Below are 222,538 nucleotides of genomic sequence, written 5' to 3' on the forward strand. Positions count from 1 at the left end.
CATTTACACACTACTCAGAGAATTTTTATTTTCAGGGATGGATTTTTAGCCCAATTGAAGTTGAAGAAAAGTGGTTTCGTGAAAATCGCAGAAATTTTTTTTTCAGAAACTCCGGGGTGCCTGGAGGACGCGGTGCACCACGCGACAGTTGTATTCCAAAACTGAGTCACTCAGATAACACGAGTACCCAAGCATGCTTGAAACTCATTCAAATGCAAGTGCCTCTATCTCTTTTCTTGATTGTTTCCCACTCATTCCTTTTGGTTTGGTGAACATGTCAAAATCCCATGCCCAGAGAACTTCATGTAGAGCTCGCGGAAATGCTCAGTGGACAACCCAGGCAGTGTAAGGATCAGTATTTCCACACTACTCAGAGAATTTTTATTTTCAGTGATTTATTTTTAGACCAATTGAAGTTGAAGAAAAGTGGTTTCGTGAAAATCGCAGAAAATTTTTTTTCGGAAACTCCGGGGTGTCTGGAGGTCGCGGTGCACCACGCGACAGTTGTATTCCAAAACTGAGTCACTCAGATCACACGAGTACCCAAGCATGCTTGAAACTCATTCAAATGCAAGTGCCTCTATCTCTTTTCTTGATTGTTTCCCACTCATTCCTTTTGGTTAGGGTAACATGTCAAAATCCCATGCCCAGAGAACTTCAAGTAGAGTTCGCGGAAATGCTCAGTGGACACCCCAGGTAGGGTAAGGATCAGCATTTCCACACTACTCAGAGAATTTTTATTTTCAGGGATGGATTTTTAGCCCAATTCAAGTTGAAGAAAAGTGGTTTCGTGAAAATTGCAGAACATTTTTTTTCAGAAACTCCGGGGTGCCTTGAGGTCGCGGTGCACCACGCGACAGTTGTATTCGAAAACTGAGTCACTCAGATCACACGAGTACCCAAGCATGCTTGAAACTCATTCAAATGCAAGTGCTTCTATCTGTTGTCTTGATTGTTTCCCACTCATTCCTTTTGGTTTGGGTAACGTCAAAATCCCATGCCCAGAGAACTTCAGGTAGAGTTCGGGGAAATGCTCAGTGGACAATCCAGGCAGGGTAAGGATCAGCATTTACACACTACTCAGAGAATATTTATTTTCAGGGATGGATTTTTAGCCCAATTCAAGTTGATGAAAAGTGGTTTCGTGAAAATTGCAGAAAAATTTTTTTCAGAAACTCCGGGGTGCCTTGAGGTCGCGATGCACCACGCGACAGTTGTATTCCAAAACTGAGTCACTCAGATCACACGAGTACCCAAGCATGCTTGAAACTCATTCAAATGCAAGTGCCTCTATCTCTTCTCTTGATTGTTTCCCACTCATTCCTTTTGGTTTGGGGAACATGTCAAAATCCCATGCCCAGAGAACTTCAGGTAGAGTTCGGGGAAATGCTCAGTGGACAACCCAGGCAGGGTAAGGATCAGCATTTACACACTACTCAGAGAATTTTTATTTTCAGGGATGGATTTTTAGCCCAATTGAAGTTGAAGAAAAGTGGTTTCGTGAAAATCGCAGAAAATTTTTTTTCAGAAACTCCGGGGTGCCTGGAGGACGCGGTGCACCACGCGACAGTTGTATTCCAAAACTGAGTCACTCAGATCACACGAGTACCCAAGCATGCTTGAAACTCATTCAAATGCAAGTGCTTCTATCTGTTATCTTGGTTGTTTCCCACTCATTCCTTTTGGTTTGGGTAACGTCAAAATCCCATGCCCAGAGAACCTCAGGTAGAGTTCGGGGAAATGCTCAGTGGACAATCCAGGCAGGGTAAGGATCAGCATTTACACACTACTCAGAGAATATTTATTTCCAGGGATGGATTTTTAGCCCAATTCAAGTTGAAGAAAAGTGGTTTCGTGAAAATCGCAGAAATTTTTTTTTCAGAAACTCCGGGGTGCCTGGAGGTCGCGGAGCACCACGCGACAGTTGTATTCGAAAACTGAGTCACTCAGATCACACGAGTACCCAAGCATGCTTGAAACTCATTCAAATGCAAGTGCTTCTATCTGTTGTCTTGATTGTTTCCCACTCATTCCTTTTGGTTTGGGGAACATGTCAAAATCCCATGCCCAGAGAACTTCAGGTAGAGTTCGCGGAAATGCTCAGTGGACAACCCAGGCAGGGTAAGGATCAGCATTTACACACTACTCAGAGAATTTTTAATTTCAGTGATGGATTTTTAGACCAATTCAAGTTGATGAAAAGTGGTTTCGTGAAAATCGCAGAAATTTTTTTTCAGAAACTCCGGGGTGCCTGGAGGTCGCGGTGCACCACGCGACAGTTGTATTCCAAAACTGAGTCACTCAGATCACACGAGTACCCAAGCATGCTTGAAACTCATTCAAATGCAAGTGCCTCTATCTCTTTTCTTGATTGTTTCCCACTCATTCCTTTTGGTTTGGTGAACATGTCAAAATCCCATGCCCAGAAAACTTCATGTAGAGCTCGCGGAAATGCTCAGTGGACAACCCAGGCAGTGTAAGGGTCAGTATTTCCACAATACTCAGAGAATTTTTATTTTCAGTGTTGGGTTTTTAGACCAATTCAAGTTGATGAAAAGTGGTATCGTGAAAATCGCAGAAATTTTTTTTCAGAAACTCCGGGGTGCCTGGAGGTCGCGGTGCACCACGCGACAGTTGTATTCCAAAACTGGGTCACTCAGATCACACGAGTACCCAAGCATGCTTGAAACTCATTCAAATGCAAGTGCCTCTATCTCTTTTCTTGATTGTTTCCCATTCATTCCTTTTGGTTTGGGTAACATGTCAAAATCCCATGCCCAGAGAACTTCAAGTAGAGTTCGCGGAACTGCTCAGTGGACACCCCAGGTAGGGTAAGGATCAGCATTTCCACACTACTCAGAGAATATTTATTTTCAGGGATGGATTTTTAACCCAATTCAAGTTGATAAAAAGTGGTTTCGTGAAAATCGCAGAAAATTTTTTTCAGAAACTCCGGGGTGCCTTGAGGTCGCGATGCACCACGCGACAGTTGTATTCCAAAACTGAGTCACTCAGATCACACGAGTACCCAAGCATGCTTGAAACTCATTCAAATGCAAGTGCTTCTATCTGTTGTCTTGATTGTTTCTCACTCATTCCTTTTGGTTTGGGTAACATGTCAAAATCCCATGCCCAGAGAACTTCAAGTAGAGTTCGCGGAAATGCTTAGTGGACAGCCCAGGTAGGGTAAGGATCAGCATTTCCACACTACTCAGGGAATATTTATTTTCAGGGATGGATTTTTAGCCCAATTCAAGTTGATGAAAAGTGGTTTCGTGAAAATTGCAGAAAATTTTTTTTCAGAAACTCCGGGGTGCCTTGAGGTCGCGATGCACCACGCGACAGTTGTATTCCAAAACTGAGTCACTCAGATCACACGAGGACCCAAGCATGCTTGAAACTCATTCAAATGCAAGTGCTTCTATCTGTTGTCTTGTTTGTTTCCCACTCATTCCTTTTGGTTTGGGGAACATGTCAAAATCCCATGCCCAGAGAACTTCAGGTAGAGCTCGCGGAAATGCTCAGTGGACAACCCAGGCAGGGTAAGGATCAGTATTTCCGCACTACTCAGAGAATTTTTATTTTCAGTGATGGATTTTTAGCCCAATTCAAGTTGAAGAAAAGTGGTTTCGTGAAAATCGCAGAACATTTTTTTTCAGAAACTCCGGGGTGCCTTGAGGTCGCGGTGCACCACGCGACAGTTCTATTCGAAAACTGAGTCACTCAGATCACACGAGTACCCAAGCATGCTTGAAACTCATTCAAATGCAAGTGCTTCTATCTGTTGTCTTGATTGTTTCCCACTCATTCCTTTTGGTTTGGGTAACGTCAAAATCCCATGCCCAGAGAACTTCAGGTAGAGTTCGGGGAAATGCTCAGTGGACAATCCAGGCAGGGTAAGGATCAGCATTTACACACTACTCAGAGAATATTTATTTTCAGTGATGGATTTTTAGACCAATTCAAGTTGATGAAAAGTGGTATCGTGAAAATCGCAGAAATTTTTTTTCAGAAACTCCGGGGTGCCTGGAGGTCGCGGTGCACCACGCGACAGTTGTATTCCAAAACTGAGTCACTCAGATCACACGAGTACCCAAGCATGCTTGAAACTCATTCAAATGCAAGTGCCTCTATCTCTTTTCTTGATTGTTTCCCACTCATTCCTTTTGGTTTGGTGAACATGTCAAAATCCCATGCCCAGAGAACTTCATGTAGAGCTCGCGGAAATGCTCAGTGGACAACCCAGGCAGTGTAAGGATCAGTATTTCCACACTACTCAGAGAATTTTTATTTTCAGTGATTTATTTTTAGACCAATTGAAGTTGAAGAAAAGTGGTTTCGTGAAAATCGCAGAAAATTTTTTTTCAGAAACTCCGGGGTGTCTGGAGGTCGCGGTGCACCACGCGACAGTTGTATTCCAAAACTGAGTCACTCAGATCACACGAGTACCCAAGCATGCTTGAAACTCATTCAAATGCAAGTGCCTCTATCTCTTTTCTTGATTGTTTCCCACTCATTCCTTTTGGTTTGGGTAACATGTCAAAATCCCATGCCCAGAGAACTTCAAGTAGAGTTCGCGGAAATGCACAGTGGACACCCCAGGTAGGGTAAGGATCAGCATTTCCACACTACTCAGAGAATTTTTATTTTCAGGGATGGATTTTTAGCCCAATTCAAGTTGATGAAAAGTGGTTTCTTGAAAATTGCAGAACATTTTTTTTCAGAAACTCCGGGGTGCCTTGAGGTCGCGATGCACCACGCGACAGTTGTATTCCAAAACTGAGTCACTCAGATCACACGAGTACCCAAGCATGCTTGAAACTCATTCAAATGCAAGTGCTTCTATCTGTTGTCTTGTTTGTTTCCCACTCATTCCTTTTGGTTTGGGGAACATGTCAAAATCCCATGCCCAGAGAACTTCAGGTAGAGATCGCGGAAATGCTCAGTGGACAACCCAGGCAGGGTAAGGATCAGTATTTCCACACTACTCAGAGAATTTTTATTTTCAGGGATGGATTTTTAGCCCAATTCAAGTTGAAGAAAAGTGGTTTCGTGAAAATCGCAGAAATTTTTTTTTCAGAAACTCCGGGGTGCCTGGAGGACGCGGTGCACCACGCGACAGTTGTATTCCAAAACTGAGTCACTCAGATAACACGAGTACCCAAGCATGCTTGAAACTCATTCAAATGCAAGTGCCTCTATCTCTTTTCTTGATTGTTTCCCACTCATTCCTTTTGGTTTGGTGAACATGTCAAAATCCCATGCCCAGAGAACTTCATGTAGAGCTCGCGGAAATGCTCAGTGGACAACCCAGGCAGTGTAAGGATCAGTATTTCCACACTACTCAGAGAATTTTTATTTTCAGTGATTTATTTTTAGACCAATTGAAGTTGAAGAAAAGTGGTTTCGTGAAAATCGCAGAAAATTTTTTTTCGGAAACTCCGGGGTGTCTGGAGGTCGCGGTGCACCACGCGACAGTTGTATTCCAAAACTGAGTCACTCAGATCACACGAGTACCCAAGCATGCTTGAAACTCATTCAAATGCAAGTGCCTCTATCTCTTTTCTTGATTGTTTCCCACTCATTCCTTTTGGTTAGGGTAACATGTCAAAATCCCATGCCCAGAGAACTTCAAGTAGAGTTCGCGGAAATGCTCAGTGGACACCCCAGGTAGGGTAAGGATCAGCATTTCCACACTACTCAGAGAATTTTTATTTTCAGGGATGGATTTTTAGCCCAATTCAAGTTGATGAAAAGTGGTTTCGTGAAAATTGCAGAACATTTTTTTTCAGAAACTCCGGGGTGCCTTGAGGTCGCGATGCACCACGCGACAGTTGTATTCCAAAACTGAGTCACTCAGATCACACGAGTACCCAAGCATGCTTGAAACTCATTCAAATGCAAGTGCTTCTATCTGTTGTCTTGTTTGTTTCCCACTCATTCCTTTTGGTTTGGGGAACATGTCAAAATCCCATGCCCAGAGAACTTCAGGTAGAGATCGCGGAAATGCTCAGTGGACAACCCAGGCAGGGTAAGGATCAGTATTTCCGCACTACTCAGAGAATTTTTATTTTCAGGGATGGATTTTTAGCCCAATTCAAGTTGAAGAAAAGTGGTTTCGTGAAAATCGCAGAACATTTTTTTTCAGAAACTCCGGGGAGCCTTGAGGTCGCGGTGCACCACGCGACAGTTGTATTCGAAAACTGAGTCACTCAGATCACACGAGTACCCAAGCATGCTTGAAACTCATTCAAATGCAAGTGCTTCTATCTGTTGTCTTGATTGTTTCCCACTCATTCCTTTTGGTTTGGGTAACGTCAAAATCCCATGCCCAGAGAACTTCAGGTAGAGTTCGGGGAAATGCTCAGTGGACAATCCAGGCAGGGTAAGGATCAGCATTTACACACTACTCAGAGAATATTTATTTTCAGGGATGGATTTTTAGCCCAATTCAAGTTGATGAAAAGTGGTTTTGTGAAAATTGCAGAAAAATTTTTTTCAGAAACTCCGGGGTGCCTTGAGGTCGCGATGCACCACGCGACAGTTGTATTCCAAAACTGAGTCACTCAGATCACACGAGTACCCAAGCATGCTTGAAACTCATTCAAATGCAAGTGCCTCTATCTCTTCTCTTGATTGTTTCCCACTCATTCCTTTTGGTTTGGGGAACATGTCAAAATCCCATGCCCAGAGAACTTCAGGTAGAGTTCGGGGAAATGCTCAGTGGACAACCCAGGCAGGGTAAGGATCAGCATTTACACACTACTCAGAGAATTTTTATTTTCAGGGATGGATTTTTAGCCCAATTGAAGTTGAAGAAAAGTGGTTTCGTGAAAATCGCAGAAAATTTTTTTTCAGAAACTCCGGGGTGCCTGGAGGACGCGGTGCACCACGCGACAGTTGTATTCCAAAACTGAGTCACTCAGATCACACGAGTACCCAAGCATGCTTGAAACTCATTCAAATGCAAGTGCTTCTATCTGTTGTCTTGGTTGTTTCCCACTCATTCCTTTTGGTTTGGGTAACGTCAAAATCCCATGCCCAGAGAACCTCAGGTAGAGTTCGGGGAAATGCTCAGTGGACAATCCAGGCAGGGTAAGGATCAGCATTTACACACTACTCAGAGAATATTTATTTCCAGGGATGGATTTTTAGCCCAATTCAAGTTGAAGAAAAGTGGTTTCGTGAAAATCGCAGAAATTTTTTTTTCAGAAACTCCGGGGTGCCTGGAGGTCGCGGAGCACCACGCGACAGTTGTATTCGAAAACTGAGTCACTCAGATCACACGAGTACCCAAGCATGCTTGAAACTCATTCAAATGCAAGTGCTTCTATCTGTTGTCTTGATTGTTTCCCACTCATTCCTTTTGGTTTGGGGAACATGTCAAAATCCCATGCCCAGAGAACTTCAGGTAGAGTTCGCGGAAATGCTCAGTGGACAACCCAGGCAGGGTAAGGATCAGCATTTACACACTACTCAGAGAATTTTTATTTTCAGTGATGGATTTTTAGACCAATTCAAGTTGATGAAAAGTGGTTTCGTGAAAATTGCAGAACATTTTTTTTCAGAAACTCCGGGGTGCCTTGAGGTCGCGATGCACCACGCGACAGTTGTATTCCAAAACTGAGTCACTCAGATCACACGAGTACCCAAGCATGCTTGAAACTCATTCAAATGCAAGTGCTTCTATCTGTTGTCTTGTTTGTTTCCCACTCATTCCTTTTGGTTTGGGGAACATGTCAAAATCCCATGCCCAGAGAACTTCAGGTAGAGATCGCGGAAATGCTCAGTGGACAACCCAGGCAGGGTAAGGATCAGTATTTCCGCACTACTCAGAGAATTTTTATTTTCAGGGATGGATTTTTAGCCCAATTCAAGTTGAAGAAAAGTGGTTTCGTGAAAATCGCATAACATTTTTTTTCAGAAACTCCGGGGTGCCTTGAGGTCGCGGTGCACCACGCGACAGTTGTATTCGAAAACTGAGTCACTCAGATCACACGAGTACCCAAGCATGCTTGAAACTCATTCAAATGCAAGTGCTTCTATCTGTTGTCTTGATTGTTTCCCACTCATTCCTTTTGGTTTGGGTAACGTCAAAATCCCATGCCCAGAGAACTTCAGGTAGAGTTTGGGGAAATGCTCAGTGGACAATCCAGGCAGGGTAAGGATCAGCATTTACACACTACTCAGAGAATATTTATTTTCAGGGATGGATTTTTAGCCCAATTCAAGTTGATGAAAAGTGGTTTTGTGAAAATTGCAGAAAAATTTTTTTCAGAAACTCCGGGGTGCCTTGAGGTCGCGATGCACCACGCGACAGTTGTATTCCAAAACTGAGTCACTCAGATCACACGAGTACCCAAGCATGCTTGAAACTCATTCAAATGCAAGTGCCTCTATCTCTTCTCTTGATTGTTTCCCACTCATTCCTTTTGGTTTGGGGAACATGTCAAAATCCCATGCCCAGAGAACTTCAGGTAGAGTTCGGGGAAATGCTCAGTGGACAACCCAGGCAGGGTAAGGATCAGCATTTACACACTACTCAGAGAATTTTTATTTTCAGGGATGGATTTTTAGCCCAATTGAAGTTGAAGAAAAGTGGTTTCGTGAAAATCGCAGAAAATTTTTTTTCAGAAACTCCGGGGTGCCTGGAGGACGCGGTGCACCACGCGACAGTTGTATTCCAAAACTGAGTCACTCAGATCACACGAGTACCCAAGCATGCTTGAAACTCATTCAAATGCAAGTGCTTCTATCTGTTGTCTTGGTTGTTTCCCACTCATTCCTTTTGGTTTGGGTAACGTCAAAATCCCATGCCCAGAGAACCTCAGGTAGAGTTCGGGGAAATGCTCAGTGGACAATCCAGGCAGGGTAAGGATCAGCATTTACACACTACTCAGAGAATATTTATTTCCAGGGATGGATTTTTAGCCCAATTCAAGTTGAAGAAAAGTGGTTTCGTGAAAATCGCAGAAATTTTTTTTTCAGAAACTCCGGGGTGCCTGGAGGTCGCGGAGCACCACGCGACAGTTGTATTCGAAAACTGAGTCACTCAGATCACACGAGTACCCAAGCATGCTTGAAACTCATTCAAATGCAAGTGCTTCTATCTGTTGTCTTGATTGTTTCCCACTCATTCCTTTTGGTTTGGGGAACATGTCAAAATCCCATGCCCAGAGAACTTCAGGTAGAGTTCGCGGAAATGCTCAGTGGACAACCCAGGCAGGGTAAGGATCAGCATTTACACACTACTCAGAGAATTTTTATTTTCAGTGATGGATTTTTAGACCAATTCAAGTTGATGAAAAGTGGTTTCGTGAAAATCGCAGAAATTTTTTTTCAGAAACTCCGGGGTGCCTGGAGGTCGCGGTGCACCACGCGACAGTTGTATTCCAAAACTGAGTCACTCAGATCACACGAGTACCCAAGCATGCTTGAAACTCATTCAAATGCAAGTGCCTCTATCTCTTTTCTTGATTGTTTCCCACTCATTCCTTTTGGTTTGGTGAACATGTCAAAATCCCATGCCCAGAGAACTTCATGTAGAGCTCGCGGAAATGCTCAGTGGACAACCCAGGCAGTGTAAGGGTCAGTATTTCCACAATACTCAGAGAATTTTTATTTTCAGTGTTGGGTTTTTAGACCAATTCAAGTTGATGAAAAGTGGTATCGTGAAAATCGCAGAAATTTTTTTTCAGAAACTCCGGGGTGCCTGGAGGTCGCGGTGCACCACGCGACAGTTGTATTCCAAAACTGAGTCACTCAGATCACACGAGTACCCAAGCATGCTTGAAACTCATTCAAATGCAAGTGCCTCTATCTCTTTTCTTGATTGTTTCCCATTCATTCCTTTTGGTTTGGGTAACATGTCAAAATCCCATGCCCAGAGAACTTCAAGTAGAGTTCGCGGAACTGCTCAGTGGACACCCCAGGTAGGGTAAGGATCAGCATTTCCACACTACTCAGAGAATATTTATTTTCAGGGATGGATTTTTAACCCAATTCAAGTTGATAAAAAGTGGTTTCGTGAAAATCGCAGAAAATTTTTTTCAGAAACTCCGGGGTGCCTTGAGGTCGCGATGCACCACGCGACAGTTGTATTCCAAAACTGAGTCACTCAGATCACACGAGTACCCAAGCATGCTTGAAACTCATTCAAATGCAAGTGCTTCTATCTGTTGTCTTGATTGTTTCTCACTCATTCCTTTTGGTTTGGGTAACATGTCAAAATCCCATGCCCAGAGAACTTCAAGTAGAGTTCGCGGAAATGCTCAGTGGATACGCCAGGTAGGGTAAGGATCAGCATTTCCACACTACTCAGAGAATTTTTATTTTCAGGGATGGATTTTTAGCCCAATTCAAGTTGATGAAAAGTGGTTTCGTGAAAATCGCAGAAAATTTTTTTTCAGAAACTCTGGGGTGCCTGGAGGTCGCGGTGCACCACGCGACAGTTGTATTCGAAAACTGAGTCATTCAGGTCACACGAGTACCCAAGTATGCTTGAAACTCATTCAAATGCAAGTGCTTCTATCTGTTGTCTTGATTGTTTCCCACTCATTCCTTTTGGTTTGGGTAACATGTCAAAATCCCATGCCCAGAGAACTTCAAGTAGAGTTCGCGGAAATGCTTAGTGGACAGCCCAGGTAGGGTAAGGATCAGCATTTCCACACTACTCAGGGAATATTTATTTTCAGGGATGGATTTTTAGCCCAATTCAAGTTGATGAAAAGTGGTTTCGTGAAAATTGCAGAAAATTTTTTTTCAGAAACTCCGGGGTGCCTTGAGGTCGCGATGCACCACGCGACAGTTGTATTCCAAAACTGAGTCACTCAGATCACACGAGGACCCAAGCATGCTTGAAACTCATTCAAATGCAAGTGCTTCTATCTGTTGTCTTGTTTGTTTCCCACTCATTCCTTTTGGTTTGGGGAACATGTCAAAATCCCATGCCCAGAGAACTTCAGGTAGAGCTCGCGGAAATGCTCAGTGGACAACCCAGGCAGGGTAAGGATCAGTATTTCCGCACTACTCAGAGAATTTTTATTTTCAGTGATGGATTTTTAGCCCAATTCAAGTTGAAGAAAAGTGGTATCGTGAAAATCGCAGAAATTTTTTTTCAGAAACTCCGGGGTGCCTGGAGGTCGCGGTGCACCACGCGACAGTTGTATTCCAAAACTGAGTCACTCAGATCACACGAGTACCCAAGCATGCTTGAAACTCATTCAAATGCAAGTGCCTCTATCTCTTTTCTTGATTGTTTCCCACTCATTCCTTTTGGTTTGGTGAACATGTCAAAATCCCATGCCCAGAGAACTTCATGTAGAGCTCGCGGAAATGCTCAGTGGACAACCCAGGCAGTGTAAGGATCAGTATTTCCACACTACTCAGAGAATTTTTATTTTCAGTGATTTATTTTTAGACCAATTGAAGTTGAAGAAAAGTGGTTTCGTGAAAATCGCAAAAAATTTTTTTTCAGAAACTCCGGGGTGTCTGGAGGTCGCGGTGCACCACGCGACAGTTGTATTCCAAAACTGAGTCACTCAGATCACACGAGTACCCAAGCATGCTTGAAACTCATTCAAATGCAAGTGCCTCTATCTCTTTTCTTGATTGTTTCCCATTCATTCCTTTTGGTTTGGGTAACATGTCAAAATCCCATGCCCAGAGAACTTCAAGTAGAGTTCGCGGAAATGCTCAGTGGACACCCCAGGTAGGGTGAGAATCAGCATTTCCACACTACTCAGAGAATATTTATTTTCAGGGATGGATTTTTAGCCCAATTCAAGTTGATGAAAAGTGGTTTCGTGAAAATCGCTGAAAATTTTTTTTCAGAAACTCCGGGGTGCCTGGAGGTCGCGGTGCACCACGCGACATTTCTATTCGAAAACTGAGTCATTCAGGTCACACGAGTACCCAAGTATGCTTGAAACTCATTCAAATGCAAGTGCTTCAATCTGTTGTCTTCATTGTTTCCCACTCATTCCTTTTGGTTTGGGTAACATGTCAAAATCCCATGCACAGAGAACTTCAAGTAGAGTTCGCGGAAATGCTCAGTGGACACCCCAGGTAGGGTAAGGATCAGTATTTCCACACTACTCAGAGAATTTTTATTTTCAGTGATGGATTTTTAGCCCAATTCAAGTTGTTGACAAGTGGTTTCGTGAAAATTGCAGAAATTTTTTTTTCAGAAACTCCGGGGTGCCTTGAGGTCGCGATGCACCACGCGACAGTTGTATTCCAAAACTGAGTCACTCAGATCACACGAGTACTCAAGCATGCTTGAAACTCATTCAAATGCAAGTGCCTCTATCTCTTTTCTTGATTGTTTCCCACTCATTCCTTTTGGTTTGGGGAACATGTCAAAATCCCATGCCCAGAGAACTTCAGGTAGAGCTCGCGGAAATTCTCAGTGGACAACCGAGGCAGGGTAAGGATCAGTATTTCCACACTACTCAGAGAATTTTTATTTTCAGGGATGGATTTTTAGCCCAATTCAAGTTGAAGAAAAGTGGTTTCGTGAAAATCGCAGAAAATGTTTTTTCAGAAACTCCGGGGTGCCTGGAGGTCGCGGTGCACCACGCGACAGTTGTTTTCGAAAACTGAGTCACTCAGATCACACGAGTACCCAAGCATGCTTGAAACTCATTCAAATGCAAGTGCCTCTATCTCTTCTCTTGATTGTTTCCCACTCATTCCTTTTGGTTTGGGGAACATGTCAAAATCCCATGCCCAGAGAACTTCAGGTAGAGTTCGCGGAAATGCTCAGTAGACAACCCAGGCAGTGTAAGGATCAGTATTTCCACACTACTCAGAGAATTTTTATTTTCAGTGATTTATTTTTAGACCAATTCAAGTTGAAGAAAAGTGGTTTCGTGAAAATCGCAGAAATTTTTTTTTCAGAAACTCCGGGGTGTCTGGAGGTCGCGGTGCACCACGCGACAGTTGTATTCCAAAACTGAGTCACTCAGATCACACGAGTACCCAAGCATGCTTGAAACTCATTCAAATGCAAGTGCCTCTATCTCTTTTCTTGATTGTTTCCCATTCATTCCTTTTGGTTTGGGTAACATGTCAAAATCCCATGCCCAGAGAACTTCAAGTAGAGTTCGCGGAAATGCTCAGTGGACACCCCAGGTAGGGTGAGGATCAGCATTTCCACACTACTCAGAGAATATTTATTTTCAGGGATGGATTTTTAGCCCAATTCAAGTTGATGAAAAGTGGTTTCGTGAAAATTGCAGAAAATTTTTTTCAGAAATTCCGGGGTGCCTTGAGGTCGCGATGCACCACGCGACAGTTGTATTCCAAAACTGAGTCACTCAGATCACACGAGTACCCAAGCATGCTTGAAACTCATTCAAATGCAAGTGCATCTATCTGTTGTCTTGATTGTTTCCCACTCATTCCTTTTGGTTTGGGGAACATGTCAAAATCCCATGCCCAGAGAACTTCAGGTAGAGCTCGCGGAAATGCTCAGTGGACAACCCAGGCAGGGTAAGGATTAGTATTTCCACACTACTCAGAGAATTTTTATTTTCAGTGATGGATTTTTAGACCAATTCAAGTTGATGAAAAGTGGTATCGTGAAAATCGCATTAATTTTTTTTCAGAAACTCCGGGGTGCCTGGAGGTCGCGGTGCACCACGCGACAGTTGTATTCCAAAACTGAGTCACTCAGATCACACAAGTACCCAAGCATGCTTGAAACTCATTCAAATGCAAGTTCCTCTATCTCTTTTCTTGATTGTTTCCCATTCATTCCTTTTGGTTTGGGTAACATGTCAAAATCCCATGCCCAGAGAACTTCAAGTAGAGTTCGCGAAAATGCTCAGTGGACACCCCAGGTAGGGTAAGGATCAGCATTTCCACACTACTCAGAGAATATTTATTTTCAGGGATGGATTTTTAGCCCAATTCAAGTTGATAAAAAGTGGTTTCGTGAAAATCGCAGAAAATTTTTTTCAGAAACTCCAGGGTGCCTTGAGGTCGCGATGCACCACGCGACAGTTGTATTCCAAAACTGAGTCACTCAGATCACACGAGTACCCAAGCATGCTTGAAACTCATTCAAATGCAAGTGCTTCTATCTGTTGTCTTGATTGTTTCTCACTCATTCCTTTTGGTTTGGGTAACATGTCAAAATCCCATGCCCAGAGAACTTCAAGTAGAGTTTGCGGAAATGCTCAGTGGATACGCCAGGTAGGGTAAGGATCAGCATTTCCACACTACTCATAGAATTTTTATTTTCAGGGATGGATTTTTAGCCCAATTCAAGTTGATGAAAAGTGGTTTCGTGAAAATCGCTGAAAATTTTTTTTCAGAAACTCCGGGGTGCCTGGAGGTCGCGGTGCACCACGCGACATTTCTATTCGAAAACTGAGTCATTCAGGTCACACGAGTACCCAAGTATGCTTGAAACTCATTCAAATGCAAGTGCTTCTATCTGTTGTCTTCATTGTTTCCCACTCATTCCTTTTGGTTTGGGTAACATGTCAAAATCCCATGCACAGAGAACTTCAAGTAGAGTTCGCGGAAATGCTCAGTGGACACCCCAGGTAGGGTAAGGATCAGTATTTCCACACTACTCAGAGAATATTTATTTTCAGTGATGGATTTTTAGCCCAATTCAAGTTGTTGAAAAGTGGTTTCGTGAAAATTGCAGAAATTTTTTTTTCAGAAACTCCGGGGTGCCTTGAGGTCGCGATGCACCACGCGACAGTTGTATTCCAAAACTGAGTCACTCAGATCACACGAGTACCCAAGCATGCTTGAAACTCATTCAAATGCAAGTGCCTCTATCTCTTTTCTTGATTGTTTCCCACTCATTCCTTTTGGTTTGGGGAACATGTCAAAATCCCATGCCCAGAGAACTTCAGGTAGAGCTCGCGGAAATTCTCAGTGGACAACCCATGCAGGGTAAGGATCAGTATTTCCACACTACTCAGAGAATTTTTATTTTCAGGGATGGATTTTTAGCCCAATTCAAGTTGAAGAAAAGTGGTTTTGTGAAAATCGCAGAAAATGTTTTTTCAGAAACTCCGGGGTGCCTGGAGGTCGCGGTGCACCACGCGACAGTTGTTTTCGAAAACTGAGTCACTCTGATCACACGAGTACCCAAGCATGCTTGAAACTCATTCAAATGCAAGTGCCTCTATCTCTTCTCTTGATTGTTTCCCACTCATTCCTTTTGGTTTGGGGAACATGTCAAAATCCCATGCCCAGAGAACTTCAGGTAGAGTTCGGGGAAATGCTCAGTGGACAACCCAGGCAGGGTAAGGATCAGCATTTACACACTACTCAGAGAATATTTATTTCCAGGGATGGATTTTTAGCCCAATTCAAGTTGAAGAAAAGTGCTTTCGTGAAAATCGCAGAAATTTTTTTTTCAGAAACTCCGGGGTGCCTGGAGGTCGCGGAGCACCACGCGACAGTGGTATTCGAAAACTGAGTCACTCAGATCACACGAGTACCCAAGCATGCTTGAAACTCATTCAAATGCAAGTGCTTCTATCTGTTGTCTTGATTGTTTCCCACTCATTCCTTTTGGTTTGGGGAACATGTCAAAATCCCATGCCCAGAGAACTTCAGGTAGAGCTCGCGGAAATGCTCAGTGGACAACCCAGGCAGGGTAAAGATCAGTATTTACACACTACTCAGAGAATTTTTATTTTCAGTGATGGATTTTTAGCCCAATTCAAGTTGAAGAAAAGTGGTTTCGTGAAAATCGCAGAAAATGTTTTTTCAGAAACTCCGGGGTGCCTGGAGGTCGCGGTGCACCACGCGACAGTTGTTTTCGAAAACTGAGTCACTCAGATCACACGAGTACCCAAGCATGCTTGAAACTCATTCAAATGCAAGTGCCTCTATCTCTTCTCTTGATTGTTTCCCACTCATTCCTTTTGGTTTGGGGAACATGTCAAAATCCCATGCCCAGAGAACTTCAGGTAGAGTTCGCGGAAATGCTCAGTAGACAACCCAGGCAGTGTAAGGATCAGTATTTCCACACTACTCAGAGAATTTTTATTTTCAGTGATTTATTTTTAGACCAATTCAAGTTGAAGAAAAGTGGTTTCGTGAAAATCGCAGAAAATTTTTTTTCAGAAACTCCGGGGTGTCTGGAGGTCGCGGTGCACCACGCGACAGTTGTATTCCAAAACTGAGTCACTCAGATCACACGAGTACCCAAGCATGCTTGAAACTCATTCAAATGCAAGTGCCTCTATCTCTTTTCTTGATTGTTTCCCATTCATTCCTTTTGGTTTGGGTAACATGTCAAAATCCCATGCCCAGAGAACTTCAAGTAGAGTTCGCGGAAATGCTCAGTGGACACCCCAGGTAGGGTGAGGATCAGCATTTCCACACTACTCAGAGAATATTTATTTTCAGGGATGGATTTTTAGCCCAATTCAAGTTGATGAAAAGTGGTTTCGTGAAAATTGCAGAAAATTTTTTTCAGAAACTCCGGGGTGCCTTGAGGTCGCGATGCACCACGCGACAGTTGTATTCCAAAACTGAGTCACTCAGATCACACGAGTACCCAAGCATGCTTGAAACTCATTCAAATGCAAGTGCTTCTATCTGTTGTCTTGATTGTTTCCCACTCATTCCTTTTGGTTTGGGGAACATGTCAAAATCCCATGCCCAGAGAACTTCAGGTAGAGCTCGCGGAAATGCTCAGTGGACAACCCAGGCAGGGTAAGGATTAGTATTTCCACACTACTCAGAGAATTTTTATTTTCAGTGATGGATTTTTAGACCAATTCAAGTTGATGAAAAGTGGTATCGTGAAAATCGCAGAAATTTTTTTTCAGAAACTCCGGGGTGCCTGGAGGTCGCGGTGCACCACGCGACAGTTGTATTCCAAAACTGAGTCACTCAGATCACACAAGTACCCAAGCATGCTTGAAACTCATTCAAATGCAAGTTCCTCTATCTCTTTTCTTGATTGTTTCCCATTCATTCCTTTTGGTTTGGGTAACATGTCAAAATCCCATGCCCAGAGAACTTCAAGTAGAGTTCGCGAAAATGCTCAGTGGACACCCCAGGTAGGGTAAGGATCAGCATTTCCACACTACTCAGAGAATATTTATTTTCAGGGATGGATTTTTAGCCCAATTCAAGTTGATAAAAAGTGGTTTCGTGAAAATCGCAGAAAATTTTTTTCAGAAACTCCGGGGTGCCTTGAGGTCGCGATGCACCACGCGACAGTTGTATTCCAAAACTGAGTCACTCAGATCACACGAGTACCCAAGCATGCTTGAAACTCATTCAAATGCAAGTGCTTCTATCTGTTGTCTTGATTGTTTCTCACTCATTCCTTTTGGTTTGGGTAACATGTCAAAATCCCATGCCCAGAGAACTTCAAATAGAGTTCGCGGAAATGCTCAGTGGATACGCCAGGTAGGGTAAGGATCAGCATTTCCACACTACTCATAGAATTTTTATTTTCAGGGATGGATTTTTAGCCCAATTCAAGTTGATGAAAAGTGGTTTCGTGAAAATCGCTGAAAATTTTTTTTCAGAAACTCCGGGGTGCCTGGAGGTCGCGGTGCACCACGCGACATTTCTATTCGAAAACTGAGTCATTCAGGTCACACGAGTACCCAAGTATGCTTGAAACTCATTCAAATGCAAGTGCTTCTATCTGTTGTCTTCATTGTTTCCCACTCATTCCTTTTGGTTTGGGTAACATGTCAAAATCCCATGCACAGAGAACTTCAAGTAGAGTTCGCGGAAATGCTCAGTGGACACCCCAGGTAGGGTAAGGATCAGTATTTCCACACTACTCAGAGAATATTTATTTTCAGTGATGGATTTTTAGCCCAATTCAAGTTGTTGAAAAGTGGTTTCGTGAAAATTGCAGAAATTTTTTTTTCAGAAACTCCGGGGTGCCTTGAGGTCGCGATGCACCACGCGACAGTTGTATTCCAAAACTGAGTCACTCAGATCACACGAGTACCCAAGCATGCTTGAAACTCATTCAAATGCAAGTGCCTCTATCTCTTCTCTTGATTGTTTCCCACTCATTCCTTTTGGTTTGGGGAACATGTCAAAATCCCATGCCCAGAGAACTTCAGGTAGAGTTCGGGGAAATGCTCAGTGGACAACCCAGGCAGGGTAAGGATCAGCATTTACACACTACTCAGAGAATATTTATTTCCAGGGATGGATTTTTAGCCCAATTCAAGTTGAAGAAAAGTGCTTTCGTGAAAATCGCAGAAATTTTTTTTTCAGAAACTCCGGGGTGCCTGGAGGTCGCGGAGCACCACGCGACAGTTGTATTCGAAAACTGAGTCACTCAGATCACACGAGTACCCAAGCATGCTTGAAACTCATTCAAATGCAAGTGCTTCTATCTGTTGTCTTGATTGTTTCCCACTCATTCCTTTTGGTTTGGGGAACATGTCAAAATCCCATGCCCAGAGAACTTCAGGTAGAGCTCGCGGAAATGCTCAGTAGACAACCCAGGCAGGGTAAGGATCAGTATTTCCACACTACTCAGAGGATTTTTATTTTCAGTGATGGATTTTTAGCCCAATTCAAGTTGAAGAAAAGTGGTTTCGTGAAAATCGCAGAAAATTTTTTTTCAGAAACTCCGGGGTGCCTGGAGGTCGCGGTGCACCACGCGACAGTTGTATTCGAAAACTGAGTCACTCAGATCACACGAGTACCCAAGCATGCTTGAAACTCATTCAAATGCAAGTGCTTCTATCTGTTGTATTGATTGTTTCCCACTCATTCCTTTTGGTTTGGGTAACATGTCAAAATCCCATGCCCATAGAACTTCAAGTAGAGTTCGCGGAAATGCTCTGTGGACACCCCAGGTAGGGTAAGGATCCGCATTTCCACACTACTCAGAGAATATTTATTTTCAGGGTTGGATTTTTAGCCCAATTCAAGTTGATCAAAAGTGGTTTCGTGAAAATTGCAGAAAATTTTTTTTCAGAAACTCCGGGGTGCCTTGAGGTCGCGATGCACCACGCGACAGTTGTATTCCAAAACTGAGTCACTCAGATCACACGAGTACCCAAGCATGCGTCAAACTCATTTAAATGCAAGTTCCTCTATGTCTTTTCTTGATTGTTTCCCACTCATTCCTTTTGTTTTTTATGGAACATGTCAAAATCCTATGCCCAGAGAACTTCAGGTAGAGTTCGGGGAAATGCTCAGTGGACAACCCAGGCAGGGTAAGGATCAGCTTTTACACACTACTCAGAGAATTTTTATTTTCAGGGATGGATTTTTAGCCCAATTCAAGTTGAAGAAAAGTGGTTTCGTGAAAATCGCAGAAAATTTTTTTTCAGAAACTCCGGGGTGCCTGGAGGTCGCGGTGCACCACGCGACAGTTGTATTCGAAAACTGAGTCACTCAGCTCACACGAGTACCCAACCATGCTTGAAACTCATTCAAATGCAAGTGCTTCTATCTGTTGTCTTGATTGTTTCCCACTCATTCCTTTTGGTTTGGGGAACATGTCAAAATCCCATGGCCAGAGAACTTCAGGTAGAATCGCGGAAATGCTCAGTGGACAACCCAGGCAGGGTAAGGATCAGTATTTCCACACTACTCAGAGAATTTTTATTTTCAGGGATGGATTTTTAGCCCAATTCAAGTTGAAGAAAAGTGGTTTCGTGAAAATCGCAGAAAATTTTTTTTCAGAAACTCCGGGGTGCCTGGAGGTCGCGGTGCACCACGCAACAGTTGTATTCGAAAACTGAGTCACTCAGATCACACGAGTACCCAAGCATGCTTGAAACTCATTCAAATGCAAGTGCTTCTATCTGTTGTCTTGATTGTTTCCCACTCATTCCTTTTGGTTTGGGGAACATGTCAAAATCCCATGCCCAGAGAACATCAGGTAGAGCTCGCAGAAATGCTCAGTGGACAACCCAGGCAGGGTAAGGATCAGTATTTCCACACTACTCAGAGAATTTTTATTTTCAGGGATGGATTTTTAGCCCAATTCAAGTTGAAGAAAAGTGGTTTCGTGAAAATCGCAGAAAATTTTTTTTCAGAAACTCCGGGGTGCCTGGAGGTCGCGGTGCACCACGCGACAGTTGTATTCGAAAACTGAGTCTCTCAGATCACACGAGTACCCAAGCATGCTTGAAACTCATTCAAATGCAAGTGCTTCTATCTGTTTTCTTGATTGTTTCCCACTCATTCCTTTTGGTTTGGGGAACATGTCAAAATCCCATGCCCAGAGAGCTTCAGGTAGAGCTCGCGGAAATGCTCAGTGGACAACCCAGGCAGGGTAAGGATCAGTATTTCCACACTACTCAGAGAATTTTTATTTTCAGGGATGGATTTTTAGACCAATTCAAGATGAATAAAAGTAGTTTCGTGAAAATCGCAGAAAATTTTTTTTCAGAAACTCCGGGGTGCCTGGAGGTCGCAGTGCACCACGCGACAGTTGTATTCGAAAACTGAGTCACTTAGATCACACGAGTACCCAAGCATGCTTGAAACTCATTCAAATGCAAGTGCTTCTATCTGTTGTATTGATTGTTTCCCACTCATTCCTTTTGGTTTGGGTAACATGTCAAAATCCCATGCCCATAGAACTTCAAGTAGAGTTCGCGGAAATGCTCAGTGGACAACCCAGGCAGGGTAAGGATCAGTATTTCCACACTACTCAGAGAATTTTTATTTTCAGGGATGGATTTTTAGCCCAATTCAAGTTCAAGAAAAGTGGTTTCGTGAAAATCGCAGAAAATTTTTTTTCAGAAACTCCGGGGTGCCTGGAGGTCGCTGTGCACTACGCGACAGTTGTATTCGAAAACTGAGTCACTCAGATCACACGAGCACCCAAGCATGCGTCAAACTCATTCAAATGCAAGTGCTTCTATCTGTTGTATTGATTGTTTCCCACTCATTCCTTTTGGTTTGGGGAACATGTCAAAATCCCATGCCCAGAGAACTTCAGGTAGAGCTCGCGTAAATGCTCAGTGGACAACCCAGGCAGGGTAAGGATCAGTATTTCCACACTACTCAGAGAATTTTTATTTTCAGTGATGGATTTTTAGCCCAATTCAAGTTGATGAAAAGTGGTTTCGTGAAAATCGCAGAAAATTTTTTTTCAGAAACTCCGGGGTGCCTGGAGGTCGCTGTGCACCACGCGACAGTTGTATTCAAAAACTGAGTCACTCAGATCACACGAGTACCCAAGCATGCTTGAAACTCATTCAAATGCAAGTGCTTCTATCTGTTGTCTTGATTGTTTCCCACTCATTCCTTTTGGTTTGGGGAACATGTCAAAATCCCATGCCCAGAGAACTTCAGGTAGAGCTCGCGGAAATGCTCAGTGGACAACCCAGGCAGGGTAAGGATCAGTATTTCCACACTACTCAGAGGATTTTTATTTTCAGTAATGGATTTTTAGCCCAATTCAAGTTGAAGAAAAGTGGTTTCGTGAAAATCGCAGAAAATTTTTTTTCAGAAACTCCGGGGTGCCTGGAGGTCGCGGTGCACCACGCGACAGTTGTATTCGAAAACTGAGTCACTCAGATCACACGAGTACCCAAGCATGCTTGAAACTCATTCAAATGCAAGTGCTTCTATCTTGTGTCTTGATTGTTTCCCACTCATTCCTTTTGGTTTGGGGAAAATGTCAAAATCCCATGCCCAGAGAACATCAGGTAGAGCTCGCGGAAATGCTCAGTGGACAACCCAGGCAGGGTAAGTATCAGTATTTCCACACTACTCAGAGAATTTTTATTTTCAGTGATGGATTTTTAGCCCAATTCAAGTTCAAGAAAAGTGGTTTCGTGAAAATCGCAGAAAATTTTTTTTCAGAAACTCCGGGTGCCTGGAGGTCGCGGTGCACCACGCGACAGTTGTATTCGAAAACTGAGTCACTCAGATCACACGAGTACCCAAGCATGCTTGAAACTCATTCAAATGCAAGTGCTTCTATCTGTTTTCTTGATTGTTTCCCACTCATTCCTTTTGGTTTGGGGAACATGTCAAAATCCCATGGCCAGAGAACTTCAGGTAGAATCGCGGAAATGCTCAGTGGACAACCCAGGCAGGGTAAGGATCAGTATTTCCACACTACTCAGAGAATTTTTATTTTCAGTGATGGATTTTTAGACCAATTCAAGTTGAAGAAAAGGGGGTTCGTGAAAATCGCAGAAAATTTTTTTTCAGAAACTCCGGGGTGCCTGGATGTCGCGGTGCACCACGCGACAGTTATATTCCAAAACTGAGTCACTCAGATCACACGAGTACCCAAGCATGCTTGAAACTCATTCAAATGCAAATGCTTCTAGCTGTTTTCTTGATTGTTTCCCACTCATTCCTTTTGGTTTGGGGAACATGTCAAAATCCCATGCCCAGAGAACTTCAGGTAGAGCTCGCGGAAATGCTCAGTGGACAACCCAGGCAGGGTAAGGATCAGTATTTCCACACTACTCAGAGAATTTTTATTTTCAGGGATGGATTTTTAGCCCAATTCAAGATGAAGAAAAGTAGTTTCGTGAAAATCGCAGAAAATTTTTTTTCAGAAACTCCGGGGTGCCTGGAGGTCGCGGTGCACCACGCGACAGTTGTATTCGAAAACTGAGTCACTCAGATCACACGAGTACCCAAGCATGCTTGAAACTCATTCAAATGCAAGTGCTTCTATCTGTTGTCTTGATTGTTTCCCACTCATTCCTTTTGGTTTGGGGAACATGTCAAAATCCCATGCCCAGAGAACTTCAGGTAGAGCTCGCGGAAATGCTCAGTAGACAACCCAGGCAGGGTAAGGATCAGTATTTCCACACTACTCAGAGGATTTTTATTTTCAGTGATGGATTTTTAGCCCAATTCAAGTTGAAGAAAAGTGGTTTCGTGAAAATCGCAGAAAATTTTTTTTCAGAAACTCCGGGGTGCCTTGAGGTCGCGATGCACCACGCGACAGTTGTATTCCAAAACTGAGTCACTCAGATCACACGAGTACCCAAGCATGCGTCAAACTCATTTAAATGCAAGTTCCTCTATGTCTTTTCTTGATTGTTTCCCACTCATTCCTTTTGTTTTTTATGGAACATGTCAAAATCCTATGCCCAGAGAACTTCAGGTAGAGTTCGGGGAAATGCTCAGTGGACAACCCAGGCAGGGTAAGGATCAGCTTTTACACACTACTCAGAGAATTTTTATTTTCAGGGATGGATTTTTAGCCCAATTCAAGTTGAAGAAAAGTGGTTTCGTGAAAATCGCAGAAAATTTTTTTTCAGAAACTCCGGGGTGCCTGGAGGTCGCGGTGCACCACGCGACAGTTGTATTCGAAAACTGAGTCACTCAGCTCACACGAGTACCCAAGCATGCTTGAAACTCATTCAAATGCAAGTGCTTCTATCTGTTGTCTTGATTGTTTCCCACTCATTCCTTTTGGTTTGGGGAACATGTCAAAATCCCATGGCCAGAGAACTTCAGGTAGAATCGCGGAAATGCTCAGTGGACAACCCAGGCAGGGTAAGGATCAGTATTTCCACACTACTCAGAGAATTTTTATTTTCAGTGATGGATTTTTAGACCAATTCAAGTTGAAGAAAAGGGGGTTCGTGAAAATCGCAGAAAATTTTTTTTCAGAAACTCCGGGGTGCCTGGATGTCGCGGTGCACCACGCGACAGTTATATTCCAACACTGAGTCACTCAGATCACACGAGTACCCAAGCATGCTTGAAACTCATTCAAATGCAAGTGCTTCTAGCTGTTGTCTTGATTGTTTCCCACTCATTCCTTTTGGTTTGGGGAACATGTCAAAATCCCATGCCCAGAGAACTTCAGGTAGAGCTCGCGGAAATGCTCAGTGGACAACCCAGGCAGGGTAAGGATCAGTATTTCCACACTACTCAGAGGATTTTTATTTTCGGTGATGGATTTTTAGCCCAATTCAAGTTGAAGAAAAGTGGTTTCGTGAAAATCGCAGAAAATTTTTTTTCAGAAACTCCGGGGTGCCTGGAGGTCGCGGTGCACCACGCGACAGTTGTATTCGAAAACTGAGTCACTCAGATCACACGAGTACCCAAGCATGCTTGAAACTCATTCAAATGCAAGTGCTTCTATCTGTTGTCTTGATTGTTTCCCACTCATTCCTTTTGGTTTGGGGAACATGTCAAAATCCCATGCCCAGAGAACATCAGGTAGAGCTCGCGGAAATGCTCAGTGGACAACCCAGGCAGGGTAAGGATCAGTATTTCCACACTACTCAGAGAATTTTTATTTTCAGGGATGGATTTTTAGCCCAATTCAAGTTGAAGAAAAGTGGTTTCGTGAAAATCGCAGAAAATTTTTTTTCAGAAACTCCGGGGTGCCTGGAGGTCGCGGTGCACCACGCGACAGTTGTATTCGAAAACTGAGTCACTCAGATCACACGAGCACCCAAGCATGCGTCAAACTCATTCAAATGCAAGTGCTTCTATCTGTTGTCTTGATTGTTTCCCACTCATTCCTTTTGGTTTGGGGAACATGTCAAAATCCCATGCCCAGAGAACTTCAGGTAGAGCTCGCGTAAATGCTCAGTGGACAACCCAGGCAGGGTAAGGATCAGTATTTCCACACTACTCAGAGAATTTATATTTTCACTGATGGATTTTTAGCCCAATTCAAGTTGATGAAAAGTGGTTTCGTGAAAATCGCAGAAAATTTTTTTTCAGAAACTCCGGGGTGCCTGGAGGTCGCTGTGCACCACGCGACAGTTGTATTCGAAAACTGAGTCACTCAGATCACATTAGTACCCAAGCATGCTTGAAACTCATTTAAATGCAAGTGCTTCTATCTGTTGTCTTGATTGTTTCCCACTCATTCCTTTTGGTTTGGGGAACATGTCAAAATCCCATGCCCAGAGAACTTCAGGTAGAGCTCGCGGAAATACTCAGTGGACAACCCAGGCAGGGTAAGGATCAGTATTTCCACACTACTCAGAGGATTTTTATTTTCAGTGATGGATTTTTAGCCCAATTCAAGTTGAAGAAAAGTGGTTTCGTGAAAATCGCAGAAAATTTTTTTTCAGAAACTCCGGGGTGCCTGGAGGTCGCGGTGCACCACGCGACAGTTGTATTCGAAAACTGAGTCACTCAGATCACACGAGTACCCAAGCATGCTTGAAACTCATTCAAATGCAAGTGCTTCTATCTTGTGTCTTGATTGTTTCCCACTCATTCCTTTTGGTTTGGGGAAAATGTCAAAATCCCATGCCCAGAGAACATCAGGTAGAGCTCGCGGAAATGCTCAGTGGACAACCCAGGCAGGGTAAGTATCAGTATTTCCACACTACTCAGAGAATTTTTATTTTCAGTGATGGATTTTTAGCCCAATTCAAGTTCAAGAAAAGTGGTTTCGTGAAAATCGCAGAAAATTTTTTTTCAGAAACTCCGGGTGCCTGGAGGTCGCGGTGCACCACGCGACAGTTGTATTCGAAAACTGAGTCACTCAGATCACACGAGTACCCAAGCATGCTTGAAACTCATTCAAATGCAAGTGCTTCTATCTGTTTTCTTGATTGTTTCCCACTCATTCCTTTTGGTTTGGGGAACATGTCAAAATCCCATGCCCAGAGAGCTTCAGGTAGAGCTCGCGGAAATGCTCAGTGGACAACCCAGGCAGGGTAAGGATCAGTATTTCCACACTACTCAGAGAATTTTTATTTTCAGGGATGGATTTTTAGCCCAATTCAAGATGAATAAAAGTAGTTTCGTGAAAATCGCAGAAAATTTTTTTTCAGAAACTCCGGGGTGCCTGGAGGTCGCGGTGCACCACGCGACAGTTGTATTCGAAAACTGAGTCACTTAGATCACACGAGTACCCAAGCATGCTTGAAACTCATTCAAATGCAAGTGCTTCTATCTGTTGTATTGATTGTTTCCCACTCATTCCTTTTGGTTTGGGTAACATGTCAAAATCCCATGCCCATAGAAATTCAAGTAGAGTTCGCGGAAATGCTCTGTGGACACCCCAGGTAGGGTAAGGATCCGCATTTCCACACTACTCAGAGAATATTTATTTTCAGGGTTGGATTTTTAGCCCAATTCAAGTTGATGAAAAGTGGTTTCGTGAAAATCGCAGAAAATTTTTTTTCAGAAACTCCGGGGTGCCTGGAGGTCGCGGTGCACCACGCGACAGTTGTATTCGAAAACTGAGTCACTCAGATCACACGAGTACCCAAGCATGCTTGAAACTCATTCAAATGCAAGTGCTTCTATCTGTTGTATTGATTGTTTCCCACTCATTCCTTTTGGTTTGGGTAACATGTCAAAATCCCATGCCCATAGAACTTCAAGTAGAGTTCGCGGAAATGCTCTGTGGACACCCCAGGTAGGGTAAGGATCCGCATTTCCACACTACTCAGAGAATATTTATTTTCAGGGTTGGATTTTTAGCCCAATTCAAGTTGATGAAAAGTGGTTTCGTGAAAATTGCAGAAAATTTTTTTTCAGAAACTCCGGGGTGCCTTGAGGTCGCGATGCACCACGCGACAGTTGTATTCCAAAACTGAGTCACTCAGATCACACGAGTACCCAAGCATGCGTCAAACTCATTTAAATGCAAGTTCCTCTATGTCTTTTCTTGATTGTTTCCCACTCATTCCTTTTGTTTTTTATGGAACATGTCAAAATCCTATGCCCAGAGAACTTCAGGTAGAGTTCGGGGAAATGCTCAGTGGACAACCCAGGCAGGGTAAGGATCAGCTTTTACACACTACTCAGAGAATTTTTATTTTCAGGGATGGATTTTTAGCCCAATTCAAGTTGAAGAAAAGTGGTTTCGTGAAAATCGCAGAAAATTTTTTTTCAGAAACTCCGGGGTGCCTGGAGGTCGCGGTGCACCACGCGACAATTGTATTCGAAAACTGAGTCACTCAGCTCACACGAGTACCCAAGCATGCTTGAAACTCATTCAAATGCAAGTGCTTCTAGCTGTTTTCTTGATTGTTTCCCACTCATTCCTTTTGGTTTGGGGAACATGTCAAAATCCCATGCCCAGAGAACTTCAGGTAGAGCTCGCGGAAATGCTCAGTGGACAACCCAGGCAGGGTAAGGATCAGTATTTCCACACTACTCAGAGAATTTTTATTTTCAGGGATGGATTTTTAGCCCAATTCAAGATGAAGAAAAGTAGTTTCGTGAAAATCGCAGAAAATTTTTTTTCAGAAACTCCGGGGTGCCTGGAGGTCGCGGTGCACCACGCGACAGTTGTATTCGAAAACTGAGTCACTCAGATCACACGAGTACCCAAGCATGCTTGAAACTCATTCAAATGCAAGTGCTTCTATCTGTTGTCTTGATTGTTTCCCACTCATTCCTTTTGGTTTGGGGAACATGTCAAAATCCCATGCCCAGAGAACTTCAGGTAGAGCTCGCGGAAATGCTCAGTGGACAACCCAGGCAGGGTAAGGATCAGTATTTCCACACTACTCAGAGGATTTTTATTTTCAGTGATGGATTTTTAGCCCAATTCAAGTTGAAGAAAAGTGGTTTCGTGAAAATCGCAGAAAATTTTTTTTCAGAAACTCCGGGGTGCCTGGAGGTCGCGGTGCACCACGCGACAGTTGTATTCGAAAACTGAGTCACTCAGATCACACGAGCACCCAATCATGCGTCAAACTCATTCAAATGCAAGTGCTTCTATCTGTTTTCTTGATTGTTTCCCACTCATTCCTTTTGGTTTGGGGAACATGTCAAAATCCCATGCCCAGAGAACTTCAGGTAGAGCTCGCGGAAATGCTCAGTGGACAACCCAGGCAGGGTAAGGATCAGTATTTCCACACTACTCAGAGGATTTTTATTTTCAGTGATGGATTTTTAGCCCAATTCAAGTTGAAGAAAAGTGGTTTCGTGAAAATCGCAGAAAATTTTTTTTCAGAAACTCCGGGGTGCCTGGAGGTCGCGGTGCACCACGCGACAGTTGTATTCGAAAACTGAGTCACTCAGATCACACGAGTACCCAAGCATGCTTGAAACTCATTCAAATGCAAGTGCTTCTATCTTGTGTCTTGATTGTTTCCCACTCATTCCTTTTGGTTTGGGGAAAATGTCAAAATCCCATGCCCAGAGAACATCAGGTAGAGCTCGCGGAAATGCTCAGTGGACAACCCAGGCAGGGTAAGTATCAGTATTTCCACACTACTCAGAGAATTTTTATTTTCAGTGATGGATTTTTAGCCCAATTCAAGTTCAAGAAAAGTGGTTTCGTGAAAATCGCAGAAAATTTTTTTTCAGAAACTCCGGGTACCTGGAGGTCGCGGTGCACCACGCGACAGTTTTATTCGAAAACTGAGTCACTCAGATCACACGAGTACCCAAGCATGCTTGAAACTCATTCAAATGCAAGTGCTTCTATCTGTTTTCTTGATTGTTTCCCACTCATTCCTTTTGGTTTGGGGAACATGTCAAAATCCCATGGCCAGAGAACTTCAGGTAGAATCGCGGAAATGCTCAGTGGACAACCCAGGCAGGGTAAGGATCAGTATTTCCACACTACTCAGAGAATTATTATTTTCAGTGATGGATTTTTAGACCAATTCAAGTTGAAGAAAAGGGGGTTCGTGAAAATCGCAGAAAATTTTTTTTCAGAAACTCCGGGGTGCCTGGATGTCGCGGTGCACCACGCGACAGTTATATTCCAAAACTGAGTCACTCAGATCACACGAGTACCCAAGCATGCTTGAAACTCATTCAAATGCAAGTGCTTCTAGCTGTTTTCTTGATTGTTTCCCACTCATTCCTTTTGGTTTGGGGAACATGTCAAAATCCCATGCCCAGAGAACTTCAGGTAGAGCTCGCGGAAATGCTCAGTGGACAACCCAGGCAGGGTAAGGATCAGTATTTCCACACTACTCAGAGAATTTTTATTTTCAGGGATGGATTTTTAGCCCAATTCAAGATGAAGAAAAGTAGTTTCGTGAAAATCGCAGAAAATTTTTTTTCAGAAACTCCGGGGTGCCTGGAGGTCGCGGTGCACCACGCGACAGTTGTATTCGAAAACTGAGTCACTCAGATCACACGAGTACCCAAGCATGCTTGAAACTCATTCAAATGCAAGTGCTTCTATCTGTTGTCTTGATTGTTTCCCACTCATTCCTTTTGGTTTGGGGAACATGTCAAAATCCCATGCCCAGAGAGCTTCAGGTAGAGCTCGCGGAAATGCTCAGTAGACAACCCAGGCAGGGTAAGGATCAGTATTTCCACACTACTCAGAGGATTTTTATTTTCAGTGATGGATTTTTAGCCCAATTCAAGTTGAAGAAAAGTGGTTTCGTGAAAATCGCAGAAAATTTTTTTTCAGAAACTCCGGGGTGCCTGGAGGTCGCGGTGCACCACGCGACAGTTGTATTCGAAAACTGAGTCACTCAGATCACACGAGTACCCAAGCATGCTTGAAACTCATTCAAATGCAAGTGCTTCTATCTGTTGTATTGATTGTTTCCCACTCATTCCTTTTGGTTTGGGTAACATGTCAAAATCCCATGCCCATAGAACTTCAAGTAGAGTTCGCGGAAATGCTCTGTGGACACCCCAGGTAGGGTAAGGATCCGCATTTCCACACTACTCAGAGAATATTTATTTTCAGGGTTGGATTTTTAGCCCAATTCAAGTTGATGAAAAGTGGTTTCGTGAAAATTGCAGAAAATTTTTTTTTAGAAACTCCGGGGTGCCTTGAGGTCGCTATGCACCACGCGACAGTTGTATTCCAAAACTGAGTCACTCAGATCACACGAGTACCCAAGCATGCGTCAAACTCATTTAAATGCAAGTTCCTCTATGTCTTTTCTTGATTGTTTCCCACTCATTCCTTTTGTTTTTTATGGAACATGTCAAAATCCTATGCCCAGAGAACCTCAGGTAGAGTTCGGGGAAATGCTCAGTGGACAACCCAGGCAGGGTAAGGATCAGCTTTTACACACTACTCAGAGAATTTTTATTTTCAGGGATGGATTTTTAGCCCAATTCAAGTTGAAGAAAAGTGGTTTCGTGAAAATCGCAGAAAATTTTTTTTCAGAAACTCCGGGGTGCCTGGATGTCGCGGTGCACCACGCGACAGTTATATTCCAAAACTGAGTCACTCAGATCACACGAGTACCCAAGCATGCTTGAAACTCATTCAAATGCAAGTGCTTCTATCTTGTGTCTTGATTGTTTCCCACTCATTCCTTTTGGTTTGGGGAAAATGTCAAAATCCCATGCCCAGAGAACATCAGGTAGAGCTCGCGGAAATGCTCAGTGGACAACCCAGGCAGGGTAAGTATCAGTATTTCCACACTACTCAGAGAATTTTTATTTTCAGTGATGGATTTTTAGCCCAATTCAAGTTCAAGAAAAGTGGTTTCGTGAAAATCGCAGAAAATTTTTTTTCAGAAACTCCGGGTGCCTGGAGGTCGCGGTGCACCACGCGACAGTTGTATTCGAAAACTGAGTCACTCAGATCACACGAGTACCCAAGCATGCTTGAAACTCATTCAAATGCAAGTGCTTCTATCTGTTTTCTTGATTGTTTCCCACTCATTCCTTTTGGTTTGGGGAACATGTCAAAATCCCATGCCCAGAGAGCTTCAGGTAGAGCTCGCGGAAATGCTCAGTGGACAACCCAGGCAGGGTAAGGATCAGTATTTCCACACTACTCAGAGAATTTTTATTTTCAGGGATGGATTTTTAGACCAATTCAAGATGAATAAAAGTAGTTTCGTGAAAATCGCAGAAAAATTTTTTTCAGAAACTCCGGGGTGCCTGGAGGTCGCAGTGCACCACGCGACAGTTGTATTCGAAAACTGAGTCACTTAGATCACACGAGTACCCAAGCATGCTTGAAACTCATTCAAATGCAAGTGCTTCTATCTGTTGTATTGATTGTTTCCCACTCATTCCTTTTGGTTTGGGTAACATGTCAAAATCCCATGCCCATAGAACTTCAAGTAGAGTTCGCGGAAATGCTCTGTGGACACCCCAGGTAGGGAAAGGATCCGCATTTCCACACTACTCAGAGAATATTTATTTTCAGGGTTGGATTTTTAGCCCAATTCAAGTTGATGAAAAGTGGTTTCGTGAAAATCGCAGAAAATTTTTTTTCAGAAACTCCGGGGTGCCTGGAGGTCGCGGTGCACCACGCGACAGTTGTATTCGAAAACTGAGTCACTCAGATCACACGAGTACCCAAGCATGCTTGAAACTCATTCAAATGCAAGTGCTTCTATCTGTTGTATTGATTGTTTCCCACTCATTCCTTTTGGTTTGGGTAACATGTCAAAATCCCATGCCCATAGAACTTCAAGTAGAGTTCGCGGAAATGCTCTGTGGACACCCCAGGTAGGGTAAGGATCCGCATTTCCACACTACTCAGAGAATATTTATTTTCAGGGTTGGATTTTTAGCCCAATTCAAGTTGATGAAAAGTGGTTTCGTGAAAATTGCAGAAAATTTTTTTTCAGAAACTCCGGGGTGCCTTGAGGTCGCGATGCACCACGCGACAGTTGTATTCCAAAACTGAGTCACTCAGATCACACGAGTACCCAAGCATGCGTCAAACTCATTTAAATGCAAGTTCCTCTATGTCTTTTCTTGATTGTTTCCCACTCATTCCTTTTGTTTTTTATGGAACATGTCAAAATCCTATGCCCAGAGAACTTCAGGTAGAGTTCGGGGAAATGCTCAGTGGACAACCCAGGCAGGGTAAGGATCAGCTTTTACACACTACTCAGAGAATTTTTATTTTCAGGGATGGATTTTTAGCCCAATTCAAGTTGAAGAAAAGTGGTTTCGTGAAAATCGCAGAAAATTTTTTTTCAGAAACTCCGGGGTGCCTGGAGGTCGCGGTGCACCACGCGACAGTTGTATTCGAAAACTGAGTCACTCAGCTCACACGAGTACCCAAGCATGCTTGAAACTCATTCAAATGCAAGTGCTTCTATCTGTTGTCTTGATTGTTTCCCACTCATTCCTTTTGGTTTGGGGAACATGTCAAAATCCCATGGCCAGAGAACTTCAGGTAGAATCGCGGAAATGCTCAGTGGACAACCCAGGCAGGGTAAGGATCAGTATTTCCACACTACTCAGAGAATTTTTATTTTCAGTGATGGATTTTTAGACCAATTCAAGTTGAAGAAAAGGGGGTTCGTGAAAATCGCAGAAAATTTTTTTTCAGAAACTCCGGGGTGCCTGGATGTCGCGGTGCACCACGCGACAGTTATATTCCAACACTGAGTCACTCAGATCACACGAGTACCCAAGCATGCTTGAAACTCATTCAAATGCAAGTGCTTCTAGCTGTTGTCTTGATTGTTTCCCACTCATTCCTTTTGGTTTGGGGAACATGTCAAAATCCCATGCCCAGAGAACTTCAGGTAGAGCTCGCGGAAATGCTCAGTGGACAACCCAGGCAGGGTAAGGATCAGTATTTCCACACTACTCAGAGGATTTTTATTTTCGGTGATGGATTTTTAGCCAAGTTCAAGTTGAAGAAAAGTGGTTTCGTGAAAATCGCAGAAAATTTTTTTTCAGAAACTCCGGGGTGCCTGGAGGTCGCGGTGCACCACGCGACAGTTGTATTCGAAAACTGAGTCACTCAGATCACACGAGTACCCAAGCATGCTTGAAACTCATTCAAATGCAAGTGCTTCTATCTGTTGTCTTGATTGTTTCCCACTCATTCCTTTTGGTTTGGGGAACATGTCAAAATCCCATGCCCAGAGAACATCAGGTAGAGCTCGCGGAAATGCTCAGTGGACAACCCAGGCAGGGTAAGGATCAGTATTTCCACACTACTCAGAGAATTTTTATTTTCAGGGATGGATTTTTAGCCCAATTCAAGTTGAAGAAAAGTGGTTTCGTGAAAATCGCAGAAAATTTTTTTTCAGAAACTCCGGGGTGCCTGGAGGTCGCGGTGCACCACGCGACAGTTGTATTCGAAAACTGAGTCACTCAGATCACACGAGCACCCAAGCATGCGTCAAACTCATTCAAATGCAAGTGCTTCTATCTGTTGTCTTGATTGTTTCCCACTCATTCCTTTTGGTTTGGGGAACATGTCAAAATCCCATGCCCAGAGAACTTCAGGTAGAGCTCGCGTAAATGCTCAGTGGACAACCCAGGCAGGGTAAGGATCAGTATTTCCACACTACTCAGAGAATTTTTATTTTCAGTGATGGATTTTTAGCCCAATTCAAGTTGATGAAAAGTGGTTTCGTGAAAATCGCAGAAAATTTTTTTTCAGAAACTCCGGGGTGCCTGGAGGTCGCTGTGCACCACGCGACAGTTGTATTCGAAAACTGAGTCACTCAGATCACACGAGTACCCAAGCATGCTTGAAACTCATTCAAATGCAAGTGCTTCTATCTGTTGTCTTGATAGTTTCCCACTCATTCCTTTTGGTTTGGGGAACATGTCAAAATCCCATGCCCAGAGAACTTCAGGTAGAGCTCGCGGAAATGCTCAGTGGACAACCCAGGCAGGGTAAGGATCAGTATTTCCACACTACTCAGAGGATTTTTATTTTCAGTGATGGATTTTTAGCCCAATTCAAGTTGAAGAAAAGTGGTTTCGTGAAAATCGCAGAAAATTTTTTTTCAGAAACTCCGGGGTGCCTGGAGGTCGCGGTGCACCACGCGACAGTTGTATTCGAAACCTGAGTCACTCAGATCACACGAGTACCCAAGCATGCTTGAAACTCATTCAAATGCAAGTGCTTCTATCTTGTGTCTTGATTGTTTCCCACTCATTCCTTTTGGTTTGGGGAAAATGTCAAAATCCCATGCCCAGAGAACATCAGGTAGAGCTCGCGGAAATGCTCAGTGGACAACCCAGGCAGGGTAAGTATCAGTATTTCCACACTACTCAGAGAATTTTTATTTTCAGTGATGGATTTTTAGCCCAATTCAAGTTCAAGAAAAGTGGTTTCGTGAAAATCGCAGAAAATTTTTTTTCAGAAACTCCGGGTGCCTGGAGGTCGCGGTGCACCACGCGACAGTTGTATTCGAAAACTGAGTCACTCAGATCACACGAGTACCCAAGCATGCTTGAAACTCATTCAAATGCAAGTGCTTCTATCTGTTTTCTTGATTGTTTCCCACTCATTCCTTTTGGTTTGGGGAACATGTCAAAATCCCATGGCCAGAGAACTTCAGGTAGAATCGCGGAAATGCTCAGTGGACAACCCAGGCAGGGTAAGGATCAGTATTTCCACACTACTCAGAGAATTTTTATTTTCAGGGTTGGATTTTTAGCCCAATTCAAGTTGATGAAAAGTGGTTTCGTGAAAATCGCAGAAAATTTTTTTTCAGAAACTCCGGGGTGCCTGGAGGTCGCGGTGCACCACGCGACAGTTGTATTCGAAAACTGAGTCACTCAGATCACACGAGTACCCAAGCATGCTTGAAACTCATTCAAATGCAAGTGCTTCTATCTGTTGTATTGATTGTTTCCCACTCATTCCTTTTGGTTTGGGTAACATGTCAAAATCCCATTCCCATAGAACTTCAAGAAGAGTTCGCGGAAATGCTCTGTGGACACCCCAGGTAGGGTAAGGATCCGCATTTCCACACTACTCAGAGAATATTTATTTTCAGGGTTGGATTTTTAGCCCAATTCAAGTTGATGAAAAGTGGTTTCGTGAATATTGCAGAAAATTTTTTTTCAGAAACTCCGGGGTGCCTTGAGGTCGCGATGCACCACGCGACAGTTGTATTCCAAAACTGAGTCACTCAGATCACACGAGTACCCAAGCATGCGTCAAACTCATTTAAATGCAAGTTCCTCTATGTCTTTTCTTGATTGTTTCCCACTCATTCCTTTTGTTTTTTATGGAACATGTCAAAATCCTATGCCCAGAGAACTTCAGGTAGAGTTCGGGGAAATGCTCAGTGGACAACCCAGGCAGGGTAAGGATCAGCTTTTACACACTACTCAGAGAATTTTTATTTTCAGGGATGGATTTTTAGCCCAATTCAAGTTGAAGAAAAGTGGTTTCGTGAAAATCGCAGAAAATTTTTTTTCAGAAACTCCGGGGTGCCTGGATGTCGCGGTGCACCACGCGACAGTTATATTCCAAAACTGAGTCTCTCAGATCACACGACTACCCAAGCATGCTTGAAACTCATTCAAATGCAAGTGCTTCTAGCTGTTTTCTTGATTGTTTCCCACTCATTCCTTTTGGTTTGGGGAACATGTCAAAATCCCATGCCCAGAGAACTTCAGGTAGAGCTCGCGGAAATGCTCAGTGGACAACCCAGGCAGGGTAAGGATCAGTATTTCCACACTACTCAGAGAATTTTTATTTTCAGGGATGGATTTTTAGCCCAATTCAAGATGAAGAAAAGTAGTTTCGTGAAAATCGCAGAAAATTTTTTTTCAGAAACTCCGGGGTGCCTGGAGGTCGCGGTGCACCACGCGACAGTTGTATTCGAAAACTGAGTCACTCAGATCACACGAGTACCCAAGCATGCTTGAAACTCATTCAAATGCAAGTGCTTCTATCTGTTGTCTTGATTGTTTCCCACTCATTCCTTTTGGTTTGGGGAACATGTCAAAATCCCATGCCCAGAGAACTTCAGGTAGAGCTCGCGGAAATGCTCAGTGGACAACCCAGGCAGGGTAAGGATCAGTATTTCCACACTACTCAGAGGATTTTCAGTGATGGATTTTTAGCCCAATTCAAGTTGAAGAAAAGTGGTTTCGTGAAAATCGCAGAAATTTTTTTTTCAGAAACTCCGGGGTGCCTGGAGGTCGCGGTGCACCACGCGACAGTTGTATTCGAAAACTGAGTCACTCAGATCACACGAGCACCCAAGCATGCGTCAAACTCATTCAAATGCAAGTGCTTCTATCTGTTGTCTTGATTGTTTCCCACTCATTCCTTTTGGTTTGGGGAACATGTCAAAATCCCATGCCCAGAGAACTTCAGGTAGAGCTCGCGTAAATGCTCAGTGGACAACCCAGGCAGGGTAAGGATCAGTATTTCCACACTACTCAGAGAATTTTTATTTTCAGTGATGGATTTTTAGCCCAATTGAAGTTGATGAAAAGTGGTTTCGTGAAAATCGCAGAAAATTTTTTTTCAGAAACTCCGGGGTGCCTGGAGGTCGCTGTGCACCACGCGACAGTTGTATTCGAAAACTGAGTCACTCAGATCACACGAGTACCCAAGCATGCTTGAAACTCATTCAAATGCAAGTGCTTCTATCTGTTGTCTTGATTGTTTCCCACTCATTCCTTTTGGTTTGGGGAACATGTCAAAATCCCATGCCCAGAGAACTTCAGGTAGAGCTCGCGGAAATGCTCAGTGGACAACCCAGGCAGGGTAAGGATCAGTATTTCCACACTACTCAGAGGATTTTTATTTTCAGTGATGGATTTTTAGCCCAATTCAAGTTGAAGAAAAGTGGTTTCGTGAAAATCGCAGAAGATTTTTTTTCAGAAACTCCGGGGTGCCTGGAGGTCGCGGTGCACCACGCGACAGTTGTATTCGAAAACTGACTCACTCAGATCACACGAGTACCCAAGCATGCTTGAAACTTATTCAAATGCAAGTGCTTCTATCTTGTGTCTTGATTGTTTCCCACTCATTCCTTTTGGTTTGGGGAAAATGTCAAAATCCCATGCCCAGAGAACATCAGGTAGAGCTCGCGGAAATGCTCAGTGGACAACCTAGGCAGGGTAAGTATCAGTATTTCCACACTACTCAGAGAATTTTTATTTTCAGTGATGGATTTTTAGCCCAATTCAAGTTCAAGAAAAGTGGTTTCGTGAAAATCGCAGAAAATTTTTTTTCAGAAACTCCGGGTGCCTGGAGGTCGCGGTGCACAACGCGACAGTTGTATTCGAAAACTGAGTTACTCAGATCACACGAGTACCCAAGCATGCTTGAAACTCATTCAAATGCAAGTGCTTCTATCTGTTTTCTTGATTGTTTCCCACTCATTCCTTTTGGTTTGGGGAACATGTCAAAATCCCATGCCCAGAGAGCTTCAGGTAGAGCTCGCGGAAATGCTCAGTGGACAACCCAGGCAGGGTAAGGATCAGCTTTTACACACTACTCAGAGAATTTTTATTTTCAGGGATGGATTTTTAGCCCAATTCAAGTTGAAGAAAAGGGCGTTCGTGAAAATCGCAGAAAATTTTTTTTCAGAAACTCCGGGGTGCCTGGAGGACGCGGTGCACCACGCGACAGTTGTATTCCAAAACTGAGTCACTCAGATCACACGAGTACCCAAGCATGCGTCAAACTCATTTAAATGCAAGTTCCTCTATGTCTTTTCTTGATTGTTTCCCACTCATTCCTTTTGTTTTTTATGGAACATGTCAAAATCCTATGCCCAGAGAACTTCAGGTAGAGTTCGGGGAAATGCTCAGTGGACAACCCAGGCAGGGTAAGGATCAGCTTTTACACACTACTCAGAGAATTTTTATTTTCAGGGATGGATTTTTAGCCCAATTCAAGTTGAAGAAAAGTGGTTTCGTGAAAATCGCAGAAAATTTTTTTTCAGAAACTCCGGGGTGCCTGGATGTCGCGGTGCACCACGCGACAGTTATATTCCAAAACTGAGTCTCTCAGATCACACGACTACCCAAGCATGCTTGAAACTCATTCAAATGCAAGTGCTTCTAGCTGTTTTCTTGATTGTTTCCCACTCATTCCTTTTGGTTTGGGGAACATGTCAAAATCCCATGCCCAGAGAACTTCAGGTAGAGCTCGCGGAAATGCTCAGTGGACAACCCAGGCAGGGTAAGGATCAGTATTTCCACACTACTCAGAGAATTTTTATTTTCAGGGATGGATTTTTAGCCCAATTCAAGATGAAGAAAAGTAGTTTCGTGAAAATCGCAGAAAATTTTTTTTCAGAAACTCCGGGGTGCCTGGAGGTCGCGGTGCACCACGCGACAGTTGTATTCGAAAACTGAGTCACTCAGATCACACGAGTACCCAAGCATGCTTGAAACTCATTCAAATGCAAGTGCTTCTATCTGTTGTCTTGATTGTTTCCCACTCATTCCTTTTGGTTTGGGGAACATGTCAAAATCCCATGCCCAGAGAACTTCAGGTAGAGCTCGCGGAAATGCTCAGTGGACAACCCAGGCAGGGTAAGGATCAGTATTTCCACACTACTCAGAGGATTTTCAGTGATGGATTTTTAGCCCAATTCAAGTTGAAGAAAAGTGGTTTCGTGAAAATCGCAGAAAATTTTTTTTCAGAAACTCCGGGGTGCCTGGAGGTCGCGGTGCACCACGCGACAGTTGTATTCGAAAACTGAGTCACTCAGATCACACGAGCACCCAAGCATGCGTCAAACTCATTCAAATGCAAGTGCTTCTATCTGTTGTCTTGATTGTTTCCCACTCATTCCTTTTGGTTTGGGGAACATGTCAAAATCCCATGCCCAGAGAACTTCAGGTAGAGCTCGCGTAAATGCTCAGTGGACAACCCAGGCAGGGTAAGGATCAGTATTTCCACACTACTCAGAGAATTTTTATTTTCAGTGATGGATTTTTAGCCCAATTCAAGTTGATGAAAAGTGGTTTCGTGAAAATCGCAGAAAATTTTTTTTCAGAAACTCCGGGGTGCCTGGAGGTCGCTGTGCACCACGCGACAGTTGTATTCGAAAACTGAGTCACTCAGATCACACGAGTACCCAAGCATGCTTGAAACTCATTCAAATGCAAGTGCTTCTATCTGTTGTCTTGATTGTTTCCCACTCATTCCTTTTGGTTTGGGGAACATGTCAAAATCCCATGCCCAGAGAACTTCAGGTAGAGCTCGCGGAAATGCTCAGTGGACAACCCAGGCAGGGTAAGGATCAGTATTTCCACACTACTCAGAGGATTTTTATTTTCAGTGATGGATTTTTAGCCCAATTCAAGTTGAAGAAAAGTGGTTTCGTGAAAATCGCAGAAGATTTTTTTTCAGAAACTCCGGGGTGCCTGGAGGTCGCGGTGCACCACGCGACAGTTGTATTCGAAAACTGACTCACTCAGATCACACGAGTACCCAAGCATGCTTGAAACTTATTCAAATGCAAGTGCTTCTATCTTGTGTCTTGATTGTTTCCCACTCATTCCTTTTGGTTTGGGGAAAATGTCAAAATCCCATGCCCAGAGAACATCAGGTAGAGCTCGCGGAAATGCTCAGTGGACAACCTAGGCAGGGTAAGTATCAGTATTTCCACACTACTCAGAGAATTTTTATTTTCAGTGATGGATTTTTAGCCCAATTCAAGTTCAAGAAAAGGGGGTTCGTGAAAATCGCAGAAAATTTTTTTTCAGAAACTCCGGGGTGCCTGGATGTCGCGGTGCACCACGCGACAGTTATATTCCAAAACTGAGTCACTCAGATCACACGAGTACCCAAGCATGCTTGAAACTCATTCAAATGCAAGTGCTTCTAGCTGTTTTCTTGATTGTTTCCCACTCATTCCTTTTGGTTTGGGGAACATGTCAAAATCCCATGCCCAGAGAACTTCAGGTAGAGCTCGCGGAAATGCTCAGTGGACAACCCAGGCAGGGTAAGGATCAGTATTTCCACACTACTCAGAGAATTTTTATTTTCAGGGATGGATTTTTAGCCCAATTCAAGATGAAGAAAAGTAGTTTCGTGAAAATCGCAGAAAATTTTTTTTCAGAAACTCCGGGGTGCCTGGAGGTCGCGGTGCACCACGCGACAGTTGTATTCGAAAACTGAGTCACTCAGATCACACGAGTACCCAAGCATGCTTGAAACTCATTCAAATGCAAGTGCTTCTATCTGTTGTCTTGATTGTTTCCCACTCATTCCTTTTGGTTTGGGGAACATGTCAAAATCCCATGCCCAGAGAACTTCAGGTAGAGCTCGCGGAAATGCTCAGTGGACAACCCAGGCAGGGTAAGGATCAGTATTTCCACACTACTCAGAGGATTTTTATTTTCAGTGATGGATTTTTAGCCCAATTCAAGTTGAAGAAAAGTGGTTTCGTGAAAATCGCAGAAAATTTTTTTTCAGAAACTCCGGGGTGCCTGGAGGTCGCGGTGCACCACGCGACAGTTATATTCCAAAACTGAGTCACTCAGATCACACGAGTACCCAAGCATGCTTGAAACTCATTCAAATGCAAGTGCTTCTATCTGTTTTCTTGATTGTTTCCCACTCATTCCTTTTGGTTTGGGGAACATGTCAAAATCCCATGCCCAGAGAGCTTCAGGTAGAGCTCGCGGAAATGCTCAGTGGACAACCCAGGCAGGGTAAGGATCAGTATTTCCACACTACTCAGAGAATTTTTATTTTCAGGGATGGATTTTTAGCCCAATTCAAGATGAATAAAAGTAGTTTCGTGAAAATCGCAGAAATTTTTTTTTCAGAAACTCCGGGGTGCCTGGAGGTCGCGGTGCACCACGCGACAATTGTATTCGAAAACTGAGTCACTCAGCTCACACGAGTACCCAAGCATGCTTGAAACTCATTCAAATGCAAGTGCTTCTATCTGTTGTCTTGATTGTTTCCCACTCATTCCTTTTGGTTTGGGGAACATGTCAAAATCCCATGGCCAGAGAACTTCAGGTAGAATCGCGGAAATGCTCAGTGGACAACCCAGGCAGGGTAAGGATCAGTATTTCCACACTACTCAGAGAATTTTTATTTTCAGTGATGGATTTTTAGACCAACTCAAGTTGAAGAAAAGGGGGTTCGTGAAAATCGCAGAAAATTTTTTTTCAGAAACTCCGGGGTGCCTGGATGTCGCGGTGCACCACGCGACAGATATATTCCAAAACTGAGTCACTCAGATCACACGAGTACCCAAGCATGCTTGAAACTCATTCAAATGCAAGTGCTTCTAGCTGTTTTCTTGATTGTTTCCCACTCATTCCTTTTGGTTTGGGGAACATGTCAAAATCCCATGCCCAGAGAACTTCAGGTAGAGCTCGCGGAAATGCTCAGTGGACAACCCAGGCAGGGTAAGGATCAGTATTTCCACACTACTCAGAGAATTTTTATTTTCAGTGATGGATTTTTAGCCCAATTCAAGTTCAAGAAAAGTGGTTTCGTGAAAATCGCAGAAAATTTTTTTTCAGAAACTCCGGGTGCCTGGAGGTCGCGGTGCACCACGCGACAGTTGTATTCGAAAACTGAGTTACTCAGATCACACGAGTACCCAAGCATGCTTGAAACTCATTCAAATGCAAGTGCTTCTATCTGTTTTCTTGATTGTTTCCCACTCATTCCTTTTGGTTTGGGGAACATGTCAAAATCCCATGCCCAGAGAGCTTCAGGTAGAGCTCGCGGAAATGCTCAGTGGACAACCCAGGCAGGGTAAGGATCAGTATTTCCACACTACTCAGAGAATTTTTATTTTCAGGGATGGATTTTTAGCCCAATTCAAGATGAATAAAAGTAGTTTCGTGAAAATCGCAGAAATTTTTTTTTCAGAAACTCCGGGGTGCCTGGAGGTCGCGGTGCACCACGCGACAGTTGTATTCGAAAACTGAGTCAATCAGATCACACGAGTACCCAAGCATGCTTGAAACTCATTCAAATGCAAGTGCTTCTATCTGTTGTATTGATTGTTTCCCACTCATTCCTTTTGGTTTGGGTAACATGTCAAAATCCCATGCCCATAGAACTTCAAGTAGAGTTCGCGGAAATGCTCTGTGGACACCCCAGGTAGGGTAAGGATCCGCATTTCCACACTACTCAGAGAATATTTATTTTCAGGGTTGGATTTTTAGCCCAATTCAAGTTGATGAAAAGTGGTTTCGTGAAAATTGCAGAAAATTTTTTTTCAGAAACTCCGGGGTGCCTTGAGGTCGCGATGCACCACGCGACAGTTGTATTCCAAAACTGAGTCACTCAGATCACACGAGTACCCAAGCATGCGTCAAACTCATTTAAATGCAAGTTCCTCTATGTCTTTTCTTGATTGTTTCCCACTCATTCCTTTTGTTTTTTATGGAACATGTCAAAATCCTATGCCCAGAGAACTTCAGGTAGAGTTCGGGGAAATGCTCAGTGGACAACCCAGGCAGGGTAAGGATCAGCTTTTACACACTACTCAGAGAATTTTTATTTTCAGGGATGGATTTTTAGCCCAATTCAAGTTGAAGAAAAGTGGTTTCGTGAAAATCGCAGAAAATTTTTTTTCAGAAACTCCGGGGTGCCTGGAGGTCGCGGTGCACCACGCGACAATTGTATTCGAAAACTGAGTCACTCAGCTCACACGAGTACCCAAGCATGCTTGAAACTCATTCAAATGCAAGTGCTTCTATCTGTTGTCTTGATTGTTTCCCACTCATTCCTTTTGGTTTGGGGAACATGTCAAAATCCCATGGCCAGAGAACTTCAGGTAGAATCGCGGAAATGCTCAGTGGACAACCCAGGCAGGGTAAGGATCAGTATTTCCACACTACTCAGAGAATTTTTATTTTCAGTGATGGATTTTTAGACCAATTCAAGTTGAAGAAAAGGGCGTTCGTGAAAATCGCAGAAAATTTTTTTTCAGAAACTCCGGGGTGCCTGGAGGACGCGGTGCACCACGCGACAGTTGTATTCCAAAACTGAGTCACTCAGATCACACGAGTACCCAAGCATGCGTCAAACTCATTTAAATGCAAGTTCCTCTATGTCTTTTCTTGATTGTTTCCCACTCATTCCTTTTGTTTTTTATGGAACATGTCAAAATCCTATGCCCAGAGAACTTCAGGTAGAGTTCGGGGAAATGCTCAGTGGACAACCCAGGCAGGGTAAGGATCAGCTTTTACACACTACTCAGAGAATTTTTATTTTCAGGGATGGATTTTTAGCCCAATTCAAGTTGAAGAAAAGTGGTTTCGTGAAAATCGCAGAAAATTTTTTTTCAGAAACTCCGGGGTGCCTGAAGGTCGCGGTGCACCACGCGACAGTTGTATTCGAAAACTGAGTCACTCAGCTCACACGAGTACCCAAGCATGCTTGAAACTCATTCAAATGCAAGTGCTTCTATCTGTTGTCTTGATTGTTTCCCACTCATTCCTTTTGGTTTGGGGAACATGTCAAAATCCCATGGCCAGAGAACTTCAGGTAGAATCGCGGAAATGCTCAGTGGACAACCCAGGCAGGGTAAGGATCAGTATTTCCACACTACTCAGGGAATTTTTATTTTCAGTGATGGATTTTTAGACCAATTCAAGTTGAAGAAAAGGGGGTTCGTGAAAATCGCAGAAAATTTTTTTTCAGAAACTCCGGGGTGCCTGGATGTCGCGGTGCACCACGCGACAGTTATATTCCAAAACTGAGTCACTCAGATCACACGAGTACCCAAGCATGCTTGAAACTCATTCAAATGCAAGTGCTTCTAGCTGTTGTCTTGATTGTTTCCCACTCATTCCTTTTGGTTTGGGGAACATGTCAAAATCCCATGCCCAGAGAACTTCAGGTAGAGCTCGCGGAAATGCTCAGTGGACAACCCAGGCAGGGTAAGGATCAGTATTTCCACACTACTCAGAGAATTTTTATTTTCAGGGATGGATTTTTAGCCCAATTCAAGATGAAGAAAAGTAGTTTCGTGAAAATCGCAGAAATTTTTTTTTCAGAAACTCCGGGGTGCCTGGAGGTCGCGGTGCACCACGCGACAGTTGTATTCGAAAACTGAGTCACTCAGATCACACGAGTACCCAAGCATGCTTGAAACTCATTCAAATGCAAGTGCTTCTATCTGTTGTCTTGATTGTTTCCCACTCATTCCTTTTGGTTTGGGGAACATGTCAAAATCCCATGCCCAGAGAACTTCAGGTAGAGCTCGCGGAAATGCTCAGTGGACAACCCAGGCAGGGTAAGGATCAGTATTTCCACACTACTCAGAGGATTTTTATTTTCAGTGATGGATTTTTAGCCCAATTCAAGTTGAAGAAAAGTGGTTTCGTGAAAATCGCAGAAAATTTTTTTTCAGAAACTCCGGGGTGCCTGGAGGTCGCGGTGCACCACGCGACAGTTGTATTCGAAAACTGAGTCACTCAGATCACACGAGCACCCAAGCATGCGTCAAACTCATTCAAATGCAAGTGCTTCTATCTGTTGTCTTGATTATTTCCCACTCATTCCTTTTGGTTTGGGGAACATGTCAAAATCCCATGCCCAGAGAGCTTCAGGTAGAGCTCGCGGAAATGCTCAGTGGACAACCCAGGCAGGGTAAGGATCAGTATTTCCACACTACTCAGAGAATTTTTATTTTCAGGGATGGATTTTTAGCCCAATTCAAGATGAATAAAAGTAGTTTCGTGAAAATCGCAGAAATTTTTTTTTCAGAAACTCCGGGGTGCCTGGAGGTCGCGGTGCACCACGCGACAGTTGTATTCGAAAACTGAGTCACTCAGATCACACGAGTACCCAAGCATGCTTGAAACTCATTCAAATGCAAGTGCTTCTATCTGTTGTATTGATTGTTTCCCACTCATTCCTTTTGGTTTGGGTAACATGTCAAAATCCCATGCCCATAGAACTTCAAGTAGAGTTCGCGGAAATGCTCTGTGGACACCCCAGGTAGGGTAAGGATCCGCATTTCCACACTACTCAGAGAATATTTATTTTCAGGGTTGGATTTTTAGCCCAATTCAAGTTGATGAAAAGTGGTTTCGTGAAAATTGCAGAAAATTTTTTTTCAGAAACTCCGGGGTGCCTTGAGGTCGCGATGCACCACGCGACAGTTGTATTCCAAAACTGAGTCACTCAGATCACACGAGTACCCAAGCATGCGTCAAACTCATTTAAATGCAAGTTCCTCTATGTCTTTTCTTGATTGTTTCCCACTCATTCCTTTTGTTTTTTATGGAACATGTCAAAATCCTATGCCCAGAGAACTTCAGGTAGAGTTCGGGGAAATGCTCAGTGGACAACCCAGGCAGGGTAAGGATCAGCTTTTACACACTACTCAGAGAATTTTTATTTTCAGGGATGGATTTTTAGCCCAATTCAAGTTGAAGAAAAGTGGTTTCGTGAAAATCGCAGAAAATTTTTTTTCAGAAACTCCGGGGTGCCTGGAGGTCGCGGTGCACCACGCGACAATTGTATTCGAAAACTGAGTCACTCAGCTCACACGAGTACCCAAGCATGCTTGAAACTCATTCAAATGCAAGTGCTTCTATCTGTTGTCTTGATTGTTTCCCACTCATTCCTTTTGGTTTGGGGAACATGTCAAAATCCCATGGCCAGAGAACTTCAGGTAGAATCGCGGAAATGCTCAGTGGACAACCCAGGCAGGGTAAGGATCAGTATTTCCACACTACTCAGAGAATTTTTATTTTCAGTGATGGATTTTTAGACCAATTCAAGTTGAAGAAAAGGGCGTTCGTGAAAATCGCAGAAAATTTTTTTTCAGAAACTCCGGGGTGCCTGGAGGACGCGGTGCACCACGCGACAGTTATATTCCAAAACTGAGTCACTCAGATCACACGAGTACCCAAGCATGCTTGAAACTCATTCAAATGCAAGTGCTTCTAGCTGTTTTCTTGATTGTTTCCCACTCATTCCTTTTGGTTTGGGGAACATGTCAAAATCCCATGCCCAGAGAACTTCAGGTAGAGCTCGCGGAAATGCTCAGTGGACAACCCAGGCAGGGTAAGGATCAGTATTTCCACACTACTCAGAGAATTTTTATTTTCAGGGATGGATTTTTAGCCCAATTCAAGATGAAGAAAAGTAGTTTCGTGAAAATCGCAGAAATTTTTTTTTCAGAAACTCCGGGGTGCCTGGAGGTCGCGGTGCACCACGCGACAGTTGTATTCGAAAACTGAGTCACTCAGATCACACGAGTACCCAAGCATGCTTGAAACTCATTCAAATGCAAGTGCTTCTATCTGTTGTCTTGATTGTTTCCCACTCATTCCTTTTGGTTTGGGGAACATGTCAAAATCCCATGCCCAGAGAACTTCAGGTAGAGCTCGCGGAAATGCTCAGTGGACAACCCAGGCAGGGTAAGGATCAGTATTTCCACACTACTCAGAGGATTTTTATTTTCAGTGATGGATTTTTAGCCCAATTCAAGTTGAAGAAAAGTGGTTTCGTGAAAATCGCAGAAAATTTTTTTTCAGAAACTCCGGGGTGCCTGGAGGTCGCGGTGCACCACGCGACAGTTGTATTCGAAAACTGAGTCACTCAGATCACACGAGCACCCAAGCATGCGTCAAACTCATTCAAATGCAAGTGCTTCTATCTGTTGTCTTGATTATTTCCCACTCATTCCTTTTGGTTTGGGGAACATGTCAAAATCCCATGCCCAGAGAACTTCAGGTAGAGCTCGCGTAAATGCTCAGTGGACAACCCAGGCAGGGTAAGGATCAGTATTTCCACACTACTCAGAGAATTTTTATTTTCAGTGATGGATTTTTAGCCCAATTCAAGTTGATGAAAAGTGGTTTCGTGAAAATCGCAGAAAATTTTTTTTCAGAAACTCCGGGGTGCCTGGAGGTCGCTGTGCACCACGCGACAGTTGTATTCGAAAACTGAGTCACTCAGATCACACGAGTACCCAAGCATGCGTCAAACTCATTTAAATGCAAGTTCCTCTATGTCTTTTCTTGATTGTTTCCCACTCATTCCTTTTGTTTTTTATGGAACATGTCAAAATCCTATGCCCAGAGAACTTCAGGTAGAGTTCGGGGAAATGCTCAGTGGACAACCCAGGCAGGGTAAGGATCAGCTTTTACACACTACTCAGAGAATTTTTATTTTCAGGGATGGATTTTTAGCCCAATTCAAGTTGAAGAAAAGTGGTTTCGTGAAAATCGCAGAAATTTTTTTTTCAGAAACTCCGGGGTGCCTGGAGGTCGCGGTGCACCACGCGACAGTTGTATTCGAAAACTGAGTCACTCAGATCACACGAGTACCCAAGCATGCTTGAAACTCATTCAAATGCAAGTGCTTCTATCTGTTGTATTGATTGTTTCCCACTCATTCCTTTTGGTTTGGGTAACATGTCAAAATCCCATGCCCATAGAACTTCAAGTAGAGTTCGCGGAAATGCTCTGTGGACACCCCAGGTAGGGTAAGGATCCGCATTTCCACACTACTCAGAGAATATTTATTTTCAGGGTTGGATTTTTAGCCCAATTCAAGTTGATGAAAAGTGGTTTCGTGAAAATTGCAGAAAATTTTTTTTCAGAAACTCCGGGGTGCCTTGAGGTCGCGATGCACCACGCGACAGTTGTATTCCAAAACTGAGTCACTCAGATCACACGAGTACCCAAGCATGCGTCAAACTCATTTAAATGCAAGTTCCTCTATGTCTTTTCTTGATTGTTTCCCACTCATTCCTTTTGTTTTTTATGGAACATGTCAAAATCCTATGCCCAGAGAACTTCAGGTAGAGTTCGGGGAAATGCTCAGTGGACAACCCAGGCAGGGTAAGGATCAGCTTTTACACACTACTCAGAGAATTTTTATTTTCAGGGATGGATTTTTAGCCCAATTCAAGTTGAAGAAAAGTGGTTTCGTGAAAATCGCAGAAAATTTTTTTTCAGAAACTCCGGGGTGCCTGAAGGTCGCGGTGCACCACGCGACAGTTGTATTCGAAAACTGAGTCACTCAGCTCACACGAGTACCCAAGCATGCTTGAAACTCATTCAAATGCAAGTGCTTCTATCTGTTGTCTTGATTGTTTCCCACTCATTCCTTTTGGTTTGGGGAACATGTCAAAATCCCATGGCCAGAGAACTTCAGGTAGAATCGCGGAAATGCTCAGTGGACAACCCAGGCAGGGTAAGGATCAGTATTTCCACACTACTCAGAGAATTTTTATTTTCAGTGATGGATTTTTAGACCAATTCAAGTTGAAGAAAAGGGGGTTCGTGAAAATCGCAGAAAATTTTTTTTCAGAAACTCCGGGGTGCCTGGATGTCGCGGTGCACCACGCGACAGTTATATTCCAAAACTGAGTCACTCAGATCACACGAGTACCCAAGCATGCTTGAAACTCATTCAAATGCAAGTGCTTCTAGCTGTTTTCTTGATTGTTTCCCACTCATTCCTTTTGGTTTGGGGAACATGTCAAAATCCCATGCCCAGAGAACTTCAGGTAGAGCTCGCGGAAATGCTCAGTGGACAACCCAGGCAGGGTAAGGATCAGTATTTCCACACTACTCAGAGAATTTTTATTTTCAGGGATGGATTTTTAGCCCAATTCAAGATGAAGAAAAGTAGTTTCGTGAAAATCGCAGAAATTTTTTTTTCAGAAACTCCGGGGTGCCTGGAGGTCGCGGTGCACCACGCGACAGTTGTATTCGAAAACTGAGTCACTCAGATCACACGAGTACCCAAGCATGCTTGAAACTCATTCAAATGCAAGTGCTTCTATCTGTTGTCTTGATTGTTTCCCACTCATTCCTTTTGGTTTGGGGAACATGTCAAAATCCCATGCACAGAGAACTTCAGGTAGAGCTCGCGGAAATGCTCAGTGGACAACCCAGGCAGGGTAAGGATCAGTATTTCCACACTACTCAGAGGATTTTTATTTTCAGTGATGGATTTTTAGCCCAATTCAAGTTGAAGAAAAGTGGTTTCGTGAAAATCGCAGAAAATTTTTTTTCAGAAACTCCGGGGTGCCTGGAGGTCGCGGTGCACCACGCGACAGTTGTATTCGAAAACTGAGTCACTCAGATCACACGAGCACCCAAGCATGCGTCAAACTCATTCAAATGCAAGTGCTTCTATCTGTTGTCTTGATTATTTCCCACTCATTCCTTTTGGTTTGGGGAACATGTCAAAATCCCATGCCCAGAGAACTTCAGGTAGAGCTCGCGTAAATGCTCAGTGGACAACCCAGGCAGGGTAAGGATCAGTATTTCCACACTACTCAGAGAATTTTTATTTTCAGTGATGGATTTTTAGCCCAATTCAAGTTGAAGAAAAGTGGTTTCGTGAAAATCGCAGAAAATTTTTTTTCAGAAACTCCGGGGTGCCTGGAGGTCGCGGTGCACCACGCGACAGTTGTATTCGAAAACTAACTCACTCAGATCACACGAGTACCCAAGCATGCTTGAAACTTATGCAAATGCAAGTGCTTCTATCTTGTGTCTTGATTGTTTCCCACTCATTCCTTTTGGTTTGGGGAAAATGTCAAAATCCCATGCCCAGAGAACATCAGGTAGAGCTCGCGGAAATGCTCAGTGGACAACCCAGGCAGGGTAAGTATCAGTATTTCCACACTACTCAGAGAATTTTTATTTTCAGTGATGGATTTTTAGCCCAATTCAAGTTCAAGAAAAGTGGTTTCGTGAAAATCGCAGAAAATTTTTTTTCAGAAACTCCGGGTGCCTGGAGGTCGCGGTGCACCACGCGACAGTTGTATTCGAAAACTGAGTTACTCAGATCACACGAGTACCCAAGCATGCTTGAAACTCATTCAAATGCAAGTGCTTCTATCTGTTTTCTTGATTGTTTCCCACTCATTCCTTTTGGTTTGGGGAACATGTCAAAATCCCATGCCCAGAGAGCTTCAGGTAGAGCTCGCGGAAATGCTCAGTGGACAACCCAGGCAGGGTAAGGATCAGTATTTCCACACTACTCAGAGAATTTTTATTTTCAGGGATGGATTTTTAGCCCAATTCAAGATGAATAAAAGTAGTTTCGTGAAAATCGCAGAAATTTTTTTTTCAGAAACTCCGGGGTGCCTGGAGGTCGCGGTGCACCACGCGACAATTGTATTCGAAAACTGAGTCACTCAGCTCACACGAGTACCCAAGCATGCTTGAAACTCATTCAAATGCAAGTGCTTCTATCTGTTGTCTTGATTGTTTCCCACTCATTCCTTTTGGTTTGGGGAACATGTCAAAATCCCATGGCCAGAGAACTTCAGGTAGAATCGCGGAAATGCTCAGTGGACAACCCAGGCAGGGTAAGGATCAGTATTTCCACACTACTCAGAGAATTTTTATTTTCAGTGATGGATTTTTAGACCAACTCAAGTTGAAGAAAAGGGGGTTCGTGAAAATCGCAGAAAATTTTTTTTTAGAAACTCCGGGGTGCCTGGATGTCGCGGTGCACCACGCGACAGTTATATTCCAAAACTGAGTCACTCAGATCACACGAGTACCCAAGCATGCTTGAAACTCATTCAAATGCAAGTGCTTCTAGCTGTTTTCTTGATTGTTTCCCACTCATTCCTTTTGGTTTGGGGAACATGTCAAAATCCCATGCCCAGAGAACTTCAGGTAGAGCTCGCGGAAATGCTCAGTGGACAACCCAGGCAGGGTAAGGATCAGTATTTCCACACTACTCAGAGAATTTTTATTTTCAGGGATGGATTTTTAGCCCAATTCAAGATGAAGAAAAGTAGTTTCGTGAAAATCGCAGAAAATTTTTTTTCAGAAACTCCGGGGTGCCTGGAGGTCGCGGTGCACCACGCGACAGTTGTATTCGAAAACTGAGTCACTCAGATCACACGAGTACCCAAGCATGCTTGAAACTCATTCAAATGCAAGTGCTTCTATCTGTTGTCTTGATTGTTTCCCACTCATTCCTTTTGGTTTGGGGAACATGTCAAAATCCCATGCCCAGAGAACTTCAGGTAGAGCTCGCGGAAATGCTCAGTGGACAACCCAGGCAGGGTAAAGATCAGAATTTCCACACTACTCAGAGGATTTTTATTTTCAGGGATGGATTTTTAGCCCAATTCAAGTTGAAGAAAAGTGGTTTCGTGAAAATCGCAGAAAATTTTTTTTCAGAAACTCCGGGGTGCCTGGAGGTCGCGGTGCACCACGCGACAGTTATATTCCAAAACTGAGTCACTCAGATCACACGAGTACCCAAGCATGCTTGAAACTCATTCAAATGCAAGTGCTTCTATCTGTTTTCTTGATTGTTTCCCACTCATTCCTTTTGGTTTGGGGAACATGTCAAAATCCCATGCCCAGAGAGCTTCAGGTAGAGCTCGCGGAAATGCTCAGTGGACAACCCAGGCAGGGTAAGGATCAGTATTTCCACACTACTCAGAGAATTTTTATTTTCAGGGATGGATTTTTAGCCCAATTCAAGATGAATAAAAGTGGTTTCGTGAAAATCGCAGAAATTTTTTTTTCAGAAACTCCGGGGTGCCTGGAGGTCGCGGTGCACCACGCGACAATTGTATTCGAAAACTGAGTCACTCAGCTCACACGAGTACCCAAGCATGCTTGAAACTCATTCAAATGCAAGTGCTTCTATCTGTTGTCTTGATTGTTTCCCACTCATTCCTTTTGGTTTGGGTAACATGTCAAAATCCCATGCCCATAGAACTTCAAGTAGAGTTCGCGGAAATGCTCTGTGGACACCCCAGGTAGGGTAAGGATCCGCATTTCCACACTACTCAGAGAATATTTATTTTCAGGGTTGGATTTTTAGCCCAATTCAAGTTGATGAAAAGTGGTTTCGTGAAAATTGCAGTAAATTTTTTTTCAGAAACTCCGGGGTGCCTTGAGGTCGCGATGCACCACGCGACAGTTGTATTCCAAAACTGAGTCACTTAGATCACACGAGTACCCAAGCATGCGTCAAACTCATTTAAATGCAAGTTCCTCTATGTCTTTTCTTGATTGTTTCCCACTCATTCCTTTTGTTTTTTATGGAACATGTCAAAATCCTATGCCCAGAGAACTTCAGGTAGAGTTCGGGGAAATGCTCAGTGGACAACCCAGGCAGGGTAAGGATCAGCTTTTACACACTACTCAGAGAATTTTTATTTTCAGGGATGGATTTTTAGCCCAATTCAAGTTGAAGAAAAGTGGTTTCGTGAAAATCGCAGAAAATTTTTTTTCAGAAACTCCGGGGTGCCTGGAGGTCGCGGTGCACCACGCGACAGTTGTATTCGAAAACTGAGTCACTCAGCTCACACGAGTACCCAAGCATGCTTGAAACTCATTCAAATGCAAGTGCTTCTATCTGTTGTCTTGATTGTTTCACACTCATTCCTTTTGGTTTGGGGAACATGTCAAAATCCCATGCCCAGAGAGCTTCAGGTAGAGCTCGCGGAAATGCTCAGTGGACAACCCAGGCAGGGTAAGGATCAGTATTTCCACACTACTCAGAGAATTTTTATTTTCAGGGATGGATTTTTAGCCCAATTCAAGATGAATAAAAGTAGTTTCGTGAAAATCGCAGAAAATTTTTTTTCAGAAACTCCGGGGTGCCTGGAGGTCGCAGTGCACCACGCGACAGTTGTATTCGAAAACTGAGTCACTTAGATCACACGAGTACCCAAGCATGCTTGAAACTCATTCAAATGCAAGTGCTTCTATCTGTTGTCTTGATTGTTTCCCACTCATTCCTTTTGGTTTGGGGAACATGTCAAAATCCCATGCCCATAGAACTTCAGGTAGAATCGCGGAAATGCTCTGTGGACACCCCAGGTAGGGTAAGGATCAGTATTTCCACACTACTCAGAGAATATTTATTTTCAGGGTTGGATTTTTAGCCCAATTCAAGTTGATGAAAAGTGGGTTCGTGAAAATCGCAGAAAATTTTTTTTCAGAAACTCCGGGGTGCCTGGATGTCGCGGTGCACCACGCGACAGTTATATTCCAAAACTGAGTCACTCAGATCACACGAGTACCCAAGCATGCTTGAAACTCATTCAAATGCAAGTGCTTCTAGCTGTTTTCTTGATTGTTTCCCACTCATTCCTTTTGGTTTGGGGAACATGTCAAAATCCCATGCCCATAGAACTTCAAGTAGAGTTCGCGGAAATGCTCAGTGGACAACCCAGGCAGGGTAAGGATCAGTATTTCCACACTACTCAGAGAATTTTTATTTTCAGGGATGGATTTTTAGCCCAATTCAAGATGAAGAAAAGTAGTTTCGTGAAAATCGCAGAACATTTTTTTTCAGAAACTCCGGGGTGCCTGGAGGTCGCGGTGCACCACGCGACAGTTGTATTCGAAAACTGAGTCACTCAGATCAGACGAGTACCCAAGCATGCTTGAAACTCATTCAAATGCAAGTGCTTCTATCTTGTGTCTTGATTGTTTCCCACTCATTCCTTTTGGTTTGGGGAAAATGTCAAAATCCCATGCCCAGAGAACATCAGGTAGAGCTCGCGGAAATTCTCAGTGGACAACCCAGGCAGGGTAAGTATCAGTATTTCCACACTACTCAGAGAATTTTTATTTTCAGTGATGGATTTTTAGCCCAATTCAAGTTCAAGAAAAGTGGTTTCGTGAAAATTGCAGAAAATTTTTTTTCAGAAACTCCGGGTACCTGGAGGTCGCGGTGCACCACGCGACAGTTGTATTCGAAAACTGAGTCACTCAGATCACACGAGTACCCAAGCATGCTTGAAACTCATTCAAATGCAAGTGCTTCTATCTGTTGTCTTGATTGTTTCCCACTCATTCCTTTTGGTTTGGGGAACATGTCAAAATCCCATGCCCAGAGAGCTTCAGGTAGAGCTCGTTGAAATGCTTAGTGGACAACCCAGGCAGGGTAAGGATCAGTATTTCCACACTACTCAGAGAATTTTTATTTTCAGGGATGGATTTTTAGCCCAATTCAAGATGAATAAAAGTAGTTTCGTGAAAATCGCAGAAAATTTTTTTTCAGAAACTCCGGGGTGCCTGGAGGTCGCGGTGCACCAGGCGACAGTTGTATTCGAAAACTGAGTCACTCAGATCACACGAGTACCCAAGCATGCTTGAAACTCATTCAAATGCAAGTGCTTCTATCTGTTGTCTTGATTGTTTCCCACTCATTCCTTTTGGTTTGGGGAACATTTCAAAATCCCATGCCCAGAGAACTTCAGGTAGAGCTCGCGGAAATGCTCAGTGGACAACCCAGGCAGGGTAAGGATCAGTATTTCCACACTACTCAGAGGATTTTTATTTTCAGTGATGGATTTTTAGCCCAATTCAAGTTGAAGAAAAGTGGTTTCGTGAAAATCGCAGAAAATTTTTTTTCAGAAACTCCGGGGTGCCTGGAGGTCGCGGTGCACCACGCGACAGTTGTATTCGAAAACTGAGTCACTCAGATCACACGAGCACCCAAGCATGCGTCAAACTCATTCAAATGCAAGTGCTTCTATCTGTTGTCTTGATTGTTTCCCACTCATTCCTTTTGGTTTGGGGAACATGTCAAAATCCCATGCCCAGAGAACTTCAGGTAGAGCTCGCGTAAATGCTCAGTGGACAACCCAGGCAGGGTAAGGATCAGTATTTCAACACTACTCAGAGAATTTTTATTTTCAGTGATGGATTTTTAGCCCAATTCAAGTTGATGAAAAGTGGTTTCGTGAAAATCGCAGAAATTTTTTTTCAGAAACTCCGGGGTGCCTGGAGGTCGCTGTGCACCACGCGAAGATGTATTCCAAAACTGAGTCACTCAGATCACAAGAGTACCCAAGCATGCTTGAAACTCATTCAAATGGAAGTGCCTCTATCTCTTTTCTTGATTGTTTCCCACTCATTCCTTTTGGTTTGGGGAACATGTCAAAATCCCATGCCCAGAGAACTTCAGGTAGAGCTCGCGGAAATGCTCAGTGGACAACCCAGGCAGGGTAAGGATCAGTATTTCCACACTACTCAGAGGATTTTTATTTTCAGTGATGGATTTTTAGCCCAATTCAAGTTGAAGAAAAGTGGTTTCGTGAAAATCGCAGAAAATTTTTTTTCAGAAACTCCGGGGTGCCTGGAGGTCGCGGTGCACCACGCGACAGTTGTATTCGAAAACTGAGTCACTCAGATCACACGAGTACCCAAGCATGCTTGAAACTCATTCAAATGCAAGTGCTTCTATCTTGTGTCTTGATTGTTTCCCACTCATTCCTTTTGGTTTGGGGAAAATGTCAAAATCCCATGCCCAGAGAACATCAGGTAGAGCTCGCGGAAATGCTCAGTGGACAACCCAGGCAGGGTAAGTATCAGTATTTCCACACTACTCAGAGAATTTTTATTTTCAGTGATGGATTTTTAGCCCAATTCAAGTTCAAGAAAAGTGGTTTCGTGAAAATCGCAGAAAATTTTTTTTCAGAAACTCCGGGTGCCTGGAGGTCGCGGTGCACCACGCGACAGTTGTATTCGAAAACTGAGTCACTCAGCTCACACGAGTACCCAAGCATGCTTGAAACTCATTCAAATGCAAGTGCTTCTATCTGTTGTCTTGATTGTTTCACACTCATTCCTTTTGGTTTGGGTAACATGTCAAAATCCCATGCCCATAGAACTTCAAGTAGAGTTCGCGGAAATGCTCTGTGGACACCCCAGGTAGGGTAAGGATCCGCATTTCCACACTACTCAGAGAATATTTATTTTCAGGGTTGGATTTTTAGCCCAATTCAAGTTGATGAAAAGTGGTTTCGTGAAAATTGCAGAAAATTTTTTTTCAGAAACTCCGGGGTGCCTTGAGGTCGCGATGCACCACGCGACAGTTGTATTCCAAAACTGAGTCACTCAGATCACACGAGTACCCAAGCATGCGTCAAACTCATTTAAATGCAAGTTCCTCTATGTCTTTTCTTGATTGTTTCCCACTCATTCCTTTTGTTTTTTATGGAACATGTCAAAATCCTATGCCCAGAGAACTTCAGGTAGAGTTCGGGGAAATGCTCAGTGGACAACCCAGGCAGGGTAAGGATCAGCTTTTACACACTACTCAGAGAATTTTTATTTTCAGGGATGGATTTTTAGCCCAATTCAAGTTGATGAAAAGTGGTTTCGTGAAAATCGCAGAAAATTTTTTTTCAGAAACTCCGGGGTGCCTGAAGGTCGCGGTGCACCACGCGACAGTTGTATTCGAAAACTGAGTCACTCAGATCACACGAGTACCCAAGCATGCTTGAAACTCATTCAAATGCAAGTGCTTCTATCTGTTGTATTGATTGTTTCCCACTCATTCCTTTTGGTTTGGGTAACATGTCAAAATCCCATGCCCATAGAACTTCAAGTAGAGTTCGCGGAAATGCTCTGTGGACACCCCAGGTAGGGTAAGGATCCGCATTTCCACACTACTCAGAGAATATTTATTTTCAGGGTTGGATTTTTAGCCCAATTCAAGTTGATGAAAAGTGGTTTCGTGAAAATCGCAGAAAATTTTTTTTCAGAAACTCCGGGGTGCCTGAAGGTCGCGGTGCACCACGCGACAGTTGTATTCGAAAACTGAGTCACTCAGATCACACGAGTACCCAAGCATGCTTGAAACTCATTCAAATGCAAGTGCTTCTATCTGTTGTATTGATTGTTTCCCACTCATTCCTTTTGGTTTGGGTAACATGTCAAAATCCCATGCCCATAGAACTTCAAGTAGAGTTCGCGGAAATGCTCTGTGGACACCCCAGGTAGGGTAAGGATCCGCATTTCCACACTACTCAGAGAATATTTATTTTCAAGGTTGGATTTTTAGCCCAATTCAAGTTGATGAAAAGTGGTTTCGTGAAAATTGCAGAAAATTTTTTTTCAGAAACTCCGGGGTGCCTTCAGGTCGCGATGCACCACGCGACAGTTGTATTCCAAAACTGAGTCACTCAGATCACACGAGTACCCAAGCATGCGTCAAACTTATTTAAATGCAAGTTCCTCTATGTCTTTTCTTGATTGTTTCCCACTCATTCCTTTTGTTTTTTATGGAACATGTCAAAATCCTATGCCCAGAGAACTTCAGGAAGAGTTCGGGGAAATGCTCAGTGGACAACCCAGGCAGGGTAAGGATCAGTATTTCCACACTACTCAGAGAATTTTTATTTTCAGTGATGGATTTTTAGCCCAATTCAAGTTCAAGAAAAGTGGTTTCGTGAAAATTGCAGAAAATTTTTTTTCAGAAACTCCGGGTACCTGGAGGTCGCGGTGCACCACGCGACAGTTGTATTCGAAAACTGAGTCACTCAGATCACACGAGTACCCAAGCATGCTTGAAACTCATTCAAATGCAAGTGCTTCTATCTGTTGTCTTGATTGTTTCCCACTCATTCCTTTTGGTTTGGGGAACATGTCAAAATCCCATGCCCAGAGAGCTTCAGGTAGAGCTCGCGGAAATGCTTAGTGGACAACCCAGGCAGGGTAAGGATCAGTATTTCCACACTACTCAGAGAATTTTTATTTTCAGGGATGGATTTTTAGCCCAATTCAAGATGAATAAAAGTAGTTTCGTGAAAATCGCAGAAAATTTTTTTTCAGAAACTCCGGGTTGCCTGGAGGTCGCGGTGCACCAGGCGACAGTTGTATTCGAAAACTGAGTCACTCAGATCACACGAGTACCCAAGCATGCTTGAAACTCATTCAAATGCAAGTGCTTCTATCTGTTGTCTTGATTGTTTCCCACTCATTTCTTTTGGTTTGGGGAACATGTCAAAATCCCATGCCCAGAGAACATCAGGTAGAGCTCGCGGAAATGCTCAGTGGACAACCCAGGCAGGGTAAGGATCAGTATTTCCACACTACTCAGAGAATTTTTATTTTCAGGGATGGATTTTTAGCCCAATTCAAGTTGAAGAAAAGTGGTTTCGTGAAAATCGCAGAAAATTTTTTTTCAGAAACTCCGGGGTGCCTGGAGGTCGCGGTGCACCACGCGACAGTTGTATTCGAAAACTGAGTCACTCAGATCACACGAGCACCCAAGCATGCGTCAAACTCATTCAAATGCAAGTGCTTCTATCTGTTGTCTTGATTGTTTCCCACTCATTCCTTTTGGTTTGGGGAACATGTCAAAATCCCATGCCCAGAGAACTTCAGGTAGAGCTCGCGTAAATGCTCAGTGGACAACCCAGGCAGGGTAAGGATCAGTATTTCCACACTACTCAGAGAATTTTTATTTTCAGTGATGGATTTTTAGCCCAATTCAAGTTGATGAAAAGTGGTTTCGTGAAAATCGCAGAAATTTTTTTTCAGAAACTCCGGGGTGCCTGGAGGTCGCTGTGCACCACGCGAAGATGTATTCCAAAACTGAGTCACTCAGATCACAAGAGTACCCAAGCATGCTTGAAACTCATTCAAATGGAAGTGCCTCTATCTCTTTTCTTGATTGTTTCCCACTCATTCCTTTTGGTTTGGGGAACATGTCAAAATCCCATGCCCAGAGAACTTCAGGTAGAGCTCGCGGAAATGCTCAGTGGACAACCCAGGCAGGGTAAGGATCAGTATTTCCACACTACTCAGAGGATTTTTATTTTCAGTGATGGATTTTTAGCCCAATTCAAGTTGAAGAAAAGTGGTTTCGTGAAAATCGCAGAAAATTTTTTTTCAGAAACTCCGGGGTGCCTGGAGGTCGCGGTGCACCACGCGACAGTTGTATTCGAAAACAGAGTCACTCAGATCACACGAGTACCCAAGCATGCTTGAAACTCATTCAAATGCAAGTGCTTCTATCTTGTGTCTTGATTGTTTCCCACTCATTCCTTTTGGTTTGGGGAAAATGTCAAAATCCCATGCCCAGAGAACATCAGGTAGAGCTCGCGGAAATGCTCAGTGGACAACCCAGGCAGGGTAAGTATCAGTATTTCCACACTACTCAGAGAATTTTTATTTTCAGTGATGGATTTTTAGCCCAATTCAAGTTCAAGAAAAGTGGTTTCGTGAAAATCGCAGAAAATTTTTTTTCAGAAACTCCGGGTGCCTGGAGGTCGCGGTGCACCACGCGACAGTTGTATTCGAAAACTGAGTCACTCAGCTCACACGAGTACCCAAGCATGCTTGAAACTCATTCAAATGCAAGTGCTTCTATCTGTTGTCTTGATTGTTTCACACTCATTCCTTTTGGTTTGGGTAACATGTCAAAATCCCATGCCCATAGAACTTCAAGTAGAGTTCGCGGAAATGCTCTGTGGACACCCCAGGTAGGGTAAGGATCCGCATTTCCACACTACTCAGAGAATATTTATTTTCAGGGTTGGATTTTTAGCCCAATTCAAGTTGATGAAAAGTGGTTTCGTGAAAATTGCAGAAAATTTTTTTTCAGAAACTCCGGGGTGCCTTGAGGTCGCGATGCACCACGCGACAGTTGTATTCCAAAACTGAGTCACTCAGATCACACGAGTACCCAAGCATGCGTCAAACTCATTTAAATGCAAGTTCCTCTATGTCTTTTCTTGATTGTTTCCCACTCATTCCTTTTGTTTTTTATGGAACATGTCAAAATCCTATGCCCAGAGAACTTCAGGTAGAGTTCGGGGAAATGCTCAGTGGACAACCCAGGCAGGGTAAGGATCAGCTTTTACACACTACTCAGAGAATTTTTATTTTCAGGGATGGATTTTTAGCCCAATTCAAGTTGAAGAAAAGTGGTTTCGTGAAAATCGCAGAAAATTTTTTTTCAGAAACTCCGGGGTGCCTGGAGGTCGCGGTGCACCACGCGACAGTTGTATTCGAAAACTGAGTCACTCAGCTCACACGAGTACCCAAGCATGCTTGAAACTCATTCAAATGCAAGTGCTTCTATCTGTTGTCTTGATTGTTTCACACTCATTCCTTTTGGTTTGGGGAACATGTCAAAATCCCATGCCCAGAGAGCTTCAGGTAGAGCTCGCGGAAATGCTCAGTGGACAACCCAGGCAGGGTAAGGATCAGTATTTCCACACTACTCAGAGAATTTTTATTTTCAGGGATGGATTTTTAGCCCAATTCAAGATGAATAAAAGTAGTTTCGTGAAAATCGCAGAAAAATTTTTTTCAGAAACTCCGGGGTGCCTGGAGGTCGCAGTGCACCACGCGACAGTTGTATTCGAAAACTGAGTCACTTAGATCACACGAGTACCGAAGCATGCTTGAAACTCATTCAAATGCAAGTGCTTCTATCTGTTGTATTGATTGTTTCACACTCATTCCTTTTGGTTTGGGTAACATGTCAAAATCCCATGCCCATAGAACTTCAAGTAGAGTTCGCGGAAATGCTCTGTGGACACCCCAGGTAGGGTAAGGATCCGCATTTCCACACTACTCAGAGAATATTTATTTTCAGGGTTGGATTTTTAGCCCAATTCAAGTTGATGAAAAGTGGTTTCGTGAAAATCGCAGAAAATTTTTTTTCAGAAACTCCGGGGTGCCTGAAGGTCGCGGTGCACCACGCGACAGTTGTATTCGAAAACTGAGTCACTCAGATCACACGAGTACCCAAGCATGCTTGAAACTCATTCAAATGCAAGTGCTTCTATCTGTTGTATTGATTGTTTCCCACTCATTCCTTTTGGTTTGGGTAACATGTCAAAATCCCATGCCCATAGAACTTCAAGTAGAGTTCGCGGAAATGCTCTGTGGACACCCCAGGTAGGGTAAGGATCCGCATTTCCACACTACTCAGAGAATATTTATTTTCAAGGTTGGATTTTTAGCCCAATTCAAGTTGATGAAAAGTGGTTTCGTGAAAATTGCAGAAAATTTTTTTTCAGAAACTCCGGGGTGCCTTCAGGTCGCGATGCACCACGCGACAGTTGTATTCCAAAACTGAGTCACTCAGATCACACGAGTACCCAAGCATGCGTCAAACTCATTTAAATGCAAGTTCCTCTATGTCTTTTCTTGATTGTTTCCCACTCATTCCTTTTGTTTTTTATGGAACATGTCAAAATCCTATGCCCAGAGAACTTCAGGAAGAGTTCGGGGAAATGCTCAGTGGACAACCCAGGCAGGGTAAGGATCAGCTTTTACACACTACTCAGAGAATTTTTATTTTCAGGGATGGATTTTTAGCCCAATTCAAGTTGAAGAAAAGTGGTTTCGTGAAAATCGCAGAAAATTTTTTTTCAGAAACTCCGGGGTGCCTGGAGGTCGCGGTGCACCACGCGACAGTTGTATTCGAAAACTGAGTCACTCAGCTCACACGAGTACCCAAGCATGCTTGAAACTCATTCAAATGCAAGTGCTTCTATCTGTTGTCTTGATTGTTTCCCACTCATTCCTTTTGGTTTGGGGAACATGTCAAAATCCCATGGCCAGAGAACTTCAGGTAGAATCGCGGAAATGCTCAGTGGACAACCCAGGCAGGGTAAGGATCAGTATTTCCACACTACTCAGAGAATTTTTATTTTCAGTGATGGATTTTTAGACCAATTCAAGTTGAAGAAAAGGGGGTTCGTGAAAATCGCAGAAAATTTTTTTTCAGAAACTCCGGGGTGCCTGGATGTCGCGGTGCACCACGCGACAGTTATATTCCAAAACTGAGTCACTCAGATCACACGAGTACCCAAGCATGCTTGAAACTCATTCAAATGCAAGTGCTTCTAGCTGTTTTCTTGATTGTTTCCCACTCATTCCTTTTGGTTTGGGGAACATGTCAAAATCCCATGCCCAGAGAACTTCAGGTAGAGCTCGCGGAAATGCTCAGTGGACAACCCAGGCAGGGTAAGGATCAGTATTTCCACACTACTCAGAGAATTTTTATTTTCAGTGATGGATTTTTAGACCAATTCAAGTTGAAGAAAAGGGGGTTCGTGAAAATCGCAGAAAATTTTTTTTCAGAAACTCCGGGGTGCCTGGATGTCGCGGTGCACCACGCGACAGTTATATTCCAAAACTGAGTCACTCAGATCACACGAGTACCCAAGCATGCTTGAAACTCATTCAAATGCAAGTGCTTCTAGCTGTTTTCTTGATTGTTTCCCACTCATTCCTTTTGGTTTGGGGAACATGTCAAAATCCCATGCCCAGAGAACTTCAGGTAGAGCTCGCGGAAATGCTCAGTGGACAACCCAGGCAGGGTAAGGATCAGTATTTCCACACTACTCAGAGAATTTTTATTTTCAGGGATGGATTTTTAGCCCAATTCAAGATGAAGAAAAGTAGTTTCGTGAAAATCGCAGAACATTTTTTTTCAGAAACTCCGGGGTGCCTGGAGGTCGCGGTGCACCACGCGACAGTTGTATTCGAAAACTGAGTCACTCAGATCAGACGAGTACCCAAGCATGCTTGAAACTCATTCAAATGCAAGTGCTTCTATCTTGTGTCTTGATTGTTTCCCACTCATTCCTTTTGGTTTGGGGAAAATGTCAAAATCCCATGCCCAGAGAACATCAGGTAGAGCTCGCGGAAATTCTCAGTGGACAACCCAGGCAGGGTAAGTATCAGTATTTCCACACTACTCAGAGAATTTTTATTTTCAGTGATGGATTTTTAGCCCAATTCAAGTTCAAGAAAAGTGGTTTCGTGAAAATTGCAGAAAATTTTTTTTCAGAAACTCCGGGTACCTGGAGGTCGCGGTGCACCACGCGACAGTTGTATTCGAAAACTGAGTCACTCAGATCACACGAGTACCCAAGCATGCTTGAAACTCATTCAAATGCAAGTGCTTCTATCTGTTGTCTTGATTGTTTCCCACTCATTCCTTTTGGTTTGGGGAACATGTCAAAATCCCATGCCCAGAGAGCTTCAGGTAGAGCTCGCGGAAATGCTTAGTGGACAACCCAGGCAGGGTAAGGATCAGTATTTCCACACTACTCAGAGAATTTTTATTTTCAGGGATGGATTTTTAGCCCAATTCAAGATGAATAAAAGTAGTTTCGTGAAAATCGCAGAAAATTTTTTTTCAGAAACTCCGGGGTGCCTGGAGGTCGCGGTGCACCAGGCGACAGTTGTATTCGAAAACTGAGTCACTCAGATCACACGAGTACCCAAGCATGCTTGAAACTCATTCAAATGCAAGTGCTTCTATCTGTTGTCTTGATTGTTTCCCACTCATTCCTTTTGGTTTGGGGAACATTTCAAAATCCCATGCCCAGAGAACTTCAGGTAGAGCTCGCGGAAATGCTCAGTGGACAACCCAGGCAGGGTAAGGATCAGTATTTCCACACTACTCAGAGGATTTTTATTTTCAGTGATGGATTTTTAGCCCAATTCAAGTTGAAGAAAAGTGGTTTCGTGAAAATAGCAGAAAATTTTTTTTCAGAAACTCCGGGGTGCCTGGAGGTCGCGGTGCACCACGCGACAGTTGTATTCGAAAACTGAGTCACTCAGATCACACGAGCACCCAAGCATGCTTGAAACTCATTCAAATGCAAGTGCTTCTATCTTGTGTCTTGATTGTTTCCCACTCATTCCTTTTGGTTTGGGGAAAATGTCAAAATCCCATGCCCAGAGAACATCAGGTAGAGCTCGCGGAAATGCTCAGTGGACAACCCAGGCAGGGTAAGTATCAGTATTTCCACACTACTCAGAGAATTTTTATTTTCAGTGATGGATTTTTAGCCCAATTCAAGTTCAAGAAAAGTGGTTTCGTGAAAATCGCAGAAAATTTTTTTTCAGAAACTCCGGGTGCCTGGAGGTCGCGGTGCACCACGCGACAGTTGTATTCGAAAACTGAGTCACTCAGCTCACACGAGTACCCAAGCATGCTTGAAACTCATTCAAATGCAAGTGCTTCTATCTGTTGTCTTGATTGTTTCACACTCATTCCTTTTGGTTTGGGTAACATGTCAAAATCCCATGCCCATAGAACTTCAAGTAGAGTTCGCGGAAATGCTCTGTGGACACCCCAGGTAGGGTAAGGATCCGCATTTCCACACTACTCAGAGAATATTTATTTTCAGGGTTGGATTTTTAGCCCAATTCAAGTTGATGAAAAGTGGTTTCGTGAAAATTGCAGAAAATTTTTTTTCAGAAACTCCGGGGTGCCTTGAGGTCGCGATGCACCACGCGACAGTTGTATTCCAAAACTGAGTCACTCAGATCACACGAGTACCCAAGCATGCGTCAAACTCATTTAAATGCAAGTTCCTCTATGTCTTTTCTTGATTGTTTCCCACTCATTCCTTTTGTTTTTTATGGAACATGTCAAAATCCTATGCCCAGAGAACTTCAGGTAGAGTTCGGGGAAATGCTCAGTGGACAACCCAGGCAGGGTAAGGATCAGCTTTTACACACTACTCAGAGAATTTTTATTTTCAGGGATGGATTTTTAGCCCAATTCAAGTTGAAGAAAAGTGGTTTCGTGAAAATCGCAGAAAATTTTTTTTCAGAAACTCCGGGGTGCCTGGAGGTCGCGGTGCACCACGCGACAGTTGTATTCGAAAACTGAGTCACTCAGCTCACACGAGTACCCAAGCATGCTTGAAACTCATTCAAATGCAAGTGCTTCTATCTGTTGTCTTGATTGTTTCACACTCATTCCTTTTGGTTTGGGGAACATGTCAAAATCCCATGCCCAGAGAGCTTCAGGTAGAGCTCGCGGAAATGCTCAGTGGACAACCCAGGCAGGGTAAGGATCAGTATTTCCACACTACTCAGAGAATTTTTATTTTCAGGGATGGATTTTTAGCCCAATTCAAGATGAATAAAAGTAGTTTCGTGAAAATCGCAGAAAAATTTTTTTCAGAAACTCCGGGGTGCCTGGAGGTCGCAGTGCACCACGCGACAGTTGTATTCGAAAACTGAGTCACTTAGATCACACGAGTACCGAAGCATGCTTGAAACTCATTCAAATGCAAGTGCTTCTATCTGTTGTATTGATTGTTTCACACTCATTCCTTTTGGTTTGGGTAACATGTCAAAATCCCATGCCCATAGAACTTCAAGTAGAGTTCGCGGAAATGCTCTGTGGACACCCCAGGTAGGGTAAGGATCCGCATTTCCACACTACTCAGAGAATATTTATTTTCAGGGTTGGATTTTTAGCCCAATTCAAGTTGATGAAAAGTGGTTTCGTGAAAATCGCAGAAAATTTTTTTTCAGAAACTCCGGGGTGCCTGAAGGTCGCGGTGCACCACGCGACAGTTGTATTCGAAAACTGAGTCACTCAGATCACACGAGTACCCAAGCATGCTTGAAACTCATTCAAATGCAAGTGCTTCTATCTGTTGTATTGATTGTTTCCCACTCATTCCTTTTGGTTTGGGTAACATGTCAAAATCCCATGCCCATAGAACTTCAAGTAGAGTTCGCGGAAATGCTCTGTGGACACCCCAGGTAGGGTAAGGATCCGCATTTCCACACTACTCAGAGAATATTTATTTTCAAGGTTGGATTTTTAGCCCAATTCAAGTTGATGAAAAGTGGTTTCGTGAAAATTGCAGAAAATTTTTTTTCAGAAACTCCGGGGTGCCTTCAGGTCGCGATGCACCACGCGACAGTTGTATTCCAAAACTGAGTCACTCAGATCACACGAGTACCCAAGCATGCGTCAAACTCATTTAAATGCAAGTTCCTCTATGTCTTTTCTTGATTGTTTCCCACTCATTCCTTTTGTTTTTTATGGAACATGTCAAAATCCTATGCCCAGAGAACTTCAGGAAGAGTTCGGGGAAATGCTCAGTGGACAACCCAGGCAGGGTAAGGATCAGCTTTTACACACTACTCAGAGAATTTTTATTTTCAGGGATGGATTTTTAGCCCAATTCAAGTTGAAGAAAAGTGGTTTCGTGAAAATCGCAGAAAATTTTTTTTCAGAAACTCCGGGGTGCCTGGAGGTCGCGGTGCACCACGCGACAGTTGTATTCGAAAACTGAGTCACTCAGCTCACACGAGTACCCAAGCATGCTTGAAACTCATTCAAATGCAAGTGCTTCTATCTGTTGTCTTGATTGTTTCCCACTCATTCCTTTTGGTTTGGGGAACATGTCAAAATCCCATGGCCAGAGAACTTCAGGTAGAATCGCGGAAATGCTCAGTGGACAACCCAGGCAGGGTAAGGATCAGTATTTCCACACTACTCAGAGAATTTTTATTTTCAGTGATGGATTTTTAGACCAATTCAAGTTGAAGAAAAGGGGGTTCGTGAAAATCGCAGAAAATTTTTTTTCAGAAACTCCGGGGTGCCTGGATGTCGCGGTGCACCACGCGACAGTTATATTCCAAAACTGAGTCACTCAGATCACACGAGTACCCAAGCATGCTTGAAACTCATTCAAATGCAAGTGCTTCTAGCTGTTTTCTTGATTGTTTCCCACTCATTCCTTTTGGTTTGGGGAACATGTCAAAATCCCATGCCCAGAGAACTTCAGGTAGAGCTCGCGGAAATGCTCAGTGGACAACCCAGGCAGGGTAAGGATCAGTATTTCCACACTACTCAGAGAATTTTTATTTTCAGTGATGGATTTTTAGACCAATTCAAGTTGAAGAAAAGGGGGTTCGTGAAAATCGCAGAAAATTTTTTTTCAGAAACTCCGGGGTGCCTGGATGTCGCGGTGCACCACGCGACAGTTATATTCCAAAACTGAGTCACTCAGATCACACGAGTACCCAAGCATGCTTGAAACTCATTCAAATGCAAGTGCTTCTAGCTGTTTTCTTGATTGTTTCCCACTCATTCCTTTTGGTTTGGGGAACATGTCAAAATCCCATGCCCAGAGAACTTCAGGTAGAGCTCGCGGAAATGCTCAGTGGACAACCCAGGCAGGGTAAGGATCAGTATTTCCACACTACTCAGAGAATTTTTATTTTCAGGGATGGATTTTTAGCCCAATTCAAGATGAAGAAAAGTAGTTTCGTGAAAATCGCAGAACATTTTTTTTCAGAAACTCCGGGGTGCCTGGAGGTCGCGGTGCACCACGCGACAGTTGTATTCGAAAACTGAGTCACTCAGATCAGACGAGTACCCAAGCATGCTTGAAACTCATTCAAATGCAAGTGCTTCTATCTTGTGTCTTGATTGTTTCCCACTCATTCCTTTTGGTTTGGGGAAAATGTCAAAATCCCATGCCCAGAGAACATCAGGTAGAGCTCGCGGAAATTCTCAGTGGACAACCCAGGCAGGGTAAGTATCAGTATTTCCACACTACTCAGAGAATTTTTATTTTCAGTGATGGATTTTTAGCCCAATTCAAGTTCAAGAAAAGTGGTTTCGTGAAAATTGCAGAAAATTTTTTTTCAGAAACTCCGGGTACCTGGAGGTCGCGGTGCACCACGCGACAGTTGTATTCGAAAACTGAGTCACTCAGATCACACGAGTACCCAAGCATGCTTGAAACTCATTCAAATGCAAGTGCTTCTATCTGTTGTCTTGATTGTTTCCCACTCATTCCTTTTGGTTTGGGGAACATGTCAAAATCCCATGCCCAGAGAGCTTCAGGTAGAGCTCGCGGAAATGCTTAGTGGACAACCCAGGCAGGGTAAGGATCAGTATTTCCACACTACTCAGAGAATTTTTATTTTCAGGGATGGATTTTTAGCCCAATTCAAGATGAATAAAAGTAGTTTCGTGAAAATCGCAGAAAATTTTTTTTCAGAAACTCCGGGGTGCCTGGAGGTCGCGGTGCACCAGGCGACAGTTGTATTCGAAAACTGAGTCACTCAGATCACACGAGTACCCAAGCATGCTTGAAACTCATTCAAATGCAAGTGCTTCTATCTGTTGTCTTGATTGTTTCCCACTCATTCCTTTTGGTTTGGGGAACATTTCAAAATCCCATGCCCAGAGAACTTCAGGTAGAGCTCGCGGAAATGCTCAGTGGACAACCCAGGCAGGGTAAGGATCAGTATTTCCACACTACTCAGAGGATTTTTATTTTCAGTGATGGATTTTTAGCCCAATTCAAGTTGAAGAAAAGTGGTTTCGTGAAAATAGCAGAAAATTTTTTTTCAGAAACTCCGGGGTGCCTGGAGGTCGCGGTGCACCACGCGACAGTTGTATTCGAAAACTGAGTCACTCAGATCACACGAGCACCCAAGCATGCGTCAAACTCATTCAAATGCAAGTGCTTCTATCTGTTGTCTTGATTGTTTCCCACTCATTCCTTTTGGTTTGGGGAACATGTCAAAATCCCATGCCCAGAGAACTTCAGGTAGAGCTCGCGTAAATGCTCAGTGGACAACCCAGGCAGGGTAAGGATCAGTATTTCCACACTACTCAGAGAATTTTTATTTTCAGTGATGGATTTTTAGCCCAATTCAAGTTGATGAAAAGTGGTTTCGTGAAAATCGCAGAAATTTTTTTTCAGAAACTCCGGGGTGCCTGGAGGTCGCTGTGCACCACGCGACAGTTGTATTCCAAAACTGAGTCACTCAGATCACAAGAGTACCCAAGCATGCTTGAAACTCATTCAAATGGAAGTGCCTCTATCTCTTTTCTTGATTGTTTCCCACTCATTCCTTTTGGTTTGGGGAACATGTCAAAATCCCATGCCCAGAGAACTTCAGGTAGAGCTCGCGGAAATGCTCAGTGGACAACCCAGGCAGGGTAAGGATCAGTATTTCCACACTACTCAGAGGATTTTTATTTTCAGTGATGGATTTTTAGCCCAATTCAAGTTGAAGAAAAGTGGTTTCGTGAAAATCGCAGAAAATTTTTTTTCAGAAACTCCGGGGTGCCTGGAGGTCGCGGTGCACCACGCGACAGTTGTATTCGAAAACTGAGTCACTCAGATCACACGAGTACCCAAGCATGCTTGAAACTCATTCAAATGCAAGTGCTTCTATCTTGTGTCTTGATTGTTTCCCACTCATTCCTTTTGGTTTCGGGAAAATGTCAAAATCCCATGCCCAGAGAACATCAGGTAGAGCTCGCGGAAATGCTCAGTGGACAACCCAGGCAGGGTAAGTATCAGTATTTCCACACTACTCAGAGAATTTTTATTTTCAGTGATGGATTTTTAGCCCAATTCAAGTTCAAGAAAAGTGGTTTCGTGAAAATCGCAGAAAATTTTTTTTCAGAAACTCCGGGTGCCTGGAGGTCGCGGTGCACCACGCGACAGTTGTATTCGAAAACTGAGTCACTCAGATCACACGAGTACCCAAGCATGCTTGAAACTCATTCAACCACAAGTGCTTCTATCTGTTTTCTTGATTGTTTCCCACTCATTCCTTTTGGTTTGGGGAACATGTCAAAATCCCATGCCCAGAGAGCTTCAGGTAGAGCTCGCGGAAATGCTCAGTGGACAACCCAGGCAGGGTAAGGATCAGTATTTCCACACTACTCAGAGAATTTTTATTTTCAGGGATGGATTTTTAGCCCAATTCAAGTTGAAGAAAAGTAGTTTCGTGAAAATCGCAGAAAATTTTTTTTCAGAAACTCCGGGGTGCCTGGAGGTCGCAGTGCACCACGCGACAGTTGTATTCGAAAACTGAGTCACTTAGATCACACGAGTACCCAAGCATGCTTGAAACTCATTCAAATGCAAGTGCTTCTATCTGTTGTCTTGATTGTTTCCCACTCATTCCTTTTGGTTTGGGGAACATGTCAAAATCCCATGCCCAGAGAACTTCAGGTAGAGCTCGCGGAAATGCTCAGTGGACAACCCAGGCAGGGTAAGGATCAGTATTTCCACACTACTCAGAGGATTTTTATTTTCAGTGATGGATTTTTAGCCCAATTCAAGTTGAAGAAAAGTGGTTTCGTGAAAATCGCAGAAATTTTTTTTTCAGAAACTCCGGGGTGCCTGGAGGTCGCGGTGCACCACGCGACAGTTGTATTCGAAAACTGAGTCACTCATATCACACGAGTACCCAAGCATGCTTGAAACTCATTCAAATGCAAGTGCTTCTATCTGTTGTCTTGATTGTTTCCCACTCATTCCTTTTGGTTTGGGGAACATGTCAAAATCCCATGCCCAGAGAACATCAGGTAGAGCTCGCGGAAATGCTCAGTGGACAACCCAGGCAGGGTAAGGATCAGTATTTCCACACTACTCAGAGAATTTTTATTTTCAGTGATGGATATTTAGCCCAATTCAAGTTGAAGAAAAGTGGTTTCGTGAAAATCGCAGAAAATTTTTTTTCAGAAACTCCGGGGTGCCTGGAGGTCGCGGTGCACCACGCGACAGTTGTATTCGAAAACTGAGTCACTCAGATCACACGAGTACCCAAGCATGCTTGAAACTCATTCAAATGCAAGTGCTTCTATCTGTTTTCTTGATTGTTTCCCACTCATTCCTTTTGGTTTGGGAAACATGTCAAAATCCCATGCCCAGAGAACTTCAGGTAGAGCTCGCGGAAATGCTCAGTGGACAACCCAGGCAGGGTAAGGATCAGTATTTCCACACTACTCAGAGGATTTTTATTTTCAGTGATGGATTTTTAGCCCAATTCAAGTTGAAGAAAAGTGGTTTCGTGAAAATCGCAGAAAATTTTTTTTCAGAAACTCCGGGGTGCCTGGAGGTCGCGGTGCACCACGCGACAGTTGTATTCGAAAACTGAGTCACTCAGATCACACGAGTACCCAAGCATGCTTGAAACTCATTCAAATGCAAGTGCTTCTATCTGTTGTCTTGATTGTTTCCCACTCATTCCTTTTGGTTTGGGGAACATGTCAAAATCCCATGCCCAGAGAACATCAGGTAGAGCTCGCGGAAATGCTCAGTGGACAACCCAGGCAGGGTAAGGATCAGCATTTACACACTACTCAGAGAATTTTTATTTTCAGGGATGTTTTTTTAGCCCAATTCAAGTTGAAGAAAAGTGGTTTCGTGAAAATCGCTGAAAGTTTTTTTTCAGAAACTCCGGAGTGCCTGGTTGTCGCGGTGCACCGAGCGACAGTTGTTATCCAAAACTGAGTCACTCAGATGACACGAGTACCCAAGCATGCTTGAAACTCATTCAAATGCAAGTGCTCTCATCCATTGTCTTGATTGTGTCCCACTCATTCCTTTTGGTTTGGGTAACATGTCAAAATCCCATGCCCAGAGAACTTCAACTAGATTTCGCGGAAATGCTCAGTGGACACCGCAGGTAGGGTAAGGATAAGCATTTACACACTACTTAGAGAATTCTTATTTTCAGGGATGGATTTTTAGCCTACGTCAAGTTGAGAAAAAGTGGTTTCGTGATCCAAGCTGAAAAGTGTTTTTCAGAAACTCCTGGGTGCCTGGATATCGGGGTGCACCACGCGACAGTTGTATTTCAAAACTGAGTCAGTCATATCACACAAGTACCCAAGCATGATTGAAACTCATTTAAATGCAAGTGCTTCTATCCGTGGTATTGATTGTTTCCCACTAATTCCTATTGGTTTGGGGAACATGTCAAAATCCTATGCCTAGAGAACTTCAGATAGAGTTTGCGGAAATGCTCAGTGAACACACCAGATAGGGTAAGGATAAGCATTTACACACTACCCAGAGAATTCTTATTTTCAGGGATGGATTTTTAGCCCACGTCAAGTTGAGGAAAAGTGGTTTCGTGATCCAAGCTGAAATTTTTTTTTCAGAAACTCCGGGGTGCCTGGTTGTTGTGATGCACCGCGCGGCAGTTGTATTCCAAAACTGAGTCAGTCGGATCACACGAGTACCCAAGCATGATTGAAACTCATTGAAATGCAAGTGCTTCTATCAGCGGTCTTGGATGTCGCAGTTCACTGCTTGGCAATTGTATCCCAAAACTGAATCAGTTTGATCAAAAGTTGTTTCTAAGCATTATTGAATGTCATTTAATTGCAAGAGATTTAATCAACTTGATTGTTTCCCCCTCATACCTTTAGGTTTGGGGAGCATGTTAAAATCTGATGCCCAGAGAGGCTCAGATATAGATCGCGGAAATGCTCACTTAACACCACAGGTCAGGTTAGGGCTAGCATTCACACTCCACGTACACAATTGTTAAGCTCAGCGCCGGATTTTGGGGCCCAAGTCAGGTTTAGGACGGGTTGATTTGTATTCTTATCTGAATTTTTTTTTTCCAGAAACTCTCTTGAGCCGCAGATGTATTCCGAAACTGAGTCGGTGGGATCAAAAATAGTAACCATGCATTATCGAATCTCATTCAAGAGCTTTGATCAATGGTTTTGGTTATTTCCCTCGCATACTTTTTTGATTAGGGTACGTCTAAATCCGATGCACAGAGAGGCTCAGAAACACTGTACACACAGAAACAATGATTACTTTTGTTCAGATGTATTAGTTCACATCATTTGGAATCACCACCAAAAAAAGACAAATTCAGTTTTTTTCCTATTTATTCTAATCAATATCCTCACCCACCAGTGAAATGCTGATTAGGTTAATTGGTAACTCTAAATTGCTTGTGTGTGTCTGGTAATCGGCTGGCACCCCACCCAGGACACACTGCCACTCTTCACACTACTGTATACTTCCTGGACAGACTCCAGGCTGACACAGTCCTTACAGGAAAAAGCAGCTTTCTGATGATGAATGGATGGACAATAATTCTGAGAGAAATTTACCAGTTCTGTGAAATTAATAAGCTGTTGCTTAAAAACCTGAGCAAAGCTCTATTACATAATACTACAATAAACAGCATTGTGTAGACCCCTTACATAACAAAAACCTAAGATATTGAGATATTATTCTGTAATCAAAATAGCACAATTCTAGCAATGCATCACATCTCCTCTAGTGATCTGAAAAAATATTACTTGAATGTGAAATCCAACTCATTTATAGGTATTATATCTTTCCCTGTCTATGTTCTCCTTTCTTATTTTAAAGTAAGTTGACTTTATACCAATCATCTCTGCAAACCTAGGTTGTCCCCATGATGTAATATACAGTAGATGTACAGTATAGAATAATGAGGGGCAGTGCAGATTTACAAATACAGTAAAATCATTTATTTTAGCAACAGAATGCTTACCTTTAGCAGCTTTCATTTAGTGTTTATTGAAATTGAATTCTGAAGGGATTCTGTACATCTGAAAAACATTTTTAATGTAAGCTGAATTCTGAAGAGCATCAGAAGAAATGTAAACGTTGAGCTTTAATACACATATTAAACACACTCAATTACTATTTTACACTTACTAACTGAGCTGCTGCCTGGCAACATGGATTCTGAACACAGTATATCCAATCACATGCAATTGCAGGATTGAGCTGAAATGTAATTTCACCTTTCTTTTTAGTTACTGTATGTAGTTTTTAAAAGGACACTGTTATGTCAAGGATGTGTAATAATAAGGTTAGCAGTATAATAATTTGTATCAGCTACAGGGTTGAAGTCACTCAAGCTATCAGTAACATCCAATTCAAAATTCTGCCAAAAACAAAACGGTACAAAACTGTAACTGATAATAAGGAGTAAGCAATAAACAAGATTGCAATTTTACCAATAAGAATTGCTTTCTTTTTTTAGTTACACTATACAGTGAAACATGTACACCAAGGACTTAACAGAAATCAACTCACCCAACCACAAACAATATCATTAATATTACATTTTCCTTATTTCAGAAAACAACATTACTCATTTCATACTATGGAATCACACAGGCAGTCTCACTGCTACACAGAAGCAGCACGGATGCTTCAGAGATGTCCTCAAGACAAACATGAAGGATTACAGTATCGACACCAACCTGTGGGAGAGTATTTCCTAGGACAGCCTCAGGCTGATAAATCTCACAACAGGAAAAGAATTAGAAATGGCAGAAACACAGTGTGTTGGAAAAGATCAACATCCCGGAATCACCCATTTAGTCACACATATATATTTAGCCAATATATAGACAGACTCTGTCTGTCCCAGACTGGCTTATTCAAACACTTTGCCAAGAGACAGACACCACTGACTGTATCTCAGGTTTAGCCCTGGCTAACACCACTATATATACACCATGACTACACTAAATCGTACTGCCACGATATTTATTTTGTCACATGAACATTCTCAATTTGCACATATTTACACATTTACAACCCAAAGGTCATTCTCAATCTTTATTCCAGGTTTACAGGGTAGGTCATTTGTAGGTTCAGGTTTAAGTCTTACAAAAGACTGCAACAGGTAGTCTGATGTTTTTAAATGAGGGTATGGCATGTTATAGATTTTTTACTCTAGGTGTTTGTAGGGTAATTGTTAGGCTTGATATTATATTTGGTTTTGAAATTCAGTGTGTCAGACTTTGTCTTGAAATGTCAATGTTACATGAATGATCTGTTTTTTGGCATAGTGGTCTTGTACCTGTAATTATATATCTCCACCAACAGAAAGAAGCAGTTTTCTTAAACTTATACAAAATATGGTTTTATTACTCAAGATCCTTTCTTGCAGACATAGAGCATTCAAGATCAGCTTGGAGTGTAAGAAAAAATATCAATGTTATAAAATATTAATTTCAATGAAAATGAAAAGATTTATTTAAAAATGTATCATATGTTGTACCACGTCATGGGACAGTTAATTACACAGATTTGACAAGCAGAGTTTTAGATGACTACTGTTACCTGTTACCTGCTTCTGTGACACATGTATTAATTCCTTTTGTAGTTAATACGCAATAACATTTGTGAGTCAAATGGACTGTTGAAGTTTTGTAAAGCAATTACAGTCACTGCAAAAAAAAAGACAAAATCCTACCTTGTTTTTTTTTATTGTAAGAAAAGTCTAATCAGTACATTTGTTTTCGGGAGATAGGAATGTCAAAAACATACAGTATTTCAAGCTGGACCATTTCAAATCAACAAAATGATTTTTTCTCAAAATAAATGTTGCTTCTCAATCACGACACAGACGCACAAAATCATATACGTGTTGTAATGAATAACAGAAAACAAAGGTGACTGGAAACATGAACACCGTGCTGGAAGAGATGCTGTTCCTTGAATGTCCAGCCCGTGTTCCGACCATGTCCTGGTCATTAAAGTAGGGGTGTGTTAATCTTTGCGACCCGGCTGTTTCACTGGGTTGTGAATCCCTAGGCAACAGCTAATTTTACATAATAAAGATTTCTTTGCCTGGCTGGGATCTACAGTAGCATGTTCCCACAAATGTAATGCAGAAGCGTTTCCGAGATCTGACAATTTCATGTACAGCAGGTACTGTAGGTCCCTTTTCAGGCCATAAAGGCTCATGGGGAATGGGGGGCAAGGGCCACCATTTTTCTCAACCATCCAACACTGGAGGTGGAGGTGATGTGGTCAGCATCACACTCCGGCCGGCCTATTACCCCCAGAAGGATTAACCCCCGGTACTCACTTGGAAAGCAGGATGAGTGGACCTGGGAGCAGTCTGGCAGGAATTAAAGCAAGCTCCATCGCTTGCCCCTTCTGAGCTACCACGGCTCCTTCATGTACAGTAAAGCATCAATATTCGCGATTCTGCCTTCCAGATTTCACCTGTGACCGCTTTCTGTAATGCCTGTGACTGTACAGTTATGAGTGTCATGCGAGATATAAATCTCCGTGGGCCCCTGAGTTTTGACAGACTCGGTTCTTGTGTGCTGTACAAGGATAACAACAGGGATGAGAAGCGAGAGAAAGAGACACCCCACAGGAGCAGGAGAGAGAGAGCTGGTTGAGAGGGGAAGGGAGTGAACCTCTTTCACCTCCAGCCCTGTAGGCGAGCTGTCGCACTGTCAGTGTGTGCAGAGCCGTCCACTGCATTTACTTTGTGGTCATCTCTGTTATCACTGTGCTGTAATGAACTGTATTAGAGCACCACAGCGCTGCATTTATTAAAGTCATAAAAATACGGAGCCCAGGAGGGGCCATCAGTAGGGAAAAAAAAGTTATATCGAGGGAACGATTTACAATTCGTGTGCACAAAAAAGTTATATCGAGGGAATGATTTACAATTCGTGCGCACAAAATAACTAAATTGTTACCTCGTTTTCTTTAATTAGTGCACACGAAATAATGTTTTCTAACTCTTTCCTTCGTTTTCTTTGTGTCACGGTAGTCGCACGCACATATACATTTTCTAAAACGCCAGCATTGTTCCCGGCTCCTGACAACAATGCTATCAAACGCTTGTTAACACGTTACGGTGTATTTTACTGTATATTGGTACAATAAAGCCTCACTGTCTGACACTGCTGTAGATTAGGATAATGGATAGAGATGAGCTTATTAAGTTTATTTTGGTTTGGATATGAGTTATTAGGGCATTGTAGCTACTGCACCTCTCTTTCACTGCTAGTGCCACACCTGTCCTTGCGAGGGACAGAGTTAGAAAACGTTATTTTGTGCGCACGAATTAAAGAAAACAAAGGGAACGATTTAGTTATTTCGTGCGCACGAATTGTAAATCGTTCCCTCAATATATCTTTTTCTTACTGAAGGCCCCTCCCGGGCTCCGTATAAAAACAAGACGTTAAAAAGTTTAAAAAAAAAAGATGCAGACTACTAGGAATACAAAAAAACTGAACGCCAATACAAGAGAAAGAATAATACCGTAATAATCATCTAATTTATCTGCACGTGTAGGATATTTTACGTTCACTTTATTTTCACTAAAAATACCTACTACAATGCCTTTTTCTGAAATAGCTAGCAGTTCTAACAATGAGTTTACTACGGTAATGCTTTTTTTTCGGAACCATATTCTATTTTCCCCATAAGGTATTAAGCTTCAAGGCACCTGTCACTGTAAATACCTGTAAATGATGTCTTCTTCATTGGAAAAATGTACGTTGTCTTAAAACACGATATTCGAACTGTTTCTCTGCTACTGTACTTCAGCAAGAGCCCTCTAGTGGTCACCAATGGTATTTGTAGTCGCAGCTACAGTGTTTGATGTTTTTATAGGGGGAATCCGAGCCTCTCTTCCTAACCGCCTGGCTCATGTCAAAAACTCTGGCAGAGACGTAGGCCCCCACCACAGTCAGCTACGAGTTCATTCAGGATTGAGAAATACAAATTTTGGGGTTTATTTTAGCCAAAGCACTGACCTTATGAATTACATATAATGCAATATGGAAGCATTTCTGGATATAATGTTTATAGTTTATTGTTCAGAGAGCTGTCTTAAAATGTCAAACTCCCAAATTAAATGCTGAATAATAAAGGACCAAGACTGAAGAGAGAGAGATTTTTGTTTCTTGCCACTCAAAAAAAAAGTTGTTTATTTTCCTGTATTATCTATCCAGGGTGAAACTACCCATTTCCTTATAATCTGACAGAAGTGCCAGGAGGAAAGGAGAATGACAGGCGCCTCCCTGAAAAGGAAGAATAAATGGCCCCTTTAAAACAGACATGGAGGAGTTTAAACACAGTCTTTTAAGGGCAGATACCTACTATACTGTGTGTGGTAGCATGTTAGTGAGTTTCTTACAGTAGAGACTGACAGGTATCAATCCCTATAGTATTCCAGAAAGCTGTACGCTACAGTACAGCACGGACCGATAATAATAACTTATCTCCAAATAATAAAAAGTAGATAAAAGAAAGGCCTAACACTTAGACTTACAGTACTTATTGTTAAAAATGTTAAAAACTACAGCCTTGTTTATATCCCTGCCAGGAACTGCACTTCGTGGCCAGGCCTCCCTTTTCAGCGCTCTCTCTCTAGCTCGCCGGACAGGAGCGAAGACTGACAGGGCCGTAGACTTCCACTGCTTTGGAAAAGGAAGCCAGGTCTCCGTTGATGCGCACATTCTGCAGGCAGCCAACAAAACTGGCGCTGACAGGGAGCTCTGGATGCAGCGAGGGATCTGTGGAGGATAGAAAAAACAAGCACCGCTCACAGTGCGATGGGAATGGCGTGTGTGTGTGTGTGTGTGTGCGTGCGTGCGTGCGTGTGTGTGATGAGACTCTCACACTGCACGTTCAACGCTGTGGAGGGTACAGCAGACAGCAGGGTGCCCATCTGCGCCACACTCCGGCATAGAAATAGTCGCTGACCTTCAGGTGTTTAAACTTTAAGCTTTCGAATGGCTTGGATACTTTCATTCAAGAAAAAAAAATATTTTTACCGGCTTCACTAATTCCAGTAAAAGAATCACATGAGTGTTCCAAATTAAAAACTGCTCAGAAATAAAATGGAAGTACTGCTGATGGTGGCAGCTAGATTTTATTTTTTACATAGTGAAATTACGTGGGGAGGTTTACTACAGTTTTAGTTCAAATGACAATCTAAGAAAAAAAGAGAATTTCTGCATAAAAAAAACATCCTTAAACTATTTACTAAATACACCTGAAAGAATAGGGTGATGAAGGGATAAATAAAGATCACTACTATCCTGGACATTAAGTCTGCAAGGATGTTCTTTGATCCAGCTGTTGCCAGATGTTCCACTGGCTTGAGAAAGAAAGCTGTCTGGGAGATGAGAAGACATGTCAGCTGTTAAAAATCTGGTCTCAGGACCAGCCACAGGCATGACTAGCATGGGTGTGAAAGCTGCACACTTTCCTTACTTTAAATATCTGCAGCAAGGCTGGAGAAGACACTGCCTCTTTCCAGTGATAACTGGCTAATGTGTTCAACAGAAAATCAACAATGCATACTTTGATGAATCCATATACAGTACTGCTGAGAACCCGTCTTAAACTGAATTACCCTGTGGGGGCTCACTTTGTTGCAGCCTCTAAGAAGTCAGAAGAGCCGATCTGTGCAGTTTGTCTGTGAACAATTTGTAGATGAAGAATTTGAGAAGAAGTGAGATGCAGGGGAGGATGTGCCCTGCATTAAAAACTATTCAGCAGTGAAGAGAACTGTATCTCTTTTAGACACTCAAAAAGAAAATGCAGAAACGTACAAGGAAATATGTCAATCCTGGTGGCCCTCTAGTACTTGGCCTGTGCGAGATGGGCCTAACAAGCGAGTGAAATACTGGTTGTTAGCACTGTCAGTGATGGACACTGTGCAGCTCCATCATCAAGCTGCTCTGCTGGCACTTTACCTGGGATGCCGCCAACATAAAGAGGGTCTCTGGTCTGTGTTGTATACGAAGATGATGGTCCCACTGTATAGCGACCCTCTGTGTCCACATCCAGTTGCACAACATTGTTTCTTTTAATTACTAAGGGAACATAAGTAACATCTTTGAGCTTACGATCAACTTGTTTGCAAATTAATTCCAGACAAAAGAGGACTGGCAGTATATCACCTTAATTAAAGTAACCAGCCCATCAGTCTGAATAAAAATCTCCAGGTTTAGAGGGTATATCATCTTATGATCTTACGTTAAGAGGAAAAACATGAACTACTCAAGTTGTCCCTGAAATCTGCTCAGACATTATTTTAGAGCTGTGCTCATAAACACCAACATTCATGTTTTTCAGTTTCTGTAAAACTGGCATTTTTTAGAAAAGTTCTACAAATCCAGTAACAGAGCAAAAGAGAATATTTTGTGAATTTGAATGTGTGTACCTGCTATTCGGTGAAAAGCTCCATCACAAAGAGTGGGTTGTGGAGTTACAGCAACCCTGAAGTCACCTGCTCCATTGTTAACCTGCACAATGACCTGACAAGAACATTCACAGCAGGCTGATTATTCATATAAAAACCCAAGGGTGACAAAAACAACAATATAAAATAGAACATGTTCAAAGTAAACTGGCTGTGCCGACAGAAATGTAGGCTTTGTGCTAAATACGATACAGATGTCTAAAATATATACTCTGCAACTGAATATTTAATTGAAGGTCTTCTCTGTGTCTGGTAGAGCTGTATTACTGCTTTATGAAAACAAATTCAAGTTGCACCCAGCAGATCTACCGCTGTGAAGTGTAAGACTGAATATTTCCATTCTTACCTCTCCCTTTTTGATAAATAAACTCAGGTGATGTCCACTCTGACCACTGACATGGAAAAGGACACCGGTCAGGTTTCTTGGGCGAATCTCAAACACAAGCTCGAAATTTACACCAACAACAAAGGATTTGTCTGAAAAATAATAGACATATTAGGAGGTAGCGTTAACTGTGGGATAACACCGCAGAAACACATTGGCTTTATTTCTTTGCCCACACACGTACTGTATATAAAATTTCACACAATTTCAGACTTTGTGTCTATAATTCAGTCTATACATTCCGCATCCAAAATAAGTATTTACTGGACCTGTTTGTAGTAAGTCAAAAGTTTAATATACTGCATGTATCTTTCAAAAACAAACTGCATTGAAGTTCAAGCGTCAAATATTTCCTCAGCTTGCTCAAAACAGATATTTGTCAGATCCCATTAATAGCTAAGATTTTAGTAATAACTAACTAATAAATAATTACAATTAACTAAATACAGTAGGTAGAGCAGCTCATTACTACTTCCCAACCACCATCACAGTGGGTCGGCTTGCTTCCAAAACACACGCCAATTCTGGTGTTACCCCAGCAGGAAGAAGGTCTACTTCAAGAGTTGTATTGAAGTTAACAAAAGTTGTGTCATCAGTGAAACAATAATAGACAACTGTGCCTATATTATATTTGGTGAGGCCCTCCAGAAGCACAAAATGTAAATTGTGCAACAAGATGCTGGCTTGTTGTTCGGATTTTCAAGCTTCCATCCTTCTCAAATCAGATTTAACTAATAAAGATGTTCAGACTCCTTCCATTAAAAAGTTTAGTAAATGCAGGCAGCCCTTTCCACAAAAAGTCAGAAAATGCAGACAGATATACAGACTAGGTCATTTCTTGGACTAGCATCAGTTTTCTTGGACTGTTGAATTTCACTAAAGGAAGCAAATGCTTTTCACACATGATGTTGTCTGTTTTTTACACAATTGTCTTGACGTTTTCACCGTGAAAATGAAAATCTTCAGGTACCTAAAACAACATATCCTCCATTTCCTGAGAAGTAGGTCCCACTTTCCATGTTCCCCTCAAAACAAGGAGGGACTCCATAGTTGTCAGTGGGCTCCGCCATTGGTCGATCATTCAGTTTGAAATTCCTGATACACCCAACCACACTATTTTTAGGAAGGATCTGATGCAGAAAAGAAATTAAAATCAGTTTAATGAACAAAACCGATCCTGAATTACAAAACACAACCTGAGATGTGTTTTATAACATTTAAATGTATTTCGTAATAACTTGTTTTTTAAAATGTCCTGCAATGTTCAATGTAGATTTAACCTTTCAAAAAAACATTCTGACTAATATAAAATAACTCAGTATCTGCGTGACACATCACCTTTAAATCACCTTTCCGTTCTTCATCAGCAACAAAATTAAATTCAGAAGCAATAAGCAATTAAATTCAGAAGCACTCCTTGCAGAACGACTTTAACGTGAGCTGAAATTTGCCCTGCTCACCCTGGGCTCAGGACATTACCTGGAGTTTTGAGCTGGCACTTAAGGCAGGAACGTTTCCCAGATAAATTGGAGGCTGCAACTGGAGAGAGCTGACTTGGGTGAAGTCACCATCCTGTGCGCGGAGGCCGTCAACGACAAGGCGGAAGCTGCGTTTTTCCCAACTGAACATGACCTACAGAACATTTGTACAGCAGTAATAAGAATTCTGTCCCTTTTCCAAGCGATGGAATACAGTCATAGCGATATTTCTAACTGGAGTCTATCCCAGCAAGCAAAAGGTGCAAGCCAGGGTACCCCCTGGACGGGATGGGACGCCTTTGCAGTAGATTGCAGTACACTGCAGGACAGATGCATGGATACAGACACAAACACCGACACGCACACACTCACTCCAGGGCCCGTTTTACCAGAAGCCAATTAACCCACCAGCACATCTTTGAACTGTGGGAGAAAAGTGCGGCAGCAACGTTAACCAACATGCCACTGGCATGTTGCATGTGCATGGCATGTGCAACCCATGACATCATTCTTTATTTCTATTCAAATACACGGTTCTATAGATCATAAAGCTTGGCAATTTAAAAATAGTCAACCGTGTGTTGTTAGGGTTGTTCTGGAAATGCTTAGTAATGAAGACTACTTGCTTTTTCCATAAATAAAATATAAAAGTAGCCCTAAATTTCCAACAAAAAGAAGCTCCAGTTTGTGAGTTATAAATTTATAATATGTGACATAAAACACATATTTATAAAGCAGTTATTTGGATTTTATTACTGACATGGAACTACACACAGTACTTACCAAACCATCATAAACTTGTTAACCATGATGTGTCAAATGCTTGTCATAAAGACTATAAACACACCATATAAAGGGGAGAATCCAAGACAAGAAATACAATAAAGGACTCACTGTGTGCCATTTGCCATCGTTGTATTTTTCTTTATTAAATATTTTCCGTTTCTTTCCAGGAGAACTCAATGAAAGCTTAATCCGTCCATTGTTTATGTAGAGAGCCACATGTGAGGTCCCAAATTTATTAGCAGCGTAAAAGATCAAGCCTTCCTGGGACTTTGTTCGGATGTCGAGTGAGATATGAGACCTAGAAAGGAAACCGTTCGCTGATCAGGTTTCTGGTTTCGCAGGCACACTCCTCCAAGCTCCTAGACCTCTCGTGCAAAATTTGCTCTTTCCTTTCTCAGCACTTCTCAAGCAGCCTGGAAATGCGCCTAGTTGAGAACTGACCTTATCTGTATAGGAATATTTTAGAAAGGGCTCTGTGGTTTTCTTAAGTACTGTCTTAAGGCACTCCACACTCCTGACAGAAAGTATTCTTTCTTGATACTTAGACATTTGATTGAATAGGTATGAACCACTAACATTCCATTTCCTTTTGACTCACAAACATAGAGTGTGACAGTTACAGGTACAGTATGTGTTCATTAAAGCTACTAACTGTATAAGTTCCAAATTCATTTTAATTTAATGTGTCCCTCACTGGGGAGGGACGCACTGCAAAGCAAATGTTTGCAGTGCCAGTAGAGCATGTTACTCATTACTCCAGACTGGCGGAAGGGGCGAAGGAACGAGAAACTGGCATGGAGACAGTCAAGGATGAGCTCATGGCTGTACGGCCTTCAGATGCAGCCTGTCTAGAAACAATCAGTTATGTGAAAATCATGAGTGCTTGTTGTTGTTTTATGACTGAATCAAGGATGGTTGCAGAACTTGTAAAAGGGTTTGACATTACTGCTAAAACTATTTTCCAGGAGCATTAAATGTTGGTGATGAGACATGAGATCAAGAGAGAATCCTATTCCAAATTCCTATGCCAAAAACACCGTTTAGAGACCATAGCCAGGCTGGGAAAATACTGATGACTGATGACTCTTGTTCCCCAACTCTTTTGTATTACTACATGAGAGTACTGCCTTTGATTAGCTGATCTAGCTTGAGCTGATTATCTTAAACATTTGGGTGGACATTAAAGTTACTATTTTTAGTAGGTTTAATTATCCAATTATTGTTGAAGTATCTAATTTTTTTAAGTAGAACTTGTCTTTTTAGGTCTGTCTGATCTTGTGAAACTTGATCACTTTATTTTTCTGCACAAATGCAATGTTTTATGCTGGTATTTCAAAGAAACATGGATAAAATTAAACTTTAGTGTTAAACTGCTTCTGTTTATAATCTGTACCGAACAGATACCGGTCTGCCACCCTTCCCTAAAACAATACAGTTTATGATTGAATTTTAAAAATGTATCATTTGTGCTGTTTTTGTACTATTATTGCATATACACTTTTTGTCTGTAATCTTTTTTTCTTTTGTTATGTAAAGCCCACAATCTTTTTCAAGAGAAATGCTTTAGAAATAAACTTCATTGTTTCAGAACTGGTACTTATTAAAGCCACACTGAAATACATTTTCCTTTTTAATGTGAAACATCTGAATGGTCTTAAATCAGCCCCAATGTGCAAGGTGACATTTTTTCAGAGCTGAATCCCAGTTATTCTGTCATCACAGTAAGGCTTTACTGCTCACACAAAGGATGGCGATGACGACAAGACAAAGAAAGATTAAAAAGGAATTCCATACCTGTCCTGAAATGTCTGAGGAGTGACGTTATACTCCAGTCGGCCATGTGACTCGCCCAGCTGGAAGGCGTTTCTGACACGATCTGGCGGCCGGCACTCAGACGTGTTTTGCACTCTTTCGAGCTCCATTGCCTCCTCTTTCACTTCATTCTCCTTTGCAATAAAGAAGAGAACATGTTTTTAGCTCGGAGGCGCTGCTACTTGCACAAGCGTGCAGTCTCTTAAAGTAAATGAAAGCCGGTTCATTTTTTCCCCCCACGGATAGATCATTTTGCTGTGTGGAAATGAAGTTCAAATTGAGGGTTGCATCAGCCTTTGAGCTACAAAGGAACTTGTACAGGTTAATTCTGTGCTGAAAGGTAAAAAGATACAATAACAAGCCTTCGGCTGAGAAGCCTTACACAGGTGGGTCAGGTTTCGTATGAGTCTGTTTGACACAGCAACATTGTATTGTGATTCTTAAACAATTTAAAAATATGAAGTTTCATTATGATCCAAAGAATGGGTGATCACATACAGTAAACACTCAACTGTTGCCCTCCAAGACTGGAGCTGTCTACCACTAATATATACTGTACTCCCTGCAGCAGGGAAGTCCAGGGCATTTCCCAGTGGGCAGGTGTCTCTGCAGGGCTTCTTTCTAACGTCTTTAATCAGCATAAATCAGCTTGTTTGGCAAGAATTGAACAGCTTTTCCAACTTTTCAAGTACTGAAGCCCTAAAGGAACCCAGAACCCTGCAGACACACCAGCCTTGCAGGATCAGGGGTGTGGTGCTACTGTACCTATTTCTCATTTGCATAAAGCCTTATCATACCACCTACATAAACATAAATGCAAGTACTGTACATGGCAACAAATGCCACTGAAAATATTCTTCAAATTACATTGCAAATTCACTAAATACGATACTTCATTATTTCATTTGCATTTATACATTTTGCATCTTCCACTGGAGCATAATAAGCCCAAAATGGCCCCTGATAAAGATGATTAGTGGAATTAAAATGAAATCTCTGTATTTTCCATCTACATATAAATGGATGTAATGCTGTAATTTTACATGATTGTTTTTATGTTAATATAAAAAATGTGTTTACTACAGTAGTTTCACATTATGGTCAGAAATCTGTTTTATCAGCCTAATGCAAAGTACAGTACCACAGCGAAGATTTCAAACAAACTTTCAGCAAATCAAACTTTGAGCGTCAATAATAAAATGAATTTTTTTTCCAAACACTGAATGATTTTTTAAAAAATCGTTTGCATTTCATAGAAGATGCCATAAGTATTCACTATTTGACATTTATTCAGTGCACTTTAAATATAGTTTTCTGAACATGAAAGCATTTGTGCTAAAACAGAAAGACAGTTTCAAAACTTATTTTGCCCACGTGTTGGTATTGCTTCCAAAGATGGTGTTTAAAGGATCAGGAGTGCAAGTATTGCCTGAGCCAGAATCCGATCAGATTGTGTTTTAGAGAAAAATTCCCAAAACAGACTATGACGAGATGGTAAAAACTGTACAATTACAGATTATCCTGCATTGTGCAGCTGAACTGAAATTAATACATACTGACACTGATGTTTTTTTCATGCAATTGTACACATCTATACAGCATTCATACCATCCAAAACTCATTTTGATTCTTCGAAGCAAAAGACGCTGCAATTTCTACAGCCGTGGTTCTCCACCATGAGCTCTGGGACCACAGGGAGCCTTTGAAACTGGAAGCGGACTAATAGCAGATACTTGTAGAATCGGCTAAATCAACCGCTGGCCAGATTTGCTTCATTCATGGATCGAGGTTTTAAAAAGCTTGTGATCAGTCAACTGACCTGCAGTTCTGCTTCTGTTTCATTTTTAAAAAACTGTCATTTGATTTATAAAATTACACACGTTCATTTAGTTTTAGGATTGGATTATGGTTGTATAAATCAAAGGCCTTCTACTGCTTTGCTATGAGAAGATCTTTGCATTTTTTGCCCTTACCAAATTTTATTTTCATCATAGTATTGTACTCTAACCCTTGCATAAAGCCATTCTGTTCTCACAAAACATTGGAAGTATTATCCACTGTCAAATGGCTTGAAGCCTTTCAGCATTATATGGTTCAGAAAGTGGCTTGAAAATGTTTTATCTGAACACTTCTGCACTAGCTAGACAGGACATATAGGAAAAGTGAAAAAAATCAGAATAAAGTAAAGGGGAAGGTATATAATTTAAATAAACAAGAAGCTGGTGTGAAGGACAAATGGGAATATCATACTATAAACAATCTGTTACTTTGATATTTGACTCATAACACTGGAGTCAAAATGCCCAGGTAGTGCCTAATGGTTCCGGCTGTTTGGGTATTTAAACACCCAGATATACAAACACATAAATGGGGTTTTAAAGCCCAGTGCACTATAACCTGTCAGGAGTAGAAACATTTGAACGTCTTTGCTGAAAAACTGCTTTTACATTTTACTGTATGTGCTGTAGTTTTTTGAGGAGCTCTTTTTGAGCCTTCTTCTTGTGGGGAGATTTTAGGTACTCTTTATAAAACCTGTTATTAGAGTACACCTACACTGGAGAGAAATGAGCAGTGAAACCATGTAGCCACCACCGAGAGCATTATTAAATAACTGTTGAGTAGCCAAAAGCTAGCTGTCTGTTTTAAGCTTGATTAACTAGAAATAAATGCTTGAGAGGCCTCTCAGTTTGCATGTTGAATTAAAAGTAATAAGTTTGGATTTGTAAAAATTTCTTGCATGCAGGTGTTTAAACACCTTTTGAACTACTTAATTTCTTTAAAAATATAACATCTCTATGAGGTAGTTAAAGAAATTTTTAATGAACACAAAACAATTTCTAAAGAACAGTGTATAATCATCACCAAAGAATATTTCTTAGAAATCTTGGCAGATTAATAAATAATAAAATACACACTTCGTGGTAAAACAAGCACAAAAGAAAATCAAAGAATGGAGTTTTAATGTGTAATATGGATGGCTGGTGTAGAGGATACCAATTCAGCTTCTTTCATTCCTGTCTAGCGCTGTTCTTTTAAAAGAAACCTTAGTAAGTCTCTCATCATTTATGAGAATCCTCCCCACAGCAATAAGAGGTGTGATAGATCTCACAGTTAATACGATTTTATTTATTCCATCAGATATTGTTCTAAAGAGAAGAGGTATTTCAATTGTGTGGTGTAGTTTGAAATCTCTGTTAAACCTTCATGGACTGTCAGCTGAAAAGCCTGTATGAATCTGGGCTCCAGCCTGTGGAACTACCAGATCACGTCAGAAAACACCAGACAACAGAATCACGGCGGACCCTGGACAGAGAGATATAGTTCCCAAAGAGACAGACGAGAATTATGTGCCACTAAGAATTCAATCTCAGCATTATTTTGCTTTTTTAATCCTCTGTGAATGAAAAAAAATGTTCTTAAAGTTTTTTGGTTTCATTGAACTCTTGAGAGACAGTTTGTAGCTCAGTCTTTCATTATTCTGTGTGTCTGACTCATCATTCTTTAAAATGTTTTAAACTGATCATTTTATGTAATAAGAGAAACATGATGGGACTGTTGTTGTTGATGTACAACAATTAAAAACAATTTAAAAAGTTATTATTCTCTATAAGCATGACTACAATATATGATTACTTTTGACCTTACTTTTACCCCAAAATAAAAATTCACGCCGAAAAGGGTTAAAGAGAAGAAAGGGTTTAGTCACTAGAATGCAAAACAGATCTAAAACATGATTGTACAATGCAAATTTATTGAGTAATAAATGACTCATTTATTTAAAAATGATAATGCATAATGGAGTACAGCACAGTGAATTTGACAGATGTCAACATTTATATCATTTTTAGACAATATGTTAATGTTGGTGATGGTTTTTTTTTGTTTTAACACAAGCTGTTGTGAACCAGAAAAAGCAGAATAATTACAGTATATACTAGTGCTTGTACTGTTTGGTACTGTTGTACCAAAATAAACACGATTACTCTTTTACCATCGTTATTATTTGTGCTAAAAACGTTATTAGTGATCTTAATTGTTTCAAATATAACACAAAGTCGGTTGCTGGTTGAAAGTGTTACTATTTGACAAAGCACAATGAAGAAGCGATAATGACAAGTCCATTACAGTTCACTTTTTCATCGTTTTGAACATCCAATTCCTTCTCTTCATCTCTGAAAATAAAGCAGTATAAGAACATAAATATTGGAATAACTCAACAAAATTATTTTTTAAATATATGGTTTGACAAAATATTGTTCATTCTGACTGAATAAATCAGCTATATATGCCCATATAAAACTGTATAGACAAAAATTTTAAATTAAATCTTTAACCCTGTGTGAAATTGTGTTTTATAAATTCCTTCGTGAATTTCCTTGCAGAAATAATGCTTACCAATACTAAGATAAAGTTTAAGATGGAAAGACTCACATAAAGAAACACACACATTGAAGAAACCATTTATTAATACAAACTGTTTGGGATCTAATTATCACTTGAAACTACTGTACATTGTCTTCTGCACAGGAAAGGTGAGAAGACGAGCCACTTGACTCATCAAGCCCATTCAGCTGTTAGCAGCTTACTGACCTAAAGATCTCATCCAGCATTTTCTTGACAGAAGCCAATGTATTGGCTTCAACCACACAGCGGATAGCTTGTTCCATACTCCCACGCCCCCTGCCTTAGCTTTGGGCTGCAGTAATTCCCCTTGTAAAAGTATTCTAATGTCAATGCTGCCTGCGGCCCCGACTCCTAGGAGAGTCATTCATAAACCACACCATTGAAACAAAACGCTAGGTTGAGGGACAAGCTTGTTATTAAGGGCCTTTGTGATTTTAAGGAGTTCCTATAGTAGTTTTCCGCTTAGGCTGTTGCTTTCAAACTCTCAAGGAAACCAAAACTTCTTATACCCACCCTCCTTAAAGAGGAGCGGCTGAGGCTGGTTCTGGCCATCATTGACTGGGGTGGTTTCTCAGCACTGCAAGATCCCACAGACACGTTTCCCGTTGAGCTGAATCTGCTCAAGTCCTCCGGCTTGTAGAGGACTGGCCTGGAATGAAACAATAAAGGAAGTAATTTTCTCATAGCTTAAGGCATAGCTTGTTAGATTAACAATGGTGGCTTTATTATCTTTAAACGTTTAAGAAGGAAAAAATATAATCTACTTAATCTGTTTAAAACATATACAGTACTTATACATTGCTTTAACACACAAAATGTCCTGTATCTAACTCATGTGTATAAGTTACTGCCACCCTCAAAACAAAACTTTAAGTAGTATGATAAATGTATCTCCTGAAAGTTAAATACTTTCTATACTAAAAATATATAAAAGCATTGTTGGTAGATAAGATTAGTGTCCCAAAGCAAGTCCCAAAGGATTGCATACAACCCTTAAAATTAGAGTTTTTTCTAACACAGGGTAAAAACAAAAGTTTAAGGTCAAGTGTCTTCAAATTGAAAAAAGTGGGCTTCTAATAAAAACTTTAGTAGCTAGTGCAAAATTACCTTCTCATATAAACATTGGTAAGACAACCTTCAAAGGTGTCTTTGCCCAGAATAATATTGGGTGTATTCATGCTCCTAACTAGTGAGGATGAGGGCTGATCTCTTCCTTCATCTTCTTCATCAATGCGCAGTGTGATGCTGAGGAATAATTAAGAAAAAAAATAATATTTCCTAGTGCAATAAAGTGCATCTATTATTCTAGCAGTAGATTAAACAAATTTGAATGAAACACAACTTCTGGAAATGAGTAGCAATTATGTACGAGAAACAAATGAGAAAAGTAGGACCAAAGCCATTGTAAGAGTCACGCACCTCCGTAGAATGTACTATCTTTTATTCCTGGTAGGATTTGTAACTTTAACTGGCTTATTTTGTGCCTGACCTTCTCAGACCTAGCATTAGTACTGGAATGGGAAATCTCAAAGGAAAACCAGGTGTCTTTATTTTTTAATGGTATAGAGGGACAGGAAGGTGGCGATCTATCGTCTTGGATAGAATTTACAAAGCACCAGTATCACCAGTAACAGGATTCTGATTATTGTTCATTAAGATCCCATGACACTCTCTGAAAGACTAGTGGTGGTAACACTGGCGTCTCGGTTAAACTACAATTTGGGTTTGGATAATCTGTCTAAAATTCCCCCATAGTCATTTCTCATGTTTTGACTTGCACTTGTGACTATGCAGCTTGCCTGCTGGTGTATTACAGTTGCTATGTGTCACCTAGGTGGGTACTCCAGAGCTAGATTAAATGAGCATGTACAAAGTGCTGTGGGATGAAAGGTATTGTACTGTATTAATCTAATTATTATTAATTATATCTACGTTTTTGGATTATGTTGAGAGTTTGGGTTAAAAGAGCTGAGTTTCTGATTTGTGAAAACATCTTAAGCATTGCCTCAGTGCTTGTACTGTTTGATACTGTTTTGAAATACAATTCCTGGTGTACTGATGTACTGTACAAACCTTTGGCTCGTCTTTGCTGCTGTTAGGTAGTGCCATTTTCCATCTTCATACTTATAGTTTGACTTCCATACTTTATCCTTGAATTTAAAGACCACAAAGCCATTATCCAGTGAGAGTTCCATCCCAGTATCCTAACGGGGGAAAAAAAAACAACGTTACTCTAGTAGTGAATCATTCTTTTTTTTTCACTTTTTCAATAATGTCATGTTTGTTCTCTCATCTGCCCGCTTCTTTTCCTGTCCAGTTTTATTACAGTATTCCTAGAATACACTTTTTCACACTTCTTTCTGCCGCTTGCAGGGGCAAAGGTGGAATCTGGTCTTAATGTCCCCGTGGTAAAAACAACATAAAGGTACTGTATTGTGATACTCAGCTGTACACTACGCAATGTACAGTAGCTGCGTTATTCAGCTGTCACTGTTCATGGTCATTTTCCAGCCCAATTATTTTAGCTCATGCTCTACAGGCTCTGCTAGCAAGGTTGGTTCGTCCCGGGCGCAGCTGAAATAGTTTTGACTCAAGCTCTTGAAGCCACGGGCACAAACATGGACGCTGCTAGAAAACATCTGTTTGTGGCAGCACTGCTTTTGTAGATATTGTCGTTGGCGTACACTGGAGCTGCAGCACGTCAAGGCTGAGTACAGGACAGGGACAGGGACTTGGGGAGAGACACACAGATAAACTGTATACAATATATGTGTGTACTGTACGTCATCATTAAGAACCTGACTGCCGTTCCAAGTTTTTCTGTGCAAGCTGTTTCCAGATTTAACAATGAATAGAAGAAAATAACTTCAGGAGAAATATATTGATGCATACAAATACATTAAGTTATTGATCAGGCAACTCACACCCTCTAACTGTAAAGTTTTCCTGATAAAATGAGGATACTCGGGACTGCCGTTACGGACAGCTGCCTCATCAGTGCCTGTGGTACATTATAAAAAAGAAGAAGCGATCTCCTCAGTGACAAAAAAGATATGAGTGAATCCGGGCATTACACTGAAGAAGAATTAATTATCTTGCGTTTTCCCCATTACCTCTTTGTATATGGTGTCTTCTCTGCACTTTGTTATTTTTTTCCTGGAATTGCCAGTTAGTTTCTTACAGCAGAAGAAAGAAGAAGAAGAAAGCAGCTGTAAAAGAAACCTACTGCCTGGCTGTTGTGAAGAAGGAGACCTGTCTTCTCTGTGGTCCGGAAGCCCATTGCCACCATGACATCTTTACCCAGGTCAAAGCCGTCCGCCGAAGTCGTCAGAGAGCTGCCCAGACTGAAAGTTGCGTCGCGTGAAATCTAAGAGGAAGACAAAGATGGTCAATAAACAAGAGCTTCCTTTCAGGAACCAATAAGACTACTGAGATTATATCTGTTATTATTAATTATTATTCATTCTTTGTCACATGCTTTAATCCCACGTGTCCTGCATTTGCATCTATTTAAACAGCTGGACATTTGTGGAACAATCTGAAGTATCTTGTTCAGGAGTACAACAGCAGTAACCACACCTGGGGTCTGAACCCACCCCCCACCCTTTGACCCCCTTGGTCAAAAAAAGCCAACCCGTGCATCACTACTGCTCTGTGTGTTTTGACCTCTATAGTACTCTAAAACCAATAAGTATTTTGGTTGCAGTCTGGTCTTATTGTTGTTCACAAATCACAGAGCAGAATGAAAACACAGGAAGATTAAAATATAACCAAACTCATACTGATATTGAAAAATGACCTGGTTTTATTACAAACTCATCTTTGTGATGAGTTAAAGAGTACAACACTCAATACTGGTTCTGCAAGAATAGGATTAAATCATTTGTAACTCATGAAATATTCATATTTTATGTTGGTTTCAAACTGAGCTACTATGAGAAGTAGGAATAATTATAAAATAGTATAAGCTCTTACAATTCAGTAAGTACAGTATGTTATTCGTACTTAAACCCTATTTTAATTTAAAAGAAAACATGCTAACATAGAGGTTACAAAGAAATTCTCATTTTAAACAAACACTTACCAAGAAGTCAATAGGGCATCCTGGACTCACACCCACAGATTCCTCAAACTGAGCATTGCCTTCTGGACTCTGAATATTTTTTATGCATCCTTTCAGAGGCGGCGTGGTAATATTTTTGCTGGGGAACAAAGGAAGTATAATGAAAAAATCAGACTGGGGGAGAGAATAAGAGCCAAATATAGGGGACCAGTGAAATAAGGGCCATAAAAATAATATTTCAATGATGTACTTCATTGAAGATATTTATATATATTGAAGCTGAAAGCTGTAACAAGTCCACAATGTAAATGAAAAAAAAATCTGTTTATAATATTTTTAGACATCACATTTAATCATTTAAATGCATAACTGCATATGACAATGGGTGTAATGGTGGCACAGTGGTCAGCATTGCTGACTCGCAGCGCTGAGGCCCTCGATTCAATTTCTGGGGTGGAGTTTGCATGTTCTCCCCATATTCATGTGGGTCTCCTCCGGGTGCTCTGGTTTCCTCCCACAGTCCAAAGGCATAGTGGTAGTGTGACACCGCGTAAGGCTGAGTCCCAAAGGGGTATTACCTTCCCCGTGAAATATGTATTTTTTTCTAAGCCTCCCACTGCCCATGATGGCAGCATGCAGATCACATGCAGTTTGACAGGACACTAGTAATCAGTGGAGGAGGCATCAGCTGTGCTTTCTGCTCCAGACAAGATAAATGGAGCGCTGAGAGGGCAAGGAGATGGTGAAGACCAGGAGCTAAAGCCAAGGATGAACTGTCAGATTGCACAGTCTCTAGCCTGAAACAGGCTGAATCTGTCTCTTGTCTGAAGGTTTTATTTTTTCCCACCTCAGGCTTAAGAGTAGCTGCTAACTACAGTTTTAACACTGTTTTAAATAAACAGTGTGGGCTGTTTATTTTTCCCCAGCATCCTGTGAGAAGAAGACTATTTTTGACCACAGGACAAGACTACTATAAACAACCTGTAAATAAAAACCTGTGCCCTTGCTGTGGGCCACCCCATGTGGCATCACAGTAGGTTCATTGGCTTCTGGGAAAATTGGCCCAGATGTGCTCTGCCCTGCAATAGACTGGTGTCCCATCCAGGATGTACCCCACCTTGTGCCGGTTGCTTGCCGGGATAGGCCCTTTCATTTTGCTTTCTTACTTCAAATGGCATTTTTGGACAGAAAGGGATACTTCACATAAAAGGTTGGAAACCCTTGTCTGGATTAACTGCCTGAAGTAAAGTTCTAGTAATATAGCCCCAAACGTAGTAAAAAAGGAGCAGAAGCAGATCATTCTCATAGTGTAATATTTTCCCAACATGAAAATTATGTAATTATGTAAATTACAGAAATTTAGCGATACTGTGTCATTAAGGTAAAAATTCTTACCTTTCTCTTATGGACATTGGTATTCCTCCAATGTAGTATTCTGTGTAGGTTCCAATACCATTATAGTCTGAGATTAGTTTTTCAGCACCAGAAATTATAAATTTATCTCGGGTCAAAATTATGTTTAAGGCTTTTAAGTTATCCTATGAAAATAAAAAAGTACATAAAAATGTTAGAAATAGAGCATTGTACATTTGATGGTATAACAGCATCCCAACTACAATACTTCAGGTCATGTTTGTTTTCCTTATGTACATTTTCTACCAAATTTTGACAACTTGTCACAGAATAGACTCTGTGGTGACAGTGTTCTGACATCAAAACCCACATCCTAAAACACACACAACCAGTCTGGTGAAGCACATCATCAAGTGGTATTTGTACATTGGAAGAGCAGAGAATTACCTGCCAATTATTAGAATTGCATTTAGAAATGGGAACAATTCCTCAATTTAAAACCAAATCACAATGCTACAAAACCAATACAGAGAAAGGCAACTCCATTCAGTCAATGGGTTGATACAAGAGCAGTGAAATGCAAAATGGAAATACTTTCACAAAAGCATTATTAAAAATGTATTATAACATCCCATCTTATAGAAGAATGGTGCAAATCTCCAAACCTCACAGGCTCACACGTCAACAATGAATGTATTTTACAATAAATACAGACGATGTATTTTATTTTTATATTCACACAGTAAGCACTTCATAAAATTCATGAATCTCGATGTACAATGTATTCTTAAAAAGGACCAATATGTCCACAAAATCTGTATTTTAACACATCATTTAACAATGTTTGTATTGTATTGCTTTTATAAACAATTCGTAAAAGATATATTTTAGCAGACAAAAGAAAGCACTCTTACCGAAGGAAATATTTTATTTTCACCCCTGCTTTCCTTCAATGGTGCGTTGCTTTCTTTACTCCTCCATACTATGAAACCATTTTCAATGCTCACAGAGTAGAAGGAGTCCTGTATCAAAACCAAATCATCCCATGTTCATGTTAAACAGACCTGGAGCTCAAAATACAATCTGCATTTACTCTAAACCTATTAGATATCTTCTGTACAGTTGCCACGGATGTCTGAAGGGACGGACGTGGAATGGCAGGAGAATGATAAAGACCCTATGCGTAGCGGCGAGACGGGGGTTAGCCCGGCCTCAGCTGTTCAGGAAATGCCATATAGAAACCTATGCCCTCAGGTAGCGGACGTGGGGCGACCTGGAGCTAGGCGGGTCTCAGGGCATCCGAACGTCAATGCTGAGCGAAGCAGAATAAGTGACCCAGAAATATATAGCCCCAGAGAGAGAGACCCCGGAAGGACAGCAAAGCACAGGAAACCAGGGACAGGACAGAGCAGGAGCGCCCTCTGGCTGCAGAGGGCGTGACAACAGTATTACATGTCCTTCTTTCAAAGACTGATTTGTGAAATGCCTAGAAGTATTTTATTTAACTCATTTTATGTTCTTTATGGACTAAGCAGGAGAAAAAGTTTTTTTTTTTTCAAAAGACATGGGTGGAAACCTGTGCTCAAGTTATTGACAATACTCTGTGCTTTACTTCATCATCTGCTGTCATTCTGTTAAGAATCCATACATAATCAGAAATTACAATGCCCTGTTCTCCAGTATATTACCATTATAAGTGCATTTCTAAAACATTATCGCCAAAAGCATTGGTGTCTCAACCTTGAAATTTAAGTTCCAAATGCAGCTCTGTTTAGAGATGCATTTACATACCTTTATATACCAAGATAGCTTTTTATCATGAATTGATTAAGCTACGTACCTCATTTCCAATGTAGAACAGTAACCCGTTTTCTGCTCTGCATAGAATGTCCTGCTTAAATGTCCCAACGTTCTTGCCGATGGCAATCTTTGCATATCCAGTGCCTTCAAAGTACCAAAACTCAGATCCTTGTTTATATCTGAAAAACAGAACCATCCACAAAATCCACATGAGTCATTTCTACACTGGATATAGCCATTAAATTTCTCCATGATGTAGACTTTAGTGTTCATTACTTATATTAACAGTACCTTTTACATGGTGTTTCAACATTCACATTGACAGCATTCTTGAAGTTGTACAAGCTGATGAATTTATCATTCATGCTAGAAAACTCAATACACCCTCGATATTTGGGCAAATTTAAGGGAGACGGGGGCTGTTGGGAGAAAGAAAAAGAAAAATGTCAATTCTAAATGATGAATGGGTTCTTAAAAAAGTAAAGTTATGAACTAAAAATTATTATTCAAATTTAAAGGACCACATTTTGCAAAGAACATAATACTGTAATACAGAAATATTGGCAAGTAGCTGAGTGTATGGAATAATGTTGGTACATAAGCCTTTTCAAAGCCAACGTGTCATGGTGCAATTTTTAAAGTCAGTGTTTTATGAACTATATATCTTAGTGAACACTTGGTGTTTTTGCAAAGACTTGGTAGTATGACATTTTTTAACCTATCCACAAGAGAACCTACATAGCTATGGTGAGATGTCTAAAGATAGCTCACAGAAAACAAAAAAGGGCTTTTATTTAGCCAGTAACAATTAATAGACCGTCTTACTAGCTATTATAGGACTGACTTTTGTCACTAATTTATTCCAGAAAAATGAAATATAAATAAGGAGGCCACTGCTGGTTCTTTACTGTACCCTGAAAAAATCTATTTTGAATACATCTGCCCTTTTGGCTCTTCATATAGTCTCCACTATTCTGGTGAGAGAAATGTGAGCAGAACATCTCGAAACTGGAATTTCCTGGTGTCTGCGGTGCCCTACAGCACACTTTACACAGCACATATCTATACATATCCACACGATCCATCATCGGAAAACCGCAACAGGAGATGAATACACAGGCTTTTGAAAAATGTTCTGAACAGGAAAAAAACAGGCACCTGAATCTAATGAATTCACTAAACCTTGAGCTTTGATTCTGCCTGTAATGACTATTACATCAGAAATGCTCATCCGATGGTTGACAATTTCAGTGTAGCACATTTCAGTTTCACATTCTGTCACATCAACTTAGATTGATGTTATTTATAAACATCATTACTTATAAACATTAGGAAAAAATAAATAAATATGATTAAAAACTTACAGTGAAACTGTCTGGATATCCTCCAACATAGAACACCACTTCACTGGGTTCAAGGCTGAGAAGATTTCTGGTATACTTGCCAGCATTTGTTAACTGTTTGGGAGGATCCGCATTATTCGAAGTAAATAATTTGGTATAATAGACTTCGGCATCCTGGTAAATTCTATAAAAACACAAAAAAAAACAGAATTGAAAAAACATGAACTCTGGAAAAACACTCTTTAACACCATAAAAGCTAATACTGAGAAGAGGTACAGCAGTGATGGTTATTCTAGTACACACTGCCTGACTCGATCAGCACAACAAGCTTGCACTTGAATGATACCAGAGAGCCTCTGTCTCCACAAGGTGATAAATTAATGACTCTGAGTTTTTGCTTTCTAGTACTGGACTAACACTGGCTTTTAGCAGGTTTCCAGGTGGGTCCCTGTGTTCTGCTCACTGAAGTTAACAGAAATCACTGGACCTCGGAATCAATCATCCCCACTCCCTTTAAAATTTCAGAAATCTCAATCAAGTCTCCACTCAGGCCTCTTTTACCAAGACTTGTTCTTTGGTGACGCATTGAAGAATTACCTGTTAAAATCAATCTTGTCGAGAATGGATTCTTCTGTTTTTGAGTCTGTGACTGAAGTGTCCACATTTATTTCATACTCTTCACCCATCAGTTTGTAAATGCAGAAAAGCCTGTTGTTCCTCAGACCCATTCCGATGTAGTCTTTGGAGACCTAAGGAAAAACGAACAAACCCACTTTCATACTCCCAAATTCCCTTCTTAAGTCAAACAGCTGCTCAACGGCTAACTGCTGCAACAAGTAACAGTTATTCTGGTCAGTGTTTTACAACAGTAAAAAGAATCTTGCATACTCATTTTGCACATTACAGTACTGTGTTGTGGTAGTGTCTCTTTATTTAAAGTCTCTCATTCAGCCTTCGCAATTATCAGACTGACTTATTAAGGTTAAGTAAACAGGGGAAAGGGTAAAGTAATGATTAAGTTCACCATTACTCCACTTTACTAAAATGTCTTAATGAACAGACATTCATTCATTGTTCTCATTAAACAGCAGTGGAAACACTCACATCTTTACTGCCCAAGTACAACACAAACAAATCCCCACTGTCAGAAGCCTGTCGTCTTCGACGATCGCCTCTAAAGATGGGTCTCTGCAGGTAAAAGGACAGGGAGGTGTAGGCCTTCAGGTCCTCAGTGCTACTTGGTGGACGTAGCTCCACATGGGCATTGCCATCAAACTTCATAGGAACAACAATCTGTGAACAGACAGAAAACATTCATTTAATTGCACTGAGACAAGCACCAGGCATCGATTTTTTTGACGATTATAACGGATGCATGAGAAAATCATGTGCATGTTTCAGTTTCTGATAAAGACAAATCAACAACATAAATGAATGAATCAGTATTAATTCAGTGTTCCTGGCTGGTGAGAGAGTTATTCCTTTACTGAACATGAAACACAGGAAATGAAATCACGCGGGGAACTGAGGTGACACATCACCTTGTCAGCTGCATTTCTGGCCATAGCAATGAGCTCCTTAATTCTTTTGATATTTTCTGAGATGTTGCTGGGAGGGGCCATCTGCGAATTCATCTCCTCTATCATGCTGAACTTGTCCAGGAGGGAGGGAATGGTGTTGGTTAGGTTTTGAACTGTGAAAAAGCAGAGTGCAGGGCAAGACTGTGAAGTGGACGATACCTGAGCAATTCAAATAAAGACAGACTGAGCCAAAACTCCATTTAACTCGGCCGCACTAAAAAAACAAGACAAAAGTCAAGTGTAACAGCACCACAATGTCTAGGGATAGAATCATACAGATGATAACAGTCAGTTGATCAAAAAAGACCGGTGTTTTTGTCCGTATTTGCTTTATTGACTAATTCTGCATCCTAATAACTCATACAGTGAATGTGAAACACCTGGGAGCTAAAGTACTGATACTTACCAGACTGGTCAACTTCAGCTATTATTTTTTCTAAATTGGAATCAACCGGACGGCCAGTGTTTATTTTGCTCAGCTCGTTGTCAATGGTATTGACCCTGCCCATGACATCTTCTGCTTTCCTGGTGGCGTCTGCGGCCTTTCCCTTTGCTTCTTCGATGGCATCTCCAATGTCCGCTGAAAGAAAAGCGTCAGAGGATATGATGACATGCAGTTTTCTGCCCTGCTAGTTATTTACAATTATTGAACTAGAGCAAAATTGTACTGTAGTGTATTTTGGACCCTGTGAAATGCCTTGAAATGGTTTATACACTATTTGCTTCTCAAGATCCTGTGGTGGGTCCAAGGCTCCTATTCACTTTACTTTTTACTTTTACTTTACTTTTTTGAAAATAGTTTTTAAGTGTCAACAGAATAACATTTTAAAAAGAATTGTCAGCAACAAAAATGGAAAAGAACTGGGCACATATTGGAATATGTGAGCTTCAGACATACCTCTCCTAATCTGGTCGAGTTCATTTTGAGCTGTTAGAAGGTCATTTTGTAAGGATTTCTTCTTTTTTTCAGCGTCTTCCAAACGATTTTGTAAGGTTGCAAGGTCTGAAGTGGCCGCTGTGAAATTTAAAGATGAACACATCACTATATTACCTATAGCTGTTACTTAAAGTATTGCCTGAGGCATGAGAGCAGCTAGAATATCTATACATTCTGATAAACAAACCATGAAGAGGAGAATTAACTTAATCAATATATTCCTAATCTATTTCATCTTGGTGGAATAATTTCCCCAGGTAGTATATTCCTGTTTTCCTGAAAAACATGCTCACAGTTCCCATTAAATACTTTTACTAGCTAATACTGGACATAATCACTGCCACAATGTCTCATATTTAACATGCATCTAACAGCTGTGTAACACGTGAACTCATTCCTCACGTGGGAAAGGCAAACAAACTAATGTGGAAGCAAAAACTATAACTCACTTTTAAGATCATTTTGTTCTTCTCCTGCTTCTGATAGCAGATTTGCAGCACTGTTTTTCAGGTCCTTTGCTCTTCTTGTCAGGTCCTCTTGCTGAACATCCTAGAAATAAATACATATATATATTTTATTAAAGTATCTAAAGGCCCTAACAAGTTTAATGATGACATGCCTACCGATGATCACTCCCAAATAACTTCATTGATTGCTCACTGCAGACACCAAAACTCACACTGTAGATTAGCTCCTGGTTTATGAAAGTGAAAACTCTTACAAACTAGCAGTGTTGGACTGATGTCAGTTTGCACTGGACTGAATTTGTACACTTACACAACACTTCTTAAATTATATATAACTATTCCTATCAGATAAGAAAACTACTGATAAGACCATCAGAATCCTAGACAGACGCTTACCCTCAAAGCTTTATCTGCTGCGGCTTTCGCCTGTTTGGCTGCATCTTCTGCAGCCTTCACTGCGTCAGTGATGTTCTTGTAGGCCTCGATAGCCTCCACTGCACAGCGCACTTCAGAACTACCGCTTGCATTTTTCACTGCTCTGTAATTACAAAAGCAGATAAATGACAAATAAAATCAAGAGAGCTTGAGATTATGAATTCCACTTCACGTTTTAGACTGAACTTTAAACTAAAAATCTGCGAAGCTTCTAGATAAAGAATTTAATCCAATATGCAGAAGGAAGAGAATCTGTGTAAGCAATGAAATCTTCACTTGGGACAGGTAACTCTCTGGAGCACTTGGAAATATTTAAATCTACAATCTAGGAAGCCCCTGAAAAAACTCAATAATGCCCCAATATTCACAAAGGTGAGGTGAACCCAGCTGTTGGGAAATACCGACGTTCTAAAATATCCAAAGGGATCTGCAGTCGATGCTGTGCTTATTTTTGACTAGAACTTTACAAAGCACAAGGAGCGAAGTATGAAGAAGTCAAAAGTCTTTCAAAAGAGGACAACCCAAAACACTGCTACTTTCCGCATAAGAGAGCACATTGTTTTGTGGGATTGCTCCAAAATATTCATGAGTTTATTAAAAGTCTTAGTTTAACATACTAAAGACACCCAAAAGACACGCTCCCACCAAGACAGAATGAGAGAACCATTTAGGCAGACTCACTCCTGCAGTTCGCTAGCCAGACGGTCAAGATTCTCCGCGTGTTTTTCAGCTCTCTCAACAATATCTTCTTTAGATGCAGCTTTGGAAAGTTCATTCACTTTTCTGCTCAGGTCAGTTTTTGCTCCATCTAATTTTGCTGCCAGTTCTTCATATTCCTGATAAAGAATGAGATACACATTTTTTTTTACCAGAAATGCATGATTATTTGCTGAAGATGTTAAATAAAAACAAAACTCAGTATTTGGCTGGCGGGATAAACACTTGTAATTATCTTGATAAGCAATATCTGACTTTTGGGTTAATATAAAAATACATATTTAACCATTTCTTGGGATTGACTGGACTTGAGACCCTCTATAAATACACTACTTAGCTTTTATACATTGTTTTTGTTCTGCAATGAAGTCTGTGGGTTTGTAAAAAAATAAAACAATATTTAAATATAATTCGTGTCAGTTTTGATCAGTATTAGATGAAGGGATGTGTGCTTCAAAGTCAAAATGTAACTGCTGCATATACATTTGTAGGAAATATATAATTAATATCCAGCTCCTCCAAATAGGAGGAAGGGCTCTGAAAAAGAAGGTAAAATGTCCTTCCTTTAGAAAGTGAAAATATCATCTGTATCACATACTTTCTGAGAAGTGAAGAAAAATTCAAGAAAGCGTTTATCTACATTAATGTTATCACAACTGAAACATATTTACCAACTCGTGGTAATATTTATGTTACTCAAAATGAAAGTGAAACTTTTTGCTGGCACACTACAGGCAGGGAGGCACTTCTTGCTTCAAAGTATTTCAACTGCTGTTTGATTCCTAAACTAATGAACTCATGGCCAGATATCTCTCCTATGTGTGGAATGTTTTTTTTTATTTTATCGAACTGTGTACGGAAATATTGGGTGAATTAAAAAATATATACAGTAGCTTTATTAACGTTCAAAAGCGATAATGTGTAATTGTCATTTCACATTTGTCATTTCCAGGTAATATCTTCATGTGTTCACTGCATGCGCGGAAGGTGGAACTGCTCAAGGGAGAATGCCTGTTTTGACACTGCATTGAAAACAGAAAAAAAACATGCTTCCTTTGTACTGACTCCAGCGTGCCTGCTCTAGGTATACACCATATTAGGTTTACCTTTTTACTGTCTTGAAGTTTTCCGAGAAGATCTTCAGTCTGCTCCACTTGAGCTTTGGCAATTCCAATTTGGCTTGCAACCTTGTTGCGTTCCTCCTGCAGATCTTCCATACGCTTCTGCAAAACACAGCAAGGGTGTCTTGATGGTGCTTCACTTATTTCTGTTAGCATCAAACAGTACGTTACAATATGAGTCTCTCATATTCTTTATTCTGTGTCTTACAGTGTTCTGAAAGACATGGGACTATAAAACAGGGTAACTATAAAACACTAACAGAGCAGAATTGTTAAATTCTTTGCACTCCCAAATTATCTACCAAAGTGGTAAAGAGCATTGCAGAATTGGCTGTTTTTGAGATGATTTTGTGTAGAGTGTTTTGAGTGCAGTGCGCTGAAATTACCACAGCATCTCTCAGTGAAAGGGCATTCACTCCATTTTGATCGTTGGCTTTCTTCACAGCTTCCCTGGCTTGTTTTAAAGCCTCTTCCAAATCCTCCAGCTTGGATTCATATTGATTCAATAAACCCCCAACTCTTTTGGCAGCTTGCTGGTTATTCTCAAGTTGTTTTGTCAAGTCATTCTGAACACGATCCAGCACTGAAAGAGTCACAGAAATACATCTATTGTGAAGTCTTCATCGTATGGTTTGAAAGCAAAGATTTAGATTCCAATATTCCATACAATTAATACTAAAATTTTTTAAAATTTTACCCATGACATGACAATACAGACATAAACTGGCATTCTAAATCATTGGATAATAAAGTCAAATCTGATCTAATTAAAACAGAAATATATCAATATTATCAAAAATATCAAGGCAAAATGTTTATTACCACCAAGACATCACAGGGCTATATTTCCTTTTAATCAAGAGGTGGAGTATTTGAATCTGAAAGCTTTCTTAATAAGCACTTAATTGCCCTATTACTCCTAACTTATTCTTACTGGTATGCTTTTACGTTATGCAAAAGTTACAATAGTAAAGGTATTGTAGTGAACACAAGGATCATGTCTATGGGGCGAATTTGCTTAGCTGCTTTTATAATGGCAAGAGTACTGAAGGATGAGCCTGAAAGAGCTCCAAGACACACAGGATTATCTGAGCTAGTATTGGTGACTTAATGAAACAAAATCCTGATATTTGGGATCTTGAGCCGTAACAGAGGATTATACTCGTTTCGACACACACGAGAAGCCTGATCATAGACAAAAACCAGCGCCGGCGTTTTCAAGCCCTACGTTTCTTGGCCTCGTCTTTCTCCTTGCGCGCCATCTCCTTCTGCGCGCTGCAGCTGCGCTGCTCCATCTCTCGCACCATGCGCTCCGCGTCGGCCAGCATCCTCCCGAAGTCCTCGCCGGGAACGCCCTGGCCGTCCACGCCTTCTGTGAACCTCCTGAGCAGCTCTGCAAGGAAAACAGAAGCACTGTTCATTCGCGGCGCACTACAGAATTGTTCATGGCTCCGGCCGCTCCGACCTCACTGGAGAATATCTCCTGTCTTCTTGGTGAGACAGGAAGCATTAGAAGCATCAACATGGCTAAGAAGATTTACATAGTGTAACGCATACGGCCACCATTACAGGTTGCGCAAGCCGGCTTACCAGCGCGGTGACGTCACCGCCCTTCCCTGTGAATAGCAGGGACCTCAGCCGCCAGGCTGAGGGGAGATTTCCCTTTGGCTCAAGTGGCTGGGTCCCTGCTGAGTGACACCGGAGGCCCGGGATTTCTCATTTAAATACATTAACACCATATGGGTTGAACACAGAATTTGACTGTAAACCCTCTTTATGAACCGATGTTGATTACTTAAGAAAATGTGAGACATCTGCTGTAACAAATAATTTCAAAATAATATGTTTTAATACTATCTGTGCTTTGATGTTGGGATATGTATACATCTGGCTATAGTAACTGTTACTTACATAACCAAATGGTTCTGTATATTTAATGATAGTTTTTCCAATTAAAAAGGGGATCTTCCTTTTACATGGAATTTTTTAGCCAAAAATCTTAGCTATGATGCAAGCTTGTCTACCGAAATGTTGACAATTGTTAAATAAAATTTATTTTACATTATTACACTGTGCCTCCAGCTGACTATATTGCATTTTTTACCTGCATAGCACCACTGTGATTTTTGAGTGTATATTCTTTCTCTCTTCTATACATCTTTCCAGAGGGTCAAGACCTTGCCAATGCCCTGTAAGTCCATTATAAAGCCAAGCCAAGTACACAGAGAAATGGAGGAAAATGGAGGAAACCAACTTCATTGGTCTCCAGCCCCACTCTGGGGGACCCCAGTACAGCCGAATTTATAGGTAAATTCAATTCAATTCAGTAAACATGGACTTTAGCAACATGTTTAAATACTATATACTTTACCTTGAATATTCCCGAAAACCGTCCGTGCCTCAGTCAGTAAATTCCCAGCTCTCTGGTTTGTCAGCTCTATGTTACCCATAATTTTTTGAGCGTTTAGAGAATTCCTTTCGGCCTAGATGGACAAAAAAAACCCAGATCAGCTAAGGGAAAAGGATTTTTACACAATTCATATATATCAAAATATCATGAACAAGATACAAATAATTGTTGACTGCTCTCCAGAACGAGTTTCATTTATATCACAATTGGAAACATTTTTATCCATCAGAGCCCAAACACGTTCTTTGTCATCATATGACCAAGTCCTGCTCAAGCTGAAGATTTGCTTGGTTGGTACTGGCATGATGAAGGGCAGGAGGTAAATACACCAACCCAGGGCTGTCCTATGAGACCCACGTTTGTTTTCAGAGCGTTGCAGCACCAGACTAAGAAATTCCAGGAAGTGACAACCCGCAGGATAACTGTTGAGATTGTCTTTTGCAGGGACATGACCTGCTTGCTCTAAGGTTGTTCTTGGGAAACATGTTGACAACAGAGAGAAAAAAGCACTCTCTTCCGTTGGCCACAAAACATCTGAAGTGGCAGCAGAGAAAATGGCAGTGCGTTTCATTCACCATCAAACGCCACTTTGCCCTTGACTTCCTTGATGGACACATAGTGTGTGTGTGAACACATTGTAGAGAGCTCCATGCTGACTGTAGAATTGGTCAAGCCAAACAGTGGGCAACGGAGGTCTCATATTGAGAATGCCAAGGTCCAGACTGAGGGCACTCATAGTGCTCTGCAATGCACTGTCAAATCTGTGAGCCCACAATCTACTGTTCCTGCCAACCCATCTGGGACTATTGTTTGTGCAGCAGCACAATGCAATACCACAGAGTGCTAGGATTACAATGGGACAACTTCAGGGAAAATGATGCTATTTAGGCATTATCAGTGTTTCTTGCTGACCCGAGTCCAATTGAGACATCTTAGGTACCATGCTGCCAGAGCCATTAGCGGGAGACAATTGGTACTGACCAACTTTTACCAGTTGGCTGCTCAGGAACAATGTCAGGACCACCACAGTGGTCTATCTAGAGTGCAGTCAGCAGTGCCTAAGTGGTCTATGTGTCAACAGCACCAGGATTGGCGCAGTGCTCTTTGTATTTGTGCTCACCTCTTCTGCAGTTTTTGTTGATATCTATCTTTAAACACCGGAATTAAATCTGTTAGTCCTCATTTCCTTTTGTGTATCAGTATGTTTCATAAAGCAAAGATGAGAAGTCACAGAAACCAAGTACAATGCAAAAAAATAAGATGCGTCACCTGATTTTTGTTAACAAAATAAAAACATGAACATCAAAATTTACTGAATTATTAAATTCAGCTGTTTCAAGAGTTTTAGGGGTTCTAGATCAAAACTGTAAAACCATTCATATGTACCCAGGGGTAAACAAGAGAAAATATGAAGACGTCTGGTACCTTTTCTTTCAAAATGTTTATATCCTGAGTGAGGTTGATGGTATCGGACTCCAGGCCAGAGACTTTAGACTTTTGGCTGTCGAGACTGGAACTGTACTTGCTTATCAGGTTCTGGAATAGGAAGAATACATGGAATTAAATGTGATTATACTTGCTAGGAATACACCTGATACAATAATTACGGAATAATTACTGAGTACTGTGGCCAGGGCTGTGGTGTAGCCTACCTCTAATGCTAGTGTCATGTTGAATAAGGTTACAGTAAGTACTTATTGCTAGAAACCCTTTTGGTGTTTGTTTTGAAATGTGAAAAAAAATCACAGGTTGTGTTCAGCTTCAGGATAACATCCAGCTAGGCTGCTCACTACGACTGCTCCTGAAGCAGCTTTGTAATGGCAGGTTGAAATAAAATGGCAGACTAACTAAGATTCCTGGGGCAAAATGAACTGTAAGTGCGAGCAATCACAGTTTTACGCATATGTAAATTGTCTATTTTTAAACTGTGAATTGAGATGCATTCTTTCTGTGATACCTTGCAATTTTTAAGATTGCCACTGTTAATGGCACCACCATTACCACACAAAGGCAGAGATTGCAGACTATGAGCATGCGTCTTCTGAAATATGACCTGCCTTCCTCGCTTTTATTAATGAAAGCATCAGACAGAGGCCTGACGTAGCTCAAGCTCACAGGCGCCCAGTGAACCACAGGGGTTGCTGAGAGAACTCTGATTGTCTCCTGCCTGTGAGCCTGCTGATCCTGCTCAAGGTGCAGCTGGCCAACTGCACTGTGCTGCTCGCAGAACCTCATTTCGAGCATGTGATCTCTGTGCTGTAGAGCTCACACTGTGCTCAGGGCACAGGACTGCTGGATAAGATACTCCTATAGGCTGAACCTCTCTTGTCCAGCGCTTTCTACTTCACAGTCACGGTCCAGCATGATTTTAGTTATAACAATTTTGCAATTATTAAGCAGCACTGCAAGCGTTGCTCTGTTCATTAGTCTTGATGAAATAAAAATAAAAAGAGATCCACTCAATACCAAATTCTATGGTTCACCCTGCATATGTCTCAGTAATACGTACATACAAAGTTTAAGTATTAGTTTAATACAAATTTAGTTTACTGAATGTTTCAGTATTTGATTGAAAAGAAGATATAAGGATGATCATGCTTATGTTTTGAATCTGGATTTCATATTTTGGTGGAAAAATTAAACCTTTGTACCTTTGTAGCTGCAATAGCATCTTCCAAGTTCTTCATTTTTTCCTTTGCAATAGAGCTAGCGCCAGCGTTCTCAAGCTTGGATTTTAAACTCAGTAGTTCATCATCCATCCTCTCAAGATCGCTCAATAATGTCTGAACACAGCTGTCACACTCTGAAGGAAATGACAGAGATCAAGGAAGCATAATCAATAAATTAAGCTCCTAGAGTGGCTGTTGGTTTCTGTGTATAAACGTTTAATAGAGCTATACAAATTAAATCCAATATACACATACTCTGTGAGAGCTGTGAATTCATTGCTCTATTGCTGTTGGTACCACAGTTTAAAACCACTTACACTGCATTATAATGCGATTCAAAAGCCTCAACATAATTAGCTGAATCGGGTGTTTATTTTACACAATAATCACATTTAGCTTATGTTCACAATTGTGTGAGTGTGTCTTTGTCAAGCCTTTGGTTTCATCCAGGGTTTTTTTAACGTTAGATTATAAATAAATTAAAGGGTATTTCCAATGTTTATAAGAATATGGGATTTTTTAAATAAAGTCTATAGATTCCAGGGAATAATAATACTCATAAAAACATCACAAAGAGATCACCTGAATCTGAGAAGACTACAAATTCATACTCATACAGTACATGGTGGCCTCAACATCTCCATGCATTCTAGACTGAAAGATCGGATTGAAGCTTATGTGAAATAAATTTTAGAAGAACTCTGTCCTGGAGAAAAGTGAATTACAGTATAGTAAATTCATTTAAACCAGAACAAAACAACCACAGTTATGTAGAAAAATACACAGATCATTTCACCCATCCTAAAACTCTTCAGTACCATTGAATGTGCTGTAAGAGACATGAGCTAGACATGAACACTCACACTTACACAAAAATGATAAATGTGTAATAAATATGCACAACTGAGGATTATATAATGAAATATGCACAAATATACACATACAGCAATTGAAATCAGTACTTTACGTTTAATATAACCATTAGAAATTGAAGAATAATGTCTGCTTTCATGATCTTCCACAGAAATACAAAAACTCAGACCAAAAAGAAAAAGACCCAAAAATTATATTGTTTGTCAATTTCCACCTACTCAGCCTACAATGAGAGAGAATAACAAATGTGTGATGGAAAGGTAAAAAACATCTACTATTCATTTTGGATAGCTTGGAATAAATCTGGGAGGATCTCTGAGCTGGGAATGAACTTTGCTTTGGCAGAGATATGGTGACAAAGAAAAACACAACTAACCTTGACACTGCCCGTCCGAGGTAGTATCCTTGGGTTCCTCGTTGCTTCTGCAAACTATAACAGGAAGAAAAAATCTCAGTGAGATGTTTTTTTTTTCATATGTCACATTTCCATTATCAAATTAGCTAGAACATTTTATACAGTAGGGTACCTAAACTTTACAACTGTTAAATAGATGACAACAATATAAAACCAATTGGAAAGATTTAACTGAGCATATTGTACGATAAGAACATATTGATGGCAACACCACACTTGTTTGTATTTTTATTGGGCAAAATTATGAAAACGTTTCCTCTTCTCATTGATTCATACAAACACACATGATTACTGCATTTCTGAAATACTGTCCAGTATTGTTCATGGTGTGAAACATACAATATGTGTTATTTCTGAACTTCTGGATATTTGTCCTGACACAACTTTCTTAAAATACAGACTGCTCTCTTGTTGTGCTCCTCTAAGTTAATGAATAGGAGTTAGTTTTAGGTCACTCCTTGCAGCTGTGATTCTAAGAAACATTTGTGCTCTATGTCTTAACCATCCTAAATCAAACATCTCAATAAAAATGTTGGACAGCAGAAAGCAGATGAACCATACAGGATACCATAATAGTTTATTCAAAACATTTACTTGCAAGTCAAATTCAACATTGATTTTAGATCAAGAACAATAAGGATTCAGCATGGCGTGGAATTCATACGAGCACTTCAAAAAAGCAGCGTGGAAAAATCTGATTACATCACAGAGCAGACAATCCTGGGCACGTTTTAAGAAGACCACTAATCAACTCAAATCTGTATTCTTGCCACTCACCTCCAGTCCTGGGGTCACAGCTGCTAGGGTTACCATTGTTACAGTTGCAGGGACGACAGCTGCCACCAAATGCCATTGGATCTCCATAGTAACCAGGAGCACACCTGCACAGTACAAGAAATGGAGGGGAACATTGTTAAACAGGAGTTCCGGAGGTCAATTTGTAATCCCTTATGTACAAATATTGCATCTTTTCTCACACCCCTCCCTCCACCCAATCTTCACCCTTGCAGCTGCCTCCCTTCTTCATTCCTTGCAACTGAGGGGGGTTTTTGGCAGCTTTGAGCTTATGGTCAGTGCTGTCACTTCCTCAGACTGGAGTGTTAACATCACATACTTAAACATTAAGTAAGCTATCCCTTTGTATTTGTCATCTTGTAACGTTAATTAAAATGTAACCAAACTACTGAAAAGGTTTATTGATGCATATTATAATTCCTTTAGCACTTAAGACTATGGGAAGAGAACTCCATACCTGAACTTCTCATCAAGAAGAATGCAATTTTCATTAAATAAAGTGAGTGCTCATGTTTTTAAGTAGCTTTCAATATGATCTTTGACAATTAATGAGAGACCTCAATATTATCACTGGTAATACTATTAATAATGCTCACCTTACAGTATATAATAATGGCTAAAATGATATTACTGAAGAAATAACATTTCAGTGTAGTGTACATTCTGTAGGTGCATGATGCATCTCTCCCACTAGAGTGAAGTATAGAAAATGTCAGTGAACAGAAAAAGCTTGACAATAACAACGCAGATACTTTTGAAATAGGATCTTTCATATTTCTGGTTTTCACTAACATTTATTGCTTTCTTTTCCTTGATCTCAGGGTGTCAGTGAGCTGTATTTGAGCTAGCCAGGAGCTGCCATTTGACCAACCCTAATCTATCCCAACATCCTGAAGCAGTATCAGTATTACCATGTGTACCATGCTCAACCTGAAGGTACTCAAGAATCCCATATGGAATAAGCCCCTTCATTGTGTGCGATAGACACCGACCCCTATGATGTGACCATTGAACTTCAGTTTCAGTGACTAAATTAGAAATAAAATGTTCACCTTTCACACTTGCGTCCAGCATATCCTGGTTTACACACACACTCAAATCCTCCACCAATGTCCTTGCAACCAGTAGCGAAACTGCAAAAACAAACACCCAATAATGAGTTGACATGCCATCAATTAATAATGCGGGTTTTCTGTTCTTGTAATTCACTTGGTCATTCTAACATCTCATTCTAGAATGTGCTGTTAATGGTTAGAATGAATCATATTAGAAAGCAAATTATAAGGTCCATGTAAAGCTGCATAGTAACAAGATTTAAAAATATATATACTGTATTTAAAAGATGAAAGCAGAGACACCGGCTGGGTTAAAATCTGTCGTACAGTACCTGTTGGAAAGTATATTGAACGGACATGGGCAGACTTGGCAGGTTTTTTGCAGAGCGTCTCCATAAAAGCCCTCTTTGCAACGCTCACATTTGTCTCCTGCAGTGTTGTGCTGGCAGTTCTAAACAAAAAGTTAAAACACGTGTTAAAATTGGACTTTCATTGATGTTACTAAACCTCTCACACTCCTCTTACATAGGTCTATATTTATACATGTATAAACTTAGGAAGTGGGTCTTGTTCTGTATGTACATTAGATTGCCCTCCATTGGAAATTGGTTGTGGGCCAATTATGAACACTTGGTGTTTGAGGACCTGCCCTTGATGGGCTTGTTTGCCACACAGTCTCTTTGATTCCTCACCCTTCCACTCACACTCAGCCATGTGTAGTTATCTCTGTCAACCAGCACATCATTTAGGTCAAGCCTGGTCTTGAAAAAGTATTACATAAGAACTGAAAATATGTAAGGACACGGCCAGGCTTACTCAAGTTTCATTATATCAGCAAAACATATCTTCAAATGATGCGTACACAGCAGAGCACCAGAATCTCTGGTTTCCTCTACCTTCTCACGATGATCAGTGAAGGAGGTTTGAAATCAGTCCAGTGCCGAAAAACAATCACCGAGCCATTGGGTGATGGTGATAAAGATAACTGCTCATACTTAGTACCTACTAGTAACATAAGCACAGTGGAAAAGTGTTACTGAGAAAAAATATCTCGATGATGTGTCTGCAAATTGCCATGCGTGGTTCAGTAAATGTGCTCAATCTGTGTACAGTACAAACAAAAAATGTAATGAAAAAAAATATTATGAACACCCTTTTTACCATGCATATAATTCTTACATATTATTGTAGAAATATTATTACAGCTTTGTTGTTTCTACAACTCAGTTTGAGTGGGTGAAATTTAATAATTTAATAATCTATCACTTTTGAAAATTTAACAGCACAACAAAAACTATACATGTGTTTCCAACATGAAGTGTAGTCTTAGTAGCTAATCCATCATTATTACCAATCAAATCTGATTGACTCATTGTCAGGTGTTGTTCCTCATGAATAATTGCTCCTCTCTACGGTTCAATAAAGCCAAAGGGCTTCTTTTTGTATTATTATAAACTGTCAGGATTAACCAGGGTAGGAAATAAATCAGGATTAACAAACAGCTATACTGAACTTCAGAAGAAATAAAACTTAAATGCTTAAAAGTGCAACACATGCAATTATCAGGAAAATGGCAAGATCTCATTTTGTAGCAGCTGCAATGACATCTTATTGAACAGATATGTTATAGATAATCTCATTAAGGTCATTAGCATTTGTCATCAACAAAGCTGATCAACAGTGGGTCATTAGGGGATAAATTGCGAAACGTATAGGCTATTGGCACACCTGGCCAACGCTGGAAGCAATCCAAGCTGTAGATCTGTGACACAGGCCTGTCTGGCGAGACTTTGTTCCATTTCTCTCATAGGTGGCTGGACAAACACCTGCCTGTTCACTGATCTCTGAATCCTAGACTCCATACAGTATATTGTTCCAGTTTATCCCTCAAATGTTCAAATGAGGTTTACAGCTAAAGAGGAAACAGCTGCACTCCTCACAAGCCCATCTGAGGTAACTTAGTCCAGCCTACAATAGACTGATAACATAAAGGCATTACTCTCTTGATAAGCAGGGCAATCTGGCTCTATTCTGTGTTGGAATTGCACCAAGACTGACATCCAGCAGGTTCATCACCAGTGCCCATACACCTCTGTCACTAATTAATGAAAAGTTTAAATAGTGCTTATTCAGTGGCAAAAGCCCCTTGAGTGTATCAAGATGTGGGGAATTTCTTATGATGTCCAGTATATACAAGATCTGAAATGTACAGAAAAAAAATAAACCTCTAATGTGGAAATGACCCAATCAATAATATCAGACACTGTGGATCACACATAGGTAAAACTGGCAGGTTCACTTTAGGTGTCTGTTTGTTTTGTTATGACAGGTTGCCATCTAGGAGAAAGTTGCTCATTCCAATTAATGGTCACTGAAAATGGAAGCAAAGGGTACCAGCCAGTCCTACAACCTGGATATGGTGCAAGTCCATCACAGGGCGCACACAATCTCATGCACAAGCACACAGAGACAATTTAGAGCCAGCGATTGTCCTATCCAGCATGTCTACAGAAGGTGAAGAAACCAGAGCACCCAGAGGAAACCTCAACAAGAAGACAACCGTCTACTACTTATAGTAAATAAAAATCTGAAAAGAACATCTGACAACAAACTTTCATCTTAATTCTTACACATGCATTTTCATGATGAGTATTTCCTTCCAAAATGTGAAAGATGAGCATATCTTTCATTTTGCATCACTCCACAATTACGTGCTGAGTAGTCCACCGGACCTAACCACAAAATGCTCCTGTGGAACACTGTCTAGACAATGACTCAAGGTTCAGGTGAGCACGGCCGCATGGATGGGATCAGGACAACTCAAACATTAAATGTGAACATCAAATAAAGTTGAAAGATTCATTTAAATATTAAGATTTAGAGGTTTATTGTTATCTCTCGTGCTATAAAACATTTAAAACTATTATACACTACATAGAGATATCTTGTTTATCGTATTTATAAATCAAAACACACTTAAACCACAAACGAAGTTCCTTTTGGAAATGTAACACTCTTCTAAGTCTCAGCGTAATATTTTAGTTCTCTCCAATTTAGCATTTGGGGTCAGATCCTGGATTTCAGGCAGCTCTGACTATCTTGGACCTCTAACAACCTAACCCACACAGTACAAAGTACCCCACTTACTAAAAGCCATTTCCAGAACAGTGGTAGTGTTGTTGAGAATCCGGTGGGTAAGATTCGATCTGCACACTATGAGACAATTTACCCTCTCTGCCAATAATCCACCCAACGCGCCCATTCCACTCATGCGTTGTTTACTCAGGATTGTGGTCTCTCTGTACATGTATACTTTATGTTTTCCTAGAATTTTATGACCCGTGAGACACAGGAACGTTACAGCACTGTCGGCATGGAAACCGATGTCGAACCGGAGGACTGACTTACCAGGCATTTTCCTGTCCCGTCCTCACACTCACTGGAAAGGCCATTACAGGTGCACGGAACGCAACGACCAAGGTATGGGCCAGTCTTGTCTCTGTAGTATCCAGGGGCACATTTCTGTTTCATGTCACAGAGGGAAATTGAAGGAAAAAATGACTAACAATAAGAATTAGCATGTGTATTGTACATTTTATTCCAAGGGATCTCCAAGTTTTTTACATGCAGGATGGTCACCACTAAAGTGCAGCACCTCCATGGGGACAAATGACTATCATTATGCGCAAGTAGCTCCAGTACACAACGGATCAGGAAGGGAAGCAAGAATGATGTTCAAATTGAATGAAAAGGAGAACTCTAAGTAGGTCGTATTGTACAAGTCCAGTGAGAAATTCAGCCAAAACACAGGGGTTAGCTCCCCTACTCTGAAGCAAAGTGCCAACAAGTCATCAAAGCAGGAACTCGGTTTAACGCTTTGTCCACCGAACAACGTCCCTTCCACAGGTCCCTGGTCACCACACTGGTGCTTCTGTTTCAGACATTTGGGCACAACTAACTGGTCCTCCAACACAACTTACAACAGCAACCTGGTTTTCCTTGGAGATGCCCCATTCCGATACGGGATACAGGAGTGTTTTATCTTCCTCAGATCAATTAGTTACTATAAGACCAGAATAAGCCAGAGTGGCTGAATGACTTCCTCTGGTTGGTTGTCACTCTTATGTTTCTATTCTTTTAATCAAGAGAAACTGAACTGTGTAAAAGAAGAATATTGCTGCAGCTTTGATAGTAGTATTTCTGCTAATAAACTTCAGAGTATGAGAATAATTTTAAGAGAAGCAGTGATATTCAAAACGAATCAGTATATATTAAAGACCTGATCTCATCTTACTGATGCCATCAAAGGATGTTGCAAAAAGAGCATGTTTTCTTTAGAAAGGTACTGTAAGCACTGCAACCACTAATGATTGAAATTTGATCATCTGTCACTAACTCGCAAGATGCAGCTTTTAAAACTGCTGAAAAACATGAGTGTCACGCTTATAAAAACAAAGCAACACTGTTGAATACTACTGATGTTCTGAAAAATGGGTGAACAGAAATACGTTTTCCACACCTTGACATACAGAATGTCTTTTTCATTTAAGCAACATCCTTCTAAGATTAGTTAGTTCTTTATTGGCAACCCACAAAAATACTTTTCTGAGTAATTATCACTTTCATATTGAATCAGCAAAAACAATTAGCAATCAATGCATTTATTACTACATATAAAAACTTTGTGTTCTACACTTTATACGAGACTATATTATGCTATACATGTAGTACACACATTTATTTGTGTTTATATTATCAAGCCGGTTATATAAGTGAATTAATAGCAGCATAATTCCTTACAGTTCAGACTCCCACAATTTCTCCTGTCTTTTAGTAGCAGACAACAAGAACATCAGAGAATTGTTAGTAAATAAAAAAGAAAACAATGTTAAAGATTAATGAAGTTCACTAAATGTAAAGTACATCACAAACAGAGATGAATAAAAGGGTAAAGCAACAGATTACAGGAAAGTATAAGTGAATTGTTCTATACAATTGTAAAGTAATGTAGAAATAATTTTTCCAAACATTACCTGATTTACTGAACTCGCTGCAAAAGTATCTAATGAGGGAAACAAGATCCTCTGCTGTTCAGGTGCCACACAGCTGACTAAAACTGCTGCCCAGACCACTAGCCATCTCCAATTTTTCAGCCCAAACCTTTCTCCCCACATCTTCCAAATGTAATTCTTCTTCACCTCAATTAAAATAACTCTCCTGCACTCAAGCCCCCTTCTTAAACCCACAGGTAACACCGCAGTCTCTGGTAGCTCCTCCTCTCAAAGTTTGATTCAGGTCCGCTGCAGCAACTTGCTGGATGTTACACACGCACAAAAACATTGCGATATCACTGCCAAACACAGCTACTTCAAACCAAAGGTTGCTTAGGTGCAGCATAAGACAATAACAAAGCATGCAACTCCACCCATATGCAGTCAGACATAGCCAGACGATTCCTGTACAGTATTCACCCTTAGTCACATTGTACAAACTTGTACTTTACGTGAAAGGGTGGGGATTGGTACACCACTTCCCTAGAGGCTACATATATTTGTCTTCTGCATCAACAAGGTGTGTTGCGCTTACTTACACATGAGCCGCAGGGCCTATAAATCTAAGATCAAGAGATTAGAGTCAAAAATGACTATACAAATCACGTATACAATCACAGTTCACATCACTGGAAAGCACATTATTTTAGCTCATTTGTAAAATTAGTATATATTTAGGAAAGTGTATAAGTTCTTAATTGCATCTAAAACTTCTAAATAAGACCATGCCATCTCTTCTAGCCGTAAAAAAGAGAATTCTGAAAAGCGAATGGTCTAACAAAGAATTGTCCACTTCCTTTATTTGTATGTATCTTGGGAAATTATCCTTTTAAAAAACATACTGTTCAGCAGGGAACATTGGGAGTTATCTGATCCATAACTAGAACAATGTAACTATGAAAAGAAAACAGTTATCTGTTTACCATACGTTGCATGTTATTAACACAAGAAAAAAAATGAGAATTAAAACAAACTGAAAAAAATAAATTTTGTTAAATACTTAAAAATGAAAAGAGTTAACTCTAATAAAAAAAATGTTTCATCAAATTGTGAGTCTCAAAGAAAGTTTTATCATGTTCCACAGAACGTTCATGTGAAAGGCACAGATAACCAGGGATTCGCTATTCTAGTACAGTATGTACTATAGTATGTGCCAGGAACAGGGAGCAATTCATGCTGCTTCAGATGAGAGAAAACAGTAGCATCTGAACAAAACAAAGGAATAAGAGGTACAAGAGGGACTGCAGTGAAAAAGCTCATGTGGTAAATACAGTTTCTTATGTCTTTCATGCTCAATAAATTAGGTTAGATCTGTCGTTGAGGACAGGAATTTCAGCTTGAACACGCAATTCATTCGCCTTTAAGTGGCGGGCTTGTCTGGAGCCAGCGCCTGCGGGAATCTCCCTGGCTCCCGGTGGCTCCCGGTGCGTCAGGGGCCCCGCCCGGCCCCGGAAGTGATGACCAGCTCGGTGGGACCCACCTGGCATGAGTCCCCGCGGAGCTCGGGCGGGCAGGCGCACTCCTCCACGGCGCTGGCGGCCACCCCACTCCCGGAACTGCTGGCCTCCTCCAGCCCCACCTCTCCCAGGCTGAGCCGCTGGCTCTCGGAGAAGTGCAGCGCTCGCACCCGCAGGCCCCCCAGGCCCGCCAGCACCATCATCAGCTCCTCCCGTGACACGGGGCTGCTCGTGGTGGCGTGCCGGAAATTGCCCTTAAATAAAAATAGTTAATTGCAGAATGTTCCCCTCGGGCCGGTAGCTGCGTGTTTTTACCTTGCCTTGCCTCTTTTTTTGAGTGTGTACAAAAGTGCAACAACCAGGGCATCATGCAGATAAGGTCCTTTTAAGGCCCTTTGGGTACCTGATGTTTAGTTAGTGACAGGCAGCCAGAATTAGATAAGACCGGTTTTAGAGTAAAAAAAGTGTGGCAATCAGGCATAACAGAAAAAGAAAGCAAGAAGTGGAGGACGGACAAAAGCTTTGATAACACCTGATAAAGATAACGATAACCGTAGATCATCTAGGAAGCACCCACACCAGAACACTGAAGGGCTCGATCATGTCACTTGTCTTGCTCCAATGTGCTGTCAAGGTGATGAATCCCTTGGTGGTGTATTTCAACAAAACAGATTTTCCAGTTTTATTCACACCCAGTTTATGGCTTGATTACATGTGAGTAATGCAAACACTTTCTCCCCATTCATTTATTTATAAATGCTACAAGATCCCCTGTACCTTACAGGACAGTTAGTCCTGATTGAGGGAGCACTGCATTTGTCACTCACATCATGGCAAGACCCTTGATTTGCTGAAAGTCGAGAGAATCCTGACTGTCTACGGGAGTTGTATCATGACGACTTTGGAATCCCATTCCCAGCTGATCGATGATGAAGCCAAGACCCCAGTGGTAACAGTCTGACCATAGGGTTCAACCTGTTCCCTGAAGCAGCACCTTGATTACTTGAGATATTACACCCAGAATCTCAGAACTGCTTTTCAACTTCGCAGTCCACTGCCCAGCCCTCAGCTCCTGTCTGCTCTTTTATCTCCTGGCTCAAATGACGACCAGTCAAAATCAGAGTTGAAATTCCTATGTGCATTAGTTCAGTTCCCTGTTTGACTAGTGGCAATAAAAGTCATAATTTCTCTGGAGGCAGAGTGACTGCCACTTATCTCAGCTTATCTTTTGGTCTTTCTATGCTGTCTTGTTATACATAATGGGATTCCCCTCTGTGTTTTACTGAGGGGACTACACAACTTTCTAAAAATCTCTTGGTTGCCATCTTCAAAAGCTTCTGGTCGCTCTTTTGACAAACACCTTCTCAAACCTCCTCTCAGTTATTTAAAATAACTAGACTCCCAATCACTGAGGTGACCTGGACTTTCACATGTCTCATGTTCGAAAAGCTGATCTGATCGTTCTGGAAGGCACCCGTGTAAAACACAGTCGATGATTTCCGTTGTTTTTCCTTGGGGGTAGAAATTCACTAAGGTTTATGGGTGTTCCACTAAGCTCATGTATGTATCGAAAAATGCATTTTCAGTAGCTGTTCCACTTTTGAAATGCTATGATAAAGACAATATGCACAAGAAAAACTAGTGTTCACAAGAACAGTCTGAGTCAGAACAGGAAAACCTCTCTTGAGAAAGCTTGTACAATCACATTCCCTTCTGTTGTTTCATTCATTCAAAAACAACCATTCACAGGAGACACGAGTGAAGTCATGGAAAATGAGGGAAAAAGAGAATTGATTTGCTTGAAAACAATATTATTTTCTTCTGAGAAATACTCCTTACACACATGGTTTATTTGTTGAAAATAAAATGTATTATATTGTTACAGCTTTAGATGACTTAGAAGTGTCTCTTAGAGTTTAGATAAAGTTTGTGACACTGGGAAGAGTAAACACTTCAAACAGTCAAAGGAGAGAGGATGTTTGCTGAGGTCTGGGGGGTCCCTTGAACAGAAACAATTGTAAAGTTTACTTTAGTATACCTACTGTAGGTAAGCTGCAGATTAATGATTGTCAAGATGCCACACAGACACACACAATATAAGATCACATGAAGAGAAGGAGGGGGGAGAGGAAGAAAGGGGAGAAGCAGGGAGAAGAGAGAGAAGTCCGCAGGAGTTGGGACTTGAAGCTTGTGCCAGGCGAGAGCCCCTACTTCTTGATCATCCAAATCAATCCTGATTGACTATTTGAACCTTGTTAGAGAGAGCAGGCCTACCCCCATTGCTACAGCAGAGGGTTAATGTATGCATGTTAATGTTAAAAATCTTTGAAAAACAATATTTTTTTACGTTGCGTTACGTTTTTATGTTGCTTACAACCTCTGTTACTACTAGCCTATATTTCTTTAATGCAACTACATTAAGTACCTGTAGATTGTTTCTATCAGAGCAATGAATATCAGGGTTAATTACTTTACCTCAACCAATTGCACTCGACCCTGATACAGCTTATCAGGTGAGGGGTTTTGTGGGTCAAGATGCACTAATGTCATCTGCTGCCCCTGTTAAATAAATAACAAAAAATTCAGACAATTTATTTTTAAAAACACAAAGATATCTTCCTGTTTTTTAAAAGTCACAACAACAACCCATAACATGCAGCTCATTGTTGAGTGACCATAAATCATTTTTGGCAAGTCACCCATTTTCTAAAGTCACCCGTTTAATAAAAAGCAAAGTCACTACAACTACACCTAAAGGCACCTACAAGAGGCATGAGCTAAGCAGTGCAGTATAACTACAAGAAAATGAATAAAAATAAAATGGACACAGTGAAAACCGATTTATGTAAATTAATATAATTCATATAAAGTCAAGAAGTGCCTGTAATTGAGCCTGAGAAGTGCCATTATTCCGCACTTTTTTGCTTTCACAAATAGTAAAGAGAAGAAGACTCACAGTAAGCTGCACGTCAGCCCTCCTTTCCAACAGCTTCATTCCTTCACTGGGAATCCCGAACGATTTAACCTGGTAAGTAAGGTAGCCTCCGTATGAGGACACCTACAGCAAAAAAGCAAAGCAAAAAAAAGACAGCAGAATTTCAATAATAGAATCATAAATTGCAAACAGAACCAGTAATACTTGGTGGAGCAGTAGGATTAATCACTGTGACGGGCAGTCAGCTTGTTACACCTGATACCTGACGGCTCAGGTCCTCCGTATTCAACGGCTTGTGTCTTTGCAGGAGCTGTGGGAGGCAGCCAGGGGGAGGCAGGGAAGCCTCACACCAGGGCTCTGCAGAGAGCCACAACTACACTGTGAGAAGTCATGGCTTCAGCGCGAGCAGGGACGAACGAGCCGCGAAATTATCTCCGAGAACCTGAGAGACAGAGTGAACCAACAGACCTTTGGTGACAGATGAGCCACCAAATATCTTTTTTCTGTTTTCCTCTTTGATAGTCTCCATTTGCTTTTTTCATTCTGACACCTCTGGATCTCAAAGTGTTGGACTGCTTCCCAAAAAGGTTCCCCCCCAAACGGTTCAGTCAGTCAAGGGCCATAATCTCCCAGGAGCTGATACTGATGTTGCCGTCCAGATGTTGTTAACGTACTTTGACATCTGGACAGCACGAGCAATCCAGCAGAGCGGAATGCTAGCCTTTGTGATGAGCACTCCTGTTGGCGCCTCGGTCCTTCAACCTGATACACGAAAACATCCACAAATAGTGTTGATGATACAACTGCAGTTGTTGTTAACATCTCCTGTATGCTGGCCATCTTTCCATAAGTTAGAAATGATTATAGCTCAGATCATCAGTTTGGTTTCAGTTCTTCCACATCAGCTTTCTGGCAAACACAACTACCGAGGTTTGGGAAATACTCTACATTCCTCAAAAACCCAGAAAATCCTAATCTAAGGCACCAATTTGTACGCTTCCGGAGCACACAGACGGAATGCTGCGGTCTACTGACTATGAAGTGCGTTGACGATTACATGCTGATCCATTTCTGTCACGACACATATTGCAGCCTCATCCACATAATGGAGTTTGATGAGTGAAGTCAGTGTAGTTTTTTTATGAAGCAGAGCCACTTATCATAATTTACTGTTCACTGGGTAAGTCAGGCTACACTCTGGCAGGGAACTGGCAGAATTTGATCTGTTATCAAATGGAACTTGGCACTCAGAAATGCTGGAAATAGAACTGGGGAGATGCCTTTATAAGATAAGATCACGTTATCGGCCATATACAATTTCTTGCATTAGGAATTTGCCTTTTCGCTTACCCCCGCTTGCTCTCCATGAGACACACAGACAGGGAGAGAAGCTTGGGGTCAGAGCGCAGGGTCAGACATTTACTGTATACGGCGTCCCTGGAGCAGTTGGGGTGAAGGGCCTTGCTCAGGGGCCCAATGGAGTAGGATTCCTCTGCCGGCCACGGGATTCGAACCGGCCACAGGCACAAATCCTTAGCCACAGTGCCACCGCACCGCACTGTCCCCATTATCTGACTCCCATTTGAGCTTTAATGAGCTCTAAATGGTTCCGTTAGTAGGATTACTGCACACACGTCATGATGAAGGCAGCAAAGGATGTTGACAAATTCTGAAGGACATTCACACAGTATTTAAGAAGGATGTTGGCTAATGAGTCAGTCGAGAGCTTTTTGACGTTTGTCAAGCCGAGGAATGCCGAGATGGTGTTGCTCCCAACATTTTTACTGTATTTGATTGCCTTTAAAAATGATGTCAGTCATACCTCTTGCAGGCCTTAACCAACACTGGAATTCTGGGAGAAGCTCTTGAGCAAGAAAAATCAGATACCTCATGGAAATACTTGCAGTGGTCTTCACGTCCTCTCTGCCCACCCAGTACCGGAGGGGCAGTAGCGCCGCACTCACCCTGTCCCCCAGGTATGACGGGGGTGCCACCCAGTAGAGGTCATGGACAGAGGCTGGGAGCTCCTGGATGTCGGCCACCACTGTGTTACTGGCAGGATTGAACACAGCAGGAACCTCCTCCTGGTCCAGCTTCTCCAAGCGCCACATCCGCATGCTTACAAACTAGAAACACACGACTGAGATTAGAAAACTTTATAGAAGGCTTTATGGCAAATGGACAGGCTGTCACACACTCTTTAAAGTTTTACTTCACAATAAATCAATATTATATCTGGCCACAGAGCTCTTTTAATATTTTATTGCCATAACAACTAGCTGCATGGAATTTACAGGACTGTACAGCAGCGGACGATATTGTCATGACACTGCATACAATGCACACCGTACGTGACATTCACAAATCCCACCACTGAAGAGACTCCGGCCAGTAAAAGTCACACTAATCTCACCTTACTGCGGCGTTTCCCAGACTTCCGACACTGACTGGTCGCTCCGAAGCAGAAACAGCTTGTACAGCCGTTGGGATTAGCTGGGTCGAAGTAGAAGGATCCCGGGCGACAGGCATCACACTTTGCGCCCACAACATTTTTCTAGAGACGAAGAAAACCCGAATTAACCTGTGAGACATTTAACATTTTAAGAAAAGTATTAATACTTCAGCAAATAAAGTAATACTCATGACCGGTGTCATGAAAGAGAAAATTCTTTAGCAGATTTTTCAAAAATATTTACAGCTTCTAAAGGGAATGGCATCAATCTAGTGAAGGTGACAAAACTGCTTAGATAAAAGAATCCGAACTCTGGAAATGATCTGTTGCTCTTCAGCCAGTAAAGTAGAGGGGCTGTAAGGAAATGGTGGCTCATTCTCCGAGGTTCTGGACCGAGTGTCCGAGCAGCTGGAGGGTCACCTTGCAGAGGCACCGGCCGGTCTGGGGGTCACACACTTCGGGCCGCGCCCCTCCCAGGTTGCAGTCGCAGGGCACGCACTCCGGGAAGCGGTAGTACCCGGCAGCACAGACGTCACACTTCCGCCCAGCGATCCTCGGTCTACATCTACGTCCGGCGAGACCACAAATCATAAATCCTTACATCCTGGACTTAAAAATGCACAATGCTTTTAGGAAAAAGTCCTTAAATGCTGTGCCATGGCACAAACAGTGACCCGGAAGTTGTTCGGGAGAATTATTATACTCAGTCCTTGAGTTTTGCACATGGAGCTCTTTCTATGTTCCCCAGGAACACTGTAGACATTATCCCAAGAGCACACCAAGACTCAGACTGCCGTAGAGCTGGACAGGGAGAGCAAGTGGCAGGGGTGCTGACCTGCACTGCCCGTCAGCCCGGTCGCAGTCGGTGATGGCGCTGCTGACGACCCCACGGCGGGAGCAGTTGCACTCCTCACAGCCCACCAGAGGGTGGAAGGCGAAGGTCTGCTCCTGACATACGTCGCAGGAGGGCTTGACGGTCTGGGGCGGGCAGATGCACTGGCCCGTCACCTCATCGCACAGGCGCCGGCCGCAGTCGCAAGCTGTAGGCAGAGCACGTTTCAAGCAGATGGTATGTTCGTACAGGCCCATAAAATACAGAACTTCCAGCCTAAAAATTATAGGCATTTCGGACATGCAGTTTACAGGCTGTGGCTACAGTGGATCAAATGCTGTTGCAAACATTTAAGATTTTAAGAGCAATCCATTCACGAACCGAGCTAATCTTTCCTCGTGAGGCAACTGCAAACAATATACCGTTCATCCTCCCTGCTGTTTAGTTTTTTCTGGTGCTGAGAACACATCTGTTGGCATGCTGTCACTACTGCTAATCCTAACAGCAATATGACATGGAAGGAGGAGCTTCAGAAGTATTCCACGACAGGTATCAAGATGACCCCTCAGGTGCAGGTTCCGGAGGTACTCACGTCTGCAGTAGGGAAACCCGTAATAGCCCGTGGCACAGCGGCTGCATTGGCGCCCGATGACGTTCGGCCTGCATGCGCACTGGCCGCCGTCGGCCGCGCAGGCGGGGCTGGTGGCACCGGCCTCGTCACAGCTGCACGGCAGAGCCCCGCCGTTGAAGAAAGCAACCAGAGATCGCGCAGAGTCCTTGCAGAACGGTGACGACGAGACCGGGCTATTCGACCAGAAAAGGCAGAAACAGGGGTTCTTTAGGTTCTGTTTGTGAAACAGAAATGCACACTTTTAAAGCGGCTGGCAAAGCGATGAATAGCAGCTTCTGTGCTGGCGGCTGAAAATGTGCTGCCTGGGACATTTTTATATTTGCTGTGAATGTTTGACCATTTCAGCAGTGACGTGCTTCAGCCATTCCCAGTACCCAGCTGATTTGCAAAGGTGAGAAACTCATCCAGCATTTGAAAGTAAACAGTTCTGTTTAGGTTTTATACTGTATTTGCAAATTTTAGGTAACGTATTGTTGTCATATAACTTGCTTTGTTTTTACTGGAGTTCTAATGAATGTTTGGGAGGGATGAAGGCAGACGCCCACAACTAATCCTGGCGTAATTGCCTCAGTTTCCCATATATACCACATGTCATGTTTCTGCATCCCACCTGCACCCCAACTCCCCCCCTGCAGCTGCCCCTTGGTCACTCCTGCAGGGGGCTCCCAGCCTCCTCGTCATCTGGCCAGGAGGTCGGCCCTCATAGCCAAGTGGGTTAAGCCAAAGTTTTCACAAACTCACTAAACAATTCCACTGTCACATAATCTCTGGCTGCTGCTCCTTGCGAAAGTGAGAAAACAAAGTCACAACCACTAGATGGCCCCCGTGAACAACATATTATAATATGTGCAAAGAAGTCAGAATATGAAGTCCACAAAACATGACGTGTAACACCATTTTACCTATTCAATACTCAATGTCCCAAGTATAACAATATAACATACAGTAGGCCTTAAAAAGGACACTTACAAGCATACTAATAATTACAGACATCCAGATATCTTCAGACAAATCATGCTCAGTCACAAATTTATTCAGGCTATGAACTTAAATAATTATTATTTATTATTATTAATAATTATTATATATTATTTTCCTTTGGTATCACTCTTTATAGCCTGTCAGACTTGAGACTCCCAACCTACAGAAAAATTCTATGATCTCTGAATCTGGGCTTCTGGCCCTGACAGGACTGCACAGTCATGTCCAGACATCAGACAGCAGAGCCAGGGAGGACTCTGGCCAGAGTTCATCCCCCAGAGAGCCAGATGTGAACTATGTGCCACTAAAAAGAATCCCGGCCACACCCAAGGTGCCCTCTCTGCAAAGCTTTCCTGTCTGTGAATGAGAAAAATGACTGCTTTTTGACTTTCACCACACCCATAAATAAAATGTGTTTTTCATTGAACTCTATTCTGTGTCCCCTCAGCATCCAGCACTCAGCACTTATTAGTATAAATCTGATAATTTCACATATTTAATAAATTACACATGCACATCTTATAAAAACCAATCATCTGACAATCTAATAATCTCAGAGTATTCATACAATCAACATACAGTAGGTGCAGACAGACCAGTCAAGACCTCTAAGTCCTGCTACCTGTGAATATTGCTGTAGAGCAATGAAAATGTATTAGAAGACTTTTTATTTAAATGGAAAAATTCCTAAAATATACAAACACTTTACACAAAATATTCAGGCCACACAGAATTAAACAATATACTATTTTTTTTGCCATATACTAGGGTTATAGTCGAGTCCTGAAATCTCAACAACAAGTCCAACTGTCAAGTTCAGAGTTGTAGTCATGAGTCACATGTTCCCAGTTTACAGTCCAAAGCCTCAGTTCAAGTCCTTGAAAGCATCTGAAGTCAAAAATCTCATTGAGCGAATGAACAGTACTCCTACTGAACAAGAATACCGAATATATTATATAATCAAGGACTCAAACTGTCCAAATGCCAAATATTAAATAAAGCTTATTATCGATTTTTCCATCATTTTCTCAACAGGAAATTAATTACTATTATTTATTAATCAGTGGTTTGTTACAATGTTTGCAGTCGTGATAGTGGAAAAGGAGCTTGACAAATGATCGCTTCTGTCTGATCTTCTTCAGGAAAAATGTAATATACAGATCTGTTATTTTTTCAACACAAATAAAATGTTTTTGGATGGCAACAGTTTATGTGTTAAAATTGTTTATATTTATATTGCTTATTATTTCATAGTCGCATACCGCTTCTTACACTTCAGTCTTTCCTTTATATTTTTTCTCTGCATTGACATACAGCATATTTTAATGTTTAATTCATTTTTCCCTTATTCATAATAAATATCTTAACTAGGGAACAACAGTTAGTTTGTTTTGCTATTATCAGTGCTGTATTGCTTTCAACCAGCAGACTGGTTTCTATTTAACACTTAGTGGCTAATGTCATGCTGAAAATATTTAGTGAGTCATTTGCTAAAAAAAATGCAGTGACTTTCTCATATGAGTCTCAGTTTTAATTCATTCCATTTGTTTTATTGCTTGATAGCTTCCAGCTCTAGCATTGTTTAACAATACAAAGGACAAAGAAGGATTCATAGTTATGTTTGAGTCACAAAGCCTTAGTACCAGAGTCCAAGTCACACAAAGCAGAGTCTTCTGAGTGGTTATTCAAGTCCAAATCACAAAATATGCAAGGTATGTTCTGCAGGTTGGCCCCACACCACAGATCACCAGATCACAGTTATGTTTTACTAATTTTAAGCAGATGCAGAGAAACGAAACTGTATTTAATATAGCCTTTGTAATGCTTGTTTCACGGCAGACATACTGCTAGGGTTACATTTCCATCTCTCATGTTCATGCACAGACAGGAGGGAGGTGATGATGATTGGGTATGAGTATAAACGGGGTCAGCTCCTGCAGATTAGCGGAAGTTTGTTTTCATCCTGTTTCACGGCCCCTCGTGACAGTAGCTGGGTCAAATCCACGACAGCAAGGACTGGGCTGACAGCACCTCCCCTCTTCATGTGGAACAAGGCCGGGGGCGGCTGTGAGGGTGACGAGGGGTGTGGTGAAGAGGGGGGTGCTCCGAAGGCGAGGTAGTTATTTAAGCAGGAGGGCAGGAGTGGGCATGATTATAAGTTGACCTGCTCTCACACATTTGTTTAAAACTCTGTCCCTCAGGGAGGGCACAAAAAGGACTGTTGATGTTTTTTTTCATGAAATGTCTGTATGCGAGGAAGATATTCTCATGCCACTCCATAACTTTTACTTGAAGTAAACATCTTTTGAATCTGTACCAATTCGTCTCCCTAGTTTCAGTAATCATTTCAGTATTTTAAATTCAATTGCCTTTTCATTTCAGTTATGTTATTTCTAATGTCTATAAAATAGCAATGAATGAACAAACACCACAATATATTAATTTAAATTTACTGTAACTGTAATATGGAGGCCAGTTCCAAGTATCTTAAACACTGTTATCACAGACCCATAATAAGACAGATAAAAAGATATACAGTATGTATCATTGCTTACCTTATCATTACAGTTTCCTCTGAGTCATTTGAAAATGTGTCACTTTAGATTAATGGGCAGTTATATTTTTTACGTTCTATCCATAAACAATAAATCATTGACTTACTCAATGTAAAAGCTGTTTCCTCCACACTTATGGATGAAATCAAAAGACTTATCCAAACGTTTTTCATTAAGTAGATCTGGAGTATAATCATCTGCAGGAACAACCAAAATGTAATCCTGAAACACAACAACAAGGGAAACATTACAGTGCATCAAAATTACAGTAATAAATAATAATACCATGTATGGGTAAACTGCGTATATTTTTATGTATACTGTACATGCACCTTTCCAAACCCAGGGACTGAATGTATGGCAGATGTGTCAGTTTTCCTGCAGCTATGGCTGCAAAGAGCTTCCTTCTGTGACCACACACCGCCGGTGCAGCGCATCTCATCAACGCACTGAATCGAGGGGTGTTGTTTTGTGTGACTCCATGTATACGTACACTTGCTAAAAGCGTGTCTGCGTGGGTTAAATCAAGACTTTGAGTCTGCTAACAACGGCAAATTACAAAGCCCAGAACAAGATGGGGGGTTTTGTTCGCCAGACACTACTTATTTCCACCTAATGGGAGCTGGCCTTTGAGTACTGCATTTGTGATTTAAGAATGAAATGAAGCTTTGATTTGTCCGTGCCTTAAGCACACTCACATTACATGTGCAGTTTGGGAGTCGTTTCGCAGTTTTGCTAAAACACACAAACGTGCCTGAGCTGTTACCAATACAGAGACCCTCTCTTTAATTCTGAAGTACTGCATAGACAGCGAGACCTCGGTAATCACAAAGGTTGGGTACCCTAAAGTCTCCCCACACGGTGAACTCACAAATACAGAAGTTAAAACCCAACGGGAAAATTGGACAAAATTGGATCTGCAATTTCAAAACAAGCATTTCCACAGTAATTTTCTTATAACTGTTAACTGTTTCAGAAATAATGTTGGTCCTTATTCTTAGTATTTTTAAATGTCAAAACTTAGAAAAAGCATTGCTTTCCCCTATATTTCAAGATACTGCATGTGCAAACATAGACGGATCACTGTTGTGATATTTGTTATTACTGTATATACTGTAATATATGATATACGATATGTTATAGCTTACCCTGTATTGGAGTTATTTTTTCATTCTTGGCATAACCACTTTCTATATTCTTTACATCTTGATTTTATTTCTATGATACATTTATCACTACTGTACTGTAATAAAGTTTATTAAAGCACAGTTATAAGGTACAGTAAGTCTGCTCACTCCCTTCCCACTCAACAGACTCACTCTCCTGCGATCTGTCCGGATTCTCTTACTCATCATTTATTTTCTTATTCTTTTCCGCAAGACACATGAGAACTGAGACTGTGAGAATTTAAAGGACGATGGAGGGTTTTTTTTCGCTATTCAGCATTTATTTTATTTCACACCACAATACTGAGACACAAACAGGCTTTACTTACTGATAATAGGTCTATGCACAATGTGCATCTAACACTTTCCTGACAGAAACTGAATAAAGCATAGCCTGTGATGCATTGCTACATAAACACGTACATTAACTCTTTGTTAACCAAGCTGCGGCTCTATTACAGAGACCGCTGCAGGTCAGGCGAAACAGATCTGCAATATGAAGATGCTGCAGAAGTGGGTGCCCACATTTACTTTACTACTGAGCCTGCGAAGAGGCAAATTTGGTCCGCGAATGTGGAAACAGTGGTCATCAAATATGAAAGACGAAATTGCCACTACTGAACTCATGAGTATCAAGGTTTTACTGTATTTACTTTAATTTTAGATTGTAGTGGTAAGAGGGTTCACCAGATGTTTGAATTTAAAAAAGCACCCAAGTCTGAAAGGAGGACTCAATGGGCATTCTCTGCACAGCTGTCCTTGTACCTTGAGGCAGTAAACATGGCAAAATAGTGGTATTAATTGTTATCTAAATCATTAAATCAATACATTTGCCATCTTACAACATCAATATTTGAAGCTGAACATAAATATTTAAGAAAGATTGGATTATTAGGAGTGAGATCTTCATTAGGATGGACATAGAAAGGCAAGGCATCAATTCAAGATAAACAGAACACACAAGCAGAGCAGAGAGTGAGAGGAAAGAGAGAGAAACGAAGGCTAGAGAAGTAACTAACTCAATCTAATTAAAAACCAGATTTTGTCCAGGTAATCTGAGCATTGGAAGAGCATTCCATGAAGATTTCATGAATGAAAGTGGCTCAAAAGCCTTTTGACTGACCATCGTAAGTGTCTTTCCTTGAGGAATGGCCAGGGTCAGCACTAGCTCTTGCTCAGGGACGTCCAGGACTATGCGGTTTTCTGCAATGACCTGGTCGCGGCAACCAGAGACATGAGGGCAGTAAGAGGCATTGAAGGACCCTGCCAGTGGTACAGAAGAGGAAAGGATTAGCTTGAACATTTGTGCCAGGTGTAACCATGTTAACTTAATCTGCACTGGCTTTCCTCCAGAGGAAGTGCACACTGCTATGTATTTTTGTCTTTAAATATCTTTGATCTGTAAGCCTGCAGTAAATCAAGTTTCTCAAAATTAATCCGTACTTTAAAGAAGACAAGCACATTTCTCGACATCATTAGCTTCTTCATGATCCTGCATGTGTGAGTCTGGAGGCACTTTTATGATTTTACAGTGCACAGTTGCATTCCTACAACTCTAAACTTCAGGAAAAGCCCACTATTCTTTTTCATGCCACAGTATAGCCAACTCAAAACACTTTCCGCTTGACAAAATCAACTTCACGAATGTTTTCCTGTTTAACTAGGATAGACATTTTACATTTTAAAAATTCCAATGTGAAAATAAACCATTTTTTCACCGTTGGATTAATTTTTCGGTCTCAATCTGCAGTACTCAGCATTGTCACCAGTTGGATTTGTACAGTACATGGCAAATTGCTTGTGAAATCACAGGCAAGACCATAAAACCATAAAAGATTTTAGGGGTTATAAAATGATATTATTCCAAAAACAAGTTCTGAAGTAAAGGAGACAGTGTGCTCAATTAATGAAAAAACAAAACAAACATTAAAACAAACACAAATCAAGAACATACTGAGAGAGACATTAGTTTATTGGATTGTTATTTCGCCTAGGACAGCTCTATTTTTAGGAATCTGAAACAGGAGCTGGTGATGAAATGAAGAACTCACCAAGCCAAGGTCTGCCTCCATCCACCTGCACTCTCACTGCGTACGAGAGGTGCTCGGGCTGACGGAAATGCACAACAAACACATATCTGCCCTCCCTCGGGAGTCGGGTGCGGAAGGATATTTGATTCTGCAAACATATAACATTGTGCGGCTTTACCACATGCAACAGCCTAATTTAAATCCAGATTGTGTTCTGTGTTCCCACAAGGAAAATGAAAGCTTATTCATGGTGTCAGAAAATCAGCAAGTGCGCTAGTGCACAATCTACTTATTTTTCACAGAAACACTGACTTCAAAAATACATTTTCCTCCTAAGGCTGAACCAAACAATAAAGTACATGAGGAAATTCTTCTGACCTCCATCATGGTTGTTGAGAAAGAATTTTGGCACTGGAAAGCCTTTTCACCCAGGGGTGTACTATCCAATAGGCATGAAAAAATAAAATATTCAGTAATAACTCTATTTAAATAGAAACTGAAAACTGTAACAAAGACCTCTTGAATGAATATACTGTACGTAGCAAGTAGGAGCTTTTAGAAATAAATATTCAGGATAATTTTGATCATCCATCTGCCCATAGACATAGACACTGTACACGCATAAAAACACATCTGCCACAAAGCCTACAGAACCGAAATCCCCAGGGCCTGGAAGATCCTTAATCCGGTCCTTACTTAAACTAAGACAAAGTCGTTCCTGCAAAATGTTACCTGAGGGAACTTCAGGAGTACACCATCTCCCCGGGGATTATAAGGAGACAGTGGGCCACCTCCCTGTGTGCCTTGATGTAGCACTGAGGACCGTGGAAGTTCTGACCCGAAAGACAGGCGCCCATCTCTGACTGCGTCTAAAACGGTGGCTGATGGAGGCAGTTCGTACTGGGATGGAATGCAGAACCTACTGTAAAAAAATCAGAATGAGACAAACAGTATCAACTAAGGTGCCCCTCAGCGTCAGGGAGGTAAAACCTGCTCAACCTTTTATATGAACTTCAGGAGTTGATTTTCTTTATCAACATTTATCAATTGAAGGGTTTAATTCTTTCTCTGTACACCATGTTCAGCAAAACACCAGCTGCAACATTAAATGTATCTGCTGTTGATAAGACTAGGGGCCTGCAGACACAAAGAAGGTTTGTTTTAAAAAATTCCAAATAACTTTCTGTGTAGAAGACCAATCGCAACTACCTGCTTTTAGAAAACACTGTTACATAGACATCTTATTATTGAAGTAGAAGTTTGCTTAAGCAATAGAACTTAAATATGATTGAAGTTTTTCTTTTTGAGACTTAAGCTCTTTGTATTCCTTATCAAGTAAGTGTATAAAAGGCCAGCTGTAACTTTCCTTGTCAGAATCATCCTCCTAATTGCAGGGAAGGTGCTTCTCTTCGGCCAGATATACAATAAACTCCTCTACTGCTCGACTAAAGGTCTCCAGGGGATTTTTACTCTACACAATAATAACATCTCGCTCTGAATCTCACCATGAACATAGTGTATTACTGACCTAAGTGTCCTATCTGTTCAAATTAAATTAATTTGGGTGTGACCATGGAGTACTTCAAACTTTTATAAACTTCTTTTTTTTCATTTCAGCACAGTAGCTGACTCTTAAATCAATCCATCTCTAATTTTACTCTACCAAGTACTGCTATGCCACGAGGGACACAAGTCCACAAGGGACGTCACTCTCCCCAGGACAGGAACTGCCAGCAATATCGGGAGCAGGGATCAGCTGTGCGCCCTGCTCCAGCACATATTAGAAAAGTGCTGAACACAGAAAGAAGCCAGAGCTCAAGCTAGAAGGAAGGAACATGTATTACTATTTGAAAACCAAGCTGTTTTGTTTACATAAATCGTGCATATGCCTTTAAGATGGCCAATCGCCAATGTTCATTCATGAAAATTCTAGAAGTTTTAGTTTTCAAAAACAGAGAGGAAATTAGAGCGTAACGGTTTTGATGTGCTTGTGTAGGTGCGCGTTTAGTTTCCTTGAGCTTTGAGGAATAGTTTTGGTATTGTGGAAAACTTCCACAACAGTCAGCCATAAGCTCACCTTTCTTAAGGTGCAATTCGGATACTACAGAACGAATGAATGAACGAACTGAAACCAAATTTAAACTGTAGAGAGCCAGGACGAAATAAAGCTGCTGTGCTGGGAAGGCGAAACCACTGCGCCAGTACTGGAGCCGGTGTGCCGACTGGAACCGCAAAGCCTTTGGGGAAAGTTACCAGGCATGAAGCAAGCTGCCAGGCTGTATTAACAGCTGCTGTACAGGGCAAGGGAATTCCTGCGGCATAATTAAAGATGCATGATTATAAGGGAGAGAAACCCCATGCCCAAGACTAGCCTGGTAGGGCAAGATTGTGTTTATTCTACCATTTTGTCTGAATGCGGCGCTTGTAAATAAATCCACCTGTAAACGAGCTGCTCTTTGGACTTCAAACCTGTGTTGGGCTGTCTGTAATCAGGGACCTGCCTCAGATTAATCGCCCTGTTGTAAACTGCCCCACACAGCATCTTAGTACGCATACTTCATACACATTCTGTTTACATGATCCTAAATGAACCAAATAAAATAAATGTAATGCAGTCTGTACTTTGCCCATTATCCTGATGTCTTCCAGAAGCCCATTTTACTCTGATCTCTTTTTTTCTCCACTAGCATGTCAGACAGAATCTGGATCATTCAACCATAAGCGCTTTTTTTCAAGTGCTATCTGATATCAGAAACTTGCTTCCTATGTCTTTTCATGTTTTTTTTATTATTATCTGGTTTTATAGGGCCCATCAACGGCTCTATTCTAAGCAGTTGTCACTCTCTTTAAAAGATTTTTTTGCAGTGACCAAGGTTCAACTGCACATTATGAGTTTTTGTTTAAAATACAATCCCTCATTAAGGGGTCTCCTTCTAGTGTGTACTTACTTTGAAGTACACTCCCATACTGCTTGGAGCAGCTGGATGTGCTTAGATTATTTACATAAATAAGCTATTAGCTTTTGGGAGGAGACACAGGATTCCACATTGATTTGGAATTCCCGTTAGCTTTTAGTTTTTAATGAGTTTAATTTAGTTTAGATGTTGTAATTTTGGCTTCATGGTTCAAGGAACATTACAAACCTGAAGAACATCTGTTCAGTTTTTAAATAGCTAGTTTTAAATAGCTTCATAAAGCTCATAAGTAACTGAGTAACTACATTTCATGAGTGCATTTTGAGGTACAAAGGGCCCTAGATTCAATACACTTAGGCAGTGAAATCTCCATTGGAGGTTACTTACAGTAACTGTTTTACAAATAGGAGCCAAAGGTTTCACCACACACACAAAGTAACTTTAATCAGTTTGGTTTTTAAACAGTCACATTATGTGCATCCAAAACATTACTTTGCACAGAGAATCCTCTTTTAATAGACAATCACAGAATAACAGAAGTTTTGCTTCCATATGATTCTGTTCATGCTTATCGTTTTGCAAAATTAAAATTTTAATTTGCAAAATTAAATTCATTTTTTTGTTTCAAATTAGAGCCTATTCTAAATCATCAAACTGTGTTTTATGTTTGAAAAACTTCAAACTCATGTTTTGAAATATAGTAATATGGTTTGAAAATGGTAATACGGTCTGATATTAATTTTATTTTTGTTTCCCACCAACACTAGTTCTCCAGTGTCTCCAGCAAAACTGTCATCTTCATACCTTGGCAAAAACTTTCCAGCAAATTCAGAACAGAATTCAGCATTAAACAAAAACAATTCAGAACAAATTCTGCTATGGAGCAAAAGTACTGGAAAATCTCCACTCATCTTTGAGGAAGCAGTGCAGGCAGTATGTTATGGAAAGTATCTGTTCATAAATTGACTTTACCTGTCTTCAGAGAAGCGCCCAGGGGTGGAAATGCAGAAGACCTTTGGATTGACATACTCTGTGGAGAATTCCTCCGCAGGAACTACATAAGCCTTGTACTGGGGGAAGAGCGAGTGGTCAAGATATTTTCAATATCTCACAAAATAACATGATCACATAGACACTTAGTCCAATAGGAAATTAGAAATTTCTTAGGCATTACAATACTTTAAATACACAAACAGATAGGCAGAGAAAGGAATGGATGGTAATCGTACATCACAGTGATATGCTTGACTACATTTTGAGATCTGTGCACCACTTTTTGTAAAAGAAATGCAATCCCATCCTCCTTCAGTACAATATGGCAAGTTGTGTCAAGGGAAAGGCTGCCTCTGGACATTATCCGAAAAACCAGTGATACTAACCGTTTGCTTAATTTCTAAAGTTTCTGCTGAGAATAAATATTTACAGGAGTAATTAAAACATCCCCTATCAAAACACCCAATATATATTACAGAAATGTGTTTTAACCCTTCATGCAGAAATGATTTAAACATGTAACTGATAATGGCCTCAGATTGCAAGATGAAAAGCATCAGCTTCTGCAAACTTTACCAGCTAAACACAAATTGAAACGACGTAAGCTCAGAAATGGTTGTGTCTCCAATCAAGAAGTGAAGGTTGAGAAAAGGAGTGAGCCAGAGGGAGCCTGGGATAAATGTTACTGCAGAGTGGTGTTAGACAAAGGTGTACAACATGTGGCCAGCTGATCTCCTTAATATGCCCTGTAATTGTTTCAATATTCAAAGAAAATCACATTCCACTTTTAAGAAATAAATATGCTGTGAATAAATACAGAAGGATATATCTTTTTGGTCACTGATAAAATGCATTGTAAGGCCCTCTATTGTTACAAAATAAGAACAAAGTTTTTACCAAATAACATACCGTTATAACGAGCTGGTGAAAGCACCTAATTGTGGAGGTTAAACAGATCTTAAAAGGGCAAACTTGACACAGGTCTACAGCAGCTAAACTGTAGATGTACTGAAGAAATACTCTGCTCAAACTCAAAAGTAAATTTTAACACCAGGGCCAAAAACCACGCCAAGAAGAGGACAAGGACTGAACATGCTGTTTTATTGGAATCAGGGTGTGGCCCTGATCAAGACGAGCTCTTACCAGGAGGAAACGAGCTGTGGAGGCCAGGAGCAGCAGTTCGAATTTATGAGGCAGCTCATAGACGGCAATGCGATTCTGTTCATCAACGGCAGCACTGCGGCACAGGAAGCTGGACAAAAGAAAGAGCCAGGTGCTGAAATATCTCATTTTACTGAAACTCACACCCTGCATTGAAGCTTAAATGTACAGTAGACTAAAAAAGAAAATTGCTCGTGGTGACAACCAACTCAGCAGCCAGACCTGTATTTGCAGCTGAATATATTGACTCTCCCCTGAGTGGCACCCGCAGGCTGGTCGCCTATCATCACAGTGACACTCTGCAGGGCCTCGTCTTCGCTGGCGTACTCCAGAACCACCACATACTTGCCCGGCTGAGGCACTCGCAGTGTTTGTTGTAGCCTGGCCTGCACAGTGCAAAGAAAAAAGAAAGAGAAAGTGGGTAACAGACCTTACATTAAAACAAGAAGCAAACCTGAGTATTATTAACACTCAATATGGCTGTATTTCACAAGTGCAAACCTTTTGACAAATAAAGCAGGTTTTGTTTGCTGGCGAAAAGTGATCTGTCATTGCAATGAAGGCCTGATATGTCTGATATGTGAGATATTCAGAAAATGAGTTAATCACTTAAGACGAGGATGCCTTATCATATATCACCCATCCTGTAGGTGCTCTGTATTGCTCTACTTAGCAAATTGATACATATTATAAGCTCCAAATTCTACATGAATAAAAACTTTTAATAAAGAAAATTTTAACTAAAACAGTGACATCAGATGTCGAAACCTAAAGAGAAGCTGCAGCCCAGCTCAACAATATACTGTACATAATGTAAATATATACTGTACATAGAAAGAAGGTCAAGTGTTAAGTAACAATATGGCTACTGGTATGAATGAGAACTTGACTCTGTTGGCTTTGGAGTTGGGGAGTCGGTATCTGCGTTCTGATGGGAGTAACTGGAAGGTATTGAACAAGGGGTTTGAAGGGTGTGTACTGTATGTATCCCCGGGGCGGGCGGGGCTGCACCTGTCGGCCACTGAAAGAGACCATCTCGGGGTGCTGAGGCGTAGGCTGCTGTATGCGGACTTGTCTCCTCTTCCTGCCCCTCGTCGAGTGCAGGCCCTCGGCTCCCAGAGCAGCCGGGAACCCATCCATCGGCACGTGCTTGTACAGCAGGCAGCTGCGCAGGGAGAGGGGGCGACAGCGAGACTCATCAACAGCGCTGGTCACGTGTGAGAGCAGCCAGCAAGCCCCCCTGAAAACCTCTCAGGCACTCGGCTGCAGCTGTAGGCTTTTCTGCTGCCTCCTTAAAATCTTACTACACCACACTTTTCAGGTTTTTTGAGGTTACAAGAAGCATCTGGATGAGGTCCATGGATCACAAGATACATAGGCCAGCTGTCCTTTCCTTACCCACAGCCTCAGGTGACTGTGAAGTACCTGTAGATTTTGCCATCTTTAGTGCGGCTTATTTTACTTTTTCTCCAAATGTGAAAATAGTGATAAATGTACATTTTTTTAAACATCTTTTTTAAATCATTTACAGTTAATACAACATTTTGTGGTAGATGCCCACGGCAATCGGCTGGTCCACCAGGGTTTCTCACAGAACTGGCCACACTGTACATTGTCTGCAGCAGACAAGCTTACTTCCTGTCGGAGTTCTCTGCACTGGACTCGTATGTGCACGGCTCGGTGACCTTCAGGGACAGAATAGGTGCTTCATAGTAACTGCTGGGCAGCAATACTAAGTAGTCCTATGAAAGCGAGCAAATAAAATAAATTTTAGGATAACTGTAATCTCAAGTAACAATGAAGTAGAAGCAGAGTATTTTTATTAAAAGCAGAACGCAACATTGCATGAAAACTACTCTGTTCTATCCACAAGCAAGAACTCCATCCATGTTTTCAAACTCTCTCAGTTTAGTGTCCTACTTTTCTTGCTCATAATTACTCTTATATCCTCTTAATCCTTTAGTGATGATATTTTGCTTTAATTAATGATTTGGTAAATGGTATAATTTTGTCAGTGACAGAAACCATTTGCAAAATTACATCCATGGATGGCTGTAACTTCACAAGAAGTGAACAACACAAGCCACTTCTCCAGTTCATTTTTAGACTAGGTTTTAGACAGTAAAGGCACTCAGTCAAGACTCAGGTTACACCCTAAGGCCCTGACATCCCAGGTTTGGGCTAGGGCCATGTCTGACCAGCTATGACCAGGACAATTAGTTCTGCCACAGAGGCTCATGGGCCCTGCTGGGTCCCGCCCCTGTTGTCAGTGCTAAGACTGCTGCAAGGCACATGGAGCTTGAAATAACACATGGCTCCAACAAGCCTGTGAACTGGAGGAGCAGGTTCTCGCCTTCTCTGTGTAGTACGGGATTTGCAGCTGAAGTCAAGTTGAAACAATTGGGGATTCCTGATTAGCTGACAATTCAAAATTTTCTTCCAAACAAAAGGTGTTGTAATCTTGCCAAACAAATGTAAAGGGGGTAAAAATCATGAACAACACAACACACATTTGAGTATTAATCTTTGTCTTTTCCAAAGTCAAGACATCTAATACCTTACTAAGCTAAGACAAAAGAATTTTTGTTAAAATAAATTAATTTTTCCAGCTTGCTTCCAGTGAATGGTCAACTGTAAGTCTCAGTGACAGCAGTCTTACCAGCGTGCTCCTGCCCTTCGACCTTCATATGACTCACCAGCAGGACGCCTTCAGCCTTGATACTGATGACCCACTTCCCCGGGAGGAGAGGGAAGGGATCAGTGAACCCATTCCCTGGGACGGTGATGAAAGCTGGGGAAGAACTGGGCGGAAATATCACCTCCTTGCTTTGTCCTGGCCCTAAGAACACGACCAAACAGGAATGTAGTGTTGGGAGATGGCATTATTTAGATTTTTGCTCAACTTCTTAACTAATCCTGGTCTCTTCTACTGAAGAGTTAATACAGAATAAATATTATTACGTACTGTACTATATGTATAATACTCTCAATCAAATTAAAAAATGACACAGAAAGAAAAACAAATTTAAATTCACTGTCATGTGATCAGATTTAGCATCAGGCCGGGCCAATCACTTCTGTTTGCCCCAGATGTATTTGCAGTGTATACTGAGCCTCAAAAGAAATGTATCAGTTTTTATAACAATATTTTTGTAGCAGATGCACTGACATTTTGTAACACACTGACATTTTATACTGTAGGCAGACTGATTAAGCAGATTAACATGAGTTAATCAGGATGAAGGGACTGTCCCACTCCCCTTGTAGAGCCTGATCAAGTACGTGCCTGTTCACAGGTCTCTGTACCCTAAATGCCCCTCCTTGTCCCTTCTCATCCCACAGATGTTCAAAGGAGCTCAGGTCTGGCAATAGGGAATTACTGGCTCATTCTCATTTTGCAAACGTTATTGTTGTTCTGTATTCACTGATCTGCATCCAGCTTTCAACATACTGTGCCGATGTCACAAAAGGGGTTGCTCTTTTGAGTATCTGGGCATGTTGGTTCCTCTTAGCCTTTTCATTTCTTGAATTTCACTAGGCTTGACATTCAACAGGTGTCCACACCTCATTATCTGTGCTCAATCAAGTTTCTCGCTAATGAGATGATTTAGAGCTGATGGAATAATCTATATCACTCAAAGATATCACGGTCAGACATGAATGGTGAATTAATCAAAATAATTTCATTAATACCCACAACATCTATACATATTTCATATATATACATATTTTTCTTAACACATAGATGCATAAATAGTATTTCTTTTGATGTTCAGTATATACAGTACAGTAGTCTTATAATAATACAAACTTTTCAAACCCTGATTTCTTTAAAGAAACGGATACAAAAAGCATCAAAGCCTAGTCAGATTAAATTATACACAAAAGATAAAATAAACTTTAAACAAATTTGCTACAAAAAAGCTAGGAAAAGAATGAATGATGTTAGCGGGTAAACAAATTAAAGTGTTGATGGGAGCTAGTGGAATTACAATTATCATGCACACAGTACTGGAAGAAAACGTGAAACAGACGATATCCTGTTATGTAAATTAACAAGCATTCAGTGGTTATCTCAAATGCATCAAGAAGATACAGTTTAAAGTCAAGACTCGTGCCAGGCCATACAACTTTCTGTTTATTTTATCTGTTTGCTTTTGTTGTTTATGAAGAATCTTGCTCAAAACACAGGAAAGAATTTGTAATTTTGCAATATCAGAACCAAAAATCAAACACCTAGCTTGTTTCATCTACTTATCTGACAAATACATGCTCTCTATAAAACTGTTACATGAAAAAGAAGAGTATTGTTCAGACTCTTCTGCTATATCCAAGTGAAAACTGAAGTAAAGTTTCCTGAATTTTCCAAAGACAAAGGTGTGTTTTCTATAAAGTCTATAATATCTATAATATGTCTATGATGTCTAATTCAGTGACAATGACTTTATCGTGAAGAACAATATTAATAAGTACCATTAAATAAAATGTTGGTCAACATAAATTAAAACAAACATTTATTAAATCATATTCCTAAATCATGAAAATATTGGATGAGCATATAATTCTGATAATTCATCAGAGACAGAGAAAACAAGCAAATTCCAAAGACTTGATAACTGTTAAAATGTAGTTTTAGAATGTCCTGCAAGCAGAACATTCCAATATTTTATCCATGAAAAAAAAACATACTGAGCCCTGTGAAATACCAGACGAGATCAAGTCATATTTGAAAGATTTACCCAAGGACTTCAACCCTTTAAGGGAAGTCAAACAAGGGCATCTGAGTAAGCAGAATGTCCTGATTTACAGTACAGGAAGTAGTGCTGTGATAGAAGAAAACCATTTAGATTGTGATCCCAACACAAAATAAATAAATCGCAGATATTTTGCAACTTCAACAAAGACAAGTGTATTGTGACTGAAATCCAGATGGAAAGACTTAAAAACATTATTTACAGTGACATGACTACATAGTTGCACTGCAACAGCAATTTCTTCATTTATTTTCAACAAATATACTGTATATCCTCCAAAAAAAAAAGGCGACTTAGATACAGTATGTTTTGAAAGTGATTCAGTTTTTCCAGAGGCATATTGGGATAGTAATTTCTGCTATCAAATTGTGGGTACTTTTTTTTACTTCGCTTGTCTTTCAAGAAGTTAGAAACGATTCTGTAAAAGCTACATTTTTAATTTGAGCAAGAACGAAAGGCTCTTAATTCTATAGGGCTCACAGATTTACTAGAAGAGCTGAAACAGGACCCGTGACATCACTAGGAGGTAAAAAGGGAACTTGAAGTTAAGGAGACAAACTACAGCATCTCATGCCATATGCTCATGTCTTTGGGAATATGCCTACAACTGAAACATTACATTACAATCCTGACCAACACCAAACGTAAAAATGTCATTAATAAGATGCCCTAACAAAGCATGATGGCACTAAAAAGGCCACATTTATTTTTGGGGAAAAAATAGAAAAATTGCAAGACAGGGAAATTTCTGGACTTGTGAAACACTGGAAAGACTCATATACTGTATATTTACACTGCAACACCCTGTGAATGTAATGCTTCTCACAGTTCAAACAGTAATCTCAGAACCCTAGAATACAATAAAACAATGACAAAAATAATGCCAATCAATAATGTGACCTTCACGCTCATTTATGATCAAAATAGCATTCAAATGCTTTAAAAAATAGACTCAACTACATAAGACTGATTTATCATGGATTAGCCTCTCACCACAGATCATCATACTGTACCATGCCAGGAAATGAGCTCCTTAAAACAGAAAACAAATCCCACGGGAAGCAGCTTTGAAAACACAAGGCCAGCTGCCTTACCTGTGCTAGCACGGACTTGGGAAGCAGTCACACGGCCATACAGAGCCGTGTCTCCGGGGTTAACAAACCTCAGGATGACATTGAACAAAGAGTGGCTTGCCTCATCCACATGCACTGTTACTCTGACTTCATTCTGAAAAAGGGGGAAGGCAATAAGGGTACAGGAACGGGTACAGGAAGGAGGAAAGAACGGACAGGCAGCGTCTTGGGATGGTGTCAAGGAGCCATGCAGAGAGGTACAGTATGCCAGTCGAGACAGCCAGACGGAGACATAAGCACACACGCTTGAAAGGCTCACTTACAATTACAACAAGAGTGAAAATGAACTTCCTCTGCCACCAAGATCCTCCCTCTGGCAGCCGTTTTGGAAGCCGGGGTGGCGAAACATACTACAATACGGTAGAGGCTAGGAGAAGTCACAGTGAGTGGCAGGACCACCTCTGGCTGGGAAGAAAGAGTATTAGGGCCAAAGACAGGAGGAGAACTGCGCAAGACAGAAACCACAACCCCTCACAGGCCTGCCAGTCTCCACCGCCACCGTCCCCTTCACAACAGAAGCGCCCACACAGTGTAACAAGCAGCAGAGAGGAAGGCTCTTCAAAACCACTGCCAAGTGAAGATGGGATCAGCCCTCCTCACTGCTTTTCTCCGCCACAAACACCCAACAGTGATCAAGCCACAATGTACAACGTGTAGGTTTAAAAGTGCAGTCCTCTCACTCAAACATTTGTAATTACTTACAATAATATTTTCAGAAAGGTTGAACAATACAAGTTTGTTTTAGATTTAATTGTAAAATATACATTAAGTTGGGATGTTCTAAGTATTCTACGTCATACCAAAGGTATCGTACTATAACTGTTTCCAGCAGGCACTATTTCATGAAGTTACATTGCAACTATTGGTACAGATCTGAGTTAAATTTAAGGTTATATTTGTTTTTATGAATGCTATGAACTAGAGGATTCCCATCAAACTTTAAACACTAAGTTACGCTACAGTAGAGTTTCATATTTCAAATTCTGCTTAGTAATACTTAGTAAAATTGCTCCTAGTCTAAAGTGGACAACCATTCTTAAGATGGTAAAACTAAAACATCATTTTAAATAATTTAACATGTCAATTCTACTACAGCTGGCTATCAGCCAAAACCAAAAACAAATGTTGCTCACAACACCCTTGCTTTAATTTTCCCAGCTAAAAGACAACTGTAAACGTACTGTACTTATCTTACTTGAAGTCTGTGTTTAATGGGAATCCTAACACTTTAACCAAAGCATAACCCTGTCCATACTCTAAACAGCGCCCACAGATTCTAGATGTTTGACCTGAAACCTATAAAACATTACTTTATAATAACCTAAATTCTACTGTAAGACCGCCTATGACAACCAGTTCATGCTGAAATCACATTCTTATCAACACTGTGCAGTTCCTAACCTTAACCTGATCCTAATTCTGGACATTGATTTGGTGTTGTGTTTGACAGGTTTGATGTTAGCAGCCAATATAAAGCATATCAATGAAAGCCAAGTCAAAAACCTTTCTTTTTTGCTAAAATGTATACTGAGCACATTGTAGCTGACCGACTTTCCCCTCCTCTAAAGGAAAAACAGTAAAGAGAAAGCCCCGAACGATCACAATCACAACTTCACGTTTCCTACTTGTGCAGATGACATGGTTGCGTAGCCCCTCCAGCTGAAGTCTGGAAATTCCCGCTGGTCGTAGCCAAAGCGAGCAGTCCTGCCGCTGGGAGTCACGGCATCCTCAACCTCGTATTTGATGTGATGCAGATCCGGGAAGTAAAAGTTCGTTTCTGGCCTTTAGGAAAGAGGGTAAGCTTTAGCCAAGAAAATCACTGTCTCGTTTACATAGTAATTTTATTTATATATATATACTGTATTGATCGAAACAAGTGGAGTATTTTTATCAAACTGAATCATTATTAATCTTTTAGAAGCTGCAATGGTTTACCATGCTTTTGTGTTGCACTTTTTTATCAAATGGAAAACGAATGTATCTAGAGGGGTCATTAAAAAAATCTAGATGCACTGCAATTTCAAAGATGCTGAACCTTTTCTGTGTAGTTTTTTTTTTAGAAAAAGTCAAATTGCCATTAGCACACAATTGTCAGTGATCATAATGTTAGGAGTCCTCTGTCAGATGAGTAGACAGTTTCAATGAAAGTGTAAGTTGACTTGAGGAACAAGAGGTAGACTTCCAGCACCTTCCCTGGCTAGAAGGATCCCTGAATCTTAATCCTGCTGTTGACAATGTTAGAACACTAAGTCAAATATATATACAGTGCCATCGCCCTCCTCGCACCCTCCTAGAGAAAAGGAACAGGGTCAAGGGATAACCTTGTGGAATACAGTCACAGAACATCTCATCTTACTTAGAGGGGCTTCTGTCAGTGAATGTACAGTAGTACAGCAAAATGTTTACATATAAACTCTGTGATTTACAGCATAATGTAACAAAACAAAACCCTAAAATAACTGTTCACCAAGGGGCACTACTGTAAATACTATATACAGGAATGTTACTTTAATTTGATTACATAACTCTTTAAGATGCTCTTCATAATTTTATGTTTAAATGTTAGAGCAATGTGCTTTTTTGCTGCCACATTATCAGTAATAGTCAAAGATGTAACGTGTAAATTAATGTGTAAAGGGTGTGTGAAGACTGAGGTTTGAACCAGTGCAAGACTCTTGGAATCTGCTGCATTGCGGTGTGAAACTGTTAGAATCTCTTTAGCCTTAATATCTCATCTCTGACTTTAAAACTCTAGCTTTATGAATCTCTAAATGGGCGGAGTGGTGGCACTGTGGCTAAGGATCCACGCCTGTGGCAGGAAGGTTGCCGGTTTGTATCCCGCGGCCGGCAAAGGAATCCTACTCCATTGGGCCCCTGAGGAAGGCCCTTAGCCCCAACTGCTCCAGGCTGACCCTGTGCTCTAACCCCAAGTTGCCAAGGTTTAATAATGCATTCAGAAAGTCCAAACCATATTTCAGTAACTTCATTTAACACGATGAATACATTTGCCAATGGCATTAAAGGCAGAACTCATTCCGATTATCTCTGAAAGCTGTAGTTTACATTCACGCTGACAGCTTGTTCTTTTCTCCTCTGAGCACTGGATTTCTGTGTGTCAATAATTGGACATTGAAGATTTCAGCATGTTAAAAAAAGAAATTACATTAAAACCACATGAAACACCTGGATACATGCAAGGGGTGCTATACCAATCAACAGATCACTGATTAGATCCCAAAACATTATTGGTTGACCTCTGCATGACAAATATACTGTCTTTTGTGCAACTGAATGGATAATGAATATGCATTCATACTAAAAAAAAGATGATATATATATATATGCTCCGGAATACTACACCAGAGTATTTTTCTGTCCTTACTGGTTGCAGGTGCGTCCCACCACATGTGTCCGACACTGGCACTGTCCAGACCTCTCATCGCAAGCATGGCTGACTGATCCTCCAACATCACACTGGCAGCCTTTCAACAAGAACAGCAGAGCCGTTGTTCATCGAGAGACACTGTATCATTACAAATATCCTGCTGTAGGACCGACCCCCCTCTCTGGAAACGTCTAGCGAATCACACTGCACTGGCTTTGCACTGCTCAGCCCTTAGACAGCACAACCCATCAAAGTTATTTAATTCCAGTACAAGAAAGGCATTGTTTTTTCAGAACTGCTACAAACCTGTGTTTAAAAAAGGATTAACTAGGTCTGTACAAAATACTTCCAAAATAAATGAATTATCTTCAAGTCAATTCATGTCTAACAAATGCCTCCTACCTCTTCAGCCTCCAACTCTGAACAGCTTCTCTCTAGGTTGTGCGTATCAAACTGAATTCACATTTTTTCTCATTATGCTGTAATCAAAGTTTTGCAACATTAATTATTTATTTCTAGAACAAAGTCCTGGCATTCGGAGATCAGTATTAACACACCCACCTTGACATCCAAAATAGCTGCTTTTCTGCAGGTTGAAGTATCCATCCTTACAAGCATTACAGGTGTGGCTGCAGGTATTGGGCTTGCAGTAACACTCGCCACTTTGCTGGAACAAATTTAAGTCACGATAAAGAGTGTTTCTAAAGAGCACAGAAGCTGAAGTTATGGTTATTTTAACAAATTAAAGAAAATGTGTAGCAGCATAGAAAAAAATTAACCGCCTGATCTGGACATACAGAACAAATTAAAATGAAAACACAAGTTTGGTGCTTCAAAATTAATCATGCTTTCCCTTTAAACTTCTATCTACCCTAAAAGCAGACCTCCACATCCAACATATACAGGTACACTCCCACCGTGACTGTGTCAGAACAGAAGTTAACACCAGGACCTACAGTATTTCTACCAAACAAAGGACAATAACTGGATGTCTGCATGTGAGTCTTAATAGATTTAATAGGCATTATTGATTATATTTTTATTTTTGTTGCTGTGCTGCCCCAGGATTTAAACTCTTTTTCAAGCAGATTTTCGAGTTAATCTACTGTATAAGATGGGCAGGGAAAGTCATGAAATCAATTTACATTTTGCTCAGAGCCAGAATCTGCCAAGGGCAACACTCTCAAAAGCTTCAGAAGCTCATTGTCAAAGCACAGGGCTAATATAAACCAGCAATTTATTCATGAACAAAATACACCTATGTAGTACTGTGAACGTTATTCAACTATTCAACTGATAAGACGTTGGGACGGACATTCAAGATAATTATTTTTGGTAAATGGCATTTAGCTGTTTACAGAATACAATCCGCTACTCAGCACCAGAGGTGAAGGACCAAACCAGCTGGGAGAGATTCAGCTCACCTGTCGACACTCTCCGGTGCCGCTGACTGTGCCCTTGACTTCACACTGACACTCTGCAAAAGACAGGAAGGAAAGGAGACCAAACCCTTGAGAATGGGAAGTTTGGCTAAAAAAAGGCAGAGAATGTGCTGTGATGAGAGAAACACCAGTCCTCTCTCTGAGGAGACACCACAATGCTTAACACAACTAAAGATCACAGTTAAGTGTACAGGACTGGAGTACTTGTGTTCCTCCTTATGATCATCATCCAATCTCTAGTCGCTTTATCCAAAGTGTCGTCAGAGAAGAGCCAGAGCCTGTCCCGGTAAGCAATGGGCACACGGCAGGATACACACTGGATGGACGGGACACCAGTCTATCACACAGACACGTACACACTCACTCCTGGGCCAGAGAACAACCCAGTAGGTCTTTGGGCTGTGGGAGGAAACATGAGCTTTCAGTAGAATATCACACAAAGACTGGGAGGACATACAAACTCCACAAAGACAGGATCCCAGGATTTGAACGCAGGGAACCAGCATGCGAGGCAGCAATGCTGACCTCTGCACAATGTGCTGTCCATTGTTATTATTATTCCTTCAGGAACACTGACCACATTTTCTGACTCAAGATATACAGTAACATTCCTCGACACATGAGCTGGAGCCTTAAAGATCTGATTTGTGCTCTGCTTCCTTGACTGGGCAAAGAAACATCAGGTTCTCTCACCCTTTTAGTCCCATATACAATAAATAGGACTATATACAGTAAATACTCACTGTACACATTTTAGCAAACTGTACTTTTCCTTTTATTTATTTTTAAATTATTATTGTTGATCAACGCCCAGATTAAAAACTGTAACATAAACTACAAATTACAAACTCGGGATTTAATGTTCCACAATTGAAAAGCTGTCATCAAGTACTGAGTCTCTAAGTTGTGACTGGCTGGTGGATCAAAGCTATGTTTAAATTTAATCTTAAATTAACCAGTAGTTAACTCCTGTGATGACACAGCAAGTTCAGACAAGATGGCAGCCTTTGTGTGAACCACATATCCCAGAATTCTCTGGAGAATGAGCCACTACCCTCGGTCACCTGACCAGTCACTGCAAACCAACTATTTAAGAAAGCAGGAAGCAGAGGCTTCTAATGGTTGGTTTTTAATCAGCTGTCTTTAGACAGAAGGCAAAATCACCAGAATCACACAGCTGAAAGTTGCGTTTATTTTCTTCTCTTTTCAGCAGGGAATAAACCTTTACTTGTTCCTTTGCAGCCTACGCATGCTGACGCAGCTCCCTATTTGAACTACTAAAAAAGAAACGTCTGACGTCCCAAAAGGATCCACCCAGTTTTCTCAGACGCGCACACACTCACACCTGGGCCAAATTACCCAAAATCTAATGAACCCACCAGCATGTCTTTGGACTGCGGGAGGAAACCGGAGCTCCTGAAAAAAAACAGCGCAAACACAGGGGGAACATGCAAACTCCACACAGACAGCACCCTGGATTTGAACCCAGGGCCCCAGTGCTGTGAAGCACAACCATGCCGCCATAAAATAAACACACACTGATAAAGCATTAACAAAAAAAACATTTATAAATCTGTAAAACATTTAGAAGCACAAAACAGATAAACCCTCTCAGAGTACAGGCTGAAATGCAGAGTAATCGCTGGTGAGAGCCTGTGGCGCCGTGGACCAGGTCTGCAGCCCTCTGACAGCACCGTCTGAACAGGGGAGAGTGCACTGACAGAATGAAGGTCTGGTTGATTAAAAACTAGTTATCACAAAGAAGAAGGCGTAAAAGGTGAAATTATTGTCAATCACAAATTTTAAAAAGTCCGCATTCTGCCCAATAATATCTGTTTTTAAAAGGTGGCTGCCAAAGTTAAACATAATCCTGCTAACCTGCTAATAGTGAGCATCCTTCTACATTTAGAGTTAGAAAACATATTTCTAGGATGGCCAGATGTTTCCAATAGCATAACTTTCTAGCGGATTGCGTGACTTTCCAGTCTTTCACTGCCTGCAGTTGGCACTGATTCTGTCCTTCATTCTTGCATGCCACCCATCAAGGTCTATTTGTAATGTCAAAGAAAAAAAAACATTTTTATCATATTTTAATATGATACATATACATAAGTGCTCTGAGTGTTTTGGCACAAATCATAAAGAAGTAAAGCAAACACTGACAGAGCCTTTCTTCTGCACATGTCATTGTTTGTCCTAAGATAATTAAATCTGGTATGTCAGTTCCCCCAGGGGTGGCACTGGTTTAACCAGCACTTAGGTGAATGTACTGTGATCTGCTAGTCTGGTCTAAACAGGAAGGGCAGCAAATCAAGCTCAGAGCTCAAAGCTCATTCAATACGGCACCAACGAGAACCCGGATAGCTCAGTCGGTAGAGCATCAGTCTTTTAATCTGAGAGTCCAGGGCTCAAGTCCCTGTTCGGGTGCTTATGTTTCTTGATTCTATTGTGAATGTTCAATATTGCACTAGTGTAGTGCTCAATGTGAAGACACTGGAACTCAGAATGACACTGAAGCACGGGTCGGAAATGGAGCCCTACAATATGTGTAATTTCAAGTATAAACTGTACCCCGGCTATCTCAGCTCCCGTCTGGAACAAACTACTTACCCAGTGTTGTTAAAGCCAATCCCTTTGTTTCTTTCAAGAGATGGCTGGATGAGATCCTTTGATCAATTAGCTACTAAATTGTCTTTAAAAAGCTTCCATGTTCTTATAACAAATACAGTATGGCTGAAGTTCAAATCAAGTCACCTATGGAAAAAAGATCTGCAAACCATCTGTTTTCCAGCCCCAATAATTTCCCTTTGGGGCAGTTTGGCTGCAGCACATGGTACAGTATCCATCAGGATCATGAGCTTCAACAGCATGCAGACACAGCAGGTGAAAGCATACCGTAGCGCTACATGTTTATACAGTACCAGGATTCCAATGTCTGTGGATTTTCTTACCAATGCACCCATTGGGGTTCTCCTGAGCTAAGTTCCAGTACAGGGGTTTACACCTGTCACAGAAAGGGCCTCCAACATCTGGCAGACACTGGCAAGACCCCTGGTGAAAGAGAGGTCGAGGTCGTCATGACATCACTGCATCTTTATTTGACATTGCCTAACTGACTACTACAACCACAGGTTCAGAAATACATTCACCCAAACAGAATTTAAACAGCAAAATACCCAAAGATGTTTTTGAAGCAAGATGGAAACACTACATTCACACACATGATCAGATTCACAGCAGTAAGCTTTTGTGCTCGTTTGGGGTTATCATTTTGGGGTCCTCTGACTGAAATGTCTGACAGCTGTCAGCAGACAGCTGTCCTCATGCTGGCACTGCATCGGTCCAATTTATTCTGAACACTGGAGTCTGGAAATGTGATTCTGGCCTGGATTACGAGAGTCTACATCTTATTTTGACCAACACAAGCTTAAACAGTACTTAAAAAAGTCCAATATATTTAGGTTTAATGTAACTGTGATTGAACTAAATGTACAGTTTAAAATAAATTGAAGCTATAATTAAAGTAAGAATATAAATATAAATTATTTTAAGGAAAACACTTATTAAATATAAATGCCAATATAAAAGCAAAATATGATTGCATTCTTAATTTCCTTCTTAGCCCACCAAAAAAAACTGATTTAAGTAATTACTGTCTGGTGGTCACAGTATTCTTCACAGTCACAGTAGACTTAATTGATTATCTGTACAATCAATCTAGCTTTCCTCATTCCCAACTTAAAATTTTAAGATGAATAATAATAAACTGCTGTAGCCCGTATTTATACCAACAGAAAGGCTGCTTTAACAAACTCCTAACATACTGTATAACACAACACAGCAGTACCATTACAGAGAGGGGATACCTCTCTGAATACAGAATATAATACCTGTATTCTATTTTATCCTTTTTGTATTTAGAATACAAGAAACCGTTTGAAGAGAATGGATTGTTGCAATTTGTACTTTGCTTTTCAATACATAAAGTTGCTCTGAAGTCTGCAATTCCAATAATATCCATTTTTTGTTTGATCTATACTCCAAAACAACTCCGTGATTCTTCTTGTAACCATGGGAAAAATCAAACAGATGTCATATCCTACTATGTGTACATTGTTTCACAAATGAGAAGGAAATCTTACCGGATGCGTGTCCAGTGCGTTGAATTCAGTGCCTGCTGGGTTACAGTTGGGTACTGCAACAACAACAGTTAGCTATTTAAAAATCCTGTTTTTATTCATAGGCAAACGAATGTGAAAGCACACAGCAGATAACAAAAAAGCAGCAGGTGGTTCCACCTTCAACTACTTAAATCTTTTTTATTCTCTTGGAAACTCTGAGTCAATAGGTACTGCAACAAAGTTAATATGAACTGATATAAACAAAGTCTCGGGGAGAGAAAATACTCTGCATTACGCAGAACAGAAAAATTCTACCATTTTCGCCATGATTCAGAACTGAAAAGACAGCTCCTGCCAGGTGTGCCCCGTCTCTTCCTTAGAGATACAGTGTGTACTGTGTGCAGTGAAGCTTTCGCCTGACAGGGACTCTCAGCTGGTGCAGGGGAACAGAGGGGCAGCGGGGCAGGGTGACAGCACCTTGGCAAAGTGGGAAGTCAAACCCTCCCTCAGCACAGCGGTCACAGCGCAGGCCGGCCACACCAGGGCGACAGGAGCACTGCCCCGACACCTGGTCACAGGGCGCCGGGGACGAGCCTTCGGGGTGGCACTGACACGCTGAGGGGAGACACACAGACAGTACCTCTCACCCGCTAGAAAGAGTCAGTGCAACACAAATCACAACACCTTCAGCTGTCTGCAGCCAAGGACACTGCGGAAAACAGGATCTAATGTGGCAATTATTCTAGATACACTTACATTAGGTAGCTTTTATTTACCTGGGAGCTTGAATTTAATACTGGGTTAAGCAAATTTACATGAACAGAATACCGTACTGTAAGTGAGGTTCTTGTCTTTGTACGTTAATCGTAGTCACACAAACAAGATATGAAAAGGGATCTGTGATCTCAATTTGAATGTTACTTCGTTGTCTAAAAACAACCTCCACTTAACTACAGTACACAAAGCTCTCAAATATTTTGGCATCTGTGAGTTATATACAGAACAGGCATACATTCTCACACATACAGCACATGCTGTTTACAATAAGGCACTGAATGTTCGAGCTCCAGGTTACGGGTGCAGTCCAGCCTTTAATCTGAGATCTGACGACTCAAGCCTCCTTAGTCTTTCTGAAGACCATGGGCATAGGTGATTCTTCATGAGCGGCGCCACACTGTGGAATTCATTACATAAACATATTTTGAGTGAATAATGAGTCTATGCGACTCATTATTTTAGAATTCACTTCAACGCCATGACTGCTCAGCGAAGCTTTCAATGAATAGCATAGTTTTGCTCTTGATTTTATTGGTGGCATTTGAGGTCTGTTTGAAAACAGAAGAGAGTAACTCACAGTAACAGCTGGGGTACCCATAGTGTCCTGGAGCACACTGGTTACATTTCAGCCCCGCATAGTTGGTGTGACATCTACACTGGCCCCTCGGACCGCAGGTCTGGTCCACTGCTCCAGCTCCTTCGCAGCTACACACTTTAAATACACAGCAAACAGCAACCGATCCAATCAATGCGCAGAGCTACTGTAACACACTGCAATGTAACTTTTAGTTTTTTTTTAATAAATGGAATCTGATATCCTCACTTTTACTCGACTCCATTGTTTTCCCTACTGTACTGTACACTGTAGTTCTACTTGTATAGAAGCCACCTGGAGATCTGCATCTTAACAGCGATTTACCCAGGAAACCTTTCGCCATTTGATTCCTGGATTTGCTTACAGGATTCGCTCTGTTTTCTCTTTTGATGAATAGCTACTTCAGTTTTACCTTTTTACTTTCTACTTTTGAGAAGAAGAGAAGAAGACTCATATTCAGCTGCAATGAAAAAAAGTTGGAAATGCACAAAAAAATAAATTCTCTCTCTTTGAAGAGTTTAAATATTTCCATTTTTGTACTGTACATGCATATGCAGATGTAATGATAGACTAATCACTCTGTTCTCCTCCCCACTGAGAGCTGGTGTGTGGGGAGTGTACTGACACACCCTGGCTGGTGTCACATCATCCAGGTGGGGCTGCACACTGGCGGGGGAGTAGGATTCCCCACTAAGCACTGTTTAAGTGTAAGGAATTCTTATTCTTATTCTTATTCTTGCTAACGTGTGTTGAGCACAAGTCCAGGAGGTGAAGAGAGATGGAGACGCCTGACCTTGGCAGACGGGGAAGGAATGGTACCCCGAGCGACACTGATCACACCGAGATCCCTCCACCTCTGGGCGACACAGGCACTGTCCAGAGGTGTCACACACCTCGGGCTGGCACCCAGCTGGGTTGCAGAAACATGCTGAGAAATAACACAAAAAAAGAAACCTGTCACGCACAGACGGTTTATGATAAATAAACTTACATTAAAAGCTAAAACACTTTGGAGCTATGGGATTTTCCTAACAACCACAATCCAATTTAAGCAGCTCTTATTTCAACCTTTTCTGAACTAGGTAATAAAAGATATATCCAGTTGTTAAACTATGTTATAAAACCTGACTTCCCTGGTGGCAGAAACGACTGCTTGAGGCCCGGCTCAAGACAAATGTGAAGCTCACAGCAACATAAAAAACTGTCTTAACTGAATCCCAGAAACAAACCTGTTAGCGGCAGATACGATGCAGAATGTGAGTTGTGAAGGTGGTGATAGCTGCCACTGTATTGATCCTAGATCTTGGTGATAGTGGTCAAAAACCAGTCAAAAAACTCCACAAAATTAGTGCTAAGACATGTAGCAACTTTTCACTGGACCTCACTTCTTGCAAGCTGCGGTTCTGAGGCACCATCCTGTCAGAATCTTTTCACATGCCAATATATTTACGTATGTGGATTCCAATGCTTCCAATTAAAATGAATCCATGGACAAAGTGAAATGAAGAGCTCTCTCTTTCTGTTCTACAACCTTAATTGAACGTTACTATGCTCTCCACATCAGAGGTTCTTTCCAGACTGGTCAGGTTCATGTGTTGTGCAGACCTGAAATCGCATCATTGAGAAATGAAGAGGGGCAGCCTGCCCTAACACAGCTATGAAGTGTCCATGGATTTGCTTCTCCTAGTATAAAAAGTTGATTGCAACTGCAATTGCTCAAGGTTGAAAGGTCCACTAACTAACGTCCTTAGGGAGAGCAGATTATTCATCTTGTTCAGAAGTTCTGTCAATGATGAGACATCATCCACAGCACAACAGTCACTATCTAAGTATGTGACTTGCAAAACTTGTTCAAATTCAAAGCCCCCAGTATATCACAGGGTCATTACTGTCTCTGTGCAATATCCCACAGGAGGAGGTATCCATTTTCAGTCAAATCAAACAGAAATTATCTCTTCACCTTGGCAGTTAGGGTAATTGAAATGCCCCGGAGCACAGCGTTCACAGTATTTGCCTTGAAATTCTGTCCGACACCTGCAGTCTCCCGTCAGCATATCACAAAACTGATCTGCCGCCCCTGGTCCGCTGCACCGGCAAGCTGGCAGCGTTCGCCAGACGACACAAGACACATGCAGCAAGAAAAGAAAAGGTAACATGAGCCTCCAGTACTGTATATTCAGAAATACTAGGACAAAAATAAATACAGGGCTGAAGAGCCCATCACAATGACAGCTAACAGAAAGCAAAGTGTTTTCTTAACCAAGTCATTACATCAGAAATTAGTGTTACAAGGGGCCTCCCACATGACCAGTTTGCCTGAATGCTGATTTATGGCTTTGAAGCTGAGTACTGGTTCATGTTGATAGCCAATTAAGACTGGAATAAGTGGGTACAACTGTGCTGCCAGTGAGCGCTCCCAAGAGCAGGATGAGATCAATAGGAAACTGGCAAAGTAAGTGCCCCCTGTTCCTCCTGGGTGCCTGCAGAGATGCGACTCTCCACTGCTCAGGGCAAATCCTCCCTTACAGGAATGTTCCCTGTGATGAGTTAAAGGGGAGGGACTTGAGAGTGGGGGGAGGGGCTTGAAGGTGGGTGGGAGGAGCTTGTAATTGCTCACTCTCCCCCGTGTGCGCTTACAGGGTTCACAGCTAGCCTGTGAAAAATTCAACTGGCAATTGCAAAATATTTGGGAATAACAAAAAAAATTGTTGTACATTCTAAATGTGCATGAAAAAGCCAGAACAGATACAGACTGACATATAATCCTATAATATAATTTGAGAAAGAATATGATTTGGACCACATTCTACTGTTCTGGAAAATAAAAAATTAAAAACGGTTCCTGGCTAACTGTTTAATAATTGTTCAATATCAATCTGCTTTAATGAAATAAAAACAAGCATGACGTAGATTGTAACTCCCACTGTATAGATTCAAAACAAAGGAGAGGCCCAGCATTTGATATGGAATTCTTGAAAAAACGCCAAACAAAACAATGTTGACCAAATATTTCTGCTGTTCAGACACGTTTTTTAAAAGATCATTTCTCATTGTGCGGTTATTCTTACGTTGACAGTTGGGTGGTCCAAAGTACCTTGCAGGGCAAGTCTTGCTGTCTAAAGGCAAGAAAAAAGTGAAATCAGTGCTTTAAATACCCAGAATTTGAAATTCTCAATACATTTCATATTTCCCCATTGTTTAAGGAGAAGTGTAACACAAAATTTTAACGGCAATAGTGGAAAATATGGTGCACACAAACAGAACCCCTTTAAGATTCTATTACCCCTTTGGTAATGGAAAAAAACAAAAAAGTTGTATTTCTTAAGCAGTGTGGGGAAAAGATTGACATTCAAAGCACTGAAACAGAGCTCATGGGGTCAGCTATTGAACCCACTTCCTTTACCTCCTTACCTCCTCCAAAAGGTAGAAAAGCCAGAATATTTTTCTTTCTTTTATGACCCACGAATACATAAGAGAGATAAACTGATGGAGAAATACAAAGCCATTATTATTAGTAGTAGTATCTTATATGTAGAATCTATTTCAAAATTATTGATGTCTAACATCCACATCTGTCCCACTGTTCCATACCGTACCTGTTTGATTACTGATATTAAAACAAAATGTCCGATGTAATATCCAATTTCAAGGTGCTGGTCACACTGACAATCAACACTGGCATTGAACCAATGATTCTGTGGAATAAGCACCAGTCCTAACATTCAATACTGCATATATAAAGTTATAGTTAAGAGTTTCTCTAAACCATGAGTGTACAATACACTTACCCACAATATGGTCTGCAGGAGATTTAGTGGTTGTCGGAAAAACAGGAAATCCTATTTGGAAAAAGAAACAATTAAATGTATTTGTCCACTATTAAAATGTGTTCTTTCCATAGAAATTACACTGCAGTTATCATCTTGGAGCAATGAGCCGGACACTGCATAAAACTGTAGGGTTAAACAATGGTAAACAGACATACTGTAAGATCTCCGGACAGTATAAGAATTTTTAGGTAACTTGCTTTCTTCTTGTGTTGGTAGGTCTTATAAATAAGAGTATAAAATTTGCAAGTTAAGGCCATATGGCCCATCTTCGATTGTAGTTAAGCAAATCTAAAATTTTCTCCCTTGCCTTAACTTTACCCCTAACCCAAATCCCAAAGAAACCCCGAGTGGGTGCTTAATCAACCTGGCATGGAAGCCTATCCCACATACTCACAACTTTTTAAGTAATAAAACATGTCCTTTTCTCCGTCCAAAATGGATTTCAGTTTGCAATTGTAACCCCATGTTCCTCTTTTACGACTGAGTCTGGAATACTCCCCTGGGTTGGCCCAATCAATACTCCGCAGGATTTCATAGAAAACCTTCTAAACCAAACAAATTTCTCTCCTTTAACCTGTCAATAGGGGACAATACCCTGATCTTGGAGTCGTTTTGTTACTCTTCGTCACACTCTTTCTACTACCCTTTTTGATGTACCTGTATGGTAGCCAAAACAGAACACAGCATTCTAAACTGTGCTTTAAAAAGTGAATAATAAAACTTCATTGCATAACGTGATTGGATTTATATTTAAATTTTTTCTGTACACACAAACTTTTTTTATTTTTATTCACAAACCTTTTATTGATTCCCAGATTTTTTTCATGAGATTTGTTATGTAAATGTGATATGTTCTTACTCCCTGTGTGGATTGTTTTTAATATAAAATAAATAGCAATTAAATTTTATTTGCCTGCTTCTGTTTGCCACCCTTACAATTTTTGTATAATCTGCAAGTATAAGTAATTTGCTAAATAACGTCTAAAACACTGCACTTAATGAGGAAGAGCAACAGGCCCAAAACAGATCCCTGAGGCACACCACTGTTTTTCCTATTCTGCCCTAGAGGAAAGAGCACCACCTATTGAGCTGCCAACAGCTGCAAAGGCCTGTCCTTGAAGGTTCCTTATCCCACTGCAGACCAGATCAAGCCTTGCTTAACTTCAGAGATCTGACAAGAGCGTTTCCTCAAGACATCAGTATCCCTCTGATTCACGTGCAACCTTAATACTTAAATAATCTCTTTTTAGCCTTTTTTGCTCAGATTTGTAATTTGTTGAGTTTTTTTGCCGAAATAAAAATATATATTTACACGCTTAAGACATACTGTACTGCTGACTGGACTCCAGTCCCGACCACAAAGAACTTTGTTTTTGGAACAGTTGTACTTATCTCAGTAAATAATTGTAAAGAAGTACCTAAAACAGACATTTAAGATAAGACAACTAAATGCAACAACTAAAATGCAAGCTACTTCTTACAAACAGCCCTCTTTATTCTGCATCATTAGTAGGAGAAACTCACATAAATTGAAGCCAGTGAATTGGAATTCTACACCTTCAAAAAGTACTGAATGAAGAATTGATTTTCATAGACCAGATTAAAATGAATTACTGCACAGATACACATTTATGACAAAAGATGACATGATGCATACAGTGTACATACTACACTCTCAAGTAAAATAATAAGGCATAAAAAACAGAAACTTCTATCTGTACCTTTACTGTATTTCTATGCATCTTTATTTTAGATTTCTCCTGTATTACAATAAACAAACATCTATATACATTGTAAAACCACAAACCTGGAAACAGTTCAAGAGTGTTATCCATGTTCAACTGAAGAGGAATTTTCTATACTCAGTTTTTTGCTCAAAAAAGCAATGCACTGATGGATGTGCACTGAACTACAGAGAACATGTTAGTAAAGTGATATTCTAGACAGAAAGAGACTGTGTAGGAAACAATTCTCTCCTGCATTCAGTACCATAATTGTGCAGTTATGTGTATGAGCAGAGATGTGATTAAATCAACAGAACCTGCAGTGCTCTTTATTTCACACACTGGAAATAACTGGTCATGCTGGAGTAGAGCAGGTACAACAGCACGGCTCAAAAAGATTTGTACAGGATTTTTGTTATTGCCTGGGAAACATTAGATATCATTACCAGTCATTATCTAAATAATTAAATGCCAGTACATTTCAAACAAATCTTATGTGCATGTGTAATCTTAGATCTATTAACTACAGTGAAGACAAAGTAAAAATGCACAGTAAGTTATTGTTTTATTGAATGTATTACTGGTACAGTATATCTGATGTGAAGCACACAGGTGAGTGGCTTCAAGCATCTCCAAAACTCCTCTATGTTTTCACTGATTAAAATGTCTACCTTTTTAAGGTTTTCTCGTTGCTTTTTTTCACTTTGTCTGTGTGAATGGCAAAATATTGGTACATATACTGTATATTATATTGTCATATAAAAAAAATTTTTAATCATATTAGATAATAATATTCTTAACTGAGAGATTCTGCATACTTCTAAATCTATTTTTAACTAATGTCCTTGTTTATTTTCCTTCATATTTTAATTAACCAATATTTCCAATCCCAATACTCTGTAAAAACAGATACATCGTTTTACATACTGTACTCAGTTTAGGTACCAATTTATTCCTGGTACAGTTCAATTCAACACTCAGTACAAGAGTGTTGTTTTTTTATTTTTAAGACTCCGCTGCTTACTATAAAATAACCCTGAATGCAAAATAAATATTTTGAAAAAAATATTCTTCATCAAAAATAGCAACACCCAAAGTTCTCAATTCCACACTGTTTTAGAAGGCTAAAAAGTAAATATTTCAGGTGGGGAGCTGCGTTAGTATGCGTAGGCTGCAAAGGAACAAGTAACAGGTTTATTCCATGCTGAAAAGAGAAGAAAGAAAACACAACATTTCAGCCGAAATGTTGTGTTTTCTTTCTTCTCTTTTCAGCAGGGAATAAACCTATTACTTGCTCCTAAAAAATAAATATGCTTACTTGCATACAGTATAGTGTATTTTTGGGCACAACTGTACAAATACATTTATAAAATGCTGACCAAAACCACAAACTAATGAAAGTAACTGAGGATTAAAGGGATTAAAAATGTGTGCATGGAAACTACGGTGATAATCTCCAGAACAGCTGGGTCCCTTGCATAGCTTTACCTGCAGGTGTTTCTGATTGAATCAGATAAGCACAGCTGTTTGTTTTTTGATGCATCACTGAGCTGTTAGAAAAGACTTTGTTTGCAATGGGTTTTCTCTGTGGAATTTTTTAAATTGTGAACCACAGGCAGCTCCAGCTCTTGCCTGCGAGACAACGGTCAACAGGTCAAGTCCTGCATGCAGCCTAAGATCAGTATCAAAAAGGAAATTTATTAGAAGCGCAAATATTGATCGCCTGGTTTTAGAACCGGCAATTCACATTATTCACATCATACTGATTTAAACACAAATCTTTGAAGAGCTGTTGCTAATATTCATCCAACAGTTGAAATAAAATTACAAAAATTAATACAAAAAATCTCTCTGTCCAAAGCCTGACTGAGTTGGTTCTAAGCATTCATTTGTTGCAAGATGAGACTGTAACTGAGCTGCCTGCACCTGTTCCAGACTTTTTGTGAGACTGGGCAAATTGGAAATAGTTCAGAAGTTGTGAAGTGCTGTACCTGTGGGTCTTGGCCAGAGTTTCTAACAGAGATTTGACAGCAGTAGATTTTAAGCCTACAGGAATAGGACCATGTTTCAGGAACTCTTGAGGAGGTGAGGCACAAGTGGACAAAGAGCTGAGATGCATGCTTTGAGAAAGAACACAGAAGGGACTTGGAAAGGGCTGTTAGTTACCCACACTGTATACTATATACAGTACCCCTACCTGTGTATGGCAAAGAATTACCTTTATTCTCAACATTCATTAAAACAAACTGAAAAATGCACTTTGTCAGATATGGTTTCAAAGCGCACACAAGGCACGTTTATTTAAAAATACCATCCTCCTACAGAGCTCTCAGACAACCTCTGCATTCTCTGGTTTTTAGCAAACGGATGAACTAAATGGGCTCCTCTCACAGCAAGCTTTCTGTTCTTGCGTGCTTACAATTCCCTTACCTGACGTTACCAAAGCAGCTCCTCAACAGAACCTGCTTTCTTTCCCTCAGCAAACACTGGCCTTTCATTGGAAATGGAACACCAGTCCCAGGCCCAGCGACCAGCAGTCACCCGGCTCACGAACACCACGATACTCACGGATACATTGAGGGAAACCGTAATGCCCATCAGCGCAGCGCTCGCAGTTCTCTCCGGAGAAGTTGGGCTTGCAGGAGCATCGCCCGGAGCCCTCCTCACAGCCCTCCGAGTAGCGGGGATCACACCTGCACGCTACAGCACCAACATCATCAGCCAGGAAACAGTCCAACGCCTGCCGTCGACTTCAGCTTCACATCAACACTATAACCTTGTACGTCCAGCAGTGTTCAAGTAAAAAAGAAATTCCTGCTTATTCACAGAATTATATGCCTCTACAAGCCTCTAGAGAAGACGATGTCTCGCTACGTCTGAATCTACCCAGGAAAACAACCAGAAAACAGAGGAGTACGAAGCACTGAGAATGCGTGATACACAGTGCGGTATGCGTTATCTTAAAAACCCCCGTGTTAAAAGTCAAATGGAAAAACTCACAATTGCAGCACTAGCAAAAGCAGGGGTGGAATAAAACACGGTGGCTTACGAATGCATCCAGTGGGCGACTGCTTGGGAACTCCGTATGGGCGGTAGTAGCCTTGCCTGCAGCGCTCACAGTTAATCCCAGCTGTGTTGTGCTGAAGACAGTAAAAGTACAGTACAACCGTTAGATCACTTACATTCAAATTAGCACTGTTGCTTCCTGGACATTCACAGACACAGACATGGATCTATCAATATTAACAGTCTGTAGGGAAGTTCTGCAGTTACTACTGTCACGTTTATGTTTGTGTCACCTGTCTACCATTTTACTCATATCAACAGGATGACAAGATGACAAACTGTTTTTTCCTATAATCTAATGCCATTTCCATCATCTGCATACGGCATGATTGGTGAAGTATTTTAGGCTCTGTGTCCTTTAATTCAGGTTTCAAATTGGTAAGATTCCTACATTATAAAAATATTCAGGTTCTACAGTAAATGCATTAAGAACACAGAGTTACGGACATTTACAGTACATTCAGAAATTTCCCAACTCATTCAGGAAAATAAGAGTACATTTGCAAATGTTTTTTTTTATGTAATCCTCTTTATTTCCAAAGAATTCCAAAGGAAAGAGGGGCAATCATCTTTAAAGAGGTTTGGAATAAATGGACGTTCTTACCCTGAAGTTCAGGAGGGGTATCGACAGACAGGACAGTCTCACCCAGCTGTTTTAAATCACAATCATTCCTTCTTTCTCTGTATTCTGAACAGTATAGAACTCTTACACCCTCCTCTGCTCACATTGTTGTCACACTCACCCCACCTCCATCCCATCTCCTCCTGTGCAGCCGCCCCCTGGTTAACCCCTCTCTCTGAAAGAGGGTCTTAGCCAAGAGGGCCAGAACGTTAAATACTAAACGTTCACAAAGCATCTGTTTCTTAGATGTTGTGATTCCTCCTGAAATCTAATTGTAGTGTTACAAGGAAATTCACCCCAAGTGGAAAGTGAGTCTCGTACCTGGCAATTGATACAAACTCCTCCACCTTCATATCTGCCATAGATATTTAAACTTGCTCGTCTGCGATCGACTTCAGGGTCATAATAGCACTCAGAGGTGTGCGAGTGGCACTCACAGGCTGCGGAATTGTACAGGAGCAGAACAAGAAGGAGACATTAAAAATACAGTAAACTCTGTCAACCCTTCACACTAGAAACTGCGTTTCTTCAAATGAAGATGTAAGCACCTGCCACAACTATCAGATATTTTAACATTTATTTTAGTTATTTTTAATAGATTTGTAATATTTTGAATGGGAATAGCAACTGTTTTCATTCATTATTAAAACTGTGTTCCATTTTCCATTCCGTTGCAAAACGTCTATATAAGTTATACAGACGGAAAGAACAAAAAAAAATGGTATCGACTGCAAATTAGGTCATGGAAGAATGAACAATTCTCTATTTTTGTGAGCATTTGCTTTAGACAACATCACAGGTCATATTCATGAAAACATCACCCTTCTGCAGAAGGGCACAGACAAAATGGTCTCCTCTAATTATTTCCAATAAATTGAAAATGCTGAACTGGTAGTTTTTTTTACAAAATGTGATATTGGACAATGGAAAATTAGTAAAGCAACAACATAGAGTTGAAGTCCAGTAAATCTTTTAGCTTCCATTCCAGCTGAGCTCTGAATAAATGAATTCAGTTACTTGTTGCTCAACTCAACAACTTTCTAAGGTCTTGAGCAGGTGATACTATCTTGACCTATAAAACCTGGTGGAGATTTTCATTCCACCTCACCAACACGACAAACTGTGATTGTTTCTGACAGAACCAGGTGGCTTTTGAGTTATTTATGCATTTACTGTAGTACTTAGCGCACTGAACTCTAGAGCAGGATTATCAAAGGATGTCCTGACCCCAGCTCATAAGAATTCTGTTCACTCGAGGGTTTAAAATGACAAGAGGGAACCAAACTAGAAAACATACAGTATATCACATGTCACAGCCCTTGATTAACAATGATGGAACACAGAATAGCACATCTGCAAGCTCATGTGGCTGCAGAAGACATATCTAGAGACATCCGGAGAAGAAAGATTTTCTTTTTCAGTGACACAACTGATATAGAGTAGACTGTTAAAACACGGGGCTATATATTGCTATACACTAACAATGTCCAATTAATTTCAGGTCTATATGCTTTCCAGATTCATCAAAAAGTAATGAGATCCTATCTTTTAAAAGCCTGGTAAGCTTATTCCAGAATAAAACTGTACACTAAATGCCTGTCATTGCTTTCATGTCTAATTTATACTATATGATCATTTATAATGGATCTTATCTTTTGGAAAGCAAAGTATTTTTTGTTCTTTGGGAAACAAAGCACAGAATCTGCAATTAGCATGATGTGCATCAAAGCATAACCAGCAATATAAAATGAAAAAAAGAGCACAAGAGTAATCCTTATGGCATAGCAGAACAGGTGGAGAAGTTAGAAATTAGTTCACCTACTTGAATTAAGTGGGAACTTCAGTGTAAATAGATTTAGCCAGGGTTATATATATATAGCAGAAAGACTGCTACCTACTGGTCTCCCAACAGACACAGCAGCTCCCTTAGATAGTGAAATTCAAGATCGCATAGTGAAATTCAAGATCGCACTTCAATTCAATTCAAAATACTTTATTCATCCCCAGGGGGGCAATTTAATTTTGTCATACTGATCTTACCTGTATCTCACCGATCATACTGAACTTGGCTGTATCAGATTGATTGTGCTTGTATCTTACTGATCTTACCGTGTATCATACTAATTGTCCCTGTATCTGTAACAGAGCAATCGCAGCTGGAGTGCCGAAATTGGGTTAGACCACCAGAGGGCAGTGTAGAGTCACACCAGGAATGGGGAAAAGCTGCATTTCCAAAGGGTTATTAGGGGACTGGCATCACTTGTGTGAAGCCAGGGATCCCTACAGTATATAAGGGTTCGGGTAGTAAATGGTCCTTTGTCTACTCAGAGGTGAAGTTAGACTCTTTGTTAGGTGTGACAGTGAGGAACAGAGCATCACGGGGACACTCTGGGTTTGTTGACTCAGGTTCGAGTAAGACCCTCATTACCAGGTTGTCACGATCGCAAACCCCTCCTCTTAAGGGCGCTCCAGCCCTTCCTTGTTTGTTATTCATCCCCCGCACCTGCTCCCTGTTCCAGCCCCTTTTCAGTTCCCCTTTAAAAGCCAGACGCTGACACTAATCCGGGCTCTGCATTGGTTTCCGCATCATGCGAGCCCGGGACCTGGATGCGCCTGGCTCCGTTTTGGTTTTAGTTTCTGTTTCTTGTTCACGTTCCCGTGCCCCCTGCCGGTCCCGACCCGGTTCTGGATTTTAATCGTCTGTCTTGGATGGATCGCCTGTCCTTGGACTTTTTGTGCCGTTTTGGATTTCCCGTTTGACTCATCCCTGGATCGTTTGCCTCGGCCACCCCCCCCTCCGAATCCCCGAATCCTGCATGCCTTTTTTCCCTGGATCGTGTTGTCTGCATAGGGTCTGGAAAGAACTCTCCCTGACACAGGTGTGACAGTGAGGAACAGAGCATCACGGGGACACTCTGGGCTTGTTGACTCAGGTTCGGGTCAGACCCTCATTACCAGGTGTGACAGTGAGCAGATGAATCTCGCAGTGAGACTCTGGTTGTTTGGGTAAGATCCTCACTGTCAGGGGGACAGTGAGAATGTATGTATAAGAACCTCACACTCAGGCGTTACAGTGAGCAGATGAGTCCTGATGTGGGACCTAAACGTCTGTATAAGAACTTCACTGTCAGTTGAGGCAGCGAGACTCCAGGCCTCACGGTAAGACCTTGTGAAAGATCAACCCCAGAATGGCCGGTTCCAGCCCGTTCTGGGGTCTGGAGAACTGGGGAGAGGGAGAACGGGGCTGTTTGAGAGAAAGACTGGCTCGAGTTTGAGCGAGAGGCAGAGTCTCTCTATGTGACTTCTGTTAATGCTCAGGGGAGGACACGTTTGTTTCAGGCGAAACTCGGTCTCGTGGGTGAGACGCTGAGTTAGTAGCAAAAGACTCCAGGTTAAAGGTTTCATAAGGGTTTCAAGGTGGTATGGTTATTGAGAGCAGGGCAAGCTCCCACGGAGTAGCAGCCCCAGCCTTGTCGCCACACCAGTAAAAAGAAAACGGCACGAGCAAGACCAGCCAAATACATCAACCGGGATGAGGTACTTGCCACTGCTCCTAACCACAAATTAAAATGAGCATACAACCGAGGGACCAAAATCAGGTCAGCAGGTTAACAATAACAATGCTGGTGCAGACACCACCTTAATTTCTGTTAAATCGGGTGTTATCATCCAGGTGGATGCTGCACATTGGTGGTGGAGGGGAGTCCCCATTACCTGTAAAGCGCTTTGAGTGGAGCGTCCAGAAAAGCGCTATATAAGTGTAAGCAATTATTATTATTATTATTATTATTATTATTGTATGCAGGTTCCCCACGTTCAGGGAATATTAAAATCTGTCACAATCATACTAATCATGCGTGTATCAAACTGATTGTAATTTTATCATACTATTTATATTAGTGTATCATTGTATTTCTATGACAATTTTACTTGCATCACACTGATCTTACCTTGTATCATACTGATTTTAATTTGCATAATACTAATTTTTCTTTGCACCATTCTGGTCTTACCATGTATGTTGGTTAAATACAGTCTTACAAATCACAAAATCAGGTGTAAGCCTTAAATGAATAAGGCAGAGACACAAATGGTGCCACTATTCCACATCTGTAGCAGGAAAGGCTGGAGTGACAAGAAATACAGTACATGCAAAACACATGTCAGGCACTTACCCTCACACGCGTTGGCGCTTTCAGAGGTGGCTGCTTGCCACGGCTTTTGGTTGAACCCTGGGCAGCAGCGATCGCAGGTCTCCCCACAAGTGTTATGCTGACAGTCGCATTGAAGTCTGGAATATGAGAGGTTTATTTAAGATATTAGCTGATTCTTTGGCATTAATAGAGGGTACAAGTTCACAATGTTGTTAGCAGCAGTAGATCGGCAACATCATATGAAGCTGGAAGTTGGAATTGACATTGATATGAAGTTGGAATTCTATGGAAGTGTTACATGGATTTCACACTCTCACACAGGTCAAGAATGTAAAGAGCCTGCAAACCTCTTTCAGCTCAAGCACTTTTATCAGCTTTTTAGTGAGCTGGCAGAATAATGGCCTTTAAGATTCCATTACATTATATTTAGAGATGGCCAAGAAAGAGAAGAAAATATTCATTTGCATCTGATCTTGCACGGATTACATCTAAAGCATGCGCTGTGATGTTTTAACAACAGAAAGGAACTGTATCATGAGTTTCTCTGATTTAATACTTTCAATACTTTCCCAGGCATTCCAAAGTTTTAAGTTTTGATTTTCCTAAAACATTTAGATGTTTTAGCCAAGTTAATTCAAGCAGATTATCAGGACAAATTTTCAAGTATTTCAAAGTTTGCTTCATGTTCTCCCTCTCCAAATATACACTATTTAAAACTTTATCTTTATCTTTAAGCAAAAAAAACATTTATTTTCATTTTTTGAATTTCTAATACGATGGACACCTTCATATATTTATAATTCTGTTCAGTAAAATTGTATGTCATCAAAAATATTTGATAATCTCCCCCCTCCCCCATAACTTTGCTAAAATCATTCCTTGTATAAGTTGATTTGTTCTCCACCCACGAACAAGCTCTCATCTTGCAATTAATACCAATCTGGGAGTCTAAAATAAACCAACTGAAAATATACTGTAATTATCTTGTTTTTACCAAGCCCCCAAACTGAACCTCCTGTCTTAATTGCCTGTGAGCAAGATGTTATTGTTAAAAGTTTAATTTGTGTTCTTTCAAAAATGAACTTCCTTTTGTTTTCTAACAGGATATAAGCCTCACCCATTTGACCCATAAATAAAGACGTTAAATGACAATCTCTATTTTAGCAAGTCTTTTAGAAGCTTTCATCTTCATAAGACCCAGTAGAATCACTGCTATTTATCTATTTGCCTTTTGAGATACAAAAATATAAAGCACACAATTTGATTAAATTATGTTATAGAAAAATCCTGTGACAAGTATTGGGACAATACAGACACAAGAGTTCCGCAACTCCTAATCATTCTTCATTTTAAGTTTCTTCAAGAATAACCAATTCCTCATTGACACTATCACACAAAGTGTGTCCCTATCCTTTGGGTATACGCTGTTCATGAGCAGAGGCACCTTGTTACACAGGTTTCGGGAATATCCAGATGTGGCTAAATCTGGGGAAAAGAGCTAAAGAGATGTTGGCAGTGTGTTGAGATCCCTCACATCTCCATCCTGGGCATCTCTGAATCCTGTGCTATCAAGTCTTTATCAGGACCTCTCCAGTGACATAAAGGTATAGGCCTGCAGTGCCTCTGGTACCTCTGTGAAATCTATTTGCTTTATTTTCAGGGTCCTTTGTAACACTCAATCATTTTGTTCCTCGTGTTATATTCTGGTTTTGAAAAGTTTAAAATAAAGCAAAACCGTTTCCCACAAAATCGCAACATTGTGGCAAGATAAATAACCAACCAACAGCTTTTCAGAATGTCTCTGAGGAAAGCAGACCGAATGTTTTACAGACATTATTTGGACTCTTACAATTCAGAAGGACTTTGTTACCTACAAAATGTCACCTACTGTACAGTACAGGATAGCTCTGGATGAATTTGGCAGGGAAGCTGACAGATTTCTTTAAATAAAATTAATTCTTTTTAAAAGCATTATACATCTTTTACTCTCTTGTCTTCCATACTATTGTCTGTCACTATATTACTGCACTGTCGGTTTCACTTATTTACAATGACTGGTTGATTTTATTCAGGACCAAAAATCTCTGAAAACCATCCTATTTGTATTGTACCATCAGGGGCCTTTCTAGGCAGACTAAAAGTATTGGCAGTTCAACTACTACACTCTGGGTGGTAGGCAGGTCCTGTACATTCCTCACTCGAGCCACAGCTGCTGATTGGGCCAGAGCTAATCCCGGTTTTCAAGGCGTTGAGCAAACAGAGACCATGTGACCCAGTCCATCACAGAACGTATGGCCTGCTGGTCCCCAGTCAGGCAGCTGGGTGGCCTGGAGCAACTGGAGTGAAGCATCTGCACCAGGGACTCGAACCCACAACCCGCCAGTCAAGAATCTAGAGACTTACCCTTTACCCTGAGCTGCCCCTGCTCCTTTATCGGCACAGACAGGAATCCTGAGACTTAGGATGTTGTCATTTAAATGGATTGTATCCTAAAAGGTTCTCGAAACGCAGAGTAACTCAGCACTCACCGGAATGGGTTTGCAGGGGTCCGGGCATCACACACCTGCGCGTGTCCGTGACACACACAGCGCCCCCCAACGCTGATGTCCTTAATGCTGTAGTAATACTGCAAAAACAAGTCATTCAAAAACTTTAAAAAAAACAAATGTTTTGTTTTATAACACAACAGAATGCAAAATCTGGAAAAGGACTGAAAAAATGCACACAAGCTGTAAGCTGACTGTTCCTGTGTTTGAGTACAAGGGTAGGACCATCTTGTAACCCCAAAACGTAAAAGAGACTCAGCATTTACAATTCTGATGTAGTGATTAACTTATGAGTCATTTTTTAAGCTGACATGTTCTCTTATGCTATACAATCTCTTGAATAGTTTCTCAAAGGGTCAATACCATCAGATTTTCAAAAGTCTACACAATAAATCAAATCATCTTCCTACTGCAGTAGATATTGCAAATATAGACACGTACGATATTTATTAAAAACAGTACATTAATATAATAACAACAAACCCTCTGCTGCCAGTAGGAATAAGATTAAATGGGATAAGGTTAACTCAATTTTGTTTTAAGGTATGATAAAGATATGATAAAGCAAACACCTCTGATAACATACTAAAGTCAGTTTCATTCAGACAGGGTAATCATTAATCTAGACCAAGTCATGAATAATGTTTGGTGTACAAATCTTCATAAACCTCGTCTTTGCTTGAGAATTTTTCCAAATGTCTGCAAACACACATACTGTACTATTTCTGCAGTACATTATATCCCTCCTAAGAAAACCCACCTAAGAGAACACACTGATTTCAGGCCAGCTGCTCTTACATCCTTTTTGATTAACTAATTAGTTCAGAATGTCTCCCGGTCAGTAAATGGTAAACTAGATCCCTATCAGTTTGCTAATAAACAAGGACAAAGCACAGAAGATGCTGGAGTTACTGTACCCTCACTCAATAAGAATTTGGACAAACACAAACCATATGCCAGGGTGATTTTCCTTTACTTTTCTTCAGCAGAATTAGACCAGACATCTTAACATTATTTCATTATGAAAAATTATTCAATTACTGTAAGGTCTCAACATCTGCAAATGTAACATTAGGAAATTTGCTTATTCTCAATTTGGTCTGGCACGGGGTCTCACAGTATATGGAAGAAGAGCAGAGCAGGATGAAACTGAGCCAAAGGTTGTGAAGCACAACTTTCATATTAGCGGCACAGCAGACTAGGACTGTGAAAGGAATCTACAGAGTGAGTGAGTGTTACAGCGAGCTGCCGAAAGGTATATCGGCACCCTGTGCGGTGATCTCAGAGCGTTAGGCGAGCAATCCAAATCGCTAGGCAAAGACGTAGTCAGTAAACAGGAAAAAATCCAAAAGACCAAGGGGTTACAAACAGGAAGCCAGGAGAACAACAGGCAAGGAAGGAAATCCAGGGGAGCAACCAATACCGAGCGCTGACTGATACTGAATGAGGGTTTATAAGGAGTGGAGACTGGGGTGAGTTTAGTGAAGGACAGCTGAGACTGATTAATTAACACGTGCGGCGGTGCTTTGTGGAATTAGCCGGCACTGGGAACTGGTAAGAGCGTTTTCTGGTAACGGGTTTCTGATTGCTGGTCGTAACAGTGAGCCGCACCCTTCCCCCTGCCCAAGTACCCACTACCCAGCATCCCCATCCCAGCGTGGTCCTGTTTTTATACTGTAACAAACGCTCCAGGCTCTGTGTCAGCAGTGTGGAGAAGGACTCACCCACAGTTTTATTGCCCGTTTTATTTTACAGCCGGGCCTGCTGATCATGGAGTCAGAAAGAGAAAGCGCAGGTGTCTGCTGGACACAGAGGAGGGATTAATGTTGTTTATTTTAGCTGATTATTGTAAGTAACTATATATAGTAACTATTATTTATAGCTGATAAATAAGTTATTTAAATTAACTTTAACTATCATATGAGATACTGTTATTTATGTCTTTTGACCATATACACTATATACTTTAGTACACTATGTGACAGTATTGAGGTGGACCTGGTTATATGCAAAGTTAGCTATTTGTGACTGTCCTCTGCACCAAACCCTTTTTAATGTCAAGACCTTACTGTACACATTAACCCATATCTGATATTTCAGCACAACTCATTCCTTACGAGATTGATTTCGGCAGGTGGAAGTTAATAATACACATTTTTCTTAGGTAATAACTAACTCTGGGACATCCAGGGATGTGTGAGTTCACCACTGCTCTTCACTCTCTATACAGATGATTGTGTTGCCAGTGGTCCAAGGCACATGCTAGATAGATAGATAAGACTTTATTGATCCTGAAGGGAAATTGATGCTGACGTTATTTGTAATAAAGTACAACAGTGAATTTACACAGGTCAGGGGTGTTTGGTGCCAGAAGTCAGATTCTTCCATGTTTTTCAGTTCTATGTTACAGTGTCATGCAGTATGGAATAACTGTCTGGTATAACAGTCTTTCTTTGCAACAGAAAGCCAAGCTATCCAGACTTTTGAGGATATGTTCGACGTTAGTGGGGCAGCCACCTGACCTGCGCTTTCAAACTGTTTACAGTAAGGGTGCGTTGAGACTAGTTAGTAGCTCCTCTCATTCCACACATGCTCTGCATGTAGACGCCTTCAAACAGACATTTTAGAGACCCTCAATGCAGACACAACAAAATGAGGAATTCCTTTATCCCACATGCAATGTACTGTAACTACTCAATAAACATGTTCACAATAAAGAAGCACTGGTTTATGGACAAGTACAATTAGTGGTTATGTGCAAACATTAAGGGGTGCTGTGCAATTACAGGGGGAAGTAAACTCACAGATTATGCTGTAGCTGTGTGGATTCCAGTAGAAGTGGGATATAATTACTATTTATGGGTTGATGTCTTTTATGTAATATGTATTTTTAATGTAATATTTATTTGTACTGTTTCATGTTTTTTGTAAGTCTCTGCGAAAGGAAACCATAGCTGCCGAGAAATTACCATATCATATGGTAAAGGAGAGGTTATTGCAACCTGTGGGCTGGGTTTGAATAATCTTCAAGTCATTAAATTACATTTACCTGCCAGCTCTGGTTGTAAACCTTTTCTTGGCATCAAGCCCAATAGCTTGGAATGCACAAGGAGGGGAATTCATGGAAAAGTACTCTGGTGTCAGCAAACAGATAAAAAATATACAGAACACTTGATCAGGTTGAGTTGATAGAGTAAATAACACGATGATCCCTGTGATCAATTCAGTGGAGAACTTGGGAGATTATGTACACAATTGAAAGCTTACAAACCTCCTGCTAAACCAACAACATCTGTTCCAAAGTTCAAGCAGTGACTTATGGAGTGTATAAACTACATGTAATAATATTAGCACTTTAATATATACATAACACATGCTTTCATAGAGAATTTTCCTACATTAGAAAATTCAAAAACAACCCAACAATGAGTAGTGAAATTTTAATTTCAGGCTTTAGTGAATGTGTTCGCCTTTTCACAAACCATTTCAATACTTGTTTGTGCTCCACTGGTACGATGTCAGCTGACTTTTCTGGAAGATTACAATCACTGATGAATTGCCTTCACAGCCTATCAAGAACAACTCAAGCAAGGATGTGCATTGAAGGCTGGTAAACCTGGACTCTTCAGGTCTGTTATGTGACAGTCAATGAGTCTAATAAGAAAAGAAATGAAATCATCGGAGGACGATGATGTAATCATTACATGATGTAATGTATTAAACTGTTACTGAAGCAGGATATAAAACTGCTCCACAAAGGCCAGCAAGAATGTTCAATATCAGACACCAGGCATCCCCTCACCACATGCTTGGGAAGGTCAGCCCCAGTTCAGAGCTCCTTTCACTTTCGGGGAATTTAAATTTTCTTGTGATTATGATACAGATTCTATATATCCAGTGCTGCATTTCCTGGGGTCAAGTCTTTTTGGGAGATACTGTTACAAAATAGCAGGCAGGAAATAACTAGGCGGTATATGAAATGTGTGCTTTTGTTCCCATCCAATACATTCCCGAGGACAGAGTAATACTGTATATGGGGTTCAAAGTCAGATCAAACAAAAAAAATCATATTAATAACATGACTGCATAACAGTTACACTATAGACAGGTACAGTATGTACAGTACAATTAAAGGGTTGCAGAGTCCTATATTACAATATACAAGTTTACCTAAAATATCTAGAATTCCCCCCCCCCCCCGTGACCCAAATATACCAAAAAAACACCTTAAATAGGTCCAGAAAAGAAACTTGCACCTTAATAAAAATGGATCCTGCCCAGGACTAAATCTCCCTGTCTAAAACACAAATACCTGCACGAAATGGGAACAGATTTCCTCTATTCCAACACATCATCGCTGAAATAGGAAAGAATGTTTTTAGCCTAAGGATTCCACACCCAGGAAATTCAGATTCCACAACTTTGGAGGAAGAAGTGGATAATGGATGATGACGTTCCTTCTTCTCTGTTCTTCTCCCCACTTCCCTTGCTACTCTCCTTTGTCTCCTTTCTTCTTGTATCTTTATTGGCATATTTATCAAGGGGTCTATTCTTATGGAGACTTAATGACCTCACCAGGAAGTGACTAAATACCACTCAGAAAAACCTTTTTCTGAGCCTTTGAAGTAGGACAATCCAGCTGTAAAGTACCAACGCGACAAACTTGAACTAACCCCCTCTGTCACCAAAAACAAAGGTTTTGTCCAAATTGGGGCTTCACAATAATTCTCCCCATTGCTGACCATGTACAGTATACCACAAAACACAATAATAACTAATGCCTTCATTGCAGCTCCGTGCGCTGTAATATTTTATTTAGGCAGTTCTCATTTTAAACTATCTTGTCATACAACAAAACAAACAGAATTTATATGTGTTGTCATATAATGGACATTACATGTAAACTGAATATGCCTTTAAGAGAGCTGTGTTAAGACAATAATTGCTGTATCCTGTGAAATGTTCTAACATAACGGTTTACGGCACGGGGGACAAGCTGCCAGTGGAATGCCATGTTAAATTGTAAAAAAGGCTCCCGCAGTAAAGCTTAGTTCTGTTGGCTATAAACTTGGGTAGACATTTAGTCATACTTCTACGCCACTTTTTGCATGTGTGTCAGCAGAAAAGCAGATTTCTCATGCTCACCCTGCGGGTGACAGTGGGGTCCCGCTGGGCCTTCGATATCAGGTGTCCCAGGAGGGTGTTGGTTCTTAGAAAATGCAGACGGATGTTGGTGGCTTTGGTAAAATCCTGCAGGACTGGGGAATATGAGAAATTCTTGGCTCCAGGACGACCGTTCACCAGAGATACAACAATCTAATAAAAAAAAGAGGATTTGGTTTCAGTTAATGCTGGCACAGTGATCCAGTTTTAACTTGTTTGTGAATGAAGGCAGTTGTGTGGCCATGTATGAGATATCTTGACCCACTCCTGCAGTGTGATAGTAAAAAAAGCCTCTAGGGATTTCATTCTGGGGCAAGTAACATATACATTTTGCAGTTCCTTTTGATTTGACCAAGTTTTTTCATATTTCACGTAACACTAGTTATTGGCAATAGTTACAGTATAACTATAGTTTTTTTATCTGTGAGAACAGAGGTTAACTTTCTAATCTTTCTAATCTTCAATTCAGTCCTTAATTTATAAAAAACAGTTAATACTGCTATGTTTGTAGCAGTATTATGTTTGATCTGGATTCATGAACAGTAAATTAATTAAATTGATTATACAGCTTAAACTGAAATTGATTAAGCTTCTAGAGTATTTGATAATGTCCAAAAAAGTGTCAATTTGCTTGAACAATTTTTTGGAAATTATCAAACACTATAGAAGCTGCAAATGAAATTTAAAAATATGTAGATAAAATTCAAGGCTGGGCAAACAGTTCTGTGGGTATTTCAACATACATCAGACTTATAACCAGAAGCTGAGGAGTTGTAACTTCTTCAACCATTTCTCTTTGAAGAATTCAAGACTGTGAAGTTATGAAGATGTCAACAAAATAAAAAGCAATTCATTCAAAACAGACTTTAAGGCAAAAAGATCTTGAGCTGAGAAATATATCATGTTTCTGTCATGTTTCGCCTCTTTGTTTCTTCAATAACGATGAAAGTCTTACCTCCCCATTCTCCAATGGTACTATCCGTGAGTATTCTGTTGTACAAATTTGGTCATCATCTCTATATATACGTCCATTAGGGTCCTTTCCAAACCTTTCAATGCAATCTCCTTTTGCATCTGCAAATTAAAAAGAGATTTAAAATTCCCTTTTTAGCAAAGAACGTATGATTTAATGAAAAGTTCTTCATCCAAGAAATAGCTAAGCCTTCAGAACCACATTATCTGTGTAACTCAACTAGTTTTGTCTCGGAGAATGTACACGTTACTGATCTTGTGTGGACACACTACACAGTAGTGCTGCTGAAATGTGCTTGACCCAATTGTCCCATCAACTTGGCTTGATAAATGGATGTCTTTTGTTGTTATCAAACTCTGAGTAATGACTTAACGTGCCTTTATTTTGTTATGCATCATCATTTGCAGTCAAAATTATATAAAGACATTCAGACATTCAATGGATGCCTCAGAGGTTTTACACAAGTCTTATATATGTCTCAACATATCATTTATTACAAACCAGTAACTGAAATTGATGACAAAAGCTTGTGATTAAAGGCTGGCCCTTTTCCACACCCAGTGATGTATAAATACGGGTAATGAACATCCCTTCCCCAGTGCCCACTGACTGCTTACCCCATCCCATCATAACTCTTGCAGCTGCTCCTAAGCTCATTCCACATAGCTAAGGGGGGTTTCGATGTCCTCACCCTTACCGCCAGGATTTTGTTCTCTCACCCAAATCAGTTAGATATGAATCAATCTCTGTGCTGCACACTCACTACATTGCTCAGATACTAGTGTTAGTCCAAAAACCTTTCAAACATTTTAAAGGTTATTTCACAAAAGTCATGAAGCTCTACCCAATAGGGTATCACAGTCCACCGAAAGAACACTGTATGGACCCATATCACCATGATGACGTAGCTGTTTTTTTTTCCACTGGAAATTACAGAGATTATCTGCTCTTGAGACTCTTGTAAAAAGGGGTGGGGTGCAGTAGACAAGTTAGCATATAGAACAGAGGTGGATTCAGCAAATATCAACACCTTTCAAGCAGCGGTCAGGCCTATATCTAGAGGTGTGGTCAGAAGGTGGCAGAGGGAGCAAATTTAACCTTTGACTCAACAAAGTTCAGAGAACTAAGAAAACCTTTCCTACCTGGATGGAATTACTCACTGCATTCTTCTTAAATACTGAAGGACAAGCTGATACAAGTGTGTTTGTTTAAATTAAAGACAAAATCTTCAAATAAATGGCAAAACTTAATAACTCTTTCAACATTTAAGTTTTGGCAATCATATAACTATATTTTGTACTGTAGATCATTAATTATGATTTATACATTTAATGCTCATAGTTTATTCTGAATTACACTTCCAGGGTGAAATAAGGGTAGGTAATTGCTAGCATGTTCTTTTATTGTCAGCCACAAACCTCTCTCTCTCCCTGCTAAAGAGAAGCTTATCCATTCCTTGGACTCTTCATAAATGTGATCCTCTGTTTGCTGTCTGTAGTCTATAGTGCACTACAGAGAGGGAACAATATGTTTCTTGGGTCCTCTAGCGTTGTCAAGTGTTTCTTTGAACACTTGTATTTAAAGATAGCACTGCCCGCAGGACACAAGAGAAAGGACAGAGATGACGTTTATTAACACAGGGGTTCCCCCTCCTGGCTCCGGGGGCCCAGAGACCTGCTGGTTTTTGTTCCAGTTGAGTTCTCAGGTTACCCCACTGAAGCCTTAACTGAAATAATAATATAATTCAATTCAACAGATTTGTGCTGTTTGTTATAACCTTGTAAACAGGTTGGAAGATACCGTTTAACTACTGCATGTCAAAAGCAACAAACTGTGCAATCCCAAACTTCAGAGTAGAAAAAATACTTGCATGTACTCCAATCAAACAACTTGTTAGTTCGATTAAGGCTTCAGTTATGTAATTAAGCTCATCTGGAATGAAAACCAGCAGGTGTGGATCTGCTGGACCAAGAGTGGGAATCTCTATAAACTAACCGTTGCATCTGCTCCAACAGGCCAGAAACCAACTGGGCATTAGTAAGTGCATTAGTAGATTAGCAGGGTGGCAGTAATTACCACCAAAATGAAAAAAAATAAACAGTTGACTAAAAGCTGAAGAATATTGAAAGAGTTAAAATGGGCAAAACATATTCCAGATGAAACCACATGCAGCCGGATGGAAGAAGAAAAATTCTGCTCATATCTGACTATTTCAGAAAGGATGCAGTGTAGGTCCATAGTACAGAGCAGAGGAGCAAGCAAGAGTGAGAGGAGAGAAGGAGAAAGGAGAAGAGGAAGGAAGACCAGCGGAGAAGTAACTGGACCCTGAGAGAGTTTTCCTCCATCTTCAGAGTAAGAAACCAGATCCTATCTAGACAACCTGAGGATGAGAAGAGCACCGTACTCTATAGAAAAGGGACACGGTGTCTTACAGTATATTGTTGTACTAATTCCATGATGGTGAAAACCACAGGCTAAAAGACATCTCTCCTGGTTTAGTGATGCACTGGTTGGAAAAGGGAAATTGGTTCCCATTTATTTATTATGGGACTTTTAGTGAGTGTTTCAGTCCTGGGCAGGATCCCAGCACACAGGTTCCTTCTTTGCTCTTGTTTTTTTTTAGTTTTATGCCTCACTTTCAGGATAAATTCAGTATTTTCTATGCCTGTAGAGGGCATGGCTCTGATCCTCACAGAACTGTAAAAAGCTGTACATAGGCAGACACATTCTGTGTTGTGTAGTTGTGTCTCATTGTAAGTAACTAGCTGTCTGTTTGCTACCTGGTTATTACTTCATTACCAAGCTGTCCCAGACAAATCAAGAACACACATGCTATGATACGCTCTGTATTCCCTGACAATAGGGGGTGTAATTATTGTTAATTTTTATAATTGACTTGCACAGAAACGTGGTGTCAGGCCCTGACTTACATATTGATTTGACATCTCTTATTTTATAATTATCGACATGCACCATCTGCAACAGCTATATACTGTACAGTACTATGGCTGTCTGCTCATTGCTGTGGACTAGTGGGAAGAATGACCTCAATTTCCATATTTAGAGGCTTTTCTCTGTCTTCCAGCACTCTGCAGTATATCCCATTTTAAGCAAGGCCATTCATTATCAGCACAAAGCTCCTTTTCATTCACGTCAATAACCTTTTTTTAAAGCTAATTATCAAATTATTCGCAATGTCGACTCAATGTTTGCTTTCAGTTTAAATTTGATGTCTAAAAACTTTATATTTTTTATGATGATATTGAAATGTTTCTAATGCAGTTGTTTTAAGTAATCAAAACCAGGGCTTTCGAAAATAATACTTTTCAAGTACTTGAATAATTCTTTTCAAGTATTTGTTCTGCTTTATTTTGTGACCTGATTTGTGCCGAAGACCAATCCTGAGGTAAAGGTAGTTCTTCTGTCCCACCAGTCCTGTCCTAAGACCTCACATCAAAGGAGGGGAGGGAAGAGAGAGTGTCAGTTGCTTTCTTTACCAATGTGCAAGCAGAAACAGCTCTGACAGGGTGTATTCTACACAACAGCATCCGACTTCAATCAGTCTGAGAGGAGTTAGTCAAAGGCCCACCTCTTCAGCTGCTTTGACTCAGAATGCTGTCTTTTTACTTTATCATGTTACTAGGACACCTGCAATTTACAAGAAGTTTAACCTGGTTTCCAAGAAGGAACTGGAAAGCATAAATGTGGGTAGCTCTCCAAAACCACAGGAAGCAATATAAAACCATCAGTGGGTTACAGGAGGGTTTAGTGTTTTCACAACAGTTAGGATTAGACATAGGTTAAAATCTGCATTAATTTAAAGGTTAGGGAAAAGGTCAAGGTTAGGTTAAGGAGTTTAGATTATTTGTCTAAACAAATCACAAAGAGGGGGGGATCTCTTGTATTGAATGATATTCCAGAAAAAGGAAAGGATCATACTGTTTGTACATTTTGAGCATAATGGAGTTTATGCCATTAATTGTTTGTAGAGAGCAGACTTTCACAATTTGGGCAAATACCAGTCACATAGCCCATTAAGGTCATTTCTCTTCAAAGCTCTGCTGTTACTGGTGTGGATGTTGGTCATCAGTTGTTGCTACCAGTCGGGTAGCTCCCACATGCTGGTAGCTAATGGGACCAAATGCAGTCACATGGAGTGATCATAGTGGGATCAGTCAGTGCACAAGGACATAAAAAGAGTTATAAACAACAGGAGGCCACTCATCAGCATGAATAATACCACAGCATGATTAATATCAATTGATCTCGGGGTCTCATTCAGCCAACTGATGAAAGAAACGCTGGTGTCAGCTTCAACCACATGTCACAGCTTCTAATAATCCGAGTCCCACCTCCAGCTCAATCAATCCGAGAAGGCGTAAACTCTAGGGATGGTTATCCAATCCGCTTCCCCGTTTTCCACCGCATCCCCCAGGGATAGCATACTTCAGGGCAGCCCACAGAGGAGTCAGTGCCCAGTATTGGGTCTTTCCTGGCGAGCCTTGCTTCCTTGTTTTCCTGATAACTTTGCTCCTGGCTTTGGATTCTCGGTTGATGGACTTCTGCTTTACCCACGACTTTGTCTTCTGGATTCTGTGCTTGGCCTCTCGTTGTGAGTACTTCCTGGATACCGAGCTCTTGGACAGTTTAACTATCTAGTCTTCTGGATCTTCCTTTTGGCTATATACTGTACGCCACTTTATCTTTACTTCTGGATTTTGACCTAGTTTGTTGTTCACACGACCAAGAGCTTGGATAACCCTTTGTCAGCCTTCTGGCTTGTAGTTTCCCAGACTCCCGAACAGGGTCCATTTCGCATTCTTAACACAACATGGCTGGGCATCTTGTTTCACAATCCCTCAACCCCGTAGATGACTGTAATTCCCCTGAAGTGTTGTGTGAGGACAACGAATAGGTCATATTAAATTGTACGCCATGGTAGCTAACATTTAGAATTAAGTTAAAGATATATTCTTGGTGCAAGAATAGCTATATGAGAAAGTTATGGGGCAAGTTAAGACCCAGTGCAAGATGGGTAAAACAATGGTCAGGTCTAAGATAGGTCTGAGGTTTATAGCGAGTTAGTAGAGAGAAAGAGTCTTTATTACCTCCAACGGCCAATTCGTTAACTCGTTAGTAAGACTAGAAGGTTAGAACACAAGGAAGGCTACAAAAGAGAGAGTCCCTTCTGTCTCACCGGGCAGTTAGCAGCTTGGGTCTGTGGATCACATCCAGCTGTCTGCTGAACAAAGCCAGGGTATCAGCTTCAACAACAGCAGCATGTCAGTGTAGCTTTTACCGCTTGTTGACTCCCACAACCCATCTCTGTGAAGAACTGTATCTTATTCCCAATTATAAATGCACTTCACCCTAAGTAAGGGTTGTGGCTGAATCTGTGAAGACTGTTAGGGATCAGAATATTTTACAGAGAGAGTTCAATGTGGTTAAAGCTATTAACAGGGTTAGGGGTAGAGTTAGGTTTAGACTGAAGGATTAGATTATGGATAATACTATGGATAGGGTTATACTGTATATACAGATGCAAAGTCCACTGGGAATAATATAATAATGTTATTTCACTAGTTAAGGTCTTGTTTTACACATTTTTTTAAGATTACAAGGTTTTTGTTTTTCATAGTTAAGTACTGTAAATGCCCAGTGATTACACGTTCTGAAGAGAGTACACAAAATATTTTAGAGTTGTTTCGTCCTGTTACTGTACTAACACCAAATTACAATCTACATAGCTCCTTACCACCGCAACAAAAATGTCTGTGATTGGGACTCAAAGAGGGCAAAGATTTTTTTAAATTATAGACCTGCCTGAAAGAATTTTTCATATGAAAGAAGAAAGCATTAAAGAACACCTGGGCATCTTGGCAACATTATTAAAGACTCATACATCACTTCTGTATGACTTACTTGCAGATGGCTTAAATTAATAGATAAAACAGGATAAAATGTACAGCATGATGGTCTCAGCTTTTCTTATTATTTTAACTTTAAATGCAGGTGGCAGGTTTAACAGTGTATTGAGGATTTCCCAGTTGGACATATGCAATGTCCAGGATTGGGCTAGGCTCTGACAATCAGATATCAGTGTATTCTTAATTTTGAGCACTATGTTTGTTTGTATTTATATTTTTATCATAAAATATATTTTATTAGGAATGTTTTAATATACAGCCATCTTTCAGCAGCTTCCACAAATAAAGTGCTAATAAAAGATGATTAAAATATAGCACAGTTAGAAATATAGGTTGGGTATTGTCTATGTAGATTTGCAGAGAAATCCCGGAATATTCTGCAAACACAATCATAACCACTGCTGCATGCTGTATTTTACATTTTTGAAGAGATGTGCTATACCCACATCTCTTCATTATTTTCACCACAAAACGGCTTCATATTATCTATAATATGAAAAACAAAACTGAGACTTGATCCATTTTCCAGGGCAGGAAATTAATATATTACAAACATGCATTCCAATAAACGGATATGTGCACAACTCATATGTAAATCTATATCCATAAACCGCTGACATAATACAGGTTGAACAGTACATCCAAAATAAAGAGATCTAAAGTAAAAGATTTTTTGGATGTTGAAAACCGAAACCTCATACTTATATCTGGAAGCAATTAAACATTGGAGGTGCAGGTGTGTTGCACAGGTCAATAGTATATAAAGCAAATTTGCAGGGATGTTTGTGTGCTCCGAAAATAAACTTATACAGCCTTAGTCCAGGGCTGTAGTCCAGACACAGTACTGGAGCTTCTGCCAAAGGTACAGTAGAGTTGGAACTGAAGTGTTTATCAGTGGTGAAGATCTCAAGAGCAGCATTTGGTGAATGCAGCACTGATAACCTGATTGGAGCCATAACTCTAAGGAAAATACATACACCCATTCAAAACTGTAATCATTTATGAATTTGTTATATGAAGCACAAAGTTGTGGTTATTTTAATCTGGATTTCTAAATAACAAATTACATTACATAAATCTGTCATGTTTTAATTCTATTATCTCCTAAGAGAGACAGGTTTATTTAACCAAACTCACGTGCAAAGTACTGCCAAGCAGAGTAGGTTCTTCCAAAGTCAACTGAGTGCTCAAGAACCCAAAGGTCAGGACGGGGAGAGTTGGCAAACTTGATGAGAACATAGGCCACGTGGAACAGCTGAAATTAAGAACACAAATAGAATCATCTTAGTCAAGAGGCATCACTGCGATGTGACTAATTATTATAACACTGATTCAAAGCATGATCCTTTTATAGAGTCTAAATTTAGCAAGCCTTAGTTTTTCAGTCGCCAATGTCGGTGGGCCTTTCTAGCAGTTCTGAATTTAACAATAGTGTTCAACTTCCAGAATTTGAAGACCTGTTTTTGCATTGCTGATACTTTAGCAAAGAAATAGAATGTTGTAATTACAACTATTTTTACATGTATGTTACACAGAAAATGTTACTGGTAAAAAATATGGTGCCAATATTTTCAGAAATGTGAGGTTATAGTAGTTCCTGTATTTCCTTCAAAATGGAGACCCAAACACTATCTGTACTGGGTACCATTCATCAGAGTATTTGCAAAGACATGCAATCCTAAACAGTCATTACAAAAAGTGACTTTCTTGTGTGTGAACATCTTTCAATGTATATAGAATAGTTCCTGCACACATTTTGCAAATCTACTATTTATTACTGCCAAGTCAAAATCTTAGAATCAACAAGTGACATGCATGGAAAAGAAATGTGTTTGTTCTCTTTCATTCTAGTCCAAGGGTTAATAAAATACCGCACCCCTGAGTTAAAATAGAAGGGAATAAATTAACACTACAATAAAGCAACAACTTTGTGACAATGTATAAGTCACAAACATGTCCAGATTTCACACAGAAAACTAGGACATAAACTAGCTTAATCTGATAAAGATCCTTGGCATGTACTGTACATATCCCATTGGCCCTAAATTGGCTTGTGTCTTCTCTATACAAGCAATAACCCTTCAGTTAAAATCCTGTCAGGTGATGTCATTTCAGCCACTCCTGGAATCAAGAATACAGGAATGTTAGCATTCTACCCAGTTCAAACACCGGGAGAGCTCCAGACCTGCTTGTCCAAACTCGATCAGTTCACCACTTCATCTTCAACACTGCTCACTAGTATGAATCAACCTCTAATACGCTTTAAAAAATACCACGGTTGGCTATCATATAACAATATTTATTAAACCAAGATAATCTGTGAGCAACATTGTGTCAAATGCAAGGCCTACCACTGAAAATGATCTTATATTCTGTAATGCATACAGTTCAAATATTGAAACAGTCTGGGCCAACTAGGTGTGCAACACAAAGGTCATTTGCTGTATATGTGGTAGGGGTGGAGACGGCATTCATACTCTGATGACAGCTCTGTCACATGAGTCACCATGAACTATTGTATACCCCAAAGGAGCTTTTGTCATACCAGAAAGAGTAAAAAAAATCACTGGAAATAAGAACTGGCAGAAGCAAACATATTTCTAATGGAATCTGGCAGGTTTCATGGATTTTCTAGTCTTTCAGCAGCACAAGTTTCCTGTAATACAGTCAGTAACCAAATACCACAATGCACTAAACTACACATTTGGCAGTCAGACTCAACAATACTTCTCTTCCTCAGATTGAAAACAGAGGCAAAACTGTACTGAAAACAAAACTGATTTTGGGAGCATGTGAAAGAAAACTACTTAAAACTGTGTAGTTCTATAATTCTCTGCAGCCAATATGCAAAGGCTATCTCATTCCTAAGGTTGCAGTGTTGGGATCTGTATGTATATAGTCATATCCAGGAACATGTATGTATGTTTACTTATAGACACAAGGTGCAAAACTCAGACACTGTCAAGACAGCAAGAGGGAAAAATTTCAAGACCAAAATATATCCCCTGCTTAAACTTAACACTGCTTGTAAAATTTTAAAATTATTTAGGCATAATACACACTGTTAAATGCATGAACACTGTTTAACATATTATAATACAGTGTTTGAAATGGGTGGCATGGTTGCTCAGTGATAGCATGGCTACCTCACAGTGCTGGGTCCCTGGGTTCAGTTCTAAACCTGGGGTGCTGTCTGCGTGGAGTTTGTATGTTCTCCCCATGTTTGCAAGGGTTTCCTCCAGGTGCTCCGTTTTCTCCAAATACTGGTAGGCTAACAAGCGTCTGGGAAAATTGGCCCTGTGTTTGTGTTTGTGTTTGTGTGTCTGTGTGTGTGTCTCTGTCACCTGTTGCTAGCCGGGACAGGCTCCGGCTCTCCCACGACCCCGAACTGGAACTGAAAATAGGTTAGAAAATGGATGGATGTCTCCACAAACATTTGACACTGTGTTATCACCACCAGAGCAATTGGATGATGGGGTTTTCACCTCAGAAAAGCACAAAAACAGCTATATGTGATGCTACCCTTAAGCAAGCACTTACCCTGACCATCCCCACACCTACACCACTGGTAATACCCTGCACACTGCCAAGAAAATGTTTGTGAACCCCCAATATAAATATGGGAATTAATATTTCTTACTGCGATGCCCTTGCTTAATCAAAACATTTTTTCCTTAAATAACCAGTTATTTAAGTTTTTATATTAATCAGTTCAATGATCTGTGAGGTGCAATGATGTATGCGATAGAAAAAAAAAGAATAATTAAAAACCAGTACACAGCATTTGAAATAAAAAGCAAATTCCTAGTTGTCTCAACACAATTAAGGGCATAATTAGACTGAGGCTGTTAAATAATTGAGCAATAAATAAACAAGGACTTGTTCTGGGCAGCAAAGTCTGATATCATGGTCAGGAAACTTGTAACTTTGGTTTTCACCATAAACCACTAACCAAATTTAAAAGATTTAAAAGAGAATAATTGAGGCTCACCAGTATGGAAAGGATTACAAAACCATTTCTAAACATTTGGGGCTCCATCTGTCCACTGTCAGACAGTGTTGTAGTCAAGACCACAGTGACTCTACCCAAAAGCAGTCGTCCTGCCATGATATCCCCAAGAGTAACACCAAACAAGCGCTGTGCAACACCCATCTGAGGATCTGCAGGCCTCTCTTTCTACAGCTAATATGAGGGTTCATGCCTCAGTCATAGTGAAAACACTGAACAGCAAATGATTTTCAAGGGAGTTTAGACAAAAAGACACTATTGCTCTTTAAAAAGAATAGTGCTGCATGTCTGAAGTTTGCCAAAGAGCACCTGGACAATCCACAAGACTATTGGAAGAATTTGTTCTCCCGAGAGATGACTCAAAAGTTTAACTTTTTTTAATAAGAAACACTCCGTGTGGCAACAACCAAACACCGCCATCTAGCAGAAGAGACCCATCCTGACTGCCAAGCACTGTGGTGGGAGTATCAAGGTTTGGGGCTGCTTTGCTTGCCATCACCGAGGGAACCATGAATCTGGCGTTGTGTCAGGAACTTCAGGAGGAGAGTGCAGGCCACTGCAGCTCAGCCAGAAATGGGACACGACAGCAGCAAGACAAAGATCCTAAACACACAAGCAGATCTACAACCGAATGGCTCAAGAAGAAATTGTACATTTTGCAGCAGCCAAGTCAAAGTCTGGACCCAAACGTCTTTGAAATGTTAGGACGGGACCTGAAGCAAGCTCATCATGCTAGAAAACTCTCCAAAATGTATAAAAGCCACAAAGCGAGAGACCGATAAAGTCACAAGAAATGTCTAGTTGATGTCATTGTTACTCAAGGTGATGCAATCAGTTATTGAATCTAAGATATTTACTGTTGGATCGCTTCATTAATGAAATGATCCAAATATATCTTATTTCTTTGTTATGCTTTTAATCAAGGTGTCTCCATCTTTTCTTAAGACTTCTTGAAGATCTAATTATGCTCAGGGCTAAAATGCACGAGAATGTAGACAAATCTGGGGGAGTGTCACACTTTTTCATGGCGCTGTGTAGCTACCACACATTTCCACTGCACAGTAAATGTACCTTATTTTTCATCATTACTTGCCAGTTTTACTATAATGTTCTACGTGATAATAATACAAATTTGGAAGGAAACCAGAGCTCCTGGGGGAACCCAACGCAGACATGAGGAGAGCATACTGTACAAGATGCACGCAGACGGCAACCCAGGAATTGAACCCAGAGTCTCAGCACAGCCAGACTGCAATGCCACAGTACTGCCCTGTTACCATTTTTTTATTATTTTAATGTTCTATTTTAGAATAAACCATTTGATTGAAATAATGTGACCAGGGGCAATCCTGTCACTTGAGCATCTGCTGACTGAGGACAGGCTGGAACTTGGAAACAGGCTGGACAGGCCACCATGCAGTTCGCTGAAGAGTCAGGTCACAGCTCCTGCTGTGGGGTTAAAGATCAGAGGCCTGTGGACGAACACCTGGGAGTGAAATTCCTCCATATTGACAGCTACTCAGCTGTGTCATACAAACTACAGGCACAAAGGAGAAAGAAACCACCATTTTTTCCATTTTCCATTGAATGGAGAAATTCAATTTCTTGACGTTTGACAACACAGGCTTTTCTTGAGCCTGAACCCTAACAATGGCATCCACAACTGTATTTTGTTTTCACTGAGGCTCACAATTTCTTAAGATTTAAGCTAGAAGTGATCTAGCTCCTCAAAATGTGAAAAATGCAGAAAACATTCTCTTGGTTTTAGACGAAAGCCACTTCCAAAATTTGTTAAAAGGATCTTTGAGGCCTTTGTATGGCTGTGGTTCTAATCAACACCTTCCTGATACTATGTGGGTATGGCGCTCAAGTCTTTTGTAAGTCTTGATCAAAGATGTTTTCTTCAAAGGGGCAAAAATAAGGCCATTTAAACCAAGGTTGGATATAAATTGCTGAAATTCATTTAAAAAATTAACCCCTTGCACAAGTCGCAACTCTGAATATTGAGAAACCGATACAAAAGCTCATCACAACTGTGCTTCATGTTTTTGGACATATTTTACAATCGAAATGGCAATATTTCCCTTGGGGAACGCTGCATGTACTGTACGGTGCTGCCTGAGGCTTTATCCAGTAACAATTAAAGAATTTGTCTTGTAATACATTAACGACCAAAGGTCTTTAATAAAAAGATAAATAATTAATCATTTTTTTTTAATATAAGAAAATAAAAAGGTGAACAGCAAATATAATTCCAGAGATACTGTGTGCAACTACAGAAAGATGTAATAATGTCACCAAGGTTTTACTTTTCATTTCTTGGCAAGTGCATGTTAGCTGAAAAATGTTGCACTGCTACATTTACTGAGCAACCATGCATCAGCGAGACCCTCAGTTTTTGACCGTCGAAGATAACAAACACCACATTTCAAAACGTTATAAGGTTTATAAGGTTTCCCGGTCTTTAGTTCAGATGCTGCATTCAAGTGTGAAGAGGTACTTTTACGGTATTTCTATTTTTCCATCAGACTGATCAACACTCTCGCTGACCAAAAACTGATATATTCCTGAGCCATTTAAGTCTCTGGTTGGAACTGCAACCTTGAAAAATTTTCCATAATAGTAATTCTCAATAATAGTCCAAATCATATCAAGGGGCCTCTTAGTCCAGAAGCTGAGTCATTCCTGTAAAAAACCTTCATGCCATGGCTTGAGATATATTTGGCACAGGCCCTAATCCTCTGAGTCAGATACACTCCACAGTGAGGAAAAATCCCTTTTATGTAACCAAGAGAACTTGAAGCCTGGGTCCCAGCTCAATCTGGTTTGATCAAAACTACGGAGAAGCATAAGGGATTAGAATAGGAAAGGCCTCTAGGTCCGCGTCGTTGCTATGTGGTTAAAATCATCTGCACACACATGGCTTTCGGTAGAAGGCATGGAATAAAAAGTGATTCAGTGGCTTGATCTGGGATTCCTGGTAATCAAGTACACTACATTTCTCACTGTCTCAGCTCTATATCCCTACACCTGTGTTGTTAGTTTATTATTTACATTCTGGCTTTCTCATGTTTCCAGAATGCTTTCAGGTACTTAGGCATGTTTAGCTAAGACAGACATAAAGAGCAAATGCACTATTTAGGACACTGATATCAGTCCGGGCATTTATACATTTCTGGCTCTAACATTTATAACTTTTCAATTAATAAAAGGCAGGAGATAAAGTAGCCCAAAACAGCAGAAGGAAACAACAGAACAATTTCAAAATATTTCTGCAGATCCTCTTACAGTATGATGTGCATCACATGATTTATTTCAGGGCTGTCAAACCTCTTTTAGCAAACATTTGCTATGGCAGCCTAGATTTGATTTAAATGTACAAAATGCAGGCCATATAGTACTAGGCATAACCATTGCATGGGATTTATTTGAAGGGTTTTGTATTTTTGGAGTTCATTTTACAACAGTAATACCTTCTTTTAAGAGTGTCTGCATCTCCTCAATAGATTTCAATTCACTCTTTATCTACTGATTAGGGTATATGTTTAGTGTGATTAACTGTAATTATTTAAAATATCATAGTTTGTGATTGTTGTACATTACACAATCTTCTGTTGAAAACTCAGGAGGTCTTGTTCAATAATTAGCTAAAGTAAACAAGCAACTATTGTATATACTCCCACCCCTCGCTCTACAACCACAGTGAAGCATTATTATAATACTGTACTTGTTTTTTCACTGTACAGATGGGCTTGCCAAGCTAGATCTGAACCCTCAGGCCGTGCGTTTGACACCTTTGGTTTATGACAATGAAATATAAATGCAATTAAAAAGGACTCTTTGTGGTTGATTACGGAAGTATTCATTTCCTAATTCTTGCTGCAGCAAAACAGAAAAAAAAGTTATACACAATGTAGCCATTAAGGCCTCAGCCCACAAAATAATGAGCACTATCTATAGCCATCTATTGTATTTGAAAAGGAAAAGGAGGAGTGTGGTTGTGCTGTTTTTCCTGGAATCGTTGGCGAGATACAGAAATCATGTAAAATATGTTGCAAAAGAAACTCAAGAAGAGGCACAAGACACAGTTTCCACAGTGCAAAATCCTGGGGACCACAGCCTCTTTTCTGGTTCTGCTCTAGCTGGATAGTAAATATTCTACAACAGAAATAGGCCTCACAGACTCGGGAGATTCAGACCTGAGGTTCAGCTAACAAACAAGACTTACAGCAGTCAATATTCTTCCTTTTTTGATGAAAATCCTTCTAGAAAGTACAAAAAGAAAGAGATATTGCTCCAAAACATGATTTGGCCAACAGTGACACAACAGCCAGAGTTCATATCCAATAAGCACATGTGGGATGAACTTGACAATGATGTAAGAAAGATAGAAATTTACCATTATGGAACACCTCAGAACATCCTTAAAATATCAGTAAAAGACGATTTTCAGATTTTACTTCTTACTGCTATGATGTTTCCACCTGCATACTGTGTGCTGAAGATATTGCCGAAATCTGGATCTGTTGGGGAAGAATTTTACCAGTACTCACAAGGCCTTTCAAAGCTTCAGCCTATGAGACATAAAAGGTTTCCTTCAGGATACACATCTTCTTGAAGACAAGCTGGTTGAGATAACTTCTGGACTCGGTTCTCATGTTCTGCAATATGGATTTGTCATTGAGATAATTTTGACAGTAAGTGTAAACATGATGAGTTAGGACAGATTTAGGGCAACTGGTTTTTGATTGCAAAGAATAAAAAAATGATAAAGCAACAGCCAAAAAAAACAAACCAGTATTAACCCAACATACAACAGAATACCCTCTCTGACGAAGTATTCCTGAGTTACCATAAACACCATTGCCAGGTATCATCTGCTAGGAGACATACTGAACAGCGTGCAATCTGAAACACATGTAGACCTATTACACATGAGGGGAAGCCATCTTTCTAAATGTTCTATGAATTCTGGCTGTCCCTTTCCTAACCCTTTGCGGCCTGTTGGGACCTGAAAATTCTGCCTGCAGAAAAGTCTATCATCTCTGAATCTGGGCTTCTGGCCCTGACAGGACTGCACAGTCATGTCCAGACATCAGACAGCAGAGTCAAGGAGGACTCTGGCCAGAGTTCATCCCCCAGAGAGCCAGATGTGAACTGTGTGTCACTAAAAAAGAATCCCACCCACACCCAAGGTGCACTCTCTGCTAAGCTTTCCTGTCTGTGAATGAAAAAAATAACTGCTTTTCTGAGTTTTATCAAACAAAAAATGTTTTTTTGATGGATCTCATTGAAGATGAATCATTATTCTTTGAATGTATCTCACTATTTATCCTTGGAAAGTATATAAAACTGATATTTCTACCTATTTAATAAAACAATATAGGTATAAACATGCAACCAATCTAATAATCTAATAAAATAATATAAGCACAACATGGAATCCTCTTTGGTACCAGACTAAAAAGATTCACTTGCCTGTTCAGATATGATACGTGACATAAACAAGTGAGGTTCAACAAATGCATTGTATAATTTGAACATGACACAATTTCAGCTCTGTAAAAAAATATCCAAGCATTCTGTCAACCTTTATCATCATTTGCACAAACTATCCCCTTGATGACAACTCTATAAATCCGTAGATCCTTCTCACATCAGATCAATGTGAGCACTTTCCCTTGCAGATGGGTAAGAAAGCAGCCAATCACTATATGAACCATTTGTGGTGTATTCCAAACCACGTGAAAAAAAGAGAAATCACACCACCATCCTGTCCTTGCTACACACAGATCTGACTGCACTGTACACCACAGCATCGTTGTGATCAGGCCTGAGTTTTTTTTCCTGTTTTATTTTATTTCCAAATTTCCAAACTCACCAGCTTTGTACTGTAATACATGCCCTGTATTGAAATCGCACGTGGTGTGTTTTTTGAGTCTTGGCTCACGGCTACAAAGAGGAGAGGAGGAAGACGTACATGCAGACTCCTCCAGCTCACCTCCTGCGAGCCATTCGTCTGTTAACACACCACACACACAACACACACCACACACTGGAGGGTCAGCACTGCCTGGGGAGAGGCGGCCCCCTCACCAACAGCACCCTGACCCACTATCCCCACACTTCCCTTGGCGGTGCTTGGGGATCCCTGCTCGGGCATCCAGTCACATGACCCAGCTCAAACCTGCAACACCCACTCAGGAGGCCCATCACTAAACCGCTTGAACATTCGCCCTTGAGTCTGAGCTGTGAAGATTTAGAACCACACGGACTGTGTATTCTAAGCATTTCTTGTCAACTATTATAAGTGATTCTGCCTCTATGCCATTTTTGATATACTGTAGCTTCCCTACCTCCATTTCAGTCTTGCCTATTCCACCTTCATATTTTCTTCCTCGTAGTGTTACTCTCCGTAAGCCTGGCTTCTGTAACTCCTGCAGTGTCATAATTACTTGCTAGTCCAGTGTGCTGTTTGTAATCCTTCTGGCATTTAGACATGGGCCTCTAAGGACATGGCTGCTTGTTCTTATGTGATATCCCCCTCATCAGTCTTCCAGCTTGCTTAGTTCTTTTTCAGACCTGACTAACCTTACATTCACTCTGGGCCCTATTCAATAGAGAGAATTTCTCTTTGATTTGAGAAATTGCCTGGTTGACAAAACCAGTAAAGAGATAATTTGTACATAAATACATCTCTTCATAATTAACAAATATAAGACGTACGCTACATCTTAAGCAGACACAATCAAGGAATTTACAAAAACAAATCCTGCAATTAAAAACTGATTGACAGTTTTACATTCTGAGATTTTCAAAGTGACTTGTGCGGGCGGGTTTTTCCCAAACGTTTCTGAAGTCAGGGCTATTCCTTGAGCAATGGAATTTTCTTTCTGTAGAGCAAGATGTTGTAACTTGTTTAAAATAACTTTGCTACCATGTACTTTAAACTGTTTCCAGCCAGTAAAAAAACAAAAGGTTTGCAAGTTGCTTTCAGGTAATATCTTATTATTGTAATTCAATTGCAGACATTTTTGTTGGTGTTATTTTTTCCCTAAAGCATGGGAGGTGGATCTGAAGTATGCCATACAGATGCTAAAAGCTGTAGAAAAGTAACAGATTTATCTATGATTTAACTCAGCAGCCTCATTTTCCCATTTCAATTAGTTTTAAATTAAAAAAATACAGGTGTAACGTTTAGATATCTGAACAGTGGTTATAAATTATAGAAATTAAATATGAAGTTTAGGATTAAACTCAAAAACCCAATTCTAATATATTTAAAACATCAATTTTCCAATATGGTGCTGTTTTTTAAAATGTTAGAATAACATTCAATAACAAAGACTGTAGAAGCTGGAGTTTTGCATAAGAATTTGAATCCATCCATTTCATTAAAGACGATCCTCAGGAGTCTCTCAAGGAGCAGCTGGATGAGATCCCTGGAATAACGGGCTACTAACTGCCACAGGGGTGAGGTGCCGAGCCCTCCTCTCCTTTGCAACCGCCTTTGGGCAATGAATCCTCCACATTTCCTTCAGGGCCATCATGTGTCTTCTGGCGGGGCGCGGATGAGATGGTTCACACAGGCACTGCTTGAAGCACCACAGCGTGCAGCGCTGTGGTGAAGAATTCCATTCTGTAGTGAAGAATGAGAACTATCCGTTTTGTTGGTACTGTATCTGCTTTTCCAAGGCCAGATGTGTTCTTCATTGGCCATATGGCAGCCCAGCCTACAACGGATTTCTGGAGAATTACTCACAAGGACATTTTCTTGTGAGCGATAATAGTGACCGTCATAGTGCCTTTCACGGTTCATCATCTAAAAGCTTAAATGGTCCCCATCACACTTGTTGGTGATAAATGATATATAGTATTGGTGTGTTATGACCCACGATATGAAGATTTTGAGGTGCTGCAGCTGACAGTAATGCACCAGCATTTAAGGTCAAAATAAATAGAAGTAATTAAGGTCAAAACCTTTATCCAAAGTAACATTCAAAACAGTTAATGAATTGTAAAAACTGCAGCGCAAAAATACAATGCAGATCAGCATAAACACGAATCACTTAAAACAGCACAATAATAAATCATGGCGACCTAAACAAAACAAGGCACAGATACTATAGCAATACTGCGGTGAACCACCCCATTTAAAAGTGTGATCAGAACAGCTGTGTCTTCAGGAAGCGTTTTCTAGGCACCTGGTTCCACCGGTGAGGTGCAAAGGACAAGAACATTTAAAACATAGTTCATAAGGCCAAGACAACTGCACACTCACAAATTTCATTTCAACACATAAATCTTTCTGGCGGTAGGTTTTTATATGCATGCACTTGAGTATGTATATAATGTATTAGTTTTTCTAAAAATAAAGCAATAAATCCATTGTCTGCTGCACACACATCAACACTGTTTTTCAAAGAGCCTGCTGACAATATATAGGCCTGGCTCCAACTGAAGTAGCTTGTTCATCACAAAAAGTTATTTTTCCACTGGGCTGGCTGATGGAACTGCTGTCCTCTTTATCAGTTTGGTTGAGGAAACAGACGAAGCAGTAAGAGGGCAAGCACAGGCAAAAATGAAACTAACAAATTGCCTAATTGCCCCTTAAAACACAGTAGGAGAGCAATTTTTTACAACGCAGTACTTTGTTGAACACAAAACATTGTGGACAAAACAGAGAAACAGAATGAGTCACTGCAACATTAAAAACTCAGAGGAGCCAGCTGAGTCAAGGAGAAACACACAGAAAGTATCACAGTGGATGATGTAAGGGAGGGAGAATGTGCGGCAGATGTAGCGCCACAGTATGCTAAGAAGTTTCTGTGATAAAAATCTTGCACATCAAAAGAAGTAACATTTAAAATCAATTTTAAAAAAAGCACGTGGTACAAACGTCTGTCTTGCAGAACAGGTGCAAGGTGTTAAGAGATTATTACTTTCAATCTCAGTCACAGACATCCATAAATTCATACAAAAAGCTTTTTGGCTACTACAGCACGTTTCCACACCAGCCTTCCTGAACCTTTTAAGCAGTGTAATAGGTCTGGACAGGCTTGCTGTGGTCTATAAAGAAATAAGTACAGATGAGAAGGAAAATGTTGGCTCGCCTGATCTCATTTATATACGGCATGAACCAATACTGCACATACTGCAGCCCTTACAAACCAACTCCACTGCTACCATGTGTGGCATTTTATTATTACTATTTTAATATTACATGAAATGTAGTACAACTTACAATTCTGACCACAATTTACAATTTGATCACTTGACACAAAGACCGAGGCAGTTGTTACAACTTGCATGTTTTGGTCTTTGCCTCTAGAGTTCCTGATTGGTTTAAATCCTTTTACCCAAAATGACCAAGGCCACTGCCTCATTCTTCTCTTTCTTCCTTTGGCTATTTACAATTTTAAATCTAGCAATTTTTGCAAGGCAACGTGCACAAATACAGAAATAATGCTTAATTTCAGTCTTTGAAAACATTGGTGCACTCAGATCAGACTGCTGATGAGACTGAGTGTGATAGACAATTTCTAGTAAGAATTTTAAAAAAGAAAAATGTGGATGAAGTTGAATCCATAGCTAACAGCACTGATAATACAGCATGCTTTTACATGAAGTACAAGAAGTAAAAGAAAGAGAACCATTCCTCCTAACAAACAGTAACCCAATTAATTAACAGTAACCCTCCTCCCAGCAAAGCTTCAACTCATGAAAACCCTCATTAAATTCACAGGTGAATCTGACTGCTTGGTTTTCACTTGTTAACCTCACATTGTCAGGCAAGCCACACTGAAGAAGGAACATAAAAAGAAATTAAGTACATAATACACAATTTATATTTTTCAATAATCAGGTACAGCTATTACTTTTGTAAGACTGTAATTAGAGGATTTATGTCACTAGATCTTACAATTCACAAAAAAACGCTTGTTCAAATTTCTCCTTAATTGATTAATGGCTTTCACAACACAAGCTTGGGAGGAAGATCAGATCCTCACCCTGAACACTTCTGCTCATTTACATATATAAGTCTCACACCCAGGACTTCCCTTCACGTATATCTAACATGCTCCCCCTGCCTCAGCACCCATGTAGCAGCTCCCTGGCTCATTCCTCACAAAAGTGAGGAGGGTTTGGACAGCCTTATACTTGTGGCTGGGCTGTCATTCCCTCAGCTAGGCCAGTCATCCCTCTGTTGTATTCTTAAGGACCTAACTACTAACTACTGAAATAGCATAAGGGGAGAGAAAAAAGACACAATCGTGAATTCAATAGAGGAGCTTGACCATGTAAATATTTTCTCACAAAACGTCAACTCAAATGTAAGGTACACTTTCATACAGTTAAAGGAAAGAGATTACTACATGAAACATTCTGACAATACTTTTTAAACATTGAAAAGAACAAGTGGATGATTTTAATAATCACTATTATAGTTCAAGTATAATGAGGTTGATGTTCTTTAGGGTTTTGTTGTCAAAGTCATACTTGTAATTTCCATATTTAAGACCTTGCTATTTGATAATAGTTGATAAAACTACTCTGAAGATGCAGATCTAAATTTGTAACAAGCAGAGGCACAAGAGTTTAAGAGATGCTTAATAAATTACGTTTCAGAATTTATTTTCAAGTAAATCTTAACATAATAAAGCTTTGTCAAACACCAGATTTTCCAGTTCACTGCAAGTCTTTCATACAACCAGCTGTTTAAATATATAATTAAATTAGAATGCTTTACGTACAACCAACTTATAGATAATAAACCAACGATAAAGCTGGTTGTACACAAATCCTGCAATGGAATGGATTGGGTGATCATTATTTGACTAATTCCAACAAAATATTTCTGCAAAACAGATATTAGCTCTTTGTCTAAAAAAACAGTTTTTATTCAATTCATATTATAGGTCTTAAAATCAGCCCTCTGTCATATAGCCTCGAAAGAAGCTATTTTATTTATGCTCACATTAATTAAAAACTAACACCCAAACCCCACCCCAACAAAAAGCCTGACACTCTAACAAGGCTTTCTTACATCCTTGCAATCACAGACCGAAGCCCAGAAAGCAAGAATCAGAGGGTCAGTCTCACTGGAATGAGTCCTGGCTACCTGTAATAACCCGTTGTCAAAATGTCAGGCTCTCACTGAAAAGTTAGTCAATATTAAAAGGTGGCCATACCAAGACCCTCCGCCTGACAAATTGCGGATGAAGAATCAAAATGCTTTTTGAAAAAAATGCAGAGCATGCCTCATTCCTCGAATTTTTGAACTGTCAGCTTGCTATCTCCCTTTCTCATGTGAGATACTACTAGAACGACCACTTCTTGAGGCAAAGAAAAAAAAACAGACAAGATGCTCCTAAACAGAAGAATTGAAGTACAGACACGGCATTCTATTCACGTTTTACATTTTCTTTTAAATCTATCACGTGTTTTTTAAGCATCCTTCTGAAAAATAAAATCACAGATTCTGCAAGGGAGTGAGATACTGTATGATGTAAAAGATCCACTGGTCAAAATTGTAACTAGCGAATTATACAAGCTAACGTACTGATTTTTACTTTTACATTGTGGAAACTGAATAAAACCATACATCACTCTCACTTCAATATGGGAAAGGTAAACATGCAAACATGCACCTGGAAAAATTCAAAGATTTCTCCACTCGATTCTCCTTTTATCCTGGGGGGAAGGCAGCTGAGATTTTTTTAGGGAAAAAATGTGAGACAGGTTACGGCAGCTCTCTCGTTAGTGAATCTGTGCATCTGCTTGTCTTAGGAACCTCTGAAATTCCTGATGCCTGCTGCCAAAATCACAGCTAAAAAAGAACTTGCATTACAACACCACACGCACACACACACACACCGATGTGTTATTACTCCACAGGAACAACTGGTACTGAAAGAGCTAAATCTGTCCACATTTCAGAAAGCAGCAAGCTTCCATCGCTGGGCTATCACATGCCAGTGGGTATAACTATAACAAGTAACTATAATAACTAATAAGTAGAACTGGAGTAGATACCTTACAAAGCAGAAGTCAGTGTCACTGAAAACTGTTTCAAAAATCTGAAAAATCAAAATACGTCCTATTTGCAGCCATAAAAAAAGATCTGAAACAGTGAGGCCTACATACAGTACTGTAACCTCTGACAATAGAAATGAAGGCACCTTCGTATCGTGCATGCATCACTTATTTAGAAGAAAGCATGTAAATCATTTTTAAATACTAGTGATAGACACTTTAGTGATATAAAAAATATTTTCCCGGTTTTCATAAGTTGTCTTGTACATGCTTTTGCAAGACATTTTTATTTGCAATTGCTTCATTAAATACCTCTATTTGTACACATTTTTGTTTGCTAATTCTACTGAAAGTCAACAATTCACTACCTAAAAACATCAGATGATCAACCATTTCATAAATGTGGTTAATCCTAAAGTCACTGCAGTGGATAACTGAATATCTTATTTTCCCTGAAGTAAGGTTAAAGTGCAGAAGAAATAAAAACATTGCCAAAAATACAGATCATTTCAAAACTCACTAAGCATCACGTAAGAGCCACATGATAAAAGAAAATCGAGAGATTTACAAGTCATTTTTACAATAAAGAAATATTAATAATAAGAATCAATTGTATAGTTGGCATAGAAAGTTTCTTCCCAATTACTTCATGGCCCAATAAATAGTTTGTCTGAAATACAGTAACATATTCCAAACGTTTCCTTGGCTAAGCCTATTTAATAATAACTGAATGAATTCCAGTTACAGTACATAATTATTTCAAGAAGTACAGAATTCAGCCCAATGAAAATCCATACAGGCCTTAAGAGAAAAGAGTACAGCTCTGCACAGCAGCAATGTAGCATTCATGAAGCCCTACTAAAGAAATCTAACACACAAATACAAGTTTGCTAGAGTTTTTAAAGGCTTACACTGAGCACAGAAATTACATTTTTTTATTTCTTGCCTTGTATCTTAGTAGACGACATACAGTATACACTTGATATAGCCTAGTAGCACAAGGGTATCTCATATTGAGTGAGAATGCCATATACCACATCTGGAAAGGAAAAATGGGAAACCTTGCTTGCAATTTTATAAATTAACTTTTCTATAGTCATAGACCACTCTATCATAAACTCTTTCTGCATTAGAAGAGAAAAGACAATAGAAATTTTGCAATATACACTTTTGAAATGGTAAACCTGTACTGTACCCAAGATCCATGGACAATGAGGTTTATTCTCCGCAGTAAAGTCTCAGCTGTATATAATGGAAAAGGATATGTAGCTCAATAAATCAACCATTTGCATGTAAAATAAAACTTAACCACAATATTCTGTTTATTTCCAATGAATCCTCTCAGACTCAGCCATATCTCAGAATACAGGTCCCTTAACTAAATCCACTTAACTAAATACCTGTCAAAAGAATTTAAATTTGAATTGAAGTGACAAGGGTTTTTTATACGGAAGTGTAGATTTGAAGCCTAGGTTTCTTTGAATGTTTCTTTTTTGTTGCAGACAAGTGCACCGTTTTTTACACAAATGGCTTAAAGCTCACAGAAATCTACCACAATGTTGCAGGGGCTCTTTCACCCCCACCCAACTTTTTTAAACTTCTAAAATAAAGGAGTAAATGAATGTATAAATTCATTCCTTCATTTTGACATTATGAGGTGCTTTGCCTATTTTTTTTATTTCCCAGAAGACAACAATGAAAGCTCAGAATTATTTCAGCATCGCACATTCAAGGACAATAGTTAAACAGTCACCCAGTAAAAAGGAGGAACATTTGTTTGTTTTTTCTCACTGATGAAGTGCTAAGCCCCACAACTAAACACAAAATGACACAAAGCCACTTCACGTTCAGCTCTTAACAGTCTACGTTCTGAAAGGTTTTGCTGTGCAAAGCTTTTTAAGCCTGCCTGACAAAAAGAGGTATTTGGTGCCAAAATGGGTTGCGGAGCTCTGAGAGTACTCTGTGAAGGATTTGGTCTGGCCTTTTTAAGCACCCAATAATTCAGTAATTACATTTCCCAAATAAACAAACAATCACATCTCAAACAGTACTGCTCTAATAGTTCTGCAAAAATAGAGACAGAAACGATACACTATTTATAGAGGAGTCACTCCATCTGCCAGTTACAACACGAGACAGAAAGCGACAGACATTGCTATGCGTACAGAGATCCGCTCTCACTGCACACCACACGAACGCTGTGAGGTGTGAGGTGACCTTTGGCCGGGTACCCATTGCCCCTCTGCCGACAGGAGTTAGCAGCTGCACGGCCAGCAGAGAGAAGATCTGAGACTGGCTTCAAGGTAAGAGGTTTAAAATCCTGATGCTGATCCACTAATCCCTGGTCAGCTCTCTTTTCCTGAATGAGTAACTGAGCAATAGGTGCAGCTTCATGAGTCATGTCAGCTCCAGTCCTGCTGCGAGTGCTAACAACTTCACACCTCCTGCGCGCCAAGGAACCCCCTTCGACAGCTAGCGTCCCATCATCCTCAACATGAGACCCCTACAAGGTCATACTCTGCCTTTGGACAACACTAATCTCAACCCTGCACTTTATCAAGCAGAAACCGCTGGGAAAAAGCTTAAGATATTCTGGGTCCTTCTACTCTTTTCATTCCACATTCCTGGCAGTTTGCAGAAACAATTCTATGGCGATCTTCTAACGAAATATTTTTGTTAAGAGATTAAAACCATTTTGTCTTACAAAATGTAGTTCTTTAGCTTTATAGATCTGTAGGGAAGAACAAACATCATTAATGACAAGAAACACCTGACAAGGATTGGTAATAGGCAGGTGATTAGCTAACAGATAGAAGAGCTAATAGATCAGCTACAATACTTCATATTTCATAGTTTACATTTACAGTACTTGTTGTGATTGCGTTTCTAAAGATAGAACTCAACTGTTATTAATGCAACTGAGTGAGTGAGACAATACTGGACCACTTCCTAAATGACACCAACATTATTTGACAATCTACCAATCAAATCACGTTGATCACACTGATCAAAACATTGCTAAATGACAAGGTTGGGGTCTTCTCTCTATAAATGAGCTGTATTAATAACAGGTAAGTTGCAAGCTGTTATAATGGTAGGAAACACTAGAGCAGACTTGAATAAAAACTTGAAGCTCATAACATGTATATATTTTAACCCCTGCCTGTCTCATACATCAAAGGCATTTTGTACTGTGGTATGTCTCACGTGTAATGCTGGAGAAATCAAAATGACTCCTAAATTCAAAACCTTGGTGAAAAAATTTTGAAAACACTGTACTGTTCCCAATACTGACATCACTACAAAAATACCTAAGCAACTCCAGAAGGAAGCGTCTCTCGTTCAAGCTACAGACGACCTCCCGAGTCGGCGCCCTGCGCCCGGCCGCAGCGCGGGCGCCCACGACCCTTTCACGGCCATCACAGCTCTGGCGAGCTGCTGGCCAGAGGGCGCGCCCCGCCCCGGCACGCTCACCTGGCCCAGGTCCATCGTGACGTTGACTTCGTTGTACTCCAGCCCGCTGGAGAGGGGGGGGCTCTGCCACCAGCGCTCTGTCCCGTCGATAGCGTTGCTCGCCGGGTGGGCGGTACTGGGGTCGTGGGAATTGCAGTAACCGCAGAACTGGCCCTGGAACAGGAGGCGCAGAGTTCTGATCACATTTCTGATCACTATCCACCGTGACAAACAATCATGCATCCATGAAACATGGATATACTGTACGTCTCCATTTGCAATAAATGGATCTCCAGCCTCACTCAAAGACCAGTAAGGTACAGTAGCATTCTCTCTGACTACGAGGCCAACAGGACAGTCAAAAATAACTACAGTTTTGTGTGTAAAGAAAGTGGGGTGGGAATTTAGAGGGCTCTTTGCTGTTTAAATGATAATATGCAATGATTGGATTGCACAGCAGTATCATTATTTCTGCATAAAACAGGTTACAAATTATTTGCACAAAATAAATAGGGCTCTCTGAGTGCAGATAATATGAGAATGGTTAATAGAATGTATGTGGCATTTATTCAAACTTTAAGTAAGACTTTTGCAGTATGCAACAATAAAGATTTTAATCTCCTTGTAACACAAATGCCAGCAGCCATATCACTCTGCAACTCACAACTGGCAACCCACTGAAGCTCAACAGGTGTGAGCCTAGCCTGTACCTGGAGGGGAGACTCCTGGGAAAAACTAAGGTTGCTGCTGGAAGAGGTATTAGTGGGGCCTGCAGGTGGCGCTCACCCTGCAGTCCATGTGGGTCCTAATGTCCCAGTATAGTGACGGGGACACTATACTGTAAACAGGCGCTGTCCTTCGGATGAGACGTAAAAGGTCCTGACACTCTGTGGTCATTAAAAATCCCAGGGTGTTTCTCGAAAAGAGTAGGGGTGTAACCCCAGCGTCCTGGCCAAATTTCCCATTGGCCATTACCAATCATGGCCCCCTAATAATCCCCCTCTATGAATTGACTTCATTACTCTGCTCTCCTACCCACTGATAGCTAGTGTGTGGGGAGCGTTCTGGTGCACTGTGGCTGCCGTCACATCATCCAGGTGGGGCTGCACACTGGTGGTGGTGGAGGGGAGTCCCCATTACCTGTAAAGCGCTTTGAGTGGAGTGTCCAGAAAAGCGCTATATAAGTATAAGCAATTATTATTATAATCAATAAAGAAACTAATATCTATATCAAATATCAATTGTACACAGCAAGTGTGTACCACTCACTATGGAGTAATGGCTAGAGCTTCCTCTCCTAATAAGTTGAAATTCAAATTATAGAAAAAAGCCCTAACAGTTCTTCAGAAATGACCACCTTTTGGCCATGAGCATTCAGTTGACAGGCGAGAGAGCTGGCAATTGATAACTGGTTGTAATTGTCAGGAGTCAACAAAGTCTCAGCTCCCACAGTGCAGAATCAGTACAATGCAGAAAGACTACTGTACCTCATCATGGGCTTTGGTACCTGTGAGACAAATAACCACAACCACCACACAATTCTTCTCTGAGTGTAACTGCGACTTTACAAAAATAACTTGAAAAATCAGCACAGTGGTTAATGGTATAACAGAACCTCACCACACTTTAGATATGGGGACTTGCCTCAAGTTATGCAGTATTTTAGAATGCACTGTATATCTTACCTACAAACTACAAAATAGAATTTAAGAGTGATAATTCATTTTGAGATAAATATTGGCAGCTGTAAATTGCCAACAGGTCTCTCTCCTCTCTGGGTTTTGCAAAATTGTAATGACTATATTTAGACAGTTGTAAAAAGCAAATAATACAATACTTTGAGACTTGAGGACTTTTAATTTTAATTCAATATGTCTGAGGAGGTTTATTTCAAATTGATGTAGCAGTGTAGCATTAGAATTTAATTTATAGCTATTTTTTCTTTAGGTATATAGGTTAGTAGATGCTTTTCAATGAACTCTTGTGAAGTTGGAATGGTTCAAACAGCTTTCTGGAGAGTTATGCACACAATAAGTAAAGGAATTTAAATGTTAAAACAAGACCTGTAAACCTAGTCTAAATTTTAAATATTTAAAGCTTCACCACATCCATGCTTATAACTGATAAAGTTGCAAGAACTGCAATAAACTTTCTAAAAAGTACTGAACCTTTGGATTTTAATGACCACTGTTATCATGTATTTGGTTATTTTAATAGTCAGAATATTACAAATATGCAAATCAGTTTCTCAAACAGGACCTCTATATAATAGATTTAGTACATTAGAATGCAGACAGATGTGCTTGTTCTAGAACTGCCTTTTACTGATATTTTAAGTAGCAATGAAGTTACCAATTGGTAAGTATTCAAATGAAAACTTTCTAAGCCTCTACATAATCTCTCAGTCTCAAAGTTTCTCATTTTAGAAAGATCCTGACTACATTTAACCGCGGGACAATGTTATCTCGCTAACCACTCTGTCAATGTATAAGTCATTGCAGGCAAATAAGAGTCGTGTTTTGCAGATAAATTGCTTTTCCTACAAACCATTCCCCAGTGAATAATGGTGTCGAAGCGCGCACTTGGTTGACATAACTTTACCTATTGGCACCTACTGTATCTGCGCACTGTACCGTATGTCCGATAAAAAAAAATAAAACTTGGGATGCATACCTCATTCATGAGGGGAAAAGAAGTATGAAAACGGTCAAACGTACAGTACATGCACAAAGTCGTTACCGGTGGAGAAATCGCCGCACGCTTTGAACGATACCTGTATCGTCTGGCTCGCCAGCCCCGCAGCTGGTCCCCCCACAAGCTTGCAGTAGAGCTCGGTCTTGGGCCTGCCAGCTTCATCCTCTCCGCAAGTCGCCGTGGCAGAGATCCGAGCCCCCTCCGCCAGGTTGAAGTACGGAGGGTGCAGACTGAACCCCGCCACTTCGTTCGCGGGGAGCTGAGCGCGCACGGAGTGGAGAAGAGCCAAAAATAGAGGGAAGAGCGGGGCGGCAGGTGTCGATCGCCTCGTCCTCCTCGCCATGTCTGACATGAACTTGATGTTCCCTTGACAGTGCTGGAGCCCCGAGCGCACCGCTCCGTTACCAGAGCTCCATTGAAGAGCAGCGCGCACACGCACACACACACACGCACGCCGCAGGGAGAGCGCTCGCCCTCCGAACCTCACATGCCCGTCCGGACGCACGAACCGGACCCGGGCGTTTGTGCGATTCGAGCCCAAGGACTGCGCCCCAGTCCGGAGCTTTAAAAGGTGCTTTTAAAATAGATTAGCTGTGGCGTCTTATCCACCTTCAAAGTGTCATCTCAGGAGTATCGGGTATCAGCGTTCATGCCTATGCGAGACCACGGGGCTGTGGTAAAGAAACTATATTCTGTCAGCTATTGAGGCGGACTGCTGTGTACCGCAGTGCCCCAACGCGCACACACACCTGGCGTTTGCGTCTGGACGCGTGTAAATGTTTATTCGGATGGGAAACACTTCAGGGTGTAAATTAGCTTTACTTTTGCAGAACCAGAAATCAGTGCACGCATGAAACGTCTTTCACAAAACATACTAAATAAAGACTTTGGGATAAAAATTTACTTGGTCATATTTTTATCATTAACTACTGAGGTTTACTTCCGTTACATCTAGTATTAAGAAAATGTTCATTATAATGGTTATTAATTGGTTTTGTTGAACAACAACGCGTGGTTGCCCTCACTGGTACTGTTCTGAGGCGATATAGTAAATGATTTTGAATCACCGTTTGACTTTACAGTAACCATTTTGACAACTGTATTGTAATTTAATTAGTAAATTAGTCACATTTTAGTCGTACTGTTATTTATTGCTAAAATTAATTTTATTATCAAATTTTTTTAGACTTGTTTTCTGTAAAAAAAACGTACTGTATGTAACAAGTCCTTAAATGCAAATAAAATATCAGAAATTATACTAGGCTTTTTCATTTTAAGGTTCTCCTTCACAAACACGAGAAAGATTAGTCAAATTGCTTTTATTTCCTTTCCCTCGAATTCTGTGAACAAGATAAGCCTTTGGATGGCTTATTCAGTTAAACTGTACTGAAACCATGCCAACTATTAAAATCTAATCTCGACAGAAGTAACATTTTCTCATGTTTCCTTGCATTAAGCTTTAATACTTCTCGTAGGTTTAAAGTTTCAGAAAACCTGGGTCTACGGGCTGCACTTCAGATACAGCGCAAATACCATCAATTTCAGACAAAAGCAATTTCTAAAATATATTGATTAGAGAAGAAGAGAATAAAAGAAGGCTCAATTTGGTTCATAAAATTATTTTATTCAGACCTTAAAGGTTATTTTGATGTTGATACATTTTGTCATCTTCCCAGTGACACCTTTCACTTCGGAGTTCAATATAATTTGACTTAATATGCTGCATTTTGAAATGCATTTCTTTATTTCTAGTGTGCGTTTATGTTTTAAGAGCACTGTTATAAGAAACTGAAACAGCAGTGTCCAGCAATAAATTATAATAATTCCAATGCACGACTTTTGCAATATATCAAAGAGCACCCTCTATCAAGCAAAGGGGGAATTTCACCCTGGTGCTTCAAAAAAGATCTTAAAATAATACAGAGCACAGAGAAGCCATTAATTCTGATCAGTGTCTTCGAAGATATCGTTTCATTTAAAAAGGTACAATTCAGAACAATGCTCACTTTTGAACTTGCTATAAATTTTGAGTCGGTTGTAACCTTAACAGATTAGTGATCAGTCCTGCTGCTGCACAGCTCTTGTGGTGATTCTAGGATGAGGTGCCACCTGTATGGAGGTTGGATGTTGTTTGTTCTGTATTGTGTGTGCTAAGATAAAGTCCCAGCTTCTGCCCTGTGCATTTGAGATGCTCCAGGTTGCAGGAAGACATAGCTTGTACTGATCGTGCATAGGTGGACACAAACAAAATTTTAGTTATGGGTGGAGACAACCTTACTCCTAATGAGTTCAGTTAACAATACAATACCTTACTACATCCTCTCACTTTGTTTTATGCTTTCATTTTTGCATTAATTTGCTATTTTAAATAACTATAAATTTAGATGTTCCCTATCAAAATGTGAAAGAACTGTAATTACCCCTATAACAATTAAAATGTAATACTACAAAACCAGTTGGTCATAAAATATCTGGTTTCAATGTGCTTTCCTTTTCACTACTGCATGCAGCTCTAGAGCATTTTGGCAAACAGACATAGTAATGTTTGTTTTACAGTTGATCATAGTATTAGAGAGGAAAACAATATTTTAGCAATTAAAAGTGGGAGACAGAAGAATGAATCATGATGATTAATGCAAATGTATGCGCAGTGTTGTAGAAAATGTTTACAGGTGGTTGAAAAAGAACTGGCAACTGTTCGCTTTAAACCTCCCTTTCTCCCTGACAAAGTCTGTAAATACAACATAACTGAATAAATATTATAGCATGTGAAACCCAATGTTTGCAGAACGAATAATGAGCTCCCTTGGAGTCCGGATTTGGATCACTGATATTGACGGAAGTGGTGTGTGTCAGCCAAAGGAAGGATCCTGATCTCTGTGGTCGGGGAAACAAGCTTCATCTGAAAAATCTGCAGTGGATAATTTAATATCGTTTTCACAGCTTTCATTTTCTGCTTTGCCAACTTACAAAAATAGCCTCGCCAAGATCACATAATTTTGTGTACCAGACTCTAAACTAAAAAAAATATCAAGTTGCCAGCCTTTTATTCTGCATGAACCATGACTTCACTCTCCTTCTTTGCAACATAAGATTATTTATGTTTAACCTACTGCAGTTATACAGATCTAGTAATATATTACTATATCCTAAAAATGCCTAATAATAGTGGCATGATAGTTTTATAAAAAAAATACATCTTCAAGTATTTTTTTAAAAGAACCTTGTCTGAAATGTCTTGTTTTTTCAACACTTTAATAAATAAATGCTTCATTAATGCTGCTGCTGTATCGACTCCTGCGGTGGTGCAGGTATCATAGTACCGGGTAGAGAGCGTAGCTTGAGATCCCACAGGCGTTGTTGTTATTCCTGATCATCCTCATGTAGCCATTCTCTCCCCAGCCAGTGCCCCAGCTGCAGAACAACAGAGGATCCCAAGAGTCAAGACTGGCCAGAGCTGCTGCAGGTCAACAGCAACGGAAAACCTTGCTGAACCCTCCTGCTCCACCTCATCTTCCCTTGTGCCCTCAGAAAGAGTAACGATCGTGCTGCATTTAGTGAAACTAAATTTAGGAGTACAAACTAGGTGATAAAGCCAGCAAATGATTTACAGGAAGTCTGTCAGGGATCCGTGAACTCTAACTCTTCTGTTCTACAAAAAACAAAATGATACACTAGCTAAACATGTTCAGGGAATCACCATCACTTTTAAGTTCCTGTAATCCAAAACACCTCTGTAGCTTCATTTACTCGTCAATGCAATACACTCTAATCTCTGTGGTGTCAAAACAATGGAAATAATTAACCATAATATATGGCTGCTTTATTTTGCCTCCCTGTACTCAGCACATGGCTAAATACCAAACAAGATGTCTTGTATGACAAACTATGGTATTTTCAATTTCTCTTACATCTCTCATAAAACCAGATAGAACACTTTGACCTCAGAGGCAGTATTTAGACGTTTCTGCACTGCTCATACCGGGTTCTCCTGCTGTGTCTGTGATTTCACGTCCCGGCACTGCTGGGAAGACTCTCTCCTCCGTACTGCTGAGGTTCTGTCCTTCAGAGCTCTCCTGCCCTCCTCTCCATACACCTACTCTCTGGGTTCTCATGGGTCTGGGTCCTCATGGGCTGATCCTGCTCTCCCACCATCTCACACTCAGCGTCTCTGAGTCACCCCTTCCTCCCCCCCATCAGAAATCTCCCCATTTCTTTTTCTCCTGTCTCCACCACCACCTCCTCCACTCCTCCTCTGCCAAGACATTCAGTGTCTCCCTTAATCCCCCCCCTCCTACCCCCAACACATTTCTGCTTCTGCAAACTCCTGCTTCCCTGGTGACTGACCTACAGTACTTCCGCCCCAGACCCTGGACCCTCCTGCCTTGACTGGTGTATCTGGCCTCCCTGAACACACAGTCTGCCCTCTCCACCTCATCCCCTTTCCCTCCTTTTCTCTTCCACACCTCCCTCATGCTATTGCACTACTCCAGTCCTCCCACTGGCTCCCTGTTGTGATTGTCCGAGTATCTGCCAATCAGTCGGGTGAGTCGCACTGTAGCATCAGACGCATGGGCTGGTATAAAATCCCCGACACTTGGTGAAGATAACAGGGAAGCCCAAACTAGCAAATGAGACACTTTGTCTTTCTTGTCTGACACAAAAGTTTGCTACTCTATATATTCAAGCTTCCTGGTGTTTAATAACTGAATATAATGCATCCTTTCTTGTACAGGGTGAAAACAAACATTATATGGCCCACCTGTTTTTAATGATCCAGTAGTCTTTACCTCCCTCGGATCCATAACCAACCAGCAGCACTGCATGGCTCAGGTTATTTGAGTCACAGTTGGGTTCTTCATAAATTCCTACAGGAAGAACAGTGAATGATTCCTGTTGTTCTCAGCATTGTACTGTATCCAGGGGTAGTTATATTGGAGTGGCTGTTACTGTTGCTGCCTTACAGCTCTTGATCTTGAGTTTAATTCCAGGGCACTTTCTATGTCTAGTTTGTACTGTATATTCTTGTCATGGCCTCCCACAACCCAGAGATCTGCCGTCTTAGTTAAATGGCCTCCCTAAATTGTCTCTTGTTTGTTTTTGAGTGAATGTGCCGTACAATGGGCTGGCATCCATATAATGGGCATATATCCAGGATGTATCCTCCTCTGCACACACTGCTTTGCATTAGGCTTTGAACCTCCACATCTCTGTTTTGGGTGAAGTGGCAATTAAAAATGAATGGATGAATCATTTCCTGATTACATCCGACTAGTAACCTCTCCTAGTAATCGTGTTCCCTGTACAGTATGTAACTGGGAAGATCAACTGGATTGATAAAGTTGGTAGTAGAGACTATGAAAAGCTCAAACGGAGGAATATGCTGAGTGTTATTAAAGATACAAATGGATTGCAAGTCCAGTAACTAAAATCCAATGTAACGCCCTTTCATGATAAATTACATTTGCATCATTCGGAATGCAGCTGTGTTTTCTATACCACCTTAACTTATGCATCTTAACCTATGGTGTCTGAAACAAACATTACAGAGGCTCCCACACAACTAAAGCGCAAGTAAAAGCACTTGTTCAGAACGGAGGATGAGGCTTGTACTCTAGATGCTGCAAGCTCAGGTTCAGGCCTGCTCTGTGTCATTAGCTGACTGTGCCGGCACTTCTGGATCACCACACTGCACCGACCCCTGGGAACTGCGGAAGGTCCAAACTCCTTCGCCATACTGGGTTCCGTAGAGGCGGTTAAAAACTTCAATTCCCAGACAGGATGCATAGAGCGTACTGTACCTGCCAGTTTCAGATTTAGAAGGGAGATTTAGTTCTATACGAATGTCTAAGCGCACGCAAGGCGGGCTGAGAACAGCGCCTGGGGGTGGGACTACGGGACTGCATATAGTGGGGCAGAGGCTGGGAGACGGGCTCTTCCCTTCGTGTGTGAGTGTGTGAGTGTGTGAGTGTGTGAGTGTCTTAGTGTAGGTGCAGTGCTGTAACCCCTGTCCCTGTGTGTGTACCTTTCCCTGGTTCTGGTTAATAAATGTGTTGTTCAACCCCTTTTCCCGAGTCCTAAGCCTGCTCCATTCCGTACTGAAGCCCGCAGTCGTTACAATATGATGCCAAACAAAGTACAAGTGTGCAGACACACTTCGTGTTGTTTTCTTGATTTCTGTCCCAAGAGCCTTTAGAAGCCACGGACAGGGATCGACCTCTAAGCGAGCTGCTGGATGTGGGGCAAGAGTCGACTGACTGATGACTTCCTGCTGCCTGACACACTGACAAGCTCCAGAACCACCACCGGTGAGAGGAGGCCTTAGACCCGAGTAGCTCACGTGATCGCAGGAAGCTAACTGGAACCGGAATTCCCCTTCGGAATGTCAAAGGGGAACTTCCTCCAGGACTCGCTCTACACAGGGAGCAAGACATCCCTGAGGGTTACATGCGTGAATCACTGAAGAATTCATCGAGGATGTCGACACGCGTGTGACAGCATTGTTTCGGTTTTTTTTTCAAAAATTATTTCGATTTTTAAAGTAGAAGAAACATCGCTTACTAATCCACATTCTAAAAAAGGTTTACTGACAGTAAGACCTAAAGCTTTTGCTTGTCTGTCAAGGTACACTTTAGCTATTTAAATAATAACATTGTATGGCTGCTTTACATGAAATTATTCATTTTAAAAGTGCTCCATCACACCAAAGTGTTTTAGTCCTGGTATAATACACATTGCGTTTAATGTGTGGAACCATACCTGAGTTGTAGAACATGAAACTGGGATTGTCTGCATCCACAGCGACTGTGATTGGCCCAATGGTTGCCACGGCGTCAGCCAGAGCCTGTTCGTCTCCAGCAGGAATAAATTTGTAGTCCTTGATTTTAACAATTGACTTTCTTTTGTCATAGGAACAAGGCTGGTTATCCTGGAAGCAGACGGAGGATGAAAATGTAAATATTGTTTACAGTTTTTTTTCCCCACCTGTATCCACAGCTAATTCACATGAACCTATACCACTCACGCTTGTGTAAGACTCTCGTCTTTCCAACCAAACTGAGCAAACAAGCTCCACACCAGCAAAAAGGCTTAGAAAATGTGAAGTTGTGTTAAAAACAAGATTGCCCATAAGAACAACAATTAAACGTATTTGTTCAATTATTTATAATTTAACTATTGTAAATCAGCAGATTTTCTTTGACTTTAAGATTATATACTGAATTATATCATATCATATCATAGTTGACATCACTTTCTGGGACAGGCACAGTGCCCAGTGGATCTTGTTGCATACACGTCCTGGAAGCGGACTGAATGCAGATCGATTAAATGCACTAGACGTGCATCTGAAGTCCCAGACAAGCTCCAAACCCACAGTAATCAAGATCCTGCCCTGGCTTTGGGAAGTTTTTCAGACCGAAAAAGGCACAACAGCACCTGCACTTTCCGCTGTGCTTAAAGAAATGCAGTCTGGGGAGGCAGCTTCTCATTTACTTTTACCGCAGAACCACAGAAAGTGTTCTCACTAGTGGCATCACTGTAGCAGTACTATCTTGCGTGACAGATACGCGCTACAAAGGGTTGTAGGACAACAGCACAGAGGATTATAGGATGTGATTGACCAACAATCGGTGAGATTCACACCATCCGCCATCACAATGAAGCCCAACCCATCATTCAGGATCCCAACCATCCTGGACACAGACTGTTCTCCCCCCTGCGCTCTGGCAAGCGGTACCGCACTGTTAAAGCACGGACCACTGGACTCAAGAACAGCTTCTACCCCACTGCAGTGCACATCCTCAACAGCTAACTGCAGGGCCTTAATATACTGTACATCGGCACTCTGCACTTTTTACATGGGCTACCTTTTTATTTTGGTCTCACTACTACATATTTATTGTTCCACAACGTATTTGTTTATTGTTCCTGTTATTATTTATTATGCTTGTAATCCACTGTCTACATTGTGTAGTCTGCTGTACTGTTTTACGTCCCGAGAGATCAGCATGATGAAGAATTCCAATCTCAGTGTACATATGGCAATAAGCTACTCTACTCTACTGTTTTATCACTCTGATAGAACTACTTGATCACTTTGTAACTGTTTTAGAACAGCTGATCACTCTGAAGAGCCCAGCGAGTGACATCCCTGAGACAGCGTCCCTGCCCTGAGCGCCCCCCCACCCCCCCATGTGCTCAGACTGCGCTCCGCAGTGACCCCGCTCCGCACCAGCGATGTGTAGGGGTAGGTGGCTTCAGACTGCAGCCCGTGTTTCACCACGTAGTCGTAGGCGTTGGCCATCCAGGCTCCGCTGCAGCCGTAGGTGCCGTAGGAGCGCGAGCAGTCCAGCAGGTTCTGCTCACTCAGGGACACCAGCTGGCCCGTCTTCTTGAACAGCTGGCCCTCGATAGCCCCTGTGGTGCTGAAGGCCCAGCAGGAGCCACAGAAACCCTGTGCAGGACAGATCATAGTTCATTTGCAATTTAGATATATGAACACAAGAAGAAATCTGCCTTGGTCTCTGTCTCAGTTTTCTCAGTGTGGTTAGTAAGATAAGAGATCATAGTCAGATAGAAACCTTCTGATGCTCATTATGAGTGGACCTGCAAACAATGCTGTCACTGCCTTTATATAGTCGGCTCATGTTTAATCAATCCATCAATCAATCAATCAATCAGGTAGACAACATTTTACTATGGTGAAATTTGAGGCATTGTGGTCAAATGTTTTTCTTTTGTCTGTTTTGTGGTCAAATTGTCTTTTGTCTGTTAACAACTGAAACACGTCACAGGTGACAATCCTGACTTCACACCAGAACTTAATTGTGCTACTACTGGTTTAATTGGACCTAAATAATTCATCCTTGAGTGATGAACAGCAAATGTACAAGCTCCAACCAGTCAAACTACTATAGAACCAAAATGTAATCCATTATTTTTTAATATCTGAGATATCTTAGAAGAAGAGGTTAATTTAACATTGAAAATAACAAGAAAAATGCATCCTGTTTCAGTGGCCTTATGCCTGAAGGAGACTCCACCACAGAAACATCTTCTTTCTTCTTGCTTATGAAGTAAGGTTTTCCATTGCAGCTCCCTACTAGAGCCACACTGCGATGCAGTTGTCCACATTTCCACCTGCTTTCCCACTTCTGTTTCATGTTGTAAGAGTCCGACATTCCATAACATGCCGTGGAATTTATTTTAATTTAGTTATATTACATTGCATTTCTGTTTTCAGACTTTTGTTCCAGCTCTAAGAAGGTTCAAAGAAAACGAGCAGGGTTATTACCTGGTCCTTTACACGAGTGACGTAGCCCATGGTTCTGTAGTCGATTCTAACAGCATTGAGTCTCTTAGCTGCAGCACGGAGCTTGAGGGCAGAATCCCTCTTACCAACCTTCCTTGGTTTGTTGTAAATGTTTGTTCCCTGCAGGATCTTGTACTCTTCTTTGGTCTAAAGATAAGACAAGTCAGTAAAGAACACGCTAGAGTAGCAACAGTGCTCCATATAGATGAGATGAAACTGTGAATATGACTGCCCTCTCCGTAGTGTTAGATTGACAGTTTGTCTAGGATTTGGAAAAAAAGGTCACAAAGAGTTTGCAAGTACAGTACTTTCTGCCACATTTTTAAAACTATGGGAAAGGTGGGAACTTGAACCAACAATTAAAACAGAAAACAAATCTCAATACTCACAAGGTCTCCATATTTGTTCATGGCCAGTTTAAATTTCTTATCGCCTTTCAGGTAGTTCTGGTTGTGCTCTTCAATTAGCTTCATGTTGTCTTCCCAAATGGCTTTCCTCTGACCTTCATCACTCTAAAATCACACAAGAGCACACCTTGAGAATCATCTCTCACCAGAATTGTTAAATCACTGTACAGAGAGCTGCTAAATCAAAATCAATGTAAATATACAGCCAGGGATCTGAGATCTGAGGATACCTGCGGCCAGGGAGGTTGCCTTTACCAGACACTGATGTTTTGGCCAATGAGTCTAAACAGTAGCCCAATATGAAGCATTGTCTGTACACAGCCATGGTATACTTTGACTCTATAAAATAAAATTATATAAAATGAACAGTAAACAAACTACTGTATTTAATCCATATGGGTTTCTTCTCAGCTGTCCATGTTTCGGCATATAAAAGCTAACCCAAACTATTCATCTGAACGTGTACATGTGGCTCAACACAGATCAAGTAGTGAGTTCAAGAACATGGGAACACTGTATATTAAATAGTCGTTTGTGACAGTTATATCATTAATTTAAATCATGCATCATATAGAATATATATACAGTATGTTACATAATTAAAAAAAACTGTCCTGTTTCTTATCTTAGTCTTTCAGCTCTGATTTCAGGCGTAGTCAGATATGTCTTGCAGTGTGTCCAAGAAATATTACATTCCCTTTACACTTTAAACTCAACCTGGCATTATATACTGTAAGTGCCATCACACTTTAATATTGTAAAATTGTTTACATAAGCTTTACAGAATAAAAATATCAATTTGCATGTTGTTTGTTTGCTTTTCCTCTAATGGCTCAGGGTATATGGATGTAAGAAGACCAGCCGAAAGGCTTAACTGCGTCATCACTTTTAGCGGAAGTGTGTGATGAATGCAAGCATACAGCTTTGTTTTCAGCGTATAATTAGATTTAATGCCATGGTTTTTCTTGTTTAAATTATACCGTTTACACTGAAGCACAAAAAAAACATGTTTGCTGACGTATTTACAGCGATCCATTTTCCAGGCTTCTGGGATGCGCCTGCATGTCTGATTACACTGTGCTTTCTCACCTTCTCGACGTAGGAAACACCAAAGCTTCTCTTCCACGCCTGCCATTCTAAATCTATTTCTTCTTCTGAGCAGAGCGCACGCTGGGTGGAGTGGCACAGAAGAGCCAGCAAAATAAGGGGCTTCATGGTGATCCTGCTGAAGAAGAGGGGGGGAACGTGGTCAGAGGCATGAGGACCATCCACACGTATGTCAGCCGGTCACCAGTTGACAAAGTTCTCGATCACACACTCATATTCTCCTCTCTAAAGAGCAGTTGTATACCCTGAGGCTAGGAAAGAATTGTGTCATGCAGATATCCTCGATTCTTGCCACTCGTAGATGTATGCATTGCAAATCATTTTGTAGCAACGAGTCTGTTTGAGTCTGTGTTTCTATGTTGTTTGAAGAGTTTTAACTCAAGCCCAATTTGCCCCATTACACAGATGGCTACAAAAGTTAAAGTATATATTTTAATACTATACAGTACATTTCGACATATATGACACCAAGAATATATATAAAAGACTGCAGCCAGAGTTTTAAGTGTTTTAAGTGCAGCCAGAGTTTCATTATTTCTGAAAATGATGAAACCTATAACTATCATAACTTTGCCCAAATAATTGTTGAGCTGATAAAGAATTAATAAAAACAGAGTCAGATTCTCACCTGATCCTTCAAAGTTGCTTCAGGCAGAGAATCTCCGGTGTCTGTAATCTCTGTAGTACAGTAGGCAAGGATAGCCGTCTGCAGCTCAGTACTGCAGCAGACTGATAACAATGTGTCTTGAGCCCATCTTTTATTCTTCCAGTTAGTGGGTGTGTTTCGACATGCCCAATATGCCTCAAAAAACTCTTGTGCTTTTACTGTAGTTTTAGTTTAGGGATCTGGAAAAACATTCTGAAAAAACAGTCTGTGTCATTCACAGACCAATGATATAACCTAGAAATCAGGTACATTAACTATAGAGATTAATTTATTTAGCCTCTTGGAGAAAAGAGTTTTAATCTGTCCTAATGCAAGAATATTCACCTGTAGGTTATAGAGTTTAAAATCAAAATGTTATTAAAAACTCAGATTAAAAAGATATAATACCATTCTTTTATGCTTTGATTATATTATATCTCATCACGTCTGTGATTACGTTTAAAAACATTGTGAATTATCCTCACTTTTTTATTATTTTGATGCTTTAGGTAAGGCCTAAGATATTGTGTGTGATTCTTTATTGCTGTGTCACCATAGATAATTATTAACCTTTAATATTGGCTCCTTAAGGAATTACTGCTTTCTTTAAATTCTGAATGTTAATTTTCATTTACAACAATTTGAAATGACCAGTGAAAAAGTGTCCTCACTCACACATCTGTACAGAAGAGACAGTGGGGGGGTTTAAATGTGGTGTAATATTCCTTTATTAGCCCTATACAATTTCTTGCATTAGGAATCCATCTTTTCACATACCCCAGCTTTTCTCCATGAGACACACAGACAGGGAGAGAGCTTGGGGTCAGAGCACAGGGTCAGCTATTGCACAGCACCCCTGGAGCAGTTGGGGTTAAGGGCCTTGCTCAGGGGCCCAACAGAGTAGGATTCCTCTGCCAGCCACAGGATTTGAACCAGCAACCTTCCAGTCATAGGCGCAGATCCTTAGCCACAGAGCCACCACTCTGCACCACACAGGAACTCATTTTTATATCTCATCCAAAATAATACTGCATGAACAGTATTTAAAAGGTGGGGCACAACAGATTTAGAATTTACAGCTTTATTTCAACTGTGCCTGGAAGAGTTTCCCTCACGCAGGGTCTCCATGTGAGATTGTCACCACCTGTCACTGTACTCTAGCTCTGTACACTGTACTGTAGCTCATCTGTGTACCTGGTCCACACCTTCACCTGCTGGTCACTGTTACACAGCAATAAATTCCACTGTTAGACCACAATACTGTTGATCACATCTGATGTCCCACAGGGCTTGGTTCTTTGTCCCATTTTTAGCATTCGTATAATCAGATTGCTTGTATTTGTATTGTCGCTTTTTTTTTTACATCGATAACTGCTGCATTTACAGTAGGTTCACACAAAGCCTGGAATTAATCGAGCATTATCTGCCCCATCGCACTGTTTACATGATGTTAAAAAATGGATCCAACAAGATGTTTTTACGTCTGAATTCTGAAAAGACCACAGTTATGCTGGCCACACTACAGGAGCTGGCTCTCCTTTTCAGCTTTGTAACAGAGTGTAACGCCACGGGGGCTCAGGCGGGCGCCCTTGCCGCATCAGGTCGGCCCCACACTGTCCGGGGCTCGAACCCGGGACTTCCGCGTCTCTCTGCAGCGACCTAGCCCCGTGAGCTAAAGAGAGATCTCTCTACAGCCCAGTAGCTGTGGTCCTGCTATCACAGGGAAGGGCGGTGACGTCACCTGCTCTGGTACGCCGGCTCTTACACAGTGCCTGTCGGCCGTAAGCGTTACACTCTCCCCCGCTTAAATCGCCGTCCCCGGCGAAGGGCTATCCCACCCCGCTTCTGACACCAATGTAACGCAACGGGGGCTCAGGCGGGCGCCCTTGCCGCATCCGGTCGGCCCCACACTGTCCGGGGCTCGAACCCGGGACTTCCGCGTCTCTCTGCAGCGACCTAGCCCCGTGAGCTAAAGAGAGATCTCTCTACAGCCCAGTAGCTGTAGTCCTGCTATCACAGGGAAGGGCGGTGACGTCACCTGCTCTGGTACGCCGGCTCTTACACAGTACCTGTCGGCCGTAAGCGTTACAAGAGTCAAATTTCGTATAATTACTGGTGGTCTTGGAATCAGTACACGTACTCTTGATGACAACAAGTCTTACACTTGAAGATGATGTTCGTAATGGTGTGAAGGTGTCTTTTTCATCTTTGGAGCATTGCTTGTGTCCATCCCTCCCAGTCTAATGCAGAGTACTTGCAAGCACGCATTTGTAGTTTTTTAGTCTTCATTACTGTAATGCAGTGCTAATCAAAGCATATTCCTAACAAAATATCTACAGAGCTCAGCTACTCCAGTCTTAAATAAAACTAGAATACATGAGTCTTGCCTGTTTTAGCTTCCTTGCATTGGCTACATGTCATTCTGAACCCTGGGCGTTTAGTAGTTCACAAAACAAGGCTTGAAACCTGGGATTCTGGGATTTCTGTTCTGTTGCTCCAGTGGTTTCCCAGCCCATATTTCAAGTCAGTCAGCTATTTCATGTCCTGCCTTAGAACTTACTCTAATAACCTACCTTTTGTTTCAGCTCATTTTGTGGTATAAAATGGATTTTTAGGTCTAATGTTTTTTTTTCCTTTTGCTGTGCCTTGATACAGTGGATTATGATCTGTGATGTTAAAGGGAGTTGATCATTGTTCATGTTTTTAATTCTCAAACCAGCAATGTGATGTGTTGCTTGCTTGTGTTGATTCACTGTAAACATAGAATACATAACAGGGTGTTTACATTACTGCTATATAGCAGTTCTACCCATATGCTGGTTGTGATCCTCCTACAGTATTTCTTTTTTTGGCACAGCACCTGTGCTAGCCTTCTGTTCTTTCACACATTTTATTTTTTACCTTACTGGACCTGTAGAACTGCTCCTTGTACTTGCTCTGAATGCAAACTTTTTACATTGTACGTCTCCCTGGCCAAGGGCATCTACTAAGCCCATTTGTTCTTACTAAGCTTTTCCATTTTCTAAAGACTTCCACCAATTCCCTGTTGTAGGGGAGCCGGAGCCTATCCCAGCCACGGGCACAAGGCAGGATACACCCTGGACAACACTCCAGTCCATTGCTAAAAGCTGGTATCTTCTCCCTCAAAATGAGCAGTATTAACAACAGGAACAAGTAATAGGTTTATTCAACAATTTTTCAACGTTTTGGCTGCGTTTCCCTTACACCCGAAGAAGGCTCCACAGCCAAAACATTGTGTTTCTTTTCTTCTCTTTTCAGCATGGAATAAACCTGTTACTTGTTCCTTTGCAGCCTACGCATGCTGATGCAGCTGTATTAATAACTGGTAAATTATACGTTTTTATAATTATAATGGTAGAGAACATTGGCGGACACTTGAAGCTCATAACATGTATATATTGTAATCCACCCCTCCAATTTTTAATCACTATATCAAATACAGGGCTGTGGAGGAGCCAGAGCATATCCCAGCAAGCAACAGGCACAAGGCAGGGTACACCCTGGATGGGATGTCAGTCTATCACAGGGCACACAAAGAGACACAAACACACTCACACCAGGGCCAATTTTCCCAGAACCAATAAACACAATTAACCCAGGAAACTGGAGCACCCAGAGGAAACCCATACAAATCTATACAGACAGCAACCCAGGTCTGGAATTGAGAATTGAACCCAGGACCCCAGCATCACAAGGCAGAGATGCTGACCTTTGCACCACGGTCTCTACTACACAAATAATCAAATCTCACCTTTATGTCTTTTTCTTGCCTTTTGTACAACCTTTACATCTTCATACACTGACTCCCATAAGCAGATATTAAAAGGTATTAAAATGCCCAACATATTGTTGATTAAATTACCTTTTGTTTATCATAGCTTCAGAGGACATCTGAAAAGCCGTTACCATTACTCAACCATACATTTTCATTATACTCATCCCTCTATCTGAAAATTCAAAGTGGTTCTTGTTAATAGCAGACCTTTCAGTAAAGTGTTGACCCAACATCTCTGTTTTGGGAATATTGTAACATCTAGACAAGATCTGTCTTTAGCTCGGGCTCTGCTAAGTTAGTCCACCATTCAATGAGATATAATAATTAAACTATAAATATCCAATTATTCAGCATATGAGTAAGTGTGCTACTTTACCAGCAAAACAAGACAAGGTTCAGTCGTCTGCTCTTTTTAAAAACCCTTGTTTATATAACCTGGCAGCAGAGGGATAAGCCATGATTGGTATTAAGGCCTGACGATTACAAAATTACAGTCTGCGAAATGATGAAACTGTCTTCTGGAGGTTGTGGTTAAACCAATATCAGGATACAAGTGTGTAGATGATGTTAGTCTGAAGGTACTATTTTCTTGGCTGCTCATTTTGTTATTAAATGAGTCGATTTACTATTTGGATGTTTGCATTCAACGGTGGGATGGCGTATTCCAAGGGCAGGGATGCAGTCCGGGCACTAACTACCTCCTGCAAGAGTAACCCCTAATTATTTCACCAATTAAGGTAATTTACAATGTAAAACAAACAAGGTGACTGAAAGCCAGCTAAAATGAGGGAAAGAAATTACAAATCAAATCTCTAATTTTCTCTTTGACATAGTTTTCATAGTTTTTCATAATTCTCAGTACAAATGTTTAAAAGAGCACCTTAAAAAAACTTAAATAAACAAAAATAAACGTGTTCCCCCTACGGAAGACAAATATTGAAATTGTTATCCATCTGTATTCAGTATCCAGGGTTTTATTGTGAGTAGCAGTTGTGTCCCAGTGTGTTTTGTTTTCCCAGTGACTGAAAACATAATTGTCCTGTAGAGCTCAAAATGAAAACATACTGCATGACATGCAAATCTGTGGATAATTATAATACATAGGATATCGTGACACATCCAGGACTCGGGGATCTTAAAATAGGCTGGTCTAGGCAAAACAGACACATAGACGCAACCATTAGGTACAAAACCAGTCATCTTTATTTACAGTGCAGGAATACGTTCCAAAACAAAATCCTGGCTCTGTCTGAGCTCTAGCTAACTTATTTGGCCCCTCTCTAAATTACAGTGGGGTACTTAAGCTACTTGCCCCCAAACAACACGTTTTTCTCTCTGGTACGAATCTTACAAAAACTCCGTTCTTGTCCCCCACCTTGTCAGTTGCTTCCTTCCACCCCCTTGTCCTCTGGCGCAGAGCGTGACACGGGTTCGGCTAACTTCCCAGCCAGCAGAGGAAGACGGCACACATGAAAGCCTCGGCTTCCTGCTCTTACGTGTCACCTGACCTGTTGTCTTCCTCTTATTGGACAGTTGACGGAGGATGGCAGGCCACCGCTCTGCTCTCTGGGGAATGGAGACCCTTGTCTGAAGCTACCGTTCTCTTTCACCTCATGGAAGAGGCCATGACATTCCATCGCCACACCCGCTTCCTGGGTGATATCAGGAGTAGACAAACTGGAAGGAAGTCCTGTGCCATGCACCCATCACATTCCTACATCTTTGACTTCTGGTGCAAGCCAGCCCCTCTTCTGCACCACTGGCTATGAGAGTGGCAGCTGCCATCTTTCGCTCTGTGGCACCGCAGGTGTTCTCCCCTCTGCGCACTCAGAAGGCTGCAGCAACACCTGCTGTTCTGGATGTAGTAACGTCCTGCCATCCTGCCCCTCTTCTCTCAATACAAGGTCTGATAAGGCAGGCTGTGCCCCTTTTCCTCAGTTGCATGGACCTGTAGCAAACCCGCCTTCTCCATTTTTCCCTATTTGGGGAGATCTGGAAGATCCACCTTTTCTTCTACTATCGACAGTCCAGTTCCAGTCGCTTGCCAAGGGTGGCAGTGACCGTTCTTCCTGATTTTCCTGCTGAAGCCTCTCCATCACTAGACTTTTTGGCTGTCCTTCTATGATAATAATAATAATAATAATAATAAAAAACTTTGTTTCAGATTGCGCCTTTAAAAGTGGCTTCTCAAAGCACTTTACAGAACAACAACAATAAGAAAAATACACAAGATATGCACAATGAGAGGAGACAGTAGATGGCAGTACTAAATACAACAGGAGCAGTGGGAGTAAAGAACAGAACCAGTTCAGTAAAGGCTCTTCTAAAGAAGAAGGTTTTAACTCTAGATCTGAAGGCGTATAGGGAAGGTGACTCTCTGATATCCTTGGGGAGAGAGTTCCAGAAATTTGAGGCGTAGCAAGAGAAGGCCCTGTCACACAGTGTAGAAGGGCTGGGGGACGGGCTTTTCTACCCTGCAGTCTTCTCTCCGACTCTCAGATCATGATGGCAAGGGCAACTCGTCGTTCAGTCCATGGCTCCTCATCCTCCACTGGTGATAGGAGCTCCTCCACCCTCACCTCTGGGAGCTCTTGGGGCCGGAACAGCTCCGTTTCCGATGCTGTCTGCCAAAAGTCACCCCACTAGCCAGTTTGTTGCGCCCTTGATGCAGTTTTCTGCATCTGCAAAAGTTTGTTATTCTCCCTGTTCCACAGTTCTTTGAGGATAGAACTTCTTTTCCTTCTCATATTCTGAACTGGAGCATTAATTCCTCTGTTTCTGAGATTCACAGGTGGAGAGTTCAGTGTCCCCCCTTCTTTACCTCGTCCCCTGTGGAGCGAGTTCCAGGAACTCGCGCATTGAAATCATCAGATCCACAGTTCTCTTTTCTTCATTCTCTTTGTCAGGTTTCCTGCCTTCAATTGCTTCCGTTTTAATTTTCCTTGCAATAAGGCACTGCTTTGATGCTGTTTCTGTAACATGTAACTGTTTACTGATAGACTGAACCCTCTGTTTAATTGTACCCTCAACTGTTTTTTTTTTCCCAAAAGGCCTCAAATGGAGCCACGCTCTCCACTATACTGTACATGGCACACTGTACAAGGAGATACATTTAAATCACAAAATGCCTAACTGTTGTTTTAGGGCTCTGTATGATTTTGCGTCCCACACCCACTGGGCAACTAAACTTTCTCACTAAAGTCAGTCTCTGTCCAAGACTCTTCAGTCACTTCCTTCTGGTGGCTTCTCCTCTGGTGCAACGCTGGACAGAAGTTCTGCTTACTTCTGCAGCAGAGATCAACAGCCCACCTAAAAGTCTCAGCTTCCTGGTTTACAAGTCATTTAACCAATTATCTTGCTCCTAGTGGTCACATGACAGAAGATGGCAGGTCATTCCCCATCGCTCGCTGGGAAATGTGGTCATCTGACCAATTCTGAGAAGGTGATTGGTCAGAGAACAGTTTAAAAACCAGGAAGTGGAGTCTTCTAGGTTCAGTCTGTTATCTGCTGTTTGGGAGACAGAGGACAGATTCTCTGCCATGCAAGCAACACTAGAAGGAGAGAGCAAGTGAACAAAGGTGACTAAAGTTTCAAATACAGAGTCTTTTGTTTTGGAGCTGGTAAGCTGCTTAGTTGTCTGGCTGAATTTATAGAGGGGGCTTTCAAGAAAATTAGTTAAAAGGTCAAAAAGATACTTATGCATTTGTTTGGATTTGCTGAATTTCTTATTTTTGTGTCACACTGTAAATAAAAGCACTTTCTCTTTACCCTACATCTGTTTTACTTTGGATTGTTGATGTTCCTGTCTATGATACCCCTCTCCACAGTGTGTTACAGACACATCATTTCAGTAATACACTAAAATTCTTCCTCCAGTATTCTCCAAAGTTATTCCGTCCCAAAAGATGTTCATGCACCACATAGCACACTTACGCTACACTTAAGTCAAAAACTTAAAGTTCACATATTTAGCTTTATTGCAAAAAAAAAAGGCGAAGAGCATGTTTTTTTCTCTGGTTTCCTCTCCTATACGCATTTATTTTCCTCTAGTGTTGCGCTTTAAGAAATACTCCACGTTTGGCGAATCAAGCTAAGTGGCTTTTGCAGAAAATGATCTGCTCTGCAGTCAGAGCAAGCACTGAGAGTGTGGGTGCTTGTGGTTATTGTACACATAATTAACAACTGCTGCAGTGCCCTCTGTCCCAAACTCTACCCAAAATGAACTAAAGCATCTGATGAATAATGTCAAATCTTTTGGGAAATATTCACAGTTGCAGATACCTTGTATTAAAAATATGCCTGTGTTCATGTCTGAAACTCCCAGGGAAGAAGTGCTTCCTAATTCACATTGTGAAACGGCAAAATGGTCATTTTTCATTTTTACTGCTAGGTAGTAATGAGCTGGTTGAAGTCACCTAAAAATGTTCTGGAGAAACAGACATACATAGAATTTCAGGCCTTATAATATAATTATTAGCCTAGAGAATTAGCATCTATTTTTTTCCATCTTAGGCTAAATATTTTTTTGCATTACACTTAATACTTCTGCCTTCCTCATGAAAACAGTCATTACAGTGAAGGACTGCACAACTGTTGAGGTAAGATTAGCATTGCATGCAAGACACGTGCTCCAGTTTGTTACCCGCTAATTTTATAGCACATCACATGCAAACATGTCACACTGAGGTGATGCAGCAGTTGTCAAAGTGTGCCATGTGTGCACTTGAACCTTAAGTTCTCAAGCTGCATTGTCCAGAATACCACTCAGTCCTTTCTATTTGGTTTGTGGCAGTCAGATCACACTGAGATCATGTGAACGGTTTAAAACACAAGCTATATGTTTCATAGACCAGTGTACTGGATGGGGCTTCACGTGATATTGCAGAGCAATGGTAAGATACCTGTACTAACTTGCCATACCTTATCTAGACACAGCACAGTATTTTGAGTTAGGATGTTTCCTTCACTACTATAAAAATACCATTTGATGTCTACTGAAGAATGAGCATGGCTGTAACTCGAGCTTTTCAAACTGACGTGTAAAAAGCACAGATACTTTCGGCGTTCAACAGTATCAATTGCTGTCCTAAAGGTTAAGTTTACTTTAAGCTTATTAGCACATTATGTTCCAGTAAATATTTTCTTTACTAGGGCATGTTAGAACAAATACAGGGATTTTTCTTATGCACTTTCAAGGGATATATGAAAAAGAGTCAAAGCTACCAATTTACACTCCTCTCACTCTTTTAAAGTATTTTATTTAAAAGATTTGGAGATTTTTAATGGTGACTGTCCCATCACCTCTCCCCTCTCCCCTCTCCCCTTATTTCGCCCCCCTTCTCCTCCCGCAGAAGGCAAAGATGATGCAGAGTCTGCTCCGGGGCCAGGGCCCCCACTGCGCAGCCGGGCCAGCTGGGGCGCCCTCTTTTGGCCAGGAGGTGGAACTGTAACAGGTGGGACGAAGGGCAAGTGCGAGCTGTGCTGTGTGATACAGTGGACGGCAGCTGGCTGGGCCCACCCAAGCTGGCCGAGTGGGGAGGGAGTGTGGGACAGGGACAGAACCCCCCCCCCCCCAAGCTCGATGATCCCTGTGCCAGCTGATGAAGGCAGGGCCTCCCTCATCTCTGCAAGACCAGCTGCCCACCGTGCACTCTGGCCCCCCGCCAGACCACATCCCCGCTGCTCTGGGGATCTCCAGGTCCCTCTCAGGGGAGAGGGAACTGGGGGGCGTAGCGTTCCTCACCCCACACCCCCCGGGTGTTGGACTGTCCTCTAACCTCTCCCCTTTCTGCTGCTGCTAGGCTCACTAGTGCCAGCAGCGGGGTGCTCTTGCGCTCCCTCGGTCTCCTGGTGAGCTTCCCGCAGAGGCCTGTGTCTCTGTCTCTCTCTGCCCTCCCCGGCTAGTCTCCTGTGCCGTGCCCAGCTGCCCTTCTGTGATAGCGAGGGCAATAACCCCCGCCATGAGCCTGAACTGCCTTCTTCTCGTCCTGTCTCTCCCCCTCGCTCCCCCCCTATGGAGAC

The 222,538-nt window shown here is 41.1% G+C and overlaps 2 protein-coding genes across 5 annotated transcripts; both read right to left on the reverse strand.

The window, feature by feature from the left end:
- Positions 1-76,921: 76,921 nt before the first annotated feature.
- Positions 76,922-201,754, reverse strand: LOC148831676 (laminin subunit alpha-3-like). Of its 4 annotated transcripts, none has more exons than XM_088918802.1 (78): positions 201,328-201,754; positions 198,576-198,728; positions 180,194-180,311; positions 173,112-173,230; positions 172,139-172,309; positions 166,976-167,073; positions 164,469-164,584; positions 160,615-160,733; positions 159,655-159,745; positions 159,174-159,305; positions 154,840-154,890; positions 154,120-154,167; positions 153,012-153,149; positions 151,845-151,979; positions 151,034-151,168; positions 150,157-150,294; positions 149,701-149,753; positions 148,510-148,609; positions 145,541-145,593; positions 144,678-144,783; positions 144,114-144,213; positions 142,357-142,513; positions 140,693-140,825; positions 137,541-137,683; positions 136,480-136,586; positions 135,856-136,009; positions 135,067-135,230; positions 134,827-134,935; positions 133,663-133,760; positions 130,508-130,697; positions 129,797-129,923; positions 128,869-129,008; positions 126,686-126,801; positions 123,005-123,216; positions 122,416-122,620; positions 122,001-122,145; positions 121,542-121,682; positions 121,093-121,254; positions 119,150-119,251; positions 118,669-118,752; positions 116,217-116,447; positions 113,094-113,207; positions 110,018-110,136; positions 109,683-109,763; positions 108,613-108,716; positions 107,797-107,850; positions 106,530-106,681; positions 105,304-105,414; positions 103,840-103,951; positions 102,697-102,861; positions 101,855-102,051; positions 101,454-101,570; positions 100,312-100,466; positions 99,592-99,733; positions 99,178-99,277; positions 98,690-98,806; positions 98,198-98,371; positions 97,753-97,904; positions 97,316-97,504; positions 96,809-96,960; positions 96,232-96,394; positions 95,159-95,286; positions 94,908-95,046; positions 93,982-94,089; positions 93,110-93,252; positions 91,736-91,853; positions 90,878-91,018; positions 89,725-89,855; positions 88,759-88,896; positions 88,165-88,300; positions 83,230-83,381; positions 81,544-81,733; positions 80,651-80,803; positions 80,142-80,301; positions 79,133-79,263; positions 78,748-78,841; positions 78,278-78,397; positions 76,922-77,089 (listed from the first exon to the last, which is right to left on the reverse strand). In XM_088918802.1, exons 1-78 carry the CDS (start codon positions 201,598-201,600, stop codon positions 76,944-76,946), a joined length of 10,365 nt encoding a protein of 3,454 aa, XP_088774928.1. In that variant the 5' UTR covers positions 201,601-201,754; the 3' UTR covers positions 76,922-76,943. The 4 variants fall into 4 exon arrangements, with proteins under 4 accessions (XP_088774928.1, XP_088774927.1, XP_088774926.1 ...); XM_088918801.1 differs by lacking the exon at positions 140,693-140,825 and adding an exon at positions 140,995-141,136 and having other exon boundaries at positions 130,508-130,694; XM_088918800.1 differs by lacking the exon at positions 140,693-140,825 and adding an exon at positions 140,995-141,136.
- Positions 201,755-204,537: 2,783 nt separating this feature from the next.
- Positions 204,538-212,183, reverse strand: cts12 (cathepsin 12). The gene is made up of 7 exons (XM_088918804.1): positions 212,058-212,183; positions 210,951-211,073; positions 210,544-210,708; positions 209,482-209,703; positions 208,008-208,176; positions 206,011-206,116; positions 204,538-204,662 (listed from the first exon to the last, which is right to left on the reverse strand). The coding sequence occupies exons 1-7, from the start codon at positions 212,181-212,183 to the stop codon at positions 204,563-204,565; spliced, it is 1,011 nt and encodes a 336-aa protein (XP_088774930.1). The 3' UTR covers positions 204,538-204,562.
- Between the last annotated feature and the right edge of the window lie 10,355 nt (positions 212,184-222,538).

This window comes from Atractosteus spatula, chromosome 6 (genome assembly GCF_055471065.1).
Source record: "Atractosteus spatula isolate fAtrSpa1 chromosome 6, fAtrSpa1.hap1, whole genome shotgun sequence".
Lineage (NCBI taxonomy): Eukaryota > Metazoa > Chordata > Actinopteri > Semionotiformes > Lepisosteidae > Atractosteus > Atractosteus spatula.

Bases quoted from the DNA above. Each gene is read 5' to 3' on its own strand.
- LOC148831676 (XM_088918800.1), bottom strand. From the start codon at position 201,600: ATGTCAGACATGGCGAGGAGGACGAGGCGATCGACACCTGCCGCCCCG. The intron at 136,587-137,540 runs GTGAGTCATATG...TCGCTTTCATAG, and splicing joins AGGCTGAAGGCGTCCTGCTG to GACTACTTAGTATTGCTGCC. The intron at 109,764-110,017 runs GTACTGTACGAC...TTGTTTTTGCAG, and splicing joins TTCAATATACTTTCCAACAG to TTTCGCTACTGGTTGCAAGG.
- cts12 (XM_088918804.1), bottom strand. From the start codon at position 212,183: ATGAAGCCCCTTATTTTGCTGGCTCTTCTGTGCCACTCCACCCAGCGT. The intron at 209,704-210,543 runs GTAATAACCCTG...TGTCCTGCACAG, and splicing joins TCACTCGTGTAAAGGACCAG to GGTTTCTGTGGCTCCTGCTG. The intron at 208,177-209,481 runs GTGCGGAGCGGG...GTCTGCTTCCAG, and splicing joins CCTACCCCTACACATCGCTG to GATAACCAGCCTTGTTCCTA.